General features: G+C 43.6%; 3 protein-coding genes and 1 pseudogene across 4 annotated transcripts; 1 reads left to right on the plus strand and 3 right to left on the minus strand.

Annotated features, from left to right (window-relative positions):
* Positions 1–9,893: 9,893 nt before the first annotated feature.
* LOC124046896 lies at positions 9,894–12,409 on the minus strand (annotated as a pseudogene).
* A 3,843-nt stretch (positions 12,410–16,252) lies between these two features.
* LOC124046897 (Krueppel-like factor 15) lies at positions 16,253–17,446 on the minus strand. Its single transcript, XM_046367668.1, has one exon. It carries the CDS (start codon positions 17,444–17,446, stop codon positions 16,253–16,255), a length of 1,194 nt encoding a protein of 397 aa, XP_046223624.1.
* Positions 17,447–49,973: 32,527 nt separating this feature from the next.
* Positions 49,974–169,572, minus strand: cpne5a (copine Va). Its single transcript, XM_046364423.1, has 20 exons — positions 169,409–169,572; positions 155,091–155,131; positions 129,454–129,500; positions 125,509–125,612; positions 96,394–96,433; positions 95,070–95,146; positions 83,905–83,968; positions 71,539–71,642; positions 71,225–71,329; positions 70,829–70,870; positions 70,664–70,739; positions 69,625–69,678; positions 69,445–69,506; positions 69,113–69,159; positions 68,765–68,946; positions 55,587–55,714; positions 51,913–52,015; positions 51,726–51,783; positions 50,766–50,839; positions 49,974–50,422 (listed from the first exon to the last, which is right to left on the minus strand). The coding sequence occupies exons 1-20, from the start codon at positions 169,486–169,488 to the stop codon at positions 50,240–50,242; spliced, it is 1,671 nt and encodes a 556-aa protein (XP_046220379.1). The 5' UTR covers positions 169,489–169,572; the 3' UTR covers positions 49,974–50,239.
* A 5,435-nt stretch (positions 169,573–175,007) lies between these two features.
* LOC124045176 (LHFPL tetraspan subfamily member 3 protein-like) lies at positions 175,008–206,903 on the plus strand. Of its 2 annotated transcripts, none has more exons than XM_046364424.1 (4): positions 175,008–176,042; positions 203,464–203,703; positions 204,521–204,549; positions 204,774–206,903. In XM_046364424.1, the coding sequence occupies exons 1-4, from the start codon at positions 175,637–175,639 to the stop codon at positions 204,831–204,833; spliced, it is 735 nt and encodes a 244-aa protein (XP_046220380.1). In that variant the 5' UTR covers positions 175,008–175,636; the 3' UTR covers positions 204,834–206,903. The 2 variants fall into 2 exon arrangements, with proteins under 2 accessions (XP_046220380.1, XP_046220381.1); XM_046364425.1 differs by having other exon boundaries at positions 204,521–204,537.
* Positions 206,904–218,512: the final 11,609 nt, after the last annotated feature.

Raw genomic sequence — 218,512 nt, forward strand, 5'->3', positions numbered from 1 at the left:
GTAGTGACTAAGATGCAGTGCCTTAGACTGCTGCGCCACTCGGGAGCCCAATGAGTGATGTAATACAATCTCTGTGGCTGAGATATAACTCTCTATTTCCGAGTCTTCGATGAATGAATACTGGAGGATGATGCGGAAGACTGGAGGATGATACCTCATCTCTTTCTATAACTACTAGACATTACTACACTCCAAGAGTAAGTAACTACAGTACCGGCCGGATCAGCAAGCTCCCCATATCAGAGGCGGGTCGTGTGCTATCAGCTGTATGTTATGCCCTCTCTCTCTTTCCAGGAATCCACCTGACACCATGAACAGAATGTTCCTAAGCACACTGAATATTAGGGGGGCTCCTGTACAGTCCTTTAGTTGATGAGGGTTGGGCAGAGCCCCAGATGGTTTGGAATTACCAAGGAACTCAATTTAGCCCGTAATAGTTTTTTTTTTTACACAGTCTTTACCACCATTATTCTTTTCCTCCTATTCATCGTAACATTTAATCATGGTGTATTCTGGTCAGTTGGGACAGAGGCCATTTTACCACTAAATGTCTTCTTTACCTTTCTTTTTTATAAATTTCCCACATTTAACCAATGTGTCTTAACATTAACAAAAATTTGAATTCAAAACAGAAAGTAATGAATCATAACTGCGGTTATTCAACGTTTTTTCCATGTCCTTTCAACTATAAAAAACAAACAATGTGATGACGTTGAATTGGCGTGGAAAATGTATTGAATTTGCAAAAAGTTAACACACAGGCATTTTGTCTTTTTTTTCACCCAACTTTTAACCTAAATCCAATGTCATGGTGAAATGTTTTGTTGATTTCACTTTGAATTCACATTAGTTAACACCTGAACCAAATTTAACTCAAAAGTAGACATTGTACTGACATTTGTTCCCAGTGGAAGAACTATTTAATTATTTTTTTAAATCATACTATTCAGGTTTCTATTTATGACAAGGGTTCAATATTTCTCTCTGCTTTAGCCCCGCAGCTAAAGATGCCCTCTAAGAGCACTCATCTCTGTCCCTCTCTTTCTGTCTATCTCCTTCTCTCTTAAACACAAATGCACACACACACACACTATAAAAAAGCACACGTGCACCATTATACTTGGCAACAGTTATTTATAAATGACCTAGACTACCTGAATTCCACTGCAGATGGGACATCTGCTCCTACACCGTCCAATCCTCCTAAAATAAAGACTCATTAATCAGACAGCAGTTGACTTTGGAAAGCCAAGGTGATATGCTTCCTGATTTATCACACTCTCGTGCACAGGTTGCCTTGTGGCTCATTAGCACGCCACCACAGTCCAAATCTAAACCCAGCACTGGAATATATTATGTGAGCTCCATTTCTATTTCACTCACAGCAGTTTAATTGTGTGGTTAATCAACTACATACAGTGTTTCAATGAACGATCCATCTGTAACAGCATTATACTGATACATTTCAGACTGGGCATGAAGCATCTGATACACTAAAATGAGTACTAATTATATGAGAGAAGCAACAGCTGTGTATATTGCCATTCAAATCATGCCATTGATGTAGAAGGGTCATTCCACCAATTAGGTGCCTTTTGAAAAGTGTAATAAAGAGCTTACTCTCAACCTAATAATAAATAAATAAAAAACGTTTTCCCATCTGAATCCCCTTGTGACAGGGGGAATGGAAGCTTGTTGTGTGCAACAGGGATTGGCAATCTTCACAAATAAATAAGGAATTGTAAAAATATTTTGAGCCTGTCTATCTATGGGTAACAGTGTTGACGTGTTATGCTCAACCTGCTCAGTTTTTCACCACAAAACACCAGAAAATGGCCATAAAGAGTAGAAGCAGCTCACCTGCTTACTCTATGATTTGACTATTAGATGTCAAACAATTGTTTATAAAAAATTTTTTTAGAAGGAATAGTTTCACCATATTAAAATTAGATTTCAGTTCACATAACAGGGTTTACCTTAAAATAAAGAACAGACATAAATGAATCCCTAATCACATGGAATAAATACTCATCTTCAGAAATGACTTTGTTAAAGCAACAAAATAATTTGGGATTTACAATGATGGTGAAACTTGGGAGAAATGTTGGGATTAAGTGGGTTAAAATCTTCCAAGAAGTGACACGGTTGCCTGAGGGACAGATTTATTGAATTCTCCATGTGGTCTATATTAAACAACACTTAGTTTAATATAACATGCTTTTAAAATTCAATATTGGTGCATAATTTCTACATAAAATATCAAAGGACGCAAAAAGCACCCAGAGGTCTCCTATGCCAGGGATCAACACAGTGGTGTCTGAACATCAAGCAGAATGACAACACTCCCTTTGTATAGCCTGAAGACAGGAACAGGGCTGAAGATACTAGGCCTTAAATCAGAATGGCCCCCAAACAGATGTCTTGAATTAAGCCCTCCTGCATCCCAGAATGCCTCTAAACCATAGCGGCTCATAAATCAATGTGGGCTACATAAATAACAGCATCATATAGTCAGGCGTGCTCTCTCTGTTTATACAGAATGACTCAGCAAATGTGTGGCTGGCAAACATGCCTGCAGTGAGACCCATCCAGCCTCCCATTACAGAAGTAGTTAAATGCACATAGGGACAATGAGAGGGAGCATGAGAGAGAGTGGGAGAAAACGACTGAGTGCTCCATGAATGCTTGCCATATGGTGTACATCTTATTCTGGCATTCCTCGACTTTTCCAGCTTCATAAAGTTTCTTGTCTAGCTTTAAAAAAAAAAAGTTTTTCCAACCAACTCACTCGGAAGCAAGGATATCAAACAAGCCTGAAAACAAAAGCTTATTTGAGAAACCAAACGGTCCACTGGAGAGACCCATGGCCATAAAGGGTAATAAGAGCATATCACTGTACCCTTGTGTTGTTTGACTGTTTTCCCCCTGTTGGTAGTGTAACAGCAGATTATGATGAATGCTAAAGATAAAGAGTAGGCGTTACAGTGATAGAAAGCAGGGAGTCACGCAAAAATGGAATGACAACAACATACCTTGCATCAATGACCACTGATTATTTTTGGACAACAAAGCTCTAACTAGACCAAATATGGAAAAAAGGAACACCAAGCATAACTACTTTATGTTTTGGGTTTGGTTTATTTGTAAATGCATCTTAAGTATTCAGACCCCTCTTAACAAAGAAAAATATATCATATCTATATAATATATCATTCATTGTCATTATGTACACTTCTTTACATTTTTACTAGAAATTTACACAATCCCAGAAATGATAAGAATAATATTTCTGTCTTTTAGATGCATCTAGCGACAGTATATACATACATTCATGGGTTAAAATAACACCGTTTAAAAACAAAAAAAGCCTTTCAAATTGAATGAAAGGAATGCATTCCTATAAGCATACTATTCTCCCTATACCTCTTAGGTTCAGATATTGATAATACATAAAGGACATGCCATCAAAGACAGTGCAGTTTTTGCAGAGGGAAAATACTCAAACACAATACAAATACTGTGTTTATAATGGTTTTCGGTTTTCCCCCTACCTAAGCCAATCATGTGTCAGCTGTAGGTAAGGAGGGTAACTACGGCCACGTGCATAGGAGAGATTTCTATGACCATTTACTTTCACGTGTTCAAGAGTAGAGTAACTAATAAATAGCACCATGGAATTCCAGTTCTTATCCACCAAATTCAATCCCTCAGGAGCCTTGGCTTACTTAGCACTGCTATCAATTTGAAGTAGAAGTCACTGTTGGAAGGCTATAGGTTTTCTTTCAGTATCATGTGTTAATGACATGAGGCAGACCATTGTGTTGATATTGAGGAGACTGTGAACTCAGGCGAGTGAAGCTAGAATCCCTAAAAAAAAACATACGTTCAACTCTTTTACTGAAAACAATGATTACACTGAAATTGATTTCATGGATTGGGTCCTTCATTGCTCCTACACCAGCATTGAATGGAACTGTACATTGATCGACTGTCACTGACATACACACATGTTCTGATTGACATGCTCATATTGGCAGGGTAGACATTCAATGCTCATGTGCTGTGGAGATTTTATACAGCCACCAACTAAGTGCTATAATTATGTTCAAATAGATCCTCTGTACTCAGTTGAGATATTGGCCCCAAAGGACATATGGTGCCTTCGGAAAGTATTCAGACCTTCCTCCACATTTTGTTACGTTATTCGAAAAATGTTTTAAAAATAGAATTCCCTCAATCTACACACAATACTCCATAATGACAAAGCAAAATCATGTTAATATTTTTTTTTTAAACGGAAGTATTACATTTACATAAGTATTCAGACCCTTTACTCAGTACTTTGCTAAAGCATCTTCAGCAGCGATTACAGCCTTGAGTGTTCTTGGGTATGACGCTACAAGAATGGCATATGTTCAATCAGTTGCAAGTCTGGGCTCTGGCTGGGCCACTCAAGGACATTCAGAGACTTGACCCAAAGCCACTCCTGTGTTGTTTTGGCTGTGTGCTTAGGGTCGTTGTCCTGTTGGAAAGTAAACCTTAGCTCCCAGTCTGAAGTCCTGAGCGTTCTGGAGCAGTTTTTCACCAAGGATCTCTGTACTTTGCGCCGTTCCTTGATCCTGACTAGTCTCCTAGTACCTGCCACTGAAAAACATCCCCACAGCATGATTCTGCCACCACCATGCTTCACCGTAGTGATGGTGCCAGGTTTCCTCCAGACGTGACGCTTGGCTTTCATGCCAAAGAGTTCAATCTTGGTTTCATCAGACCAGAGAACCTGGTTTCTCATGGTCTGAGAGTCTTTAGGTGGCTTTTGGCAAACTCCTAGTGGGCTGTCATGTGCCTTTTACTGAGGAGTGGCTTCCATCTGGGCTCTCATAAAGGCCTGATTGGTGGAATGCTGCAGAGATGGTTGTCCTTCTGGAAGGTTCTCCCATCCTCAAAGAGGAACTCTAGAGCCTTATCAGAGTGAATATCAGGTTCTTGGTCACCTACCTGACCAAGTCCCTTCTCCCCAGATTGCTCAGTTTGGCCAGGTGGCCAGCTCTAGAAAGAGTCTTGGTGGTTCCAAACTTATTCCATTTAAGAATGATGGAGGCCACTTTGTTCTTGGGGACCTTCAATGCTGCAGAAATGTTGGGGTATCCTTCCCCAGATCTGTGCCTTGACACAATCCTGTCTCGGAGCAAATGTTCCTTCGACCTCATGGTTTGGTTTTTGCTGTGACGTTCACCGTCAACTGTGGACCTTATATAGACAAGTGTGTGCCTTTCCAAATCATGTCCAATCAATTGAATTTACCACAGGTTCACTCTAATCAAGTTGTAGAATAATTTCAAGGATGATCAATGGAAACAGGATGTACCTGAGCTCAATTGTGAATCTCATAGCAAAGGGTCAGAATACTTATGTAAATAAGATATTTCTGTATTTCTACATTTGCAAAAATGTCTAAAAACCTGTTTTCGCTTCGCCATTATGGGGTATTGTGTGTGTGTAGATTTCTGAGGATTTCTTTTTATTTAATCCATTTTAGAATAAGGCAGTAATGTAACAAAATGTGGAAAGAGATCAGGGGGTCTGAATACTTTCCGAAGGCACTGCATAGTTACAAGGCCAGACACGTGGATGACATTATGATATTCAAATAGCATGAGCTTCAAGAGTCACGGACATAGCACACATTCAACTAAATAAAAAATAACATCTCCTCCAGCTAACGTATACAAATATACAAAAAGAAAACATACAATTATTCAGTACTGATCTGAAGGCCAGTCGGTTCACATATAAACAACGCACCATAAAACAATGTGCGCATTTCCTTTTTGTTGCACCTCGTTGTACGGCAGTTGGCTGTTCACCGTTAGCTGTTAACTGATCCACATGCCTTTTACCTGGCACGAGTCATCATAGTGCTCCTGTAATGAAAATAGGAGACAGCCTCCACATTTTGCCAGTAGCTTATAATGGCATGATCCTGATAATGATCAGTAGTTCAACATGAACGTTTGAGTATTAATATAAATGTTTTGGTTTAAAGAACTACGTAGTAAAAGTTTAAAACCCCCGTAGGCGATGAGAAGAAGGAATGTTGATGCATTAATTATAGGCAGGTACATCAACAACAATTAATTCAAACCTCAGTGTAAAAATACATTGCATAACAAAACTTTTGTTCGATTCTCAAATCTTATCTTTAAAATTTGAATGACGACAAAAAACCCAAAATGAAAGAAAAGCTTTTTACAAGACGTAATACACCTGTGAAGATGTCATGTCAAGTAAGAGTTTTTGTTTTGTATCACCCAATAAATTATCACAGGACCACCAACGTGCGTCACACAATCTTGCACAAACACACACATACACAAACAAAACATTCAAACACTCTCTCTCTTAACCGTTGTTTGAACGTTCAGTCCCACTGTCCCCTCTGCTACATGCCCTCTTCCACATTCATTCCTTCAACTCTCTCTCTCTCTCTCTCTCCCACACACATATCCTATCCTTGTCTCTCTGTGTGTCCCCTGGCTAGGCCTCAGTCTAGCAGGATGGGGGCGGTGGGGTGTCAACAGGGTCAGTTTGCAGAGTGCACAGTCCTGTTGCTTCGTGGAAAGCGGTGGACTTTGATGTGTTTGGACAGGTGATCGCTGCGGGCAAACTTCTTCTCGCAGACAGGACACTGGTAAGGCTTCACTCCAGAATGGGAGCGCCGGTGTCTGGAGAGTTCGTCTGACCTTGAGAACCTGAGAGACAGACAGACCAAGAGCACAAAAGACATGAGTCCTATATCAGTCTAACTGTTTGCCATATTAGTCTAACTGTTTGCCACCCTGAGATAAATTTAAAAAACAATCTTTCTCTGTCTGACTACACAACACAGGATAAAGGATCTTTCCAACACTCTTCAAAAAAAGAGTTCTACCCGTATTATAGCTCTACCCATATTTGGGTTTAACACATCTTCACAGAAAAGTCAAACAGATCTGTTTTTGGTCTTCACTCTAATCCCTGGGTAAAGGGTTAACTCATTACTCACGACAGACTCTGTGTGTGTGTGTGTGTGTGTGTGTGTGTGTGTGTGTGTGTGTGTGTGTGTGTGTGTGTGTGTGTGTGTGTGTGTGTGTGTGTGTGTGTGTGTGTGTGTGTGTGTGTGTGTGTGTGTGTGTGTGTGTGTGTGTGTGTGTGTGTGTGTGTGTGTGTGTGTGTGTGTGTGTGTGCACATTGAGGCTGTTTAATCTGGAAGAGGGGATTGATTTCCTAACACATCGCAAGCATGCCCTTTTCCCAGGAAGGTGTTAATTCCCAATGGTAACATACTGATTAAAGAGATTTGAAGTAATTCCTAGACATTCATTCCATTGACATTGACCATGAGCCATGTTGCAACTGTGCTATTGAGATTAAATAAAAGGATCCCTGCAAGATACGTGGTAATATGGCTACATACACACATGGAATAGTAGGTGCTACATATACTGTATGTAACACAGTAGTAAAATGGTTACAATGACTAGGCTACATTAGCAACAGAGGATCGCCTGTTTGGGCCTGTATGGGCAGAAGTAAGTTTAAAACAAATACTGTATGCCACTGTATATAAACTAGATAAGTGCTTCTGGGCAGGAAGACTGTGAGGTACATTTTTCTTACTCTGACGTTAGGAAACCTCATTGTAATACTATTATATTACTTATGTACTCTACGTTATGCGTCAGTACCCTCTATACCCCACAGCTGATATTGTTCTATAACTCCTTCATGTTGAGACATGTTTGAGGCAGTTCATTCAGTTGTCTCTGACCGAAACTCAGCTTCACCTTGTCCTCTAAGCTAATAAGCCTTTACCTTTAGAACTGTAACTGAAGGGGCCACTAATGGACCCAACAAACTATTATCTCTTCCTATGTTTTGATATGAAGTATTTCCCTGTAGGAAACTGTAAGGCTATTTTATATACAGTACAAGTCAATAGTTTGAACACACTGACTCATTCCAGGGTTTTCTTTATTTTTTACTATTTTCTACATTGTACAATAATAGTGAATCATGTAGTAACCAAAAAAGTGTCAAACAAATCAAAATATTTTGGGGATTTTATATTCTTCAAAGTAGCCATCCTTTGCCTCAATGACAGCTTTGCACACTCTTGGCATTCTCTCAACCAGCTTCACCTGGAATACTGTTTTGAAGGAGTTCCCACATGTGCTGAGCATTTGTTGGCTGCTTCTCCTTCACTTTGCGGTCCAACTCATCTCAAACCATTTCAATTGGGTTGAGGTCAAGTGATTGTGGAGGCCAGCCCATCTGATGCAGCACTCCATCACTCTCCTTCTTGGTCAAATAGCCCTTACACATACTGGAGGTGTGTTGGGTTATTGTCCTGTTGAAAAACAAAAGATAGTCCTACTAAGCGTAAACCAGATGGGATGGGTCGCTGCAGAATGCTGTGGTAGCCATGCTGGTTAAGTGTGCCTTGAATTCTAAATACATCACTGACAGTGTCACCAGCAAAGCACCCCCACTCCATCACTCCTCCTCCTCTATGCTTCATGGTGGGAAAACCACATGCGGAGATCATCTGTTCACCTACTCTGCGTCTCACAAAGACACGGCGGTTGGAACCAAAAATCTCAAAGTTGGACTCATCAGACCAAAGGACAGATTTCCACCGGTTTAATGTCAATTGCTCATCTTTCATGGCCCAAGCAAGTATTTTCTTCTTATTGGTGTCCTTTAGTAGTGGTTTATTTGCAGCAAATCGACTACGAAGGCCTGATTCACCCAGTCTCCTCTGAATAGTTGATGTTGAGATGTGTCTGTTACTTGAACTCTGTGAAGTATTTATTTGGGCTGCAATTTCTGAGGCTGGTAACTCTAATGAACTTTACCTCTGTAGCAGAGGTAACTCTGGGTCTTCCTTTCCTGTGGTGGTCCTCATGAGAGCCAGGTTCATCATTGTGCTTGATGGTTTTTGTGACAGCACTTGAAGAAACTTTCAAAGTTCTGGATTTACTGACCGTCATGTCTTAAAGTAATGATGGACTGTCGTTTCTCTTTGCTTATTTGAGCTGTTCTTGACATAATATGGACTTGGTCTTTTACCTAATAGGGCTTTCTTTTGTACACCAACCCTACCTTGTCAAATTACAACTGATTGGCTCAAATGCATAAGAAGGAAAGAAATTCCACAAACTTTTAATAAGGCACACCTGTTAATTGAAATGCATTCCAGGTGACCTCATGACGCTGTTTAAGAGTACGCTAAGAGTGTGCAAAGCTGTCATCAGGGCGAAGGGTGGCTACTTTCAAGAATCTCCAATATAAAATATATTTAGATTTGTTTAACACTTTTTTGGTTACTATATGATTCCATATGTGTTATTTCCTAGTTTTGACGTCTTCACTATTATTCTACAATGTAGAAAATTGTAAAAATAAAGAAAATCCCTCGAATGAGTAGGTGTGTCCAAACTTTAGACTGGTACTGGAACTGCTATATGAAACTATGTTATATAAGCAGTGGTTTGGAGGTGATGGAGGTTGGGCTTATGACAGTAAGGCTGCTTGTGGAGCTCCTGTGAGGCAGGGTGGAACACCCAGGCATGGGAAGGGGAGCCATGATTCCCATCACCTCCACAGCTCAGTTAGGCTACACTCTGGCTCTGTTCGAGCTTGTCCCTGATCTCAGCCCTGTAGCATACAGTAATTACTGATAAGAGCTGGCAAAGGCCAAAAGGAGCGGTCTTACTGTGGTGAAATACAATAACTACCAGTAAATGTGTTCTAAACTCTTTTCCTGTAAACATAATGTGCAAACACACTCATGAATGAACACAGATTCCAGTCCACAGTGAGGGACAGTGTTACTCTAATATATTGTAATATATGCCATTTAGCAGACGCTTTTATCCAAAGCGACTTACAGTCAGAAATAGTCCTATATCTACGTTAGAAATAGTCCTATATCTACGGTAGAAATACTACTTCTCTTGATCTCTTGATCGCTCTCTCTATATATATATACAGTTTAACTTTGTACAGTTTAAAGCAGAGGGACTTTCTGTAGGGGAACCGACCAGAGGTAATAAATTAATCAATAGATGAATTAATGGATTAATGAATCAATCAAAAATGGGCAGGGGATTGGTGTGGGCAGAGGTAGAGATGCCAGAAGAAGACGTGGTAGAGGACATGTAGTAGGTAAGGTCTCAGGTGGAGGTGCTCTTGGAGAAGTTGGGATAAAGCACCGCAGCAATCACTGCTACCATCACTGCTACAACTGGCATCCAGGGGCTCCAACCGGCCTTTCTACCACAACTGGCTGAACCACCAATACAGCAAGGCCGGGATAAGGCCGATGAAAATGGCCTGGACAGGCTGCAATATGGGTGGATTCTTGCCCAGCAGTTTGAGGTTAACTTTACACTGTTCCAGCTCCTCGTTGATGGAGCGTTTCTCCTGCTCAGTCCTCTCACAACACTTCCTCAGATCACACAGCAAGTTCTGAGTGTCCTCATACTCTATCTGCAGGCTCTGTGTCCTGCTAGCAGCCTGGGTTAGCTGTGACTCCAGCTTGTTAGCGTCCTGGAGCTGTTGGTTCTGCAGTGAGCCCAGTCTACTCTGCATCTCTCCCTGGGACTTCTCCAAACTCTGCAGATTGCTGCTCAGACTGGCAGTCTGCTTCCTGGAACTGTCCAGGTCTGTCTCCAGTCCGTGTAGTCTGTTCACCAGGGTCGTCTTCTCAGAACGGAGACACTCACACTCCTGCTGCAGACTGGGACAGTCCTTCTGAAGACGCTCCAACTCCCCTTGTAGATCGTTAGTTCTCTGCTGGTGCAGGCTCTGCTGTTGGATGGTGGCCTGCAGGGAGTTGATCTCCTGTTCGTATTTCGACGTAGCCTGACGCCACTTCTCCAGCTCGGCCGTGACACCTCCCAGGTCCCTCTGCAGGGCAGCGATGTCTCGCTCCCTCTCGGCCGTGGCGGCCTCCATGGCGTGGTGGAGAACTAGCACCTCCTCCTGAGCAGAGTACAGCTCCTCCTGTGTGCTGCTGATGCTGCTTTCTCTCTGCTCCTTCAGCTCCTCCATGTCTACCGCTAGCTCCCCCAACTGACTCTGTAGGTACTGGATCTGCTTGGCTGACTCCTCAGTCTGCTGCCTGTTACTCCTCCTCTTCCAGTAAGGCCTGGAGCTGCAGACACTTCTGCTTGCCTGTGTTGGCCAACTCCTGGGCCTCCAGCAGCTCTCTGTGGAGGTGGTGAATCACCTGCTCTCTGTCCCCGGGCTCCAGGTTGGCCATCCGCAGCTCATCTTTGAGCAGGGCGACCCTGTTCTGTGGCTCGTTCAGTTCACGATCATCCATGTTTCCATCTGACGTGTCGTCACTGCTGCGGTTCTGGCTGGGGCTCAGAGTATCTGACATTTCAGTGTCTTTAGCATCCAGTTGGTTTTCTTTGAGTTGGTCAGGATTGGCAAGGTGGTCTCCTGCTGCTGTCTGGCTGTTCTGCAGGTGGGCATCTATCACCTCATCAAAGTTAGCCAGCCTGTGCAAGGAAGAACCCACTGCTTCTTTCAACTGCTTCACAGCTAAACTGTTGTTGTCCTTGATGCTTTTCTCCTGCAGCTGTTCTAAACCAACTTGCAGGGCAGTGAGGCGTTCGTTAGAGAAGTCGTTATCAGCCTGTAAGGCCTCAAAGCGGGCCTGTAGAGCCTGTTCCTTCTCCTCCATCTCATCAATACAAAGCTGCAGTTCCTTCTTCTCCATCTGACCCCTCTGAGTCAACTCCTCCTGACGACCCTCTGCCAGCTTTATCTTGTCAGTGAGGTCCTTGATCTCGTTGACAGCGCCGTTGTATTTATTAGCCAGTTCTCTGAGCTCTTCATGGTTCCTCTCATTCATCTCCTTCAGGTGGGAACACTCATCCTCCGTGTGACTGAGGCTTCGCTCAACCTCTGACAGCTTCCTGGCCACCTCTATCTTCTCCTGCAGGACCCTCCTCAGGGACTCTTTGGCAGTAATCTCATAGTTGTACTTGTCTTCCTGCAGAGTTACCAGCTCGTTACGCATACCATTCTCTGTTTGGTTTTTAGAGTAGGACTGCAGCTGGTTGCCCATCACCCCTAGTCTGGAGAGAAGCCGGTCCTCATCTATCAGAGCCTGCCAGCTGCTCTCTGAAGCCTCCTGTGTGGTGGCCAGTAGGCACTGCAACGTTGCCAACTTCTGTTCCAACATCTGCTCCCTGTGTAGGGCCTCCTGCAGATACTGGGAGAGCTGGAAGAGTTCCTGAGAGTACATAATGGGGGTGTTGGCTGCAACCTTATCAACAGGAAGTGGTAAAGGTGCTTGGATGACATCTGACCGTCGTCGAGCCTCCACGCCGTCCGGTAGAAACAGCTTGATTGTAGATTACTTGATTACTTGATTGTAGATTACAGCTTGATTACTCTAGCCACCCTTGTGGCTGTTCTCTCTGCTACTGCACGGATGGCAAGCGATAATGGAGCTCTAGCTCAAAGATGCTCCTAAATAACTTCTACCCCCAAGCCATAAGACTCCTGAACAGCTAATCAAATGGCTACCCAGAGTATTTGCATTGACTCCGTACCGGTACCCCCTGTATATAGCCTCCACATTGACTCCGTACCGGTACCCCCTGTATATAGCCGCCACATTGACTCCGTACCGGTACCCCCTGTATATAGCCTCCACATTGACTCCGTACCGGTACCCCCTGTATATAGCCTCCACATTGACTCCGTACCGGTACCCCCTGTATATAGCCTCCACATTGACTCCTACCGGTACCCCCTGTATATAGCCTCCACATTGACTCCGTACGGTACCCCCTGTATATAGCCTCCACATTGACTCCGTACCGGTACCCCCTGTATATAGCCTCCACATTGACTCGGTACCGGTACCCCCTGTATATAGCCTCCACATTTCACGGTACCCCCTGTATATAGCCTCCACATTGACTCGGTACCGGTACCCCCTGTATATAGCCTCCACATTGACTCGGTACCGGTACCCCCTGTATATAGCCTCCACATTTGTTACAGGTACCCCCTGTATATAGCCTCCACATTGACTCGGTACCGGTACCCCCTGTATATAGCCTCCACATTGACTCGGTACCGGTACCCCCTGTATATAGCCTCCACATTGACTCGGTACCGGTACCCCCTGTATATAGCCTCCACATTGACTCCGTACCGGTACCCCCTGTATATAGCCTCCACATTGACTCCGTACCGGTACCCCCTGTATATAGCCCCGCTATTGTTATTTACTTCTGCTCTTTAATCATTCTTATCTCTTACTTTTTTAGATATTTTCTTAAAACTGCATTGATGGTTAAGGGCTTGTAAGTAAGCAATTCACTGTAATATTCACTTGTTGTATTCGTAGCAAGTGACAAAATTGTTTGATTTAATTTGTTACAGTGACTCATGTAAGTCCACAGGGAGGGACAGGGCTACTGTAACTCATGTAAGTCCACAGGGAGGGACAGTGTTACTGTAACTCATGTAAGTCCACAGGGAGGGACAGGGCTACTGTAACTCATGTAAGTCCACAGGGAGGGACAGTGTTACTGTAACTCATGTAAGTTCACAGGGAGGGACAGTGTTACTGTAACTCATGTAAGTCCACAGGGAGGGGCAGTGTTACTGTAACTCATGTAAGTCCACAGGGAGGGACAGAGTTACTGTAACTCATGTAAGTCCACAGGGAGGGACAGTGTTACTGTAACTCATGTAAGTACACAGGGAGGGACAGTGTTACTGTAACTCATGTAAGTCCACAGGGAGGGACAGTGTTACTGTAAGTCCACAGGGAGGGACAGTGTTACTGTAACTCATGTAAGTCCACAGGGAGGGACAGTGTTACTGTAACTCATGTAAGTCCACAGGGAGGGACAGTGTTACTGTAACTCATGTAAGTCCACAGGGAGGGACAGGGCTACTGTAACTCATGTAAGTCCACAGGGAGGGACAGTGTTACTGTAACTCATGTAAGTCCACAGGGAGGGACAGTGTTACTGTAACTCATGCAAGTCCACAGGGAGGGACAGGGTTACTGTAACTCATGTAAGTCCACAGGGAGAGACAGTGTTACTGTAACTCATGTAAGTCCACAGGGAGGGACAGTGTTACTGTAACTCATGTAAGTCCACAGGGAGGGACAGGGTTACTGTAACTCATGTAAGTCCACAGGGAGGGGCAGTGTTACTGTAACTGAGTGCATGAGTATGAAGGCTCCTCAATTTTGCTACGAAGTTCCAATTGCACACAACTATCCAGCTCTTGGGACCTTCATTAAGCTACAATTACAAAATCCCGCACACAGCAAACCCAAAGCACTTTAGTTCAAAATTTGAAGAATGGACACTAAAGGAACAATATAATCATATCTTATTTTTTAAAAACTTTTTACTGTAAGTTGAATCGGATACAAAAACAAGACAAACCCTTTTTTCAGAGCGCCATGGTGTTATCACAATAAACAGTTTGGGTTCAAACATACTGTCCACGAGTAATCCCATACCAATGTTCCCCTGCAACTCTGTACTGACGTGAAAGTGTGAGTACAACAGTTTAAATGTGTTTGTGCCCATCTATGCTTGCCTGCATGCATGTACTGTATATATTGTGTGTGTGATAAAACGCAAAAGGATCCACAGCTTTATAGTACATGTGTAATTTGGTTTTATGGACATGAAGAGAATCAGAGGAATGACAAAAACACTTTCTTTCATTGCAACACAAGTCACTCAAATTGCAGATGGCTGGAGGTGCAAATTTCCCAAGCTCACTTCCATTTCCTGACCAGGACGACGTAAGGAGGAGGGTTCCCTCAGACAGAGAGCAGCCTCTGAAGGCCACACTGTGCCCTGGGGGAGGTGGGTGGATACAACAGGCCCAGGGCAGTCCTGTCCCAGGGCAGACTGCGGAGCACTGCCAATCTTATCAGACTGGAGAACCAGCTATTCTATGTTTAGTATTTGGTTGTGCAACTGTGTCGGGTGAAGAGGTTAGGGAGATGGATTGAAGACCAAAAGGGCAGCAAGTTCATGGTCCATACAATAGGTTGAACATTGGTTGTTGAAGAATTAACTGGATTTCCTAGTTGTGGGATTACATATCTGGCTGGTGAATGAATGATATGCAGGTTGACGTTTATTGTCATGAGTCTTGTCCTGGTGGTCCTGAGTGATTTCCTCTTAGATAGGCCAGCTGCAAAGTCAAAATTGGCTGTATTGTAAAAATTCATGAAAACAAAAATGTGTGTTTTGGTCTTAATTTAAGGTTAGGCATTAGGGTTATCAGGGTGGTTATGGGTTGGTTTAAAATCAGATTTGATAACTTTGTGGCTTTGCCAGCTAGTGACCACTCTGCAGAGCTGCCTCCAGAACAAGATTCATGACGAAAACACTAAACTGCGAATAATATGGGACAAATGCATGCTTTATGCGTGCTGAGTGAGTAGAAACAAAGGAACGCGTTTAAAACTCCTTTGGCCACTATTTGGTCATGGATTATAATCTAATTAGTACGCCAGAAAGTCAGTCAAAGTGCGGCTTGCTACCAAAACTTTTATATCTCGATTTTGCAAGTGTGCAACAGAGTGCAGATAGAGAGCAAACAGAGAGACAGCTACTGTAGAGGGAGCAAAGTCTGCCCGCACTTCAAAGGCCTTAATCTAATCTCAAACTCTGCAATATAGACGAAAACAAACCGATATGGAGACAACGAGAGAGCACGAGAAGAGAACAAATTATATATGGATTTTATATGAGGGAAACTAATAATTTTAGTTCTTCATCATATCCAATCGAAATTACATAAATCTTAATGATATTTTCTCTGAAAATTCAGCTCTGTGTTTTGCAAAACAGCTGCAGGGATGGACTTTGAATGGAATCATATCTCTCCCTGGTAATCAGCCAGCAAAGGAAGTTGATAACCATGTTAACTTCTGTGAAGAATTGACTCATCTCAGATAATACAACCACAGTCAACAGAGATGGTTGCATACTCTGTTGCTTCTGCAACTAAAACAATGACTGGTGTCCCTAAACTGTCATACCTGGATGGACCATCCCATTGACAGCTGAACAGCAACCCTTTCACTCCTGGACTTCACTTTGAACACACAGTGCATATAGTCACATGAATAACCCCACACTGAGTATACCTATGAGCTCCACCTGTGAAGTCTGACCTATAACGTGTTTGAACCCACTCACCTCCATCCACAGCCAGGCCAGGTGCAGGCAAAGGGCTTCTCCCCCGTGTGCCTCCTCAGGTGGGCCTTCAGGTGGCTGCTCTTAGTGTACATCTTGGCACATCCAGGGAAAGTACACTTATGCATTTTTATAAGGTCCGCTACCGAGCTCTTCTGGAACTTCTGTCCTCCCACCAGGATCCCTGCAGCCTGGCCACCTGCAAGCCCACCCTCCCCGGGACCCAGGGGCTTGGCGGCTATGGGTACGGGTGCGATGCGCACAAATTTGGAAGATGTGCCATTGAGATTAGCTGGGGACATCAGCTGGGGCACCAGGGCAAAAGTCTGGCCCTGGATGTTGACCAGGAGCTGGGCAATTTTGATGTCTGAGGTGGGCTGGGTGGTCTGCTGTGATACTGGTGTTGGTATCGCACCTGGGATTGGCTCTTGCTTAATCTGGATTGGTTGAATCTGCAGGATGACAGGCGACACACCGGACCCCTCTGCTGATGCTGGTGTCCCAGCACTGTCTTCCTGTTTAATCCCACTACAAACGTCGGAGTCTGTTATCGGGGATGTTGGTGTGTGTTTGGTCTCTGTGGTGAGGTCAGTAGCACCGGCAACAGGTACTGTTTGGTCTGAGTGCGCTAGCCCAGGCACTGACCCTGTCACCTGACTGCTAACATCCAACATCCCACCCTCGCAAGCCTCATTCTTCAACGCCACCACCTCCATATTCTCCTCCAGGAACTCCTCTATCTCCTCCAGGGTGGGCTGAAACAGCAGCCCTATGTGATCATCCAGGTCCGCTGGGAACTCAGGAAACTCAAAGCACTCCTCTTTGGTTGTCGGAGACAGGCGGTCCCTCTTTGACTCCCATGCTAGACCCATGGGGAGGATGGGTGGTACTGAGGGGGATAGAGAGGGAGTAACTCCACGTCTCAGTGTGGCCTGGGAGAGCAGGAAGTCCAGGAGACCGTCCTGGCTCTCTCCACTGCTGCTGCCGCTGCCATAGCTGGAACCCAGCACCTGGGACTCAGGGCTGGAGCAGGAGCGGGCGCTGGACGAGTCACTCAGGTCGTCCTCTGAGAACGGGGAGGACAGCGCCTGGTAGACACCCGTGTCTGTCACCATGTCCGATGCGTGATGGTCTGCCGGAGAGTTGGCGTAATACATGAAGGTCTCCTCGCCTATCGGCAAGTGATCCACCATTCCTGTCCTGTGCCAGTCACAGCTCTGCTAGCTCCCCTCTGGTTTATACTAGTTATACGTGTATTATTCAGTTTCTCCTCTTCTCCCTAGAAAAGAGGAATAGATGTCCATCATGAGTGAAGAATGGCATGGCAATGGAGAAAATGACAAGAAAGAGAGATCATTTTATCCTCCACTAACAACAATAACTCAAGAGTCATAAGGATAGTTATATAGCACTTCTATCCCTCCAGCGTTTCCCAACTCCAGTCCTCCAGTACCCCTAACAGCACACATTTTTGTTGTAACCCCAGACAAGCACACCTGATTCAACTTGTCAGCTAATCTACAAGCCCTCAATGATCCCCCCTGAATCTGGTGAGTTTGTCCAGGGCTAAAACAAGCATGTGTGTTGATGGGAGTACTTGAGGAGCTGTGAGCAACTGGTTTAGACAGTAAATATTAGCTGGCCTGCCGAGGGTTAATGGGTTCTTATTCAACCTCAGCTTGGGCATGGAGCAATGCCACTGAACCTTTTGTTGTTGTTGATGATTTTTTGAGTAAAAAAAAAACAAACAGTTGTTTTGCAAGTCAGGAGTGTCCTTATAGCCGTTCCAATTTAAAGAGTATGTTTCCACTTCACTTTCACGTGGTCGTAAAAACCAAGGTCGAAAAAAGATTTTTCTCGATATACAGGTAACTGACAAAATAAAGGAAACACCAAACATAAAGTGTCTTAGCATTGGGCCACCATGAGCCAGAACAGCTTCAATGCACCTTGGCACGGCGGTGGAAAACTCTGTCTTGGTGCCGCTCCAGAATCTCCAATAAGTGTTTCATTGGGTTGAGATCTTGTGACTGAGACAGCCATGGCATATGGTTTACATAGTTTCAATGCTCAACAAACCATTCAGTGACCACTCGTGCTCTGTGGATGGGGGAATAGCCATGGTAGCCAAAATAACGGCCCAAATAATAGCCATCCCAGCATTTTCATAGATGAACCCAAGCATGATGGGATGTTAATTGCATAATTAAGTCAGGAACCACACTTGTGTGGAAGCACCTGCTTTCAATATCATTTGTATCCCTCATTTACTCAAGTGTTTCCATTATTTTTGGCAGTTACCAGTTACATTGCAATACTAGCCTAGTGTAATAGTAGGCCTAGTCTAATTCCCATAGGTTACTACAGGGCAGGCAACAGCTGCTGTCAACTTAACTTGTCAGCTTCAAATAATAGGCTTGCTTAACCACACATTTCAGTGCATTTTATCATCAAGTATTGGGCAACTTATTTTTCCACTATTCATTTCAATAATATTTTTTATATGTGATAAGTGAGGATTTACATGGTGTATTTTGTCTTCCAAGTATTATCCGCTTGGTATTTTCCTTGGGCAAACGTAAGAAAAACTTTTCTGTAAAATCGAAGAGATTTTGTTGGCAATGATTATCTGCCATTGGCTTGAATCATTATTAAAACTTAACTGTATTACACTGTACTAAATGTGGATGCTTGAAACTAGTTGAGCGCCCCCTTCCGTAGACCTAGAGCCTTCAGTGATTTGACCGATAATAACCTGCACATCATAAAAGCGTTGACAGCGTTGACTTGGCTACAACCAATACTTTGAATGGATCGGGCTGGGTGCAATTCACTTCTGTCATACTAGTAGCCTATTTGAATAAACCAAAATATTATTTAAAAATACGTAGCAGATAAAATGGTAACAACTAGACAACTATGGTGTAGGCAAGGTTAAAGATATGTACATTGTAGGCCTAACCACATTGATACCATGTGACAGTCTCCCTCATTCCTTTTCTGTGAGAAACATTTTTCTAGTTGAATTCAATAACCTATGCATTTAAAATATAGCCTATCCAAAGTAGTGCCATTTTGATGCGCATATCTACGGTGAAAAATATGTCCTTACACTATACAGTGCACCTTATGTCCACATACTCAACATAAGCCTGTTCATTCGACATAGCAGTTTTCCCCTACTGTGTGCGCCCCATAGGCAGAAAGCATGGAGCACCATGCGTCCTCTCGACGTAAACATGTTGTAATGTCCAGTGCAGCGACGGCCGAGGTAGCGCACCGGAAGACTCTCGCACCAATGCGTTTTCTACCATCACTTCCCATGTTAAACACTATTTACGGCATCGATTATACACTTACCTTTATGTATCGAGAGAAATGTTGTCCTTTCACCAAGTCTTAGTAAGAGATCACTTCTCCGGTGGCGAGATGACGTCAATAGTCAATAGGGTTGTGGATAACCCCTTGAGAGGAGCCGCTCATCGCAATGCGGAGCGGTAGAGCTGGAGCTACGATCTACTGTGGTAGTAGTACACCGTTACATGATTGGTGCTGTGTAGCTTATAAATAAAAAAAGGGGTTGGCAGTTGGTTTATGAAGGCTCGTCTGCTCTGCTCCTAGTATTGGTTGACAGCGCTTGGAGGCTGGGCTCCAAATTTGTCGTCAATAAACTCTCTACAGACAGACTCTAACCATGTTCACATCAACAGTTTTTATATTAGTAGAGTCATACAGTATATATATATATATATATATAAAAACACGACAGCTATGATGGAAACAGGAAGTGTCGGTGCAATAATGTAAATGCAGACAGATAATTAGTTTGTTCGGCAGGTGGGACCTTTTAGTTAACTTCGATACAATGTTTTTAAATACATATTTGCGCATAAAGGTGTTTCCACCGCCATTTCTCGCAAATATTGATTTAATAACCATTGTATCAAAGTAAACTTGGAATCACGCGATGATATGGTGTGTTCCTCCCACTACGACTCGTGAAACTATGCAGTTTATTAGGCTACGTATTAAATCAATAATGATGAAATTTACAAGGTGATGAAAGTGCACGGTGATCTTGATGCTCCTTTCCAATACATTATTCTGATGACATGATGATCGATGGTTGACTGCCGTTTGACAAATAAAAATATTCTCGCTCTTATCCATATGAATTTCATCACGTAGACTAGCCTACCTGCACAGCCTACGGATACTGTATCTGCGAGCCGTTGGCTATAGCGCAAGTACCAAGACCAGAGTAGGAACATTTACTATTTAATGCAACAGTTTTTGTGACAAAACTATTGGTTGAGTTGAAATGCATGGAAATATATTGAACTTTAGATTTTTATTAGGTACATAAACACTTCAAGGAAGTACGTGTTGTGTACACTAGGTCATCACGTACTCTATCAATCAATCACATTTATGTATAAAGCCCTTTTTTACATCAGCAGATGTCACAAAGTGCTTATACAGAAACCTAGTTTAAAACCCCAAACAGCAAGTAGTGCAGATGTAGAAGCATGGTGGCTAGGAATAAACTCCCTAGAATGGCCGGAACCTAGGTAGAAACCTAGATAGGAACCAGGCTCTGAGGGGTGGCCAGTCCTCTTCTGGCTGTGCTGGGTGGAGATTTTATTATATATTATATTATATATATGAGTACATGGCCATTAAGGCCAGATTGTTCTTCAAGATGTTCAAACGTTCATTGATGACAAGCCTGGTCAAATAATAATCACAGTGGTTGTAGAGGGTGCAACTGGTTATTTATCTGCAACAAGTAAATTTGCCTGAAACACACCACTGGTGGTAAAATGCTCATTTTCTTTATGCGGATTCTAGAATCTGTTTCCAATTGGATGGAAACGTAGCTACTGCAATTAAATGAATGCCCTCTTATCATCCTGCAGCTAAAACGCAATAGATTTGATTTGATTTGAATAGAGACTGTTGGAAACATTTATGCAATCATAGGGAATAACACATAGAAATCGATTTAATTATAAGAACATATGTGTTTGTATCTAAAATTGATTGTGCTCCATAAAATAAATGTAATCTAGCAGATCTGGTCATGGGCAATTTGTACACTGCAATAAATAAATAAAAAATACAACCACAAATGTAGCTGTTTCAAATGATTATTATTAGGTAACCAGTTCCTCAGCCTTTGTTTTTTGCCCAAATATAATTTTTGCATACATTTTCTCATGGTGGAGATAAATTTGGGTGAAAAGTTGCATAAACTAAGTTGAGTAAATTCGTATTCAGTTGAAACAACTAGATTTAAAGTGCCTCCTGACTGCTCCTTGAGGTCAGTGCCACATCTATGGCACAGTACAAAAGTGTAATGAAAGAGTATAAGGCAGGCTATACTCCACAGTGGCCGGTCTATATTTCCCATACAGATGAAATCTCTCCGGATTAGTTAACCAGCTAATGGTATCTTCAGGGAGCACCAGATTACACATGAGTGATTACCGAATAATATGAGAGTAAAAGTCTCACACTGGACGTTCTTTCTCCCACTAAATAAATTGTTTCGGACTGGTTAAGGGACATGTTGTTTCAATAGCCTACTCACAGATCCCTGCACATTAGCTTATTGATTACATAAGAAATAATATATAGCAATTGCATGATGGACTTAGTACATTTGAAATGGTAATCTTCTCTCTAGACAGGATTACTCTAATCTATTCTATATGTACACCCTACATGTAAAGAAAGATCTACCATTTTGGTTGGATGTAAATAGAATAATGGCATATTGTGTATAGAATAAAGACAGACAGGACAATAAAGCTTAGTGCTGGATACTGGGGACATGTTTACTGTCCATAAATGCATTGTCCAGTGCAACGCCAGCTCTTAAAGGGGGTTGGTGTGGCAATAGACAAGCCTGGTCCCCCATCACTCCTGTCCCAATAGGAACTTAAACCTGTAGTGGCCAAGCCAGGCTGGGGTGTTGAGGTTTTTCTCCAAGTTTCTGTCTTGGTGACAGGGGGGCAGTATTGAGTAGCTTGGATGAATAAGGTGTCCAGAGTAAACTGCCTGCTACTCTGTCCCAGATGCTAATATATGCATATTATTAGTAGTATTGAATAGAAAACACTCTGAAGTTTCTAAAACTGTTTGAATGATGTCTGTGAGTATAACAGAACACATATGACAGGCAAAAACCTGAGACAAATCCAACCAGGAAGTGGGAAATCTGAGGTTTGTCGTTTCATTTAAGTGGTTGCCTATCCAATGTCTATGGGGCCAGGTTGCACTTCCCAAGGCTTCCAGCAGATGTCAACAGTCTTTAGAAAGTTGTTTGAGAGTTCTATTGTGGAAGGGTGTCGAACAAGAGCGGTTTCAACAAGTGGACTAGGCTGAGGCCAATCAGTTGTTTTCTTCGCGGTCACGCGGACGCGCCGTTCCTTCTTTTTCCTCTGTAATGAATATGCTATTGTCCGGTTGGAATATTATTGAAGATTTATTATAAAAAGACCCTATGGATTGATTGTAAACATCGTTTGACATGTTTCTACAAACTAATGAAACTCTGTTGACTTTTGTCTGGATTTTGTGCTTGCGCATTGTGCCTTTAAAATGGTGAACTAAACGCACAAACAAAACAGAGGTATTTGGACATAAATATGGCATAATTGTTAAGGTTTTCTTGTGTCGAAGGAGAGGAGGACCAAACTGCAGCGTGGTTATTTCGATACATCTTTAACAAAAGATAAACACAAACAATACAAAACGTAACATGAAAAACCAAACCAGCCCTATCTGGTGCAAACAAACACAGAGACAGGAACAATCACCCATGAAACACTCAAAGAATATGGCTGCCTAAATATGGTTCCCAATCAGAGACAATGATAAACACCTGCCTCTGATTGAGAACCACTCTAGGCAACCATAGACTTACCTAGACATGTCTACTATACCACAATCCCATAACCTACAAAAACCCCAAAACAAAACACACCACATAAATAACCCATGTCACACCCTGGCCTGAACCAAAATAATAAAGAAAAACACAAAATACTAAGACCAGGGCGTGACAATAATCGAACAAAACAAACATTTATTGTGGAAGTGGGAGTACTGGGAGTGCATTCCGACGAAGATCAGCAAATGTAAGTGAAGATTTATAATGCTATTTATGACTTTTGTTGACTCCACAATTTGGCGGGTAACTGAATGGCGTGCTTCTGTGGCTGAACGCTGTTCTCAGATTATTGAATATTGTGCTTTTTCCGTAAAGCTTTTTTGAAATCTGACACTGCGGTTGCATTAAGAACAAGTTTATCTTTAATTCTATGTAAAACATGTATCTTTCATCAAAGTTTATGATGAGTATTTATGTTATTTGACGTGGTTCTCTGCAATTTCTCCGGATGTTTTGGAGGCATTTCTGAACATGGCGCCAATGTAAACTGAGGTTTTTGGATATAAATATGAACTTGATCGAACAAAACATACATGTATTGTGTAACATGAAGTCCTATGAGTGTCATCTGATGAAGATCGTCAAAGGTTAGTGATTAATTTGATCTATATTTCTGCTTTTTGTGACACCTCTCTTTGGTTGGAAAATGGCTGAATGTGTCATGTTTTGTCATTTATTATCATGTCTTGTCCCTGTGCTCCCCATTCTATTTGTTTCCCTCTGCTGGTCTTATTAGGTTCTTTCCCTCTTTCTATCCCTCTCTCTCCCCCTCCCTCTCTCACTCTCTCGCTCTCTCTTCTCTCTATCGTTCCGTTCCTGCTCCCAGCTGTTCCTATTCCCCTAATCATCATTTAGCCTTCCCACACCTGTTCCCGATCCTTTTCCCTGATTAGAGTCCCTATTTCTCTCCTTGTTATTCGTTTCTGCCCTGTCGGTTCCTTGTCTAGAATGCACCGTGCTGTGTTTGTGTATCGCCCTGTCGTGTCGTGTTTTCCTCAGATGCTGCGTGGTGAGCAGGTGTCTGAGTCTGTCTGGTTCAAGTGCCTTCCCGAGGCAACCTGCTGTTCACCTGCTGTTCAAGATCGAGTCTCCAGTTTGTCCTCGTCATTTCGAGTGAAAGTTGTGTTTTTTGATTGTATTTACTTTACTGGATTAAAGACTCTGTTTTCGCCAAGTCGCTTTTGGGTCCTCTTTCACCTGCATGACAGAAGGAACCGACCAAGGAATGGACCCAGCGACTTCAGACGCTCGTTACACTGCCGTCGAGATCCAAGGAGCCATGCTCGGCAGACACGAGCAGGAATTGTCTGCTGCTCGCCATGCCGTGGAGAACCTGGCCGCTCAGGTTTCCGACCTCTCTGGACAGTTCCAGAGTCTTCGTGTCGTGCCACCTGTTACTTCCTGGCCTGCCGAGCCTCCAGAACCTAGGGTTAATAACCCACCTTGCTACTCCGGGCAGCCCACTGAGTGCCGCTCCTTTCTCACGCAGTGTGAGATTGTGTTCTCTCTCCAACCCAACACATACTCTAGTGAGAGAGCTCGGGTTGCTTACGTCATTTCACTCCTTACTGGCCGGGCTCGAGAATGGGGCACAGCTATCTGGGAGGCAAGGGCTGATTGCTCTAACAAGTACCAGAACTTTAAAGAGGAGATGATTCGGGTTTTTGACCGTTCAGTTTTTGGTAGGGAGGCTTCTAGGGCCCTGGCTTCCCTATGCCAAGGTGAACGGTCCATAACGGATTATTCTATTGAGTTTCGCACTCTTGCTGCCTCTAGTGAGTGGAACGAGCCGGCGCTGCTCGCTCGTTTTCTGGAGGGACTCCACGCAGTGGTTAAGGATGAGATTCTCTCCCGGGAGGTTCCTTCAGATGTGGACTCTTTGATTGCTCTCGCCATCCGCATAGAACGACGGGTAGATCTTCGTCACCGGGCTCGTGGAAGAGAGCTCGCATCAACGGTGTTTCCCTGCTCCGCATCGCAACCATCTCCCTCCTCTGGCTCAGAGACTGAGCCCATGCAGCTGGGAGGGATTCGCATCTCGACTAAGGAGAGGGAACGGAGGATCACCAACCGCCTGTGCCTCTATTGCGGAGTTGCTGGACATTTTGTTAATTCATGTCCAGTAAAAGCCAGAGCTCATCTGTAAGCGGAGGGCTACAGGTGAGCGCAACTACTCAAGTCTCTCCATCAAAATCCTGTACTACTTTGTCGGTCCATCTACGCTGGACCGGTTCGGGTGCTACATGTAGTGCCTTGATAGACTCTGGGGCTGAGGGTTGTTTCATGGACGAAGCATGGGTTCGGAAACATGACATTCCTTTCAGAGAGTTAGAGAAGCCTACGCCCATGTTTGCCTTAGATGGTAGTCATCTTCCCAGTATCAGATTTGAGACACTACCTTTAACCCTCACAGTATCTGGTAACCACAGTGAGACTATTTCTTTTTTGATTTTTCGTTCACCGTTTACACCTGTTGTTTTGGGTCATCCCTGGCTAGTATGTCATAATCCTTCTATTAATTGGTCTAGTAATTCTATCCTATCCTGGAACGTTTCTTGTCATGTGAAGTGTTTAATGTCTGCCATCCCTCCCGTTTCTTCTGTCCCTACTTCTCAGGAGGAACCTGGCGATTTGACAGGAGTGCCGGAGGAATATCATGATCTGCGCACGGTCTTCAGTCGGTCCCGAGCCAACTCCCTTCCTCCTCACCGGTCGTATGATTGTAGTATTGATCTCCTTCCGGGGACCACTCCTCCTCGGGGTAGACTATACTCTCTGTCGGCTCCCGAACGTAAGGCTCTCGAGGATTATTTGTCTGTGTCTCTTGACGCCGGTACCATAGTGCCTTCTTCCTCTCCGGCCGGGGCGGGGTTCTTTTTGTTAAGAAGAAGGACGGTACTCTGCGCCCCTGCGTGGATTATCGAGGGCTGAATGACATAACGGTTAAGAATCGTTATCCGCTTCCCCTTATGTCATCAGCCTTCGAGATTCTGCAGGGAGCCAGGTGCTTTACTAAGTTGGACCTTCGTAACGCTTACCATCTCGTGCGCATCAGAGAGGGGGACGAGTGGAAAACGGCGTTTAACACTCCGTTAGGGCATTTTGAGTACCGGGTTCTGCCGTTTGGTCTCGCCAATGCGCCAGCTGTTTTTCAGGCATTAGTTAATGATGTTCTGAGAGACATGCTGAACATCTTTGTTTTTGTCTATCTTGACGATATCCTGATTTTTCTCCGTCACTCGAGATTCATGTTCAGCACGTTCGACGTGTTCTACAGCGCCTTTTAGAGAATTGTCTCTACGTAAAGGCTGAGAAGTGCTCTTTTCATGTCTCCTCCGTTACTTTTCTCGGTTCCGTTATTTCCGCTGAAGGCATTCAGATGGATTCCGCTAAGGTCCAAGCTGTCAGTGATTGGCCCGTTCCAAGGTCACGTGTCGAGTTGCAGCGCTTTTTAGGTTTCGCTAATTTCTATCGGCGTTTCATTCGTAATTTCGGTCAAGTTGCTGCCCCTCTCACAGCTCTTACTTCTGTCAAGACGTGTTTTAAGTGGTCCGGTTCCGCCCAGGGAGCTTTTGATCTTCTAAAAGAACGTTTTACGTCCGCTCCTATCCTCGTTACTCCTGACGTCACTAGACAATTCATTGTCGAGGTTGACGCTTCAGAGGTAGGCGTGGGAGCCATTCTATCCCAGCGCTTCCAGTCTGACGATAAGGTTCATCCTTGCGCTTATTTTTCTCATCGCCTGTCGCCATCTGAGCGCAACTATGATGTGGGTAACCGTGAACTGCTCGCCATCCGCTTAGCCCTAGGCGAATGGCGACAGTGGTTGGAGGGGGCGACCGTTCCTTTTGTCGTTTGGACAGACCATAAGAACCTTGAGTACATCCGTTCTGCCAAACGACTTAATGCCCGTCAAGCTCGTTGGGCGTTGTTTTTCGCTCGTTTCGAGTTTGTGATTTCTTACCGTCCGGGTAGCAAGAACACCAAGCCTGATGCCTTATCCCGTCTGTTTAGTTCTTCTGTGGCTTCTACTGATCCCGAGGGGATTCTTCCTTATGGGCGTGTTGTCGGGTTAACAGTCTGGGGAATTGAAAGACAGGTTAAGCAAGCACTCACGCACACTGCGTCGCGCGCGCTTGTCCTAGTAACCTCCTTTTCGTTCCTGTTTCCACTCGTCTGGCTGTTCTTCAGTGGGCTCACTCTGCCAAGTTAGCTGGTCATCCCGGTGTTCGAGGCACTCTTGCGTCTATTCGCCAGCGCTTTTGGTGGCCGACTCAGGAGCGTGACACGCGCCGTTTCGTGGCTGCTTGTTCGGACTGCGCGCAGACTAAGTCGGGTAACTCTCCTCCTGCCGGTCGTCTCAGACCGCTCCCATTCCTTCTCGACCATGGTCTCACATCGCCCTAGACTTCATTACCGGTCTGCCTTTGTCTGCGGGGAAGACTGTGATTCTTACGGTTGTCGATAGGTTCTCTAAGGCGGCACATTTCATTCCCCTCGCTAAACTTCCTTCCGCTAAGGAGACGGCACAAATCATTATCGAGAATGTATTCAGAATTCATGGCCTCCCGTTAGACTCCGTTTCAGACAGAGGCCCGCAATTCACGTCACAGTTTTGGAGGGAGTTCTGTCGTTTGATTGGTGCGTCCGTCAGTCTCTCTTCCGGGTTTCATCCCCAGTCTAACGGTCAAGCAGAGAGGGCCAATCAGACGATTGGTCGCATACTACGCAGCCTTTCTTTCAGAAACCCTGCGTCTTGGGCAGAACAGCTCCCCTGGGCAGAATACGCTCACAATTCGCTTCCTTCGTCTGCTACCGGGTTATCTCCGTTTCAGAGTAGTCTGGGTTACCAGCCTCCTCTGTTCTCATCCCAGCTTGCCGAGTCCAGCGTTCCCTCCGCTCAAGCGTTTGTCCAACGTTGTGAGCGCACCTGGAGGAGGGTGAGGTCTGCACTTTGCCGTTACAGGGCACAGACTGTGAGAGCCGCCAATAAACGCAGGATTAAGAGTCCAAGGTATTGTTGCGGCCAGAGAGTGTGGCTTTCCACTCGCAACCTTCCTCTTACGACAGCTTCTCGTAAGTTGACTCCGCGGTTCATTGGTCCGTTCCGTGTCTCCCAGGTCGTCAATCCTGTCGCTGTGCGACTGCTTCTTCCGCGACATCTTCGTCGCGTCCATCCTGTCTTCCATGTCTCCTGTGTTAAGCCCTTTCTTCGCACCCCCGTTCGTCTTCCCTCCCCCTCCCGTCCTTGTCGAGAGCGCACCTATTTACAAGGTACATAAGATCATGGACATGCGTTCTCGGGGACGGGGTCACCAATACTTAGTGGATTGGGAGGGTTACGGTCCTGAGGAGAGGAGTTGGGTTCCGTCTCGGGACGTGCTGGACCGTTCACTCATTGATGATTTCCTCCGTTGCCGCCAGGATTCCTCCTCGAGTGCGCCAGGAGGCGCTCGGTGAGTGGGGGGTACTGTCATGTTTTGTCATTTATTATCATGTCTTGTCCCTGTGCTCCCCATTCTATTCGTTTCCCTCTGCTGGTCTTATTAGGTTCTTTCCCTCTTTCTATCCCTCTCTCTCCCCCTCCCTCTCTCACTCTCTCGCTCTCTCTTCTCTCTATCGTTCCGTTCCTGCTCCCAGCTGTTCCTATTCCCCTAATCATCATTTAGCCTTCCCACACCTGTTCCCGATCCTTTTCCCTGATTAGAGTCCCTATTTCTCTCCTTGTTATTCGTTTCTGCCCTGTCGGTTCCTTGTCTAGAATGCACCGTGCTGTGTTTGTGTATCACCCTGTCGTGTCGTGTTTTCCTCAGATGCTGCGTGGTGAGCAGGTGTCTGAGTCTGTCTGGTTCAAGTGCCTTCCCGAGGCAACCTGCTGTTCACCTGCTGTTCAAGATCGAGTCTCCAGTTTGTCCTCGTCATTTCGAGTGAAAGTTGTGTTTTTTTGATTGTATTTACTTTACTGGATTAAAGACTCTGTTTTCGCCAAGTCGCTTTTGGGTCCTCTTTCACCTGCATGACAGAATGCTTTCTGTGACTAGTTACTGACCTAACATAATGATATGTTCTGCTTTCCCCGAAAAGCCTTTTTGAAATTGGACACTGTGGTTGGATTAACGAGAAGTGTATCTTTAAAATGGTGTAAAATACTTGTATGGTTGAGGAATTTTAATTTTGAGATTTCTGTTGGTTTTGAATTTGGTGCTCTGCAATTTTACTGGTTGTTGGCGAAGTGGGACGCTAGCGTCCCGAACGATCCCAAAGAGGTTAAGACAGGAGGAATTATTCTGGAAACTAGGAGGCAATTAGGGGAAGCGGGACACTTGACTTCACCGGCAGACAGATACTTCCGCCTACACAGAAAATTATTGTTGCTGGATTGCTGTCAAGAGGTCTCACTCCCAACGAATAGTGTCAAATACAGTACTAAAACCTGTAGTTGAGAGCCCCTGAGAATAAAAAAAACACAACACAGCCCCTCCTGGCTCTCCCCTCCGCCCCCTATATCTAATACACTTATTAGACAGCTTAGAGGGCTTTTGTTGCATTGGGCTGTCTCATCCTCTTTAATGGATTAGGCCCTCGCCTTTTGCCTACTTCCGCACATGTTGGCAGGGATATATAGTGTGTATATAAAAACACAAACCTGTGTTCACTTTTGCACCATTGGATTTGTGTTACTGTAATGTAATGGATGAATGCATTTACTTCATGAATAGAAATGTAGATGTTGTTTGTACAGTCTAAAAGGCATTTGATTATTACCAATACTAGGTGATTATTTTAGAGCACTTAGAGGACAATTGTGTATGATATCAGAGTTGTATACTTAGACACACACACACACACACACACACACACACACACACACACACACACACACACACACACACACACACACACACACACACACACACACACACACACACACACACACACACACACACACACACACACACACACACACACACACACACACACACACACACACACACACACACACACACACACAAGAAAGAGAGAGAGAGAGAGAGAGACAGACAGATACAAAGACAGAGTGAGAGAGAGAGGGAGAGAGAGAGAGAGAGAGAGAGAGAGAGAGAGAGAGAGAGAGAGACAGAGACAGAGACAGAGACAGAGACAGAGACAGAGACAGAGACAGAGACAGAGAAAGGGAGACAGAGAGTGTGTGTGAGAGAGAGAGATACCTGACCTATATCCTCTGGAGGTCATGACTGAACTGTGGCTCCAACCCCAAAGCCCTCCACTTTGGAGGATTGTTTCTCTTTCTCTCCTTTCATTGGTATAACCAACAAAAATAGGAAAATGTCATCACCTTCTCAAGGGCATGAGCCCAATGTTGTGGTCAACAAATCTTAACAAATAAAAACAGTTGTTGCACCTCAGTTCATAATTCAGGAAAATAACATGATTGGGGGCAATGTTTGTGATTTTGATTTCAAGGATGAAGGAACAAAACACAGCTCCAGAAACAGGAGAGAACAGAACCATGGGTAAACAAGCTAATTGCCATGTTGGACTGCTAGAGAAAATCAACAGTTGGGACTAGCAGTGACCTTTCTTGGGCAAACTGAATTCATTCACAAAACACATTATGTAGTTTACGAAAGTTAAATCAGGAAGGCCGGTTTGAAGGCTTGTTTAACTTAATCCAGTAAGCATAATATAATTCAATATAATTTCCTATTCTACGGGAATAGTGGGAATGAATACTAACGTATTATCTTCTGCATAGCATCTTGTTTTCTGGAGGAAAGATTCCATCCAGGGTGATTGGTAATCAGGCCTTCCATGACCACTATGAGCGGCAGGTTGCCTCGCTGTTAAGAGTGTTAGGGCAGTAACCGAATGGTCGCTGGATCAAATCCTTGAGCCAACTAGGTACAAATTCTGCTGAAGTGCCCTTGAGAAAGGCACTTAACCCTAATTGCTCTTTTAAGTCACTCTGGATAAGAGTGCCTGCTAAATGATGCAAATGATGCTTCCCTGGGGCTTTTTTACTCTAGCCTCAGAGAGGTGAATCCCTAATTTCACATTTTCACTGATTGTCCCATTGATATTAATGCTTGACTAAGTGAAAATTCCCCTTGGAAGTGGAAGCTAGGATTCGCCCCAGAGACATTGAGGATAAGTTAATAACTTTACAAGTTATTGAATATGACAATTGACGAATAATTAAATTATGTTTGCTCTGTTGTTTTCCAAGACCAGGATTACAATGCTTAGCCACTGCTGTTTTCCAAGACCAGGATTACTGTCACAACTTCCACCGGAGTTGTTCCCTCTCCTTGTTTGGGCGGCGTTCTGCGGTCGACGTCACCGGCTTTCTAGCCGCCACCGATCCATGTTTCATATTTCCTTTTGTTTTGTCTGTTTACACACCTGGTTCCCATCTCATAATTATGTTCCTTATTTAACCCTCTGGTTTCCCTTTCTGTTTTGTGCGTGATTGTCTTTCGTGTATTCCGGTGTGTTGTATTTTGAGTCCTGATTTGTCCTTGTTTGGAACGGCATTTTGTTACGTTTTGGATTGAGTAAATCAGTGATTGTTACTCTTATCTGTGTCCTGCGCCTGACTCCTTTGGTATCTTTTAGATAGACTCTGACAGAATCACGCGCCTTTTACATGGAGTCAGCAGGTGCAGCCAGCCCTCCGCTTCAAACGGAGGAGCGCGTTCAGCAGCACCAGACCATGCTGCAGAGTCTGGGTACAGCCATGGATCACGTGCTGCAAACCATTGACCGATTGGAGGGAGGGGGTTTTCCCTTGAACCCTGAGTCATCTCCTCAGGTTCCACCACTACCTACCGTGATGTCCGCCTCTCTGTCATCAGGATCCGGTGGGATTCAGCTCTCGCTCAGGAGGGCGTATGATGGGACAGCTGCCGGGTGTCAGGGGTTCCTACTCCAGCTGGAGCTCTACCTGGCATCTGTCCAGCCAGCTCCTTCAGGACGCGAGACAGTGAGCGCCTTTATCTCCTGTCTGACCGGTAAAGCCCTGGAATGGGCCAACGCCATCTGGGGCAGGGAAGGTCAGACGTTGGATGATTATGAGTAGTTCATGCGCCGTTTCCGGGCGGTATTCGATCATCCCCCGGAGGGGAGAGCGGCCCGGGAACACCTTTTTCATCTACGTCAGGGGATGAGGACCGCTCACGATTTTGCGCTGGACTTTAGAACTCTGGCGGCCAGCGCGGGATGGAATGATCGATCACTACAGGTGTAGCTTACTAAAGGACGTTCGTCGGGAGATAGCCTGCAGGGACACCACCCTTACACTGGACCAGCTGGTGGACCTATCTATCCGGTTGGATAACCTGTTGGCCTCCTGCGGACGTCCTGATCGGGGTCTGTCAGTTCCATCCCCAAGCGCTCCTGATCCAACGCCTATGGAGTTGGGAGGCGCTGCAACGAGGGGGACCGGAGGGGGGACCATTCCCTGCACCAACTGTGGCCTCAGAGGGCACACTGCTGGTCGGTGCTGGGGGGGTTCCCCAGGAGGTAGAGGTAGCAGGCGGAGTGCTCCTGGGTCATCCCAGGTGAGTAGGCACACCACTCATCCAGAGCTCCCTGTTGCACACATGTGGTTGTCGATAACATTTCCAGAGTTATTCCTGCGTTCCCAGCATAAGGCGCTAGTAGATTTATGCGCAGCTGGGAACTTTATCGACCGTTCCTTTGCTATGAGATTAGGGATCCCTATTGTGTCTGTTGATGTTCCCTTCCCTATACATGCCTTAGACAGCCGCCCTTTGGGGTCGGGGCTAATTAGAGAGGTCACATCTCCACTCACTATGATAACGCAGGATACGAAACTATGATGTGGGGGACTGGGAGTTGTTGGCTGTTATCAAGGCACTGAAAGCGTGGAGACATTGGCTTGAGGGGGCCAGACACCCTTTTCTCATTTGGACTGACCACCGCAATCTGGAGTACAATCGAGCAGCGAGGAGACTGACCCCTCACCAGGCAAGGTGGGCCATGTTTTTCACCAGCTTTTCTTTCACCCTCTTCTACAGACCAGGTTCCCAGAATGTTAAGGCAGACGCACTGTCCCGGATGTATGACACAGAGGAGTGGTCCGCAGATCCCGCTCCCATTTTTCCAGCTTCTTGCCTGGTGGCACCAGTGGTGTGGGAGGTGGACGTGGACATCGAACGGGCGTCATGTTCAGAGACCACTCCTACTCAGTGTCCGGTTGGGCGTAAGTATGTTCCGTTCGATGTCCACGATCGTTTGATCTGTTGGGCCCACACTTCACCCTCCTCTGGTCATCCTGGCATCGGTCGGACAGTGCGCTGTCTTGCTGGGAAGTACTGGTGGCCCACCATAGCCAAGGACGTGAGGGTTTATGTGTCCTCCTGTTCGGTGTGCGCTCAGTGCAAGGCACCTAGACACCTGCCCAGAGGGAACTTACAACCCCTTCCCGTTCCACAATGACCATGGTCACACCTCTCGGTGGATTTCCTGACGGATCTTCCACCCTCCCTGGGTAACTCCACGATCCTAGTCGTTGTGGATCGGGTTTCTAAATCCTGCCATCTCCTTCCTCTGCCCGGTCTCCCTACGGCTCTACAGACTGTGGAGGCCCTGTTCACCCACATATTCCGGAACTACGGGGTGCCTGAGGATATAGTTTCTAATCGGGGTCCCCAATTCACGTCTAAAGTCTGGAGGGCGTTTATGGAGCGCCTGGGGGTCTCGGTCAGCCTTATCACAGGTTTCCACCCCGAGAGCAACGGGCAGGTGGAAAGAGTCAACCAGGAGGTGGGTAGGTTTCTGCGATCCTATTGCCAGGACCGGCCCGGGGGAGTGGGCAGTGTTTTTCCCCTTGGCAGAGATGGCTCAAAACTCCCTCCTCCACTAACCTGTCACCTTTTCAGTGTGTGCTAGGTTACCAGCCGGTCCTGGCACCATGGCATCAGAGCCAGATCGAGGCTCCTGTGGTGGACCATACAAACTGAGGCAGCAGACTTTGTGAAAATGTATATTTGTGTCAATCTCAAAACTTTTGGCCACGACTGCCAAAAGCAAACAGGAAAACGCCCATCCATAGCAGCGCTCCTAGTGGCTGGGGACTTTAATACAGGGAAAAGTTTTACCTAATTTCTATCAGCATGTTAAATGTGCAACCAGAGGGAAAACAAATTCTAGACCACCTTTACTCCACACACAGTGACGCCGTTTAAAGCTCACCCTCATCCTCCATTTGGCAAATCTGGCCATAATTATATCCTCCTGATTCCTGCTTATAAGCAAAAATTAAAGCAGGAAGCACCAGTGACTCGGTCTATAAAAAAGTGATTAGATGAAGCAGATGCTAAACTACAGGACTGTTTTGCTAGCACAGACTTGAATGTGTTCCGGGACCACATCAGTCACTGGCTTTATCAATAAGTGCATCATGGACATCGTCCCCACAGTGACTGTATGTACATAGCCCAACCAGAAGCCATGGATTACAGGCAAAATTCGCACTGAGCTAAAGGGTAGAGCTGCCGCTTTCAAGGAGCGGGACACTAACCCGGAAGCTTATAAGAAATCCCCTATGCCCTCCGACAAACTATTAAACACGCAAAGCGTCAATACAGGACTAAGATCGAATCGTACTACACCGGCTCCAATGCTCGTCAGATGTGGCAGGGCCTGCAAGCTATTACAGACTACAAAGAGAATCACAGCCAAGAGCTTCCCTTGAGCCTACCAGATGAGCTAAATAACTTCTATGCTCGCTTCGAGGCAAGTTACACTGAAACATGCATGACAGCATCAGCTGTTCCGGACGACTATGTGATCACGCTCTCCGCAGCCGTTAACATTCACAAGACCGCAGGGACAGATGGATTACCAGGACGTGTACTCCAAGCATGCGCTGACCAACTGGGAAGTGTCTTCACTGACATATTCAAACTCTCCCTGTCTGAGTCTGTAATACCAACATGTTTCAAACAGACCACCATAGTCCCTGTGCCCAAGAACACTAAGGTAACCTGCCTAAATGACGACCGAGCTGTAGCACTCACGTCTGTAGCCATGAAATGCTTTGAAAGGCAGGTCATGGCTCACATCAACACCATTATCCCAGAAACCCTAGACCAACTCCAATTTGTATACCGCACCAACAGATCCACAGATGATGCAATCTCTATTGCACTCCACACTGCCCTTTCACACTTGGACAAAAGGAACACCTATGTGAGAATGCTATTCATTGACCACAGCTCAGCGTTCAACACCATAGTGCCCTCAAAGCTCATCACTAAGCTAAGGACCCTGGGACTAAACACCTCCCTCTGCAACTGGGTCCTGGATTTCCTGACGGCTGCACCCAGGTGAAAAGAGTAGGTAACAACACATCCGCCACGCTGATCCTCAACACGTGGGCCCCTCAGGGGTGCGTGCTCAGTCCCCTCCTGTACTCCCTGTTCACTCATAACTGCACGGCCAGGCACAACTCCAACACCATCATTAAGCTTGCAGATGACACAACAGTGGTAGGCCCCAACAGTGGTAGGCCAACAACAATGAGGCACCCTGTAGGGAGGAGGTCAGAGACCTGACCATGTGGTGCAAGGACAACAACCTCTACATCAATGTGATCAAGACAAAGGAGATGATTGTGGACTACAGGAAAAGGAGGACTGAGCACGCCCCTATTCTCATCAACGGGTTGTAGTGGAGCAGGTTGAGAGCGTCAAGTTCCTTGGCGTCCACATCACCAACAAACTAACATGAACCAAACACACCAAGACAATCGTGAAGAGGGCACGACAAAAACCTATTCCCCCTCAGGAGACTGAAAAGATTTGGCATGGGTCCTCAGATCCTCAAAAGGTTTTACAGCTGCATCATCGAGAGCATCCTGATGGGTTGCATCACTGCCTGGTATGTCAACTGCTCGGACTCTGACAGCAAGGCAGTACAGAGGGTAGTGCGTACAGCCCAGTACATCACCGGGGCCAAGCTTCCTGCCATCCAGGACCTCTATACCAGGTGGTGTCAGAGGAAGGCCCTAAAAATTGTCAAAGACTCCAGCCACCCTAGTCATAGACTGTTCTCTTTGCTACTGCATGGCAAGCGGTGCCAGACTGCCAAGTCTAGGTCCAAGAGGCTCCTTAATAACTTCTACCCCCAAGCCATAAGACTCATGAACAGCTAATTAAATGGCTACCCAGACTATTTGCGTTGCACTAACAGACGTTAACACAGCATTATTGTTTTCACCACTGGAATTTATATTTTCTTAACCCCTTTTTCATGATATCCAATTGGTAGTTACAGACTTGTCCCATCGCTGCAACTCCCATACTAACTCGGGAGAGGGGAAGGTCAAAAGCCATGTGTCCTCCGAAACACAACCCTGCCAAGCCGCACTGCTTCTTGACACACTGCTCTCTTAACCCGGAAGTCAGCCGCACCAATGTGTTGAGGTCAGTGTGCATGCGCCCAGCCCACCACAAGGAGTTGCTAGAGCATGATGGGACAAGGACATCCCGGCCAGCCAAACCTTCCCCTAACCCGGACAACCCTGGGTCAATTGTGCTCCGTCTTATGGGTCTGCCGGTCGCGGCCGGCTCAAACACAGCCTGGGATCAAACCCAGTTCTGTAGTGACACCGGGTCTGTAGTGCCTTAGACCGCTGCGCCACTCGGGAGGCCCCGGAATATATATTTTCTAACCCTTCAAACCACAAGGTTTCTTAACTTTAGAGTTAATAAAAACAACAAAAGCTGTTTTATACGCAAAGCAGTTTGGGGATGAGGTAAGTGGAAAAACAGAAAGGTGCGATTGTTGTTATTGGTAACACAGCACATGGCTTGGTTCAGCTTCGTGTGCGTCTCCTTTTTGCTTGAAGGCACCATTTATATTTGCCCAAAGTTTCCCTGAGCTAAGCTTGTCTGAACTATTACCCAAGCTCGGACAAAACCCGGATTGTTTGAGTCTCTGTAAAAACGCACATTTTCGCCAGATGTTCCCCTTATTTCTTTCCACAGCCTCATAAAAATATTTTTAAAAAAGGGCATAATTACATCAGGATATGCTTGTTGTTGTCCAGTCCTAACCGTTTCAAAGAAAGTAAATAGGTAAATGAATATGAAAACACCTTGAGGCAGTAGCTTATTTAAAATACATCAATCCCCAGGTCACGAGCTGCGTGTCTAATAGGTCCCCTGGCGTCACATTTCACCCTCGTAAGTCCCAGAGCCGCATACACTTCCATTTCCTGAGATTACTCATTCTCCAGACCCTACAAACCTATAAATACTTCCTTTGCTAAGGAGTCTGTTTGCCTCAAGGGAGAAACAGAGCTCTTTAACTGATTACATTTATTAGAATAACACAGCAAGAAGAACACTTCTAGTTCCTCAGTGCAATTGCAGCTATCTCTTTAATGTTACCTTTCCTTAATGTTATTGTATCTTCCCATTGCTATACAACACAACAATTAACACTCTCGGTCTCCATTCTTATTTTGACCTGTTGTCGGTTTCTGTTTCAAACGCCAAGTCTCTCCTCTCGTTCCTTCCTGTGGTCACTGACCTCTACTCATGGTGTATTCCCCAGTAATCCCTGGTCGTAAAGAGGGAGGTGATTCAGAAGCTGTCCAAGATGGCCACCAAGGAGGAGACGAGGCTGCAGCAGACGAGGCTGCAGCAGACGGAGACATAGTGCCAATAATGAACTACCTGTAATTCAAATGACCTGTGTAGAAAAATATGTTGTTGAGTTCTGCATTCTCCCATTCTTAATCTCCCAAGAACCACTGAGAGAGCATACTGTGAAGAATGCATGAATGCAAAGCACTTCAAATCTGTCCAATTTGAAACTTACTTTGTTTGTATCCAGGGAGCAGGAGACCGAGCAGCTGACCCAACAGATTGACATCATTACCCATGCCATCCAGAGAGAGAAGGACAGGGATGGGAAACGTGAACTGTTCACAGACAGCACACACAACTGCTTGCATTCATACAGTATGTACACACGCATACACAAAGTGAACACTACAGGGACAAAGTCATCATAGAGTCCTAATCTAGGACAATGAGGTACAGTGGGAGTGTAAGGCAGTGAAAATTGAACTCACTCAGCCTCACATGGCTCTTGTACTGACGGACGCCCATTAACCCTATGTGCAGGATGGGATATTGGAGGCCCTGGGCAGGAAGGTGGTGGAGGGATACAGGAGCTGTAATGGGAAGAGTGAGGCCAGCCTGAACACGCTGCAGATGAGGCCCGCAGGAGAACATGGAGCTGGTTCCCAGGGGCCGCTAGCCCATGGCCAAGAGGGTCAAGAAGAAGGAGAAGAAACTCAGGTGGGTCAACAGAAAATTCAGTCAGTGGTCCTCTGTAGCTTAGATGATAAAGCATGGTGTTTGCAATGCCAAAACAGTAGTTTAGATTCCCGGGACCACCCATACGTAAAATTTATGCACGCATGACTAACTCACTTTGGATGAAAGCGTCTGCTAAATGGCATATATTATTGTTTAGCTAAAATATCAGGGTATATTTGCATGTGTGTACTACAGTAATAGACCCACTATGCTGTAACTGTATAATTGACAGTGGTTGGCACACAGTACTATAGTTTTTCTAATTAAGTCGTCAGAGTGGAGTTAGCTATAGGACTGCGGCTGGTACGGCTCTCCATGTGTTCGTATATGCAGGCTAAGGCAGGTGTAGACCATGTGCAGACGATGCAGCAAGAGGAGCGCCTACGTAAAGCCCTGGCGAGAGCTCAGGCTGACGTCAAGAGACCTGTGAGTGAAACACACAACAATACATACACAATTACCAGGGGCGCCACTTTGGTTTTAGAAGTGGGGGAGGACGCAACCTTGCAGGGGCTCTGGGGGAAGTGTTTTTGGACATTTAAAGCTCATTTCCTGCATTTTTACATAATCCAATATGACCTCTCCATTTAGAACAAAAAGTAAGAAAAAATGCAGACAGTCATCAAGCTAGGTAAGAGATCATTATTATAAATATGTTTAAGTGATTAATGAGATTGCAAAATGTAGCAATTGTCGCTGTCATCATTCCCGCTGCTTCCAGTTCAGTATCCATACCTGCGAGATCAGGTGTGCATGTGGTGTCAATTAAATAGAGTAGATTATAGTCTATGCATGGGCGGAGAAGCATGGGCTGTTATCTGACAGATAACTAGAGGCTGGAACTGACCTGGCTATGGTAGCTACTAGCTAGCATAGCTTATTCATTCACCACAGTCGAGAGGGGATGAAACATTAGCTAACTTTACTGCGAATAAAGACTAGTTTAGTTTTTTAATGTTAAGTTAAACAGAAGTTAGCATGCCAGCTACATCAGTCAACTAAAGAGTAGTCAGTTTCTGCTCTGCCTGCTTTTACAACTGAAAGAGCGCAACACATACAAACTTAACTATGCTTAACCAGCCTTCCAGAAGCCTTCCAGCCTTCCTTTGGCTTGACACAGCCTGTCAGCCTGTTCTGTGGAGACTGCGGTTCTAAATCCAGCTGGCTGAACACTCCAAACAGCCTACCCTACCGCTACCCCAAAAATTTGGACACACCTCATTCCACGGTTTATCTTTATTTTTACTATTTTCTACATTGTAGAATAACAGTGAAGACATCAAACTATGAAATAACACATGGAATCATGTAGTAACCAAAAAAGTGTTAAACAAAACAAATCAAATTATATTTTAGATTCTTCAAAGTAGCCACCCTTTGCCTTGATAACAGCTTTGCACACTATCTATTATCTATGGATCTATTCACAAGCTCTACTTCTTCATGTAGACCCACTATCCCCTCCTTCTACATCATGGACCTTAATGGATCTTCAGGACCTGATGTTCAGACATTTTCAAAATGTGGTCTGTATATTTAAACAAATGTGTTTTGTATGTGCATATTCCACTTTATTGTGGAGTTGATACTTTGCCAGTGCATTTCCACTACCACAAGATGGCACCAAGATCCCTAGATCAAGAGTATGTAGACGCTAAGGAAGACACCATGAACGGTCCTGTAATCTGAAAGGACAGGTCTTCTGAAATAATGCACACAAAATAAACCCACACACTCTGGGACTTTGTTTGAAGTGCTTTAATGTAACCTGATGTGTTCACATAAAGCGGAGTTAGGCTGCGATTCAAGTCAATCGAGGGTGATAGGCGTCACAGATTTGAAAGGCAATTCTCCATTGAGCCGAGGTATGCAGCGTTTACTGTGAATGGGATCTTTGTGAACGCAGGAACGTTGCCTTTTAAAACCGCAATGCCTATAACCCGTGATCGGATTGAATCACAGCCACAGCTTTATGGTATGCGAAGCCAAAAACCACTGGTATGGGTTTCAAAGACATTGGCTGACAGTGTGAATCTCAACACAAGAACCAAACCGTCAATTCATAGACATAATATGTGAAAAAAAATATTCCTTTTATAAGCATTCATTTTTCATTTTACATTACTAAGAGCTCTCTCCTCATTTAAAATCACCCGATAGTTAACACTCACTGCACAATCTATACAAATACGTTTGGAGTTTTCTCCCACCTTTATGAATATCCAATATGGCAAACTAAAGTTATTCAAATTAGTTGGCTGTCCTTGGTTGAAATACTGTACATTTGATAATAACAGAACCGGGCATTGACAAATGCATAACCTATTTAACAGGAACAATATGTATCATTTTGCAATCATGACACATCAAAATAAGAGGACAACCTCATCGGAAAAGTAAACCTGCAAATTCTAGCATATTACTGTAACAAGCTCTTCAGTTGATGTTCATATCAGTTGCATTATACGTCTTCATTGAGATAACATTTACATGAATAACTTGATCTATTCTCGGAAATATGTTGTTCTGAACACTAACTAAATCCCATGGTACAAAACATTTAGCATTCTCGGTTTGGGGGGAAATATGTTTCTCAAAAGGAAAATGTTAATAAGTAACACAAGTTAAATGCATATTACGCTATTGGAGATATATAGTTTTCGACATAGCTTTAATGGACAGCGACGAATCGTAATCAACTAAATATTATAATCAAACACCAAAAAACAAGAATTGTATAATAGAAGTCCCAGCATGCTAACTCTTGTCACTCTACAAGACAAGGTCTAACCAATGGGGCCTACAGAGACGCACAACTAACTGTGGCACACAAATACATCCTTCACCAGACTGACAGACGTGGCTTTGCAAAGTGAGGGATTGTATAGTTCTGAGCATGAGTTCTCCACTGAATTATAATAACACAATTAGCAACAAATTCAATAAACATCATCTCCCTCTCGCTTTCTCCATTCTTTACAGGACAACCACACACAAAAAAAACACAGGACCTTTACTGTCCCACTCTTCAACCTCCCTCCCCTCCACCCTATAGTCTCCCTCTATCTCTGCAGGGGGGCACAGACTGGCATTTGTGTTCCAGCAGGGAGTAATGTGCGCCCAGCCTCAACCCATGCTGGGCAGGATGGGTATGATAGAGGACAGGGTGAGAGCGACTGGCACTAATGAACATGTGACCTGGGCCCCATACCTGCCCTGTCGACACTCTCCTGGTTCACAACACAGGACCTGCTTCCTGCATCAGATCAATCAACAACAAAACGAACAACAAAACACTGAATGTCATGTTTGTCAAGGATAACCTCTTCGTTCACCTCCCCACTGACAGTCAACTGTCTGAGCTCGTGTTTTTGAACGTGGTTTGTATAATATGACTCTTTTTTTGTTGTCATTTAGTTTCAGCAAAGCAAATAAAAGTCAAAGCATACAGATGTCTGATCTTAATTTTACCCATTTCATCCTAGGAGGAAAATAATCCTTAAACAGGATGATTTGAATAGTTGAACAAATATTTAGAATTGCCACCAGGGGGCAGCTGGAAGCTGTGTTTGTATACAATGTAGTACCGTACCTACATTGTACACTATAAATAAAAAAGTATGTGGACTTAGTGGATTTGGTTATTTTAGCCACACCCGTTGATGACAGGTGTATGAAATCGAGCACACAGCCATGCAATCTCCATATACAAACACTGTCAGTAGAATGGCCTCCTGTTGGAGCTGCCCCGGTCAACTGTTGTTGTAAAAGTGGAAATGTTAAGGAGCAACAACAGCTCAGCCACAAAGTGGTAGGCCACACAAGCTCACAGAATGGGACCGCTGAGTGCTGAAGCACATAGCGTGTAAAAAAAGAGTGCTTCTGTCCTCGGTTGCAACACTCACTACCGGAGTTCCGAACTGCCTCAGGAAGCAACGTCAGCGCAATAACTGTTTGTCGGGAGCGTCATGAAATGTGTTTCCATGGCCGAGCAGTCGCATACTTAGCAGCCTAAGATCACCATACGCAATGCCAAGCATCGGCTGGAGTGGTGTAAAGCTCGTCGCTATTTGGCTCAGGAGCAGTGGAAACGCATTCTCTGGAGTGATGAGTCACGCTTCACCATCTGGCAGTCTGACGGATGAATCTGGGTTTGGCAGATGCCAGGAGAACGCTACCTGACGGAATGTAATAGTGCCAACTGTAAAGATTGGTGGAGGAGGAATAATGGTCTGGGGCTGTTTGTCATGGTTCGTGCTAGGCCCCTTAGTTCCAATGAAGGGAAATCTTAAAGCTATAGCATACATTGATATTCTACATGATTGCTTCCAACTATATTCTAGATGATTCTGTGCTTCCAACTTTGTGGCAACAGTTTGGGGAAGGCTCTTTCCTGTTTCAGCATGACAATGATGATTTGATTTGTCGAGATCGGTGTGGAAGAACTTGACTGGCCTGCACAGAGACCTGACCTCAACCCCATAGAACACTTTTGGGATGAATTGGAACGCCGACTGTGAGCCAGGCCTAATCGCCCAACATCAGTGCCCAACCTCACTAATGCTCTTGGGGCTGAATGGAAGCAAGTCCCCACAGCAATGCTCAAACATATAGTGGAATGCATTCCCGGGAAGAGAGGAGGCTGTTATAGCAGCAAAGGGGGACCAACTCCATATTAATGGCCATGATTTTGGAATGAGATGTTCGACGAGTTTTGGTCATGCAGTGTACCTTAGACTGCCGTTCCACTGGGCTCTGGTTCAAGCAGCCCATGTAGACTATGTGCAGGTAACTGTGCATCTGGTGTGAATTCTTATGTGAATCAAAATAAATGTACATCTTTGTAGGGGGATATTTATTTTCCATTAGGGAGATCTTTTTCTCATCTCTGCTGGTGATTATTTCTCTCAACTCATACAGGAGTAATAATAAAGGCCTAGTTCACAATTTTGGTGATTTTGCTATTTTATTTGTAAAAAAAATTTACATTTTGATTTATTTGATTTTTTAAATGTTTTTATCAGGGGAAGCTGCAGCACCGTCCTCACCCCTAATTTCCACGGATATGCCTTCTAATATCTTCCCCTTTTCAGATCCTGTTCATCTCTTCAATAAAAGCTACAAAATTACATGGAGTGGGACTGCCACACTCCTGAAAAAATTCATTTATGAAATAATAAATAATTGGAAAATAACAATTAGATTGTGAGCGCACGTCCAACATAAAACGGGATATGCAGTCCTAGCAAGCAACAATTAATGCTATGTTGACTGATTCCACCATTGAAAGGGAAAACAAACAAAGAAATTGAAAATAAACTCTATGTGCTGAGATTCAGGTCTTTGTCCTTGGAGTTCCACCATCGGATCGTAAATTTGTCAATTAATTTAGATAGTCTATAGCCTACATTAGGCCCACAAGTTTATTGCATTTATTTCAATGTTTTCAAGGAGTAAAACGAATAGTCTGATAATTTACACATCAAAGAAAAGTGTCTTCAGCTCAACGAAACCAAAGTCTTTCAAGATATGTTCCCCTCTGGTTGGTATTATCATTGGAACAATGTAGTCCTCTTTGAAGACTAAGGGTGATTTATCTATTTGACAATAAATTCAGTAAAATATAAATCACATATTTCCTCGTTTACCACAGCAAATTTACTGTGGCAATTTACCAGACACTTTGTTTGAATAAAAACTAATGTTGGTTTAGCCAATTATTATTTTAGTTGTTTTCTATTTATGTTATCCATTAAATTACAACTGTCTTTAAAATAAAAGCGCCTGGTATGGTCATTTCTTATCAAGATCGGGATCAAATATCCCTGGACTGTCCATTTTTTAAATGTGTATCTAAAATCAAGTCATTCAGGGGATTGACCCAGCTAACAACAAACGCTCCCACAACTTTAGAGAATGTTCCCTTAAGTGTCTCATAAGGTCATTAACTAAAGTTTTCATAGGAATGTTCCTGTGATGTGCAAGGAGTGTTTCCAAGGGACCATTCCCTTAATGTCAAATAGAACTTGGAACGTGATTAACATGTTCTCAGAACTTAGGATATGAATGTTCTAGTTTCATGGGAACGTTGCAAGAACATTCATGTGTCCAGTTTTCTGTGGGGTAGGAGAATATTCTATCAACGTCCCACCAAACATACACAGAACATGGTTGCCATGTTCTCAGAATATAAGGTATTAATGTTCAAGATACAGTTCATGGGAACGTTGCAAGAACATTTCTGTGTATCTTTTGTCAGCATGTCGCCTGATGGTCCCAAGCCCATCAAAGCCCTGATTGGTGGACCACTGATCCACAGCTCTTTTTGTCTGTTGGCAAGGTTGGCTTGCATACAATGCCTTCAGAAAGTATTCAAACACCTTGAATTTTCCACATCTTGTTGTGTTACAGCCTGAATTTAAAATGTATTATATTGAGATGTTTGTCACTGGCCTACACACAATACCCCATAATGTTAATGTGGAATTATGTTTTTCGAAATGTTTACAAATTAATAAAAAATGTAAAGCTGAAATGCTTTGAATCAATAAGTATTCAACCCCTTTGTTATGGGAAGCCTAAATCAGTTAGTAAAAATATAATACGTTGCATGGACTCTCTATGTGTTTAACACAATTTTTTAATGGCTACCTAATTTCTGTACCCCACATATACAGATTATTGTAAGGTCTCTCGGTCGAGCAGTGAATTTCAAACACAAAGACCAGGGAGGTTTTCCAATGCCTCGCAAAGGGCACTTATTGCTAGATGAATAAAAATAAAAAGCAGACATTGAATATCCCTTTGATCACGGGGAAGTTATTAATTAAACTTTGGATGGTGTATCAATACACCCAGTCACTGCAAAGATACAGGTGTCCTTCCTAACACAGTTGCCAGAGAGGAAAGAAATCACTCAGGGATTTCACCATGAGGCCAATTAAACAGTCACAGAGTTTAATGACTGTGATAGGAAAAAACTTGAGGATGGGTCAACAACATTGTAGTTACTCCACAATACTAACCTAATTGAAAAGAAGGAAGTCTGTACAGAATACAAATATTACAAAACATGCATCCTATTTGCAACAAGGCACTAAAGTAATACTGCAAAAAGTGTGGCAAAGCAATTTGGGGCAAATCCAATACAACACATTACTGAGTACCACTCTCCATACTTTCAAGCATACTGGTGGCTGTGTTATGGGTATGATTTTAATTATTAAGGAGTTTTTCAGGATACATTTTTTTTAAACGTAATGGAGCTAAGCACAGGCTAAATCCTACAGGAAAAACTGTTTCAGTCTGCTTTCCACCAGACACTGGGAGATGAATTTACCTTTCAGCAGGACAAACCAAATGCATGCTTTTCAACCGATCGCTGCCTGCACCCGCATGCCCGACTAGCATCACCACCCTGGATGGTTCCGACCTTGAATATGTGGACATCTATAAGTACCTAGGTGTCTGGCTAGACTGCAAACTCTCCTTCCAGACCCACATCAAACATCTCCAATCGAAAATCAAATCAAGAGTCGGCTTTCTATTCCGCAACAAAGCCTCCTTCACTCACGCTGCCAAGCTTACTCTAGTTAAACTGACTATCCTACCGATCCTCGACTTCGGCGATGTCATCTACAAAATGGCTTCCAACACTCTACTCAGCAAACTGGATGCAGTCTATCACAGTGCCATCCGTTTTGTCACTAAAGCACCTTATACCACCCACCACTGTGACTTGTATGCTCTAGTCGGCTGGCCCTCACTACATATTCGTCGCCAGACCCACTGGCTCCAGGTCATCTACAAGTCCATGCTAGGTAAAGCTCCGCCTTATCTCAGTTCACTGGTCATGATGGCAACATCCATCCGTAGCACGCGCTCCAGCAGGTGTATCTCACTGATCATCCCTAAAGCCAACACATCATTTGGCCGCCTTTCGTTCCAGTACTCTGCTGCCTGTGACTGGAACGAATTGCAAAAATCGCTGAAGTTGGAGACTTTTATCTCCCTCACCAACTTCAAACATCAGCTATCCGAGCAGCTAACCGATCGCTGCAGCTGTACATAGTCTATAGGAAAATAGCCCACCCATTTTCACCTACCTCATTCCCATACTGTTTTTTATACTGTTTTTATTTATTTATTTTTCTGCTCTTTTGCACACCAATATCTCTACCTGTACATGACCTGATCATTTATCACTCCAGTGTTAATCTGCAAAACTGTATTATTCGCCTACCTCCTCATGCCTTTTGCACACATTGTATATAGACTGCCCATTTTTTTCTACTGTGTTATTGACTTGTTAATTGTTTATTCCATGTGTAACTCTGTGTTGTCTTTTCACACTGCTATGCTTTTATCTTGGCCAGGTCGCAGTTGCAAATGAGAACTTCTTCTCAACTAGCCTACCTGGTTAAATAAAGGTGAAATAAAAAAAATATAAAAAAATAACCAAAGGCCAAATCCACACAGTTAGAGTTTTTACTTGCCTGAAAATCTATGGCAAGAATTGAAAATGGTTGTCTAGCAATGATCAACAAACAACTTGACAGAGCTTGAAGAATTTTGAAAAGAAGTCATGGGCAAATGTTGCACAATCCAGGTGTGGAAAGCTCTTAGAGATTTACCCCCAAAAGACTTACAGCTGTAATCACTGCCAAAGGTGATTCCAAGATGTATTAAATCAAGATATAGTGTTATATTGTTTTCCACTTTGACATCATAGTATTTTATGTAGTTCATTGACAGAAAATGACAATTAAATCCCACTTTGTAACACAACAAATGTGGAAAAAGCTAAGGGGTGTGAATACTTTCTGAAGGCACTGTATTGGACATACCTGATTATATTGTGCATGTTCATTTATACAGTAATTATTATCAAATATGTACACACCTGGGATTTGAACTCACAACCTCTTGGTTCATGGCATTCGGGTCTTCCTTCTACACCACCATGTCAGTTATCAGTTAATTTGACTATTCTCTCATCATTGATTTTATTGACTTATTTTAAAACTTTAAGGGCACTCTGTATAGTTTAATGTTGATGGGGCATATTAACCTGTTTTAATGTTTGTTATTTGCCAGAAGGGAGTGGGACAGAATTGAACCCACAGGGACATATTTGGTCTATATTTGCACAGCCCTGACCGCTAGACCACCCCAGGCTATAATTGAACATAATTTTGGCAGTTGATTCGTAACCCTCTTTTTGATAATATTTGACCCAATTCAGGAAACTAGGCATATGTCGCAAGTCACGACTTCACAGGAGAGCTGTTTGAACGTAAAGCATTTTTTAAAAATCAAAATGAGTTTTTGCCAGAAATGCCTTCTTGAACATGTGAACTTTCATGTGCCTTAATAACAAACTTGTATGCCATCTGTAAATACAAATAAAATTGTTAAATTACGAGCCTTGTTGGTTAAGCCACATAAAAAGACAGCAACCTCCCCACTAACCATGATTGGCTGAGATAATGAGTGGGCTTGACATGCCGAGAGATGAATTTGGATTGGTCTGCCATGTAGAAGGCTTTGTCTATTTGAGCTGGTCAGTCTGTGTTGGTAATCCTGTCGAACGTGGCTTTTTTGCTCTCCACTTTCTGGAGGATCGGGTTTTGAAATCAGTGGAATTAGAGTATGATAGCTAAAGAGATGAGAAAACACCTGTTTCCGGATTACATCTTCAAACTAAGGGCATTTGTAGCGTGGATCCGTGACAGGGAGACGCGTCCATCATGCATGATGATGTATACGGGTAAGATAGTCCAGCTAGCTACATTTTCAGATATTACACATTTCTAATTCTGACAGAAAGTGGTTTCATTTCAAGCTAGTGTACTGTTAGCTAGCGTTGGCCGGCTGGCTCCCTAGCTGACGTTAGGTGACGTGACGTGTGTGATCTTACATGTTGTTTACCTAGCTAGGTTAATTGTTTACCTAGGTAGCTAGCTATATGTCTTAAGCTAAAGTGTACAACACCCGTTGAATATGGCCGGTGTCAGTAAACATCTGCAAAAAGGCGTAACAAAATTGTTGCCATCAGAGCTGGTTTGGCTGTTTTCATGTTATCCAGAGGTAAACAAATCATTGGCCAGAGCATCAATTGTGTGCTCTGAACTCAAGGAGATGGGTGGAGCTAAAGCTTAAAGAGGGTGTGAATGATGCTGAATGGGTGTAGACAAAGAAGAGCTCTCACAAAACACTAAAATACAATTTTCTGAATAGTGAGTTTACAAGTTTATCAACTTTCAAAGCAGAATTACTTTCCCATTGTTCCTCAAATGCATTGTATGATATTCCATTTTGTAGCTCTGAGTCTCTATTTTTATCCAACGTAAAAAACATAAATTCTGCTACATAGGAGCTAAATCTAGGTGGTGAGTCATATATATACTATAGATAAAGAAAAATCATGGGTTGTGTTTTTTGTGTCTTTTTGGTTTTAAAATCAGTCGGTCTCTTTCAAGCACCATTGCGCTCCGTTCCGTAGGCTACCTCACTATTCTCAATTTCATCTTGTCTTTACATCTGATATTAAAGGCCTGTGTGTGCAATTACTTAAGCTATAGTTTAGGTGTAGCCTAACGTAACGGCCATATTTCGGATACACTCGCGTCATAGTGGAGACCAATATCTATGTTGTGTTATTAAGCTATATAAGATGATGGTTGTTGATGTGTATGGATACATTTGAATTTTGCGGTAATAGGACCTATAGGCCTACAGTAGCAGTAGGACATTTATTCATATTCTGTCTGGTGCTTTTAGCTTTTGAGAGAGTGAGGGATGATGATTTTGATAGCTGGCTATTGTCAGAATGATTTGACTACCCCCACATGGCGAAAAAGACAACTGTGGGTTTTCAGTGAACATATCTAAATCACAAGGCTCATTTGAATGTCTTGATATGCAGGAACATTTTCTGCGACCAAAGAGTGATCAAATTAAGATCCAACATCTGCATGAAGTAGAAAGTCAACATAAATAAAACATGTTGTTTGTTACACCAGAGCATGTATTCCTGTCATCCCAGTGGATAGGATACAGTAATTCAAGCAGATGTATGTGTATAAAAAGAGTAACCTCATGTAAGAGGGTGTGGGTTTGGAGGTATGGGCTGAAAGCAATATGTCCAGTTGTTTATGCGTTTTATATTCAGTTGATGGCTAAGCTGCTTTGCATATACTGTATACACACTCCAGAGCTGAAAGGAAAAATGTAATAGTCTTTTTGTTTCTCAGTTTCTTAGATATGTATATTCTACATCAGTAACTTTCACAGTCTGTAACTCCCCCTTCTGCATATGCATGTGAACTTTGTATTGTGTCACATCATGGCATAGTAAGTTATATGTATTCCTTCTCTTCAGAACTCACTGTGCTTGTGGGTATTGCATTGGGTGCTATATCTACTCACCCCTATGTGTTCAAATACACAATGTATACATAGACTCATTCTATGTGTGTATGTACTGTACTGTGTTTAGCTACAGTATGTGCGCTGTAGAGTTAGGGAGACGGGCCATCGACTTGCAATGAGATGGCATAGGGTTTGAAGAGATGAGAGAGATGTCAAGTGTGTGTGTATGTGCACAACAAATGTGTGTAGACCCAGCTAGGGTGTTGAGAGGTGCTGTCCCACTACAGTGATAGGTGTCAGATATGCCTGTGGAGCTTGGGCAGCTCTGATGAGGAGAGAGCAGGCTGTGGCTCGATGCCTCTGGTCTTCATGAAGCCCAGAAGCTGCTCGGGGATCTCAGCCAGCACGTCTTTGGCCAGCCGGGCCATGCTCAGGACCTGGTTCCCTGACTGGTCCATGTAGTCCCGGAAAGGAACAAACTGTATGGGAGTTGGGGGATGAATTACAACACGGACAGGACACACTACTGTAGTAGGGTTCTGAAAGTATTGGATGTCTGGGAGAATAAACTTCTTGGTCCTACTGATCATGAACATCAAATACACTGAACAAAGACTAAAGCAACAAATTAAAGTTTAATTTGGAGAATCTCAGTTGCATTTCCTTGATTCCTCTGCTGCTTCTCAAACCCCCTTGGATGAGAAGGTCAGACTGCTGACCTTTTCATCCACCCAATGGCTTTTGAGAAGGAGACGGAGAGAGGATGCGAGGAATCAATGATATGCAATTGAGATAGTCACTTGTTGTCTGGCCACAGCCTACCTGCACAATGTCTCTTTCAGCAAAGCGCCCTCTGGAGGACACTCTGACCTCATCTCCATCCAGCTCCTCCATGGCTAGACAGAAACACAACATATGATAAGCTTTTCAGAACTAGCACTCTGGGCAACAGTTGAAGTCAAAACATCTCCAGATACTAGAAGGAAAATGTTATGTGCTCCTAGCAGTTATTTAAAATCGGACTAATCACTGCTAAGCACTGTGGACCCATTTATGCTGTAAGTGCTTTTGAAAAGAAAGATCATTCTAAAAGGTTTACAGAATTCAGCTGGTTTATAGAAAACTTCATTGAGGACTCTTCTCATTGAGTCTGATACTCGGACAACTCAACCCAGACATCAACAAGTATTCAAAACTGCACACAATCCTGCCACACTACAGTACACAAACTCTTAGATAGACACATCCACACGAATGCACAGACACACACACAGGAGTGCAGCAAAAGGAAAATAAACCAGACAACAAGCCTTGAAACACATATCAACACACATTTTCAGACATAGCTACTTCTGAAGAGTTTCTCTCCTGAAGTGCCATCAAGCGGTCTGAACTCATGACCTCTGCAATGCCTGACTGACTTCACAGCGTTCGATTGCCTAACCAAGGGGAAAATCCAGCGGAATCGAGCGCAGATGATGCCCAGAGTTACACCTCACTGGGCTGAAACAGAGATTACCCTCCCTCCCTCCCTCCCTCCCTCCCTCCCTCCCTCCCTCCCTCCCTCCCCCTCCCTCCCTCCCTCCCTCCCTCCCTCCCTCCCTCCCTCCCTCCCTCCCTCCTCTTAAGGAGTCATTGATCTGAAGAGGGCCTGGATACTTGACACTGCAACACTGACTTTCTAAAGGAACACTCAAAGAGAAATGCACCTTCAAAATATAATAACAGCTGTGCAGGAGCCACTGTGCTTCTCTATTCTACCTTCAGGGGCGCCACACTCACCGTCAAACTTTGCAGGTCCAACCCCTACGATGATGATGGACATGGGGAGAGCAGCAGCCTGTAGGGAAAGAAAGAGGAATTACAGACAAACAGTAGTAGGCTATGCTTGGTTTTCAGACAGCCTCGATAGTGCACTGTCTGCAGATAAGATGGCCCTGCTGAAGGAGGTACTGTGTACTCCACTCACGTTGACCACAGCCTCCTTGGTCTGCACCATGTCAGAGATAACTCCGTCTGTGATCATCAACAACACAAAGTACTGAGAGCCATCTGTCACATCCTGTGCAGACCTGAGGGAGCACATGCATGCACGCACGCACACGCACACATACACATACACACACACACACAAGAGCATTAACAAGCAGTGTTCGGAGTGTGTGCCGGAGTGAGATTGAGAGTGAGTGAGTTTATATGTGATGGCAAATGTTTACAGCCTCTCACTAGAGAGATACTGTAATTAAGGACCGTTATCCAGTGAGCCAAGACACTTTGACCTCTGCCATTACCCAGTTGGCACCTCTCATCTCAGAACGAGAGGAGCGAACAAAAACAAAAGAGAAAAATTACATTTTTTCCAAATCCCCTTCATTCCAATTTCACCAAGTGAGCCACAGGCACTGTGAGGAATAAAATGAACAACAGAGACAGTCAATACATTCCAGGCCCAATGTGTTATTATGTTAGACAAGCTCCATGACGCGTCTCACAGTTGTTTGTCTGAGTCGGCAATGTTCTCCCTGGAGTGTCCTTCACCTGGTTTAGGCTCCGAGATTACATTCCTAATAAAGGTAAATAAGATGTTCCACCTGGCTGAGTGTAGCATCGATCCCTGTCTGAGTGAGACCAGAGCTATGACCACTATCCCCCCCTGACCGAGGGATTTACTGCACTCTGATATAACTCAAATCCAGGGCTGTCAGAGACATATAAAGACCTACGGGATGTTAGACAGGTAACAGTTAGCTGTAAGGGTAGTGGGATGACACAGGGGCTAGTACACTTCTCAAAGATCAAAATTGGTTGAAAGACATCTTTTCAACATCTTTTCAACCCAAAATCCATACAGTAGCAGTCAAAAGTTTGGACACACCTACTCATTCAAGGGTTTTCCTTTATTTTTTAAACTATTTTCTACATTGTAGAATAATAGTGAAGACATCAACACTATGAAATAACACATATGGAATGATGTAGTAACCAAAAAAGTGTTAAACAAATCATAATATATTTTATATCGGAGATTCTTCAAAGTAGCCACAGTTTTGCACACTCTTGGCATTCTCTCAACCAGCTTCACCTGGAATGTTTGCCCAATGGTCTTGAAGGAGTTCCCACATATGCTGAGTACTTGTTGGCTGCTTTTCCTTCACTCAGTGGTCCAACACATCCCTAATCATCTCAATTGGGTTGAGGTCAGGTGATTGTGGAGGCCAGGTCATCTGATGCAGCACTCCATCACTCCCCTTCTTGGTCAAATAGCCCTTACACAGCCTGGAGGTGTGTTGGTTCATTGTCCTGTTGAAAAACAAATGATTGTTCCCATTAAGCGCAAACCAGATGGGATGGCGTATCGCTGCAGAATGCTGTGGTAGCCATGCTGGTTAAATCACTGACTGGTTAAATCTCAAATTTGGACTCATCAGACCAAAGAACAGATATCCACTGGTCTGATGAGTCCATTGCTTGTGTTTCTTGGCCCAAGCAAGTCTCTTCTTCTTATTGGTGTCCTTTAGTAGTGGTTTCTTTGCAGCAATTCGACCACTAAGGCCTGATTCACGCAGTCTCCTCTGAACAGTTGATGTTGAGATGTGTCTGTTACTTCAACTCTGTGAAGCATTTATTTGGCCTGCCATTTCTGAGGCTGGTAACTCTAATAAACTCTGCAGCAGAGGTAACTCTGGGTCTTCATTTCCTGTGGCGGTCCTCATGAGAGGCAGTTTCATCATAGCGCTTGATGGTTTTTGTGACTGCACTTGAAGAAACTTTCAAAGTTCTTGAAATGTTCCAGATTGACTGACCGTCATGTCTTAAAGTAATGACGGACTGTCATTTCTCTTTGCTTATTTGAGCTGTTCTTGCCATAATATGGACTTGGTCTTTCACCAAATAGGGCTATCTTCTGTATACCTCCCCTACCTTGTCACAACACAACAGATTGGTTCAAACGCATTAAGAATGAAAGAAATTTCACAAATTAACAAGGCACACCAGGTAATTGAAATGCATTCCAAGTGACTACCTCATGAAGCTGATTGAGATAATGCCAAGATTGTGCAATACTGTGATCAAGGCAAAGGGTGGCTGCTTTGAAGAATCTGAAATATAAAATATATTTTGATTTGTTTAACACTTTTTTGGTTACTACATGATTCCAATTGTGTTATTTCATAGTTTTGATATCTTCACTATTATTCTACAATGTAGAAAAACCCTTGAATCAGTACTGTAGGTGTGTCCAAACTTTGTGTCTCAACTTCTTGTGCTCATAGGGATGACTGGTTATTATTCAGGTCACTTTACACAGTTGCTAGAATGGCCTTGCAATGCCCTGTTGCACTGTCCTCTTCCCTTTGCAATCACATGGTCAGTAGACTGAATGCTAAAACCATTTTTCAAATTTTATTCTTAGCCAGTGCTCTCCTGAAATTACAGCCTCCATGATTTGAGTAGCACCAAAAACGTCTAAATAACACTCTGGAGAAGACATACATTGGAGCGGCAGGTTAGCCTAGTGGTTAGAGTGTTGGTGACCGGAAGGTTGCAAGTTCAAACCCCCGAGTTGACAAGGTACAAATCTGTCGTTCTGCCCCTGAACAGGCAGTTAACCCACAGTTCCTAGGCTGTCATTGAAAATAAGAATTTGTTAAAGTTAAATAAAGGTAAAATTAAAATAAATAAACATAGAAACATGCATATTACTCAGAGCAGAAGCTACAGAAGAACATCAGTTGTCCAAAGGACACATTCTCCACACACATTCTCCACATGGTGCTGTTGGTGCTCCTACAATGAGCCCCAATAGACTCATACTGTATAAACCCTCCTCCAGACACTCTGGTCCAAGACAATGTAGCACATTATCTATGCAACAGGAGCGTGTGCTCTATGTAAGGTATGAAGCCTGCCTGTACAGGGAATATTAAGAATGAATAACACGTGTGCCAGCCATCTGCTCGTAAGAGGGAGAGGATCGCTGGCTTGGGGAGAAAGAGCCTGGCAGAGACAACAGCTTCAAGTACATAGTATAGCCTTGCATGTCAAGGGGCTGTGTGTATAATCTAGTACAGGGGTTCCCAAATGTTTTCACTTGAGGCCCCTCTTCCAGCATTGAGGAAAATCCTGTGCACGCACCATGCCTATTTCTATGGGCACAAGCAATGTTCCTGACACAAACTGTTCCCACGCCTCTTGTCGATGGAGAGAATTTTGCATGTTTAAAGCTTATTTCCTGCAATTCTACATATTTTGTCATGGGTTGCAAATAACATTTAGCAGTTTCCCATGTCTAATGTGTATTCATGTGATATTCGAGTGACAAAAAAAATACAACAATATCTAAGGGATAAAAAAATGGGCTACTTAATCTGGACATTTCTAACAAGTTATAAATAGCTCTCTAAGGTATGCAATAACCAACATGGCAAAAGGAATTGATGATGCACTACCCAGTTTCTAAATTTCACCTTGTGCATTCCACTATTACAACTTAGCCGGCTTGGCTACCTGCCGCCCACTAGATAGTAGTGTTGCACCTTGCATTCAAATCAAGTTCATTCCTGTATTGTCTACTGAGATCATATTATGAGTATGTAGTGTGTCAGAGGTTTCCAGAGGTCTAGTCCATTGTGGTCTCCTTACCGTGCCACCTGGTTGATGACTGGAGAGAAGTTGGTGGGTCCGTATAGTTGGACCGTTCTGAGGCCCTGGAAGTACGCCTCCAGCACTCCCTCTATCCCCACACAGTTTGGGTTTTCATTGTCACCACTCTGCATGGGACAGGAGGAGATGCATGCCACCATGAAACAGTTGTCAGCCTTAATGTACTTAAAGACATTCAGTTATCAATAACTTTATGGTAAATTGTTTCACTGGTGATCAAAACCTCAACAATCAAACTAACTTCACACATCCACTCCTTTCTACAACAAGGCCCAGGAAAAGTAAGAGCTAAATGTGCAGCGTAATAACAATAAAACGAAAAAAATGTGAAAATAATAAATAACAATCTTTTTATAATAAATATGGGACTTCAATATTAAACAGCCACTGGAGAACCAACCAGCCCAGTGTTCACAGTGCTCATGCATTTTTGTTGTTGGAAGTAATGCTGCAGGTCAGAGAGACGGAGAGCTCTGTTGGCTTGACAACAGCCGCCAGTAGAGCGGAACCTGTGATTGGGGGAGGCTCCTCAGAAGGAAGTGAGGACGCTGGGAGGCCCCCGCATGCCTGGGAGATAAGCCGGCTTCTGAGTGCGTGTGGCCAGCTGCGACCACGGTGATGAGACTCGGCCCCTGCACCACACCCTGGTCCTCACTCAGCAGACAGAACACTGTCACAGCTGCACTGAGACAATGAGTGGGCACGTCTACTGCTGGTGTTTGAGATGTGATGGAGTGACGAGAGAACACTCTGCCATCATACAGACAGACAGACAGACAGACAGACAGACAGACAGACAGACAGACAGACAGACAGACAGACAGACAGACAGACAGACAGACAGACAGACAGACAGACAGACAGACAGACAGACAGACAGACAGACAGACAGACAGACAGACAGACAGACAGACAGACAGACAGACAGACAGACAGACAGACAGACAGACAGACAGACAGACAGACAGACAGACAGACAGACACCTTCAGGGTTGCCCTTGAGATGTTTACTTTTGGAAAATGTGTCAGGAAGGAAATCAGCTTTTTGGTTTGATGAACAGCAACTTTAAAGCAAGGCATACTTTTTCTGATTGATTATCTATTGTCACAATGTCCTTTTCTTCTGAATCTGAATGATCTGGGATAAATAATTTATTTTAGGCAAATGTTTAAGTGGAGGGAAAGTATATGAAGCCAAACAACGGAAAATTACTTGTATGTGTCTGCCAGTTGATTTGCGTGCTTGTTTACTTTTCTCATCATCAGCACATCTCCTCCTCATGGGGGAGAGATTCCCAGAAGCAGCGCTCCACATCCTCAAGCAGATGATCCCCTTCTCTCCCCCCCTCCCTTCCTGATTGAGGGTTGGATTCAAAATCAAACAGGCTGCATCATCATAGCTTGGTTATTGAAGGTACACACTTGCTTTTTCTTGGACAGCTGTGTGTTTGATATTCAAGTGCTGGGTGAGTCACAGGGTTCTCTAGCTCTCAGAAGGTTCACCGAAGCAAGGTTAACCATGAATAACCGATAACAAGCCTACCTGCCAACTGGCCTTGTCCACACCAACCCTTAATGTGCAGCATTACACAAAATCCTGCTCTAATACCATGCATTCGGGAAAGTATTCAGACCACTAGACTTTTTACACATTTTGTTAAGTTACAGCCTTATTCTAAAATGTGTTAAATATACACTACTGTTCAAATGTTTGGGGTCAATTAGAAATATTCCTTGTTATTGAAAGAAAAGCAATTTTTTTAACCATTGAAATAACATCAAATTGATCAGAAATACAATGTAATCATGTTGTAAATTACTATTGTAGCTGGAAATTGATGAATTTTTATGGAATATCTACATAGGTGTACAGAGGCCCATTATCAGCAACCATCACTCCTGTGTCCCAATGCCACATTGTGTTAGCTAATGCAAGTTTATAATTTTAATAATTCTTTATAATGGATCTGTTATGCTGGTGAATGAGGACCCAAAAGCGACTTGGCGAAAACAGAGTCTTTAATCCAGTAAAGTAAATATACAATCATAAAGCACAATTCCACTCGTAATGACGAGAACAGACTGGAGACTCGATCATGAACTGCAGGTTGCCTCGGGAAGGCACTTGAACGTAGCAGACTCAGACACCTGCTCACCACGCAGCATCTGAGGGAAACACGACACGACAGGGCGATACACAGACACAGCACGGTGAACAATAGACAAGGATCCGACAGGGCAGAAACGGAAAACAAGGGGAGAAATAGGGACTCTAATCAGGGAAAAAGATAGGGAACAGGTGTGGGAAGACTAAATGATTGATTAGGGGAATAGGAACAGCTGGGAGCAGGAACGGAACGATAGAGAGAAGAGAGAGAGGAAGGGAGAGAGAAAAAGGGGAACGAACCTAAAAAGACCAGCAGGGGGAAAACGAACAGAGGGAAAAGCAAAATGACAAGACAATATAAGACAAAACATGACAGTACCCCCCCACTCACCGAGCGCCTCCTGGCGCACTCGAGGAGGAATCCTGGCGGCCACGGAGGAAATCATCAATAAGTGAACGGTCCAGCACGTCCCGAGACGGAACCCATCTCCTCTCCTCAGGACCGTAACCCTCCCAATCCACTAAGTATTGGTGACCCCGTCCCCGAGAACGCATGTCCATGATCCTACGTACCTTGTAAATAGGTGCGCTCTCAACAAGGACGGGAGGGGGAGGGAAGACGAACGGGGTGCGAAGAAAGGGCTTGACACAGGAGACATGGAAGACAGGATGGACGCGACGAAGATGTCGCGGAAGAAGCAGTCGCACAGCGACAGGATTGACGACCTGGGAGACACGGAACGGACCAATGAACCGCGGAGTCAACTTACGAGAAGCTGTCGTAAGAGGAAGGTTGCGAGTGGAAAGCCACACTCTCTGGCCGCAACAATACCTTGGACTCTTAATCCTACGTTTATTGGCGGCTCTCACAGTCTGTGCCCTGTAACGGCAAAGTGCAGACCTCACCCTCCTCCAGGTGCGCTCACAACGTTGGACAAACGCTGAGCGGAGGGAACGCTGGACTCGGCAAGCTGGGATGAGAACAGAGGAGGCTGGTAACCCAGACTACTCTGAAACGGAGATAACCCGGTAGCAGACGAAGGAAGCGAGTTGTGAGCGTATTCTGCCCAGGGGAGCTGTTCTGCCCAAGACGCAGGGTTTCTGAAAGAAAGGCTGCGTAGTATGCGACCAATCGTCTGATTGGCCCTCTCTGCTTGACCGTTAGACTGGGGATGAAACCCGGAAGAGAGACTGACGGACGCACCAATCAAACGACAGAACTCCCTCCAAAACTGTGACGTGAATTGCGGGCCTCTGTCTGAAATGGCGTCTAACGGGAGGCCATGAATTCTGAACACATTCTCGATGATGATTTGTGCCGTCTCCTTAGCGGAAGGAAGTTTAGCGAGGGGAATGAAATGTGCCGCCTTAGAGAACCTATCGACAACCGTAAGAATCACAGTCTTCCCCGCAGACAAAGGCAGACCGGTAATGAAGTCTAGGGCGATGTGAGACCATGGTCGAGAAGGAATGGGGAGCGGTCTGAGACGACCGGCAGGAGGAGAGTTACCTGACTTAGTCTGCGCGCAGTCCGAACAAGCAGCCACGAAACGGCGCGTGTCACGCTCCTGAGTCGGCCACCAAAAGCGCTGGCGAATAGACGCAAGAGTGCCTCGAACACCGGGATGACCAGCTAACTTGGCAGAGTGAGCCCACTGAAGAACAGCCAAACGAGTGGAAACAGGAACGAAAAGAAGGTTACTAGGACAAGCGCGCGGCGACGCAGTGTGCGTGAGTGCTTGCTTAACCTGTCTTTCAATTCCCCAGACTGTCAACCCGACAACACGCCCATAAGGATGAATCCCCTCGGGATCAGTAGAAGCCACAGAAGAACTAAAAAGACGGGATAAGGCATCAGGCTTGGTGTTCTTGCTACCCGGACGGTAAGAAATCACAAACTCGAAACGAGCGAAAAACAACGCCCAACGAGCTTGACGAGCATTAAGTCGTTTGGCAGAACGGATGTACTCAAGGTTCTTATGGTCTGTCCAAACGACAAAAGGAATGGTCACCCCCTCCAACCACTGTCGCCATTCGCCTAGGGCTAAGCGGATGGCGAGCAGTTCGCGGTTACCCACATCATAGTTGCGTTCAGATGGCGACAGGCGATGAGAAAAATAAGCGCAAGGATGAACCTTATCGTCAGACTGGAAGCGCTGGGATAGAATGGCTCCCACGCCTACCTCTGAAGCGTCAACCTCGACAATGAATTGTCTAGTGACGTCAGGAGTAACGAGGATAGGAGCAGACGTAAAACGTTCTTTTAGAAGATCAAAAGCTCCCTGGGCGGAACCGGACCACTTAAAACACGTCTTGACAGAAGTAAGAGCTGTGAGAGGGGCAGCAACTTGACCGAAATTACGAATGAAACGCCGATAGAAATTAGCGAAACCTAGAAAGCGCTGCAACTCGACACGTGACCTTGGAACGGGCCAATCACTGACAGCTTGGACCTTAGCGGAATCCATCTGAATGCCTTCAGCGGAAATAACGGAACCGAGAAAAGTAACGGAGGAGACATGAAAAGAGCACTTCTCAGCCTTTACGTAGAGACAATTCTCTAAAAGGCGCTGTAGAACACGTCGAACGTGCTGAACATGAATCTCGAGTGACGGTGAAAAAATCAGGATATCGTCAAGATAGACAAAAACAAAGATGTTCAGCATGTCTCTCAGAACATCATTAACTAATGCCTGAAAAACAGCTGGCGCATTGGCGAGACCAAACGGCAGAACCCGGTACTCAAAATGCCCTAACGGAGTGTTAAACACCGTTTTCCACTCGTCCCCCTCTCTGATGCGCACGAGATGGTAAGCGTTACGAAGGTCCAACTTAGTAAAGCACCTGGCTCCCTGCAGAATCTCGAAGGCTGATGACATAAGGGGAAGCGGATAACGATTCTTAACCGTTATGTCATTCAGCCCTCGATAATCCACGCAGGGCGCAGAGTACCATCCTTCTTCTTAACAAAAAAAAAAAACCCCGCCCCGGCCGGAGAGGAAGAAGGCACTATGGTACCGGCGTCAAGAGACACAGACAAATAATCCTCGAGAGCCTTACGTTCGGGAGCCGACAGAGAGTATAGTCTACCCCGAGGAGGAGTGGTCCCCGGAAGGAGATCAATACTACAATCATACGACCGGTGAGGAGGAAGGGAGTTGGCTCGGGACCGACTGAAGACCGTGCGCAGATCATGATATTCCTCCGGCACTCCTGTCAAATCGCCAGGTTCCTCCTGAGAAGTGGGGACAGAAGAAACGGGAGGGATGGCAGACATTAAACACTTCACATGACAAGAAACGTTCCAGGATAGGATAGAATTACTAGACCAATTAATAGAAGGATTATGACATACTAGCCAGGGATGACCCAAAACAACAGGTGTAAAAGGTGAACGAAAAATCAAAAAAGAAATAGTCTCACTGTGGTTACCAGATACTGTGAGGGTTAAAGGTAGTGTCTCAAATCTGATACTGGGAAGATGACTACCATCTAAGGCGAACATGGGCGTAGGCTTGTCTAACTCTCTGAAAGGAATGTCATGTTTCCGAGCCCATGCTTCGTCCATGAAACAACCCTCAGCCCCAGAGTCTATCAAGGCACTGCATGTAGCACCCGAACCGGTCCAGCGTAGATGGACCGACAAAGTAGTACAGGATCTAGATGGAGAGACCTGAGTAGTAGCGCTCACCAGTAGCCCTCCGCTTACTGATGAGCTCTGGCTTTTACTGGACATGAATTAACAAAATGTCCAGCAAGTCCGCAATAGAGGCACAGGCGGTTGGTGATCCTCCGTTCCCTCTCCTTAGTCGAGATGCGAATACCTCCCAGCTGCATGGGCTCAGTCTCAGAGCCAGAGGAGGGAGATGGTTGCGATGCGGAGCAGGGAAACACCGTTGACGCGAGCTCTCTACCACGAGCCTGGTGACGAAGATCTACCCGTCGTTCTATGCGGATGGCGAGAGCAATCAAAGAGTCCACACTTGAAGGAACCTCCCGGGAGAGAATCTCATCTTTAACCACTGCGTGGAGTCCCTCCAGAAAACGAGCGAGCAGCGCCGGCTCGTTCCACTCACTAGAGGCAGCAAGAGTGCGAAACTCAATAGAGTAATCCGTTATGGATCGATCACCTTGGCATAGGGAAGCCAGGGCCCTAGAAGCCTCCCTACCAAAAACTGAACGGTCAAAAACCCGAATCATCTCCTCTTTAAAGTTCTGGTAATTGTTAGAGCAATCAGCCCTTGCCTCCCAGATAGCTGTGCCCCACTCTCGAGCCCGGCCAGTAAGGAGTGAAATGACGTAAGCAACCCGAGCTCTCTCTCTAGAGTATGTGTTGGGTTGGAGAGAGAACACAATATCACACTGGGTGAGAAAGGAGCGGCACTCCGTGGGCTGCCCGGAGTAGCAAGGTGGGTTATTAACCCTAGGTTCCGGAGGCTCGGCAGGCCAGGAAGTAACAGGTGGCACGAGACGAAGACTCTGGAACTGTCCAGAGAGGTCGGAAACCTGAGCGGCCAGGTTCTCCACGGCATGGCGAGCAGCAGACAATTCCTGCTTGTGTCTGCCGAGCATGGCTCCTTGGATCTCGACGGCAGTGTTACGAGCGTCTGTAGTCGCTGGGTCCATTCTTTGGTCGGATCCTTCTGTTATGCTGGTGAATGAGGACCCAAAAGCGACTTGGCGAAAACAGAGTCTTTAATCCAGTAAAGTAAATATACAATCATAAAGCACAATTCCACTCGTAATGACGAGAACAGACTGGAGACTCGATCATGAACTGCAGGTTGCCTCGGGAAGGCACTTGAACGTAGCAGACTCAGACACCTGCTCACCACGCAGCATCTGAGGGAAACACGACACGACAGGGCGATACACAGACACAGCACGGTGAACAATAGACAAGGATCCGACAGGGCAGAAACGGAAAACAAGGGGAGAAATAGGGACTCTAATCAGGGAAAAGATAGGGAACAGGTGTGGGAAGACTAAATGATTGATTAGGGGAATAGGAACAGCTGGGAGCAGGAACGGAACGATAGAGAGAAGAGAGAGAGGAAGGGAGAGAGAAAAAGGGGAACGAACCTAAAAAGACCAGCAGGGGGAAAACGAACAGAGGGAAAAGCAAAATGACAAGACAATATAAGACAAAACATTACAGGATCATTAGAAAACCCTTTTTCAATTATTTTAGCACAGTTGAAAACTGCTGTTCTGATTAAAGAAGCAATACAACTGGCCTTCTTTAGACTAGCTGAGTATCTGGAGCATCAACATTTGTGGGTTCGATTACAGACTCAAAATGTCCAGAAACAAAGACATTTCTTCTGAATCTCATCAGTCTATTCTTGTTCTGAGAAATTAAGGCTATTTCATACGAGAAATTGCCAAGAAACTGAAGATCTGGTACAACGCTATGTACTTCTGCCTTCACAGAACAGCGCAAACTGGCTCTAACCAGAATAAAAAGAGGAGTGGGAGGCCCCAGTGCACAACTGAGCTAAAGGACAAGTACATTAGAGTGTCTAGTTTGAGAAACAGACGCCCTCAACAGGCAGCTTCATTAAATAGTACCTGCCAAACACCAGTCTCAACGTCAACAGTGAAGAGGCGACTCCAGGATGCTGGCCTTCTAGACAGAGTTGCAAAGAAAAAGCCATACCTCAAATGAAAAGATGCTGGAGGAGTGCTTGTCAAGCATGGTGGAGGCAATGTGATGGTCTGCGGGTGCTTTGGTGGTGGTAAAGTGGGATATTTGTACAGGGTAAAAGGGATCTTGGCTATCAGCCATTTTGTAACACCATGCCATACATGCCATACACTGTAACACCATTTTGTAACACCATTGTAACACCATTTTGTAACACCATGCCATACACTGTGGACGGCGCTTAATTGGAGCCCATTTCCTTTTACAGAAGGACAATGATCCAAAGCACAGCTCCAAACTATGCAATAACTATTTAGGGAAGAAGCAGTCAGCTGGTATTCTGTCTATAATGGAGTGGCCAGCACAGTCACCGGATCTCAACCCTATTGAGCTGTTGTGGGAGCAGCTTGACCGTATGATACATAAGAAGTGCACATCAAGCCAATCCAACCTGTGGGAGGTGCTTCAGGAAGCATGGGATGAAATCTCTTCAGATTACCTCAATAAATTGACAACTAGAATGCCAACGGTCGGCAAGGCTGTAATTGCTGCAAATGGAGGATTCTTTGACGAAAGCGAAGTTTGAAAGACATAATTGTTATTTCAATAAAAATCATTATTTATAACCTTGTCAATGTCTTGACTATATTTCCTATTCATTTTGCAACTCATTTCATTGATTTTTTTCATGGAAAACAAGGACATTTCTAAGTAACCCCAAACTTTTGAATGGTAGAGTATATATGTTCCTCATCAATCTAAACACAAAGTGAAAACCAGGTTTTAAGAATATTTTGCTTTTTTTTTTTTAAGTATTCAGATCCTTCTCTGTGAGACTCGAAATTGAGCTCAGGTGCATCCTGTTCCCATTGATCATCCTTGAGATGTTTCTACAACTTGAAGTAAATTAAATTGATTGGACATGATTTAGAAAGACACAGACCTGTCTATATAAGGTCCCACAGTCCCACAGAGCAAAACAAAGCCCTGAGGTGGAAGGAATTGTCTGTAGGATTGTGCAGGATTGTGTAGTGGCACAGATCTGGGGAAGGGTATCATTCTTACATGGAAGAAGTTTGGAAACACCAAGACTCTTTCCAGAGCTGGCTGCCTGACCAAACTGAGCAAGGGAAGGGCCTTGGCCAGGGAGGTGAACAAGAACCTGATGGTCACTCTGACAGAGCTCCAGGGTTCCTCTGTGGAAATGGGAGAACCTTCCAGTTGGACAACCATCCCTGCAGCACTCCTCCAATCGGGCCTTTATTGTAGAGTGGCCAGACAGAAGCCACTCCTTGACAGCCCGCTTGGAGTTTAGGAACATGCGGACGACTCCTAGCGGTCAGGTAGGCTGTTTGGAGTGTTTATCTGACATAATCATGTCCCCCCACTTCTAAAACCAAAGTTGCACCCCTGAGAGAAATATATTTTCAATAACCAAAAGTATTGTATTTTCAGCTGTTTGAAACTGGTGTACAAAACCGAAAGTAAAAGATGCAAAAACGAAACTTGAAAACAGCGTCGTCTGGGTTTGACTGGGGTAGGCCGTCATGTTAATATAGGAATTTGTTCTTAACTGACTTGCCTAGTTAAATAAAAAAACATGTTTAGTTGAGACTGCAGGTTATCTTCTGCAGCATCAAAGACAGTTCTGTGATGATTGATTAATCGAGAAGCGACGTTATGTTGCTTTGTTTTATTTCGGGATTGGTTTTCCATGTTTATTTACAGTGTTTTTTTTCTACAGCAGAAGCATATATTGTGCAATTTTATATAATGATGTTCATTAGAGTTGTAACGTGTTAAAAGGGGCACTTCATGCTCACAGGCTATAACTTCTCAGAGCAAATATGGATACTTGGAAAATACTGTAAATAGTTGTGATAACCAAGTGAATAGAAAAAAGATTTTGACATATTTATAATCAAAACTGGCAGATATTATGTTCATACAGGAATCACATTTAACATATAGAGGCACTGAAATTTGGAGGAGGTTGCAGAAGTTTATCATAGCTCATTTAATTCCAAACTAAATTGGGTGATTATTCTGATAAGGAAAATACTTCATTTTGTAATTTTGAAGCAACACTCTGATGAGTCTGACAGGCTTATCTGCATTGAGGCTCTTATAAATGGGATTAAGGTAGTGTTATGCAATATATATGCTCCCAAAAAGGAGGAACCACATTTTGTTCATGAGGTCAATGTTATACTGGGAAATATGGAGGGGCAGATCATCCTTCCTGGAGACATCAACCAAGTGATGGACAATGTGATTGATAGAAGTAAATGTAGAGGTAACTCCATGCCAAAAGATAGACTTGCAATACATATGCTATCAGAAGATATGGGATTTACAGACATATGGAGATTAGTCCATCCTAATGATAGAGAATACTTTTTTTTTTTTTTTTTACTTTTTTTCTCCCACTGTCATAAGACACACTCCAGAATAGATGTATTCTTGGTATCTAATTTCATGTTTAATAATGTGATTGATTGCAAGATTGGGCCCATCTCCCTCACAGATCATGCTATAGTGGAGTTACATGTTGCTATAAACTCTGAAAATGTACGGAAGGGTAGATTTAGACTCAACACCATTGCAAGATTAGATATTTAGCCAATCACTAGCACATGATCTTAGATCCTTTTTTTGAGATCAACGTAGGCTCACCTGAAAGGGTTTCCACAGTATGGGAAACCTCTAAATCATACTAGAGGGAAATGAATAGCATATGCGTCCAAAAAGATGAGGTATGGGGCTGAAGCAGCAAAAAGGGATTTGGCAATACATTGCACAGATAGCACGTTTCAAACTGCCTGCAAACTGAAATGTCAGTTGCACAAAATGTATAACAAAAGGAGAGAATATGCACTGTTTAGGCTTTAGAACCAGTTTTTATGAGGAAGGTGAGAAGACAGGCCGGCTACTAGCAAGACAACTGAAAATGCAGAACACTTCTAACGTAATCCCAGCATTTAAGAAGGGCAATAAAATGGTGACTTCATCCAAAAAGAGAAACAATGTTTCAATGTTTTCTGAATATTTATATACAGTACAGTCCTGTTCAGCGAGCCCCATAGATATGGATACTTTTCTATCTGGTATAGAATTACCTAGATTATCAGATAGCAAAGTAGAGGACCTAGACTGTACTATAAAATAACAGGAAGTTAGTTATTTTTGAAAGCAGGGAAGTCACCTGGTCTGGATGGCCTTCTTAATGTGGATTGTAAAGATTCTTACTAAGACCCTTGCAATACGCTTAGAGAAGGCACTACCTAAGATCATACATAGTGACCAAGTAGGATTTATTATGAACAGGTAGGCTCTTACACCTCATGTGGTTAAACCACTCAAATATAGTTCCTACCGTTGCTGTCTCCTTAGCTGCTGAGAAGGCATTTGATAGGGTAGAGTGGGCTTTTCTTTTGTAAAGGGATAAGGGTCCTTTATTTAAATCCTAAAGTAACAGTTCTTACAAATGAAATGTTGTGTCCTTTTTTAAAAGTATTTCTAGAGGCACAAGGTTTTGGGTTGCTTTCTTTCCCCTCTCCTGTTTACCATAGTTATAGAGTCTCTTGTGACAATGATAAGTACAGATACAGAAATTGGGGGTGTCCTTGGAGGAGGGAAAAAAACACAAGCTGCTTATGTATGCAGACGATATTCTACTGCTGGTCTCTTATTTTGTATTGAATCATATTCTAGTTTGTCAAGCTACAAAATGAATTGGGATAAGTCGAAAGCAATGTCAATTAATGCCATATGTTACTCTGGAAATGTTACCCCATTTAGCATCAGAGGTTGAAGTTCCTTGGTGTCCACATCACCAACGAACTATCATGGTCCAAACAGAGGGTAGTGCATGCTGCCCAGCACATCACTGGGGTCAAGCTTCCTGCCACCCAGGACCTATATAATTGGCGGTGTCAGGGGAAAGACTAAAAAATTGTCAGAGACTCCAGTCACCCAAGTCATAGACTGTTTTCTCTGATACCGCACGGAAAGTGGTGCCAAAAGGACCAAAAGGCTCCATGACAGCTTGTACCCCATGCCATAAGACTGCTGAACAATTCATCAAATGGCCACCGGACTATTTACATGAATACCCCCCCATTTTTTGTACACTGCTGCAACTCTCTGTTTATTATCTATGCATAGTCACTTCACCCCTACCTACATGTTCAAGTTACCTTGACTAACATGTACCCCCGCACATCGACTCGGTACCGGTACTCCCTGTATATAGCCTTGTTATTGTTATTTTATTGTGTTACTTTTTCTCATTTTTTACTTTAGTTTATTTGATACATTTTGTTTTTGAACTTTTCTTGATCTGCACTGTTGATTAAGGTCTTGTAAGTAAGCATTTCACGGTAAGGTCTATACTTGTTGAATTCAGCATTTCACGGTAAGGTCTATACTTGTTGAATTCAGCATTTCACGGTAAGGTCTATACTTGTTGAATTCAGCATTTCACGGTAAGGTCTATACTTGTTGAATTCAGCATTTCACGGTAAGGTCTATACTTGTTGAATTCGGCGCATGTGGCAAATAAAGTTTGATTTGATTTGTTAGTGGCAGACCAAAGCGTGGCTCAACCTCAGGCCTGTTAGATTCAGTTGGACAGTTGTCATTTTTGTTGTTGTTGGTACAACGTGTTGGAAGATTTTGTTTCTCCCACTAGGTCCAATAGCCATCGTTCACCACTGCTGGTCTGATGAGACAGTGTATTGCGCAGTGAGATGGAAGAGTAAATAGGTGTTTCGCCATCATAGCCTTAGCCGATGGTAAGAGGTAGAATAGACACTGGCTGGAACATGGTTATAACCAATCAGCATCCAGGATTAGACCCAGCCATTGTATAATTGAATTCATAGACTTCACTGTGGTTCTGCTATGGCTAAAGAACTCTTCTGCCGCAATGCCAAAATCCTTCCAGCACATTCCTATCCCGTGATTGAGTCCTGCTTTGGCTCTTAGGCCAATCAAGGGCATGATTGGCTGCACAATCAGCCCCAACCCTTTAAAATGCTGCTCTTCTCCTTGAAATGCAGGAGCTGATTTTGAGTTAATAGGGCCCTGGGACAGTGGTCTCTAACTGCATTTGCTCCCACTTTCCTTTTTTTGCCTCCCTTCTCTGCCTCTCCCCCACATGAAACACAGATTAACCCACATATTCACACCTAAAGATACTAACACACATACACCTACAACTTTAGTTGTATTAAAGGTACAAATGGGCACAAAATAGAGAAGCACACCATGAGAAAGAATCTGAAATGTAGCTGGAGGTTTCTTACTCCAATCTGATACAAAACAAGTGTATGCACTTCTGGATTTGGATCTATCTGAGTGTGTCTAGTAGCAGTGTTTGTGTGTGTGTGTGTGTCTTACCAGAGGGAAGGCGTGGGAGATCTTTCCGTCGGGGGGCAGCTTGGCTCCGAAGCCATAGGCTGGGAAAAGCTTGTCACTGTCGTAGTCCTGGATGATCTCCCCCACAGCTTTGAGTGCCATGGCGTAGGCATTCATCTGGTACGGGTTCATGTAGTGGAGGGAAGTGGGCTGAGACGGATTACCTGTCAGAGAGCACAGACAAACACACATAGAGACACAACTGAAATGAATATAAATGAATGTCCACTCACTGCTGATTCCTGTCGTGACCTTTTCCACTGTGTTATATAATATGTGCATAAATGTATTTTTGATATGGCCTATGACAGCCCTAAGCTCCAGACTTACCATTAGAAGCAGTGAAGTCGATGGCTACTGTGAAGTTGAGTTGTGTCCTGGTGGGAAGGACATAAAATAGATAAACTTGATCCAAATTAGAATACTGGCGTCTGAGAGGACCAAATCTCTTTAACCATTACGTTGATCAATAGTTTATTGAGTAGTTCTATTACTCTGGCCCTGGTCCTATGGGCCAAATTGACTAACTGGTTAGATGGAGTTATTTGCATCACATTCACACTGCTCCATGTCCAAGACCTTTTGTCTGGGGGGGTTCTCAAGCTGTTTATCCACATAACGATGGACCGAATTAACACTGGGCTAATTAACATTCAACTCACCCGCCTCGGATGAAATCCACAAACGTATACTCTGACTCCACTTTGAAGGACAGCAGTGTTACCTGATGATCGTAGTGAGGGTGGGGGGGGATGGGGAGAAGGATAGTATGATAACAATAATTACCCCTATAAATCAATACAATGGTGAAGCTGACAGGCAGATATGAGGAAGGTACTTACCGTGCCAGAGTTGATGTATTTCTTTTTCTTGCCCTTCTTTTTTGCATTTAAAACCTGGTTTGTGGTAAATAAACGAATGGATAAGAAAACGATTACTGCAAATTATTAAAGCAATGTGAACTGAAGATGCTTGTGGTAAGTATTGTGCATAATGTGGATGTGCATATCTATTCAAGGTACTTGACAACTGAAAGGATATGCCTGGTAATAGTAATGAAAATTGAAAACATGAAATTGGAACGGTGGTGGTTGCTGATAATGGGCCTCTGTACGCCTATGTAGATATTCCATAAAAAATCTGCCGTTTCCAGCTACAATAGTCATTTACAACATTAACAATGCCTACACTGTATTTCTGCTAAATGTTATGTTATTTTAATGGACAAAAAGTAATTTTCCTTCAAAATCTTCCTTCTAAGTGACCTCAAACGTTTTGAAAGGTAGTGTATGTACACTGAGTATACAAAACATGAAATAGACTGACTAGGTGAATCCAGGTGAAACTATGATCCCTTATTGATGTCACTTGTTAAATCCATTTCAATCGGTATAGATAAAGTTGAGGAGAGGTTAAAGAAGGATTTTAATCTTTGAGACAATTGTGCATGTGTGCCATTCAGAGCGTGATAAAATACTGTAATTAAGTGGGTAGAGCATGGCGCTTGTAACGCCAGGGTAGTGGGTTCGATTCCTGGGACCACCCATACGTAGAATGTATGCACACATGACTGTAAGTCGCTTTGGATAAAAGCGTCTGCTAAATGGCATATATTATTATTATATTATAAGTGCCTTTGAACGGGGTACTCCTGTGTGTATCAAGAATGGTCTACCAACCATTGGTCTACCAAGCATTGGAATCAACATCAGCCAGCATCCCTGTGGAACGCTTTCGACACCTTCTAGAGTCCATGCCCCGACGAATTGAGGCTGTTTTAAGGGCAAAAGGGGGGTGCAACTCAATATTGGGAAGGTGTTCCTAATGTTTGGTATACTCAGTGTATATGCTTCTGAAAATACACAAACATTTGTAGCTCACCTCATAGACATTAAACTGGTTTTGTCCACGCGAGAAATCTCTGTAACTTGTGGTGAACTCACCGATGAAATCATGGCTGAAGGGAAGAATAGCTGAAGGTCTGACACATATTCACAAAGCCTTACAGACATTCATGTGTTCATCAAAAAGAGCACAAAAAATTACCTTCCATCTCTGTCCCAGTCATAGACATCCACTTTAACCGTTCTAGTAGGGAAGCGGAAAAAACAATTAATTTGTTCAACATGACCTTAGACACAACCACCACAGACCTACTTACTCTAAGGAAAAAGTGTCATGCTGATACATGTCCAAGAGAGGTAGGCTAATATCCTGTCAACAGTACACACTGACTCACAGAGACTCTGTCAGCATCGTTGACATTGATCGATGTGAGATATAGTGTTAAATCCTCTGAGTCAATTCCAATAACACCAGTGCTGGCCCCTGGGACACCACGGCCGACTGCTGGCATTATTCTGAATGCCCCAGGACAGAGTTTGGGAGACCCTGCTGTAAAGGTTCCCCATTGGCTCTCCCCAGACAGTGTCTTTCTCTAACCTGTCATAGTCCCCGTTACACAGGGCCCTCACTGCGATGGTGAAGGGCTGCCAAACAGGGTTCAGGGTGTTCTTAACCACCTCCGTCTTATGACAGATAGTGAACCTGGAACAGAGTAGTAGAGAAAGTTACAGAGAGGAACTCACAACGTACGTACATGTGAAACTAGGAAATATCACAAGCATTGAGAGAATCCCAAGAACATGGGATACTGAGAGCTAGATACTCAGTCCAAGTACATGACAAACTGTGGTAGAACATCGAAAACACAGATGGAACTAGACATTGGATGTTCCCTCGGCAGGTACACTCACGTTCCATCTTCGTTACTTCGGTAGAAGACCAGGAAGGGGTCAGACTTCCCAAAAAAGTCCTTCTTGTCCAGCTTGTTGGCACACAGCTGCATGGTAGCAATGTCCTAGAGAGGAACATCAACAGATAACTTGAGGTAAGATTAGGGAGGTAAGGCAATAAATAGGCCGCAGTTGTCATGCGGGTGATAGAGGACCCAAAAGCGACTTAACAGAAACAGAGTTTATTCAAGTCCAAACAGGGAATAACAGAAATCCTCTAGTCTGTAGAGGGGAATGACAAGAGAAGCGGCCACAGACTGCAGGTCGCTTCGGGTAGGCACAGGCCGTAGTAGACAGAGACACCTGCTCACACGCAGCATCTGATGAAGGCAAAAAAACACGACAGGACAGGGCGAAACACAATCACAGCATGGTGAATACAAAACAAGGAACCGACGGGACAGGAACGGAACACAAAGGAATAAATAGGGACTCTAATCAGGGGAAAGGATCGGGAACAGGTGTGGGAAGACTAAATGATGATTAGGGGAATAGGAACAGCTGGGAGCAGGAACGGAACGATAGAGAGAAGAGAGAGCGAGAGAGTGAGAGAGGGAGGGGGAGAGAGAAGGATAGAAAGAGGGAAAGAACCTAATAAGACCAGCAGAGGGAAACGAATAGAATGGGGAGCACAGGGACAAGACAAGATAATAAATGACAAACATGACAGCAGTGGGTAAGTAATTGCAATTTAGCAATAAACACTGGAGTGATAGATGTGCAGAAGATGAATGTGCAAGTAGAGATACTGGGGTGCAAAGGAGAAAGAAAAAAAAACAATATGGGGTTGAGGTAGTTGGATGGGATATTTACAGGTGGGTTATGTACAGATGCATTTATCTGTAAGCTGCTCTGACAGCTGATGCTTAAAGTTATTGAGGGAGATATGAGTCTCCAGCTTCAGTGGAGAAAGGAGGAATTGGCTTTGGGGGGTGACCAGTGAAATATACATGCTGGAGAGGGTGCTATGGGTGGGTGCTGCTATGGTGACCAGTGAGCTGAGATAAGGTGGGGATTTACCTAGCAAAGACTTATAGATGACCTGGAGCCAGTGGGTTTGGCGACGAATATGAAGCGAGGGCCAGCCAATGAGAGCATACAGGTCGCAGTGATGGGAAGTATATGGGGCTTTGGTGACAAAACAGATGGCACTGTGATAGGCTGCATTCAATTTGCTGAGTAGAGTGTTAGAGGCTATTTTTTAAATGACATTGCCGAAGTTGAGAATCGGTAGAATAGTCAGTTTTACGAGGGTATGTTTGGCAGCATGAGTGAAGGATGCTTTGTTGCGAAATAGGAAGCCGATTCTTAATTTAATTTTGGATTGGAGATGCTTAATGTGAGTCTGGAAGGAGAGTTTACAGTCTAACCAGACACCTAGGTATTTGTAGTTGTCCACATATTCTAAGTCAGAACCGTCCAGAGTAGTGATGCTAGATGGGCGGGCAGGTGCGGGCAGCGATCGGTTGAAGAGCATGCATTTAGTTTTACTTGCATTTAAGAGCAGTTTGAGGCCACGGAAGGAGAGTTGTAGGTATTGAAGCCCGTCTGGAGGTTAGTTAACACAGTGTCCAAAGAAGGGCCAGAAGTATACAGAATGGTGTCGTCTGCGTAGATGTGGATCAGAGAATCACCAGCAGCAAGAGTGACATCATTGATGTATACAAATAAAAGAGTCTGCCTGAGAATTGAACCCTGTGGCACCCTCATAGAGTCTGCCAGAGGTCCGGACAACAGGCCCCTCCGATTTAACACACTGAACTCTGTCTGAGAAGTATTTCGTGAACCAGGCATGTGAGAAACCAAGGCTGTTGAGTCTGCTGATAAGAACGTGGTGATTGACAGAGTCAAAAGCCTTGGCCAGGTCGATGAATACAGCTGCACAGTATTGTCTTTTATCGATGGCGGTTATAATATGGTTTAGGCCCTTGAGCGTGGCTGAGGTGCACCCATGACCAGATTGCATAGCGGAGAAGGTACGGTGGGATTCAAAATGGTCGGTGATCCGTTTGTTAACTTGGCTTTCAAAGACCTTAGAAAGGCAGGGTAGGATAGATATAGGTCTGTAACAGTTTGGGTCTATAGTGTCTCCCCATTTGAAGAGGTGGGTGACCGTGGCAGCTTTCCAATCTTTGGGCATCTCAGACGATACGAAAGAGAGGTTGAACAGGTTATAATAGGGGTTGCAACAATTGCGGCAGATCATTTTAGAAAGAGAGGGTCCAGATTATCTAGCCCAGCTGATTTGTAGGGGTCCAGATTTTGCAGCTCTTTCAGAACATCAGCTATCTGGATTTGCATGAAGGAGAAATGGGGAGGCTTGGGCAAGTTGATGTGGGGCGTGCAGAGCTGTTGCCCGGGGTAGGGGTAGCTAGGTGGAAAGCATGGCCAGCCCTAGAAAAATGCTTATTAAAATTCTCAATTATAGTGGATTTATTGGTGGTGACAGTGTTTCCTAGCCTTATTGCAGTGGGCAGCTGGGAGAAGGTCCTCTTATTCTTCATGGACTTAACAGTGTCCCAGAACGTTTTGGATGCACATTTCTGTTTGAAAAAGCTAGCTTTTACTGTCCCAACTTCCCCGAAAAGTTGCATATTGCGGGGGCTATTCAATGCTAATGCAGTACGCCACGGGATGTTTTGGTGCTAGTCAAGGGCTGTCAGGTCTGGAGTGAACCAAGGGCTACATCTGTTCCTGGTTCTACATTTTTTGAATGGGGCATGCTTATTTAAGATGGTGAGGAAAGCACTTTTAAAGAATAACCAGGCATCCTCTACTGACGGAATGAGGTCAATATCCTTCCAGGATACCCGGGCCAGGTCGATTGGAAAGGCCTGCTCGCTGAAGTGTTTTGGGGAGCATTTGACAGTGATGAGGGTTGGTCGTTTGACCGCAGACCCATTACGGATGCAGGCAATGAGACAGTGATTGCTGAGATCTTGGTTGAAGACAGTAGAGGTGTATTTAGAGTGCAGGTTGGTTAGGATAATATCTATGAATGTGCCCATGTTTACGGATTTGGGGTTGTACCTGGTAGGTTCATTGATCATTTGTGTGAGATTGAGGGCTTAGATTGTAGGACGGCCGGGGTGTTAAGCATGTCCCAGTTTAAGTCACCTAACATTACGAATTCTGAAGATAGATGGTGGGCAATCAATTCACATATGGTGTTATGTGTTACGTGTCTATGTTGACGTCCTGCTCTCCTGACTTCGCTCCCAGTACGCACGCCATTGACATCTATCTTGTCGGAAAATGTTACAGTTAGGGATGGAAATTTCAGGATTTTTGGTGGCCATTCAGACACGGCTAGGACATCTGGGTTGGCAGAATGTGCTAAAGCAGTAACAAAAAATAACTTAGGGAGGAGGCTTTTAATGTTAACATGCATGAAACCAAGGCTTTTACGGTTACAGAAGTCAACAAATGAGAGTGCCTGGGGAATGGGAGTGGAGCTAGGCGCTGCAGGGCCTGGATTAACATCTACATCGCCAGAGGAACAGAGGAGGAGTAGGATAAGGGTACGGCTAAAGGCTATAAGAACTGGTGGTCTAGTGCGTTTGGAACAGAGAGTAAAAGGGGTAGGTTTCTGGGTGCGGAAGAATAGATTCATGGCATAATGTACAAACAAGGGTATGGTAGGATGTGAGTACAGTGGAGGTAAACCTAGGCATTGAGTGACGATGAGAGAGGTTTAATCTCTAGAGACACCAATTTAAACCAGGTGAGGTCACCCCATGTGCGGGAGGTGGAACAACAGGGCTAGCTGAGGCATATTGAGCAACACACAGACATTTTTCCTATCCGTAGCCTACGATTGTGCAACATCGTTGTTCAGATGTGAAATTCCACATATTTTATTTTACCTTTATTTAACTAGGCAAGTCAGTTAAGAACAAATTCTTATTTTCAATTATAGCCTAGGAACAGTGGGTTAACTGCCAGTTCAGGGGCAGAACGACAGATTTGTACCTTCAGATTTGTACCTTCAAATGGGGGTTTGAACTAGCCCAACGCTCTAACCACTACGCTACCCTGCCGTCCCAAATGTTGTGTACATGTTGTGTACTGTTCTCCACAACTCAATACAAGTGTAAGACAATTGGGTTTGGTAGTTTCAACTGACCTCTCCACTGTAAGACTATGTGACTGAATATCAACAGGGGTGAAAGGATAACTTAGTTCCCATTCTATTACTATCAAATACAAGCCAGCATGCCCTTTACCCCAATGCTTTGCCACTTTAGCCATTTCAAATGGTAAATTGTACAATTTAACATCTGGTAAAGCCAATCCTCCTACATCACTTGGTGAGCACACCTTCTTCATATTAATCCTGGGTTTTTTCTTGTCCCACAAAAAGTATTATAGCCTCGTTATTGTTATTTTATTGTGTTACTTTTTATTATTTTTTACTTTAGTTTATTTGTTAAATATTTGTTTAACTCTTCTTGAACTGCACTGTTGGGCTTGTAAGTAAGCATTTCACGGTAAGGTCTACACTTGTTGAATTTGCCGCATGTGACAAATAGAGTTGTATTTTATTTTATTTGTTAGTGGCAGACCAAAGCGTGGCTCAACCTCAGGCCTGTTAGATTCAGTTGGACGCATTAAGTGATGCAATGTTTCTGTCATTTTTGTTGTTGTTGGTACAACGTGTTGGAAGATTTTGTTTCTCCCACTCGGTCCAATAGCCATCGTTCACAACTGTTACTATAGGACACTGGAGATCGAATTTCAATATTGAAACAATGTTGCAAATATCGGAGATACAGTACAGACAGCAAAGTTTACACAGATATCTGCTGTTGAAAACCAAATGCTAGTGACAACCAACTGCTAGTCTTAAAGAATGAGGATATCATGTCGAGATGCGTTTTTACAGTTTACAGTAACGATTGCCTGGCTGGTCTGATGAGACAGTGGATTGCGCAGGGAGATGGAAGAGTAAATAGGTATTTCACCGTCATAGTCTTAGCCGATGGTAAGATGTGGAATAGACACTGGCTGGAACGGGGTTCTAACCAATCAGCATCCAGGATTAGACCCAGCCGTTGTAAAATTGAATTCATAGACATCACTGTGGTGCTGCTATGGCTGAAAACCTTTTCTGCTGCAGTGCCAGACTCCTTCCAGCACATTCCTAGCCCGTGATTGAGTCCTGCTTTGGCTCTTAGGCCAATCAAGGGCATGATTGGCTGCACAATCAGCTCCAACCCTTTAAAATGCTGCTCTTCTCCTTGAAATGCAGGAGCTGATTTTGAGTTAATAGGGCCCTGGGACAGTGGTCTCTAACTGCATTTGCTCCCACTTTCCTTTTTTTTGCCTCCCTTCTCTGCCTCTCCCCCACATGAAACACAGATTAGCCCACATATTCACACCTAAAGATACTAACACACACACACCTACAATTTTAGTTGTATTAAGGTACAAATGGGCACAAAATGGAGAAGCACACTATGTCCCACAAAAAAGTATTTGTTTAGTTATTATGTCATTTTTTTTTTTTAAACTGTCTGGAATATTCATAGGTAACATTGCAGAGATATAATTCAATTCTGGGACCACAACCATTTTAATCACGTTGATCTTTCCCCATAAAGAAAGGTCTCTCTTCCCATTTTTCTATATTGGTCTTAATCTTGACTAGCAGTGGCTCAACATTTAGTCCCATCACTTCCTCCAAATTTGAATTTAGAACCCAAATCCTTCATCCCAGTAGGAACCCATTTGACGCTAAATGGGGTAACATTTTCAGAGTAACATATGGCATTAATTGACATTGCTTTTGACTTATCCCAATTCATTTTGTAGCTTGACAAACTAGAATATGATTCAATACAAAATAAGAGACCAGCAGTAGAATATCGTCTGCATACATAAGCAGCTTGTGTTTTTTTCCCTCCTCCAAGGACACCCCCAATTTCTGTATCTGTACTTATCATTGTCACAAGAGGCTCTATAACTATGGTAAACAGGAGAGGGGAAAGAAAGCAACCCAAAACCTTGTGCCTCTAGAAAGACTTTTAAAAAAGGACACAACATTTCATTTGTAAGAACTGTTGCTTTAGGATTTAAATAAAGGACCCTTATCCCTTTACAAAAGAAAAGCCCACTCTACCCTATCAAATGCCTTCTCAGCAGCTAAGGAGACAGCAACGGTAGGAACTATATTTGAGTGGTTTAACCACATGAGGTGTAAGAGCCTACCTGTTCATAATAAATCCTACTTGGTCACTATGTATGATCTTAGGTAGTGCCTTCTCTAAGCGTATTGCAAGGGTCTTAGTAAGAATCTTTACAATCCACATTAAGAAGGCCATCCAGACCAGGTGACTTCCCTGCTTTCAAAAATAACTAACTTCTTGTTCTTTTATAGTACAGTCTAGGTCCTCTACTTTGCTATCTGATAATCTAGGTAATTCTATACCAGATAGAAAAGTATCCATATCTATGGGGCTCGCTGAACAGGACTGTATATAAATATTCAGAAAACATTGAAACATTGTTTCTCTTTTTGGATGAGGTCACCATCTTATTGCCCTTCTTAAATGCTGGGATTACGTTAGAAGTGTTCTGCATTTTCAGTTGTCTTGCTAGTAGCCGGCCTGTCTTCTCACCTTCCTCATAAAAACTGGTTCTAAAGCCTAAACAGTGCATATTCTCTCCTTTTGTTATACATTTTGTGCAACTGACATTTCAGTTTGCAGGCAGTTTGAAACGTGCTATCTGTGCAATGTATTGCCAAATCCCTTTTTGCTGCTTCAGCCCCATACCTCATCTTTTTGGACGCATATGCTATTCATTTCCCTCTAGTATGATTTAGAGGTTTCCCATACTGTGGAAACCCTTTCAGGTGAGCCTACGTTGATCTCAAAAAAGGATCTAAGATCATGTGCTAGTGATTGGCTAAATATCTAATCTTGCAATGGTGTCTAAATCTACCCTTCCGTACATTTTCAGAGTTTATAGCAACATGTAACTCCACTATAGCATGATCTGTGAGGGAGATGGGCCCAATCTTGCAATCAATCACATTATTAAACATGAAATTAGATACCAAGAATACATCTATTCTGGAGTGTGTCTTATGACAGTGGGAGAAAAAAAAGTATATTCTCTATCATTAGGATGGACTAATCTCCATATGTCTGTAAATCCCATAACTTCTGCTAGCATATGTATTGCAAGTCTATCTTTTGGCATGGAGTTACCTGTACATTTACTTCTATCAATCACATTGTCCATCACTTGGTTGATGTCTCCAGGAAGGATGATCTGCCCCTCCATATTTCCCAGTATAACATTGACCTCATGAACAAAATGTGGTTCCTCCTTTTTGGGAGCATATATATTGCATAACACTACCTTAATCCCATTTATAAGAGCCTCAATGCAGATAAGCCTGTCAGACTCATCAGAGTGTTGCTTCAAAATTACAAAATGAAGTATTTTCCTTATCAGAATAATCACCCAATTTAGTTTGGAATTAAATGAGCTATGATAAACTTCTGCAACCTCCTCCAAATTTCAGTGCCTCTATATGTTAAATGTGATTCCTGTATGAACATAATATCTGCCAGTTTTGATTATAAATATGTCAAAATCTTTTTTCTATTCACTTGGTTATCACAACCATTTACAGTATTTTCCAAGTATCCATATTTGCTCTGAGAAGTTATAGCCTGTGAGCATGAAGTGCCCCTTTTAACACGTTACAACTCTAATGAACATCATTATATAAAATTGCACAATATATGCTTCTGCTGTAGAAAAAAAAACACTGTAAATAAACATTCCAAACCAATCCCCAAATAAAACAAAGCAACATAACGTCGCTTCTCGATTAATCAATCATCACAGAACTGTCTTTGATGCTGCAGAAGATAACCTGCAGTCTCAACTAAACATGTTTTTTTATTTAACTAGGCAAGTCAGTTAAGAACAAATTCCTATATTACAATGACGGCCTACCCCAGTCAAACCCAGACGACGCTGGGCCAATTGTGCGCCGTCATATGGGACTCCAGATCACAGCTGGTTGTGATATACCCCGGGATCAAACCAGGGTCTGTTGTGATGCCTCTAGCACTGAGATGCAGTGCCTTAGACTGCTGCGCTACTCGGGAGCCCTTTTGGTCAGTGACGTGGTCCATGAGGTGCATGAAAGGCTAAATTAGCAACACTCCACAGAGTCCCTAAAACAAATAGGCTACCTTCATTTGTATTGTAAACAGCCTACAATTCAACTTGTACTTGACCTTGTCTCGTTTTCTGTATCTAGGCTAAACACCTTGCTCTCGCAATAAACTTTCTGCCTCCATGTCGTCCTTGAAAATCATTTTCTTTCCCTTCCAAGTATAGAGCAGGGTCGCCGAGAAAAAGCTGGATATGTTGTGGAATCGTGTCGAAGAACTTGAGAGCAGAAGTAGGAGAAATACGGGGAAATTAGTTCATCTGAAAGAGGGGAGTGAGACTGTGGACTAATCTTGTGTGTGTGCAGAAAATCATCGCAGGCATGAATTTGAAATTGAACCCATCGCAGTTTAACCATGACTGGCGGGAATGGGCCCCCGATAACGGTTCTCATCCGATTCCTACAATCTACAGCCCGCGACAAGGTACTTAAAGCGGCGAAAGAAAAGGGTGGCTTTCCGTGGGAAGGCCGCCGGCTGTCTTTTTTTCCCGGCCCTTTCCAGGAACTGGCAAGGAAGAGGAAGAAGTTTGCAACGGCGAGGAAACAACTACACGAGAAGAACATCAGGCACACACTGCTACTCTGCCCCATCCATCCTCTCTTGTATCGCATCAACTTTTTCCTTTAGCTCGGTAGTTGTTTTCATCATGGCGACTTCGGATGCAACACCCAAACAAAGTCGTATTCGTCTTTCCCATTTGCTCAAATAGATCCTTCTGATTTACCGATTTCTCTGGGGTTATGTGTTTATCCATGTCTTGGTGGGGGTTTCGGGAGGACTTCCAGTTTATTTGCTAGTCAATGTGGCCTTGAATACTGCGTGTTAGGCCCGAATACGTTTTTAGCGTGTATTGACACTTTAGCAAGATGTTTCAAAATGTAAATTATCTTTATATTATACTGTACTTCAAGTCAGTATATGAAGTGTATATCGTTGAGTTTCAATATTTACATGTGGGCATTTGGAGCTCGCTAAAATGCTTCCATCTTTTTTGGAAATCACACCTGACTCCAACGTGGCTATATTGAAAGATATCATGAAGAACTGCATAAGTGTTGCTAATGCTCTCCACTTTCTGGAGGACCGAGTTTTGAAATCATTGTAATGCTCGGTGGAAACAGAGTATGATATCTAAGGAGATGGAGAAAATTCAGTCGTTTGTTTGAAAATAATTTGGAGGGAGTTGAAAAGAGAACATGTTGTATAAAACACCAGTCTCCGAGATTATATCTAAACTAAGGGCAAGCATGGCATCCATGACAGAGAGGGAGAAGTGTTCATTCATGTATACGTACGGGTAAGAGAGTCTAACAAGCTACATTTTCAGATGTTATACATTTATACATGCTAGCTTGCGACTCTACATCTTACAGGATCGCGCTCACCAGCCAAGCACATGCACTGTCGTGGATGCAAGGTCTGATCACTTTTGACACCAATGTAATGAAACAGGCAGGGAGCAGGTCTCGAACCCTCAACCTTCTAGCCCGAAGTCCAGCGTGCTATCGACTGTGCCGCAAAAGCATGCTCAAGTGGCAGAGTCGATATTTGCGCTTATAAAACCAATACTGTTATCTAACTAGCTAACATTAGCTGGCTGGCTCGCTAGCTAACGTTACGTGAATGATCTGTGTAGTAATATTATTCATATCTCAGAGACATTTGCATTGCTAGTTATAGCCTAATGTTAGCTAGGTAGCTCAAATTGAACCTAGCTAGTTTGTTAGCTTTAGCTACCAGCATATTCATGCAGGGTAGTAATGTTATGAGTTGGGTTTATGGTTCATTGTTTAGCTAGCTAGCTACATTTCAAAACAAAAGACACATTTACATTTTACATTTAAGTCATTTAGCAGACGCTCCATTATGCAAGTAACCATTTCACTGAACCGTTTACACCTTCTATATCCTGTGCATGTGACCAATACACTTTGATTTTATTTGAAATAGTGTGCATTTACCAGAGACAGCAATGTGAACAACATGACCTGCACCAAAGTCAACTTAGGATATAACGTTAAGCCAATGAGACAGTGTCCAAGTTCTAAAATTCACTGGTAGAATGACTGCTTTTATTTTGTCAGACTCACAACTGTAAGCTATTTTCTGTAATTAGCTTGCCATTTTCTTGTAAATAATGATCTTGTTGTGAATATTGTTTTTCTGTAATAATAAATACAAATGAGCTACATTTAAGATGTTGTCAGCTATATGATATGATCATTATTTGAACTGGCTAGCCAGCTAACTAACCAAAACATTGTTTAGAAATGTGCTTTTAGTTGCCTGGTTTGCTAGATTGACATATACTAAATACATTTTTAAACGGATGGGTTTATTGGTTTTGAAAAACACCAGTTATGCTATATTGGACCACAGGCTGCTGATGTCATGCAGCCTGTCGTTTTTGTGTTTATACTTTTTCATAACGACAACGACAAGTTTGATGTCGGACAACACGCGAATGTACATGATGTCACTACCAGAACTGTCTACAGACCTGTCGATAGACGTGGCCTCACAGTTGAATCCTTAAAGAGATGGGTGGGGCTAAGGCTTAAGAGGGTGTGAATGATCCTGAATGAGTGTATACAAAGAAGAGCTCTCCAGTAGGTGTACCAAAATATTCAAGGTCCATTTTCTCAAAAGTGGGGTTACAAGTTTATCAACATTCAAAGTAGAATGACTTTCCCATTGTTCCTCAACTGTTGTGTATGATATTACATTTTACCAGTCTTTACTTTTATCCAATGTAAAAACATACTTTCAAATTTTGCTAAAAGAGACCCAATCCAACCGGTTGGTCACAAATAGTTTTTGGAAATGAAGCCCTTTATCTACTTTCCCAGAGTTGGATGTTCCTGTAGACTTCCAGCCATTGTGCTAACGCTTGTTAGCATTGGCTTGTGAAACTACCTCTAACTTCCTTCATACTCTACGCAGAGACATAAAAATGTTATCCACAATGATATTCTGGACAGAAGCTCTACAGCCCAACTAATTAACAGGCGCTCCAACATGTGAAGATAGCCGTACAGCATAATAACCACAGAAAACATGTTTATCTTTAATAGTGACTTCTAGCCAACCCCTTTTACCTCGAGAGGAAATAAAAAAACAACACCGTACAGAATTCATCACATGGAAGCTATTATTCAGTCTGATGGTTTAACAATATGCATGGCTGTTTATGGTCTGTCAGTGGTTGTGCATCTGTTGATTGGTCCGCTGCTCTGTTTTGGGTAGAAGTACTAGTAGGGCAGTTCCCTGTGGAGCCGCCCCAGGACCGAAGCATCACGCATGGAGCCGCTGTAATGAGCTCGTCTTCTCCAGCGCAGTGCAACGCAGGGGCAGACTCAGAGGTGGCTGATAGCAGGAGAGGGGCATCATGGGAAATCTCTTAGCAGCCAGTTCCTCAGTGACAGAGTGGCGAGCTCCGCCCACGCTCATCTGAATTTCTAAGCAGTGTCTCTCTCTCTCGCTCGCTCTCTGAGAAAAACCCTCAGTTATTTCTGGGGTAAACAAACATGGAGATGAACTCTCCCTCTCCTTTCTCTCCCAGTCTTGTTTTTGTAAGAAGTGTTGACATGCTGAATGCACCGAGGTGTCTGTTTAAACTACGAGCACACAGCTCGGACACCCATGCATACCCCACAAGACATACCACCAAAGGTCTCTTCACAATCCCCAAGTCAAGAACAGATTATGGGAGATGCACAGTACTAAATAGAGCCATGGCGACATGGTACACTATTCCACATCAGGTAACTGATGCAAGCAGTAGAATCAGATTTAAAAAACGGATAAAAATATAACTTATGGAACAGCGTGGACTGTGAAGAGACACAGACACAGACACACATGCACATGATAAGACACGCACTCTACACACAGGTACACGGGGATTTTGTATTGTAGATATGTGATACTAGAGTAGTGGTCTGAGGGCACATACTTAATGTGTTGTGAAAAGTGTTATGAAATGCAGTGTCATGTAATATTTTAAATTGTATATACTGTAACTGCCTTAATGTTGCTGGACCACAGGAAGAGTAGCTGCTGCCTTGGCACAACAATGGCTGAAACAAAAGCTGACTTTCGTGGCCTCAGAGGGGAAAAGGTGACTGACCCTACAGTTACTGAGCTCCTCCGCAGCAAAGATAATGGCCCCCAACTTCTTCCCAGGAATCCCACTGTGAAAGAGAAAATAGAAAATGATGGAAGAGAGAGGGGGAGATGGAGAGTGACAGAGAGCGAGAGAGAGAGAGAGAGAGAGAGAGAGAGAGAAAGAGAGAGAGAGAGAGAGAGAGAGTGAGATATCTTTTAATACTAATGACAAAATGATACATAGTCATATAGTCACAGTCCCGCTCTTCCTCGGAATATTGAGTCAGAATTCATTAACCATGCAACACATACTGCATAGCACGTTCACACTGCCATCTTTCCTTTCTTGTTCTGCTTTAATGCAGTTGCCATTCACATCAAGGTTAAAGCTTTTGTTTTTACTTCATTTAAACTTACTTTCACTTTGTCGATTCAATTTATTCCAATTAAGGCACGATTCAAGGAACTGAAAGGATAGCGAGCGAGAGCGAGGGTAGAGAAAGCCAGAGCAGACAAGCCGGATAAGTGCGAGAGAGGGTGAGCAAGAGGCTGTGTGACAGTAAGGGGCTTGCAAGGTCAAACCTGCAAGCTGGTCAAATGCTGTGCAGTGGGTAAATCTGGGTAACTCTGGGCCAGCTATAGCTCGCTCCACTCCCCTCTTCCTGTCTTTAGTAGAGTGAACTCCTGGGGAGAATCTCAATTGCATTACTCTGATTCCTCGCGTCCTCTCTCTCCTTGCCTCTTTATCAAAACCCATTCGATGAGAAGGTCAGAGGGAAGGGACCTCTGAGCTTCTCATCTCATGAGGTTTGAGAAGGATGTGAGGAATCAAGGAAATGCAATTGAGATTCTCCAGTGGTGCAGCTCATCCTCTCACCACATCCAGCACGTCACTCTCTCTGACAGGGGCGACCTCCTAGCACATCACCTTATCACCTACACTGAGCAGAGGCCTTGTCTCACAGTGGTACAGGGTGCTGATGGGTCACCTATCCAGGTATCCACTGTGTCTCAATCTTCCACCTTGACACACATTTTCCAATTGGTATTTCCTGCATAACAGAGCTGTCCAATCAAATCATGTTCAATCTCATAGCGTGCTCACTGAGTTACAGAGGTAATAGTCTTGCAATGTACCACATTGTGCAAGTCTGACTGCGATTGGGCATCCCACATTATACTACAACCCTCTGTTTCTACTGTAAGGTATCTAGGGTTGCAAAGCTATCGGTAATTTACCAAAATTAACGTAATATTTTGTAATTTTGGTCATTAATAGACAAACTATTGCAATCTCTGATAACTTTGGTCATTTATACATGAATAACTTTTACAAAATGTATTCATATAGTATACATTTTTATATCGATATCCATATTGTCCATGAGGTTCTAGTGGATAGACCTTCAAGAGAAAATAGTGTAATTAATACAAAAACAACATCTAATGAACAATGACATTATTTGTTTTAACTCTGCAACTATTGACTTTTAAAAAAAACAACTGCTACCAGTTTGATGCCAAAACATTGACAACAAATATATATTGACATAGTTAAATAAATAAAAGTGTGTAAAAAAAAAAGTATACAAGATATTTCATGTTGAAATCCTCATATTAAACACCAATTGCATTCACTAAGTTGATGGTTAATATTTAGGATGTTTTATGGCTTTGATATTCAATATTTTATTTAAAAATCATGTTATTTAATTATTTCATATTTGTACATGTGATAAGGCCACACAGAGGGCCAGAGTTAATTAGAGAAGTACCCCAAAAGGTCACTAATGTCATCTTATAAATTTCCATATAAACCTTGAAAGTTACCAAAATTCTGGTAGTTTACTGGCAAACTTTGAAAGTTTCCAGTAATATACCCTCCATTTTGTAACAATAGTTATAGCACACATTGTGAGAAATCACAGTAAATTGGGGAGGAAATGGAAAATGAAGTGGAAAACAGAGTTTCCGTCTTCATCATCCTGAGATAATATACGATGATGTTCTGGACACGGAGAAAAAGAACAAATTACTGTATGTTTCCTTGGTAACTGAAGTCACAGTATCAGCAGCAATCAGGACACGTCGTTTAATTATGTCATAGAAACATCCATCGAGGCCCTTTAGCGGACAACTTGAGCACTAGGGCAGAAATCCTGTTAGCTAGAGGCCCACCATGTCTCAATGTGATTAGACCTTGGAGAGAAGGATGCCCTTCAGAAACCTATCTCCTCCCCGTCACTCCCCTCCCCTGTCTGCAGCAAGTGGGATCGCAAGAGTAGGGACAGGTGAGCTGAAGAGTCCAGAGATTTCTACACTATATATACAAAAGTATGTGGACACCCCTTTCAAATTAGTGGATTTGGCTATTTCAGCCACATTCGCTGCTGACAGGTGTATAAAATCAAGCACACAGCTATGCAAACTCCATAGACAAACATTGGCAGTAGAATGGCCTTACTGAAGAGCTCTTTGACTTTCCAACAAGTCAGCTGCCCCAGTCAACTGTAAGTGCTGTTACTGTGAAGTGGAAAGGTCTAGGAGAAACAATGGCTCAGCCATGAAGTGGTAGGCCACACAAGCTCACAGAACTGGACCGCCGAGTGCTGAAGCGCGTAGCGCGTAAAAATGGTCTGTTCTCGGTTGCAACACTCACTACCGTGTTCCAAACTGTCTCTGGAAGCAACATCAGCACAATAAATATTTGTCGGGAGCCTCGTAAAATGGGTTTCCATGGCTGAGCAACCGCACATAAGCCTAAGCTCACCATGCGCAATGCCAAATATCGGCTGGAGAGGTGCAAAGCTCGCTGTCATTGGACTCTGGAGCAGTGGAAATGCACACTTCATCATCTGGCAATCCGACGGACAAATCTGGCTTTGGCGGTCGGCAGGAGAATGGAACGCTACCTGCCCGAATCCATGTTACCTGCCCGAACTGTTCCAGTGAAGGGAAATCTTAACGCTACTGCATACAATGACATTCTATACAATTCTGTGCTTCCAATTTTGTGGCAACAGTTCCCGTTTGCACAAAGCGAGGTCCATACAGAAATGGTTTGTCAAGATCGGTTTTGGAAGAACTTGACTGGTCTGCACAGAGCCCCTAACCGTAACCCCTTTGACCACTTTTGGGATGAATTGGAATGCTGACTGCGACTGCCCTTCCTCACCAATGCTCTGGTGGCTGAATGGGAGCAAATCCCCACAGCAATGTTCCAACATTGCCTTCCCAGAAGAGTGGAGGCTGTTATAGCAGCAAAGGGGGACCAACTCCATATTAATGCCCATGATTTTGGAATGAGATGTTTGACAAGCAGGTGTCTACATACTTTTGGTCATGTAGTGTACTTCAGAGCTGCATTTCTATTACAATGTATTGTGTATACCGTGCAGATCAAAGTCAAAAACATGTATTTGTAATGTACTTATAGTATAGTATAGTATAGTAAGGGCATTATGGCAAAAAAAGCCCTATGTATTTTGAATTGCAGTCCACAAGAACTAGAGAATGACAGACAGATGTGGACACATGAGAATGTAGCCATTAAAATAATAAAGAAAACCTAGTTCATTATGCATGTATTTGGCTGCCTTGTTCCATCTTTGCAGCTGGCCTTACCCAAAGGGGTCGAATACAACATTCAGGATGTGTCAGCTCGGCTAGCGCCAACAGTCCTCAATATTTCAGGACCATGGCCCAGATTCAGATGGGTTGAGCCAGAGGTGGGATAAACCAGAATACTGGAACAACTTCATGAGACAAAGATTCAGTTGGCCAGGCAGAGAAAAGAAAAAGGATGGTTCCTACACTCTGTGTCTGACATGGAGACAGTGGGCCGTCTGTGATGCACTTTGGGAGAACATAGTTCCTTACCTTCCATGTACGTGATACATTGACAGCTGGGGAATTATTTATGACAAAAGTCAAAACCATCCTTACCTAGTGCTATTGTACTGTCTGGATTTAGACATTTAGATTCAGACTTAGTGTCCTGAAAAGTCTGCCACATAAATGTTGAAAATAAAATCCCCAAAAATGACCAAAGAAATTAACCAATGATGAGCTGTCGCCAAAGTAGCCACTCAAAGTTGTGCTGTAGACATCATAAACTGTCTGCACATTTGTGTGTGAGACAGACAGGTGGTGTCCTCCCAGTAACTAAATATAATCTGCTAGAGAATTACACTTCCCTTATCATCCGATACTTCCCATCCCATCCCCTCCACACATCCAACACCCCCCCACACATTCAATATCCCCCATTCCCTCCACACTTCCTACCCCCCCATCCCCTCACATCTGGAGACCCACTGCTCTCCTAGGGAGCCTCTGAGCTGCCTCTGAGAGGCACACACAAACTACAGTCGCCCATAAACTCCACTCCCTGTAGCTATGGATCCAAAATAATGCATTGTTGTTTCATGAATACATGTAAAGCCGATGAACTAAAATAGATTTAACAAGAACACAAGAGCAAGAAGACACCCAAGTCTTGCCAACGGCTCATGACTGCCTAAGAAACACAAGAAGACTTGAGGAAAAGTAGCTTAGGCAGTAATTGGTAATGTCACAGCAGAGGTAGCTAGAGGGAACATATGGCAGGTTGTTCAGTTGCACACTGCCTGCCTGCCAGGGATCCCAAAACATTTATCTTGTGAACCTTGATCGTGTATCGTTTCACACTTTTGACAGCATCGAAATGGGATCCTCAAGAGGTCTGACCATGTGGGAGATTTGACATTGAGCTGAAAGGACAGCAGAGCATTTACCGAAATGTGCATCTATACACAACCTGTCATATTACGTGTGATTTGATTGACTGATGTCTGCAAGAGTTATCCCAAAGTGTAATTTCACAATATGTGCCATATACATTTCTAAAATGAACAATACATCACCTGTGACAGCTTATTTAGCTATGATTCCACCTCATATATCTCCATCTACTCTTGTGCCGGTAGCTTGTTGCTTTGATAATGGACTAGGAGGTGTATTTTCTATGTCCTCTATCTATAAACACTGAATCTTCTATGAGGTTTGACTTTTTAATTTGTCTCTCCGACAGCACATTGGAAAGGACTTTTGCTCTGGTTTGTAGAAACTAAATGAAGCTGGAGTCTCTCCCATTTAGTTTTATCACAAGTGAATTGCATGGGATGTTCAATACAGTAACACTATGTTGAAGTAAATGGGATGTTCAATATAGTAACACTATGTTGAAGTAAATGGGATGTTCAATATAGTAACACTATGTTGAAGTAACACTATATTAAAGTAGATGCTTCATTAAACTTATAGCAGAGAGAAAATAGCTCACCATGAGCTATTATGCATCACTATCTATTAATTGCATTATGGGAAACCTATTATTTGTTCATAAGACACAGCTAACTTACAGTATATTCACATGAATTTTGTGTACAATTACTATCCTATATATAGTAGATACAAGTCACTGTGGTTGATCTCCATATCACAACCTCATTATGAAAATGTAACAGTCGTAACATCACAAGGCTAATCTACATAGATATGCAATTACACTGTATGTACATCTATATCATGTACGCAAATAGTTGTTTCCCAACTTGGTGTATAGGGCAGTGTAAAGTGTGTAACTAATAATACACGGAGAAACCTTAATTACAGTTGCCAGGATTGCACCTCCATGATTGCGAGTGTGTGAGTGTGTGTGAGTGTGTGTGTGGATGCAAACTCGCAGCAGGAGTGAAATTGTGGAAGCATGGGGTATGCTCTCCACACCAAATCTTACAGATAAAAATACGACCCGCATGCAATGTCACGTAGAGCACATGTCTGATCTTCTAAAAGGGGAAAATGAAGTGTATTCGCCCAATCCTGCTTTTACACTATGGGAGAGCTTACAGTCCTTCTCAGTTACCATAGAAACCAACAGGTAAGTGGTAGAGAAGTGCTTCTTCCTCCACAGCATGATACCCCATTCTCAAAACAGTGACCTACAAAAAGACGCCCACCGCCGCGCAGAGGCCATCGCCAGGCATTTCGAATTGGCTCTCCTCCGCCTCTCACTCTGGGGGGTGTGTGTGGAATAAAGGCAATGCTGGGGGGATGTGTTTTTTTATTTATTTTTAAATAGTAGGTGGATCAGCTTTAATATTGCAAGTAGATTTTGGCTTCTATCAATCTAATATTCTGCATAATTTCCAATCCAGCCATACATATATATATTTTTAAAATATATTTTCCTTTATTATTTTCCCCTAACCGTACCAACCCCTCCCCTTATTGGAGTAAACTAACAGACAACAACACTTATGTTTCTACTTCCAGCTTATACATACTATATAGTGCATTCTGAAAGTATTCAGACTTCTTGACTTTTCCACATTTTGTTACTTTTCAGCCTTATTCTAAAATGTATTAAATTGTGTTTTTTTTCTTAATCAATCTACACACAATACCCCATAATGACAAAGATAATTACTTTTTCAGAAATGTTTGAAAATGTATTAAAATAAACCAACTGAAATATGACATTTGCATAAGTATTCAGACACTTTACTCAGTACTTTGTTGAAGCACCTTTGGCAGCGATTACAGCCTAGAGTCTTCTTGGGTATGACGCTACAAGCTTGGCACACCTGTATTTGGAATTTTCTCACATTCTTCTCTGCAGATCCTCTCAAACTCTGTCAGGTTTGATGGGGTGCAATGCTGCCCAGCTATTTTCAGGTATCTCCAGAGGTTTTCGTTTGGGTTCAAGTCCAGCCTCTGGCTGGGCCACTCAATGACATTCAGAGACTTGTCCCGAAGCCACACCCACATTATCTTGGCTGTGTGGTTAGGGTCATTGACCTATTGGAAGGTGAACCTTTGCCTTAGTCTGAGGTCCTGAGCACTCTGGAGCAGGTTTTTGTCAAGGATCTCTCTGTACTTTGCTCTGTTCATTTTTCCTTTGATCCTGACTAGTCTCCCAGTCCCTGCCACTGAAAACATCCCCACAGCATGAAGCTGCCAGCACCATGCTTCATCGTAGGGATGGCATTGACCAGGTGATGGGCAGTGCCTGATTTCCTCCAGACATGACGCTTGGTATTCCGGCCAAAGTGTTCAAACTTGATATGATCAGAGCAGAGAATTGTGTTTCTCATGGTGTGAGAGTCCTTCAGAGGACTATCATGTACCTTTTACTGATGAGTGGCTTCCGTCTAGTCACTCTACCATAAAGGCCTTGATTGGTGGAGTGCTGCAGAGATACTGTGGTTGTCCTTCTTGATAGTTGTCCTTCTTGATGGTTCTCCCATCTCCACAGAGGAACTCTGGAGCTCTGTCAGAGTGACCATCGGGTTCTTGGTCACCTCCCAGACCAAGGCCCTTCTCCCCCGATTGCTCAGTTTGGCCTGACGACCAGCTCTAGGAAGAGTCTTGGTGGTTCCAAACTTCTTCCATTTAAGAATGATGGGGGCCACTGTGTTCTCGAGTCCCTTCAATGCTGCAGAAACATTTTGGTACCCTTCTCCAGATCTGTGCTTCGACACAACCCTGTCTCAGAGCTCTACAGACAATTCCTTTAACCTCATGGCTTGGATGCACCTGAGCTCAATTTTGAGTCTCATAGCAAAGGGTCTGAATACTTACGTAAATGTTTTTTAAATTTTTAATACATTTGCAAACATTTCTATAAACCTGTTTTCACTTTATCATTAAAATAACGTGTGTAGATTGATATATTTTTGTATTTAATCAATTTCAGAATAAGGCTGTAGTGTAACGAAATGGGGAAAAAGTCAAGGGGTCTGAATACTTTTTGAATGCACTGTACATTTTATAGACACAGTATATTATGCATTAGTTATCTTCTTGTTATTTTTAGTCCCACCCTTCAGCACCCATCAACCCCTCCAATCTATCACTGAATACCATCCAGTTTTGATTTCTATTTGCCAGATATTTTTCAACTGTGCTATGATTTTTCACAAGTTCTGAACCTTTCTATTCTCATAGTTTCTACAGACTGTAAATTAAAGATACCATTTTTTGCTAAGAGTATTATTATATTATTGATCGATTGACTATGACTTTTCAGACCACCCAGCAGTACTATTTGCAGAGTTAACTCCAAGTACATGTTGCAGGGAGGATGTGTTTTTGGGGTTGTTTTGACAGCCATGTGAAACACACTAAACACGTAGAGGAGTTGTCTCCAGGCTTTGTCTTTGCAGATGCCCTCTGGGATGGCAGGCTCTGTCTGCTGTTGGTTCTTCTGTACCCGTCCCCCTCTCTCTCTCTGTCACAGCTTGCTACATGTCCCCCAGGAATGTGGCCTTCTAAATGCCGGAGTGTCAAGGAGGGAGAATGGCACATTTTGGAACAAAACCCACATCCTTTTCCTTCGCTGCTCTCGGCATCTTTGTAGCTTCATCCATTGTCGGTTTTAAATAGCGGCCTTTTGAATGACCAACCAGACAGGCTGAATGGCGATTGTTTTTATTGTTGAACGCAAGGCTTTTCTTCAGGGTGAAGCATTTTTAAGGCTTTTCTAAAGGATTCTCGGAATGATACGTCATGCTAATAATTTGAACAAGACTTTTAGTTTGTGATGGAGGATACAACTTGCATGCTTTACTTTTCAGAATGTGGCGGTATGTGAGCAGGACCATTGGTGAGTGTGTGTGTGCCTGCGTGCATGCATGTGCGCTTGTGTGTAAGTGTGTGTGTGCACAGGCACAGGGGAAGGTAACGCTTCACTCTGGTAACGCCAAGAAGGCAGAGCATATTTTTATCTCGCCAATAGAGAAAGTGCAGCAGGCCCAAACCCAGTGGCATCCTCCAAAGGCTATACATCTCTTTCTCTCTCTCTCTCTCTCTCTCTCTCTCTCTCTCTCTCTCTCTCTCTCTCTCTCTCTCTCTCTCTCTCTCTCTCTCTCTCTCTCTCTCTCTCTCTCTCTCTCTCTCTCTCTCTCTTTCTCTCTCAGCTCAGCTCAGCTCTGCCAAGTCTATGTCATTTGAACTGGGAGATACACTGTGCTGGCTGCATGGGGACGATAAGCCTGAACACGTATAAATAGAGAAATGGATGAAGATGTCCAACGGGATCATTTATGGTAATCGAGAACATTGGCTCCCATGGTCATGTGTAAAGTCAATGATTGGCCTCTGTTTTAGGAGTCTGTTCCTGAGGATTAAAACGTGATTTGTATTTACAAATGTTGTCGCTCCTTATGCCCCCAAAATAAGAACATTTACATACATCTACACGAACAAACAGACAAAAAGCTAAGTATACTCAGTCTGAGATAAAATAGAGCAATTCATCTCCTATTCTGCAATGACCATTTTTTTTCCAGTTGGCGAACTCATAACATACATGCACACTCCACAAACAACACCTTATTGTCGATTTCTGAAATCGGTAGGAGAAAAAAATTATGCTTCACAATACAATTTCTGCACAAAATGACCCTTTCAAGAGGTTGATTACAAGATGTTACTATGCCGTGCACCAGAGGTGCTTTGGCAATCAATGCTTTTTCACTAGTTTCTTTCTGAGGCTATAGAGTATGGAATATTGCCACGGGATTATACCATAATACATTCTCAACATTTACAGCTCACCTACAGTGCTGTGCTCCATTTCCAATCAACAGACAGATAGTCCCTCCCTCAAGACCGAACCAACATTTGCCAATCACATGGGCCATGACATCCAGCCAAAGGCAGGTATGGCCAGTTCTCACTTCATTAGGACTGTAGTGGTTCCATGGATAATGGGAAAGAGAGTGCCATTTCCCTTGATTTTAAGCAATGTTGTGATGCTTTTGATACGGTAAACCACTCCGTTCTTGTGGGCCGGCTAATGAGTATTGGTGTCTCCAATAGACCATCTGCTGTCTCAGCCACTGCCTGTCACCAAGGGAGTACACCAAGGCTCGATCCTAGGTCCCACGCTCTTCTCAATTTACATCAAGAACATAGCTCAAGCGGTAGGAAGCTCTCTCAACCATTTATATGCAGATGATACAGTCTTATACTCAGCTGGCCCCTAACTGGATTTTGTGTTAAACACTCTACAACAAAGCTTTCTTAGTGTCCAACAAGCTTGCTCTTCCCTTAACCTTGTTCTGAACACCTCCAAAACAAAGGTCATGTGGTTTGGTAAGAAGAATACCCCTCTCCCCAAAGGTGTGATTACTACCTCTGAAGGTTTAGAGCTTGAAGTAGTCACCTCATAAAAGTACTTGGGAGTAGGGAGATATGGTACACCGTCTTTCTCTCAGTACTTATCAAAGCTGCAAGCTAAGGTTAAATCTAGACTTGGTTCCCTCTATCGTAATTGCTCCTCTTTCACCCCCAGCTGCCAAACTAACCCTGACTCAGATGACCATCCTGCCCATGCTATTTTACGGAGACGTAATTTATAAATCGGCAAGTAAGGGTGCCATTACCATTCTGCCATCAGATTTGCCACCAATGCTCCTTATAGGACACGACACTGCACTATACTCCTCTGTAAACTGGCCATCTATGTATACCCGTCGCAAGACCCTGGTTGATGCTTATTTATAAAATCCTCTTAGGCATCACTCCCCCTATCTGAGAAACCTACTGCAGCCCTCATCCTACACATACAACACCCGTTCTGCCAGTCACATTCTGTTAAAGATACCCTAAGCACACACACTCCTCTTTTCAGTTCGATGCAGCTAGCGATTGGAACGAGCTGCTAAAAACATTCAAACTGGACAGTTTTATCTTTTCAGTTTTAGACTCAGTCGTGGACACTCGTACTGACAGTTGTGGCTGCTTCGTGGGATGTATTGTTGTCTCTACCTTCTTGCCCTTTGTGCTGTTGTCTGAGCCAAATAATGTTTGTACCATGTTTTGTGCTGCTACCATGTTGGGCTTCTGCCATATAGTGTTGCTACCATGTTGTTGTCAAGTTGTGTTGCTACCATTCTGTGTTGTCACGTGTTGCTGCCATGCTATGTTGTTGTCTTTAGGTCTCTCTTTATGTCGTGTCGCGGTGTCTCTCTTTTGTCGTGATGTGTGTTTTGTCCTATATTTGTATTATTATTATTATTAAAGCCCCGACCCTCGTCCCCCACAGAAGGCATTTTGCGTTTTGGTAGGCCGTCATTGTAAATAACATTTGATTTTTAACTGACTTGCCAAGTTCAATAAGTCAAATAAAAGACTTACGAGAGACTCTTCTCCAGCCGTCCGCCCGCTGAGCCAATGATCTCCCCCAGAGTGCAGAAGGTCTGACCAAGGAAGTCCTAGTGCAGAGAGCCTGGGGTTTTAGTCATGTGACACGTCTAACAGCCAGGCAGTTCACAGTACAGTACATATCAAATCAAATCAAATTTATTTATATAGCCCTTCGTACGTCAGCTGATATCTCAAAGTGCTGTACAGAAACCCAGCCTAAAACCCCAAACAGCAAACAATGCAGGTGTAAAAGCACATACAATGCTTTATCATACATCCCACATGCCAGGTTGAAAGCGAAGTGATTACAAATCAAATCCAATGTTATTGGTCAGGTACACATATTTAGCAGATGCTATTGCGGGTGTTTACAAAATACTTGTGTCCCCTAGCTCCAACAGTGTAGAAGTAACTAACGATTCACAACAATATAATATAGAAATATAGAAATATTAGAACGAGCAATGTCGGAGTGGCATTGACTAAAATACAGTAGAATACAGTATATGCGTACATATCATATACAAAGTGGCTGAAAACATTGCAAACTATTGTGACACTGAAAACTAAACGATTAAACATGGGCATACAGTGTGTTATCAGAAAGGTTCAAATGATCCAATCTAGCAGGTGTATCTTATAAACCCGATACATCTCATTATCCAAAGTTGTTTTTTACCAAGCTAACATTTCAAGCTGGTGTTCCATCTGTCCACACAACACAGAGAAGCAGATGAGGACATTGAGAAGCACAGACATGGCAAGGCACATAAAAACACCGGCACAAGAGCAACAACAGAGCTCTGTGTGTGAGTTCGCTCTCTGTTTCAAAAAGCGACCAGCCTACGGTAGCTTTGGCTTTGAAGTCGTCTCTCAAAGTGCTTTCGCTGAGCATTTGATATAATGGGATGGCTTAATGATACTATGGTTGATACTATGGTTGATTGGAACAAAAAAAACACAGATATTGGACAAGTGACAGCAGAAGTACAACAAAAACACACCAATCTCACATCATGAATGGCTGTCTCTAAATGCAAATAAGGAGACGATACATAACATGCCATAATGACTGACATTGTAGCTGTGTATGTATTTACTATTTGCATCAATACTAACCTTCTGCGCTCCAGTATTTTGTTGAGCAGAAAGGAAATATGGAACACAGAGGTCAAATCTAGAATATAATATTGTAGACTATTGTATTCATACAAAGACAACAAGCTTCCTTCTGATAATTAGTCACGATGGCATGATTGACAACATAACATTAACATTAACAGCGTGTTTTATACTGTGAGGGGGAGACACTTACAAATTTTGAAATATTTGAACTTCTGGAGTCCACATTGTATCTGCAAGAAAACAAACACAGTTAGGTATAAATCACTCAAAATGACAAAATCAATGTGAATAACCAGTGAGCTAGGGAAGTATGTCCTTACCTATCAGTTTAGGTATTGGATACTGTATGTGTCATCCTGAACTAAATGAGCAAATCAAATTATCTCTAAATTAACCATAACATTTCACAGGGACGTTTCTGCATGAAGAAGGGATACACAGTAGAGGGGCTGAGGATATTCTCTTTGGTTAAGTCCCACATGGTACCCTATTCCCTTTATAGTGCACTACATTTGACCTGAGTCCATAGGACTGTGGCCAAAAGTAGTGCACTATACTTGGAATAGAATGCAATTTGGGATGCAGACCTTGTCTCCCAACACGAGAACATCAATTGACTGTTGGACTAGTCAACATCCATTGAATGTTCTTGAATCCTATTCACTGTGGATATGAAGCCAATCCTCCACCTCGGGCTCAGGGCTTCGATGCTTGCTTAACCATTCCCTAGCTCAAACTCGCTTGTTTTCATTGGTTCAATGGTATAGAACATTATTGAGTGCCATCATTTGGGAGTTATCTGTTTGCCTGTTTGCCTGACTGTTATGCTGGAGTAGTGTCACGACTTCCGCTGAAGTCGGCTCCTCTCCTTGTTCGGGCGGCGATCGGCGGTCGACATCACCGGCACCGGCTTTCTATCCATCTCCGCTCCATTTTTCATTTATCCATTTGTTTTGTCTTGTTCCCTGCACACCTGGTTTTCATTCCCCAATCACACTACATGTATTTACTCCTCTGTTCCCCCTCATGTCTTTGTGTGAGATTGTTTTGTTATGTGTCTATGTTGACGCGCTTTACTGGTATGCGTTTATTCCGTGTTTTATTTCACGAGGTATGTTTAGTTGTTTGTACATAATTATTGTGACTGTGTGCGCGTTTTTCACTTTTGACAATTGGCAGGAGGTTTCGACGCAGTGGCGTCCGTCCGTCTGTTGGTTTCTCCTGCCTAAATAAAGTGTGCGCCTGTTCACAGCTCTCTGCTCTCCTGCACCTGACTCCGCTCCCAGTACGCACACCATTGACAAGTAGACTGATTGATTATTTGCCCTTTGTTAATTAAAAATTAATATTGACCCTGTTAACACCTGAGTTACACTGATTGTTTGTAAGAACTTTGTCACAGCGCAGAACAAATTGTTCTTCCATGGCATATAATCAGACATTTCAAATTCATACAATGTCAATACATATACACTACCATTCAAAAGTTTGGGGTCACTTAGAAATGTCCTTGTTTTTGAAAGAAAAGCTCACTTTTTGCCCATTAAAATAACATCAAATTGATCAGAAATACAGTTAATACATTGTTAATGTTGTAAATGACTATTGTAGCTGGAAACGGCAGATATTTAAAGGAATATCTACATAGGAGTACAGAGGCCCATTATCAGCAACCAACACTCATGTGTTCCAATGGCATGTTGGGTTAGCTAATCCAAGTGTATCCTTTTAAAAGGCTAATTGATCATTAGAAAACCCTTTTTCAATTATGTTAGCAGAGCTGAAAAATGTTGTCCTAATTAAAGAAGCAATAAAACTGTCCTTCTTTAGACTAGTTGAGTATCTAGAGCATCAGCATCTGTGGGTTCGATTACAGCCTCAAAATGGCCAGAAACAAAGGACTTTCTTCTGAAACTCGTCAGTCTATTCTTGTTCTGAGAAATGAAGGCTATTCCATGCGAGAAATTGCCAAGAAACTGAAGATCTCGTACAATGCTGTGTACTACTCCCTTCACAGAACACTACAAACTGTCTCGAACCAGAATCGAAAGAGGAGTGGGAGGCCCCGGTGCACAACTGAGCTAAAGGACAAGTACATTAGAGTGTCTAGTTTGAGAAACAGATACCTCACAAGTCCTCAACTGGCAGCTTCATTAAATAGTACCCGCAAAACACCAGTTTCAACTTTATCCTTGAAGAGGCGACTCCGGGATGCTGGACTTCTAGGCAGAATTGCAAAAAAAGCCATCTCTTTCCAGTTTCTGTGTTCTTTTGCCCAATCTTAATCTTTTCTTTATATTGGCCAGTCTGAGATATGGCTTTTTCTTTGCAATTGAAGAATAGTGGGACAACATTCCGCAGGCCACAATCATCAACCTGATAAACTCTATGCGAAGGAGATGTGTCGCGCTGCATGAGGCAAATGGTGGTCACACCAGATATTGACTGGTTTCCTTTTTTTAAGGCACAGTATTTGTGATGGAAAAAAAGCATATAGTGGCCTGAAAAAATATGTGAACTCTTTGGAAATACCTGGATTTCTCCATGAATTGGTCATACAATTTGATCTGATCTTCATCTAGGTCACACCAATAGACAAACACAGTCTGCTTAAACTAATAACACACAAACAATTATACGCTTTCATGTCTTTATTGAACACATCGTGGAAACATTCACAGGGAAGGGGAAGAAGTATGTGAACTCTTTGGCAGCAATAGCCTCAACCAAACGTTTTCTGTAGTTGCGGATCAGACCTGCACAATGGTCAGAAGGAATTTTGGACCATTCCTCTTTACAAAAATGTTTCAGTTCAGCATTATTCTTGGGATGTCTGGTGTGAACTGCTCTCTTGAGGTCATGCTCAGCATCTCAATCGGGCTAAGGTGAGGACTCTGACTGGGACACTCTAGAATTTTATTTTGTTGAAGCCATTCTGTTGTTGATTTACTTCTGTGTTTTGGGTCGTTGTCCTGTTGCATCACCCAACTTCTGTTGCGCTTCAGTTGGCGGACAAATAGCCTAACATTGTCCTGCAAAATATCTTGTTAAATTTGGGAAATCATTTTTCCGTTGATGATAGCAAGCTGTCTAGGCCCTGAGGCAGCAAAGCAGCCCCAAACCATGATGCTCCCTCCACCATGCTTTACAGTTGGGATGAGGTTGATGTTGGTGTGCTATGCCCTTTTTCTCTCCACATACAGTGTTGTGTGTTCCTTCCTAACAAAACTCTAGTTTCATCTGTCCACAGAATATTTTGCCAGTAGTGGTGGGGAACATCCAGGTGCACTTTTGCAAACTTCAGACGTGCAAGGTTTTTTTTTGGACAGCAGTGGCTTCTTACATGGTGTCCTCACATGAACACCATTCTTGTTTAGTGTTTTGCGTATCGTAGACTCGTCAACAGAGATGTTAGCATGTTCCAGAGATTTCTGTAAGTCTTTAGCTGACACTCTAGGATTCTTCTTAACCTCCTTGAGCATTCTGCGCTGTGCTCTTGCAGTCACCTTTGCAGGATAGCCACCCCTAGGGAGAGTAGCAACAGTGCTGAACTTTCTCCATATATAGACAATTTGTCTTACCAAGGACTGATGAACATCAAGGCTTTTAGAGATACTTGTGTAACCCTTTCCAGCTTTATGCAGGTCAACATTTCTTAATCTTAGGTCTTCTGAGATCTCTTTTGTTCAATACATGGTTCACATCAGGCAAGGCTTCTTGTGAATAGCAAACTCACATTTTGTGAGTGTTTTTATAGGGCAAGGCAGCTCTAACCAACATCTCCTATCTCGTGTCATTGATTGGACTCCAGGTTAGCTGACTCCTGACTCCAATTAGCTTTTGGAAAGGTTAGCCTAGAGGTTCACATACTTTTTCCAACCTACACTGTGAATGTTTAAATGATGTATTCAATATAGACAAGATAAATACAATACTTGGTGTGTTATTAGTTTAAGCACACACTGTTTGTCTATTGTTGTGACTTAGATGAAGATCAGATCAAATTTGATGACCAATTGATGCAGGAATCCAGGTAATTCCAAAGGGTTCACATACTTTTTCTTGCCACTGTATCGGTATTCCCAGTCATGGGAAATCCATAGATTCGAGCCTCATTTATTTACTTCAATAGACTGGTTTACTAATGAACTATAACTCAGTAAAATCTTTGAGTTTTTGTCATGTTGCTTTTTATGTTCAGTGTACATAGTGTACATCGTGTACATAGCCCTCGAGTTCATTATTGAAGGTGAGTGTGATGCTTTTCAATTGATAGCTATACAAAACTTTCTTTGATGTCGGTAAACAATATTGACATTTTACAACAAACGTGATTGTGGAGATGGATAAATTCCAACACAATGATATAATGGCACAGACATTATCCCAAAATGGCATCAGTTTGTCATAGGACCACAGCATATATAATACGGTTCAATTAATGACCAATCATTCTCATCAATATCTTCCTTCATATCTGTTTCCCATTTTCTCCTTATAGGTTCTGAGCTATCAGGTAGAGATTTAATAACCCTTGATATAACTTGGCAATCAACTTCATTGGCATAGCAGCTTCTTTCAGTATGGTTTCAATGCTAGATGCTTTAGGTTCATCCAGATTATGTTGAAGCAATGTCAAATTGATTGTTGAAGCAATGTCAAATTGACACATCCTAGATCTGAATGAATTAAATATTCTTATTAAATATGTTTTTCTTTACATAGTTGAATGTGCTGACAACAACATCACACAAAAATGATCAATGGAAATCAAATGTATCAACCCATGGAGGTCTGGATTTGGAGTCACACTCAAAATTAAAGTGGAAAACCACACTACAGGCTGATCCAACTTTGATGTAATGTCCTTAAAACAAGTCAAAATGAGGCTCAGTAGTGTGTGTGGCCTCCATGTGCCTGTATGACCTCCCTACAATGCCTGGGCATGCTCCTGATGAGGTGGTGGATGGTCTCCTGAGGGATCTCCTCCCAGACCTGGACTAAAGCATCCGCCAACTCCTGGACAGTCTGTGGTGCAACGTGGCGTTGGTGGATGGAGCGAGACATGATGTCCCAGATGTGCTCATTTGGATTCAGGTCTGGGGAACGGGCGGGCCAGTCCATAGCATCAAAGCCTTCCTCTTGCAGGAACTGCTGACACACTCCAGCCACATGAGGTCTAGCATTGTCTTGCATTAGGATGAACCCAGGGCCAACCGCACCAGCATATGGTCACACAAGGGGTCTGAGGATCTCATCTCGGTACCTAATGGCAGTCAGGCTACCTTTGGTGAGCACATGGAGGGCTGTGCGGCCCCCCAAAGAAATGCCACCCCACACCATGACTGACCCACCGCCAAAGCGGTCATTCTGACGAAATGCGATTAAAAATAGAAATTCATGTTATTAACCGTTTGACAGTCCTAGTAAAGACCCATCCCAATATCATGTTGTGGATAATACTGACAATATAAATAGATTAAAGCTTCAGGCCTTCTAAATCAGGGATCTCCAACCTTTTCTAGCATGAGAGCTACTAATTTTTTCTTCTTTTCAAATAAGCACATTCTTCTCTTCCCAAGGTCTTTAGTGTAAAAGAGAAAGTAATGCACTATGTTTTCTGTCAATACACCAAGTAAAATAATGGTTATTAAAAAACTCTAAGTGGGACCATATAAATGCTTATAAACAAGATTTTCTTCAAGGATTTTGCCTGTGCTTAGCTCCATTCCATTTCTTTTTATGCTGAAAACTCCCCAGTCCTTGGCGATGACAAGCATATCCATAACATGATGCAGCTACCATCATGCTTGAAAACGTTAGGAGTGGTAATCATTAATGGATTTGCCCCAAAAATAATGCTTTATATTAAGTACAAAAGGTTCATGTTTTTGACACACATCAGTATTGCTTTAGTGTCGTATTGCAAATATTAGGAATGTTTTGGAATATTTTTATTCTGTACAGACTTCCTTCTTTTTACTCTGTCATTTAGGTTAGTATTGTTAAGTGACTACAATGTTGTTAATCTATCCTCAGTTTTCTCCTTTCACAGCCATTAAACTCAGTAATTGTTTTAAAATCACCATTGGCCTAATGGTGAAATCCCTGAGTGGTTTCCTTCCTCTCCACCAACAGTGTTAGGAAGGATGCCTGTATCTTTGTAATGGAGTTAATAACTTCACCATGCTCAAAAGGATATTCATTGTCTGCTTTTTTAAATTTTACCCATCTACAAATAGTTGGTCTTCTGTGTGAGGCATTGGACAACCTCCCTGGTCTTTGTGGTTGAATCTGTGCTTGAAAATCACTACTCGACTGAGGGACCATACAGATAATTGTATGTGTGGGGTACAGAGATGAGGTAGTTATTCCAAAATCATGTTAAATGCTATTTTTTCACAGTGTGTCCATGCATCGTATTATGTGACTAGTTAACCACATTTCTACTCCTGAACTTATTTAGGTTTGCCATAACAAATAGGTTGAATACATAGGTACAGATCGAAATGTACAGTATGGTTACCAGGAGGGAAATGGGGGAAGGGTCATGCTTTTTCAATTTCAGTCAAGGGAGGTTTTAGTATTTTAAAAAATCTAGACCAGGGGAGGGTCATGTAATTTGTAATTGATGAAATGTCAATATTTCTCAGTGTTTTTGGAATTTGTCCCAGATGTCGCCTCTCATGTCTGATTCTCCGCTGGTTTCACAATATCAATAGGCTACGAAGTGCATGATCGGAAAAGCACAGAGCAGAATTATATTTCTATCTAGCTAGTGTAAATAAAACTTGGCTGCATTACACACTGCAATGGATACTCCAACCCTGAGCCCTGGCCGGCTCTGCTCTTGCTGATCAAAAACATTTTGGTGTGCTGCTTAAGCAATGGCTGTGCTGCGAAGGGCTACTACGGTGGCAGTTCAGGAGGAGAGTCAAAAGCTCCTTCTGATTATTTATTTTTGATTAGGCCTAGTCCCAAAAATATACTATATTGCGCGAAGACTAGCCTATAGTTTATGTTCTGTTCAGTTTGAAAAGGAGAGCGCAAAGTTGAGATGGAGAACCGGAGGTCAACTATGATAGCTTGCTACTACAATAGATATTATTAAGCACAATATGTTTCTTGCCCATTATGTATTTATCAGAGTTATTGACCTCATAATAAAGCCAGATTCGACTAATTTACATTGTGGTACTAAAACTTGAAGCAGCAGCCGGGGCACAATCAATCGTAAATGGACAGCTCATGGTGCTGAAAGTAGGCTAATTCAAGTAGGCATAATTCATTTAAACCGTCTTCCTTTTAATTAGACTTTACAATTAGACTAACAACAATTGTGTCACGACTTCCGCCGAAGTTGGTCCCTCTCCTTGTTCGGCCGTCGACGTCACCGGTTTTCTAGTCACCACCGATCCCATGTTTCATTTTCAATTTGTTTTGTCTTCATTATACACACCTGGTTTGTCATGTTTGTCATTTATTGTCATGTCTTGTCCCTGTGCTCCCCATGCTATTCGTTTCCCTCTGCTGGTCTTGTTTGGTTCTTTCCCTCCTTCTATCCCTCTCTCTCCCCCTCCCTCTCTCACTCTCTCGCTCTCTCTTCTCTCTGTCGTTCCGTTCCTGCTCCCAGCTGTTCCTATTCCCCTAATCATCATTTAGTCTTCCCACACCTGTTCCCGATCCTTTCCCCTGATTAGAGTCCCTATTTATTCCTTTGTGATCCGTTCCTGTCCCGTCGGTTCCTTGTATTGTATTCACCATGCTGTGATTGCGTTTCGCCCTGTCCTGTCGTGTTTTTGCCGTGATTGTGTATCACCCTGTCCTGTCGTGTTTTGTGCCTTCATCAGATGCTGCGTGTGAGCAGGTGTCTCAGTCGACTACGGCCTGCGCTACCCGAAGCGACCTGCAGTCTGTGGCCGCTTCTCCAGTTGTTTCCCCTCTACAAGTCTAGAGGATTTCTGTTATTCCGTTTTGGACTTTAATAAACTCTGTTTCTGTTAAGTCGCGTTTGGGTCCTCTTTCACCTGCATGACAGAAGGAACCGAACAAGGAATGGACCCAGCGACTTCAGACGCTCGTTACACTGCCGTCGAGATCCAAGGAGCCATGCTCGGCAGACACGAGCAGGAATTGTCTGCTGCTCGCCATGCCGTGGAAAACCTGGCTGCTCAGGTTTCCGACCTCTCTGGACAGTTCCAGAGTCTACGTCTCGTGCCACCTGTTACTTCCTGGCCTGCCGAGCCTCCAGAACCTAGGGTTAATAACCCACCTTGCTACTCCGGGCAGCCCACTGAGTGCCGCTCCTTTCTCACGCAGTGTGAGATTGTGTTCTCTCTCCAACCCAACACATACTCTAGAGAGAGAGCTCGGGTTGCTTACGTCATTTCGCTCCTTACTGGCCGGGCTCGAGAATGGGGCACAGCTATCTGGGAGGCAAGGGCTGATTGCTCTAACGATTTCCAGAACTTTAAAGAGGAGATGATTCGGGTTTTTGACCGTTCAGTTTTTGGTGGGGAGGCTTCTAGGGCCCTGGCTTCCTTATGCCAAGGTGAACGGTCCATAACGGATTATTCCATTGAGTTTCGCACTCTTGCTGCCTCTAGTGAGTGGAACGAGCCGGCGCTGCTCGCTCGTTTTCTGGAGGGACTCCACGCAGTGGTTAAGGATGAGATTCTCTCCCGGGAGGTTCCATCAGATGTGGATTCTTTGATTGCTCTCGCCATCCGCATAGAACGACGGGTAGATCTTCGTCACCGGGCTCGTGGAAGAGAGCTCGCATCAACGGTGTTTCCCTGCTCCGCATCGCAACCATCTCCCTCCTCTGGCTTTGAGACTGAGCCCATGCAGCTGGGAGGGATTCGCATCTCGAAGAAGGAGAGGGAACGGAGGATCACCAACCGCCTGTGCCTCTATTGCGGAGTTGCTGGACATTTTGTTAATTCATGTCCAGTAAGAGGCCAGAGCCCATCAGTAAGCGGAGGGCTACTGGTGAGCGCTACTACTCAGGTCCCTTCATCTAGATCTTGTACTACTATGTCGGTCCATCTACGCTGGACCGGTTCGGGTGCTACATGCAGTGCTTTGATTGACTCTGGGGCTGAGGGTTGTTTCATGGACGAAGCATGGGCTCGGAAACATAACATTCCTTTCAGACCGTTAGACAGGCCTACGCCCATGTTTGCCTTAGATGGTAGTCATCTTCCCAGTATCAAATTTGAGACACTACCTTTAACTCTCACAGTATCTGGTAACCACAGTGAGACTATTTCTTTTTTGATTTTCCGTTCACCGTTTACACCTGTTGTTTTGGGTCATCCCTGGCTAGTATGTCATAATCCTTCTATTAATTGGTCTAGTAATTCTATCCTATCCTGGAACGTTTCTTGTCATGTGAAGTGTTTAATGTCTGCCATCCCTCCCGTTTCTTCTGTCCCTACTTCTCAGGAGGAACCTGGCGATTTGACAGGAGTGCCGGAGGAATATCATGATCTGCGCACGGTCTTCAGTCGGTCCCGAGCCAACTCCCTTCCTCCTCACCGGTCGTATGATTGTAGTATTGATCTCCTTCCGGGGACCACTCCTCCTCGAGGTAGACTATACTCTCTGTCGGCTCCCGAACGTAAGGCTCTCGAGGATTATTTGTCTGTGTCTCTTGACGCCGGTACCATAGTGCCTTCTTCTTCTCCGGCCGGGGCGGGGTTCTTTTGTTAAAAAAAGGACGGTACTCTGCGCCCCTGCGTGGATTATCGAGGGCTGAATGACATAACGGTTAAGAATCGTTATCCGCTTCCCCCTTATGTCATCAGCCTTCGAGATTCTGCAGGGAGCCAGGTGCTTTACTAAGTTGGACCTTCGTAACGCTTACCATCTCGTGCGCATCAGAGAGGGGGACGAGTGGAAAACGGCGTTTAACACTCCGTTAGGGCATTTTGAGTACCGGGTTCTGCCGTTCGGTCTCGCCAATGCGCCAGCTGTTTTCAGGCATTAGTTAATGATGTTCTGAGAGACATGCTGAACATTTTTTGTTTTTGTCTATCTTGACGATATCCTGATTTTTTCTCCGTCACTCGAGATTCATGTTCAGCACGTTCGACGTGTTCTACAGCGCCTTTTAGAGAATTGTCTCTACGTAAAGGCTGAGAAGTGCTCTTTTCATGTCTCCTCCGTTACTTTTCTCGGTTCCGTTATTTCCGCTGAAGGCATTCAGATGGATTCCGCTAAGGTCCAAGCTGTCAGTGATTGGCCCGTTCCAAGGTCACGTGTCGAGTTGCAGCGCTTTTAGGTTTCGCTAATTTCTATCGGCGTTTCATTCGTAATTTCGGTCAAGTTGCTGCCCCTCTCACAGCTCTTACTTCTGTCAAGACGTGTTTTAAGTGGTCCGGTTCCGCCCAGGGAGCTTTTGATCTTCTAAAAGAACGCTTTACGTCCGCTCCTATCCTCGTTACTCCTGACGTCACTAGACAATTCATTGTCGAGGTTGACGCTTCAGAGGTAGGCGTGGGAGCCATCCTATCCCAGCGCTTCCAGTCTGACGATAAGGTTCATCCTTGCGCTTATTTTTCTCATCGCCTGTCGCCATCTGAGCGCAACTATGATGTGGGTAACCGTGAACTGCTCGCCATCCGCTTAGCCCTAGGCGAATGGCGACAGTGGTTGGAGGGGGCGACCGTTCCTTTTGTCGTTTGGACAGACCATAAGAACCTTGAGTACATCCGTTCTGCCAAACGACTTAATGCCCGTCAAGCTCGTTGGGCGTTGTTTTTCGCTCGTTTCGAGTTTGTGATTTCTTACCGTCCGGGTAGCAAGAACACCAAGCCTGATGCCTTATCCCGTCTGTTTAGTTCTTCTGTGGCTTCTACTGATCCCGAGGGGATTCTTCCTTATGGGCGTGTTGTCGGGTTAACAGTCTGGGGAATTGAAAGACAGGTTAAGCAAGCACTCACGCACACTGCGTCGCCGCGCGCTTGTCCTAGTAACCTCCTTTTCGTTCCTGTTTCCACTCGTCTGGCTGTTCTTCAGTGGGCTCACTCTGCCAAGTTAGCGGGTCATCCCGGTGTTCGAGGCACTCTTGCGTCTATTCGCCAGCGCTTTTGGTGGCCGACTCAGGAGCGTGACACGCGCCGTTTCGTGGCTGCTTGTTCGGACTGCGCGCAGACTAAGTCGGGTAACTCTCCTCCTGCCGGTCGTCTCAGACCGCTCCCCATTCCTTCTCGACCATGGTCTCACATTGCCTTAGACTTCATTACCGGTCTGCCTTTGTCTGCGGGGAAGACTGTGATTCTGACGGTTGTCGATAGGTTCTCTAAGGCGGCACATTTCATTCCCTCGCTAAACTTCCTTCCGCTAAGGAGACGGCACAAATCATTATTGAGAATGTATTCAGAATTCATGGCCTCCCGTTAGACGCCGTTTCAGACAGAGGCCCGCAATTCACGTCACAGTTTTGGAGGGAGTTCTGTCGTTTGATTGGTGCGTCCGTCAGTCTCTCTTCCGGGTTTCATCCCCAGTCTAACGGTCAAGCAGAGAGGGCCAATCAGACGATTGGTCGCATACTACGCAGCCTTTCTTTCAGAAACCCTGCGTCTTGGGCAGAACAGCTCCCCTGGGCAGAATACGCTCACAATTCGCTTCCTTCGTCTGCTACCGGGTTATCTCCGTTTCAGAGTAGTCTGGGTTACCAGCCTCCTCTGTTCTCATCCCAGCTTGCCGAGTCCAGCGTTCCCTCCGCTCAAGCGTTTGTCCAACGTTGTGAGCGCACCTGGAGGAGGGTGAGGTCTGCACTTTGCCGTTACAGGGCACAGACGGTGAGAGCCGCCAATAAACGCAGGATTAAGAGTCCAAGGTATTGCTGCGGCCAGAGAGTGTGGCTTTCCACTCGCAACCTTCCTCTTACGACAGCTTCTCGTAAGTTGACTCCGCGGTTCATTGGTCCGTTCCGTGTCTCCCAGGTCGTCAATCCTGTCGCTGTGCGACTGCTTCTTCCGCGACATCTTCGTCGCGTCCATCCTGTCTTCCATGTCTCCTGTGTTAAGCCCTTTCTTCGCACCCCGTTCGTCTTCCCTCCCCCCTCCCGTCCTTGTCGAGAGCGCACCTATTTACAAGGTACATAAGATTATGGACATGCGTTCTCGGGGACGGGGTCACCAATACCTAGTGGATTGGGAGGGTTACGGTCCTGAGGAGAGGAGTTGGGTTCCGTCTCGGGACGTGCTGGACCGTTCGCTCATCGATGATTTCCTCCGTTGCCGCCAGGATTCCTCCTCGAGTGCGCCAGGAGGCGCTCGGTGAGTGGGGGTACTGTCATGTTTGTCATTTATTGTCATGTCTTGTCCCTGTGCTCCCCATGCTATTCGTTTCCCTCTGCTGGTCTTGTTTGGTTCTTTCCCTCCTTCTATCCCTCTCTCTCCCCCTCCCTCTCTCACTCTCTCGCTCTCTCTTCTCTCTGTCGTTCCGTTCCTGCTCCCAGCTGTTCCTATTCCCCTAATCATCATTTAGTCTTCCCACACCTGTTCCCGATCCTTTCCCCTGATTAGAGTCCCTATTTATTCCTTTGTGATCCGTTCCTGTCCCGTCGGTTCCTTGTATTGTATTCACCATGCTGTGATTGCGTTTCGCCCTGTCCTGTCGTGTTTTTGCCGTGATTGTGTATCACCCTGTCCTGTCGTGTTTTGTGCCTTCATCAGATGCTGCGTGTGAGCAGGTGTCTCAGTCGACTACGGCCTGCGCCTACCCGAAGCGACCTGCAGTCTGTGGCCGCTTCTCCAGTTGTTTCCCCTCTACAAGTCTAGAGGATTTCTGTTATTCCGTTTTGGACTTTAATAAACTCTGTTTCTGTTAAGTCGCGTTTGGGTCCTCTTTCACCTGCATGACATGGTTTCCATTCCATAATCATTGTTCCCTGTTTAACCCTCTGGTTTCCCCCTTGGTTTTGTGCGTGTTTGTTATTGTCAAGTTGTCTCGTTTTGTGACCTGGATTATTTAGTCTCCTTTATGGAATATTGTTTTTGAGTAAAGTAAAGGTTATTTCTCATCTCTGTGTCCTGCGCCTGACTCCGCCTTACCAGCATCACCTAGAGATATGACAAATAGGGCTTTGTGTTGGAGTCTATTTCTTCTTATTTAAGAAATAAGATGTAGGCCTACCCGTTTGACAGACGAAATAAGCCTATGGCTGCTCTATCCATAGATTAGCCTACCTCCGTATTAGTGAAGGGCTGTTAAATTAAAATCAAAACTCGAATTGAGGGGGTGTGAGAGGGTGCTATAGGCCTAGCTTTTATTAAAGAAACTGGTCAACAAAAAAAAGTACAGGCCTACCCCTTGTTAGCTTAAGAATTTTAAGAAAATAAAACTAATTTGTTTATATAAAGTGATCTGTAACAGCGCTTTGGTTCGGGATGCTTCATTCTAGAAACAAGCTGTAAAATACCAAGGAATGTCACGTTCTGACCATAGTTCTGTTATTTTAATCTTTGTTTTAGTATGGTCAGTGCGTGCGTTGGGGTGGGCAGTCTATGTTTGTTTTTCTATGTTGGTTTTTGTGTTCGGCCTAGTTCTCAGAGGCACGTGTCATTAGTTGTCTCTGATTGAGAATCATACTTAGGTAGCCTGGGTTTCACTTTTGGTTTGTGGGTGTTTGTTTCCGTGCGAGTGTTTGGGCCAAACGGTACTGTTTCGGTTTTGTATATTTCACGTTTATTATTTTGTTGCAGTGTTCAGTTGTGTTTTTGAATAAATCAATATGGACACTTACACCACGCTGCATTTTGGTCTGATCCTTACTCCTCCTCAGACGAAGAGGAGAAAATGCGTTACAAGGAAAGACGTTACTCCGATGCATATGAGGATATCAATGTTTTGTCCTTTGACATTCAGAGGCTGACTTTGCTTTAGAAGTAATCTCATTTTGACACTATCAATTGATTAAGCTATTAACTTTCTGTACAATAGAAGATGTTTAAACTCAGACAGCTTTTAGGGAAAAACTTGTGACCTTTTCACATTGGGTTAAGCCACGTAAGAAGAGTAGCCAGCAGTTAAAGCTTACATTTTTTTCTGTGCCAGTAGGCCTATTCTGTCTGGTGTGGAAAAGTAAAGTACCATGCACGGATTCGTAATGACATCTCAGATTTGAAAACAGGGACAGTTTTGTTGCAAACAAGACACCGGTTTGTCATTGGAGCTCATGCGGTGGGGGAGATCTTTGTGGGCTATACTCAGCCTTGTCTCAGGGTAGTAAGTTGGTGGTCTGTTGATATCCCTCTAGTGGTGTGGGGGCTGTGCTTTGGCAAAGTGGGTGGAGTTATATCCTGCCTCGTTGGCCCTGTCCATGGGTATCATCAGATGGGGACACATCTCCCCTAACCCCCCATCTCAGTTGCTAGTATCTGTGCTGCAATAGTCTATGTGCCTGGGCTTGGGTCAGTCTGTCCCATCTGGTGTAATTCTCCTGTCTTATTTAGTGATGCCCCTTGGTTTGCTCCTCATGTCCCCTCTTGGGCCAACCTTTCAATGTGCTCGTTGGATTGTGGGACCCTGTGTGAAGTTCTCCTGTCCAAATAGTTGTGGTATTACCTTTTCCAGGAATTCTTCCATACCGGTTGTTCCACAACTTTCTGGGAAATGTTGATTTGAATTGCGACTGAAGTCTTCCATCCCGTTTAATCTTTCAGTAATGATGTATTTTTGTTCATCCGCAGTTTTCTTTACACGGTTAACCCAGTTTCGGCCTCCACATTTTGAGGTTCAATCATACAATTATGCAGTTGTATAATTCTGCCACGAGCAGCAATGCAGATATTGAGATGAGCGAGATGTAAGATTTAGCTCTCACACAGCCACACAGTTTAGATAATGTTCAGTTTAGAAAGGAAAAAAAAAAAAAGCCTACTGTATATCGTTGACTACATTAAATCTAGAATGGCACCTAGGTAATCTTTATCTAGATCTGGAATAAGAGGTGGGGTGGCTTACCAGCAAAGCCAAGTGGATGTGATGACAGCACATAATCAATGTGATAAATGAAAAGGCTTGAGCTAGATCTATGATTGGTAAGCCCGTTATGGTGGCTCCCTGAATGACAACCTGTGAGAAGGACTGAGGGACCCTGTGATCTGAAAGAATAACAAAGAAGCAAAGAAAATGCTTGAAACAGATCATTATTACTTGGCCCTATGTATAAATTAAAGATTTATTTTAGCTTCTAGCCTAGCCAGAATTTGTATATTTTGATCAGATATGAAATTAGAAGATAGAATTGAATACACCACTACAGTATATAATTGAAAAGCATCAATCTGGTGGTTTTTACAAAAATATACACTTCTAGACACATGATGCCGACAGTGCCTTCGGAAAGTATTCATTGACTTTTCCACATTTTGTTACGTTTCAGCCTTATTCTAAAATGGATTAAATATCAATTTGTCCTCAGCAATCTACACACAAAACCCCAAGAATTACAAAGAGAGAACAGTTTTTGTCATGGAGGTGAAAGAGGACCCAAAAGCGACTTGGCGAAAACAGAGTCTTTAATCCAGTAAAGAAAATACAAACAAAAAAACACAACTTTCACTCGATATGACGAGGACAAACAGGAGACTCGAACTTGAACAGCAGGTGAACAGCAGGTTGCCTCGGGAAGGCACTCGAACCAGACAGACTCAGACACCTGCTCACCACGCAGCATCTGAGGAAAACACGACACGACAGGGCGATACGCAAACACAGCACGGTGAATACTAAACAAGGAACCGACAGGACAGGAACGGAACACAAAGGAAGAAATAGGGACTCTAATCAGGGGAAAGGATCGGGAACAGGTGTGGGAAGACTAAATGATTGATTAGGGGAATAGGAACAGCTGGGAGCAGGAACGGAACGATAGAGAGAAGAGAGAGCGAGAGAGTGAGAGAGGGAGGGGGAGAGAGAGGGATAGAAAGAGGGAAAGAACCTAATAAGACCAGCAGAGGGAAACGAATAGAATGGGAAGCACAGGGACAAGACAAGATAATAAATGACAAAACATGACAGTACCCCCACTCACCGAGCGCCTCCTGGCGCACTCGAGGAGGAATCCTGGCGGCAACGGAGGAAATCATCAATGAGTGAACGGTCCAGCACGTCCCGAGACGGAACCCAACTCCTCTCCTCAGGACCGTAACCCTCCCAATCCACTAAGTATTGGTGACCCCGTCCCCGAGAACGCATGTCCATGATCTTATGTACCTTGTAAATAGGTGCGCTCTCGACAAGGACGGGAGGGGGAGGGAAGACGAACGGGGGTGCGAAGAAAGGGCTTAACACAGGAGACATGGAAGACAGGATGGACGCGACGAAGATGTCGCGGAAGAAGCAGTCGCACAGCGACAGGATTGACGACCTGGGAAACACGGAACGGACCAATGAACCGCGGAGTCAACTTACGAGAAGCTGTCGTAAGAGGAAGGTTGCGAGTGGAAAGCCACACTCTCTGGCCGCAACAATACCTTGGACTCTTAATCCTGCGTTTATTGGCGGCTCTCACAGTCTGTGCCCTGTAACGGCAAAGTGCAGACCTCACCCTCCTCCAGGTGCGCTCACAACGTTGGACAAACGCTTGAGCGGAGGGAACGCTGGACTCGGCAAGCTGGGAAGAGAACAGAGGAGGCTGGTAACCCAGACTACTCTGAAACGGAGATAACCCGGTAGCAGACGAAGGAAGCGACCATTGTGAGCGTATTCTGCCCAGGGGAGCTGTTCTGCCCAAGACGCAGGGTTTCTGAAAGAAAGGCTGCGTAGTATGCGACCAATCGTCTGATTGGCCCTCTCTGCTTGACCGTTAGACTGGGGATGAAACCCGGAAGAGAGACTGACGGACGCACCAATCAAACGACAGAACTCCCTCCAAAACTGTGACGTGAATTGCGGGCCTCTGTCTGAAACGGCGTCTAACGGGAGGCCATGAATTCTGAATACATTCTCGATAATGATTTGTGCCGTCTCCTTAGCGGAAGGAAGTTTAGCGAGGGGAATGAAATGTGCCGCCTTAGAGAACCTATCGACAACCGTAAGAATCACAGTCTTCCCCGCAGACAAAGGCAGACCGGTAATGAAGTCTAGGGCGATGTGAGACCATGGTCGAGAAGGAATGGGGAGCGGTCTGAGACGACCGGCAGGAGGAGAGTTACCCGACTTAGTCTGCGCGCAGTCCGAACAAGCAGCCACGAAACGGCGCGTGTCACGCTCCTGAGTCGGCCACCAAAAGCGCTGGCGAATAGACGCAAGAGTGCCTCGAACACCGGGATGACCAGCTAACTTGGCAGAGTGAGCCCACTGAAGAACAGCCAGACGAGTGGAAACAGGAACGAAAAGGAGGTTACTAGGACAAGCGCGCGGCGACGCAGTGTGCGTGAGTGCTTGCTTAACCCGTCTTTCAATTCCCCAGACTGTTAACCCGACAACACGCCCATAAGGAAGAATCCCCTCGGGATCAGTAGAAGCCACAGAAGAACTAAACAGACGGGATAAGGCATCAGGCTTGGTGTTCTTGCTACCCGGACGGTAAGAAATCACAAACTCGAAACGAGCGAAAAACAACGCCCAACGAGCTTGACGGGCATTAAGTCGTTTGGCAGAACGGATGTACTCAAGGTTCTTATGGTCTGTCCAAACGACAAAAGGAATGGTCGCCCCCTCCAACCACTGTCGCCATTCGCCTAGGGCTAAGCGGATGGCGAGCAGTTCACGGTTACCCACATCATAGTTGCGCTCAGATGGCGACAGGCGATGAGAAAAATAAGCGCAAGGATGAACCTTATCGTCAGACTGGAAGCGCTGGGATAGAATGGCTCCCACGCCTACCTCTGAAGCGTCAACCTCGACAATGAATTGTCTAGTGACGTCAGGAGTAACGAGGATAGGAGCGGACGTAAAACGTTCTTTTAGAAGATCACTGCAACTCGCTGTTGGCTGGGCTCCCTGCCTGTGCCATTAAACCCCTTCAACTCATCCAGAACGCCGCAGCCCGTCTGGTGTTCAACCTTCCCAAGTTCTCTCACGTCACCCCGCTCCTCCGTTCTCTCCACTGGCTTCCAGTTGAAGCTCGCATCCGCTACAAGACCATGGTGCTTGCCTACGGAGCTGTGAGGGGAACGGCACCTCAGTACCTCCAGGCTCTGATCAGGCCCTACACCCAAACAAGGGCACTGCGTTCATCCACCTCTGGCCTGCTCGCCTCCCTACCACTGAGGAAGTACAGCTCCCGCTCAGCCCAGTCAAAACTGTTCGCTGCCCTGGCCCCCCCAATGGTGGAACAAACTCCCTCACGACGCCAGGACAGCGGAGTCAATCACCACCTTCCGGAGACACCTGAAACCCCACCTCTTTAAGGAATACCTAGGATAGGTTAAGTAATCCCTCTCACCCCACCCCCCCCCTAAGTTTTAGATGCACTATTGTTAAGTGACTGTCCCACTGGATGTCATAAGGTGAATGCACCAATTTGTAAGTCGCTCTGGATAAGAGCGTCTGCTAAATGACTTAAATGTAAATGTAATGTAAATGTAAATGTAAATGTAAATGTAATGCAAAAGCTCCCTGGGCGGAACCGGACCACTTAAAACACGTCTTGACAGAAGTAAGAGCTGTGAGAGGGGCAGCAACTTGACCGAAATTACGAATGAAACGCCGATAGAAATTAGCGAAACCTAAAAAGCGCTGCAACTCGACACGTGACCTTGGAACGGGCCAATCACTGACAGCTTGAACCTTAGCGGAATCCATCTGAATGCCTTCAGCGGAAATAACGGAACCGAGAAAAGTAACGGAGGAGACATGAAAAGAGCACTTCTCAGCCTTTACGTAGAGACAATTCTCTAAAAGGCGCTGTAGAACACGTCGAACGTGCTGAACATGAATCTCGAGTGACGGAGAAAAAATCAGGATATCGTCAAGATAGACAAAAACAAAGATGTTCAGCATGTCTCTCAGAACATCATTAACTAATGCCTGAAAAACAGCTGGCGCATTGGCGAGACCGAACGGCAGAACCCGGTACTCAAAATGCCCTAACGGAGTGTTAAACGCCGTTTTCCACTCGTCCCCCTCTCTGATGCGCACGAGATGGTAAGCGTTACGAAGGTCCAACTTAGTAAAGCACCTGGCTCCCTGCAGAATCTCGAAGGCTGATGACATAAGGGGAAGCGGATAACGATTCTTAACCGTTATGTCATTCAGCCTCGATAATCCACGCAGGGCGCAGAGTACCGTCCTTCTTCTTAACAAAAAGAACCCCGCCCCGGCCGGAGAGGAAGAAGGCACTATGGTACCGGCGTCAAGAGACACAGACAAATAATCCTCGAGAGCCTTACGTTCGGGAGCCGACAGAGAGTAAAGTCTACCCCGATGAGGAGTGGTCCCCGGAAGGAGATCAATACTACAATCATACGACCGGTGAGGAGGAAGGGAGTTGGCTCGGGACCGACTGAAGACCGTGCGCAGATCATGATATTCCTCCGGCACTCCTGTCAAATCGCCAGGTTCCTCCTGAGAAGTAGGGACAGAAGAAACGGGAGGGATGGCAGACATTAAACACTTCACATGACAAGAAACGTTCCAGGATAGGATAGAATTACTAGACCAATTAATAGAAGGATTATGACATACTAGCCAGGGATGACCCAAAACAACAGGTGTAAACGGTGAACGGAAAATCAAAAAGAAATAGTCTCACTGTGGTTACCAGATACTGTGAGGGTTAAAGGTAGTGTCTCAAATCTGATACTGGGAAGATGACTACCATCTAAGGCGAACATGGGCGTAGGCTTCTCTAACTCTCTGAAAGGAATGTCATGTTTCCGAACCCATGCTTCGTCCATGAAACAACCCTCAGCCCCAGAGTCTATCAAGGCACTACATGTAGCACCCGAACCGGTCCAGCGTAGATGGACCGACAAAGTAGTGCAGGATTTTGATGGAGAGACTTGAGTAGTTGCGCTCACCTGTAGCCCTCCGCTTACAGATGAGCTCTGGCTTTTACTGGACATGAATTAACAAAATGTCCAGCAACTCCGCAATAGAGGCACAGGCGGTTGGTGATCCTCCGTTCCCTCTCCTTAGTCGAGATGCGAATCCCTCCCAGCTGCATGGGCTCAGTCTCTGAGCCAGAGGAGGGAGATGGTTGCGATGCGGAGCAGGGAAACACCGTTGATGCGAGCTCTCTTCCACGAGCCCGGTGACGAAGATCTACCCGTCGTTCTATGCGGATGGCGAGAGCAATCAAAGAGTCCACATCTGAAGGAACCTCCCGGGAGAGAATCTCATCCTTAACCACTGCGTGGAGTCCCTCCAGAAAACGAGCGAGCAGCGCCGGCTCGTTCCACTCACTAGAGGCAGCAAGAGTGCGAAACTCAATAGAATAATCCGTTATGGACCGTTCACCTTGGCATAAGGAAGCCAGGGCCCTAGAAGCCTCCCTACCAAAAACTGAACGGTCAAAAACCCGAATCATCTCCTCTTTAAAGTTCTGGAACTTGTTAGAGCAATCAGCCCTTGCCTCCCAGATAGCTGTGCCCCATTCTCGAGCCCGGCCAGTAAGGAGTGAAATGACGTAAGCAACCCGAGCTCTCTCTCTAGAGTATGTGTTGGGTTGAGAGAGAACACAATCTCACACTGCGTGAGAAAGGAGCGGCACTCAGTGGGCTGCCCGGAGTAGCAAGGTGGGTTATTAACCCTAGGTTCTGGAGGCTCGGCAGGCCAGGAAGTAACAGGTGGCACGAGACGTAGACTCTGGAACTGTCCAGAGAGGTCGGAAACCTGAGCGGCCAGGTTCTCCACGGCATGGCGAGCAGCAGACAATTCCTGCTCGTGTCTGCCGAGCATGGCTCCTTGGATCTCGACGGCAGTGTAACGAGCGTCTGAAGTCGCTGGGTCCATTCCTTGGTCGGTTCCTTCTGTCATGGAGGTGAAAGAGGACCCAAAAGCGACTTGGCGAAAACAGAGTCTTTAATCCAGTAAAGAAAATACAAACAAAAAACACAACTTTCACTCGATATGACGAGGACAAACAGGAGACTCGAACTTGAACAGCAGGTGAACAGCAGGTTGCCTCGGGAAGGCACTCGAACCAGACAGACTCAGACACCTGCTCACCACGCAGCATCTGAGGAAAACACGACACGACAGGGCGATACGCAAACACAGCACGGTGAATACTAAACAAGGAACCGACAGGACAGGAACGGAACACAAAGGAAGAAATAGGGACTCTAATCAGGGGAAAGGATCGGGAACAGGTGTGGGAAGACTAAATGATTGATTAGGGGAATAGGAACAGCTGGGAGCAGGAACGGAACGATAGAGAGAAGAGAGAGCGAGAGAGTGAGAGAGGGAGGGGGAGAGAGAGGGATAGAAAGAGGGAAAGAACCTAATAAGACCAGCAGAGGGAAACGAATAGAATGGGAAGCACAGGGACAAGACAAGATAATAAATGACAAAACATGACAGTTTTTTATTATTTGTGCAAATTTATTACAAATAAAAAACAGAAATGCCTTATTTACATAAGTATTCCAGACCCTTTAATATGAGACTCGAAATTGAGCTCAGGTGCATCCTGTTTCCATTGATCATCCTTGAGATGTTTCTACAACTTGATATGAGTCTGCCTGTGATGAATACAATTGATTGGACATGATCTGGAAAGGCATACACCTGTCTATACAAGGTCCCACAGTTGACAGTGCGTCAGAGCAAAAACCAAGCCATGAGGCTGACGAAATTGTTTGTAGAGCACTTAGACAGCTTTGTGATGAGGCACAGATCTGGAGAAGGGAAAAATGTCTGCAGCATTGAAGGTCCCCAAGAACACAGTAACCTTCATCTTTCTTAAATGAAGAATTGGTCAGGGAGAACCCAATATTTACTCTGACACAGCTCGAGGGTCACTGACAGAGCTTTAGAGTTTCTCTGTGGAGATGGGAGAACCTCCCAGAAGGACAACCATCTCTGCAGCACTCCATCTATCAGGCCTTTATGGTAGAGTGGCCAGATGGAAGCCACTCCTCAATAAAAGACACATGACCGCCCACTTGGAGTTTGCTAAAAATGCACCTAAAGGACTCTCAGACCATGATAAACCAGATTTGATGGTCTGATGAAACCAAGATTGAACTCTTTGGCCTGAATGCCAATTTTCACATCATGTCTGGAGGAAACCTGGCACCATCCCTACGGTGAAGCATGGCAGTGGCAGCATCATACTGTGCGGATGTTTTTCAGCAGCAGGGACTGGGAGACTAGTCAGGATCGAGGGAAAGATGAATGGAGAAAAGCACAGAAAGATGCTTGATGAAACAGGACAACGACCCTAAGCACACAGCCAATATAATGCAGGAGTGGCTTCGGGACAAGTCTTTGATTGTCCTTGACTGACCCAGGCAGAACCTGGACTTGAACCCGATCGAACATCTCTGGAGAGATCTGAAAATAGCTGTGCAGCAACACTCCCCATCCAACCTGACAGAGCTTGAGAGGATCTGCAGAGAGGAATCGGAGAAATTCCCCAAATACAGGTGTTCCAAGCTTGTAGCGTCATACCCAAGAAGACTCAAGGCTGTAATCACTGCCAAAGGTGCTTCAACAAAGTACTGAGTAAAGGGTCTGAAGAATTATCAGTCACAGTACCAGTCATATTGCCCTCTTTGGGTACAGCGAGCACCATCCCCTTCTCTCTTGACCATCCCCCTCTCTCTCTTCCCCCTACACCAGGCTCTGTTAGGCAGGTCATAAATTCCCAGAGGAGATTGTTCCTCATGGCCAGACAGTATAGAGAGAGAGTGAGTTTTCATAGAGAGAACAAAGGAACTTCTTTCACCTCACAGAACTTTAGAACTGAACAATATTCATGTTCTGGAGAATGTATAAACGGTTGGTGAAGTAGCCAGCTATGAACTGGTCCGTTTGAGACAATACAGCCACATTACCATAACCCTGTTTATACAAGCCTCAGTTGTGAGGCTTGCATCTAATTGTTGTATAAAATGAATGAGTAAAGATGAAACTATTTGTGAAGTTATGTAAATGTGATTTTAAACTGTTTAATGAAGGAAACTCCAATTGCCTTTGGAGTTTAACTAAATCATAGGCCCGCCCTATGAGCACAGACATTGATCTGGCGTCGTGGGACAGCCCCTTTCTGCTCTTCCGAATATAATCCACACCTTGGGAATTTATCTTCAGACCATGCTTCTCTCAACTACGAGAAGGCTAAGTTTTGAGCCCATTGCTGAATTTTAAACCATACCACGGGTTTAAACTCTGAGACTATCGAACCGACAGAATAAGAACAAATCTTTGATACTAATTGCTAGTCTGCAGCTAGGAATTCGGTACCATTGAACGAGAAGACCGACAACCGCCGAAACATCTATTCTATAACAACATTGCTGAATGTTACTCTGAACTATCTATTCTAACCACGGCAGAGAGAGAGAGGGTGGACAAACTCCAACAGAAACTAACTTACCAACAGAGATCACGACGACACACTGAGCGTAAATATATATATTGATTGCAATTATTCCCAAATGAGTGAGCATTCATTTGCAAAGGATTAGCATTTCAATTGTTATAATTATCAACTTTGTAGTGTCTTATCTTTCGCGCCCCCCTCAGTCCCTTTGTCTAACAAGCCGCCATGCCGGTTTAGCCCACTAGGGCACATTTCCCTGTCATTTCCTTGTAACCAAATCTACTTCTACTGTGATTATTTAGTTAGTAAATAAATGATTTAAGACAATTGATGTATGGATGATTCATAGTGAAGACTGGGTTCGTGCAGATAACCAACAATTTACAACGTTTGGAATGAGACTAACGAGAGGTAAAGAATAATTCATTAATTAGAAGACTAATTGATCAGATATTAAAATATCTGAAAGTTATATTAGGAAAATTATAACTTTGTAATCTGAATATTATCCCTGGTGCCCCGACTTCCTAGTTAATTACAGTTACATGATTAAGTTAGTTTAATCATGTAATAATTACAGAGAATTTATTTGATCAAAATAAGACACGACAGGACACACCATTCCAGTTTTTTTCTTTATGTTCACTGCTTTTCCTTCACTCTGCGGTTCAACTCATCCCAAACCATCTCAATTGGGTTGAGGTCGGGTGATTTTGGAGGCCAGGTCATCTGATGCAGCACTCCATCACTCTCCTTCGTCAAATAGATATGCCATTGTGATATTTCAGTTTATTATTTTACATTTGCAGACATTTCTAAAAACCTGTTTTTGCTTTGTTGTTATGGGGTATTGTGTGTATCAACTATAGAATAATACTGTAACGTAACAAAATGTGTAAAAAGTCAAGGGGCCTGAATACTTTCCGAAAGCACTGTATGTGAATCGGGGGGGGGGATTAGTGTCACAATATTGATGCCTAGAGAAACGCTTCACACACATTACGCGTAAGTGAATACATTGCGTTCAATGAGATTGATGCATAGATATGGATAGAGTCGTTGACACATAAGTCAATTGCATTCATGTCTGTCAGTTCTTTCTCTCTCTCTCGCTATTCTCTAATAATCTAATCTCTCTCTCTCCATCCCTACTTCTTTTTCTTTCACTCTCTTCTCTTTGCCTTTCTCTGTCTCTCTTTCTACCTCTTCTTTATCCCACCTCATCTTCTCTCTTCAACCCCCTTCTTCCATCCCTTTCACCCTCTCTCTCCCTCCTCTCTCTCTTTCTCCCTCCTGTTTCTCCCTCTCTCTATCTATCTATTCTCTAACTCCCACTCTCCATCTCCGGTTTTGCGCCCCCTCAGGCTCTTGCGGTGGGGGAGATCTTTGTGGGCTATACTCCACCTTTTCTCAAGGTAGTAAGTTGGTGGTCTTTTGATATTCCTCTTGTGGTGTGCTTTGGCAAAGTGGGTGGGGTTATACCCTGTCTGGTTGGCCCTGTCCGGGGGTATCGTTGGACGGGGCCACAGTGTCCCCAGTATCTATGCTGCAATAGTCTATGTGCTGGGACTTGGATCAGTCTGTCTTATCTGGTGTCCTGTGTGATCTTAAGTATGCTCCCTATAGTCCTCCAAACTCTTTTTTTGCTTTCTCTCTTTCCCCTCCTGGAGGACCTTGGTGCCAGCCCTAGGACCATGCCTGACGACTTCTGGCTGTCCTGTCCCCAGTCCTCCTGGTCATGCTTCTGATCCAGTTTCTGCCTTTCTAAATGTGACTATGGAACCCTGACCTTTAACCGGGCACAGCCAGAAGAGGACTGGCCATCTCTCAGAGCCTGGTTCTTCTCTAGATTTCTTCCCAGGTTCTTGCCTTTCCAGTGAGTTTTTCTTAGACACCATGCTTCTACATCTGCATTGCTTGCTCTTTGGGGTGTTAGGCTGGGTTTCTGTACAGCACTTTGTGACATCAGCTGATGTAAGAAGGGCTGTATAAATACTGTATGAATACATTTATAAATACATTTAATTGATTATATTTCTTTCCCTCCTTCTTTTGTTCCCTCCCCCCTCCACGTCTCTATCTATTCTCTAATCCCCCCTCTCCATTTCTCTCTAAAGGAGGTAGAGCGAGAGAGACAAAGGAAGAAAAAGGGAGGTAGAGAGGAGGAGGGAGGGAGGGAGACAAAAAGAGAGAGAAGAGCGAGGGAGAGGGCGATTAGAGAATAGAGAGTGAGAGAAAACCAACAGACATGAATACAGTTGGCTTATGTGTCAACTACTTGATGCATATCTATGCGTCAATCTTATTGAATGCAAAGTATTCACTTAGGCATCATGTCTCTGATACTTATATTTAGGCGTCAATAGTGAGACACAAATCCCCCCCCCCGTTGAATGCAATGTAATCAACTAAGCATCATGTCTGTGAAGCCTATCTCTAGGCATCAATAGTGACACTAATCTTTCCCCCATTAAATGCAATGTATTCTCTTAGGCGACATGTATCTGATGCTTATCTCTGGGTCAATATTGTGATACTAATATTCCCCCAATATAATGCAATATATTAACTTAATTAAGGATCATGTCCGTGATGCCTATCTTTAGGCATCAGTATTGTGACACTAATTATCTCCCATTGAATGGAATGTATTGAATTATGTACCATGTATCTGATGATTATCTCTAGGCATCAATATTGTGACATCAATCTTCCCCCCATTGAATGCAATGTACTACCTTATGCTTCATGTATGTGTTGCTGCTTATCTCTATGCATCAATTGAGACACTAATTCCCAACTACTGAATGTAATCTTTTCACATAAGCGTCATGTTTCTTTATTCGTATTGTTTTGCAAAATGGGCATAAGTGGGTCGTAGCTCTACTACGTCCGATGTAAAATGTCCTCTGCGCCGGACCTAAAAATGATGCATGTTGCACCACCAAGCCCTTCTATAAGCTACTCCTGGTCATAGATTCCACGCCTAATATGGAAAAGGCAGAGGGTGTTAAATTGGGACCTTTTCATGATATGCACAGAAAATAACAGCAATTTATATTTTCAAAAGGATGTGAGTCTCGTGTTCATACAGTTGAAGTCAGAAGTTTACACACACCTTAGCCATTTAAACTCAGTTTTCACAATTCCTGATTTTGAATCCAAGTAAAAATTCCCTGTCTTAGGTTAGTTAGGATCACCACTTCATTTTAAGAATGTGAAACGTCAGAATAATAGTAGAGAGAATGATTTATTTCACTTTTATTTATTTCATCAGAAGTTTACATACATTCAATTAGTATTTGGTAGCATTGCCTTTCTATTGTTTAAATTGGGTCAAATGTTTCGGGTAGCCTTCCACAAGCATTCCACAATAAGTTGGGTGAATTTTGACCCATTTCTCCTGACATAAATTGTGTAACTGAGTCAGGTTTGTAGGCCTCCTTGCTCACACACGCTTTTTCAGTTCTGCCCACAAATGTTCTACAGGATTGAGGTCAGGGCTTTGTGATGGCCACTCCAATACCTCGACTTTGTTGTTTTTGTTTTTGCCAGAACTTTGGAAGTATGCTTGGGGTCATTATCCATTTGGAAGACCCATTTGCGACCAAGCTTTAAATTCCTGACTGAGGTCTTGAGATGTTGCTTCAATAATTCCCCCCCCCCCTCATGATGCCATCTATTTTGTGATGTGCACCAGTCCCTCCTGCAGCAAAGCACCCCCACAACATGATGCTGTTATGCAGGTGAATGAGGACCCAAAAGCGACTTGGCGAAAACAGAGTCTTTATTCCAGTAAAGGAAATAGGCAATACTCCTGGACAATCAGAGCAGAAAACAAAACATAAAAAAACGTAATTCCACTCGTAGTGACGAGGACAGACTGGAGACTCGACCATTAACTGTAGGTTGCCTCGGGAAGGCACCGACCGTAGCAGACTCAGACACCTGCTCACACGCAGCATCTGAGGGAAACAAGACACGACAGGGCGAGACAAAGACACAGCACGGCGAACAATATACAAGGATCCGACAGGACAGAAACGGAAAACAAGAGGAGAAATAGGGACTCTAATCAGAGGACAAGATAGGGAACAGGTGTGAAAAGACTAAATGATTGAGTAGGAGAATGAGGAACAGCTGGGAGCAGGAACGGAACGATAGAGAGGAGAGAGAGGGAGGGAGAGAGAAAAAAGGAACGAACCTAATAAGACCAGCAGGGGGAAACGAACAGAAGGGAAAGCAAAATGACAAGACAATATAAGACAAAACATGACAGATGCTGTCACCCCTGTTGGGATGGTGTTCTTCGGCTTGCAAGCTTCCCCCTTTTTCCTCCAAACATAACGATGGTCATTATGGCCAAACAGATCAATTTTTGTTTCATCAGACCAGAGGACATTTCTCCAAGAAGTACAATATTTGTCCCCATGTGCAGTTGCAAACCGTAGTCTGGCTTTTTTATGGCAGTTTTGGAGCAGTGGCTTCTTCCTTGCTGAGCAACCATTCAGGTTATGTCGATATAGGACTCATTTTACTGTGGATATAGATACTTTTGTACCTGTTTCCTCCAGCATCTTCACAAGGTCATTTGCTGTTGTTCTGGGATTGATTTGCACTTTTTGCAACAAAGTAGGTTCATCTCTAGGAGACAGAACGTGTCTCCTTCTTGAGCGGTATGATGGCAGCGTGGTCCCATGGTGTTTATACTTGTGTACTATTGTTTGTACAGATAAACGTGGTACCGTCAGGTGTTTGGAAATTGCTCCCGAGGATGAACCAGACTTTTTTCTGAGGTCTTGGCTGATTTCTTTTGATTTTCCCATGATGTCAAGCCTGAAGCCTGAAGGTTTGAAGGTAGGCCTTGAAATACATCCACAGGTACACCTCCAATTGACTCAAATGATGTCAATTAACAGAAGCTTCTAAAGCCATGATATAATTTTCTGGAATGTCCAAGCTGTTTAAAGGCACAGTCAACTTAGTGTATGTAAATTTCTGACCCACTGGAATTGTGATACAGTTAATTAATAAGTGAAATAATCTTTCAGTAAACAATTGTTGGAAAAATGACTTGTGTCATGCACAAAGTAGATGTCATAACTGACTTGCCAAAACTATAGTTTGTTAACAAGACATGTGTGGAGTGGTTGAAAAACAAGTTTAAATGGCTTCAACCTAAGTGTATGTAAACTTCCAACTTCAACTGTATTTCAGAACCTCATCTTTTCAAGTCAATCGCAAAATAATACACTTGTGTCTGATCAGATATTATCAAAATAATAGATGAGCTGCCACCTCCACTTATTTGCCCAGCCAGATGTCAAGGAACCAAATATATAGACGGCGATTCACTGAAACTAAAACAGAACGGTTGGATAACTTTGGTAGTTTCAGTAAAGCAACATAATGATAAATGCCTACAATCGCATTAGCCTACTTTATTCCAATATTTTTTGATATTCATTCCCACAGTAATTATTGATTGATCCATCCAGTTGTGGTTGAGAAAACGTGCATGCGCAGTGGTGGGCTTTGCGAAGTGATGGGACCTGCCTCGTAAAGTTCAGAACTGCCACAAGGATGCTAACAACCTAGTAATGGGCACTACCAAGCAACCATCATTATGAAGCTTCACATCTCATGAACCCGCATTGCTTAAGACTTAGCTACAACGAGTCTTACTTCTGGTTGGTGCAACAGGTGTAAATTCTGATCCCAAAGTCGGATGTCGCTACGCCCGACCTAGCATTTAAGACCAGTTTGTTTACACCCAACTGATGCAACCAGCTCCAAGTGTCTAGAATTAGGTATTTCCCAGTTGGCATGGAGACCAAGAGGTTGGTCACTTACACATCAAAGCGGAGGTTCTGCTTCTCTTCAAAGAAGAAGTCCAGGAAAAACTTCCGCACAAAGTTTGGATTCAGCGTGTTGTCAATCACCTCTGTTCTGCCAAACTAAAACAGCACCCAGGGAAAGAAAATACAGAGGTGACAAAGTGATGCTACGTGTAACAGAACCTCCAATTTCTGTTTAATCCACCAGAAAAGACAGAACAAATATTACAAGAAATATTAATGATTAAACTCAAATATACTAACCGTTCAAAAGTTTGGGGTCACTTAGAAATGTCGTTGTTTTTGAAAGAAAAGCACATTTTCTGTCCATTAAAATAACATCAAATTATCAGAAATACAGTGTAGATGGGCAAAAGAACAGAAGAACTCTGCCTAGAAGGCCAGCATCCTGGAGTCGCCTCTTCACTGTTGACGTTGAGACTGGTGTTTTGCGGGTACTATTTAATGAAGCTGCCAGTTGAGGACTTGTGAGGCGTCTGTTTCTCAAACTAGACACTCTCGTGTACTTGTACTTTTGCTCAGTTGGGCCTCCCACTCCTCTGTCTACTCTGGTTAGAGACCGTTTGCGCTGTTCTGTGAAAGGAGTAGTACACAGCGTTGTACGAGATCTTCAGTTTCTTGGCAATTTCTCACATGGAATAGGCTTCCTTTCTCAGAACAAGAATAGACTGTTTCAGAAGAAAGGTCTTTGTTTCTGGCCATTATGAGCCTATAATCGAACCCACAAATGCTGATTCTCCAGATACTCAACTAGTTTAATGAAGGCCTGTTTTGTTGCTTCTTTAATCAGCACAACAGTTTTCAGCTGTGATAACATAATTGCAAAAGAGTCTTCTAATGATTTTAAAATTGTACACTTGGATTAGCTAACACAACGTGCCATTTTTTTTTTAACTAGGCAAGTCAGTTAAGAACAAATACTTATTTTCAATGACGGCCTAGGAACAGTGGGTTAACTGCCTGTTCAGGGGCAGAACGACAGATTTGTACCTTGTCAGCTCTGGGATTTAAACTTGCAACCTTTCGGTTATTAGTCCAACACTCTAACCACTAGGCTACCCTGCTGCCCCGTTGGAACACAGGAGTGATGGTTGCTGATAATGGACCTCTGTACGCCTATGTAGATATTTCCTTAAAAATCTGCCGTTTCCAGTAGTTATTTACAACATTAACAATGTCTACACTGTATTTCTGATCAATTCAATGTTATTTTAATGGACAAAAAAATTGCTTTTCTTTCAAAAACAAGTACATTTCTAAGTGACCCCAAACTTTTGAACGGTAGTGTGTATATATATATTTTACTGTATAATCTTTGTAAATTATCTCATAAAAAGTACTGGTGGAGTTATGTCACACATGCAGCTAATAACAATATATGGAAATGTCTGCTCTATCCAAAATGCAACCAACAGATTGCAGCATTACCGTAAAAATGTAGGAGGCAAGTGAAAGTGGGAGAAGGTGATGAACTTTTCTTTATCCAAAATTGGTTAAAGAATATTGTGATAAATGAAGAAGTTTACCTGTTCCATTTAAGGACCAAAAAATGTGCAGATGTGCCATACATGTTGCAAGCTAGTTGGGAAGAGATATTTGATTTGCCAATTCAATGGCACAGGGTTTATGACCTGATAAACAAAGCATCGCCGGATTCAAAACTTCTAGTTTTTCAATTTAAATGATTATTCAAAACTCTTGCAACCAATAGAATGTTATGTATATGTGGGATACCACCATCCTAGCTCTGCAGAATCATTACTAGATCACTTGTTTTGGTACTGCTAATATGTACAGTGCCGTGCAAAAGTATTCACCCCCTTGGCGTTTTACCTATTTTGTTTCATTACAACCTGTAATTTAATATACATATGGCATATATAAAATATATGGCAATTAGAAATCAAAACTAGATGGTTTTTAGAGATAGATGGGAGGGGCTGATGGTAGCTGAACTGGGGGACTAAAAACAAATAAAAAAGATAACTAAAGTAAATTATACTGTGTCCGTAAAATGTATATAGTATGTTTAAGCTAGAAGTAAAAGCTGAAGTATTGTTGTCCATTAGTTTACTTAAATAAGGGGATGGGTGGTAGGGTTAGGGGAAAATAATACACATCAGGGATTGGAAATTATGCAGACAATTACATTGATAGAACCCACAATCTATCTGCAATATTACAGATGATTGTTTTATAAAGAAGATAACAGAACCTAATCAAAACATAATCTCTGTGATAGATATCAGTATAAGCCATTTGATAATCAATGACATAATGCCACTATAAATCTAAACATATGAACGTTTACATCACTAGCAATAACTGCACATGTTATCTGCCTGGCAATCAGACACTAATCCCCATTGGGCAGAGTGCCTGGCTGGTATGCTCCTATAGCGCAGAGTAATAAACTGTTGATCCCTGCACTGCCTCAATACCCAGCTCATGTCCTTAGTGCCCAGTGCACATAATCCCAGCTATCAACTCTGTCCCTCCCAAGCCATTATTAGGCCTGGGAGGGTAGTTTATTGGAACCCTACAGCCTACCTGGTATCCATCGACCAAGGAACGTCCCATGATACACTTCCACCTGTTCTATTTTGGGAGGCGTTCTTGAGGTACGATTGGTTAACGGGTAGTGGATTTGGGTACTGGAATGTTAGAATATAAATTGTGTTGTTTAAGGGGAAACGCTTTCAATTATTGTGAAGTGACTGAAACTAAGAGTTCTTAGTTATAATATGTCAACGCTACAGTACAGAGGAAACAAATGCATTTACTCAGCACCATTTTAATCTTAGTTTACACTAACACTTAAGTGCGTATAGTTTTCAACCCTTAGTGTTGGTGTCTCAGTGTATGTGGTAGTGAACAGAAATAGAGAGAAGGGGAATAAGGCAAGGTTCTTTGGCTTGTGAGTCTTCACTAAATGAATGGTGCAAATATGTCTGCAGCTGGCTATGGAAAGTTTACTCTGCTGATTGCTTTACAATAATGATGCCCTCTCATTGATTAACCCTGCCGCATTGAATAAGCAGGTGGAAGACATTTTGCTGTAAGGGGATGAGAGATAGAGAGAGAGAGAGAGAGAGAGAGAGAGAGAGAGAGAGAGAGAGAGAGAGAGAGAGAGAGAGAGAGAGAGAGAGAGAGAGAGAGAGAGAGAGAGAGAGAGAGAGAGAGAGATAGAGAGAATGTTGTGGATGTGAATATTTAATGAGCCACTCTAGAGCTCTAGACATTTGGGAAAATGTGGCTTGTTCACTACCTGAGCCTATCCTATCCTTTCTGCTTCTTACCCCAGGCCATTCTACACTAATAGGAATGATGGTCAAATCCATGCCAATTACTGATCATGGCTAGTGGTGCCTTAACCCACTAGTTAGTTAAGGAATGTGCTGGGCAGTGCAGAATGTTTGAACTTGTGGCATTCAGACAAGTGACACTAATGTCTCAAAGGTTTTCTAATGAATACTGCTCATTGATATACAAATGCAACCACCTTCGGCACACTTATGTGGTTTTGGAATAATCCGAATAGAGTAATATCAGGAAATCCTTTCATTGTCAGTGGCTCAGCTACCTACTGGGCACAGGCGTCAGTTGAAAGTCTAGTTTTGATTTACATTTAGGTTCAAAGTTAGGTGAAATAAGGACAAAATGCCTTTATGTTGATGCCTTATTGCAAATCCAAAGAGTTTTCTACGTTGATTCAACGTCATCACATCAATTTTTGGGGGTTTGAAATGATGTGGAAACAATGTTGATTCAACCAGTTCTTACCCAGTGGGGAAAAAAGAGGATGGAACAACATGAGTCTCAGTCCGGAGGGTTCTTACATTTTTCCCCAATCATAGAAATCAGTACATGTAAGTTAGCAGAACAGTGACTAAAGACGAAAATGCAAAAAGCTGAAAATAGAACTTAATTTTCCACTCACCTCCATCCACTCTTTGGTCCCGATACCTTGAACATACAGCACAACCACTGCATTGAAAGAGACAGAGTTAAAAGAAGGCCATAAGATAACTTCTGAGTGTAGACTATTCAATAATGGGCAAGTCTTCAACAAACTAAAACCAAAATGTCAAAACATTAAATTAGAAGAGAAAACTAATTTGGTAGAATAGGTTCAGGTTGGTCACATTCATTTAAAACAGCTCATCAGCGGTTGAATGTTGGGCATTAGCAGTATAATCCACTTCGCTCTGGCTTCGTGAAAGGCAATTAAAAAAAGGATCTCTTCTAATGACCAATTAAGAACATTGAGATAACAGCATCGGGGCAAGTGTCCGAGTACCTTGGCAACGTTACTGTATTTGTAAATGCTGTTCACTGCACTCATGGTAGGTTTGTCACACTGAGGATTTTTGCTAGCTAATGCAAATAGAAACCACTTTGGCAACGATTATGCATAACTATGCCGACGTGCTGCCCAGATACAAACCACTTGTGAAATGCCACATTAGAGAGCAAAATCCCTCGGATAATAGTTTAATTTTTTAAATTGTACCTTTATTTAAGCAGGCGAGTCAATTAAGAAAAATTATCCTGTAGGGACGGGGTTAAAAAATAAAATAAAATATGTAAGACCAAACAGACAACACAGACAGAAGACACTGGCAATAGCACAATTACAAAAGGAAACAAACAGTGTGTGTGTGTGTGTGTGTGTGTGTGTGTGTGTGTGTGTGTGTGTGTGTGTGTGTGTGTGTGTGTGTGTGTGTGTGTGTGTGTGTGTGTGTGTGTGTGTGTGTGTGTGTGTGTGTGTGTGTGTGTGTGTGTGTGTGGAGGCATGTGTATGGTGTGTGTGAAGTTAAACAAACATGCTTCCTTACATAAGGCAACGCAAACTAGTGACATCCGGTGACAACTAGAAACACTTACAGTACATGTCTCAACAACCTGTTCATCTATTTAAGCTTTGAACTCCAGGACACAATTTCAAGACTAGGGGGCTGAGTAGTGAAAGGACCTTTTTCTATGCTTGGTTAAAACCGTCAGGACTCTTAGTCTAAAACAAGATTGAGATCTGAGCGGATAGACAAAATGGCAACTTTCCTAAGAACGTACCAGTGTTTGAGCCTGCGTGTTGCTAGTGATGTCCACCGAACAGCACAGTAGAGATCACAATGGTGAGTTAGACATCTCTGATTGGTGACAAAAGAGCTACATGATACACAGGGTCAAGAGCTTTCAGTGTAGAGCTGTTGAGGCTTGCAACATGAATAGTATCACCATAGTACAATACAGAGAGAAAAGTACAATGAATCAACTCCTTTTTGGCAGCAAAGGAAAAACTGACTTTGTGCCGGGAATAAAACCCAATACGCAGCTTAAGTTCTCTATATGGGTGGTGGAGCTCAACTTGTCATCCACTTACACTTGCCCCATAGAATGTCCTTCCAAGGTAGTAATTTAATGGTTTTCTGAGAATTTAGTATTGGAAAATACAATGCATTTTGTTTTAGAGGAATTCAGAACAAGCTACAAATCGTACAGATTATGTTGAATGATGTTTTTGTTTTTTCAAAAGCTAAGCTGCTGCCAGTTGAATAAGAGAACAGTGCCATCTGGGTTCGATTTGACAGGTTTGACCAGTAATCCCAATGCACTTCAATCTCTGCACCAAGACATTATGGTCCACAGTGTCAAGTCTATGAAAACAGATAAACAATGCAGCTTCCTATCCAGGGCATAGTGAATATCATTGAACGTTTTCAAAGTTTGAAACCCACCAAGCCTGTGAGGAAATAAACTAGTGAGGTCATAGAGGAGTTAAAGGGCTGCCTGGCATTTCTAAAGATGAAAGCACCAAAATTCACAATTACACAGACAGTGTCACATCTTACATCAGTGTCTGTGAGGAAAACTTAATTCCAACCAGCACTTTTTTCAAATTCAACAACGACAAAACTCTGGTTCACTGCTGAACTCAGAGTACTGTGCTCAGCCAAAGAGGTGACACATAGGATCAACAACAAAGAGGACTATAGAACTGCTAAACTGCTGCTCAACAAGGAGATTGAAGTGGCCAAAAGTCGTTACGAGGAGCGGCTAGAACAACAATTCTCCACGAACGACCGCTTGTCTGTCTGGAAGGGTCTCTGAATGAGTTCTAAATGTCATTTTAAATCACAAAGAGCCCTCAGCCATCAAGAGTCTCCCTCAGCTATCTTGCCCCTCAACTGACAACACCCTCAGCCATCAAGCGTCTCCCTCAGCTATCTTGCCCCTCAACTGACAACACCCTCAGCCATCAAGCGTCTCCCTCAGCTATCTTGGCCCTCAGCTCAAAACACCCTCAGCCATCAAGAGTCTCCCTCAGCTATCTTGCCCCTCAACTGACAACACCCTCAGCCATCAAGCGTCTCCCTCAGCTATCTTGCCCCTCAACTGACAACACCCTCAGCCATCAAGCGTCCCCTCAGCTATCTTGCCCCTCAGCTCAAAACACCCTCAGCCATCAAGAGTCTCCTCAGCTATCTTGGCCCTCAGCTCAAAACATCCTCAGCCATCAAGAGTCTCCTCAGCTATCTTGCCCCTCAGCTCAAAACACCCTCAGCCATCAAGAGTCTCCTCAGCTATCTTGGCCCTCAGCTGACAACACCCTCAGCCATCAAGCGTCCCCTCAGCTATCTTGCCCCTCAGCTCAAAACACCCTCAGCCATCAAGAGTCTCCTCAGCTATCTTGGCCCTCAGCTGACAACACCCTCAGCCATCTGGACTCTCTCCACCCTCCCCCACCCCCCACTGACTACTTTCTTCCCTGTCCCCCTCCCTCCCTCCTTCTAGCCTACACCAGACTGGCCTCTTCCTTGTCATCACAGAAAAGGAGGTGAACAAGCTCTTCAGAAGGCTGCAAGTCCAGACCGGATTTCCTCAGCCACACTAAAGAACTGTGCTGACCAGCTTTCCTGTTTTCACGCACATATTCAATCAGTCTCTAGAACTATGCACTGTACCTGGCCGCTTCAAATCCTCCACCATCATCCCATTCCTGAAGAAACAAAAGGTGACCGGCCTGAACGACTACAGACCTGTAGTGCTCATGAAAACCTTTGAGCACCTGGTCCTGTTCCATCTCAAAGAGAACAAAGCATGTTAAGATGGGAAAACATCGTTCAGACTTCCTATCTACCAGCACGGGGGCGCCACAGGGTTGCATGCTCTCCCCCCTTCTCTACTCGTTCTACACCAATGACTGCACCTACAGCGACACATCTGTCAAACTACTGAAGTTTGTTGATGACACCACACTAGTCAATCTCCGACGACGACGACAAGTCCAAGTACCATGGATAGGTCGACCGCCTGGTGGCTTGGTGCAGTCACAACATCCTGGAAATCAACACAGTCAAAACAGTGGAGATGGTGGTTGACTTCAAGAAATGACCTCAAGAAATATACGGCCAAGTCATTACAATTCCTGGGGACTATCATCTCCCACAACCTCAAGTGGGAGGACCACATCACAGAGATGACCAAGGAGGCTTGGCAGAGAATCTACTATCTGTCCCAGTTGAGGAAACTCAAACACTCTCTGACAATTCTGGTTCGGTTCTACACATTCATCCTAACCCCTTCTTTCAGCATCTGGTTTAGGTCTGCGTCTGACCGCTGTAAGGGCAAACTTCAGTGCATCGTCCAGTCTGTGGAGAAGGTCTTCGGCTGTACCTGCCCAACATCAAGGACCTGCAGACCTCCAAGATAAGGAAGCATGCAGGTAAGATCATCGTCGGCCCTGCCCTCCCCAGACACCCCATCTTTCAAAGACAACACTTTGGCAGACGGTTTAGGTCAATCATGACCAAAAACGCTCAACAGTTTCTTCCCCAATGCTTGTGGCCCTCACCAACCGGCCATCAGGCTCATAGAGATGAAGTGACTTTGAATTGGGCCGATTACTGCACCTTGTATTCTAATCTGCATTATACTGCATTTACACTATGCACACTTCACACAACACTGTATATATTCACCATGGCAGCATCCCTCCCTCTGCTTATATAAATATATCCCCTCTATAAATGGTATATTCCAACTGAAACCAGCCTATACTGCAGAATGTTCTGTTTTATGTTTCCTGTACTGATATGATATATTCTGTATGATATCAATGTGGACTTCTGTCTGTATTCTGTTTGTATATTGCATATAGCTGGCAGCACCTTCACAAGGTAAGGCAAATTCTGGTTTTGTGTACTTGGCTAATAAAGGGTATTCTGATCATGTACATCACTGGTAGTGCAATGAAGACGTCTACCAAATAAAGTCTACCAAAGTTGACTCTGTGTTTGTAAGTACGCCAGGTAAAGGAGGTGAGACTGAGACAGACAGGACAAGGCAGATATATGAGAGTTCCCAGTAGTGCCCTGTTTTCTTTTAAGTAAAAAGAACAGCTGTAATAAAAGACTAAAATAGTCTAATTCCAAAATGCTACAGGGCCTGATTGAGCATTAGTTAGCACCTAGCAATGCAGTCCATTAAAAAAATGGAACTCTGCCAGGTATTTCCCAGTCAACAAAGTAAACAGATTCAGTGGATATCCGGGGTGTCTTACAGAAACAGCCATTAAAGATTGAACCACAACATGGAGCGAATCATTCTGAGAAGATGAGAAGTGTATCCCGGTGCTATAGGAATCTTCCAGGATGAGAGAGAAACTAATACTCCTTCAGATGAATCTTGGGGACAGATGAGAGAAACCCATAGCCTGGGTCCCAGCATCAGACGGATAGTCTGGTTTATGGAAAGTGACTGGTAGAGGATAACCCATCTGGTGGGAAAGTGCAGAGTCAAATCAAAAGGAGCTGCACGCCAACTTTTCTACTCTGGCTTCAGGACCAGGTAACCAGCTGAACTGAAATAAAATTCAATCAATTTTACACGCTTAGAGAAAAATATGCTATCTACAGTAGAACCTGGGGCACTGAGGGGGGCGTGTCGCGTCTTGCCAGTTCCTGCTCCACTTAGCTTTTTTATTGCTCTTTTTGCATTAATTATTACCTTGTTTGCTCAGAATGTTTGTGCAATCATTTCCTATGACCGACAAAATAATTTTGGATTATGAATTGGAAGCTATACATTTATCTCTCAGCCTCCCAGATCTGGAAGAAAACATCTAGTCCCTTGTTTCCCGCACAGCGACCTTACTTGTTGCTCCTGACCGAGATGACCAAACCAGAGGAAGAAAAAAGCTAGGCTGACAAGATGGGCTACACCTCCTCCTCTTTACTAGTATCCTGATGGCTAATGTCCAATCGCTGGAAAATACATTTTGTGAACTCAGAGCAAGGCTGTAATGGCAGAGGGACATCAGGGAATGCTGTGTCTTTGTTCCCAAGCAGATTTTTTATATAAACTCAGCAAAAAAAGAAACATCCCTTTTTCCGGACCCTGTCTTTCAACGATAATTTGTAAAAATCCAAATAACTTCACAGATCTTCATTGTAAAGGGTTTAACCACTGTTTCCCATGCTTGTTCAATGAACCATAAACAATTAATTATCATGTGGAACAAAGAGCCCATTAAGACACTAACAGCTTACAGACAGTAGGCAATTAAGGTCACAGTTATGAAAACGTAGGACACTAAAGAGGCCAGTCTACTGACTCTGAAAAGCATGTTGCAAGGAGGCATGAGGACTGCAGATGTGGCCAGGGCAATGTATTGAAATGTCCGTACTGTGAGACGAATAAGACAGCACCACAGGGAGACAGGATGGACAACTGATCGTCCTCGCAGTGGCAGACCACGTGTAAACAACACCTGCACAGGATCGGTACATCCGAACATCACACCTACGGAACAGGTACAGGATGGCAACAACAACTGCCCGAGTTACACCAGGAACGCACAATCCCTCTATCAGTGCTCAGACTGTCCGCAATAGGCTGAGATAGGCTGGACTGAGGGCTTGTAGGCCTGTTGTAGTAAGGCAGGTCCTCACCAGACATCACCGGCAACAACGTCGCCTATGGGCATAAACCCACCGTCGCTGGACCAGACAGGACTGGTAAAAAGTGCTCTTCACTGATGAGTTGCAGTTTTGTCTCACCGGGGGTGATTCGTGTTTATCGTTGAAGGAATGAGCGTTACACCGAGGCCTGTACTCTGGAGCGGGATTGATTTGGAGGTGGAGGGTCCGTCATGGTCTGGGGCAGTGTGTCACAGCATCATCGGACTGAGCTTGTTGTCATTGCAGACAATCTCAACGCTGTGCGTTACAGGGAAGACATCCTTCCTCCCTCATGTGGTACCCTTCCTGCAGGCTCATCCTGACATTACCCTCCACCATGACAGCCACCAGCCATACTGCTCGTTCTGTGAGTGATTTCCTGCAAGACAGGAATGTCAGTGTTCTGCCATGGCCAGCGAAGAGCCCAGATCTCAATCCCATTGAGCACATCTGGGACCTGTTGGATCGGAGGGTGAGGGTTAGGGCCATTCCCCCCAGAAATGTCCGGGAACTTGCAGGTGCCTTGGTGGAAGAGTGGGGAAACATCTCCAGCAAGAACTGGCAAATCTGATGCAGTCCATGAGGAGGAGATGCACTGCAGTACTTAATGCAGCTGCACCAGATACTGACTGTTACTTTTGATTTTAACCCCCCTCCCCTTTGTTCAGGTACACACTATTCCATTTCTGTTAGTCACATGTCTGTGGAACTTATTCAGTTTATGTCTCAGTTGTTTAATCTTATGTTCATACAAATATTTACACATTAAATGCAGTTGACAGTGAGAGGACGTTTCTTTTTTTGCTGAGTTTACTTAAATCATACTTCATTAACATATTTTAAGTATATTTAAAAGGATCTAAATCGGAACAATTTGAAATACATTGAATGCATTTCATTTCAATTTTATTAGCATGTAAGTATATTAAATGTATTTAAAATTATCTAAATTGGGTAAAAAAAAATTGAGTTTAGGAAACCCTGGTATATTAGATAAAGAGCAAAACAAATATATCTTGAATACATCTTAAGTATATTTTATGTGTATTTCTCATAAATTTGAAATATACTTAAATGGTATTTGAATTAGAATTCCTTTCTTTACAAAAAAAGTGTATTTTTGATGTGTTTCATGTCTACTTTTACAAATACATTTGTACTCATTAACCACATTAGCTTTGTATGTAGAGGTTACCTTGATTGACTAAGGCATCTTCTCAGCCAATGTTAACATGCTATTTTACAAAGCAGTTGTGGATGGAGCAGCAATTTACAAGTAACACTTTTGAGAACTGTGCACCACTGGCATTTCACACTTTAGTTGTTCACATTACGGTAAGAAATGTACGTTCCAATAAAATGTGAAATAAGTCATATGTAATGTGTAATTAAAAGTACAACCTTATTCAGTTTTAAAATTAACATCAAAACATTAGTAAACATTTATAAATCAAAATTTCAGCTGCATAAAAGAATGATGTGGAATATGTACATTTTTGTGCAAATGCGTTATTGAAAGTATGCTTTAAAAATATTTTGTGGACATTTAAATATAAATGTTTTGAAAGTATATTTACGTATATTTTCTTGAAATCTGAAAAAGTACACTCTCAGGAAGCATGTTCCTCAGCTGTGCATTATTCATTATGTGGAATAAACAATCGTTATCATTGTCAACTTTCTCTGCACTGTTCTGAACAGGAATTCAGAAAGTTTTTCAAAACTCCTTACTTCAAAACTACAGTGCCTTGCAAAAGTATTCATACCCCTTGGATTTATTCATATTTTGTTGTTACAAAATGGGATTAAAATTGATTTAATTGTAATGTTTTGTCAACAATCTACGTTAAATACTCAAATGTCAATGTGGAAGTTTTTTTTTTTTTTTTTTTTGGAAAAGATCGATCGAAATTAAATAACCAAAATATAGTCAATGCATAAGTATTCAGCTCAGAGTCGAAACATTCTAGAAACACCATTCTCTGCAATTACAGTGGTGAGTCTTCTTGGGTAAGTGCCTCGACACACTTCTGTTTTGGCGCTCTACGGATAATTCCGTCAACCTCATGGCTTGGTTCTTGGTCTGACATGCACTGTCAACTGTGGGCCCTTATATAGACAGGTGTGTGCCTTTCCAAATCATGTCCAATCAATTGAATTGACCACAGGTGGACTCCAATCTAGTTGTAGAAACATTGCAAGGATGATTAGTGGAAACAGGATGCACCTACGGTGGGAAAATTACAAACTTTCTTATGCACATGCTCTGTATAAGCCTTAAACCTGTACATTTCCACTGTCTATATCTCTCATGTAAGAAGAAGAGAGTGACCAGTTTTTGGTCCATCCTGTTCTTTTCCTATCTTTTAAGGGCACAGCTGTGTGGAGATATCAAGAGAACAGAGCTTGAGCAGCAGCGACAATTCTATCAGCTGAAAGGAGTGTCACAAAACTGGAGTTATCACTTGTAGGTACGCTACGTTCCCACCATGATCTCACACACCTGCTAAACAGCCATGTAGACAAAGGTTATTCATGTGATTGTAAACCACTACAGAATTGCAATTCTTCTAATAAAAAGTTGCTGTTTGAAGAATCTAGTCTCTCTTCCTTTCTGGTTAGAATTTCCATGACACACACAAGCTCAATTTCGATTCTCATAGCGAAGGGTCTGAATACTTAAGGTAAATAAGGTATTGTTATTTGATTTTTATATACATTTGCAAAATGTATAAAACCTGTTTTTGCTTAGTCATTCTGGAGTATTGTGTGTAGTTTGTTACGGTACAAAATGTGGATATACACTAACAAGAATATAAACGCAACATGTAATGTGTTGGTCCCATGTTTCATGAGCTGAAATAAAAGCTTATTTCTCTAAAATGTTGCGACACAGATTTGGTTACATCCCTATTATCTTTGTCGAGATAATCCATCCACCTGACAGGTGTGGCATATCAAGAAGCTGATTAAACAGCATGATAATTACACAGGTGCACAATAAAACGCCACTCTAACTTGATGTCTCAAGTTTTGACGGAGTTGGCGTGCAATTGGCGTGCTGACTGCAGGAATGTCCAGCAGAGCTGTTACCAGAGAATGTAATATTCATTTCACTACCATAAGCCGCCTCCAATGTCATTTTAGAGAATTTGGCAGTACGTCCAACCGGACTCACAACCGCAGACCACATGTATATGGCATTGTGTGGGCAAGCAGTTTGCTGATGGCAACATTGTGAACAGAGTGCGCCTTGGTCGCAGTGGGGTTATGGTATGGGCAGGCAAAAGCTATGGACAATGAACACAATTTTTTAAAGGTATCAGTGACCAAGATATGCATATCTGTATTCCCAGTCATGTGCAATCCATAGATTAGGGCCTAATGTATTTATTTCAATTGATTTATTCGTCACACCCTAATCTTTCACCTGTCTTTGTGCTTGTTTCCAACCCCCTACAGGTGTCGCCCTTCTTCCCCATTATCCCCAGTGCATTTATACCTGTGTTCTCTGTATGTCTGTTGCCAGCTCTTTTTGTTTGTCAAGCTGAACAGCGGTTTTCCCCTTGCTCCTGTATTTTTGTAGTTCCTGTTTTCTAGTTTTCCCAGTTTTTACCATTCTGCCTGCCTTTACCCTGAGCCTGCCTGCTGTTCTACACTTTGTCACCCCCCCTGGATTATTAATACCTGCCTGCCCTGACCCCAAGACTGCCTGCTGTTCTGTACCTTTTGCATCTGGATTACTGACCTCTGTCTGTCAAGACCTGTTGTTTTGCCTGCCCCCTGTTCTAGTAATAAACTTTTGTTACTTCGACATTGTCGGCATTTGGGTCTTCCCTGAAACATGATTTTATTACCTTATATGAACTGTAACTCAGTAAAATCTTTGAAATTGTTGCATGTTGCGTTTATATTTTAGTTCAGAATATACAGCATATCATATCTCAAATAGTCATTTGGTTTCTTATTCTATGATCTATAATTTCCATACTATACAGTTGAAGTCAGAAGTTTACATACATCTTAGCCAAATACATTTAAACTCAGTTTTTCACAATTCCTGACATTAAATCTGAGTAAACATTCCCTGTCTTAGGTCAGTTAGGATCACCACTCTATTTTAAGAATGTTAAATGTCAGAATAATAGGAAAGAGTGATTCATTTCAGCTTTTATTTCTTTCATCACATTCCCAGTGGGTCAAATGTTTACATACACTCAATTAGTATTTGGTAGCATTGCCTTTAAATGGTTTAACTTGGGTCAAATGTTACGGGTAACCTTCCACAAGCTTCCCACAATAAATTGGGTGCATTTTGTCCCATTCCTCCTGACAGAGCTGGTGTAACTGAGTCAGGGTTATAGACCTCCTTGAAGTTCTGCCCACACATTTTCTATAGGATTGAGGTCAGGGCTTTGTGATGGCCACTCCAATACCTTGACTTTGTTGTTTTTGTTTTTGCCAGAACTTTGGAAGTATGCTTGGGGTCATTGTCCATTTGGAAGACCCATTTGCGACCAAGCTTTAAATTCCTGACTGATGTCTTGAGATGTTGCTTCAATAATTTCCCCCCCTCATGATGCCATCTATTTTGTGAAGATTACAAGTCCCTCCTGCAGCAAAACACCCCCACAACATGATGCTGCCACCCCCTTGCTTCATAGTTGGGATGGTGTTCTTCGGCTTGCGAGCATCCTTCTTTTTCCTCCAAACATAACAATGGCCATTATGGCCAAACAGTTCTATTTTTGTTTCATCAGACCAGAGGACATTTCTCCACAAAGTACAATCTTTGTCCCCATGTGCAATTGCAAACCGTAGTCTGCAGTTGCAAACCGTAGTCTTTTTTATGGCAATTTTGAAGCAGTGGCTTCTTCTTTGCTGAGTGGCATTTCAGGTTATGTCGATATAGGACTCATTTTTACTATGGATATAGATACTTTTGTACCTGTTTCCTCTGGCATCTTCACAAGGTCCTTTGCTGTTGTTCTGGGATTGATTTGCACTTTTCGCACCAAGTAAGTGAATCTCTAAGAGACAGAACGCGTCTCCTTCCTGAGCATTATGATGGCTGCGTGGTCCCATGGTGTTTATACTTGCATACTATTGTTTGTACAGATGAACGTGGTATCTTAAGGCGTTTGGACATTTCTCCCAAGGGTGAACCAGACTTGTGGAGGTCTACAATTTATTATGAGGTCTTGGCTGATTTATTTTGATTGTCCCATGATGTCAAGCCTGGGATTGAAGGTAGGCCTTGAAATACATCCACAGGTACACCTCCAATTGACTGAAATTGTGTCAATTAGCTTATCAGAAGTTTCTAAAGCCTTTGACATAATTTTCTGGAATTTTCCAAGCAGGTTTAGGCACAGTCAACTTAGTGTATGTAAACTTCTGACCCACTGGAATTGTGATACAGTGAATTATAAGTTAAATAATCTGTCTGTAAACAATTGTATGAAAAATTACTTGTCATGCACAAAGTAGATGTCCTAACCGACTTGCCAAAACCGTAGTTTGTTAACAAGAAATTTGTGGAGTGGTTGAAAAACAAGTTTTAATGACTCCAACCTAAGTGGATGTAAACTTCCGACTTCAATTGTACATAAACACGAACCGGTTCAGCATGTCCAGGAGCACATTGTTGACCAGGGCCTGGAACACAGTTGGTCAGCCCAAATGGCATAACTAAGTACTCATAGTGCCCACTAGCCATGTTAAAGGCAGTCTTCCACTCATCTCCTCTCCATATCCAAACCAGATGGCACGTGTTCCGAAGGTCCAACTTGGAGAAGATGGTCGCTCCCTCAAGAGGTTTGTAAGCCAAGGAAGGTAGAAGGTAACGTTTTTTTACTGTGATGTCATTAAGGCCCCTGTAGTTGATACACGGATGCAGGTTTGGTCCTTCTTCCAACAATGACGAACCCTGCGCTATATTACATTTCAATGTACTCCTCCATAGCCTTGGTCTCTGGCCCCGATTGGGAGTAAAGATTTCCCCCGAGGGGGTGTAATAGCTGGGAGAAGTTCAATGGCGCAGTCGTAGGGTTGTTGCGGAGAGAAGTAGCCCGGGCCTTGTTGAAGACTCCCTCTCCGCGGGAATGGCGGAGAGGTTTGAGACTTCTCTCAAGCCTGCAGGGAGACATCCTGGAGCAGGCTGGGCCGACTTGGGAACAACCCACGATAGCACCAGTAGCCCAGTTGATCAGGGGATTGTGCTTCTGGAGCCATGAATATCTCAAAACACGGGTACACATTTAAAAAAAAATATATATATTATTTAACCTTTATTTAACCAGGTAGGCTAGTTGAGAACAAGTTCTCCTTTACAACTGCGACCAGGCCAAGATAAAGAAAAGCAGTTTGACACATACAAAAACAGAGTTACTTTTACACCTGCATTGTTTGCTGTTTGGGGTTTTAGGCTGGGTTTCTGTACAGCACTTTGAGATATCAGCTGATGTACGAAGGGCTATAAATAAATTTGATTTGATTGGATTTGATTTGATTTCAGTTACACATAGAATAAACAAACATACAGTCAATAATACAGTATAAAAAAGTATATATACAGTGTGTGCAAATGAGGTAAGATAATGGAGGTAAAGGCATTAAAATAGGCCATAGTGGCGAGGTAATTACGATATAGCAATTAAACACTGGAGTGATAGTGTCATGTTTTGTCTTATATTGTCTTGTCATTATGCTTTCCCTTCTGTTCGTTTCCCCCTGCTGGTCTTATTAGGTTCGTTCCCTTTTCTATCCCTCTCTCTCCCCCTCCCTCTCTCTCCTCTCTCTATCGTTCCGTTCCTGCTCCCAGCTGTTCTTCATTCTCCTAAACTCACTCATTTAGTCTTTTCACACCTGTCCCCTATTTTGTCCTCTGATTAGAGTCCCTATTTCTCCCCTTGTTTTCCGCTTCTGTCCTTGTCGGATCCTTGTTTGATGTTCGCTGTGCTGTGTCATTGTCTCGCCCTGTTGTGTCTTGTCACCTTCAGATGCTGCGTGCGAGCAGGTGCCTTAGTCTGCTAAGGTCGGTGCCTTCCCGAGGCAACCTGCAGTCAATGGTCGAGTCTCCAGTCTGTCCTCGTTACTACGAGTGGATTTAAGTTTTTTTATGTTTTGTTTTCTTCTTGAGTTGTCCAGGAGTATTACTTCTGCCATTGACTGGAATAAAGACTGTTTTTCGCTAAGTCGCTTTTGGGTCCTCATTCACCGGCATAACAGATAGATGTGCAGAAGATGAATGTGCAAGTAGAGATACTGGGGTGCAAAGGAGAAAAATAAATAAATACAGTATGGGGATGAGGTAGTTGGATGGGCTATTTACAGATGGGATATGTACAGGTGCAATGATCTGTGAGCTGCTCTGACAGCTAGTGCTTGAAGTTAGTGAGGGAGATATGAGTCTTCAGAGATTTTTGCAGGTCGTTCCAGTCATTGGCAGCAGAGAAGTGTAAGGAAAGGCGGCCAAAGGAGGAATTGGCTTTGGGGGTGATCAGTGAAATATACCTGCTGGAGCACGTGCTACGGGTGGGTGCTGCTATGGTAAGCAGTGAACTGAGATAAGGCGGGGCTTTAACTAGCAAAGACTTGTAGATGACCTGGAGCCAGTGGGTTTGGGGACGAGTATGAAGTGAGGGCCAGCCAACGAGACCGTACAGGTCGCAGTGGTGGGAAGTATATAGGGCTTTGGTGACAAAACGGATGGCACTGTGATAGACTGCATCCAGTTTGTTGAGTAGAGTGTTGGAGGCTATTTTGAAAATGACATTGCCGAAGTCGAGCATCGGTAGGATAGTCAGTTTTACGAGGGTATTTTCACAGCATGAGTGAATGTTGCTTTAGTTTTGCGACATAGGAAGCCGATTCTAAATTTAATTTGGATTTGGAGATGCTTAATGTGGGTCTGGAAGGAGAGTTTACAGTCTAACCAGACACCTACGTATTTGTAGTTGTCCGCATATTCTAGGTCAGACACGTCCACAGTAGTGATACTGGACAGGCAGGCAGGTGCGTGCAGCTATTGGTTGAAGAGCATGCATTTAGTTTTACTAAATGTTGGAGGCCAGGGAGGCCAGGGAAGGAGAGTTGTATGGCATTGAAGCTCGTCTGGAGGTTAGTTAGCACAGTTTCCAAAGAAGGGTCAGAAGTATACAGAATTGTGTCGTCTGCGTAGTGGTGGATCAGAGAATCACCAGCAGCAAGAGCGACATCATTGATGTATACAGAGAAGAGAGTCGGCCCGAGAATTGAACCCTGTGGCATCCCCATAGAGACTGCCAGAGGTCCGGACAACAGGCCCTCCAATTTGACACACTGAACTCTATCAGAGAAGCAGTTGGTGAACCAGGCGAGGCAGTCATTTGAGAAACCAAGGCTGTTGAGTCTGCCAATAAGAAAGTGGTGATTGACAGTCGAAAGCCTTGGCCAGGTCGATGAATATGGCTGCACAGTATTGTCTCTTATCGATGGCAGTTATGATATCGTTTAGGACCTTGAGCGTGGCTGAGGTGCACCCAGCTCAGAAGCCAGATTGCATAGCGAAGAAGTTACGGTGAGATTCAAAATGGTCGGTGATCTGTTTGCTAATTTGGCTTTCGAAGACCTTAGAAAGGCAGGGTAGGATAGATATAGGTCTGCAGCAGGTTGGGTCTAGTGTCTCCCCATTAGAAGAGGGGGATGACTTCGGCAGCTTTCAAATCTTTGGGGAGGTTGCAGGATGCTACAGGATGCAAATTTCAGTTCGAAAGAGCTAGCCTTAGCTTTCCTAACTGATTGTGTATATTGGTTCCTAACTTCCCTGAAAAGTTGCATATCACGGGGGCTATTTTAAGTTTAACGCATTATGCCATTGAATGTTTTTGTGTTGGTCAAGGGCAGTCATGTCTGGAGTCATGTCTGGAGTGAACCATATCTGTTCCTGGTTCTACATTTTTTTGAACGGGGCATGCTTATTTAAGATGGTGAGGAAAGCACTTTTCAAGAATAACCAGGCATCCTCTACTGACAGGATGAGGTCAATATCCTTCCAGGATACCCGGGCCAGGTCGATTAGAAAGGCCTGCTCGCTGAAGTGTTTTGGGGAGCATTTGACAGTGATGAGGGTTGGTCGTTTGACCGCAGACCCATTACAGATGCAGGCAATGAGGCAGTGATCGCTGAGGTCTTGGTTGAAGACAGCAGAGGTGTATTTGGAGGGCAAGTTGGTTAGGATGATATCTATGATGGTGCCCATGTTTATGGATTTGGGGTTGTACCTGGTAGGTTCATTGATCATTTGTGTGAGATTGAGGGCATCAAGCTTAGATTGTAGGATGGCCGGGGTGTTAAGCATGTCCCAGTTTAGGTCACCTAGCAGCACGAGCTCTGAAGACAGATGGGGGGCAATCAATTAATGGTGTCCAGGGCACAGTTGGGGGCAGAGGGTGGTCTATAGCAAGCGGCAACAGTGAGAGACTTGTTTCTGGAAAGGTGGATTTTTAGAAGTAGAAGCTTGAATTGTTTGGGTACAGACCTGGATAATATGACAGAACTCTGCAGGCTATCTCTGCAGTAAGATTGCCACTCCGCCCGCTTTGGCAGTTCTATCTTGTCGGAAAATGTGATAGTTAGGGATGGAAATTTCAGGGTTTTTGGTGGTCTTCCTAAAATAGGATTCAGACACGGCTAGGACATCTGGGTTGGCAGAGTGTGCTAAGGCAGTAAATAAAACAAACTTGGGGAGGAGGCTTCTAATGTTAACATGTATGAAACCAAGGCTTTTATGGTTACAGAAGTCAACAAATGAGAGCGACTGGGGATGGGAGTGGAGCTAGGCACTGCTGGGCCTGGATTAACCTCTACATCACCAGAGCAACAGAGGAGGAGTAGAATGAGGGTAAGATTAAAGGCTATAAGAACAGAGAGTAAAAGGAGCAGGTTTCTGAGCGCGACAGATTAGATTCAAGGCATAATGTATAAACAAAGGTATGGTGGGATGTGAATACAGTGGAGGTAAACCTAGGCATAGAGTGACGATGAGAGAGATATTGTCTCTAGAAACATCATTTAAACCAGGTTTAAACCAGGGCATGTTGAGCAGGGCTCTACAGTGAAATAAGATAATAATTACTAACCAGAACAGCAATGGACAAGGCATATTGACATGCGTAGCCAAGTGATCATAGGGATCCAGTGAGTAGTTAAGCTGGCTGGAGACACTGCGATTTAGACAGCTAGCGGACCGGGGCTAGCAAGCTAGCAGAAGGTTCTTAGAGGTACGTCGCGAAGGAAGAAGTCTGTTGTATCCTCCTCGTGCAGAGCATCCTCGTACAGTTCCGTCTGACCAGCCGTGATGATTTTGCAAAAAGAACCCTCAGGCAGATTATGTCAGTAGTCCGGTCGTAATGGATTAGAAGGATTTTATGTAGTAAAAGGGGTCCATAATAGGTATTGTAGCCCAAGGAGTGGCTGATGGACCTCTTCAGCTAGCCGGGAGATGGGCCTAGCATCTGGTATGAATCGTATGAGTCTGGTATGTTCTGGTATGAATCGCATTGTGCAAACTGGCGAGAGATTTCCTAGCTAGAGGTTAGCTGATGACCGCTAGCAGTGGTTAGCTGACTACTAGCTAGTAGCTAGTTAGCTGGCTAGCTTCTGTTGAGGGATTCTGGTTTGAAAGTAAAGAAAAATACTTTAGAAAATTGCATATCCATGCCACACTGGGTGAGGTGGGTTGCATGAGAGTATATTGAAGTTGAGGTTTCAGAAAAAAATATTAAAAAGATATGCGAAGAAAAAAAATATACAGTGGGGAGAACAAGTATTTGATACACTGCCGATTTTGCAGGTTTTAAAAATCATACAATGTGATTTTCTTCATTTTTGTTTTAGATTCCGTCTCTCACAGTTGAAGTGTACCTATGATAAAAATGACAGACCTCTACATGCTTTGTAAGTAGGAAAACCTGCAAAATCGGCAGTGTATCAAATACTTGTTCTCCCCACTGTATACACGGGACAAGGCGAGGACAAAGACGTCTAACTGCTACGCCATCTTGGAAAGAAATATGGAGATTAGATTAATTGCATACACTCACTGTGATTCCCTGATACCCGTAGGTGGATAGCAATCGTATTGCGGGTGACTCGGCCAATAGAGTGCCCATCCAGCGCTCTGACGTCCATGGGAATGGAGAAGGGCTGAGTTGTGATACCAAGCTCTGACACCAAGGTAGCATCGATAAGTGATTTGGCCTGGTCACCCCATAACAGGGTGGCATGAAGATGGGTGCGAGTAATGGGAGATTGGAAAATCATCGTACGGCTAACCAGAGTACTCGTGCCTACTGATGAGCCTGGTCTTTTCAATGGACAGGTGGAAATATAATGTCCTGTAGTCCCGTAACACAGTGCGTAAATGGTGCGTAAATGTTCCTCTGGAGACAATCAAGGCTCTGAAGGAGGTGAGTCTACCGCCCTCAGCAATTCCCATTAGCACTTGGGTGACGTTGGAGTCTCTCGGAAATGCCTTTGGGGTTTTTGGTGATTCCTCTAAGTCGAGTTGGGAATTGAGGGCAAGCAAAGGCGACAGGGGACAGATTCCCTCACACTCCTACGTTCTCGTAGCTGCCCATCGATCCGGATGGTCAAGGCTATGAGGGAATCGAGGTCCATTGGCAACTCCCGAGCTGCGAGCTCATCTTTGATCACCTCTGATAATCCGTGAAGGTACATGTCGAACAATGCTTCCGGGTTCCAGGCATTCTCAGCCACCAACATGTGAAAATCCACTGCCTAGTCTGCCACTCTATGGGCGTCTTGATGTAGCTGGAGCAGTTTACGAGCAGCCTCAGAGTTCCTCTGTCCAGTGTCTGTGTTCTTTTGACCATCTTAATATTTTTCTTTTATTCGCCAGTCAGAGATATGTCTTTTTCTTTGAAACTCTGCCTAGAAGGCCAGCATCCCGGAGTCGCCTCTTCACTTTTGACGTTGAGACTGATGTTTTGCGGGTACTATTTAATGAAGCTGCCAGTTGAAGACTTGTGAGGCGTCTGTTTCTCAAACTAGACACTCTAATGTACTTGTCCTCTTGCTCAGTTGTGCACTGGGGCCTCCCACACCTCTTTCTATTCTGATTAGAGACTGCTTGTGCTGTTATGTGAATGGAGTGGTGCACAGCGTTGTACAAGATCTTCAGTTTCTTGGCAATTTCTCGCATGGAATACCCTTCATTTCTCAGAACAAGAATAGACTGATGAGTTTCAGAAGAAAGGTTTTTGTTTCTGGCCATTTTGAGCCTGTAATCGAACCCACAAATGCTGATGCTCCAGATACTCAACTAGTCTAAAGGACAATTTTATTGCTTCAATAATCAGGACAACAGTTTCCAGCTGTGCTAACATAATTGCAAAAAGGTTTTCTAATGATCATTTAGCCTTTTAAAATTATAAACTTGGATTAGCTAACGTGCCATTGGAACACAGTAGTGGTGGTTGCTGGTAATATATGCCATTTAGCAGATGCTTTTATCCAAAGCGACTTACAGTCATGTGTGCATACATTCTACGTATGGGTGGTCCCAGGAATCGAACCCACTACCCTGGCGTTACAAGCGCCATGCTCTACCAACTGAGCTACAGAAGGACCACTGATAATGGGCCTCTGTACACCTATGTAGATATTCCATAAAAAATCGTCCGTTTCCAGCTACAATAGTCATTTGCAATATTAACAATGTGTACATTGCATTTCTGATCAATTTGATGTCATTTTAATGGACAAAAATGTGCTTTTCTTTCAAAAACAAGGACATTTCTAAGTGACCCCAAACTTTTGAACGGTAGTGTAAGGCTGCCAATGAAAGGGTGGCGTAGGTGGCTAGAAAGGGTACATTATAGCTGAGTGATGTCTCTAAGAGTGGAGGAGTCAATAGAAATGTTATAAATATAAATTACCATGCCTGCACCCTTCAGTTTCATAAATGCTTTATTCCCACTTAAAAGAGCCATGCAAAACAGAGATGAATGACAGAGTCTGTGTGGGTGAAATTCCCGATTTTATATTAACCTGCAGGGGAGTCCTTTCAGTACAAATTAAAATATTACCTTTTGAAAAGCACCTTGAGTGACTTAATAAGATGTAATAAATGAATGCACATCATCGCAAATCGACTCAAACTACTGGGACTAGCGTTTCTAAGCTTCGATCAGAGTGTATAACTTAATAAATGGAATTACAGGTTTGTGAAAGGAAACAAATACAGTATTGGACCTCCTTAAATGACCTTTAATTTATTTTGGGCAAGGATCTCAGCAGGGAAGCAGTCCTTGGGTAGCTTACCTTCTACATGGACTGAGGTGGTCATGCACGATGGGGGCAATTGGGTTTTCCACACTGCCTACTCCCTTCATATTGAAGAGGCTGGCGGTTCTGCATCAGTGTGGGAGTCCAATTACTTGAGTCATACAGATTAGCTTTCGTAAGCAATTAAAAGCAATTGACTCATTCTGGCCAATTTACAATATGCAAAATGAGAAATCTTTAAATCATTGTTATAGAAACGAGTCATTCCAAAATGGACCAACAGGTAGCTGACAGAAATGATGTTTGTGGTCCCTGACGTGGAGTAAAGAGAAAAATCTCAACACTGTTCCTTTAAAGCTTTGACTCGTTCTTGACTGTCATAGTGCTTAACTAGTTTGGACAGAGATGAAAGTGATATCATAAATGAGGCCTTTTAAATGCAAGGAAGTACAATGGGACAAGTACGAGCAATATACAGTACAGTGAAGAGCTCTCAAACAATGACATCGAATATCTCAAACATCACATTATGTATTTCTCATTCCAATGAAAGAGATTATACTTGGCACTCAATTGTCTTTTCAGGATCCCAACTCCTCTAAGAAGCAATCACCACGCAGAATGGATTTAAGTCAATTAGAGGAATTTGGAAGAGCAAATTCCATGCTTGGGTTAAGTGTATGCATAGGGCTGAGACGCTCATGGAATTTTGGATGACGGTTGTTGGTTAGCCAAATAACCGTGGATACCATAATAACCGTTTGAATAAAGTTTTTTTTAAAGACGCACATTTTCTCCTCTAATCAACATTGACACTAGTTCATCTTGAATAATAGTTTTAAGTCAACAATTAAAACAATGAAACGTTTAAACACTTTACTTCAAAGAATCAACACTCAGGTGCAGCAGCTACTCTTCCTGGGGTCCAGAAACATTAAGTCAGTTACTGTATGTAGCCCATAGTTTATCAATATACACTGAACAAAAATATAAACGCAACATGTAATGTGTTGATCCAATGTTTCATGAGCTGAAATAAAAGATCCCAGAAATGTTCCATATGCACAAAAAGCTTATTTCTCTCAAATGCACACGTGTTTACATCCCCTTTGCCAAGATAATCCATCCACCTGACAGGTGTGGCATATCAAGAAGCTGATTAAACAGCAAGCTCATTACACAGTTGTGCTGTGGACAATAAAAGGCCAATCTAAAATGTACAGTTTTGTAACACAACTCTTTGCCACAGACGTCTCAAATTTTTAGGGAGCGTGCAATTGGCATGCTGATTGCAGGAACTTCCACCATAGCTGTTGCCAGAGAATTGAATGTTAATTTCTCTACCATAAGCCACCTCCAATGTCATTTTAGAGAATTACAACCAGCCTCATAACCGCAGACCACGTGTATGGCGTTGTGTGGGCGAGCGGTGTGCTAAGGTCAACATTGTGAACAGAGTGTCCCATGGTGGCGATGGGGTTATGGTACGGGCAGGCACAAGCTATAGACAACGAACACAAATGCATTTTATTGATGGCAATCTGTTAAGGTATCTGTGACCAACAGATGCATATCTGTATTCCAATGTGAAATCCATAGATTAGGGCCTATTCAATTTACTTCAATTTACTGAGTTACTGATATGAACTGAAACTCAGTAAAATCTTAAAAATTGTTGCATGTTGCAATTATACTTTTGTTCGGTATAGTCATCATTATTGGCTTGGTGGATGTCACTTAACTGAAGCAACACAAATAATGTTATTATGACAGCAGAAGTAGCCTACTAGTAGGCCTAGCTAACGTTAGCAGACTTGAATGAAATAAATATAAAATTACATTTATACATTTACACTTGTACTTGTTTACATGACTTTAATACTCTACAAATGGACTCCTTCAAATAATTTACTCTGGCAAGTTTGCCACAGGAGAACTGCAGAATGGAAGTCGAAACCATCACTTTCGTGGTCGGCTGTGCCCACAGCAACATTTTCAAAATTAGGTGGATAGGAGCAAAGCAGGAAGTAAACGCAAGACGTGTACCCATCAATATGTGCTGTGATTTGTTGATTCAACTCAACTACTAAACAAAATACATTCCATTGCATGAGCCATATCAGTTAACATAATTTGAATGAACATTCTACATTACATATGGAAATTATTACATCACAATCCCAGGCAGCCATTGCGATTGTACCCATGAGTTTACCAGTCAAATTGCCAGGTTTAGAGGTTCCCAGCACGTTCTATTTATTCTATTTCTATGTGTGCTGCTGCCGCAGGGAGGGGCGCGCTGCGTAGTTCATTCCACCAAAACAAAGTTGTATTATTTTCATGGCAGTCATCAACCATAACAGTCGGTTACATGGTTATACGGTAGAAATGTGCCAGCACTACGCATGCCCAGAATATAGTGTGACAATGGGTTAATGGGATATGTTTGGCACAAACACAACATAAAGCTCTTAGACACATGGGTAATTGGACAAGTGCATAGACAAGGCACAAAGTCATTAAGTCATTTAATAATGGACACTCACACACCACAATCTATTTACTACTCACAGAAAAGTACAAGGATAAAGTACTTTGATGTCTGAGCCATCTTTAAATTAGATAAGGGGGAGGGAGCTTACTATGTATTCAGAACATATTCGTCCATTTCCACAAAGCCAGCAACACAAATACACAAAGTGAATCTAATCTAAGTGATTGGCTATGTAGATAGCACAAACTAGAAGAGGTAAAACATCCATATCACATTTCTTCATCACATAACTGGTTGGAGATTAGGCACATCATGCAGATGAATATAATCAAACCAAGTAACTACCTAAATCAATTTAGGACTAAACTCAGAATCCTAGACCCCCAGCTCTGAGTAATTGAGTACTTTGTGGGGCTGTTGCTCAAATCAAATCAAAGTCTCCTGAAGGGGAATAGGTTTTGTTGTGCCCTTTTCACAACTGTCTGGGTGTGCTTGGACCATGTTAGTTTGTTGGTGATTTGGACACCAAGGAACTTGAAGCTCTCAACCTGCTCCACTACAGCCCCGTCGATGAGAATGGGGGCGTGCTTGCTCGTCCTTTTCCTGTAGTCCACAATCATCTCCTTAGTCTTGATCACATTGAGAGAGAGGTTGTTGTCTTGGCACCACATGGCCAGGTCTCTGACCTCCTCCCTATATGCTTTCTCGTCGTTGTTGGTGATCAGGCCTACCACTGTTGTGCCATCTGCAAACTTAATGACGGTGTTGGAGTCGTGCCTGGCCGTACAGTCATGAGTGAAAAGGGAGTACAGGAGGGGGCTGAGGACGCACCCCTGAGGGGCCCCCGTGTTAAGAATCATCATTGCGGATGTGTTGCTCCCTAAACTTACCACCTGGGGGTGGCCTGTCAGGAAGTCCAGGATCCAGTTGCAGAGGGATGTGTTTAGTCCCAGGGTCCTTAGTTTAGTGATGAGCTTTGAGGGCACTATGGTGTTGAATGCTGAGCTGTAGTCAATGAATAGCATTCTCACATAGGTGTTCCTTTTGTACAGGTGTGAAAGGGCAGTGTGGAGTACAATAGAGATTGCATAATCTGGGGATCTGTTGGGGCGGTGTGCAAATTGGAGTGAGTTTCTGGGATAACGGTGTTGATGTGAGCCATGACCAGCCTTTCAAAGCACTTTATGGCTACAGACGTGAGTGCTACGGGTCGGTAGTCATTTAGGCAGGTTACCATAGTCCCTGTGCCCATGAACAGGTTACCATAGTCTGTAATAGTTTGCAAGCCCTGCCACATCCGACGAGCGTCGGAGCCGGTGTAGTATGAGTCGATCTTAGTCCTGTATTGACGCTTTGCCTGTTTGATGGTTTGTCGAAGGGCATAGAGGGATATCTTATAAGCTTCTGGGTTAACGAGACCCACTCGTTGAAAGCGGCAGCTCTACCCTTTAGCTCAGTGCGTATGTTGCCTGTAATCCATGGCTTCTGGTTTGGGTATGTACGTACAGTCACTGTGGGGACGACGTCATCGATGCACTTATTGATGAAGCCAGTGACTGATGTGGTGTACTCCTCAATGCCATCGGAAGAATTCCGGAACATTTTCCAGTCTGTGCTAGCAAAAAAGTCCTGTAGCTTAGCATCTGCTTCATCTGACCACTCCTTTATTGACCGAGTCACTGGTGCTTCCTGCTTTAATTTGTGCTTGTAAGCAGGAATGAGGAGGATAGAATTATGGTCAGATTTCCCAAATGGAGAACTTTGTACGCATCTATGTGTTTTTTATTATTATTTATTTTTTCCCCTTTATTTTACTAGGCAAGTCAGTTAAGAACAAATTCTTATTTTCAATGACAGCCTAGGAACAGTGGGTTAACTGCCTGTTCAGGGGCAGAACGACAGATTTTGTACCTTGTCAGCTCGGGAATCTGAACTTGCAACCTTTCGGTTACTAGTCCAATGCTCTAACCACTAGGCTACCCTGCCGCCCCGTGTGTGGAGTAAATGTGGTCTTTAGTTTTTTTCCCTCTGGTTGCACATTTAACATGCTGATAGAAACAATTTAAAACAGATTTAAGTTTCCCTGCATCCCTGCAAGTTTCCCCGGCCACTAGGAGCGCCGCCTCTGGATGAGCGTTTTCCTGTTTGCTTATGGTGGTATACAGCTCATTGAGTGCGGTCTTAGTGCCAGCATCGGTCTGTGGTGGTATGTAGACAGCTACGAAAAATACAGATGAAAACTCTCTAGGTAGTGTGGTCTACAGCTTATCATGAGATACTCTACATCAGGTGAGCAAAACCTTGACCTCCTTAAATATCATGCAGCAGCTGTTGTTTACAAATATACATAGACCGCCACCCATTGTCTTACCAGAGGCATCTGTTCTATCCTGGCGATGCAGTGTGTAACCCACCAGCTGTATGTTAATCATGCCGTCATTCATCCGTGACTCTGTGAAATATTAGCTATTACAGTTTTTAATGTCCCGTTGGTAGGATATACGTGCATTTAGCCCGTCCAATTTATTTTCCAGCGATTGTGTGTTGGCTAGTATTACGGATGACAAGGGCAAATTAGCTACTCATCGGCGGATCCTCACAAGGCACTCTTCCCACAATATCTTTTCCGTCTCTTTCTCCTGTGAATGACGGAGATGAGTGCCTGTTCGGGTGTCTGGAGTAAATCCCTCTCGTCCGACTCATTAAAGAGAAAGTCTTCATCCAGTTCAAGGTGAGAAATCGCTGTTCTTTTTTCCAGAAGCTCTTTTCAGTCATAAGAGACGGTAGCAGCAACATTAAGTACAAAATAAGTTTTAAAAAATGTGAAAAAACAAACAAAATAGCATAGTTGGATAAGGGCCCATGAAACGGCAGCCATTCTCTCCAGTGCCTTCTTTAGATGTCTGCTGCTATTGTGCAGTTTCATCAGAGCCCTGGTCTCTCTGGCTCTGTGGGACTGCAGTTGTGATAGTAGCCTTAATACGAGTCACTCTGAGCCTGGCTCTGTTTGTCCAGCTGAATCCCATTTCTACCTGCCTTCAACCCAGAGACCCCTGAGCCCTGTCCAGACAGCTCAAAGCTTTCACCCTGGTATGACTTCAACCTGACAGACTTTTGACAAACACATAGTAGAGCTCTCCGAACAACACTATAGCAATAATATTGTATGTGTTGTATAAAGCATCTGAAGCACGGAACAAAATATAGGCCAAGTGGAAGGTAATTTCATTCCTGTGCTCCAAAGTGACCTGTGCATTTTGGAAGTCCAGTTTGGAGAGCAATAAGACATACTCACAACACAGTGAAATGGGAGGCCACGAACAAATGTCTACACATGAAATAGATCTGATTCAAAAACTCCTATTAAGGACTCAACCAGATAACACTGCAGCTGTGGTTGTGTGACTGAGACTAAATATTGGAGACAAGCAGAAAAGAGTGACAAACTGAGATGTAGGGAATAGATAAGGCAACCTATGTGACTTTGAAGAGCAAAATATAGGAGAAATGCTGAGTAAAACAGCTAAAACTGACTATGAACCTGTGATGTGGAAACTCAACAATTTATCCTATGTCATCATATTCCAAATCTCAGAATCGTCCTTAGAAATGTTGACAAATGTCTGTATCCGGATAAAATAAACTGCTTTACAAAAGAAACGAATGCAGCTTAACTGCATAACGGAATGTTTATAATCGTGAAGTTTTTGTAAAAATGATGGAATCAACTCTCTAGAATTTACATGAGTACATTCAGGACAGATAGGACAAATGCACGCATGGAATTTCACACATTCCGATAAACATTCACTCAAAAAGAGAGGCACATACCAGGATCAGACTTGGAAAATGTGTCCACGTCCAGAAGATCCCTAAGGAAATAACATACAGGGGAAATAAAATAATAATCATTTAATCAGGCTGTTATTCTTTCCATAGAGTGTATTCAATGTCACTGCAGCACACACTTGAACATATTTCAACGTAGTCTTTCGTCACTTGTTAGTACATCATTTCTCATGGAAAACACTAGGTAGTTTTCCCACCTCAAAACAAAATCTATTGTATACATCATTCCAAATGCTGTTGGCTATATCATTGAAGAGCTGGAGGCGGGATTTAAGAGAGGAAACAATGGCGATAAACAGACTGAACTGATTATCATTAACATTATTGTCATTATGTGAGATTCTACTTAGCCAGAATCAGATGAACTCATGGATACCATTTGTATTCCTCTGCATACAGTGTGAAGGAGGATAGAGGTAGTTTCCAGAGCCAATGCTAACTAGCATTAGCACAATAACTGGAAGTCTACAGTTACGTAAGTAAGTTCAGCGCTAATTGTTTTCTCTCTTGAATTCTGCCTCCAGTTCTTCAATGATAGCCAACAGCATCGGTAGAAAAATGGCTTAAATGCCAGAATCGCAGTATCCCTTTAACATTTTGCTTCTGTTTAGTGTTCCTCTGTTGTAGAAATATATTTATTCTGTGAGAACAACAAATTAATCATACTTCATGTAAGATTCAGCACAACCGAAAATGTATTGTCAAACAAAATACATAACAAATCAGCCAGTGTACATAGGGTGACGCCAGAACATTTTTGGCTAAATATATGTGTAAGACTGAAGTGACATACCTAATCAATTAGATCACACAGCATCGTAATCAGTGGGTCGAACCTCCTGATAAGGAACATGAACAATTGTTTCTACACCGATTTTGGCCCAGTGCATGAATAATAACGACCTTATTTCATATTACACACCTAAAGAAAATGTCAGTAAAATAAGGTATTTACAGGCCAAAATAGACTAACAACCCAATTCAGAGGCACACAAAGTATATACCTCCATTAATGACAGTCCCAAGATAATAGCACTAGTTTGGTCCATTTACAGGTACTGTATCCTGATTAAGGTCATCACCTTTGAGTAGGAGATAAGATTTTGCTGTCACCACTATAGTACAACAGTTGGTCTGAGTTCAACATCATCCCACATGTATAGGATCAAATGAATGGTGTGATAAGTGTAAAATTATCAGTCACAGTAACCAACTCTTTCCTCCGCAGATGAGGACAGTCTCGTGGGATCATTTCTATATCGTCAGTATTTGAGTCACTGCCATTGGATTCATGGTTCATATTATATCAAAGGGGAAACAACTACTCGCAATGACAGACGTGGCACAAACACCGAGTCTCTCTGAGGAGCTCTGGACCGCAGAGCTGAGGTACATTTGCACCCCCCCCCCGCTGACGTGTTTTTCAGAGAAGGGAACTGTCTGTGCTGGCTGGGTGTCTGTCTCTGTGTGTTCTGAAGAAGGTTGTGAAGCCGAAACGTCAGTGTATGTTATCCCTGATGCAATGAAAATATCTATTTTTTAAATGAAGTAAGCTTCATGTGACATATCTTTGAAAGCGAAGCCATTATACGTTTTCGTTTGGCTGCACTACTTTACCAGGTCAGTGAGTTGAGAATCCCTCGACTCTTTTCCATTTTTCTGTACTCATACCTCAGGTTCATTTTAGGTTGGCAGTTTGCCAGATGCACAACACGTCGAGGAAATGGGTTGATGAGAGGCAGGCAAATGAAACGAATGTTGTAGCTGATTGTGTTGTCCGCTTGAGACTTGCAAGGTTTTGTTAGCTGTGATAAGAGGAGAAGTTGCTGATGTGTCTCACAGAGAACCACCCACTTGTTTCTAAGCATGGAGGAAATCCAGAGTTAAGGCTTTGTAATCTCCAAGGTGACACCATCAGCCGTTCCATTCGCTTTTCAGAGGCAGGGAGGATTATTGTTTGGTGCCAGTGGTGGCTGGTTTGTGACCATGGAATTCTGACCATCCCAGTGACTCTTTTATTTGGACAGAACACGAAGGCCACTCAGCCAAAAATGTATAATCCCATCCCACTGGGGGCACCATGTCATTTTTGGTGGGTAATGATTGGTTAAGGCATTTTTTGAATTCCCTATTTGTTATCACTGCGCTTTCAACCATTTTAAAGCACAACAAAGATAAAATGTGAATACAATGTCAGATGTTTGTATTTGTACAACAACTTAATGTGTTATCAAGACTAGTCATTCAACTGAGACTGCTCTTCTCTGTATCACGGAGGCGCTCCGCACCGCTAAAGCTAACTCTCTCTCCTCTGCTCTCATCCTTCTAGACCTATCGGCTGCCTTCGATACTGTGAACCATCAGATCCTCCTCTCCACCCTCTCCGAGTTGGGCATCTCCGGCGCGGCCCACGCTTGGGATTGCGTCCTACCTGACAGGTCGCTCCTACCAGGTGGCGTGGCGAGAATCTGTCTCCTCACCACGCGCTCTCACCACTGGTGTCCCCCAGGGCTCTGTTCTAGGCCCTCTCCTATTCTCGCTATACACCAAGTCACTTGGCTCTGTCATAACCTCACATGGTCTCTCCTATCATTGCTATGCAGACGACACACAATTAATCTTCTCCTTTCCCCCTTCTGATGACCAGGTGGCGAATCGCATCTCTGCATGTCTGGCAGACATATCAGTGTGGATGACGGATCACCACCTCAAGCTGAATTTCGGCAAGACGGAGCTGCTCTTCCTCCCGGGGAAGGACTGCCCGTTCCATGATCTCGCCATCACGGTTGACAACTCCATTGTGTCCTCCTCCCAGAGCGCTAAGAACCTTGGCGTGATCCTGGACAACAAACTGTCGTTCTCAACTAACATCAAGGCGGTGGCCCGTTCCTGTAGGTTCATGCTCTACAACATCCGCAGAGTACGACCCTGCCTCACACAGGAAGCGGCGCAGGTCCTAATCCAGGCACTTGTCATCTCCCGTCTGGATTACTGCAACTCGCTGTTGGCTGGGCTCCCTGCCTGTGCCATTAAACCCCTACAACTCATCCAGAACGCCGCAGCCCGTCTAGTGTTCAACCTTCCCAAGTTCTCTCACGTCACCCCGCTCCTCCGCTCTCTCCACTGGCTTCCAGTTGAAGCTCGCATCCGCTACAAGACCATGGTGCTTGCCTACGGAGCTGTGAGGGGAACGGCACCTCAGTACCTCCAGGCTCTGATCAGGCCCTACACCCAAATAAGGGCACTGCGTTCATCCACCTCTGGCCTGCTCGCCTCCCTACCACTGAGGAAGTACAGTTCCCGCTCAGCTCAGTCAAAACTGTTCGCTGCTCTGGCTCCCCAATGGTGGAACAAACTCCCTCATGACGCCAGGACAGCGGAGTCAATCACCACCTTCCGGAGACACCTGAAACCCCACCTCTTTAAGGAATACCTAGGATAGGATAAAGTAATCCTTCTCACCCCCTCCCCCTTAAAATATTTAGATGCACTATTGTAAAGTGGTTGTTCCACTGGATGTCATAAGGTGAATGCACCAATTTGTAAGTCGCTCTGGATAAGAGCGTCTGCTAAATGACATAAATGTAATGTAAATGTTATCACTGTGCTTCATGGAATAGCACAACCAAATGATCTGGATTGCAGAAAGGGCCAGTGATCCAAGCTGTTTAAGATTCTGCACAGATGATTTAAGCAATTGTGAAGATCTCCACAGACCTGCAACCTTTGCATGGTATCCTGAACATGCACGCTTTCTATGATTACATCAGAAAACATTTATAGTTACAGTAGGCTAACCTGAAAATGTGGCCATGGTTACTCGTTTTAAGGTTGAATGCTGTTTCATTCGTTTGTAAGATATCCTTAAATGTAGGCTATTTATTACAAAAGTGTTATTACATTTTGTTTGGCTGACAACACAGCCAAACATCAACATTTTAAGGATATCTAATGCTTAGATAGTTTCATCTGAGCCACTGGCTTAAACTTATTCTTTAACTTTTATTTTTGGTTTAGTTGGAGACTACCATTTGTAATATTAGGCTGTAAACTGTATTTCAAGTGTAATTGAACTGTGTTTGGGTGTTAGCACAAACAAATATCGACATTTGAAGGAGAAGTATCTTTTGAGCCACTGACTCTGTCTAGAGATTTATAAATGATATGATGGACTCACATCGCCATCTCAACCAACAATCAAAGTTAAAGTATAAGACTTTAAAGTGCCTTTAAAGACTGATTTGATTTCATTCAGTCCTATTCTTTAACTTTGATTGTTGGTTGAGATGGTGATGTGAATCCATCATATAATTTATTAATTTGTAGTCTAAATGGAATTAAAGCCAGACTAAATCAGTGGCACAGGTGGAACTATCCAAACAGAAGTTCTCCTTCACATATGATATTTGCTGTGTTGACAACAAAACACAATTCAATATCCAGTTTGTCTACAAATTAATAATTGATGTGTTGGATTCACGTCTCCATCTCAACCTAAAATCTTAGTTGAAGAATAGGACTGAACCTAATCTAATCAAGCATTATAAAGCACTTTAAAAAAAAGTTTGATTTGATTTAGTCCTATTCTTTAATTAATCCAACATATTAAAAATTAATTTGAAGATTACATTTGAAATCAACCAAAGCTTGAAACCCTAGGCATATACAGTATGTATTGTCTATTTTTAGTTGAACCCTGGGTTAAATTGAAACAATAACTGTTACAAATACTATACAGGCCTAAATAGTCTCATTGATGATTATATGAATCATAAAGTATGGTTACATTTCATTCGCTCTGTTAAATCTACCCTTTGGAATGACTTCAATAGCAACAGTGAATATACAGTATTTAGTTAATACAAGATTTCCCGATAATAATTTTCCAGGTAGCCCATTGGTAATAGTCAATGACAAATATAAAAGCTAAACAGGGCTGGGCTTGGTTATTAAATTAAGTGATGAGAGAACAAATTAATAGTTGTAGATCAACTCTCCAGTCAGAGGTCCTGCCAGCCTATGGTTTTTTCCTGATAGTGGATATAACGTTAAAGATCTGATGTTGTTTGAAAGGTACAAATTCAACATAGAGTGCATTCGGAAAATATTCAGACCCTTAACTTTTCCACATTTTGTTACATTATAGCCTTATTCTGAAATGGATTAAATATTTTTCCCCTTATCAATCTACACACATTATCCCAGAATGACAAAGCAAAAACACGTTTTTATTTATTTTTGCAGATTTATAAAAAATTAATAACTGATATCAAATTTATATAACATTTCAGACCTTTTATTCAGTACTTTGTTGAAGCAGCTTTGGCAGCGATTACAGCCTCAAGTCTTCTTGAGTATGACACTACAAGCTTGGCACACCTGTATTTGGGGAGTTTCTCACATTTTTCTCTGCAGATCCTCTCAAGCTCTGTCAGATTGGATGGAGAGTGTCACTGCACAGCCAATGTCAGGTCTCTCCAGAGATGTTTGATCGGGTTAAAGTCCCGGAGGCCACTTCTGCGTTAGGGTCGTCGTCCTGATGGAAGGCGAACCTTCACCCCAGTCTGAGGTCCTGAGCACTCTTTTCATCAAGGATCTCTGTACTTTTCTCCATTTATCTTTCCCTCAATCCTGACTAGTCTCCCATTCACTGCCGCTGAAAAACATACCCACAGCATGATGCTGCCAGCACCATGCTTCACTGTAGGGATGGTGCCAGGTTTCCTCCAGACATGAGACTTGGCATTCAGGCCAAAGAGTTCAATCTTGGTTTCATCAGACCAGAGAATCTTGTTTCTCATGGTCTGAGAGTCCTTTAGGGGCCTTTTGGCAAACTCCAAGTGGGCTGTCATGTGCCTTTTACTGAGGAATGGCTTCTGTCTGGCCACTCTACCATAAAGGCCTGATTGATGAAGTACTGCATAGATGGTTGTCCTTCTGGAAGGTTCTCCCATCCTCACATCGGGCTCTTGGCCACCTCCCAGAACAAGGCCCCTCCCCCCCGATTGCTCAGTTTGGCAGGGCGGCCAGCTCTAGGAAGAGTCTTGATGGTTCCAAACTTCTTCCATTTAAGAATGATGGAGGCCACTATGTTCTTGGGACCTTCAATGCTGCAAAACATTTTTGGTACCCTTCCTCAGATCTGTGCCTCGACACAATCCTGTCTCGGAGCTCTACAGACAATTCCTTCAACCTCATGGCTTGGTTTTTGCTTTGACATACACTGTCAACTGTGGGACCTTATATAGACAGGTGTGCCTTTCCAAATCATGTCCGATCAGTTGAATTTACCACAGGTTAACTCCGATCAAGTTGTAGAAACATCTCAAAGATGATCAATGGAAACAGGATGAACCTGAGTTCAATTTTGTGTCTCATAGCAAAGGGTCTGAATACTTATGTAAATTAGGGTTTTCTGGTTTTTAATTGTAATACATTTGCAAAAAAAGGTCAAACTTTTTTTGCTTTGTAATTATGGGATATTGTGTGTAGATTGATGATGACTTTTTATTTGATTTAATCCATTTTAGAATAAGGCTGTAACGTAACAAAATGTGGGAAAAAAGAAGGGGTCTGAATACTTTCCAAATGCACAGTTTGTCATACAAGGTTTGTCAATGTTGAACATTGGTTACAATAATGACATAATCTTGTGGTTTTCACCCTCAAAACAACAGTTTATGTTGATGACTTTTTTCAAATCCAATGTATTATCCACGTAGATTCCCACGTCACAATAAGTTGACAAATGAAGTTCAAACAGTTAGTATGACATTCTATGTCAGTATCAGATATGAGGAATGTAAGTGGAGGCTAGTGGGAGGACAGGCTCATTGTAACGGCTGGAATGGAGTGGAGTCAAACGTGGTTCCCATATGTTTGATGTTTTTCAATACAGTTCCATTCCAGCCATTACAATGAGCCCATCTACCTATACCTCCTCCCACCAACATCCTCTGGAGCTCAGGGACCCTTGAACAGCTTATAGGGCCAATACAGAATACTTACCTGCTACCTCTTTTTTTATTTTTGTATGTAGCCTTAGTTGAAAGTTAATGAACACACATTTCACCTGTTAAAGTGTTATTAGAGACCCTTATAAACTCACATTATTTAGTCATATTGCAAATCCCTTGTGAAACTATAAGTGCTGTTGGTTTTGTACAGTAGCATTGTAGGTTACGGTACATACCGTAGGTTATGCTACAACAAATTGTATCTGTGGTTGATGAATCACAGTTCACAGTGTGTCAGTGCGATTATCTGATGACCTTTCCTGGAAATAACATGCATCTGAAAACAATCACATACTTCTATGGAAAACACTGGAATGGCTGTGAGGCAGACAGCAGAAAATGTAGAAAATGTCAATATTTTCTCCCCAAAAAAGTTATTCCATTTGTTCCTGAGCTTTAGCATACTGTCCTGTACTGTATACAGGCCCAGCCCTCAGCATGAATGTTATCAGCAATTACTCACTTTTTTTCCTCCATAGAACTCGTTGGTATCCGGTTGCTAAGCAACCGTATTTTGTTTGTCTAGATGAAACCAATCTGTCAAAATTTGCTAGCTCACGTCTAAATTCTCAAATTATATGCATACTGCAATTCCAACCACAAAATGTACTTGCCGAAGTAACAAGCTAAATGTTTGTGTCATGTTTGTCATTTATTATCATGTCTTGTCCCTGTGCTCCCCATTCTATTCGTTTCCCTCTGCTGGTCTTATTTGGTTCTTTCCCTCCTTCTATCCCTCTCTCTCCCCCTCCCTCTCTCACTCTCTCGCTCTCTCTTCTCTCTATCGTTCCGTTCCTGCTCCCAGCTGTTCCTATTCCCCTAATCATCATTTAGTCTTCCCACACCTGTTCCCGATCCTTTCCCCTGATTAGAGTCCCTATTTATTCCTTTGTGTTCCGTTCCTGTCCCGTCGGTTCCTTGTTTAGTATTCACCATGCTGTGATTGTGTTTCGCCCTGTCCTGTCGTGTTTTTTGCCTTCATCAGATGCTGCGTGTGAGCAGGTGTCTCTGTCTACTACGGCCTGCGCCTACCCGAAGCGACCTGCAGTCTGTGGCCGCTTCTCTTGTTATTCCCCTCTACAGACTAGAGGATTTCTGTTATTCCCTGTTTGGACTTGAATAAACTCTGTTTCTGTTAAGTCGCTTTTGGGTCCTCTATCACCTGCATGACAGAAGGAACCGACCAAGGAATGGACCCAGCGACTTCAGACGCTCGTTACACTGCCGTCGAGATCCAAGGAGCCATGCTCGGCAGACACGAGCAGGAATTGTCTGCTGCTCGCCATGCCGTGGAGAACCTGGCCGCTCAGGTTTCCGACCTCTCTGGACAGTTCCAGAGTCTACGTCTCGTGCCACCTGTTACTTCCTGGCCTGCCGAGCCTCCAGAACCTAGGGTTAATAACCCACCTTGCTACTCCGGGCAGCCCACTGAGTGCCGCTCCTTTCTCACGCAGTGTGAGATTGTGTTCTCTCTCCAACCCAACACATACTCTAGAGAGAGAGCTCGGGTTGCTTACGTCATTTCACTCCTTACTGGCCGGGCTCGAGAATGGGGCACAGCTATCTGGGAGGCAAGGGCTGATTGCTCTAACAAGTTCCAGAACTTTAAAGAGGAGATGATTCGGGTTTTTGACCGTTCAGTTTTTGGTAGGGAGGCTTCTAGGGCCCTGGCTTCCTTATGCCAAGGTGAACGGTCCATAACGGATTATTCTATTGAGTTTCGCACTCTTGCTGCCTCTAGTGAGTGGAACGAGCCGGCGCTGCTCGCTCGTTTTCTGGAGGGACTCCACGCAGTGGTTAAGGATGAGATTCTCTCCCGGGAGGTTCCTTCAGATGTGGACTCTTTGATTGCTCTCGCCATCCGCATAGAACGACGGGTAGATCTTCGTCACCGGGCTCGTGGAAGAGAGCTCGCATCAACGGTGTTTCCCTGCTCCGCATCGCAACCATCTCCCTCCTCTGGCTCAGAGTCTGAGCCCATGCAGCTGGGAGGGATTCGCATCTCGACTAAGGAGAGGGAACGGAGGATCACCAACCGCCTGTGCCTCTATTGCGGAGTTGCTGGACATTTTGTTAATTCATGTCCAGTAAAGCCAGAGCTCATCTGTAAGCGGAGGGCTACAGGTGAGCGCAACTACTCAAGTCTCTCCATCAAAATCCTGTACTACTTTGTCGGTCCATCTACGCTGGACCGGTTCGGGTGCTACATGTAGTGCCTTGATAGACTCTGGGGCTGAGGGTTGTTTCATGGACGAAGCATGGGTTCGGAAACATGACATTCCTTTCAGAGAGTTAGATAAGCCTACGCCCATGTTCGCCTTAGATGGTAGTCATCTTCCCAGTATCAGATTTGAGACACTACCTTTAACCCTCACAGTATCTGGTAACCACAGTGAGACTATTTCTTTTTTGATTTTTCGTTCACCGTTTACACCTGTTGTTTTGGGTCATCCCTGGCTAGTATGTCATAATCCTTCTATTAATTGGTCTAGTAATTCTATCCTATCCTGGAACGTTTCTTGTCATGTGAAGTGTTTAATGTCTGCCATCCCTCCCGTTTCTTCTGTCCCTACTTCTCAGGAGGAACCTGGCGATTTGACAGGAGTGCCGGAGGAATATCATGATCTGCGCACGGTCTTCAGTCGGTCCCGAGCCAACTCCCTTCCTCCTCACCGGTCGTATGATTGTAGTATTGATCTCCTTCCGGGGACCACTCCTCCTCGAGGTAGACTATACTCTCTGTCGGCTCCCGAACGTAAGGCTCTCGAGGATTATTTGTCTGTGTCTCTTGACGCCGGTACCATAGTGCCTTCTTCTTCTCCGGCCGGGCGGGGTTCTTTTTGTTAAGAAGAAGGACGGTACTCTGCGCCCCTGCGTGGATTATCGAGGGCTGAATGACATAACGGTTAAGAATCGTTATCCGCTTCCCCTTATGTCATCAGCCTTCGAGATTCTGCAGGGAGCCAGGTGCTTTACTAAGTTGGACCTTCGTAACGCTTACCATCTCGTGCGCATCAGAGAGGGGGACGAGTGGAAAACGGCGTTTAACACTCCGTTAGGGCATTTTGAGTACCGGGTTCTGCCGTTCGGTCTCGCCAATGCGCCAGCTGTTTTTCAGGCATTAGTTAATGATGTTCTGAGAGACATGCTGAACATTTTTGTTTTTGTCTATCTTGACGATATCCTGATTTTTTCTCCGTCACTCGAGATTCATGTTCAGCACGTTCGACGTGTTCTACAGCGCCTTTTAGAGAATTGTCTCTACGTAAAGGCTGAGAAGTGCTCTTTTCATGTCTCCTCCGTTACTTTTCTCGGTTCCGTTATTTCCGCTGAAGGCATTCAGATGGATTCCGCTAAGGTCCAAGCTGTCAGTGATTGGCCCGTTCCAAGGTCACGTGTCGAGTTGCAGCGCTTTTAGGTTTCGCTAATTTCTATCGGCGTTTCATTCGTAATTTCGGTCAAGTTGCTGCCCCTCTCACAGCTCTTACTTCTGTCAAGACGTGTTTTAAGTGGTCCGGTTCCGCCCAGGGAGCTTTTGATCTTCTAAAAGAACGTTTACGTCCGCTCCTATCCTCGTTACTCCTGACGTCACTAGACAATTCATTGTCGAGGTTGACGCTTCAGAGGTAGGCGTGGGAGCCATTCTATCCCAGCGCTTCCAGTCTGACGATAAGGTTCATCCTTGCGCTTATTTTTCTCATCGCCTGTCGCCATCTGAGCGCAACTATGATGTGGGTAACCGTGAACTGCTCGCCATCCGCTTAGCCCTAGGCGAATGGCGACAGTGGTTGGAGGGGGCGACCGTTCCTTTTGTCGTTTGGACAGACCATAAGAACCTTGAGTACATCCGTTCTGCCAAACGACTTAATGCCCGTCAAGCTCGTTGGGCGTTGTTTTCGCTCGTTTCGAGTTTGTGATTTCTTACCGTCCGGGTAGCAAGAACACCAAGCCTGATGCCTTATCCCGTCTGTTTAGTTCTTCTGTGGCTTCTACTGATCCCGAGGGGATTCTTCCTTATGGGCGTGTTGTCGGGTTAACAGTCTGGGGAATTGAAAGACAGGTTAAGCAAGCACTCACGCACACTGCGTCGCCGCGCGCTTGTCCTAGTAACCTCCTTTTCGTTCCTGTTTCCACTCGTCTGGCTGTTCTTCAGTGGGCTCACTCTGCCAAGTTAGCTGGTCATCCCGGTGTTCGAGGCACTCTTGCGTCTATTCGCCAGCGCTTTTGGTGGCCGACTCAGGAGCGTGACACGCGCCGTTTCGTGGCTGCTTGTTCGGACTGCGCGCAGACTAAGTCGGGTAACTCTCCTCCTGCCGGTCGTCTCAGACCGCTCCCCATTCCTTCTCGACCATGGTCTCACATTGCCTTAGACTTCATTACCGGTCTGCCTTTGTCTGCGGGGAAGACTGTGATTCTGACGGTTGTCGATAGGTTCTCTAAGGCGGCACATTTCATTCCCCTCGCTAAACTTCCTTCCGCTAAGGAGACGGCACAAATCATTATTGAGAATGTATTCAGAATTCATGGCCTCCGTTAGACGCCGTTTCAGACAGAGGCCCGCAATTCACGTCACAGTTTTGGAGGGAGTTCTGTCGTTTGATTGGTGCGTCCGTCAGTCTCTCTTCCGGGTTTCATCCCCAGTCTAACGGTCAAGCAGAGAGGGCCAATCAGACGATTGGTCGCATACTACGCAGCCTTTCTTTCAGAAACCCTGCGTCTTGGGCAGAACAGCTCCCCTGGGCAGAATACGCTCACAATTCGCTTCCTTCGTCTGCTACCGGGTTATCTCCGTTTCAGAGTAGTCTGGGTTACCAGCCTCCTCTGTTCTCATCCCAGCTTGCCGAGTCCAGCGTTCCCTCCGCTCAAGCGTTTGTCCAACGTTGTGAGCGCACCTGGAGGAGGGTGAGGTCTGCACTTTGCCGTTACAGGGCACAGACGGTGAGAGCCGCCAATAAACGCAGGATTAAGAGTCCAAGGTATTGTTGCGGCCAGAGAGTGTGGCTTTCCACTCGCAACCTTCCTCTTACGACAGCTTCTCGTAAGTTGACTCCGCGGTTCATTGGTCCGTTCCGTGTCTCCCAGGTCGTCAATCCTGTCGCTGTGCGACTGCTTCTTCCGCGACATCTTCGTCGCGTCCATCCTGTCTTCCATGTCTCCTGTGTTAAGCCCTTTCTTCGCACCCCCGTTCGTCTTCCCTCCCCCCTCCCGTCCTTGTCGAGAGCGCACCTATTTACAAGGTACATAAGATCATGGACATGCGTTCTCGGGACGGGGTCACCAATACTTAGTGGATTGGGAGGGTTACGGTCCTGAGGAGAGGAGTTGGGTTCCGTCTCGGGACGTGCTGGACCGTTCACTCATCGATGATTTCCTCCGTTGCCGCCAGGATTCCTCCTCGAGTGCGCCAGGAGGCGCTCGGTGAGTGGGGGGTACTGTCATGTTTGTCATTTATTATCATGTCTTGTCCCTGTGCTCCCCATTCTATTCGTTTCCCTCTGCTGGTCTTATTTGGTTCTTTCCTCCTTCTATCCCTCTCTCTCCCCCCTCCCTCTCTCACTCTCTCGCTCTCTCTTCTCTCTATCGTTCCGTTCCTGCTCCCAGCTGTTCCTATTCCCTAATCATCATTTAGTCTTCCCACACCTGTTCCCGATCCTTTCCCCTGATTAGAGTCCCTATTTATTCCTTTGTGTTCCGTTCCTGTCCCGTCGGTTCCTTGTTTAGTATTCACCATGCTGTGATTGTGTTTCGCCCTGTCCTGTCGTGTTTTTTGCCTTCATCAGATGCTGCGTGTGAGCAGGTGTCTCTGTCTACTACGGCCTGCGCCTACCCGAAGCGACCTGCAGTCTGTGGCCGCTTCTCTTGTTATTCCCCTCTACAGACTAGAGGATTTCTGTTATTCCCTGTTTGGACTTGAATAAACTCTGTTTCTGTTAAGTCGCTTTTGGGTCCTCTATCACCTGCATGACAGTTTGTTTTGGACTTTGTTAAAATTCAAATTCTATGCTTTTTTTAGGCTCCACATGTTTTCATGGAAAATAAACCAATTAGCAGCTCTGCCATAAATCCAGCAGGGGGCGGGGGGGGGGGGGTTAGGGCCTGCCATTGTATGAATATAAAAAGGTTTAGGGCCTGACTGTGTAGATCATATTGGACCTGCCATTGTATGAATATAAAAAGGTTTAGGGCCTGACTGTGTAGATCATATTGGACCTGCCATTGTATGAATATAAAAAGGTTTAGGGCCTGACTGTGTAGATCATATTGGACCTGCCATTGTATGAATATAAAAAGGTTTAGGGCCTGACTGTGTAGATCATATTGGACCTGCCATTGTATGAATATAAAAAGGTTTAGGGCCTGACTGTGTAGATCATATTGGACCTGCCATTGTATGAATATAAAAAGGTTTAGGGCCTGACTGTGTAGATCATATTGGACCTGCCATTGTATGAATATAAAAAGGTTTAGGGCCTGACTGTGTAGATCATATTGGACCTGCCATTGTATGAAATTACTTCTAAATCGATTGCTGTGTCAATTCATCAACCGATTTTACAGGTTATTTACAGTGCTGACTGGCAACTGACGGGATAAAATATTTGACCGTGAAAAGGATGTGAAAAGGATGTCGAGGGGGCAACAACAGGCACATTTGATACTGAGGGTTCTGCATAGAGGCAAAGGAGTCTGCTTTCTATGAAGTACTATATTACGATAAAGATATAATGTGACAAAAGTTTTCATGAAGACAATTACGTGGACAATGTGGGAATACTGTATACTCCACACATGTAATGGTTTGTTCACAGGTAGCCAAGGTCTATCGTAGGTATGGTTCTACATAGGCTACACCTGCTTGAGAGGTGATTAATCGCTAGCCATACCACAACACTATCCAGTCTCAGTGCCCTGAAAAGTATGCATTAGCACTGTTGACTACACCCGGCTGATGCACTGCGGTCAGGCACGTCTCGGCGCACCTTTGAAGGTGTATCAAGAAGGAGGTGAATGAGAATTCATGCGTGAGGTGAAACAATGTTTTTTTCATAATTCTACTCTATGCTTGGTATTCTAAAACAATACGAATGTTGCCTAAATGAAGATACATATTTAACTTGGTGTGCACACTAATTTCATATGAATACAGAACATGTGCTTTAAATCATTGAAATATTATGGTAGCACACATAAGGGTCCCATCTGCATACTTTCAATACGATATGTTTCACTTATAGAAGATCTAATCACGCCATTTAACATTGTATCATACATTCATGACCTTACCTGCATGACACGGTTACTTCAATTTTAGTTGCAGGAACGATGTTGTTCAGCGGATCGAACTCCCCTATTGAAGCCATCATATCTTTAAATGTGCACGTTTCAACCTATTTTGGTGAAATATCTCGAGTATATTCTCGATCATTAAAAACTTAAATCAAACCACATGTTAGTTGTAGAGCCATATCCGTCTTCATTTAGTTTTGGAAAGAAGCGAGTCCCAGAGTAAAATACATTGCATTGGAGAGGAAAGCAATTCATCCTTCACAGTATAGCCTACAGGAGAACTGAAGCGCGAGCGTCTCAGTACAGAGGGATTCCCACCAACTTCTATTTTCCAGTGCTTTCGACAGGTGGTGTAAGAAGCACGGGATACACTTTTGCAGAAGGATTTTTTGTTGTTGCAAGGATTATACTATTTGTTTCTTTCTCTGATAACCTTCAATCCATTTGTTTGTTTTATATTTTTTTATTTTATTTTATATTATTATTGGCTTGCTTGACACAAATATACAGGATACATACATTGTATGCTGCAATTATGCAACAAATCAAAGCATATTTAAATGTTCACCTTACTTTTAGTCCTGGATACAGAACAAAAATAAGTCTATAATTGAAACCCATTCGTTCATTTGAGAACTTATTCTTGAGTATCTTGAATTGTTGATTATTTCCCTCCTCTAAGACAGACCACCTAGTAATGCAGACCTTGTGCTTTATTTGTTGAAATATTTGTATTTGTTATAATGGATTATTGTTTCTCTTCCAATCACCTCTTTTTAAACTATATTTTTAAATGTAACCTTTATTTAACTAGGTAAACCAGTTAAGAACAAATTTTTATTTACAATGACGGCCTACCCGAGCCAAACCCTAACCCGGACAACGCTGGGCCAATTGTGCGACACCCTATGGGACTCCCAATCATGACCGGTTGTGCTACACACCAGGATCGAACCAGGGTCTGTAGTGACAGCTCTAGTGCTGAGATGCAGTGCCTTAGACCGCTGCGCCACTCTGGAGCCATTTTGTAGGCATACTTGTACTTTTCACAGAATGCAGTACTGTTGAGGCAGATTGGTCACAAAAAACTTTGTATGTGATTGATCAATCTAAAGAATACTGAAACTTAGGTATGTTTATGGCTAAGATTTAATGAAGAAAATTCAAATAAACTAAATTCAGGAGCAAAGTCTCACAGTCAGCCTAGTCTCAGAGGTAATCAAAGTTATGGATCACATATCTTCTGCTCACACCAAAGCCTTTCATAAACAAATAGAAACATTGCTCTGTAAGACAGGTTTCATTGAATCCAGAAACCTCCCTGTAGGTTGTTTTTATAATCTGGTAAGAAAGCCACCCTACGTGACTTGGTTTGCATTATGATACATCAACTGATGCAAGGAGGGGATGGAACTTGACCTGAGAGAGGATGGCTGGTAGAGAGAAGGCTCGGTTGTGTGTGTTTTGGTTCTTATCACACTGTTTGCTCCAAGGGAACCCAGAGGGAAGGGTTTGAGGAGGAAGATTAAGGTTTCCAGAAGCACTGTATGAGGGGAAGAAAAGTAATCACATCCATCATTAGAGGAAATACGTTTCCCTTTATGAGTTATTTATTTTCCAGGTAAAAGAGTTCCAACAAGGTACACAACTACAATTTAGTTTCACTTAATCATTTACAGAGAGATGTATGGAGCAGGATTGTTGAGATGAATCACTTGCCTTTCACTGCTACAAACAATCAGACAGAAATAATCAATTAGACCTTACTAAAACAGAAACAGCCAGAGATAAAAAGACGGAAGCTAAACCTCTGAAACACCCGGACCATTTAATGACTTACACATACAAGAGGACCAATTGTTGTATTGATCCATTAAGTGTAATAGACTCCCTCATCCTTAGTCCACTTCAGCTCTAACTGACAGTGAATGTGATGGTATCTTTGCTCCAGTCGCCGAGTAGAACAAATGATGATGGATAAATGTTATTTATACCTGCTGGCTATGTCTATTGTTGTGGAGGCACACTCAATTTGGCAGCTGATCAGGCAGAAATTGAAATTCTTCATGCAGGGAAAAATAATTGAGAGAGAGAGAGAGAGAGAGAGAGAGAGAGAGAGAGAGAGAGAGAGAGAGAGAGGTAGTAACAGAGGAAGAGGGTATAATTATCTGCCCATTTTCCACTCCTCTCTTTTTGGGGAGCCTCTATATCTTCTGGGTGAAAGAATGATAAACTCTGCTTTGGCCTCACTGGCTGCATCCATCTGCTGGAATACTTAATTGCCCTCAGGGTGAATTCCTGTTTAGTTTTCTTGTCACAGACCAGGGGCTAGCCAGGGAAGAGAAAACGCATGGCTGAAAGTTACTGTCATTATACCTGCAAACAAAGGACGTGCAGTGTCTTTATACCCTTGAGATGCCCAATGCACCAGCTAGTTCCTAACCCTGATAGAGGAGGTAAACAATGTTCCAAAGAAGCCTAATCCCCTATCGAGACAGCAGGGAGAAAGACTATCCCTGGTCCTTATTGTCCTCTTCGTCCTGTGCACTCATACAATGCAACCACACAAGTTTTGCTGAGGTCAAATGATATCATAATGGCAACATGGGCAGTTGTCAGCTCAGAGGATAGCCTGGAACACATTACAGCTACTAGTCATCACATTATATCACAAAACTGTGCCCAAACAATAACCCACTGTCACGACTTCCACCGAAGGTGGCTCCTCTTCCTGTTCTGACACTCAGCGGTCGTCGTCACCGGTCTACTAGTTGCCACCGATCCCTTTTTCTTTTCTGTTGCTTTTGTTTTGATTGTTTTCACCTGTTGCTTATTTTAGTTCATCAATGGTCTATTTAAATTTCCAGTGCCCGCCTGCTTTTGTGCGGGCTTATTCCTACTGTCAGTGGTGAAGTTGTTTTTCTCCTGTGTAATTTGTTGTATGTTATTTCCTGGTTTTTGGAGACATACCTGATTTATGGTCATTGCCTGATTGTTGGCTAGACCAAGTGAAATAAACACATCCATTGGAAGTATTGCTCTCTGCGCCTGACTCTACACCCACCACTCCTAGACTTCCGTGACACCCACAGATGTTTTAGGGCTTTAATACAGCTTCATTTCTAGTACCGTTTAGGCCAGTTTGGATGCTCAAAATAGGGCACTCCACTACAATCTCCACAGGGTAGATAATGAGGCACAGACACACAGACACACACACAAAACAAGGTAAAGTGCAGTCAGACATGAAGAGTGTAATGAGCAGGACTAAGTTAGGAGAGTGGAGCTTGTGAATCAGAGTTAATGAAGTAATGTACAAACACAACGTTATATTGGCTGCACTGGGTTCTGTTGGGTGCTTTATATATATATATATATATATATATCTACAATCACTGGGGAGGAATTCAGATAGCGCAAGTGTCTAAATGATCTCAGCTCTTACTGTGGGTTGTTTCTGAAATCAGGCACCAATTCTAGGGCACATAAGAGTTGGAGGGGACTGCATGGGAATAAGGCAACAAGACAACACGTCTGATAGAGTGCCTACCTCTGACACTTCAGATTCGGCATCGCCAACATCACTATCCTCTCACACAGCATCTGGACTGGCATAATCAAAACACATGGATAACAATGACTCACCATGCCTTCTGTTGTCTGAACTACAGAAACTTGACTGTGATTTTGAGGAAATTGAGCAATGTATGATACATTATTAGGATGGCAACAAACGCTGCCTGGATGCTGCCTTAGAGTAAGCAATATTCTGATGTCTGGTTTCTTGGAAGTAATAATGTTTCAGAGCCTAAGGTCAGAAGCGGTATGAGGAAAGAGTCTACAGCTCCATCAAACTGATCCATTTGTACAGCAAAAAAATTGAGATTGGACGTTATCTAACGGTTCAATACCTCTATCGGCATAAAGACAACATGCCCTTGCTTTTGTTGTGCGAACTCTTTCTTCCATCAAGCAGTTCAGTCATGAACAATCAAAGGAAATATACCAGACAAATTGCAGACTCTGATCACAGCCTTAACAAAATCAAGCTGCAGATTCGGTTCTTGTTGTCGAGATTAAACCAATTGTTACAAGACATTTACGGAAATAGATGTTATGAAATACTGCCCCCTGGTTTTATAAAACACAAGCATCTCTTTTTTGTATCTCTGTGACACAATATTCTTGCAATTCGTTGTATATCCAGCAGATGGCAGCGTATGTCAAGACTAGTGTGAATTCACACTGAGGGAACTTGTTTCAATGCAGCTAGCTCGAGAACGTTTTTGAGACCCCAGAGGAGCCACAGACAAACGTAAAGACACACACAAATATAGTTCACAGATAACTCAAGGATAAACATACACATACATAATAATACTGACACTCAAGACAAAAACCTGAGCACAGCACACACAAATGTACCAAAAACAAAAAACATATATATACAGACAATATCTCATATTAGATGCTGTTAAATGTTGCATGGTGCACAGTGGCACAGAAACACAAGTGGGTGTTGCAGTCGGATCTCTCAGTGCATGCTATGCACAAGAGTAGTAACAACCTCTGTGAAGGATGAATGCATCCCACCACTCTATGTGTCCTGTCCTTAAATCAACTGCTGTGCTGCAGGCCTCTCTCACACTGGCTAGCAAAGCCTCTGTGTGTGTGTGTGTGTGTGTGTGTGTGTGTGTGTGTGTGTGTGTGTGTGTGTGTGTGTGTGTGTGTGTGTGTGTGTGTGTGTGTGTGTGTGTGTGTGTGTGTGTGTGTGTGTGTGTGTGTGTGTGTGTGTGTGTGCGTGTGTGTGTGTGTGTGTGTGTGTGTGTGTGTGTGTGTGTGTGTGTGGTGCAGTGGAACTCCATTGGCTGTGTCCTGTTTGTTTTTTAATCAACCGTGTGTGTGCTGTCTCAGAAGGGGGAGCCTCTAACCAATTTTTTTTGTGGAGGCAGGTAGCCTAGTGGTTAGAGTGTTGGACTAGTAACCGTAAAGTTGCAAGATTGAATACCTGAGCTGACAAGGTAAAAAGTTTTCGTTCTGCTCCTAAACAAAGCAGTTAACCCACTGTTCCTAGGCTGTCATAGAAAATAAGAATTTGTTCTTAACTGACTTGCCTAGTTAAATTTTAAAAAGACATTCTAGACTTTTCCTAACACAGAGATTAAAATTATTGTGTGATTCTCTTATCAACCCCTGTGTGTGGGCATGATCTCTGCGAGTAATCGATTTGAGAGAAAACAACTATTCAATCACCAACAAGATTAAAACAACATTCAATTCAATCAATTCCCATATTACTTACTGATAGACAGTTGATATTGACCAGTTGATAGGATCATCTTTATTGGGATCATCTTTAGAAAATAAACATTCTGTATTCTGTGGGTAGGCCTATGTCTAATCAAAATGGTTAACCTAAATCGGCATACAAACAATCGTTATAATTGTAGTAAAATAATAAGGAGGGGAGAATACCATTTTTCATGCAAATCTCTGTTGGTTATTGTGCGGTACGTGAACGCGCCGCAATCAACAGTGCTCAGCGTCTTCTGAGAGCGCGCGAGAGATCCACGGAGAGACAGGACGACGAGGGGAGAGGCAGGAAGAGGGCGCGAGACAAATAGGGAAAATCCCAATAATGGAGTGGCGGCGGAGGAGGTCGGTTTCGCGAGCTCGGACTGGTCATAGTTGACGTTTTCATTTTCTCAAAATTGGATATAAATTCTATAATTAGGGACTGTGCGCCGATATCTCTAGCTCAAAGAAGCCCTCCACGGATGCCTCAGATGCTACACGTAAACGGGGGATCCACCACTGGCACCAGGCAACAGCTTATCATTTCTGGTGGGCTTGGATGAGGATACTGAAGGACATATTTTTAAGATAGCATTGGTTGAGGATATTGCAAAACCGTATTACTGTGAAATATCCTATTTCGGACTCCACTTCTCTTTTCTAAGGAACGATACATTATTAATTACCAGTAGTATACATACATGTATCTATTCAACAATGTTTAGGCTTGTAGGTTCGCAGGTTGAATCTACAATGATATGGTAGCCAAAAATAAATAAATAAAGGCTAGTCAATAATAATAATAAATCAACGTATTTTAATATGAAGGATTTCTTCATATTTACAATCACAGCTTTCACAAACGGAGACGCGCAAAGACTGAGTGAGTCATTAAAATAACGAAAAGAAAGCTACAGTATAGTGGAAAACATGTTGCCTTCACAAGAAGCCGTCAAGATTTACCATGATAACTACATGCGGAACTCCCGCGCCATCGGGGTACTCTGGGCGATATTCACCATATGCTTTGCCATCATCAACGTGGTGGTCTTCATTCAGCCCTACTGGATCGGGGACAGTGTGAGCACGCCGCAGGTGGGTTACTTCGGCTTGTTTCACCAGTGCGTTGGAAGAGGACCTCACAACCGAGAGCTCACCTGCACGGGAAGCTTCGCCGAGTTCAGCTCCATCCCCTCCGGCGCCTTCAAAGCGGCGTCGGTCTTCGTGTTTCTGTCCATGGTGCTGATTCTGGGCTGCATCGCCTGCATGGCGCTCTTCTTCTTCTGCAACACCGCTACCGTCTACAAGACTTGTGCCTGGATGCAGCTCCTGTGTGGTACGTACAACCAATGGAAACTCAGTTACACAATATTGTTTCAGCACATTAATATATTGGGGTATAGGACTTTCACTGGTTTGTGAAAACACATGGATCTACTGGTTACAAGTTACATGCAAACAACCTTGTCAAAAAAGTGCAACATGCTGTCTGTGCTGTTGCTATTGCTAAGGATGATGGGGTGATGGGTTGATGGATGATGGGTTATATCTACAGGCAGATTAGATTCACCTCGCTACAAAATCATGTTGACTCCACATTTCTACACAGATTCCAAACTCTCCAGGCTTACTGGGAGTGGAAGTTGGATGACTTCATGTCATTTTCCATTGTCACTCAGTCATGAGTCATGGAACTGTGGAAGGAAGACAGATATCCTATAGGCTGTCATACTGACCCACATTGAGCTCTAGCGATTGCAGAAGAAGCATTCATTTGCTCAACAAATCAGTCTCAAAAACAGTCAACACGCTACAAAAGGCCTCCTTCTGTTGGGTGGATGCATTCCATGACCTGACCACATAGATAGCTGCCCTCTTGATAAATAGAAGAAACAGGTAGGGGGAAAGGAAAACAGGTAATTTATGCAACTTAATTCACTCACTCCCACTCAGATCTATACCTCAAGGACCTCCCAGAGTGGATTATAAATTCATCAATGCGGGTCGTTCCATTTAATTTCAGCAAGACACCCACCATCTCAGATTGTTTTGAAATGGTTTATGTAGTTAGAAAAATATACGATAAGCATTCCTGCAACATTATTTTGTTAAAAGACAAACTAATGTGGACAGTTCAATTTATATGATTCATACAGTGCCTTCAGAAGGTTTCCACACCCCTTGACATTTCTGCATTTGTTGTGTTTACAGTCTGAATTGAAAATGGATTACATTTAGATTGTGTTACTGATCTACACACAATACCCCATAATGTCAAAATGTCATTCTGTTTTTAGAAATGTTTAGAAATGAATTCAAAATGAAAAGCTGAAATGTCTCAAGTCAATAAGTGTTCAACCCTTTTATTATGGCAAGCCTAAATAAGTTCCGAAGTATAAATGTGCTTAACAAGTCACATAATAAGTTCCATGGATTCAATAATAATAGTGTTACCCCATCTCTGTGCCCCACACATGAATTTCAAGCACAGATTCATCCACCAGGGATGATCCTAAGACCAGGGATGTTTTCTAATGGTTCGCAAAGAGCACCTGTTGGTAGGGCGGTAACAAAGAAAACATACATTGAATATCCCTTTGAGCATGGTGCAGTAATTAATTACACTTTGGATGGTGTATCAATACACCCTTCCTAAGTCAGTTGCCGGGGAGGAAGGAAACCGCTCAGCGATTTCAACATGAGGCCAATGGTGATTTTAAAACAGTTACTGAGTTTAATGGCTGTGGTAGGACATAACTGAGGAAGGATCAACTAATATAAATTACAGATTGAAAAGGAGGAAGCCTGTAAAGAATAAAAAATATTCCGAAACATGGATCCTGTTTGCAATAAGGCACTAAAGTAATACTGTAAAACATTTGCAAATAAATGACATTTTCCTGAATACAAAGCGTTATGTTTTGGGCAAATCCAACACAACATATCACAGAGTACCGCTTCATAGTTTTAATCATGGTAGTGTCTGCGTCATGTTATGGGTATGCTTGTCATTGGCAAGGACTCAGAAGTTATTTTTGATTAAAAGAAATGGAATAAAGCTAAGCATAGGCAAAATCCTAGAGAAAAACTTGGTTCAGTCTGCTTTCCAACATACACTGGGAGACATTCAACTTTCAGCAGCACAATTACCTAAAACACAAGGCTATAACGTCACAGGATGAAACCAATATGCAGACATAGGAGGCAGATGATCTGAATCTCTGATATTTATTAATAGGCAAGAGGCAATGAGGCAGGTTGAAGACAGGCAGAAGTTCGTAAACCGGGTCAGAGTCAGATGGGTACAGGACGGCAGGCAGGCTTGAGGTCAGGGAAGGCAGAATGGTATGGCAGACAGGCTCAGGGTCAGGGCAGGCAGCAATAGTCAGAACCAGCAGTACTGGAAAACAGGGACCAGAAAAACATGGTAGGCTTGATGAGACAAGACGAACTGGAAACAGACAAACAGAAAACACTGGTATAAATACACAGGGGATAATAGGGACAAATGGGAGACAGCTGGTGGGGGTAGAGACAAGCACAAGACAGGTGAAACAGATCAGGGTGTGACAAAGGCCAAACATACACTGGAGTTGCTTACCAAGACGACATTGAATGTTCCTGAGTGGCCTAGTTACAGTTTTGACTTAGATCTGCAAATATATGGCAAGTTTGAAGAATATTTTAAAGAATAATGGACAATTTGGACCAAATCACATCTTAACAATGACTAAAATCTCAGTAATCCAAATAAATGGTCGAAAGCCACCTGCGGACACCCCAACTCCACCCCAATGGCCATTATACAGTATCAGTTCTATGTTTGACAAGTTATATGAAGCTGTGGCTTGGAGTATTGTTTATTCATACTATGTAATGTATTCTTAGTGAATTAGTACCATGTTTTGCCCACTAAATGCTGCTGTTCTGCTATTACTGCCACAGCCTTTATCCATGTATTAAATGGAACCCTTTGCAACTTTGGGTAGAAAACCCATAGCTTTCGCTCTGGATATGTAAAGGCTCTCTTCTATCTCCTCTGACGAAGAGGTGGAACAAGGGTCAAGGATCGGACCAAAATGCAGCGTGATGATGATTCATGATATATTTTAATAAAGGAAAAACTATACATGCAGAAACTACAAAAATAATGAAATGAAATAATGAAAACCGAACCAGCCCTATCTGGTGCAAACACAAAGACAGGAACAATCACCCACGAAACACTCAAAGAATATGGCTGCCTAAATATGGTTCCCAATCAGAGACAACGAAAATCACCTGCCTCTGATTAAGAACCGCCTCAAAGCAACCATAGACTTTCCTAGACAACCCTACTCAGCCACAATCCCAATACCTACTAAAAACCCCAATACAAAAACACACCACAAAATAAACCCATGTCACACCCTGGCCTGAACAAATAAATGAAGACAAACATACATACTTCGACCAGGGCGTGACAGAATCCCCCCCCCCTAAGGTGCGGACTCCTGGACGTACATCAAAACAATAGGGAGGGTCCGGGTGGGCGTCTGTCCATGGTGGCGGCTCCGGCTCGGGACGTGGACCCCACTCCATCAATGTCTTAATTCCTCCCCCTCGCGTCCTAGGATAGTCCACCCTCGCCGCCGACCATGGCCTAGTAGTCCTCACCCAGAACCCCACTGGACTGAGGGGCAGCTCGGGACTGAGGGGAAGCTCGGGACTGAGGGGGAAGCTCGGGACTAATGGGGAAGCTCAGGCAGATCCTGGCTGGCTGGCGGATCTGGAAGAGTCTGGTTGACTGGCGGATCTAGAAGTGTCTGGCTGACTGGCAGATCTGGAAGATCATGGCTGACTGGCAGATCTGGAAGATCATGGCAGACTGGCAGATCTGGAAGATCATGGCAGACTGGCAGATCTGGAAGATCATGGCAGACTGGCGGATCTGGAAGATCATGGCAGACTGGCAGATCTGGAAGATCATGGCAGACTGGCAGATCTGGAAGATCATGGCAGACTGGCAGATCTGGAAGATCATGGCAGACTGGCAGATCTGGAAGATCATGGCAGACTGGCAGATCTGGAAGATCATGGCAGACTGGCAGATCTGGAAGATCATGGCAGACTGGCAGATCTGGAAGATCATGGCAGACTGGCAGATCTGGAAGATCATGGCAGACTGGCAGATCTGGAAGATCATGGCAGACTGGCAGATCTGGAAGATCATGGCAGACTGGCAGCTCTGGCTGCTCCATGCAGGCGGGAGACTCCGGCAGCGCTGAACAGGCGGGAGACTCCGGCAGCGCTGAACAGGCGGGAGACTCCGGCAGCGCTGAACAGGCGGGAGACTCCGGCAGCGCTGAACAGGCGGGAGACTCCGGCAGCGCTGAACAGGCGGGAGACTCCGGCAGCGCTGAACAGGCGGGAGACTCCGGCAGCGCTGAACAGGCGGGAGACTCCGGCAGCGCTGAACAGGCGGGAGACTCCGGCAGCGCTGAACAGGCGGGAGACTCCGGCAGCGCTGAACAGGCGGGAGACTCCGGCAGCGCTGAACAGGCGGGAGACTCCGGCAGCGCTGAACAGGCGGGAGACTCCGGCAGCGCTGAACAGGCGGGAGACTCCGGCAGCGCTGAACAGGCGGGAGACTCCGGCAGCGCTGAACAGGCGAGGCACACTGTAGGCCTGATGCGTGGTGCTGGCACTGGTGGGACTGGACCTAGAACACGCACAGGAAGCCTGGTGCGGGGAGCTGCCACCGGACGACTGGTGTGTGGAGGTGGCTCTGGATAGACCGGACCGTGCAGGCGCACTGGAGCTCTTGAGCACCGAGCCTGCCCAACCTTACCTGGCTCGATGCCCACTCTAGCCCGGCCAATACGAAGAGCTGGTATGTACCGCACCGGGCTATGCACCCGCACTGGAGACACCGTGCGCTCCATAGCATAACACAGTGCCTGCCCGGTCTCTCTAGCCCCCTGGTAAGCACAGGGATGTTGCGCAGGTCTCCTACCTGGCATAGCCATACTCCCCGTGAGCCACCCCCCAATACATTTTTGGGGCTGACCCTCAGGCTTCCATCCGCGTTGCCGTGCTGCCTCCTCATACCAGCGCCTCTCCGCCTCCAGTTCTTCCTTGGGGCGGCGATATGCTCCAGGCTGAGCCCAGGGTCCTTCACCGTTCAGTTAGTCCTCCCATGTCCAGTCCTTCTCTCGCTGCACCTTGGTGCGGCTACACTCCCCTGGTTTAGCCCAGGGTCCTCTCCCGTCGAAGATTTCCCCCCAAGTCCAGAAATTCTTGTCGCGCTGCTCCTGCTGCTGCTGTTGCCTGTTACCACGCCACTTGGTCCTGTTGTGGTGGGTGATTCTGTAACTGCTCTCTTCTATCTCCTCCTCTGACGAAGAGGTGGAACAAGGATCAGACCAAAATGCAGCATGATGATGCTTCATGATATATTTTAATAAAGGAACAACTATACATGTAGAAACTACAAAAAATAATGAAATGAAAACCGAACCAGCCCTATCTGGTGCAAACACAAAGACAGGAACAATCACCCACGAAACACTCAAAGAATATGGCTGCCTAAATATGGTTCCCAATCAGAGACAACGAAAATCACCTGCCTGATTAAGAACCGCCTCAAAGCAACCATAGACTTTCCTAGACAACCCTACTCAGCCACAATCCCAATACCTACTAAAAACCCCAATACAAAAACACACCACAAAATAAACCCATGTCACACCCTGGCCTGACCAAATAAATGAAGACAAACATACATACTTCGACTAGGGCGTGACAGGATGGAAATAAATGGTGTGATCATCCTTTCAATGCAGGCCAGTCCTCCATGAAAGCAATTCAAACACATACAAACTGTCCTTCTCTTGAATCTAATCTGCTCAATGAAGTCAATCTGTGTAACTAGCTGCACTCTTAGAAAAAAAAAGTTCCAAATGGGTTCTTTGGCTGTCCCCATAGGATAACCCGTTTTGTTTCCAAGTAGAACCCTTTTTGGTTTCAGTTAGAACCTTTTTGGGTTCCGTGTAGAACCCGACATGAAACCCAAAAGGGTTCTTCAAAGAGTTATCTTATGGGGATAGCGAAGAACCCTTTTAGATTCTAGATAGCACCTTTTTTTCTAAGAGTGTGCCCACACACCAACAGAGATCTGCTAGTGTTGGGTTGGCAGCCTAAGGCTTAAGCTGTATCTGGGAAATGGCCCAAGTGTGTGTAGTTTATTCCCTTCAATAAAGGTTTGGATTAGTTAGACCATTCCTTGTCAAGCAAACCAATAGGCTACAGGAGTTCTAATGGTTTAAATGTTATGGTCTTCAATGGTAAAAATCCCAAATACAATGCCTTCAGAAAGTATACTGAACAAAAATATAAACGCAACAGGCAGGGGCACAGCCGTGGGTGGGCCTGGGAGGGCATAGGCCCACCCACTTGGGAGCCAGAACCATCCACTTGGAAGCCATGCCCAGCCAATCAGAATTCGTTTTTTCCCCAAAAAAGGGCTTAATTACAGACAGACATACTCCTCAGTTTCATCAGCAGTCCTGTTGGCAGGTCTCAGACAATCCCTCAGGTGAAGAAGCTAGATGTAGAGGTCGTGAGCTGGCATGGTTTTACATTGTCTGCAGTTGTGAGGCCAGTTGGACGTACTGCCAAATTCCCTAAAACGACTTTGCAGTCGGCTTATGGTAGAGAAATTAACATTAAATTCTCTGGCAATAGTTCTGGTGGACATCCCCGCAGTCAACATGCCAATTACACACTCCTTCAAAACTTCAGACATCTGTGGCATTGTGTTGTGTGACAAAACTGAACATTTTAGAGTGAACATTTTGTCCCAATTACAAGGTGCAGCTGTGTTCTGATCATTCTGTTTAATCAGCTTCTTGATTTGCCACACCTGTCAGGTAGATGGATTATCTTGGCAAAGGAGAAATGTTCACTAACAGGGATACAAACAAATTTATGCACAAATTGTGAATGGAAAATTCCTGGGATCTTTTATTTCAGCTAATGAAACATGGGACCAATGCTTTTCATGTTGCGATTATATTGTTGTTCAGTATATTTATATACTGATTTTTATTTATATATATATATATATATATATATCTATATATATATATATATATATATATATATATTCCACATTTTGTTGTGTTACAGCCTGAATTCAAAATTGATTAAAAAATGTTTTTCTCACATATCTGCGCATAATACCTCATAATGACAAAGTGAAAACATGTTTTTAGACATTTTTGCAAATTTGCAAATGCCACCCAGGAACATTCACTGTCTTTTTGGTAAACAACTCCAGTGGAGATGGTGTTTTAGGATATTGCCCTGCTTAAAGGTAAACACATCTCACAGTGTTTGGTGGAAAGCAAACTAAACCAGGTTTTCCTGAAGGATTTTGCCTGTGCTTAGCTCCATTCTGTGATTTTTTTATCCTGAAAAACTCCAGAGTCCTTAAAGATTACAAGCATACCCATAGCAGCCACCAACACCATTCAAAGTGTTAATAATAACTTCACCATGCTCAAAGAGATATTCAATGTCTGCTTTTTTTTACCCATCTACCAATAGGTGCCCTTCGTTACGAGGCATTGGAAAACCTCCCTGGTATTTATGGTTGAATCTGTGTTTGAAATGCAGTGCTCGTCTGAGGGACCTTACAGATAATTGTGTATGGTACAGGTAGCCATATCCTACAGTCAAATGACCAAATAGCCCTCTAGTGGCCTCATGGGTGGAATGTTATTCATGTTTTTAATCATTTCATAATTAATACAAATGATTGAAATAAACCTGCCGGAAATCTGGTGTTTCCATATGAAAAGGTTTTGTTATATTTCAGTCTCAACTCAACCTTTCAATACATTTCAACTCTATATCTGACACGGTACAGGTGTCTTACATTTGTAAGCACATAACCATGTGTGTGAGGTGTATACTTTTGTTTCAAAGTAGATGTGACTAAGACGACCAAGAAACACTCTGTGTGAGCCTGATTTAGCCCACTGGAGGAAAAGGTTCAACACTATTATTGCACACAGAGTGAATCCAGACAACTTATTATGACTTATTAAGCACATTTCTACTCCTGAACTTATTTAGGCTTGCCATAACAAAGGGTTTGAATACTTATTGACTCAATAGATTTCAGCTTTTCATTTTTTATTAATTTGTAAAAAAAAATTGAAAAACATCATTCGCTTTGACGTTATAGGGTATTGTGTGTAGGCCAGTGACAAAAACAAATGCTCAATTTAATCCATTTAAATTATTTCTATAAGACAACAAAATGTGGAAAAAGTCAAGGGGTGTGAATACTTTCTTAAAAGACCTGTAATGGTAATGTATTGGGTTGGGTTTAATGGTAAATGTCACTCATCAAACAACATATAGGAGATGTTTTCTAATAATTTTAGGGTAAAACATAAGACTGCTATGTAATGGTTTTATTTGGGTCTTCACAACATTTTAGTCACTAGCCCATTTCTCCATCACATTTTTGGTCTTGTAGGAAAAGTCTTAATATGATAATTGCATCATAGGGATAGCCCTCTCAGAGAGCTGGTATTTGTTGGACTATTCGAGAAGAGTTGGGTTAAAGCATTAGGTTGCTAAGAGAATGACAAACTGAATTGCTTTCATGGAGGACTGGCTTGACTTGGTATGGATGACCATACAATGTATTTTCATCATGAGCAAAAGCTATTGGTGATATGATATGAATCCTATGAATTTAAATGGCCAATTTTGGGTGCAATCAATAAGCTTAATTTCTCAAAGTTCAAATAAACTTTCAACAAAATAATGTTTCAGGGATACTAATCTTATCTGTGTCTAACTACAGAAACGTTTTCAGACAATCTGAGATGGTGGGTGTCGAAAACCTCTTCTGTGTGCTTTTTGAGGTGGAACGACTCATGAGATATGCACAAACGTGTGGGAGTAAGAATACCTCATCAGTCAGCAGACTGAGAGCAAAAAATATCAGCAGTTTTTTCTGTTTGTATTGTTGTTTTCTTCATCTGTCCACTCTCCTTTCTGATCTGCAGAGTCAGTTTGTTTGGAAGAATGTTCAACCATCAGCAAGATGGAGGAACAGAGAATCCATGAACTAATATTTCCATACTCTTAGGATGACAGGACACTCACTTTTATGAAATTAGAAAAAACATGCATGGTGGTATGCATGCTGGTATTCATCACATAAAGCAGGATTAAAATGGATTTAATTATAATTTTTTTGTCAACGATCTACACAAAAAACTCTCTCTAAAAAAAATATATATATATATATATAAATAAAACATTAGATAACTATTCAACCCCCTTATTCAATACATGTTAGAATCATCTTTTGCAGCAATTACAGATGTGAGTCTTTCTTGGGTAAGTCTCTAAAGATTTTCACACCTAGATTGAGCAACATTTGCACATTATTATTTTCAAAGTTCTTCAAGCTCTGTCAAATTGGTTGTTGATCATTGCTAGACAACCATTTTCAGGTCTTGCTAAGTCAAAACAGTAAGTCGGCCAGACAAGAACATTCACTGTCTTCTTGGTCAACAACTTCAGTGTTGATGTGGCCTTGTGTTTTAGTTTATTTTCCCACTGAAAGGGGACTTCATCTCCCAGTGTTTGGTGGAAAGCATTTTTTATCCTGACAAACTCCCCAGTTCTTAACGATTACAAGAATACCCATAACATGATGCAGCCACCACTATGTTTGAAAATATGGAGTGGTACAGTATTGTGTTGTATTGGATTTGACCCAAACATAACACTTTGTATTCAGGACAAAGAGTAAATTGCTTTGCCACATTTGTTCCAGTATTATTTTAGTATCTTATTGCTAACAGGATGCATGTATCCTCCACTGGCTTCCTTCTTTTCACTCTATCAATTAGGGGTTTGTATTGTGGAATAACTACAATGTTATATATCCATCATCAGTATTCTCCTATCACATCCATTCAATTCTGTAACTGTTTTAAAGTCACCATTGGCCTCATGGTGAAATCCCTGAGCGGTTTCCTTCCTCTCCGGCAACTGAGTTAGGAACGATGCCTGTATCTTTGTAGTGACTGGGATATTGATTATCTACTTTTTTAACACATCTACCAATAGGTGCTCTTCTGTGCAAGGCATTGGAAAACCTCCCTAGTCTTTGTGGTTGAATCTGAAGGCACTGTATGTATTTGCAATTGAGGCCCTTTCCCATTCCCAGAGGCTACTGGATCAGCTCCAACTCAGTACAGGGTATAACCTTGCGATGAGGCTGCATCTGCTACCCTGTGTACAGGTGAGTGGCCTGATAGTGTTGGCTATGGGGCTAATGCTCTCACCACTGAGGAGATGATAGTTTAATCAGCTGCTGTATCCTGGTACGTGGCATAGAGCTTTGGCAGAGCGTGGTGCCAACAGCGGGCCGGCCCTGGGAAGAGGACAAAGAGTACCAGCTGCTCCTCTCAGTGCCCATGACCTTCCTCATGGGGAGTACCATCATGGTTCTCCTCTTCAGCTAGGAGAGCTCAATGTTATATGTTGTACTATACAAAACCATAAACTGTACTGTTCTCTCATTATCCCTACTGCAGTTACATCGTGGACAGGAAAGTTGGATGACGAGAGACAGAAAAGGAATACACATATTTTCTGTTTTTCTTAGTGAGTTTATATGACAGGATCTCTGAACTGCCTGTCTTGCTCTGCTCTGTCTCGGGCGAATGCTCCTTTAAAGTGCAAATGAACGCAAAAACAACTTCTCTGGTTGAATACGGCCTATGTTGCATCAATATTCATCCCAAAAGTTTATTTCTGTGCCAAAATGTACTAACATGTGTAAGTAGGATCATTTCATAAAGTCAAAATATTCCAAAACAGAGTTTTGTGAGATTTGTGGACCTGAGGATATCACAACTTAATGACGGTTGGGTTTTGATTTCAATCCTGCCCACACGGGACCACTGCCTGGCACATTCTAATCACGGCTGGCAGTAATCAAATCATCCGTATCACAGCTACCCGATGTGCTGCAGTGCACACTATCCAATCGCTCACCAGAATCAACCTGAAACCTAATTTATTTACAGACAGCTGAACTAACCATTAGCATGAAGCGCCTCAGACTTTTTTAGACAACAATATATGCAAGACTTTGCCGCAAATGTCATGTTGAAGGAACGAGATTCATTTTTTCATATACGGGCGGCTTGGGTTTTTTCTCCAAATGAAATATCCTCACATTCGTGTCCTAACGTTAGCACAAACACAACCTTCATCAAAGATACAGTAGCTACATCTTGAAAGCAGGAAATGCAGTACGTTTGAAGCAGGATTCCCTGACTAACCATGTTCAAGTTTGTCATGCTGGGTCACGTGGTTGCTAAGCCATTCAGTACGGAGCCAGAAACGGAAGAAGAAGCGAGACATCTCTCTCCCTCAATTTTTCTGGTTAATTTACAGTCAATGAACTAAGCAGAGCAGACCCAACTGCTAATGCATTGGTGCTTCTGGGAGGGCAACCCTGTTAAGCAAACCGGAACTGGCCATTTTTTCCCCCAATGGTAAACAGCCTGAGTGGGACATCTTCGTTTATCCACCATCTCTGTGGTGGGCTGTTCTGGACGGTGACTGAAGGGGGACAAATGACATTACTGCCAGTATACGAAATAGCAAACATAACACACCCACATAGAATAACACCCCCAAGACACAAGTCTCGTTTTTCTTAACGAGTACCGGAAAAGCCCAGGTGGAATCGATAAGTTTAGCCCCTCTTTGTCATTTCGCTGGTGCCCTGCAACTGTGTTAGACAGAAGGAGGAGAAATCAATCACACACTCCATCCAAAAACACATCAAGAGAGGAATAGATAGCATACTGACCAAAATGGAAAAAGACAGACAGTGGAAAGAAAAAGTATGTGAACTATTTTCTGCATAAATTGGTCATAAAATGTGATCTGATCTTCATATAGGTCACAACAATAGACAAACACAGTCTACTAATAACACACAAACAATTATACGTTTTCATGTCTTTATTGAACCCACCGTGTCAACATTCACTGTGCAGGGTGGGAAAAGTATGTGAATCCTTGGATTTATTAACTGGTTGACCCTCGTTTGGCAGCAATAACTTCAACCAAACGTTTTCTGCAGTTGAGGATCAGACCTGCACAATGTTCAGGAGGAATTTTGGACCATTCCTCTTTACAAAACATTTTCAGTTCAGCGATATTCTTGGGATGTCTGGTGTGAACTGCTCTCGAGATCATGCTACAGCATCTCAATCGGGTTGAGGTCAGGACTCTGACTGGGCCACTCCAGAACGCGTTTATTAAGACATTCTCCTGCAAAATGTCTTGATAAACTTGGGAATTCATTTTTCCGTCGATGATAGCAAGCTGTCCAGGCCCTGAGGCAGCAAAGCAGCCCCAAACCATGATGCTCCCTCCACCATACTTTACAGATGGGTTAAGGTTTTGATGTTGGTGTGCTTTGCTGTGCCTTTTTTTTCTCCACACATAGTGTTGTGTGTTCCTTACAAACAACTCAACTGTATGTAACAGAATAACTTTAGACCGTCCCCTCGCCCATAACCGGGCGCAAACCAGGGACCCTCTGCACACATCAACAACAGTCACCCACGAAGCATCGTTACCCATCGCCCCACAAAAGCCGCGGCCCTTGCAGAGCAAGGGGAACTACTACTTCAAGGTCTCAGAGCAAGTGATGTAACCGATTGAGCCGCTATTTAGCGCACACCACTAACTAAGCTAGCCGTTTCACATCCGTTACACTCACCCCCCTTTTGACCTTCCTCCTTTTTTTCCGCAGCAACCAGTAATCCGGGTCAACAGCATCAATGTAACAGTATAATTTTAAACCGTCCCCTCGCCCATACCCGGGCGCGAACCAGGGACCTTCTGCACACATTGACAACAGTCACCCTCGAAGCATCGTTACCCATCGCTCCACAAAAGCCTCGGCCCTTGCAGAGCAAGGGGAACTACTGCTTCAAGGTCTCAGAGCAAGTGACGTAACCGATTGAAACGCTATTTAGCGCACACCGCTAACTAAGCTAGCCGCTTCACATCCGTTACATGTAGTTTCATCTGTCCACAGAATATTTTGCCAGTAGCGCTGTGGAACATCCAGGTGCACTTTTGCAAACTTCAGACATGCAGCAATGTGGCTTCTTCCATGGTGTCCTCCCATGAACACCCTTCTTGTTTAGTGTTTTACATATCGTAGACTCGTCAACATTGATGTTAGCATGTTCCAGAGATTTCTTTAAGTCTTAAGCCAACACTCTAGGATTCTTCTTAACCTCATTGAGCATTCTGCACTGTGCTCGTGCAGTCATCTTTGCAGGACGGCCACTACTAGGGAGAGTAGCAACAGTGCTGAATTTTCTCCATTTATAGACAATTTGTCTTACCGTGAACTGATGAACATCAAGGAGTTTAGAGATACTTTTGTAACCCTTTCCAGCTTTATGCAAGTCAACAATTCTTAATCTTAGGTCTTCTGAGATCTCTTTTTTTCGAGGCATGATTCACATCAGGCAATGCTTCTTGTGAATAGCAAACTCACATTTTGTGAGTGTTTTTTATAGGGCAAGGCAGCTCTAACCAACATCTCCAATCTCATCTCATTGATTGGACTCCAGGTTAGCAGAGTCCTGACTCCAATTAGCTTTTGGATAAGTCATTCACACAGGAATTCACATAGTTTTTCCATCCTATACTGTGAATGTTTAAATTATGTATTCAATATAGACAAGAAAAATACAATAATGTGTGTGTTATTAGTTTAAGCACACTATGTTTGTCTGTTGTTGTGACTTAGATGAAGATCAGATCAAATTTGATGACCAATTTTCATGCAGAAATCCAGGTCATTCCAAAGGGTTCACATACGTTTTCTTGCCACTGTAAGGCCATGCAAGTATATACGATAGCTGTTCTCCCAGAAGTACAAGATATGCTAATTGTTATGTGTCCCTCCAAAATAATAGTGCACAATTGAACGAGATAAGCCTGATTTCTACAGGGCCAGTGGTTTCTAAACTCTTCACCCCATCTCCCATAGGACCTCCATCAACTCATCTGTCACTCATGTCCTGACCCTGTCTCCCTAAAATACTAAACAGACCTAAGTATGACACGCTCTGCTCCGCTCTACTCAGTTTACAACTAGCTACTCCTGCAGCATCCTACTATATTCCTTTTAAAGAGACCTTTCACTCAAAAACAATCTTTTGGTATTTCTTTTTCATTAGTCCACTGTTGACATGGTCGACAAATGTTTTGCGTGTTCAGCGTGTCAATAACAAGATATTGGACTTTTGTAAGAAGCAAGATGTCTCGAGTGTCATCATCAAGATGATGTTCATCAATGAGCTTGATGCCTTGATAAGCTCCTTTCCTGAGGACGGCTCACCTCTCACAGTTCTGGGCGACTTTAACCTCCCCACGTCTACCTTTGACTCTTTCCTCTCTGCCTCCTTCTTTCCACTCCTCTCCTCTTTTGACCTCACCCTCTCACCTTCCCCCCCTACTCACAAGGCAGGCAATACGCTCGACCTCATCTTTACTAGATGCTGTTCTTCCACTAACCTCATTGCAACTCCCCTCCAAGTCTCCGACCACTGCCTTGTATCCTTTTCCCTCTCGCTCTCATCCAACACCTCCCACACTGCCCCTACTCGGATGGTATCGCGCCGTCCCAACCTTCGCTCTCTCTCCCCCGCTACTCTCTCCTCTTCCATCCTATCATCTCTTCCCTCCGCTCAAACCTTCTCCCACCTATCTCCTGATTCTGCCTCCTCAACCCTCCTCTCCTCCCTCTCTGCATCCCTTGACTCTCTATGTCCCCTATCCTCCAGGCCGGCTCGGTCCTCCCCCTCCCGCTCCGTGGCTCGATGACTCATTGCGAGCTCACAGAACAGGGCTCCGGGCAGCCGAGCGGAAATGGAGGAAAACTCGCCTCCCTGCGGACCTGGCATCCTTTCACTCCCTCCTCTCTACATTTTCCTCCTCTGTCTCTGCTGCTAAAGCCACTTTCTACCACGCTAAATTCCAAGCATCTGCCTCTAACCCTAGGAAGCTCTTTGCCACCTTCTCCTCCCTCCTGAATCCTCCGCCCCCTCCCCCCTCCTCCCTCTCTGCAGATGACTTCGTCAACCATTTTGAAAAGAAGGTCGACGACATCCGATCCTCGTTTGCTAAGTCAAACGACACCGCTGGTTCTGCTCACACTGCCCTACCCTGTGCTCTGACCTCTTTCTCCCTCTCTCTCCAGATGAAATCTCGCGTCTTGTGACGGCCGGCCGCCCAACAACCTGCCCGCTTGACCCTATCCCCTCCTCTCTTCTCCAGACCATTTCCGGAGACCTTCTCCCTTACCTCACCTCGCTCATCAACTCATCCCTGACCGTTGGCTACGTCCCTTCCGTCTTCAAGAGAGCGAGAGTTGCACCCCTTCTGAAAAAACCTACACTCGATCCCTCCGATGTCAACAATTACAGACCAGTATCCCTTCTTTCTTTTCTCTCCAAAACTCTTGAACGTGCCGTCCTTGGCCAGCTCTCCCGCTATCTCTCTCTGAATGACCTTCTTGATCCAAATCAGTCAGGTTTCAAGACTAGTCATTCAACTGAGACTGCTCTCCTCTGTATCACGGAGGCGCTCCGCACTGCTAAAGCTAACTCTCTCTCCTCTGCTCTCATCCTTCTAGATCTATCGGCTGCCTTCGATACTGTGAACTATCAGATCCTCCTCTCCACCCTCTCCGAGTTGGGCATCTCCGGCGCGGCCCACGCTTGGATTGCGTCCTACCTGACAGGTCGCTCCTACCAGGTGGCGTGGCGAGAATCTGTCTCCTCACCACGCGCTCTCACCACTGGTGTCCCCCAGGGCTCTGTTCTTGGCCCTCTCCTATTCTCGCTATACACCAAGTCACTTGGCTCTGTCATAACCTCACATGGTCTCTCTTATCATTGCTATGCAGACGACACACAATTAATCTTCTCCTTTCCCCCTTCTGATGACCAGGTGGCGAATCGCATCTCTGCATGTCTGGCAGACATATCAGTGTGGATGACGGATCACCACCTCAAGCTGAACCTCGGCAAGACGGAGCTGCTCTTCCTCCCGGGGAAGGACTGCCCGTTCCATGATCTCGCCATCACGGTTGACAACTCCATTGTGTCCTCCTCCCAGAGCGCCAAGAACCTTGGCGTGATCCTGGACAACACCCTGTCGTTCTCAACTAACATCAAGGCGGTGGCCCGTTCCTGTAGGTTCATGCTCTACAACATCCGCAGAGTACGACCCTGCCTCACACAGGAAGCGGCGCAGGTCCTAATCCAGGCACTTGTCATCTCCCGTCTGGATTACTGCAACTCGCTGTTGGCTGGGCTCCCTGCCTGTGCCATTAAACCCCTTCAACTCATCCAGAACGCCGCAGCCCGTCTGGTGTTCAACCTTCCCAAGTTCTCTCACGTCACCCCGCTCCTCCGTTCTCTCCACTGGCTTCCAGTTGAAGCTCGCATCCGCTACAAGACCATGGTGCTTGCCTACGGAGCTGTGAGGGGAACGGCACCTCAGTACCTCCAGGCTCTGATCAGGCCCTACACCCAAACAAGGGCACTGCGTTCATCCACCTCTGGCCTGCTCGCCTCCCTACCACTGAGGAAGTACAGCTCCCGCTCAGCCCAGTCAAAACTGTTCGCTGCCCTGGCCCCCCAATGGTGGAACAAACTCCCTCACGACGCCAGGACAGCGGAGTCAATCACCACCTTCCGGAGACACCTGAAACCCCACCTCTTTAAGGAATACCTAGGATAGGTTAAGTAATCCCTCTCACCCCACCCCCCCCCTAAGTTTTAGATGCACTATTGTTAAGTGACTGTCCCACTGGATGTCATAAGGTGAATGCACCAATTTGTAAGTCGCTCTGGATAAGAGCGTCTGCTAAATGACTTAAATGTAAATGTAAATGTAATGATGTGTCTGGTGACACTCTGCTTCTTAAAAGTCCAAATAATCTTGATAGGCTAGAGACACTACTGACATGCAAAACATTTTGAAACTGTATCAACATTCGACTTATGAAAGAAAGACCAAAAGGTAGTTTTTGAATGAAATGTAACTGTCAGTTACATTTAGGGCTCTTCTATTGTTTCCGGCCCTGTGCAAGGTCCTGAGGCTGACAAAGACGAATCAGCAGTTTTTACAGGAAATGTACATTGTAGTATTTTATTGATCACATGAGGCCAGAAAATATACAGGTGTTTATCCAACTTTAATTGCAAAGGTGGAAGAGCCGTGAATATAATGGCAGGAACAAGCTTTATAGTGCTGTATATTACTGAATGGTACCAACAAGCAACCATGGTTTCATGTTTAATTAAGTTGACCTCTAATCAGATAGAAAACCCGGTCAAGCGTCGACCCCATGGAGAGTGGAACAGAATGAAGCCAAATGTGGATCTGCTTCCACATACCCTGTGTAATGGGGATTCCCTTCACCCGTGGTTATGCTTTTGAGCTGTAGGCTACCAGGGCGGTTTGAACATCAAATCAAAATACATTGCACATACGCCGAATACAACATTACCTTACAGTGAAATGCTTACTTACAAGCCCTTAACCAACAATGCAGTTAATAAAAAAATAAAACAATTAAACTAACAAATAATTAAAGAGCAGCAGTAAAATAACAATAGCTAAGCTGTATACAAGGGGTACCGGTACAGTGTCAATGTTCGGGGGCACCGATTAGTCGAGGTAATTGAGGTAATATGTACATGTAGGTAGAGTTATTAAAGTAGAAGCTGTTTAGAAGCCTCTTGGACCTAGACTTAGCACTCCGGTACAGCTTGCTGTGCGGTAGCAGAGACTAGGGTGGCTGGAGTCTTTGACAATTTTTAGTGCCTTCCTCTGACACCGCCTGGTATAGAGGTCCTGGATGGCAGGAACCTTGACCCCAGTGATGTACTGTGGGGTAATAGGTTTTGTCGTGCCCTCTTCACAACTGTCTTGGTGTGCTTGGACCATGTTAGTTTGTTGGTGATGTGGACACCAAGGAACTTGAAGCTCTCAACTTGCTCCACTACAACCCGTCGATGAGAATGGGGGCATGCTCGGTCCTCCTTTTTCTGTAGTCCACAATCATGACACTGAGCCACTGCGTTTGATAGCCCACGTGCCCCCCCCCCCACCTCTCTGTGGTGTTGGATGTGCCTCGTGTGAGATGTTATATAACAAGAGAGGCAGCTCATTATGATGATCTTATTCCTCTGGTCCCCTTCAGGGAGAAGCCTTCCTCACTTTAGACCCCCATACATTCAGTACCAGCAGGGGTGTTTTGTTTGTCCCTGTGTTAACATGTTTTTTTGTTCTACCTGTGTTACTGTAAAAGCGCTCTTTGTTCCTCTACGGTAATGTATGCAATGTGTGTGTGTGTGTGTGTGTGTGTGTGTGTGTGTGTGTGTGTGTGTGTGTGTGTGTGTGTGTGTGTGTGTGTGCGTGCGTGCGTGCGTGCGTGCGTGCGTGCGTGCGTGCGTGCGTGCGTGCGTGCGTGTGTGGTTGCCGAATTGATGAGGAGGATTCCATTTAGTTTATTAGTAGGCCCCTTTTTTGCTTTTTCTGAAAAATGAATTGCATTGCGTTTGTGTGTGTGTGTGCGTGTGTGTTTGTGTATGTGCAAGTATGCTCGTGTGCATGTGCGTGTGTGTGGATAAGTGCATGCACGTGCAAGTGTTTTCCATAAGCTTGCAAAAGGAGATGTAGCAAGTCGATACATTTCTATAAATATAAATATCCCAGGAGATCCCATGCTTTCTCTTTGCCCTGAGATTTCTGCCCAGGCTTCCCTGAAATGCACATGTTTTAATCATCAGACGCAAATAAATAATTCCAAAGTCAACAGTGCGCTACTAAAAATATTCTGCAGAGTGAATAATGTATTCTTTTGACCCGTATTTGAATTGTCACTCTTGAGAGAGAGAGACACAGAGAGAGAGACACAGAGAGAGAGCCAGACAGAGAGACAGAGACAGAGAGAGAGTGACAGAGAGAGAGACAGAGAGAGAGACAGAGAGAGAGAGAGACAGAGAGAGACAGACAGACAGAGAGAGAGAGAGAGAGACAGAGAGACAGACAGACGGACGGACGGACGGACGGACGGACGGACGGACGGACGGACGGACGGACGGACAGACAGACAGACAGATTGGAAGAAAAATTAGAGTATTCACTTGCTCAGGCTTTATAATCATTCTGGGGCTTTTCCTTAGCTTCACTGAAAGCCATTCTCAAAAATCAGGGAGGGAAAATAACTTGGTTGCTTATAGCTAAAACAGAGAGAGTTGTGGTTTTGGTATGTGTCGCTGAATAGTTAGGGTAACCTTAGATTGCCCACCCTGATTTTTCTCACCCTTCTGGGTACCTAGGGGACTGGAGCTGGGCACCAGATGATAAATGCACTTGACAGCATATGTGTTGCGACATTGACTTGGAACGGTGGAGAGCTGGGCACAGGGGTTTGAATGAGTCGACACTTCAGGTCCAGACATAGGATACACTTTGAAAAAAGAGAACGCCAGCCAAGTGGAGCAACAGGCGGACCAATAATGAAACAGATTGCCCTCGCAGCGTTGATGTAAGGTTTGCTAAGGTTTGGGGCTAGGACTGGCCAGAATAGCGGTCCTCTGTAGCTCAGTTGGTAGAGCATGGCGCTCGTAACACCAGGGTAGTGGGTTCGATTCCCGGGACCACCCATATGTAGAATGTATGCACGCATGACTGTAAGTCGCTTTGGATAAAAGTGTCTGCTAAATGGCATATATTATTATTATTATTATATAATATAGATGATGTATTGCATATTGTTTGTCAGTGATGTCACACAGATGATGCAGACCCAAACCACAGTCTTCCCACTGCTGTAAACCTCACACACTCCCAGGAGTTAGTTTAGTTTACGTTACCGTTTCTTAAAAGTAACTTGTGAGTGTGAACTGAAGAAATGTAATAATACTATTAACAGTGTAATAATGCTTGAATCCAGAGTGATTTAAAAGTTGTAACTCAACTGTAACCCCCCCCCCCCCCCCCATGCGAGTGTCTAGTTTGCCAGTGTGCTTGTCCAGTCTGACAAAATAACACACAGAAAGCGAAAAGAAAACAACAAGGCCAAAGTCTGACAAAAGGGTAACAGAACTGGGCTTCTGGCCTGATTGCCAAATCACAGAAATATGTGATAGTAATTGAATGAACCTCTTGGAGAACAATTGAAACAGTTGTCCTTTTGCCCCTTAGAGGTGTTTCTCTATTGTCTCCCTAATTAAAACTGTACTAAGGTCATTCACACCAACAGGGTAGACTTCCTTTTCATTTGCCCTCCTTGTCCTCCTTTTCTGCATTTCCCCTGCCTCAGGACAAGACGTAGAGAGAGAGTGTGTTCAGAGTGACACTGTAGCATGTTTTAACAGCTCATGTAACCGTCTCACCAGGCTCGAATTTGACTCTCACAATTTTACCTTACTTATAATATCTGAACAGCATGGGATAATTAGGTGAGAATAAGAATCCCTATTGTAAACTCGCTAGTGTGATGACAACTAGGGTATTAACGTTAACATGCATGAAAACTTCCGGCGCCGACTGAGATGGCCGCCTCGCTTCGAGTTCCTAGGAAACTATGCAGTTTTTTGTTTTTTTTACGTGTTATTTCTTACATTAGTACCCCAGGTCATCTTAGGTTTCATTACATACAGTCGAGAAGAACTACTGAATATAAGATCAGCGTCAACTCACCATCAGTACGACCAAGAATATGTTTTCCGCGACACGGATCCTGTGTTCTGCCTTACAAACAGGACAACGGAATGGATCGCATGCAGCGACCCAAGGAAACGACTCCGAAAAAGAGGGAAACGCGGCGGTGTTCTGGTCAGACTCCGAAAAAGGGCACATCGCGCACCACTTCCCAGTATTCTTCTTGCCAATGTCCAGTCTCTCGACAACAAGGTTGATGAAATCCGAGCAAGGGTGGCATTCCAGAGGGACATCAGAGACTGCAACGTTCTTTGCTTTACGGAGACATGGCTTACTGGGAAAACGCTATCCAGGGCGGTGCAGCCAACGGGTTTCTCCACGCATCGCGCCGACAGAAACAAACATCTATCTGGTAAGAAGAGTGGCGGGGGCGTATGCCTCATGACTAACGGGACATGGTGTGATGAAGGAAACATACAGGAACTCAATTCCTTCTGTTCACCTGATTTAGAATTCCTCACAATCAAATGTAGACCGCATTATCTTCCAAGAGAATTCTCTTCGATTATAATCACAGCCGTATATATCCCCCAAGCAGACACATCGATGGCTCTGAACGAACTTTATTTAACTCTTTGCAAACTGGAAAACATTTATCCGGAGGCTGCATTCATTGTAGCTGGGGATTTTAACAAAGCCAATCTGAAAACAAGACTCCTAAATTTTATCAGCATATCGATTGCGCAACCAGGGGTGGTAAAACCTTGGATCATTGTTACTCTAACTTCCGCGACGCATATAAGGCCCTGCCCCGCCCCCTTTCGGAAAAGCTGACCACGACTCCATTTTGCTGATCCCTGCCTACAGGCAGAAATTAAAACAAGAGGCTCCCACGCTGAGGTCTGTCCAACGCTGGTCAGACCAAGCTGACTCTACACTCCAAGACTGCTTCCATCACGCGGACTGGGACATGTTTCGTATTGCGTCAGATGGGAATATTGACGAATACGCTGATTCGGTGTGCGAGTTCATTAGAACGTGCGTCGAAGATGTCGTTCCCATAGCAACGATAAAAACATTCCCTAACCAGAAACCGTGGATTGATGGCAGCATTCGCGTGAAACTGAAAGCGCGAACCACTGCTTTTAATCAGGGCAAGGTGTCTGGCAACATGACTGAATACAAACAGTGCAGCTATTCCTCCGTAAGGCTATTAAACAAGCTAAGCGTCAGTACAGAGACAAAGTGGAATCTCAATTCAATGGCTCAGACACAAGAGGCATGTGGCAGGGTCTACAGTCAATCACGGACTACAAGATGAAATCCAGCCCAGTCACGGACCAGGATGTCTTGCTCCCAGGCAGACTAAATAACTTTTTTGCCCGCTTTGAGGACAATACAGTGCCACTGACACGGCCTGCAACGGAAACATGCGGTCTCTCCTTCACTGCAGCCGAGGTGAGTAAGACATTTAAACGTGTTAACCCTCGCAAGGCTGCAGGCCCAGACGGCATCCCCAGCCGCGCCCTCAGAGCATGCGCAGACCAGCTGGCCGGTGTGTTTACGGACATATTCAATCAATCCCTATACCAGTCTGCTGTTCCCACATGCTTCAAGAGGGCCACCATTGTTCCTGTTCCCAAGAAAGCTAAGGTAACTGAGCTAAACGACTACCGCCCCGTAGCACTCACTTCCGTCATCATGAAGTGCTTTGAGAGACTAGTCAAGGACCATATCACCTCCACCCTACCTGACACCCTAGACCCACTCCAATTTGCTTACCGCCCAAATAGGTCCACAGACGATGCAATCTCAACCACACTGCACACTGCCCTAACCCACCTGGACAAGAGGAATACCTATGTGAGAATGCTGTTCATCGACTACAGCTCGGCATTCAACACCATAGTACCCTCCAAGCTCGTCATCAAGCTCGAGACCCTGGGTCTCGACCCCGCCCTGTGCAACTGGGTACTGGACTTCCTGACGGGCCGCCCCCAGGTGGTGAGGGTAGGCAACAACATCTCCTCCCCGCTGATCCTCAACACGGGGGCCCCACAAGGGTGCGTTCTGAGCCCTCTCCTGTACTCCCTGTTCACCCACGACTGCGTGGCCACGCACGCCTCCAACTCAATCATCAAGTTTGCGGACGACACAACAGTGGTAGGCTTGATTACCAACAACGACGAGACGGCCTACAGGGAGGAGGTGAGGGCCCTCGGAGTGTGGTGTCAGGAAAATAACCTCACACTCAACGTCAACAAAACTAAGGAGATGATTGTGGACTTCAGGAAACAGCAGAGGGAACACCCCCTATCCACATCGATGGAACAGTAGTGGAGAGGGTAGCTAGTTTTAAGTTCCTCGGCATACACATCACAGACAAACTGAATTGGTCCACTCACACTGACAGCGTCGTGAAGAAGGCGCAGCAGCGCCTATTCAACCTCAGGAGGCTGAAGAAATTCGGCTTGTCACCAAAAGCACTCACAAACTTCTACAGATGCACAATCGAGAGCATCCTGGCGGGCTGTATCACCGCCTGGTACGGCAACTGCTCCGCCCTCAACCGTAAGGCTCTCCAGAGGGTAGTGAGGACTGCACAACGCATCACCGGAGGCAAACTACCTGCCCTCCAGGACACCTACACCACCCGTTGTTACAGGAAGGCCATAAAGATCATCAAGGACATCAACCACCCGAACCACTGCCTGTTCACCCCGCTATCATCCAGAAGGCGAGGTCAGTACAGGTGCATCAAAGCTGGGACCGAGAGACTGAAAAACAGCTTCTATCTCAAGGCCATCAGACTGTTAAACAGCCACCACTAACACTGAGTGGCTGCTGCCAACACACTGTCATTGACACTGACCCAACTCCAGCCATTTTAATAATGGGAATTGATGGGAAATGATGTAAATATATCACTAGCCACTTTAAACAATGCTACCTTATATAATGTTACTTACCCTACATTATTCATCTCATATGCATATGTATATACTGTACTCTACATCATCGACTGCATCCTTATGTAACACATGTATCACTAGCCACTTTAACTATGCCACTTTGTTTACTTTGTCTACACACTCATCTCATATGTATATACTGTACTCGATACCATCTACTGTATGCTGCTCTGTACCATCACTCATTCATATATCCTTATGTACATGTTCCTTATCCCCTTACACTGTGTATAAGACAGTAGTTTTGGAATTGTTAGTTAGATTACTTGTTGGTTATCACTGCATTGTCGGAACTAGAAGCACAAGCATTTCGCTACACTCGCATTAACATCTGCTAACCATGTGTATGTGACAAATAAAATTTGATTTGATTTGATTTGATTTGAACTTCAGATAGAATGATATGCTTTCCCATGCATTTAAATGACACCGAAACAGTTAATGACTCCGCCAAGGCAACAGACATAAGGTACAACATGTATATTTTCACATTTTCAATGTACCACATCAAAAGAAATGAAGATAAGAAACCCCAATTATTTTTCACAACCCATGTCCAAATGACTGGCAAGCTTGCTTTAAACCCGTTGGCGCCCGTTGGAGCTAAAAAAAATTACGACACACAAAGTCCCGAAGCTCCCCACCACTGTGGTTACTAACTACTTGTAGATATTTGCATATATATATATATATATATATATATATATATATATATATATATATATATATATATATATATATATATATATATATATATATATATATATATATATATATATATATATATATATATATATATATAGATATAGATATATAGCAGTTCCGTGCAGGTGTCCTTACAAGATCCACAGCAAGCACAGCTATCAAAGCAGACAGTACTCCTTAGCAGCAACAGCTATCCCATGGAAACATGAACTTGTTAGTCTTCCACAAGCAATTCTCTCCAGGTTTCGCACAAGGCTAGGCTAACCTCCAGGCTGTCAAATACCTCCACGATGAGACGGTAGCTTCGGTCTCTACTAAGTCTTTCTTAACAAAATAATAATAACTCTCTAATAAAGTCAAATCAGTATTTCCCTTCAAAACTCGGTAGGTATGGGTTTTCTTCTATTTTGTATTGCCTTCTTTCATAGATTTTCTTCACCAACATTGATAATGTCTCTCCATCTCTCTTTCAACGTCTCTCCATCTCTCTTTCAACGTCTCTCCCTCTTTTTTCAATGTCTCTCCCGCTTTTTTCAACGTCTCTCCATCTCTCTTTCAACGTCTCTCCATCTCTCTTTCAACGTCTCTCCATCTCTCTTTCAACGTCTCTCCATCTCTCTTTCAACGTCTCTCCATCTCTCTTTCAACGTCTCTCCATCTCTCTTTCAACGTCTCTCCATCTCTCTTTCAACGTCTCTCCATCTCTCTTTCAACGTCTCTCCATCTCTCTTTCAACATCTCTCCCTCTTTTTTCAATGTCTCTCCCGCTTTTTTCAACGTCTCTTTCTCCCAGGCTTCCTGTTAACCAGGTCAACTCTCCCATTGGCCTCAGTTTAACAAGCTACCTTATTGGTCAAAACTTAAAGTAAACCAACCCATTCACTTGTACATTAAAGAAATATTTCTTCAAAAGAAATGCATTAACGACATTACAATTCAGGAGAAATTCAATCACCTTTTAAATCTAATACCAATTCATTATAACAAATAAACTAAATACTGGGTTTTAACAAGGGTATTGCACTCATATCAAAGCAAATGGTATAAGTTTGAGATGATTCAAGTACAGCACTGTTTGACTGTTTGACACTGTTTGCCGCTTTCATCAGACTTATCGGGGCCCTGGGGCCACACAACATTGCATGGTTAAGAGAAGAATACAACTCTAGAGTAATTATGGTCAAATGGGGCCCAGAGCTCTCATCGTGATAATGGGACGAGATGTATAAAGTGCAGCACATATTTTATTTACTAACACTTTAAACACATGCCCACAACATGTTATCCATAATCTACTCATTCTTTACCAGAAACGTCTCCTTTAAAAAAATATTTTAAAATATTCTCACATTGGCCTCTTCAGCCACGTGAACCATGGTGCTCCAGGATATTTTGAATGTTCCAGATCTGGCTTAGCAACATTACTGCCCTCAGTTGTCAAAAAGCATCAGTCTGATGGGTGTGAGAATAAACCTGCTAGGCCCACAGCTCCCAGAGCTCCTATTGACCTTCTCTGTTCCACAGCCTGAGCTGCTTCAAATGCTCATATCTCAACTGAACTGCCCAGGTCTACTACACATGGTAGCATACAGACACTAAAGGCTCTGATATGTATCTTTGAATTGGGGTCTTTTGGAGTTTATTATTTAGTTGTGAGAGTAAGCGATGAGGTGTGAGGGAGGTGGAAAAACAAGAGAGAGGAAAGAGAGAACAGGAATGTGTGTGTGTGTGAGAGAGAGAGAGAGAGAGAGAGAGAGAGAGAGAGAGAGAGAGAGAGAGAGAGAGAGAGAGAGAGAGAGACAGAGAGAGAGAGAGAGAGAGAGAGAGAGAGAACTAAAAGTGGGCCAGCTCTACCTCTCTCTGTAGCTCTGTCTCCTCCTCACTCCTCTCCCTGGCTGCTGCCTTTGAAGTTCTCTGTACAAGTTCAGAAATATCTTATGAGAGGGGAGGAACCGAGGGGAAGAGAAGAGAAAAGACAACTTCAAAGCGCTTGGATTTTGTTTCTCAGAACAAGATATTTGTGGTGCAACGATTTTCAACCTGGAGGCCATATAAATAAAAGGGCAGTTAGTAGGCCTGAAGGCCAGCAGGCCAGCAAGGCTGGGGAAGGGATGTAGTGCACACTGCTGAGTGTTTACTCACCAAACCTCAGGGGAAGCTTTACAGGGCCGACTGAGGAGGAGAAAGACCCTTCCAATAGAAAATGTGAATAGTCCAAATTTAGTACAAGCATTTCTACCTTTAGCTGCACCATGAAACATTGTTATTATTAGAGAGTTTCCGGCCTGTGTCTTTTCATCTGTGTGTCTATGTTTGCAGTTGCATAATGCCATCGTTATCAACCGGACTGTCTGAGCTCAATTCCGTTGATGGATGAGCTGCTTGGGAATAATGGGAAGCCGTGTGTTTGGCGCTGCGCAGCAGTTTTAGGAATATCATCTGGGAGGCAATCTTACAAGCTCATTTAGTATGGGATCAGCAGAGAGTTTGCGGTGAGCTTAGCAGCAGCGAGGCAGACGAGGGGGAATCAGAGACTCCGGGACAGAAGAATGAGTGAGAGTTGGGGACTCAGAGAGACTCCGAGCTGAAAGATACGCAGCAGCAGGAACAGCAGCAGAAAAGACCCTGCTCCACCCCATCAACCCCCCCTGAGAGCCAGGCACAGGGAATTCTTACTTACTCTCTCACTCAAAGAAAAGTGACTCATGACTTCTATGTGATTGTTCATGCCAATGCTAATGTCTCCTTCATGTCTCCTCTAAAACATTATAGCAATTACAGCAATTATGGTTTGCATTTTTTTTATCCAACCCCCATTGCCTATACTGTATTTGGACCATAGAGATCTCAACATTGTATCTGTGCCAATTATGGCATCTGTGAAGTTATGGACAGTGCCTTTGTGGCTATCTCCATTTTAAAATCGTTTAAAAAAAGTGTAAAGCTATCTGCAATGCTGGAGTCTGGAATCAAATCTTGTGTCATTCATTTATTGTGGCCACAAGATGGCGGTCATATAGTTTAAAGCCATTTACAAAGTAGGCAAACCAATTTGAAGAAGACAATGCTCTGGTCATAGGCTGATCACTCCCAACTCATAGGAATCCCCACTCAGATGACTACTTTAAAATGACAGAAACCCTCAATGATAATGTCCATGCAAAAATATTTTTACTGGTCTTTTGATGACAATGTAATAAAAGTTTAGCTTTTGAATCATGCATCCATGTTTCCCATAGACTCTCCTGGACATCCTCTCTTCTCTCTCCCCAGCTGTATGCCTGGTGTTGGGCTGTATAATCTTTCCAGATGGCTGGGATGCAGAGGTGGTGCGGGACCTGTGTGGGGAAGAGACAGGAAAGTATACCCTGGGTAACTGCTCTGTCCGCTGGTCTTACATCCTTGCTATTATCGGCATCCTGGACGCCCTGATCCTCTCCTTCCTGGCCTTCGTCCTGGGAAACAGACAGAACAACATGTTCCTGGAGGAACGCAAGGCTGACAACAATAAAGGTGAGGGATGGATTAGACCAAGACAAGACTGCATCTGAAAGGGCACCATTTTCTCTACATAATGCACTTCTTTTAACCAGGACCCATTGGGTTCTGGCTAAAAGCAGTTCAGTCGGGAATAGGGTGCCATTTCAGACGCAAACAAGCAATGACCAAAACACATCATATCTATAATTAATCAACATTGGTTTCCAAAATCAGATAGATTTTCCTGTATACTGATGAGATAATCTATCTGCTCTGATAGTTGACATGATTTCTGAATGATAAAATAATACATCTGGTATTGTTATTACGTCGATCAGCTTATTGCACTCACCGTGAAACTGCGTGGATGAGGGTAGGAAAGTCCACCAGAGTCTGTTCTCACTGTTTGCACAGGATTGCATCAGACTGGTCGGATCATATTGAGTTATCAGAGCGGAGAGATGTTCTTTCAGGGGACCTTTGAAGACATTGATGTCAGAATCTCATATGAAGTGTTCTAAAACTCACTGTCACCATTATGACAGAAAAGTAATAGACCCCTCATGAAGTTGTTAACTGTCAGATCAGAGGATTACACTGTTTGGTAGGGAAATGCCAAAGTATCGGGAATTCTTTATACTATACTCGCTATGGAGGTTTCCATGGTTACTCACCAGCTTTCAGTGGGATATGCCAGTATCTATATATCATCTGCAGTGTCTCGCTCACCACTCATCTGATTAACCCTGCACTATCTCACCGATAGAGATTATACTGTGTGTAATATTGTATGTGCTGTAACAGAATGTATATTTTTGACACTCTTATTTATTTTACTTTGTTCTCGCAGATGTTGCTGTGTCTGGGGTAAGTGACTTCGTAAGTGAACAGTGAACAGTGTCATGGCTTCGTGCATGGTGCAGTTATTGTCTAAATTGATCAGTGTATTTGTCCCATTAGTCCCGTCTTGTAAAATATGTGTTTGGCTGAATGAGTTCAAAGCACTGTCTGGTTCTGTATTGTAATACATTGCTATATAATTGGTATTATTTCAATATCCTTACATGATGCACTGCCGTGATACTGTTTTTTATTGCCCTTAGATTGAGGTCCAGGACAGAAGAAGTGACCCAAGGTATGTTGGAGTCCAGCGGTTGTACTGATGGGATCTTTACCGTGGAAGACCACCTCTCCTCTACTCCCTGCCATCCAGTCATCCGGCTATATGTGCAGACCACATGTATAGATGTAGGATCTTAATTTGAGCCAGTTTGCTTCAGTATGGAAATGTGAATTATTTTGTGGATAATAAAAAATTGACATTTTTGATCCATTTTTTTGTAAGGGAAAATCAAGTCTGAAATTTCAACGTGGAAATAACAAACTTCAGAAGTCTTTTTAAACCTCAGATACACTACAAGTTTAATGTTTACTGCATTGCAAGAAAGTTCTCCTGCAACAAGGTAATCAAATGAAGAGCCTACATCTGTACAGCATTCAGTGTTATAAAACTGGGAGAAACCATATTTTATGTTGTAAAGTGCATTAACAATACTTTAAAAAATGACAGTATTTGTAAATATTATGTGTCCAAAAGGAACTATATATTGCAGCTTTACAGAAATCGACATCTCTGGGAATCTATGTACTGTACATACAAAGTAATGTATACAGTATATTGGTAATGGTCCATTGGGCAAAAAAACAAGATCATCCAAAATTGAAAATCTTGTTCAGTGTATTTCTACCTTTTTGCATAATGATTTGAGTAAAGGGTACAATAAAGTAGAACAAAACAAATATTTTGTAAACATTTAATATACCCTATAAAACTAAGCTTTTGGTGTTTCTTTTTGAAGACATTTACTGTAAACAGTGAAAATTTGAGAATAATTTTTGAAATTATTAAACTGAAACAGGGTAGATTAAAGAAATTATCCAGTAGATAGAGGACAGGAAAACGTCATATTTGGCACTAATCTCTCAGAAGGAAGCCCTGTATGCTGCATTCTCTAGGCACTGAGACACTCGGGCCACAGGTCTCCACCATACCGTCCAAACTGGCCTTCTACGGCACATTGCAGTGACCAACACACACTGCCAGGTGCCAGGCTGCCAGCCCAGATGGGCTTTCAGTGGGCCTGTGTGTAATTCACCTTAACACCCCACAATGGAAAAAGTATCCTGGTAAAAAATCTATGTAGAGGCAGGATTTCTACTAACTTTTAAAAGGAATATTTTTAAATGGTATCTAGTGAAGGACTACACATTTATACTTATTGTCCATCATCTTTGCTACATCGTATACAGTTATTGTAAATTGAGAAGCTACGTATGTTTTTAGGTGGCAGCCGATCCTCAGGAAGCTGTACTGTAAGACAGCAATTACTGGACACTGATTCAAACACTATTGTTCCTACAGAATAGAGCCTTGGGTCTGATGAGACACTTCAAGATTTCAAGCATAGTTTTTGTGACCCAATGAGCAGACAAACCTTAACCCAATGAGCAAACTACTGTACCTTTAGGTGCATATGGAAGTCTATAATACAGATGGGATACATAATCAGTGACTGATGTTTTATTCTGGCTCCAACGTAGCTCTGTCCTGTCTTTGTCCCATCACTTAACTCAGTGGGAGGGCTCTTTAAATAGCAGGCAACTAACAGAGTCAAGGAAAAGAGACACTGGGGATAGACACAGTAATAAGAATATACATAATCTAAAAAGATTTTAGATATTGGTCTCAATCAGTTCCTACTTTTTAAAATATCTTACCCACAAAAATGTTTGCCAAAATATGTTGCCATCATTTGAAAAACATATCAATGATAACTGGCGTATTGTTTTTGTATATTGAAGTATAATACTGTATATGTATGTGATTGTTGAGTATTTCTACTCACATTTTAGTTGTATGTGCTATTGAATGAAGCAGTAATGTACTGTGAGACTTTCACAGCAAATGTGATGATGATCATTCAGTCACTCACTTTGTAAGGCAACACTTATTGATAGAGTGATGGTCCAACAACAAAAACAACAACTACAACATCATCAAATGAGAGTTTCCCATTGTCTATTGACTGTCCATATATATAAATGTGTCAAAATCCTGTAGCCTGCATTCGGAAAGTATTCAGACCCCTTGACTTTTTCCACATTTTGTTACATTACAGCCTTATTCTAAAATTTATTTCATAGTTTTTCCCTCAATCCACACACAATACCCTATAATGACAATGCAAAAACATGATTTTAAGACATTTTTGCAAATGTATAAAAAAAATAAAAGCTGAAGTATGACATTTACATACAGTTGAAGTCGAAGTTTACATACACCTTAGCCAAATACATTTCAACTCAGTTTTTCACAATTCCTGACATTTAATCCTAGTAAAAATTCCCTGTCTTAGGTCAGTTAGGATCACTACTTTATTTTAAGAATGTGAAATGTCAGAATAATAGTAGAGATAATGATTTATTTCAGCTTTTATTTCTTTCATCACATTCCCAGTGGGTCAGAAGTTTACATACACTCAATTAGTATATGGTAGTATATTAGTATAGTATATATGGTAGTATATTAGTATATGGTAGCATTGCCTTGAAATGGTTTAACTTGGGTAAAACGTTTCGGGTAGCCTTCCACAAGCTTCCCAAAATAAGTTGGGTGCATTTTGGCCCATTCCTCCTGACAGAGCTGGTGTAACTGAGTCAGGTTTGCAGGCCTCCTTGCTCGCACACACTTTTTCAGTTCTGCCCACAAATGTTCTATGGGATTGAGGTCAGGGCATTGTGATGGCCACTCCAATACCTTGACTTTGTTGTCCTTAAGCCATTTTGCCACAACTTTGGAAGTATGCTTGTGGTCACTGTCCATTTGAAAGACCAAGCCTTAACTTCCTGACTGATGTCTTGAGATGTTGCTACAATATACCCACATAATTTTCCTTCCTCATGAAGCCATCTATTTTGTAAAGTTCAGCAGTGCCTCCTTCAGCAAAGCACACCGACAACATGATGCTGCCACCCCCGTGCTTCACTGTTGGGATGGTGTTCTTTGGCTTGCAAGCCTTCCCCTTTTTCCTCCAAACATAACGATGGTCATTATGGCCAAACAGTTCAATTTTCATTTTTAAAGAAGGATTTTTCTCCCCATGTGCAGTTCTAAACCGTAGCCTGGCTTTTTATGTTGATTTCGCAGCAGTGGCTTCTTCCTTGCTGAGTGGCCTTTCTGGTTATGTCGATATAGGACTGGTTTTACTGTGGATATAGATACTTTTGTGCCTGTTTCCTCCAGCATCTTCACAAGGTCCTTTGCTGTTGTTCTGGGATTGACTTGCATCTTTTGCACCAAAGTACGTTCATCTCTAGGAGACAGAACGCGTCTCATGAACGTGGTACCTTCAGGCATTTGGAAATTGCTCCCAAGGATGAACCAGACTTGTGGAGGTCTATATTTTTTTTCTGAGGTTTTGGCTTATTTCCTTTGATTTTCCCATGATGTCGAGCCTGAGTGTGAAGGTAGGCCTTGAAATACATCCACAGGTACACCTCCAATTGACTCAAACAATGTCAATTAGCCTATCAGAAGCTTCTAAAGCCATGACATAATTTTCTGGAATTTTTATGCATGCACAGTCATCTTAGTGTATGTAAACTTCTGACCTACTGGAATTGTGATACAGTGAATTATAAGTGTAATAATCTGTCTGTAAACAATTGTTGGAAAAATTATTTGTGTCATGCACAAAGTAGATGTCCTTACCAACTTTTATTTCTATTTTACCTTTATTTAACTTGACATGTCAGTTAAGAACAAATTATTATTTTAAATGATGGCATAGGAACAGTGGGTTAACTGCCTTGTTCAGGGGCAGAATGACAGATTTGTACCTTGTCAGCTCGAGGATTTGATCTTGCAACCTTTCGGTTTCTAGTCCAACACTCTAACCACTGTGCTATGCTGCCTCTTCACTGCCAAACCTATAGTTTGTTAACAAAAAAATTGTGGAGTGGTTGAAAAGCGAGTTTAAATGACTCCAACCTTAGTGTATGTAAACTTCTGACTTCAACTGTAAGTAATTATGACCCTTTACTCAACACTTTGTTGAAGCACCTTTAGCAGCGAGTACAGCCTCAAGTCTTCTTGGGTATAATGCTACAAGCTTGGCACAACTGTATTTGAGGAGTTTCTCCCATTCTTCTCTGCAGATCCTCTCAAGCTCTGTCAGGTTGGAAGGGGAGCGTCACTGCACAGCTATTTTCAGGTCTCTCCAGAGATGTTAGATCGGGTTTAAGTCTGGGCTTTGACTGGGCCACTCAAGGGCATTCAGAGCCTTGTCCCGAAGCCACTCCTGTGTTGTCTTGGCCATTTGCTTAGGGTCGTTCTCCTGTTGGAAGGTGAACCTTCTCCCCAGTCTGAAGTCCAGGGTGCTCTGGAGCAGGTTTTCATCAAGCATCTCTCTGTACTTTGCTCGGTTCATCTTTCCCTCGATCTGACTAGTCTCCCAGTCCCTGCCTCTGAAAAACCTCCCCACAGCATGATGCTGCCACTACCATGCTTCACCGTAGGGATGGTGCCAGGTTTCCTCCAGACGTGACGCTTCGCATTCAGGCCAAAGAGTTCAATCTTGGTTTCATCAGACCAGAGAATGTTGTTTCTCATGGTCTGAAAGTCCTTTAGATGCCTTTTGGCAAACTCCAAGCGGGCTGTCATGTGCCTTTTACTGAGGAGTGGCTTTCACCTGGCCACTCTACCATAAAGCCTGATTGTTGGAGTGCTGGAGAGATGGTTGTACTTCTGGAATGTTCTCCTATCTCCACAGAGGAACTCTGGAGCTCTGTCAGAGTGAGAGTGATCATAAGGTTCTTGGTCACCTCCCAGACCAAGCACCCTTCCCCAGATCTGTGCCTCGACCCAATAGCATCTCGGAGCTCTACAGACAATTACTTTGACCTCATGGCTTGGTTTTCCTCTTGCATGCACTGCCAATCGTGGGACCTTAAATATACAGGTGTGTGCCTTTCCAAATCATGTCCAATCAATTGAATTTACAACAGGTGGACTCCAATCATATTGTAGAAACATCTCAAGGATGATCAAAGGAAACAAGATGCACCTAAGCTCACATTTTGAGTCTCATAGCAAAGGGTCTGAATACTTATGTAAATAAGGTATTTCTGTTTTTTATTTTGAATATATTTGCAAAAATTTCAAAAATAAATGATATCTTTTTTATTTAATCCATTTTAGAATAAGGCTGTAATGTAACAAAATCTGAAAAAAGGTAAGGGATCTGAATAGTTTCTGAATGCACTGTACAGTGCCCTCTGTAATTGTTGGGACAGTGAAATATTGTTTTCTTCTATTGGCTCTTTACCCCAGTACTTAAGATTTGAAATGATACAGTTAATGATACATGTTAAAGTGCAGACTGTCATCTTTAATTTGAGGGTATTTAAAACGTGAATATTTGAATATTTCAATAAGGATGAGTGAGAACGTTACATACGCACAAATATCATAACCCCCACAAAAATGCTAACCTCCCCTGTTATTATAATGGTGAGAGGTTAGCATGTCTTGGGGGTATGATATTTTTGCGTCTGTAACTTTCTGACTTATCGTTATTCACGATTAATTCAGGACTGTCCGTAATCATGGACATAGCATCCACATTAATGTAGAAGTGTTAAGAACATATTATATTCTTATTTACAATACAAATGACTCCAAAATGACACAATACATTATTTACCATTCACTTCTATTGGGCACAAAATACTCTGAAACACAACTAAAACAAACAGCAAATGCATCCAACAAGCTTGTAGAATCACAAGCTTGGTGTAATCATTGCGTGCTTGGAATTTGGGACCAAATACTAAACTTTTGACCACTTGAATACACATAAGTTCATTTGTCCCAATACTTTTGGTCCCATAAAATGTGCTGTAATTTCTAAACTCGACATGGATGAAAATACCCTCATGTCAAAGCTGACAGTCTGCAATGTAACCTCAGAGGCATTGTATAATTCAAATCCAAAATGCTGGAGTGCAGAGCCAAAACAACCAAATAAATTGTTACTGTCCCAATAAATAAGGCACTGTATCTGAAATGTTCAAGTCAAATGTGTGAATAAAGTTCAAATTCGCCATCTGACATTACTGTTATAAAGTATTTGGAGAAGGTCAAATAAATATGCTTTACTTACAGAGGAGGCTAGTCTTGATTTGTTCAGGAGCTGCTGATCCTTTATCCTGACAACACGTGTTGGAAAGGGGCAGTGTACAGAGTGTCATGTCAATTCAAGGCCATAGAGAATGGAGTCTCCTAGGATGGCATTGAGAAGAGAGCCTCACAACTTCTCACTCTTGTCATAACAGTCCATCGTCAGTCTGGTCTTCACTGTGTGGTCCTCTGACCTACCTACCACAGTTGGCCTACTATCAGAGAAAAATGGGATAAGTCAACACAGCCCTGCCACATCAATATTGGCAATTAACACAATAGATGGAAGCCGAGCAATCATAGTCCCATTTACAATAGGCAAAACAAGACGATGTTTGCCTCACATTCCAGCATGACTGACGACAAAAGACACCAGCCTGACGTTGATGTGACCACAGCAGTTGTCTTAGTGGTTGTGGTGTCGGTTGGTCTGGGTTGAGGGGTGACTGGTGGTAAGCGGGAATACCGACTTCATCTGTTTCCAGTTGGCCTGTCAGAGGGCCACCACATGATCCAGTCACTTAGACTCTGCGACCATTTGTTTTCCTTTCTCTCAAAGCAAGCTTTGCTGACTGGCTAGGTAGCCTGGTGGAAGACAGACATAAACACAGCAGAAAAAGAAACGTCCTCTCACTGTTAACTGCGTTTATTTTCAGCAAACTTAACATGTGTAAATATTTGGATGAACATAACACGATTTAACAACTGAGACTTAAACTGAACAAGTTCCACAGACATGTGACAAACAGAAATGTATTAATATGTCCCTGAACAAAGGGGGGGTCAAAAGTAACAGTCAGAATCTTGTGTGGCCAACAGCTGCATTAAGTACTGCAGTGCATCTCCTCCTCATGGACTACACCAGATTTGCCCGTTCTTGCTGTGAGATGTTACCGCACTCTTCCACCAAAGCACCTGCAAGTTCCCGGACATTTCTGGGGGGAATGGCCCTAACCCTCACCCTCCGATCCAGCAGGTCCCAGACAAGCTCAATGGGATTGATATCAGGGCTCTTCGCTGGCCATGGCAGGACACTGACATTCCTGTCTTGCTGGAAATCCCGCACAGAATGAGCAGCATGGCTGATGGCATTGTCATGCTGGAGGGTCATGTCAGGATGAGCCTGCAGGAAGGGTACCACATGAGGGCGGAGGATGTCTTCCCTGTAACATACAGCGTTGAGCCTGCCTGCAATGACAACAAGCTCAGTCCAATGATGCTGTGACACACCGCCCCAGACCATGATGGACCCTCCACTTCCAAATCGATCCCGCTCCAGAGTACAGGCCTCGGCGTAACGCTCATTCCTTCGATGATAAACGCAAATCCGACCATCACCCCTGGTGAGACAAAACCGTGACTCGTCAGTTAAGAGCACTTTTTGTCAGTCCTATCTGGTCCAGCTATGGTGGGTTTGTGCCCATAGGCGACGTTGTTGCCGGTGATGTCTGGTGAGGACCTACCAGCCCTCAGTCCAGCCTCTCAGCCTATTGGGGACATTCTGAGCACTGATGGAGGAATTGTGCGCTCCTGGTATAACTCGGGCAGTTGTTGTTGCCATCACAGCACCGATCCTGTGCAGGTGTTGTTACACGTGGTCTGCCACTGCGAGGACGATCAGCTGTCCGTCCTGTCTCCCTGTAGCGCTGTCTTAGGCGTCTCACAGTACGGACATTGCATTTTATTACCCTCCTCATGCTTCCTTGCAGCATGCCTAAGGCACATTCACTCAGATGAGCAGGGACCCTGGACATCTTTCTTTTGGTGTTTTTCAGAGTCAGTAGAAAGGCCTCTTTAGTGTCCTAAGTTTTCATAACTGTGACCTTAATTGCCTACTGTAAGCTGTTAGTGTCTTAACGAACGTTCCACAGGTGCATGTTCATTAATTGTTTATAGTTCATTGAACAAGCATGGGAAACAGTGTTTAAATCCTTTACAATTAAGTTATTTGGATTTTTACTAATTATCTTTGAAAGACAGGGTCCTGATAAAGGGATGTTTCCTTTTTTGCTAAGTTTACATACAGACAGGGAACCTTCTATGACAACAAAGGTCTGTAAAACTCACTGTATAGGCCTACACCTCTTAAACCCTTCCGCTTTGTGTCTGTGAATGTGGGTGCCCACAATTGTATATGTGTAATAATGTTGCTAAAGGCTTTACAACAATACAGTTCATTGTACACGAGTGGAAGAAATAGGACATTATTTAGTAGGCCTACATTCTGACATGTTTTTTCTGGAAATGACCTCAAAAGCATATACAGTACATAAATTGTATTGTTTCATCATTTCATGAATTGGTTTTCTCGCCTGGCATAAATGTTGAAGCCTATGACAATGAAGGATCTACCACACTGCATTATGTTTTTATTGCAGTCTCAAGCCATATGTACTGTAAAAAATATGCACAGACAAGTACAACATTTCCCCTTCGAAATCATACTATGCTTACAGTAGCCTACATAGTGTTGATCCACTCATTTATGCAAGCCCTTACAATTACTGTAATAAGTGCAATAAATGCAACACAGCTCTATTGTAACCTCGTTCGTCTGTTGTAAGAAGAGAGTCAGACCGAAATGCAGCGTGTAGGTTACTCATGACTTTAATGAAAATAATCGCGGTACATGAAATAACTGTATATGAAAACAACAAATGAAACGTGAAACCTATTACAGCCTATCTGGTGACTACAACACTAAGACAGGAACAAACACCCACAAAATACAACGCGAAAGTCAGGCTGACTAAATACGGTTCTCAATCAGAGACAACGACAAGCACCTGACTCTGATTGAGAATCGCCCCAGGCAGCCAAGCCTAACTAGACACACCCCTAATCATACACAATCCCAATTACTACAAACCCCAATACGAAACACAACATATAAACCCATGTCACACCCTGGCTTACCCAAACAATTACCAAAAACACAAAATATAATGACCAAGGCGTGACATCTATTAACTACTTCCTGACAGTTAAACTATTTCAGACAGGTGAGGTAACTAATGTAGTTCTCACTCCATTCAAAGCCACTCTCCCATTTATTAACTGTCTCTGAACACCCTCAGTATTCATGACCATTCAAATGTTATGGAAGTTTAGCTTTCCTCAACAACATAACCCAGTCTCTCCTTGGCGAAGTCATGGCGTCGACTCGAGACGTTCTCATCCAGAAAGACCTACGCAGGCTGTCTCTGTCACCAAGTCATAATGACGCACCTACAGTCGTATATTAGACATTGCTCCTTGTGTGGGTGTAATGTGCTGTGTGTGTGTTTTTTTCTGCAAGTGCGTACGTGCATGTGTGTGTTGCGTGCGGGTGTGCATGTGCATGTGCATGCAAGAAAGTGGGGAAGAGGGAGCAAAAGACAGAGAGAAAGAAAGAATCTCCATCCTAGAAACACTCTGTGAAGAACCACAGTATGCCATGACAGCAGGAAGGATAGCCACAGGAAACCCAGATGATCAGAGGAAACCCAGTATGAAAAAAGTATGAAAATGTATGCACTCGCTCTGGATAATCATCTGCTAAATTAATCAAATGTAAATGTAAAATGTAATGACCGACGTTTCACTTATATATGTGCTCCTGTCGTGGATTAAGGCAGCCCCCCGCACCTCTCCAATTCGGAGGGGTTGGGTTAAATGCGGAAGACGCATTTCAGTTAAAGGCATTTAGTTGTACAACTGACTAGGTATCCCCCTTTCCCGTTCCCTTCACCCACACAGAGCAGAGCAGAGGGGACTTGTAGACACCACATGGGCCAATATGAATATTTACAGGGATGCTTTGTTAACTAGCCAAACCCAAATACCCTGAAAGAAAAGGTGAAGGGAGAGTGGAAGAAGGAAAAGCCAGATCTGTTGAATCTGACAATTAATCTTGATGGTTGTACAGTCATCTCAAATAAAACTGCGAGGTACCTCGGCGTTAATCTGGACCCTGATCTCTCTTTTGACGAACATATCAAGGACAGCTTTTTCCATCTACATAACATTGCAAAAATCAGAAGCTTTCTGTCCAAAAAATGATGCAGAAAATTAATCCATGCTTTTGTTATTTCTAGGTTAGACTACTGCAATGCTCTACTTTCCGGCTACCCGGATAAGGCACTAAATCAACTTTTGCTAAATACGGCTGCTAGAATCCCGACTAGAACCAAAAAATTTGATCATATTACTCCAGTGCTAGCTTCCCTACACTGGCTTCCTGTTAAAGCAAGGGCTGATTTCAAAGGTTTTACTGCTAACCTACAAAGCATTACATGGCCTTGCTCCTACCTATCTTTCCGATTTGGTCCTGCCGTACATACCTACACGTACGCTACGATCACAAGACGCAGGCCTCCTAATTGTCCCTAGAATTTCTAAGCAAACAGCTGGAGGCAGGGCTTTCTCCTATAGAGCTCCATTTTTATGGAATGGTCTGCCTACCAATGTGAGAGACGCAGACTCGGTCTCAACCTTTAAGTCTTTACTGAAGACTCATCTCTTCAGTGGGTCATATGATTGAGTGTAGTCTGGCCCAGGAGTGTGAAGGTGAGCGGAAAGGCTCTGGAGCAACGAACCGCCCTTGCTGTCTCTGCTTGGCCGGTTCCCCTCTTTCCACTGGGATTCTCTGCCTCTAACCCTATTACAAGGGCTGAGTCACTGGCTTACTGGTGCTCTTCCATGCCGTCCCTGGGAGGGGTGCGGCACTTGAGTGGGTTGAGTCACTGACATGATCTTCCTGTCTGGGTTGGCGCCACCCCTTGGGTTGTGCCGTGGCGGAGATCTTTGTGGGCTATATTCGGCCTTGTCTCAGGATGGTAAGTTGGTGGTTGAAGATATCCCTCTAGTGATGTGGGGGCTGTGCTTTGGCAAAGTGGGTGGGGTTATATCCTTCCTGTTTGGCACTGTCCAGGGGTATCATCGGATGGGGCCACAGTGTCTCCTGACCCCTCCTGTCTCAGCCTCCAGTATTTATGCTGCAGCGGTTTATGTGTCGGGGGGCTATGGTAAGTTTATTATATCTGGAGTACTTATCCTGTCTTATCCGGTGTCCTGTGTGAATTTAAGTATGCTCTCTCTAATTCTCTCTTTTTCTCTTTCTTTCTCTCTCTCTGAGGATCTGAGCCCTAGGACCATGCCTCAGGACTACCTGGCCTGATGACTCCTTGCTGTCCCCAGTCCACCTGGCCGTGCTGCTAATCCAGTTTCAACTGTTCTGCCTGCGACTATGGAACCCTGACCTGTTCACCGGGTGTGCTACCACTCCCAGACCTGCTGTTTTCAACTCTCTAGAGACAGCAGGAGCGGTAGAGATACTCTTAATGATCGGCTATGAAAAGCCAACTGACATTTACTCCTGAGGTGCTGACTTGCTGCACCCTGGACATCTACTGTGATGATTATTATTTGACCATGCTGGTCATTTATGAACATTTGAACATCATGGCCATGTTCTGTTATAATCTCCACCCGGCACAGCCAGAAGAGGACTGGCCAACCCTCATAGCCTGGTTCCGCTCAAGGTTTTTTCCTAGGTATTGGCCTTTCTATGGAGTTTTTCCTAGCCACAGTGCTTCTACACCTGCATTGCTTGCTGTTTTGGGTTTTAGGCTGGGTTTCTGTACAGCACTTTGAGATATATGCTGATGTACGAAGGGCGAAAAAAATGCATTTGATTTGATTAGATTTGATCAGTGGCTGTAATGAAAAGAGAAAAAAATTAATTGTCAGAATGCCTCAACCCATTTTTTTGTAGAGTTCACAGGTGGGAAGTAGTCTATAAATACAGACTGTAGAGATGTTGGGTTGTCACTAAGGTATTACAGTAGCTGCAAGTGGATGTGCTCCCAAGTTCTCTTCATATGCACCATCCCATCTGTCTAAGGTGAAGAGTTAGTTGAAGACTTTTCGAAACAAAACATTTTAATAATTGAAAATCCAGTTTTTATCAGTGGATGTTTATGTTGCTTCTAGGGAGTGTGGTCCCCCCATCATGGTCATGCTAAATTGCTGTTGACCGCGTGCCTGTCTCTCATCCTCCTATGGAGCTGTGGTCTGTCCCAGGCCTCCATGTAATTACTCCAGAGGTATAACCTGCTCTCACACTCTCCCGACAGCTGCTGCTAATTCTGATAACCACAGTGATACCGAATGTTTAATGGAATGGGATCTGATAAAAACGTGGTATTTTGAAAGTGGATTTTTTTTTGTGTGTTTTCTTTTGTAGCTTAGTGCTGTTCTGCTTACAGTGTACCACTGGCACCCATAAGTTTAAAAAAACATGGAATCAGACTAAAGAAAAAAGGTAACACAGCCTAACACTTTTGTCCCAGTGGGTTGGCAGAGGAGCCCTGCCTGCCCAGGGCTAATGTATGTCTAACACTTTCACAGTGACTGGTGCTGCAGGCGATGATGGGACGACTTGCCCATCTTCTCTACTTCTGAGGGTGTTTGTGTTTATCTGACCTAAAGGACTCTTCATGCTAGATCTGCTTCTCTCAAGGTGAAACATGTGTTCCATGAGGCTTTTTGGTCCCAGCCTATACCCTGTAGGGACAAGAGGAACTCAGCCATGAAGTAAGTGTGATCTCAACACTGGAGGGCAAATACAGGATCAAGCCGAAATATTTTAAACACATCTGTCCTGTCTGGCATATGAGAACAGTCACTTACAATTTTTATCTGCAGGTTGACATGTATTGTCATGAATCTTTACCTGGAGGCAGAATTGAGCTTGCAGGGACAGCTGCAAAGTCAACATGGTCTATATCGTAAAAATGAAAGCAAAAATTAGGTTTTTGGTCTTCATTTAAGGTTCAGGTTAGGAATTAGAGTTAGCGCTGTGGTTAAAGTAAGGGTTAAGGTTAGGGTTACGTTTACGTTTACGTTTAAAATCAGATTTTATGGCTTTGTGGATGTGCCAGTTATAGGGACAGCTCTACGGAGCTGCCTCCAGAACAAGATTCATGACAATAAATGCCAACCTGCTTTTTATCTCCATTTCATGTCAACAGGTACAGTGGGGCACAAAAGTATTTAGTCAGCCACCAATTGTGCAAGTTCTCCCACTTAAAAAGATGAGAGAGGCCTGTAAATTTTCATCATAGGTACACTTCGACTATGACAGACAAAATGAGAAGAAAAAAAATCAGAAAATCACATTGTAGGATTTTTAATGAATATATTTGCATATTTGCTGTTGACAGAGTGTGGCTACAGGGTCGTCTACAAGCTCAGCCCAGAGCTGGAGTGTCGGCCCTATAGCTGGATCGGTTGATTATCCAGCCTTCTATGCTTCTGTCTGCAGAATATATAGAGAGCAAGAACTGTCAATATTACCTTCATAGATGGTAAGTCTACTGTACAGCTTCACATTGATACAAAATCTTTCCCTAATCAAATAAGTGTAATATAGTTTTTCTTCCGGGACCTAATTGCTGTACTTGCATACAGTTCCAGTGTATTATTGGGTTCAATCTAAGTTCATTCAGAGAGTGATCTTATCTGTTCTGATGTTCAATTGTTAATGCTCGCTCAAGAATGAGATTGCTCATAAATGGTTGGTTGTTGAATCTTTTTGTCTTAAAGACATTTTTATATTTC

This window comes from Oncorhynchus gorbuscha, linkage group LG10 (genome assembly GCF_021184085.1).
Source record: "Oncorhynchus gorbuscha isolate QuinsamMale2020 ecotype Even-year linkage group LG10, OgorEven_v1.0, whole genome shotgun sequence".
Classification (NCBI taxonomy): Eukaryota; Metazoa; Chordata; class Actinopteri; order Salmoniformes; family Salmonidae; genus Oncorhynchus; species Oncorhynchus gorbuscha.

Excerpts from the sequence above, each read along its gene's own strand:
- LOC124046897 (XM_046367668.1), bottom strand. The coding sequence starts at position 17,446 with ATGGTGGATCACTTGCCGATAGGCGAGGAGACCTTCATGTATTACGCC.
- cpne5a (XM_046364423.1), bottom strand. The coding sequence starts at position 169,488 with ATGATGGCTTCAATAGGGGAGTTCGATCCGCTGAACAACATCGTTCCT. Across the intron at positions 155,132-169,408 it reads GAAGTAACCGTGTCATGCAG|GGATCTTCTGGACGTGGACA; the intron begins GTAAGGTCATGA and ends TTATTTCCTTAG. Across the intron at positions 129,501-155,090 it reads ATTTTCCAAGTCTGATCCTG|TGGTTGTGCTGTATGTTCAA; the intron begins GTATGTGCCTCT and ends CTTTCAATGCAG.
- LOC124045176 (XM_046364424.1), top strand. The coding sequence starts at position 175,637 with ATGTTGCCTTCACAAGAAGCCGTCAAGATTTACCATGATAACTACATG. Across the intron at positions 176,043-203,463 it reads CTGGATGCAGCTCCTGTGTG|CTGTATGCCTGGTGTTGGGC; the intron begins GTACGTACAACC and ends CTCTCTCCCCAG. Across the intron at positions 204,550-204,773 it reads TGTCTGGGGTAAGTGACTTC|ATTGAGGTCCAGGACAGAAG; the intron begins GTAAGTGAACAG and ends TATTGCCCTTAG.